General features: G+C 47.9%; 5 protein-coding genes and 1 non-coding gene across 14 annotated transcripts; 4 read left to right on the forward strand and 2 right to left on the reverse strand.

The window, feature by feature from the left end:
• The first annotated feature begins 11,989 nt into the window (after positions 1-11,989).
• Positions 11,990-52,311, forward strand: MYO1H (myosin IH). The gene is made up of 31 exons (XM_077834915.1): positions 11,990-12,118; positions 14,458-14,573; positions 15,856-16,054; positions 17,114-17,194; positions 17,717-17,896; positions 20,517-20,615; positions 22,927-23,040; positions 24,593-24,664; positions 25,767-25,886; positions 27,138-27,205; positions 28,195-28,300; positions 29,487-29,567; positions 31,396-31,487; positions 33,123-33,217; positions 35,625-35,671; positions 35,909-35,989; positions 36,475-36,580; positions 39,421-39,538; positions 40,038-40,151; positions 40,261-40,337; positions 41,819-41,887; positions 42,683-42,767; positions 43,475-43,634; positions 44,736-44,819; positions 45,392-45,485; positions 46,153-46,208; positions 47,068-47,203; positions 48,485-48,552; positions 48,894-48,991; positions 50,208-50,307; positions 51,996-52,311. Exons 1-31 carry the CDS (start codon positions 11,993-11,995, stop codon positions 52,017-52,019), a joined length of 3,066 nt encoding a protein of 1,021 aa, XP_077691041.1. The 5' UTR covers positions 11,990-11,992; the 3' UTR covers positions 52,020-52,311.
• A 3,412-nt stretch (positions 52,312-55,723) lies between these two features.
• KCTD10 (potassium channel tetramerization domain containing 10) lies at positions 55,724-70,985 on the reverse strand. 2 transcript variants are annotated; one of them, XM_077835105.1, is made up of 7 exons: positions 70,865-70,985; positions 68,177-68,390; positions 62,135-62,304; positions 60,849-60,935; positions 59,981-60,033; positions 59,011-59,206; positions 55,724-58,360 (listed from the first exon to the last, which is right to left on the reverse strand). In XM_077835105.1, the coding sequence occupies exons 1-7, from the start codon at positions 70,865-70,867 to the stop codon at positions 58,142-58,144; spliced, it is 942 nt and encodes a 313-aa protein (XP_077691231.1). In that variant the 5' UTR covers positions 70,868-70,985; the 3' UTR covers positions 55,724-58,141. The 2 variants fall into 2 exon arrangements, with proteins under 2 accessions (XP_077691231.1, XP_077691230.1); XM_077835104.1 differs by having other exon boundaries at positions 60,849-60,938.
• Positions 70,986-71,269: 284 nt separating this feature from the next.
• Positions 71,270-107,401, forward strand: UBE3B (ubiquitin protein ligase E3B). 4 transcript variants are annotated; one of them, XM_077834677.1, is made up of 29 exons: positions 71,270-71,307; positions 75,068-75,181; positions 75,266-75,361; positions 76,409-76,578; positions 76,690-76,810; positions 77,230-77,289; positions 77,652-77,756; positions 77,856-77,952; positions 78,550-78,635; positions 80,431-80,513; positions 81,595-81,700; positions 83,372-83,492; positions 86,159-86,336; positions 86,587-86,756; positions 87,573-87,740; positions 89,375-89,546; positions 90,270-90,388; positions 91,229-91,343; positions 91,749-91,848; positions 92,501-92,620; positions 94,903-95,079; positions 95,199-95,309; positions 97,073-97,210; positions 98,024-98,089; positions 100,541-100,599; positions 102,410-102,592; positions 103,051-103,162; positions 103,827-103,919; positions 104,505-107,401. In XM_077834677.1, the coding sequence occupies exons 3-29, from the start codon at positions 75,323-75,325 to the stop codon at positions 104,694-104,696; spliced, it is 3,261 nt and encodes a 1,086-aa protein (XP_077690803.1). In that variant the 5' UTR covers positions 71,270-71,307; positions 75,068-75,181; positions 75,266-75,322; the 3' UTR covers positions 104,697-107,401. The 4 variants fall into 4 exon arrangements, with proteins under 4 accessions (XP_077690803.1, XP_077690804.1, XP_077690806.1 ...); XM_077834678.1 differs by having other exon boundaries at positions 71,290-71,307; positions 75,073-75,181; XM_077834679.1 differs by lacking the exon at positions 71,270-71,307 and adding an exon at positions 75,920-76,070 and having other exon boundaries at positions 74,576-75,181.
• An 8,280-nt stretch (positions 107,402-115,681) lies between these two features.
• MMAB (metabolism of cobalamin associated B) lies at positions 115,682-121,284 on the reverse strand. Of its 2 annotated transcripts, XM_077835016.1 has the most exons (9): positions 121,075-121,278; positions 120,253-120,314; positions 119,390-119,483; positions 118,621-118,678; positions 117,933-118,005; positions 117,583-117,680; positions 117,130-117,194; positions 116,268-116,327; positions 115,682-115,913 (listed from the first exon to the last, which is right to left on the reverse strand). In XM_077835016.1, the coding sequence occupies exons 1-9, from the start codon at positions 121,176-121,178 to the stop codon at positions 115,826-115,828; spliced, it is 702 nt and encodes a 233-aa protein (XP_077691142.1). In that variant the 5' UTR covers positions 121,179-121,278; the 3' UTR covers positions 115,682-115,825. The 2 variants fall into 2 exon arrangements, with proteins under 2 accessions (XP_077691142.1, XP_077691143.1); XM_077835017.1 differs by lacking the exon at positions 116,268-116,327 and having other exon boundaries at positions 121,075-121,284.
• A 98-nt stretch (positions 121,285-121,382) lies between these two features.
• Positions 121,383-141,846, forward strand: MVK (mevalonate kinase). Of its 4 annotated transcripts, XM_077834871.1 has the most exons (11): positions 121,383-121,504; positions 121,785-121,876; positions 122,010-122,157; positions 123,029-123,176; positions 124,194-124,349; positions 128,319-128,422; positions 129,930-129,975; positions 131,464-131,554; positions 132,644-132,760; positions 138,292-138,445; positions 139,636-141,846. In XM_077834871.1, exons 2-11 carry the CDS (start codon positions 121,799-121,801, stop codon positions 139,785-139,787), a joined length of 1,194 nt encoding a protein of 397 aa, XP_077690997.1. In that variant the 5' UTR covers positions 121,383-121,504; positions 121,785-121,798; the 3' UTR covers positions 139,788-141,846. The 4 variants fall into 4 exon arrangements, with proteins under 4 accessions (XP_077690997.1, XP_077690998.1, XP_077690996.1 ...); XM_077834872.1 differs by lacking the exon at positions 122,010-122,157 and having other exon boundaries at positions 121,465-121,504; XM_077834870.1 differs by lacking the exon at positions 121,383-121,504 and having other exon boundaries at positions 121,679-121,876.
• Positions 141,847-226,437: 84,591 nt separating this feature from the next.
• Positions 226,438-226,509, forward strand: TRNAM-CAU (transfer RNA methionine (anticodon CAU)). Its single transcript has one exon. It is a non-coding gene; the product is annotated as a tRNA-Met (tRNA).
• Positions 226,510-284,608: the final 58,099 nt, after the last annotated feature.

Here is a 284,608-nt window from a genome sequence, read left to right on the forward strand (position 1 = left end):
TCAATAGTGTGCAAAAATACATTAAAATTAACAGTATTGCCATCTGAAGTCATTTTAGATATTTGACAGTGTTCCTGAGATGCTTTTTCATTATACGAGGATAGATGAGTTACTAACCTATGTCTGAGGAGCAGGATTACTGGCATTAACTCAAAATTTGAGCTCCTCATATTAACCTGACAGGCAATTGTTTTATTAAAGCTGACATGTTGAATGGGACTCTCTAAAGATATTCTTTACCTGTCTCATTGTGTTAAAGTGGGGAAAGGAAAAGGGGGCTGAAGAGAGACGGGACTGAGTGAGGGTGAGAGATGGCAGGTGGAACAGAATATCTGTACTGGTTTCATGTATTGAACCGCCCAGCTTAGCCGATGTAGACCGCATAACAAGAAAGAGTTGCTAAGAACAAATCTCTATTGTTCCCTGTCATCTTTAAATGAGTGTCAAAGTAGGCAGGGGGGCTTTGACCGTTAACCGCACAATTTAGCTTGCCTGTTGTGTCCGGTAGGCCCCACCTCCTTGGAGTTTCTCAGATTAGAAAAGAAGGCCTCAGTCCCTTATAAATGGGCCAACTCTTCTCCTTTGTGTGCAGACTGCCCAGTGTGAAATCTGCAGTGACGTTAAATGTTTTCTAATGAATAATTACTGAAAGGAAATGTAAGAATATATGTGTAATGGATTGTAGGGCATTAAAATGTTTTATTTTGCGCACAAAAATGTTGTCCTTCACAAGCACCACGATTGTTTCAAAAAGCCTTTTGTGTGGGTTTGATTCTCAGTGGATTATCTGTGAGCTCTTGCATTTCAAATAGAAATCAAAAGGGTCCTTTGGCAAACTAATGTTTTTCAAAATGGCAGCCATGAAGCCCATTTAGTATTTAAAGTTTGGGTTTTAAAGAAATGTTTGAACTCTGGAGATTTTCTCACTTTTTTCTTTCTTTTGATTTTTGAAAGTGAAGTAGTTCACCTCGACCTCTCCTATTCAGAAGGACAGACAGTCACCCTTTAACAAGTCTATAGTAGACTATTCCCTAGATACAGACAAGAGGCCTTAAGAATTGTTGGCATTTCTCTGGGCTGTTGATTAACCTGAAAACCTTCTTATTCTGTATTCTTTTGAAAAGAAATTAGGTTACAATGTGTACATGTTTTCCACAATATAATTGTATTTATGAATTCTGTTCTTTGTAAACTGTGTACTGTAGTTCAGATATTCTAGTTACATTTTAGCCCTGGAACAAGCAAGCTTCTTGCAGTATTGAACTGCTCAGCAGTTGTAGAAGAAAACCTGAAATGCCGCTTAAATGTGAAAAACATTATGGGGATATCTTGTATGGACCACAGTCTTTGAAGTTGAAAATGCACAATTGTTGCTTGTATTTGTAAAGTCTGCATTGTTCATGTTAAAATCAGAAGTTCATTAGGAAAGCTACATAAGTATCAATAATTTCCCTCTCCCAGGATTTTCAGTGTAGTTTTAATTTCTAGTGAAGAGTCTAATTTGTCTCAAACAGGCACAAGGGTTGAGGTTTTGATTTGCTGGGTGAGTTTTAGAAGTCTCTAACATTTCTGATAGTGCCAAGAGTATATAAGGGTTTCTAAATAATCCTTGGAAGAATTTTCTCATAGAAACTATCTTGAGAAGGAGGGTAGAAGGCCTTCAGTGCTTATTGTGGAGAGAGGGATCTCTAAGATTTTGGGGCTCTTTGTTGCAGTTTTTATATTGACCAATATTTAACAAGGGGCTTCCAAGTTCTGTCCCCTTCTTAGCCCCTGATAAATCTTGTGACCCAGGATGCAAGTGTTGGCAGAGGAAGGGTGAGAGTGTGAGTAATATTATAGCACATTTATTCACTGTGTGTCACTTGCAATATAGTGAAGACCTCATTTAAGAGCTTAGGGGTTAACCTTTAAGGAGGAATGTTTTTATAATTCTGCCATTTGGTGCAGTGTGGTCCCTTCCACTTCTTTAAAAAGAAAAGTAGTCTGCAGATATGTGTTTGAGCCACAAGGGTGTGTCCAGAGTATCCGGGGGGGTGTCCTCCAGAGGAGGAAATCACCCTACAGTTGCCATCAGCTCAGTGTTTGAGTTCTAACTTGTGGCTCAAGAGCACCTTTCAAGCACATGACAATGGAAGTGCTCATGGAAGAGGATAGATTTACAGCCCTGGGGACAGGGAGTGGGACAGGGCCCCATCTATCTCCAGAACAGGGACTACACAGGTAGCCGCACTGTGAGCATCCCTAGGTGAACCCTCCAGTGTGCCTCAGCCTGGCCCCTGATTGAGGCAACTGCTAGGGAGGTGAAGAGGAAAGTACATTTGCCAAAGCCTATTCAGTCCTTAGTGAGTCTGCAGGCCCTACCAGCCAGGGAGACTGACTAGTGTGCCCTCAAGACTTTTTTTTTTTTTTTGTTCCTGTCATCTTTTAATAAAAAAAGTGTTCCACTCTGTGGTTTCATGGTTCAGCTCTGTCACTGCATCCCTAGTCAGCCTCTTTCTTGAGACTTAAGCAAAGGAGGCAGGTATATAATCTGGGAAGCTTTCCTGGTGCATCTCTAACACAGGAGTGATCCATGCAACTGAGGGTCTGAGGCTGTTCTCATTAAAGTCAAAGGGAAAACATCCACTGAACTCAGTGGGAGCAGGAGCACTATCTATGGCAACACCACCTGTTGCAGTGAAGATATATACTTCTCATGTCCAAGATTAAGCAGATTTAGTGTGGGGAAGCAGCCCTGCTAATGAGGGGAGCTGTGAGATCTGTCCTGAGCATCACCAAGAGGCTTGACCTTATTTTCACTTCTGATTTAAACCAGAAGCCCCAAAAGGCTAACTGCACTAAATCACTGCCACTAGCCTTTCTATTTATTTACATCTCAAGGGTAGAATGGTGAAAGAGCTGAAAAGGGGTCTTATATGTATCGTGACCAGTTTCTCAGGATGGCAGCCAGTCATGGAGATGTGCAAAGCCATCAGTAATTGGCTCTGCCAAATTTGTGTCTCAAACCTGAAATAGGACATGCTAGCTCAGTGTAAAGCGTGGGAATCCCACTATTTCTAGAAGATCACAAGACCTTGCTTCTATCCGTCATGAAGTGTTCCAGTCAGTGAGTGAATTTTATTTTAAGCAGACAAAAGCTTTTGCTGAGACAAAAGGCTAGTTTTTAGCCACCAAAAATCTTAGAGTGGAGAAGGTAGAAAAATTCAGGGCATATGTGCTTAGGGCTGTGCTGCTTGTGAAGTAGAGTCCTGCATGGGACTACTTATTTCATCCTGTCCTGCCATACCCACTCCCACATTGTTTCTTACAGCTTTATCCCACTCCCACTCCAAAAACCTTAGATCCTGCAAATCCCAGAAGAGACAGATTCCTCCATGCTACTAGAACAAACATGGTCTGTGAATACATTTTACATAAGAGGAATTCAGACACCATTTTTATCACTAAAAGAATAAAACATCTTGCTTAAACCATTTTAAAAAAAGCGAACTTGAACTCCTGCTTATCATAGACATCAAATCTTTCTGTCCCTTGCTTAAATTTAAGTATTAAAACCTTTATTTAAAAACTTGCTTTACATTGCTGAAATTCTATTTATGACCAACTGAAGAGAGATTTAGTGTTTTTCCTACAAATTACCTCAGTTTGGTTTTTTTGGCCACCCAATCCTGTCTGCAGCAAAGTACATGTTCTCTGCTCCTGTTATTATGGTGGCAGCCCTATTGTGAAGGTGCTCTTTTTCCTCTTTCCCTCACTTGTTTTGGTACTACAGAGAATTTTCCCCCTACCTCCAGCACCTACCATTGACATTTGGCTTTTACTCAGAAGGTATTGTAATAGCTAGTTCCGAAGGGACATAATTAGCAACAGGAACACAGGTGGCCTTGTGACATGCTTTTCTAAATCTGGTCTGGTTGGCAAGCCAGAAACTTGTACAGCCTGTCAATGGGATCCACTGCAGTGGCTTTAGCCTACTTTATCTTGTAAATTTGGGAGGGGTGGGTATAGCAGATAAAACTTCACCAAGGAATGGCAGGAAGTGAGAGTCACAAACTCCCTAAAATCAAGTCTCATAGGATTGGCCTGTAATTTAAGGAAATCTGACTGTGCTATCCTGCTATCCATGTAGACTGATGTTGTAGTGAAATCAGCTAGGTGATCAGTGTTACAAATTAACTGAACAGTCAGTCAAGTAGTAGCCATGTTGGTCCCAAAATATAAGACACAAGGTGGGTGTGGTAATATCTCATATTGGACCAACTTCTCTTGATGAAAGAGCAGCTTTCAAGCTACACAAAGATCTTCTTCAGATCTGGGAAAGATACTCAGTGTCACAGCTAAATAGGAGATGGAACAAATTATTTAGCATAAGTAGTTATCACATTCTAAGAGACTCTTCAAGGTGAAGTGGCCTGTTGGCAACCTCAGCCTCAAACTGAAGTAGGTAAATCAAGATGATGTGAGTTGGGAGCATTGTGTAGTGGGAACTAGCACATTGTGTGGTGCTGCTATTCCTGCCTCAAGCCCATGCTCTCAGACCCTCACTTTTATGGACACTAAAATTATTTGTGAATCTGTTGAAAAATCTTTTATGATGGCTGTATATTATCAAAAACATTAATTCCTGCATATATTTAAAAATAAAGCTTAATACTGGTCTGAATGAAGACCTAAAGTGAGTAATCAAGTGATCTTCTAGTAACCCTTGTTCTCCTTCAACTGTACCATCCTTCTTGGTACTTTCACTTTGTCATATATAGCACCTAGGCCCCAATGCCGTAAGGCACCCTGTTAAAGTTAGTGGTGCTTTGTGTGAGTGCAGGGTTTTTTTGTAGCCCACTGTTTAGGGCAGAGAACTTATCTTCACGTCAGTTCCGAATGATGTCCAGCACGCTTTCCAGTGCTTTCAAAATAACAGATATAACAATGTTCCCCTAAACGGACATGACCATTCCTCGCTACACGGTATTGCCACAGAGAAGAAGCAGCCAAAAAAGCACAGCACTTAGCTTTAGAGCCATTTGGGAAATTAAAAACACACAAACTTTTAACAAAAAATGGTAATACTTTAGCAAAACTTCTTGTGGACATTTCTTTGTTTGTACCAAAATCAAACTCTTCTTGGAGGTGGATGAAGAATCTAAGCCTCTTCAGAGTTTGGTTCTTTTTGGAACTGTCTTTGCATCTCATCTTTTTGGGGGCTAAAACAAATTGCTTGGTGGATAAACTAGCCAGCTAAATGAATAGGAATAGATTCCCCGAGAGAGCTCACATTTCAGTAAATCAGAAGAATCCTTGATTCTCATAGGTAAGCTGTGAGGAGAGATTTCAGGATGACAGAACAGTGAGTCTCCCATATTCACTAGGTGAGGGTGGGACTTCATCTGAATAATTAGCATTGGATTTGGAAAAATCCCACCTTAACTAACATGGTGGCAAACTCATTTCTTAATGACCATTTGAGCCAAACACAGTGGTGAGACAATGCTGCATTAATCTGAGCACAGTCTAGCCCAGAAATGAGTGCAGGATCTTTGCCCAAAGGGGAACAGTGTGTCAGTTACTGATATAAAGTCCGAGTCGTCCTTGTGGTACCTTAGAGACTAACAAATTTATTTGGGCATAAGCTTATCCCAAATAAATTTGTTAGTCTCTAAGGTGCCACAAGGACGACTCGTACTTTTTGTTGATACAGACTAACACGGCTACCACTTTGAAACCAATTACCAATATGTTAACTTGTAAACAAAATAAGCTAAGGAAACTTGATCAGCTAGGCAGCTCCTGGGATTTCAGGATTAGTCATGCATTCATGTTCCTGGGTTTGGAAAGAAGACTGGCTCTTTGCATTCCATACTGAGCGGATGTTCTAGAATACTATCAGAATTATACATTCCTCTTGAAAATGCAGACAGGCTGTGTTTTTCATTTTAAACATTATCTCATTAAAATGATACACTCAACCTGGTTACAATACAGTAGCTGCCTGACAAAAGCAGCGTGAAAAATTAATGTCACCAGCAGTTCAGGGGCAAAAAATATGGGGAAATGGCTTATATTGTGATATGGTTTGGGTTCTGAACTTCCTTAGGTCAGCCAGGGTTAAGGCCTTCAGTATCCGTTTTCAGTTCTGTTTGCTTTGGCAGAGCAGTGTCAGTAGCAGACTTGTAAGACACTTCTTAGTTAGCTAAACGCATGCAATGTTTATCAAGCAGCAAAACACCTAAAATATGATTTGCATCTTAAACGCCCCATTTAAGAATCGCTTTACCCTGGGAGAAATGTTAGGATAAGGAATCATCTCTCATCTAAGCAGCAGCAATGGAAAGGCTTAAATAGAAAGTCTTATGCAGGTAACAAGAAGAGGTCAGTGAAAGGGAAGCTAGGGGTGGGAGTTGGCACATATACAACAAACTGTAAGGTGAAAGGGGTGTGGGGTTCTGGGAAGAGAACAGGCTGTACCTTGCTGAGAGAGGAGGATCCAAAAAAGAATGATTGCAATGTAATGCATATAGTCACATGTATTAGACTTTAAAGACTGGTGCTTAGATACTAGTGACACATGAAATACATGCCAAGCCCAAGACAGATCTCTGGCACCCCAGAACTGACAGCTCAAGTGAGTTGAAGATAATCCAAAATTAGTGACAGTTGAATTAGGATATTCAGGAATAGTTCAATGGAAAATATTGTGGTTCGTTACTTATTGGGAGATACCAGTGCAGCCTAGTCCAGCACAGCTATGACTGAATGTGTGTAGGGAAAAGAGTAGCGCAATGCCATTTTCTTCCAGTTAAGGTCAGTATTAAAGTGTGTATTGGGAAGGTGCTGAATGCTTCTGACTGGACAAATCTAGGACGAGGCTTCTTTAACTTCCACACCATAGCCTGCTCGTTGGTTTCCATTTACCTTTTTGCCTTAGCAGAGAAACTGCTCTGATCAGTTAGAATTTTCTCCAAGAGCCTGTGTCTTAAGAGGCCTTTCTCTAGCCCATGGCCAGTGGGATTGGGTCATTCCTCCCCATTCAGTGTTCTACAGATGGGCTTGCAAAGTCTCTCTCAGCTGGAAATACAACTTGAAGAGTTTGGGTTTAACTTTTGTGGCTAGATGCAAACCCTAAACTTTGGGTTCACTCATCCCCCACCCCCATCAAAATCCTCCTTTCACCAGATCCTACAGTCTGAATGAATGTTTGATTTGATGCATTCATTTCCTCTCATTGTCATCACCCTGGAACAAGTAACTTCTGATCCGTTCATGACCTGTGCTACAAACAGTGACTCTGTTAACTCTGATAAACTCTTGTACACTTTGGTCAGGTCTTACAAAAGTTGTTCTCCTTCCTGGCTGTATTCGTGAATTCCTGTTCGTGGGACTATGTTCCAATCAGAATTGAAATTGCAGCAAGTTTTTAAGGAAGTCCAGATGATTAAAATTAGAAAGCATTCCTTTGTTGATTGGTGAGGAAAGTAGCTGGGGGGAAAAACAGACCTACCAGGTAAATCTTTATCCTGTATGTTCTGTGGCATAAATATAAAATGTGTATTTAAGAATGTAAATTAATCACCTCTTTAGAGGCTGACTCCTACAGATAAACAGTGTAGGATGGTATTTCCAAAAAGACTCTAGTCTGTTTCATGGTGGAAAGATGTCACTTATTATACTGTTGTGATGAAGTGGAGATTTTTCCCTTGTGATGTTGTATGTGAGTCTTACTGTTGAGCCTATGTGAGTTTTTTTTACTGTTTTGCATGAATACTGTGTGACTCAGTTTCTCTGTGTGCTGCACCAATGTCTAGGCGGTGGGAATAAGGATGAGAGACTCTAGTTGAGACCTTTGGCAGCAGGTGAGACTGCTCCAGTTGCCTGCCCATAGGCTATGGCTGGTGCTCTTCGTAGTCTGAGACCCAGGAGGGGGATGCAACCAGGTGACACTTTGTCTGGGAACCAAGACAAAGATCAGGAGGTGGAGCACTGGGGGATGCTGTGGTCGGGTTGCTTGAAGCTGGGCAGTCTGCCTGGGGGGACTGAAGATGGGAGTCCTGGGTATCTGGACCAGGATTCCACCAAGATGGACTTGGCTGAAAGTCACAGATTTCTGTGCTAACAAGTTCTGTTCTACACTGTGTTCCTGTCAACTAATAAACATTCCATTTTACACTGGTTGAGAGTCACAACTGACTGCAGAATTGGGGTGCAGGGCCTTCTGGCTTCCCCAGGAGCCCTGCACGGGCAGACTCACTGTGGGAAGTGCACGGTGTGGAAAGGGATGCTGAATGCTCAGAGGTCAGATCCAGAAAGGTCGAAGCTGTGTAAGCTTCTTGCCCTGGTGACAGTATGCTCAGAGAGAGAGGAGGCATGCTGCCCTAGTCCTGACTAGCTTCATATGGAGTAGTTCCAGAGCATTAGCCCCATGACTCTGTGGCAACTGTATTCTCAGATAATGTTGAATAGCATTTGAAAGGAAGGTGAACATCAAGAGGACAGTTCTTGTGACTCTATCCTAGATAAATGTTTGGTTTTTTTTAGTATTTCTGGCATACTGAAGCTTGTAGTTCATACCTTGCCAGACAAGAAAATTCCTGCAGAACTAGCTTTTACTGAATTTGGATGTTTGTGACATCTATAACCAAGTGATACAAAACCAGATATGAATGCTCTCCTGTGTTTTTGTAGAAGTTCCAAACAGACTGAATCAAGTTGCTGCTTTGTTCCTGTCAGAATGGTCATTCAATACTATATTATGGAAGAGATCAGAATGAACTAATTCTTGCAAATTTATAACCCCTTTAGAGACACTAGAAATGTGTCCTAACTGTTCCTGTCCCTAGCATCTTAGAAAATGTCAGCACTAAAAGTATAAAACTTGTGAATCAGTTTACTTTCATTCCACACATCTGCTTCAGTAGTGATGCCATGCAGATCAAAAACTGAGGGGTTTCAAGCCCTAACACTACTTTTAGTTTTGTAAAGAGTCAAATTCAGGGTTTACAGTGTGTTAAAAGCATGCTGGAATTCATGGTGATTTTTCTCTCTTCCTGTACACCTTGGTCTTCTATGTACTGTAGAGAGTCCAGTATTTTCCTGTAGGTATCTATTCTGTTAAGAACTCGAAAATAATTCTGAAGGTGAGCTTCCAGATACAATGTTTGAGTAAGGGCAGGTTTCATGCACAAAGATCAAGTCCTTCACACATGACTAAAAATACAGCCGCCACTTCTACCTCTGGGTTGGAACACAAGTTGCTTAATGAGGGCCCAGCAATAGTACGAAGCAATTCAGAGGATGTAGTATTTCTTTCTTCCACTTAAAATTAAAATTCCTTTAAGAGAATGTCCCTGCATCTGGACCAAAAGTTTAACTCCAGTAATTACAATGAGATTTTTTTTAATAACTAAGTGGTCAAAACCTCTCTGTATATCTGAAACATGTGGCAAGATTACTTCTGAAATTGGGGGGCGCGCGGGATGGATTTTGTGACGCGGAGATGCTTCATTTTTATGAAACCAGGTAATGCACTTAGTGTGTTCGTAGACAGGGTTAATGTACTGCATGTCTTGTGAAAGAATGACTAGCCTCTGAGCTCAATTAAATCTCCTTATCCCAGGCCTATAACAAGTTGTGAACTTCAGTTCAGTGCTTTGATACGCCTTTGGTGAAATTCTTCTTGCATGATTGTACTTCTGACAGCAAGACTTGCTTTCTTCCATTCATGCTATCCAGACCTTCTCCAAAGCTCAAGTCCAGAGTCAAGGTTTGCCAAAAATCAGTAGAAACTAGAAATAAAAGCAGAAATAGCATTTTATTCTGACTTTTCCTGCAGTTTCTGGTAAAAACTAAAATAGCACCACAACAGCTACATAAATAGCCTCTCACAACATCCTTTCAACGCCAGTTCCCAATCTTTTGTGCATCATCATTTTGAGAGAGAGTAGAAAATATCAAGAACCACTGTCATAAAGGCCAACACAATAATACCAGACATGAGACTTACATTACAATTCCCATATCTGATAAACCTTTACATAAGTATAGTGATCTTCAGCCAAATTTATTTCTCTAGTCTAATTCACCAAGTCCCAGAACAGCTCAAAACATTTTGAGCTCACCTTAACTTCATTTTTTTTTTTAATTTTTTTGGCCCAATATAAGGAAAGTAAATCATGCACAGAGTGAGAAATGAGTTCTTGGAAATGTGTAATGTTTATACAGGACTTTTGAAATTTAAGTGCTATAGAAATTATAAAGAATATCCTACTTGTCCACTTGCTAGTGTTAAATATGTCCACTTAACACATTAAAAACGGAAGGGTAAGAAATCTAATGCAATCTCTAAATCAGAACAGAATAGCTGTATCCCAGTCATGGGAAAGACCGTTAATTATAAAAGTATTTTTCCAAGGTAATCTGTCAAAAATGAATAGCGCAGAGAAATGGAGAGGCCTTTTGCTCAGCAATAGCCCTGGCACAGTGTTCCGCTGTTTTGAGAGGAGACCGCTAGCCGAGACAGCATTGTTGTCTCCAGATCACTCCAAAAGTGCAGTGTCTCCAGCCAGACAACTCGGTTGTATCTAGTAATCATTGCATCCTTACGTCCAGAACGCTTTCCTTGGTGTATGGAGACATCTGCTGTCCAAACTTAAAAAGTTGTTCCTCATCTGCTTGTAGGAGGCTTAAAAAATGTCGTCGTTGTCCTCCATGCAGCAGACGCAAGTTTAATTTTTATTTCCTTGGGAAAACTAATAAGGTCAGAGGCAGCACCTGTGTTTTTCGGAAGACCCTCCTTTTTTAAAGTCGCCCCAGCTGCTGTAGCTTGAGCAGCTCACCTGATCTCCTTGTATCTGAACTAAACCAACTCAGCTGGAAGCAGTTGAGATGACTCAGACAGGGGGTTAGTGGCTTGTCTAAATTAATAGCTCATCTGAGTTGAGGAACCAGGTTTGTCTGGCTTTTGGGCAATTGTGTTAAGTTCTAGAGAACCCTATGTGAAAACCTGAGCTTTCTTTTTTCTTTCTGTCTAATCTTGGTTGTCTGGAAAAATTAATCTGTTATGGAAGCTCAGATCTTCATTCTAATGGTCAAATCTTGAGTAGGCTTGGGGTTCACAGTAATGGGAAGCTAATTGTCACAGTGCCAATAAACCCACATCAGGATTGAATTTCCCACTGGTTAGAGAAATGCAGTTTTTTTGAAAACTCCAGTTTGAGGATCTTCCTAGTATAGTATTTGGATGACTGACTGTTCCAACTGAGCTTTCGTTCTGCAGGGCAGCTTGCCTTACTGCAGCCTATTAAGGTACAAACAACCTAGGAGAATATTTCATACCTGGGGACTGTCTGGCAGATCAGATATAAATATGCATCCTTTACGTTTTAAAGGATTGTCACCATTCTTCTCTTGCTAATTACCAAAGCTGTGTTTGAGCTGAAATTTAAGGTTGCTTCCTTGTGCTTCACTGTAGGATCGTTAATGGTGAATTGGCAGCATTAATGCTATCTGTATTTAGCTTGGGTACTTACAGCTCCCATTACACTAGCCCACCTGGGCACCTCAGTCTTTAGTGAATTTCTCCTCACAATAATGCTGAGGCAGGGCAGTGCTGTTATCTCCATTGTGCAGATTGAGAACTGAGGCACACCTAGTGGGAGATTTGCCCAGTGTCACATTGGGAGATTTGAACTCAGGTCTCTTGCATCCCAGGCTAATGCCTTAGCCACTGGGCCATGACCACAAAATGGAATGTTAAAACACAGGATTCTGATGGCGCCAAACAAGCTATTAGGCTGGGAAGGAGGGAACCCTTTTTTAAGCCATTAATTGCTGAAATAACGAAAAGGTCCAGAGCTTTTAATAGAAATGGATTTTTTTTTTAGTTTACTCCAGTGTGAAAGCTCCCCCATCAGAAAACAAAGGATCAAACACACATAACTGAGCTACTTTCTTTGCATTGTAGAAAGAAGAGGTGAGTGATAACCACAACCAGCTGAACATGGAAGGGGCTCTGATCGCCCGGGACAGAGTTGGGGTACAGGACTTCGTTCTTTTGGATTCCCACACCAGTGAGGCTGCTTTCTTGGACAACCTTCGCAAACGATACAGAGAGAACCTCATCTACGTAAATCTGCATGCTTTTATGACTTCCTCTTTCATGGCAATACTGGTACTTGTGTCTAGAAGATACTGTGAACTAACATGTAATTGTGGGAGGATGACATGCCTCAGACTACAACCTGCTTACAAGTCAGATCAAAGAGTAAGGCCAAATGGTGCTTCTCTGTGGAACCATTGTATTGGGATGATCAGAGTTCCAGGTGGACTTGATTTCTCTTGTCGCTGCAGTGTTGGCTTGTCAGTACAGAGTGAATATCTCCCCAAGATTATGGCTTTCTAATGCTTTGCTGTTATGTCTGCTGTATGGGGAAAGTTTGAAGGATGTTTACAGAATCTCGCAGGCTGACTGCCCTGTTTGCCCTTTAGATACACTTTTTATATCTATCTTCTGTGGATGGTATGGTTTATGTCCAGGTGTCCGAGTGGTGTGCAATAAATAAAAAAAGAACACGAAAAGCCAAGCCAGCACAGAGAATGCACTGAACCGCAGGATGAAAATTTGCTAGTTCTTAATGGCCCTATTTTTTTTCAAAGGTTCTGAGCACCCACAGTGCAACGTTTGTTGCTGTGCAGATCTTAAATGGCAGAGAATCTTACCAAACCTCTCTTCTGTTAGGTGAATCTCAATATTTTGATGAGGCAAGTGGGAACAAAGGAAAGGGCTTGGTGGAATATGGCGTGTCAGTTGTTACTAGGTTCTAAAGTGTTGCGTAACGTTGGCTCACTGAAATAGTCTAAAGTTAAGGCAATTAGACTTACACCTTGAAACCTGAGATTTGTTCATCTGCAGGGCTCAGGAATCATAGAATCATAGAATATCAGGGTTGGAAGGGACCCCTGAAGGTCATCTAGTCCAACCCCCTGCTCGAAGCAGGACCAATTCCCAGTTAAATCATCCCAGCCAGGGCTTTGTCAAGCCTGACCTTAAAAACTTCCAAGGAAGGAGATTCCACCACCTCCCTAGGCAACGCATTCCAGTGTTTCACCACCCTCTTAGTGAAAAAGTTTTTCCTAATATCCAATCTAAACCTCCCCCACTGCAACTTGAGGCCATTACTCCTCGTTCTGTCATCTGCTACCATTGAGAACAGTCTAGAGCCATCCTCTTTGGAACCCCCTTTCAGGTAGTTGAAAGCAGCTATCAAATCCCCCCTCATTCTTCTCTTCTGCAGGCTAAACAATCCCAGCTCCCTCAGCCTCTCCTCATAAGTCATGTGTTCTAGACCCCTAATCATTTTTGTTGCCCTTCGCTGGACTCTCTCCAATTTATCCACATCCTTCTTGTAGTGTGGGGCCCAAAACTGGACACAGTACTCCAGATGAGGCCTCACCAATGTCGAATAGAGGGGGACGATCACGTCCCTCGATCTGCTCGCTATGCCCCTACTTATACATCCCAAAATGCCATTGGCCTTCTTGGCAACAAGGGCACACTGCTGACTCATATCCAGCTTCTCGTCCACTGTCACCCCTAGGTCCTTTTCCGCAGAACTGCTGCCTAGCCATTCGGTCCCTAGTCTGTAGCGGTGCATTGGATTCTTCCGTCCTAAGTGCAGGACCCTGCACTTATCCTTATTGAACCTCATCAGATTTCTTTTGGCCCAATCCTCCAATTTGTCTAGGTCCTTCTGTATCCTATCCCTACCCTCCAGCGTATCTGGAAGGAAGGAATTATTTCTTTCCATATACAGTCCTAAGAAAGAGTTGGACCAACTTCTGCTGGGGAAAGGTACAAGCTTTTGAGCTACACAGAGCTCTTCAAGTCTGGGTAAGGAAGCAGAGCAGAAAGAAGAGCTCTGTGTAGCCTGAAAGCTTGTACCTTCCACCAACAGAAGTTTGGTCCAACAAAAGAGATTACCTCACTCATCTTGTCTCCTTCCTATCCTGGGACCAACACGGCTACTACACTGCAGACGTGCACAGGTTTAAGGAACCACCAAATGGCTTATGGCTTTAGCTTTCCTATGATGCATCAGCATCACATCTGGAGAATAGCAGACTTTCAATGAATTAACAGAACAGTGTTCGTTATGGGCAAATACGTTCCTATGTTAACTGGGATATGAATCAAATCCCAGAAACATCAAGGGACAGAGGTATCAAGTCTCTATTAGGACAATTAAAGGACTAAACCAGTGTAATTACTTTGCCAGCCAACCTTTTAAATAAGGGTTTAAGTGTATGGGGAGTTAGAAATGGAGCACAGAAATACTGAAGTCTTTAAAAGTTTTGTTACAGAAAAGTTCCACATGTTCTATTTTTGTCAGTTTTTCACATGGTATGCTTGAGGTTGCCCCTCAGGAGAAGTCATTCTGTTTGTCTACGCTCTGTTCTTCCTTGTAGACATATATTGGTACCCTTCTAGTATCTGTGAATCCCTACAAAGAGTTGGATTTCTACTCCGTTAAACAGATGGAGATCTATCAAGGGGTCAACTTTTTTGAACTGCCACCACATATGTAAGTAGCACTAAATTCCCCTGCTTTCAGTTCACAAACACTTTGACTTTCACACAGTCAGGTCTAGCACTGTTGTGTTTTTTATATTACAAACACTTTCAGAAGTAATTGGTGGGAGTGGGGGAACTTTTCTTAATAGCAATCTTAGCAGGAACTTGCTACTCTTTGCTGGGTTATTTATCAAATAACTTCAATTAGACCATATAATAGAATCATAGGACTGGATGGGACCTTGAGAGGTCATCTAGTCCAGTCCCCTGCCTCATGGCAGGACTAAATATTATCTAGTCTAGTATATGTCTGCAAGGTTGGCATTTGGATGTCAGAACTTGGAAGGAGGGTATGTCAACTTAATATTAACACAGCTTTGAAAATACAAATGTTTTGTGAATGTTAATTACTCTTCACAACTTTCCTGTGAGGGCATGTAAGTATTTATCTCCATTTTACAGAGGGTGAAATTGAGAGGCCAATTTGTCAAAAGCCACAGGGAAGAATCTGTGTCAGTCAGGGCTAGAATTAAGGAATTTTTCTAGCAAGTCAGAGCTCAGTGGATACCTTCCTCACTTACCTGATGATGGGATGTCAGACCATCAGGGCTCCGCCATGATGTGCCCTGGCATAATTCCAGTACTGAGTATATCTCTCGTTAGTTTGTCTGAAACATTCCCTTTCACAGTCTCTGCCCTTCCTCCTGGCTCCGTGGGCTCCATCTATTCTCAGTGCTCATAACTCTGCCTCCAGCTGGTTCTGGGAGCAGGAGTGGGTTGAGGTAAAATTTCAAAGATGGATGTAGATTTTTGCATTTTCTTCCCAAATAACGGGGGGGGGGGCGCGGTAAGAGTGGTTGCACTAACTGTTACCTTTTAAAATATCTTCATGGGCAGAAGTTGGCACTGACCAGCTGGCTGCATTGAAAATGAAAATTTGAGGTTGGTTGGTCTCTGCCTTTGGGTCACAGGCCTGCAGCGTGCTAACCTAGGTCCACAGCAGTGTGCATAGCCCAAATGGGTTCTGTTGATAAAGCTCTTTTCCTCCGTCATGTGCCTACCTCTCAATTTGAATTAATGTTTCTACTTTGAATTTGTGAATCAGCAAATTTTCTGCTGGGAACATTGCTTGCCTGTCCAGTTCAAGGTCTGTAAATTTTAGCTGTCTCCAGTGTTAAGGATCCTATGGAACATTTACTCCTGTCAGAGCTTTCTGCCATTTTGTATGGATGTTTCATATCGAGTAATTCTTAAAGCTGATTTGATTTTGGGGGGGCGACTCTCTTATTCAGATATGCCATAGCTGACAATGCCTACCGGATAATGTGTGCTGAATACAATAACCACTTCATCCTCATCTCTGGGGAGAGTGGAGCTGGGAAAACAGAAGCCTCCAAGAAGATCTTGCAGTACTTTGCAGTGACCTGCCCAACTACGGAACAGCTGCAAATAGTCCGTGATCGCCTGCTGCTCTCCAATCCAGTTCTGGAGGTAAAACCAAAATAAAATAAAAAACCCTAAAGGTGAACCATGCAGAGACTGGCTGGAGTCTGCAAGATTTCTCTGTGTATATAGAACTGAAATGTTTTGAATGCATGGAAGGAAAAAGAGATCTAATCAGCAGAATGGCCTCCAGTTTGCAGGGATACTTGATCTCCGGTTGCATTATAAGAAAAGTAATTTCAGCCCCTTTGCAAGAATGCCCTGTCTGACTTGGAAAATGTGAAGGAATTGATGTAGGCCAATTTGCTGTTCAGGGATTTAAATTTTTTTCCATTTGTAACTTTCAGTTTACAATATTTCTTCATCTATAATCAAAACACCCTCAGTATAAATGCTGTGCAAAGAGGGGATTTTTCTCAGTAGTGCTCCATAAGGAAAGGAGAAAATATTTTTGAGACCACTTAATAAATGCTGAACCATATCAATGAATGAACAAGCATCTGTCACCTATCCCTCTAGTTGCCTAATGTGCAGGAAGGTAACTGGATACTGCTATTCTGGACAGGTTTTAGAGCTCTCCCCAAAATCAGATGCGCTGAGAGCTGGATATAGACTCCTGGTGGGCACACACATTCAGTGAATTTTAGATGACAAGTACTCATATTGTCAGAAATTTTAGGAACGCTTGTCTAAATATTCATGACCAAACAATGGCTCACATTTAGTTACTGCCGTTGATACTTAACCCTACATGAAGAACGAACTGAAGAGAATCAGAGAACTGAAAGTACTGAATGTATGTTGAGTGTAAACTAATGGTGTGTCTGGGCAGATGGATTCTACTCTTATGGAATGCAGTGTGTCAGCAGAGGGTGGGGAAGGAGGGAAGCAAGTATGTCAAGTCTCCGGTAAGCACAAACCTAATTTTTCAGAGTTTCATGGGATTTAGCTGCCTATTGACTTACCAAGCATGAAAAGAGGAAAAGTGCATAGGATATCTAAAGCTGTACATGCTGATGTTTCTCCTCAGTTCCTCATGACCCTAGTTCTAGATGCAGAGCTCTTAGCAGCAAGAGGAGTGACTTGGTTTTACTTGTTTCTCTGCAGGCTTTTGGAAATGCAAAAACTCTGCGTAATGACAACTCAAGTAGGTTTGGAAAATACATGGATATCCAATTTGATTTTAAGGTAAAAACAAATGTGTTGGACCATTCTCAAGACAAGCATAGCTATGTAGCTGCATGGCACCAACATGGAATACTTAGTCAGTAAACCTTCTACTGCCCTGCAAAATTATTTACCTTGCAGACTACCTTCTGACCTAATTTTTACTGCTCTTGTGTTTTTTGACTGAGGTGTCTGAAGTCTTGTATCTTGGAAGTTTTCAGCTTTATTGGCAACACAGCCAACTGCTCAGTGGAGAAGGTAATATTTCACTACAGAGCAGGAGTTAGTTGAAAAGACAGTCACTCCTCAGACAGTATGTGTCAACTTGTAAGTGATATTTTAATAGAGAAACTAATGAAGCGGAAGAAGAGCAGATGAGTAGCAATGACGCCAGAAGCCTGTCACAGTATGTGTGTTAATAAGAATACACAGTAACAACACTTCTGCTGACTTTCTGTCACTTGGACTGTTGGGTGTTGAAGGCTTAGCAGTCTAAGCTCACCTGGCTGTTTTTGTTTTGTTTTTTTTGTTTTCCCCCTCTAGGGAGCTCCAGTAGGAGGGCACATCCTCAGTTACCTGATTGAGAAATCCCGAGTTGTTCATCAAAACAATGGGGAACGGAATTTCCATATCTTCTACCAGTTGCTGGAGGGTGGGGAAGATGACCTGCTTCGCTGGCTAGGACTAGAACGCAATCCACAGAAGTACATGTATCTTATACAGGTTGGGATAATTAGGCCCCCAGCATGGAACCACCTGTGATGAATTTGGCAGCATAGATCTGCAGTACCTTGTTGGTTGTTGTGCTCACCTATGACTTGATGGATTTTCTTTATTGTTCAAGTACTCCAGTATGGTAGAAGTCATGACTATAGCTGGTTTCAGAGTAACAGCCGTGTTAGTCTGTATTCGCAAAAAGAAAAGGAGTACTTGTGGCACCTTAGAGACTAACCAATTTATTTGAGCATAAGCTTTCGTGAGCTACAGCTCACTTCATCGGATGCATACTGTGGAAACTGCAGAAGACATTATATACACAGAGACCATGAAACAATACCTCCTCCCACCCCACTCTCCTGCTGGTTATAGCTTATCTAAAGTGACCACTCTCCTTACAATGTGTATGATGATCAAGGTGGGCCATTTCCAGCATAAATCTAAGTTTAACCAGAACGTCTTGGGGGGGGGGGGGGGGGGGAGTAGGAAAAAACAAGGGAAAATAGGCTACCTTGCATAATGACTTAGCCACTCCCAGTCTCTATTTAAGCCTAAATTAATAGTATCCAATTTGCAAATGAATTCCAATTCAGCAGTTTCTCACTGGAGTCTGGATTTGAAGTTTTTTTTGTTTTAAGATAGTGACCTTCATGTCTAATTGTGTGACCAGAGAGATCGAAGTGTTCTCCGACTGGTTTATGAATGTTATAATTCTTGACATCTGATTTGTGTCCATTTATTCTTTTACATAGAGACTGTCCAGTTTGACCAATGTACTTGGCAGAGGGACATTGCTGGCACATGATGGCATATATCACATAGGTGGATGTGCAGGTGAACGAGCCTCTGATAGTGTGGCTGATGTTATTAGGCCCTGTGATGGTGTCCCCTGAATAGATATGTGGGCACAGTTGGCAACGGGCTTTGTTGCAAGGATAGGTTCCTGGGTTAGTGGTTCTGTTGTGTGGTGTGTGGTTGTTGGTGAGTATTTGCTTCAGGTTGGGGGGCTGTCTGTAGGCAAGGACTGGCCTGTCTCCCAAGATTTGTGAGAGTGTTGGGTCATCCTTCAGGATAGGTTGTAGATCCTTAATAATGTGTTGGAGGGGTTTTAGTTGGGGGCTGAAGGTGACGGCTAGTGGCGTTCTGTTATTTTCTTTGTTGGGCCTGTCCTGTAGTAGGTGACTTCTGGGAACTCTTCTGGCTCTATCAATCTGTTCCTTCACTTCTGCGGATTTGTGCTGGAAATGGCCCAACTTGATTATCATATACATTGTAAGGAGAGTGATCACTTTAGATAAGCTATTAGCAGCAGGAGAATAGGGTGGGAGGAGGTATTGTTTCATGGTCTGTGTATATAATGTCTTCTGCAGTTTCCACAGTATGCATCCGATGAAGTGAGCTGTAGCTCACAAAAGCTTATGCTCAAATAAATTGGTTAGTCTCTAAGGTGCCACAAGTACTCCTTTTTTCTTTTTATGACTATAGCTAATGACTTTCTAAGTGATTATAATACTGTAGAACAGCTGTCGGTAGTATGATTTTTCTACACTTGTTTCACCTTTTTGATATTGATTCGCCCTGGGTCCAGAGCTGCAGCAATATTAGAAGTAAAGGAAGTTGAGGCACTAACTTTTGCAGTATTACTGGATAAAGCACTTTAGAATGAGACAACACTATGGCTTGCCAAAATTCTGCTCTGAGGCTGTGAAATAAGTAGAAGCTGCATGAGAGACTAAAACTTGGCCCTGAATTAGTTTCTACTCTCTAGTTATGAATTCTACCTGTCCTTGCCTCTCCATTAATTTAGAAAGGGATTTCACAATGAAGCAAACTGAAATGAGAAATCTTATTCAATAAGGAATTTAACAATACAATCACTTTGTATTCTTCAGTCCTCTTAGTGAGGCTATTTGTGCGTGGGTAACCACTTACTCCACCTTAGAGCTTTTGCCTAGTCCACGGCTGTGAAGTTCTTAATCTGTCTGATAGACTGTGATAAACATTAAACTGTTGCCTGGCAAATGAGTGCTATATCCTAGAAGCATTGTGACTGAATGGCAGATGTTACTAAGCAGAACAGCTGGCTGGTGTTTAAAAACACCCCTTTGATTCAGTGGAAAGCATGGCCTAAACTATTAACTAGTAAAATGACTACCTGCAAGTTACACTCGGTGTAAAGGTCTCTCTTTAAGTCTGTCTTTATTAATTTGGTGTAAAATAAGTAAGCTTGACTTAAGCAGCTGTTACATATGAGATGAAGAAAAGCATTCCTACACTTGTTCATAAAATGCAGAATCATCTGCGCAAACTGCTGTTTTATGACTCCTATTTCCTTTAGTTTTTGATGGAGTATAATATGCAGATAATTTGCCCTTCAATTTTACCCAAACTCAACACACACCGTGCTCTTAAGTAACGGTTACAGAAAGGACTGACAAGTAGAGCCATGGGTTGTACGGGCAGGGGTGGAATAACCTGTGTGTATACCTGTAAACAAGGTGGTAAAGAACTGGGAATCAAAAATGCCAAGCCAAGGTGAGATTGGCTAGTGGTACACAGATCACCTGATCAATAGAACTGTAGTGATGGATGCAAAGTTTTCATGCCTCTTTCTTCTCCTCAATAGGGTCGATGTGCCAAAGTGTCTTCCATTAATGACAAGAGTGACTGGAAAACAGTCCACAAAGCCTTCTCTGTCATTGACTTCACTGAAACAGATATTGAGGTATGAAGGGATGTGCATTTATGAAAGGGGGTAACTGCTGATTCCATCCTGGTTCAGGGTGGATATCTGGGGAATTTCCAAATAAGGGCTCTACAACTCTCTTTAAGGAAGTGGTGGAACACCTAAGACTGGACGCAGTGCTGAAGTATGTGTTGTGGGGAACAATCTTGCACTAAGACATGGACAAGATCACCTAAGAGCAGGAATTGTCTGAATACCTTATGGGCTTCTGATATTCCATAATGGATAGGAAAATGGGATGTAATAACCAATGCCTGTACCCACCAGGGGAAAGTGCTTTACAAACAGTATTACTGGGCCAGTAGCAAACTTTCTGATCCCCTCCCCACCCTGTGGTTTCTGGTGTCCGCAGTGTGTTGCTAAAGGAAGTCTATAGTGCTACCTCTGGTGAAAAATGTCACGTGTATAAAGGTAGAGATTGGCACCAGAACTTCATGTCCCCTATAAAAACCAGGAGCTGTTACTCTTCATATCATTAAACATTTTCTTGATAGATTTTCTTTTTTTAAGACCAGAAGGATTAATTTGATGTCCTGCATAACATGGGACATAGAATTAGGAGTTTGGGGGATATGGTTGTGGCTTTATTGAACGACCAATTCTCTTTCAAATGCATGGTACAAATTAAAACATGCTCCCTTCTCTCCCTCTCTGCAGTTCCTAACTAACTGATTTTTGATACCACTTAAGTAAGTTGGGTCCAGAGTTCATAGGGGTATCCTCTATGCCTCTCTGAAATGGCTCTCTATCTCCATTTTGCAAGTGCAAGGATTGCTTTTGGCTTAACCGCATCATGTAGCGAAGTGCCCTTTTTTTTTGCTGCCTGTGTTGTGAACTTCTCAGGAGTAAGGGAAGAAGAGTCTATAAAAGTGATGGTCCCAGCACCAAGATGGCCTGAGATGCAGGCCCTATTATATGCATGCATGCCTGGTGACCTTGTCTTTGCCTCTCCCATGGACTTCGGTGATTCCCACCATCCATCTATTTCTTAGGTTGAGCAGCTGGCTTAATTTTGAAGTGTCAGATGTTTATATCCCAGGGAGTCAGACTGGAAGGAGGCGGCCAGGTTGGAGTGTCCTTCTGTACCATGTCTAGAGAAGTAGCTGATGATCTCTCACTGTCTCCCTCAGCAGTAGTTGATTTTCAGATCAACAGATTGCACTACCGCTGAGCCAAACTAGAGCATACTCTCATTAAGAATAATGACCATGTAACCAGTGGTGAGCTGGAGCCAGTTTGCACGAACCGGTTGTTAAATTTTGAAGCAGTTTTAACCCACTTCCCTGCAGGGGACACTGAGGCTTTGATGGGCTCTGGCCGGGAAATGATGTAATTCCTCCTCCGGCCGTCGGGGGCGCTGCGCTGCAGGAGCCATGTGGGCTGCCGCCTGGCCCTGGGCACGAGCCTTGTTGCTGCGGCTGCTCCCCTGGCCCTGGGGCTCCAGCTGCTGCCTGGTGGGTCCCCAGCTGCTCTGCTGGGCCTAGGCTGTGTCCTGCTGCTTGGGTTGCTCCCTATGAGCACCCACCCCCTGCCCACAGCCAGCCCCTGCCCTGTATTTAGCCAACCCCTGCTGCATGCATCCCCTGCCCTGCCCGCAGCCAGCCCTGGACCCCATGCCCGCAGCCAGCCCCTGCCGCATGCACCCCCTTGCCCTGTCTTCAGCCAGCCCCTGCTGCGTGCACCCTCCCACCCTGCCCCCAGCCAGCCCTGCGCCTGTCTGCAGCTGGCCCCACGTCCACTGGTGCCCTGCAGTTCTCAGGGCAGTAACCCTGCACACCTGCTTCAATGAGGGGGGCAGGGAGCAGCTGGGACCCACACATGTGCACACCCTAGGGTGACCAGACAGCAAGTGTGAAAAATCAGGACAGGGGGTGGAGGGTCATAGGACCCTATATAAGAAAGACCCCAAAATCAGGACTGTCCCTATAAAATTGGGACACCTGCCTAGCACGCCGCCCAGGGCACGGCAGGGCCCCACACCTGTGAAACGGAGCTCATTTCTAGTTCAGGCCCATCTTTTTGAAAAAACTTTAGGCAAGGTTAACATACACCCGTATTTTCCCAGACAGGTCAGGCCTTTTGGTTCTTAAATCGCCATCTGGGAGGAATTTTTAAAATTTAAAAATACGGACGTATGGTTACCCTGTTGGTACAAAAAATATATACTGGGGCACATCCCTTACATCAGAACTTTTTATAGGGAACCGATTGTTAAGATTTTGGCAGCTCATCACTGCATGTAACCATATGAACTTGGCTTTTAACAGTCTTTTTGTCACTTTGGCCTCAGCATCTCTTTGGGGTCATTGCCAGTGTCCTGCACCTGGGGAATATTCAGTATGAAGAAGATAATAACGGTCATGCCATCATCACCAACAGCAGCCAGATCAAATGGATCTCAAAGGTATCATCTCTGGGGAGACTGGAATCTTCCATACAGATTTGGAAGCGGGGGCCCAAGGCACTAGGACTGAGGGGTTGCTTCTCTTCCTTGCTATGTTTTTTGATTTGTGGATGGTAGCACGTACTGTCCTAGGAAGCTTCCAAATTCTCTAGACGGATGGTCTCCGCTCTGATGGTCTCTGCTCACATTGGCTAGGTGCGTCAGGTCCAGCTTGAACAGTCCCTGTGCTAATCAGGGTATCCTAGAAATGTAGGAGTGGAAGGGACCTTGAGAAGTCAAATAGTCCTGCCCCCTGCACTGAGGCAGGACCAAAGAATCTAGCCCATCCCTTCCAGAGGTTTGTCCAAACTGTTATCAAAAACTTCCAGTGATGGGGACTCCACAACCTATCTCAGGAGCCTATTCCAGAGCTTAACTACCCTTAAAGTTAGAAAGCTTTTCCTAATATCGAACATAAATTTCCCTTGCTGCAGATTAAGCCCATTAGTTCTTGTCCTGCCTTCAGTGGACTTGATCAATTATTCTCCACTGTCCTCTTTATAGCACCCCTATGAGCTTTGCACTGAGCTGCCAAATGCAGAATCCTAAAGTGTAAATGTTTTACACAACTCTTGCTGTCAGCATAAAGATGGAAAAGTAGAAATCTGTAATGTATAATATGCAACCAGGCCCCTTAGCATTTTAATTCAACTTTAGCCATTGCTGGTATTTATATTATATTACACTTCTTGTAACTGATCCATGCTTTTCATTGTGGGTGTGGTGTATTAAGTCATTACTAGAATATCCTCTGTCTCATTGTTTTTAATAGTGTTTTTGTCCCCAATTGGCATAAAGACACACTGTCACTTCCCAGACCTGCATAAGTGACTTTGCATGCTTGCAGGGTGGCTGCTGACAGATGTGCACAGTTGTTGCTGTGGTGGCACGCAGTGTTTTGGTTTGTGGCTCCTTTTATCCAATGCACAAAAGGGTCAAATTTCTTGTTCAGACTGGAGTGGCAGCAGCATCCATTTGGAATTTCCTGTTGTCAGTAGAAATCAACTGCTTAACATTGTTTTAAATACAACAAAAGAGATCAGAGTGACTTAATCTGCCAATACTGCCACCCTCTAACAACCAGAAATGGGTTGTGGGGGCTACACCCTAACAGAGAAGCAGCAGTTCAGTACTCCACAAGGGAGCAAACCCCTACGAAGTGCCTGGGCAGTCTGCCAATACACTATGGGAGAGCATTCTTGACCGACCTCTAATCATGACAATCATGTTAAACCAGTGCAAGTAACTACAGCATTTTCCTTAAAATCCCAGTGTGACCAGAGATACCATTGCTGTCTCAGTTGTCCGGTTCCTTTTCCTTTAAACCTTAATATGACGGATTTCACTCCTTATCTGTGGGTGCAGAGAAATACAGATGTTGTTTGTCCTGTTATGTTTTGGGTTTTCAAGAGTAATGAACAGTAAAAGGAAGCAGCCTGGACATTTCATTCCAAATTGACTGTGTGCATGAAATTACCCTTTGTACTCTAACTGTGGCTCTTTTCTTTGGCAGTTATTGGGCGTCCACTTATCCATTCTACAGGAAGCTCTTACTCACAGAAAGATAGAAGCCAGATCAGAGGAGGTATAAATTAAGCCAGTGTCAGATTCCTCATAGTCTATTAGAAGTCAGTCTAGTGGTAAAACCCTGGGATAAGGAGCCAGGGTACCCTATGTTTTGTTCTTGACATTCTCAGATTCTTTCAGCAAACTTGGTGATGTTTCCTTAATTTCTGACTCTTTTCCCATCTGTAAAATTGTGATAAGAATAGTTACCTTCCTTTGTAAATTTCTGAGATATTAAGTTGAGACATGATGTGAGGCTGCCTTCCTGCTGAGTGACATAACAAGTGATTGAAAAAAGCCAGAAGCGAGGAAGGTTTACACACAGCCACATGTCTGAACCACATTACCTTCCTTTGTGTAGTCTGCAAAGTGCTTCTTGAGAAATTCTGCTTCAATGCAGATGCAAGCATTTGTATAAAATGTCCGCTTATAACATTTAATGTTGATTGAAAGCCATCAGAATTGCTGATGGCTTTTCCCCTTGAAATTTGGCAGAGTCCCAAAATGCAGCCTCCTAATAATCCTGATAGTGTGTGCCCATTTTCCCCTTATATCTGGTATACAACATTTACCTTGTATATAGATGGATGTTTGCCCCCAAATTAGGGGGTAAAATGGGGCTCAATCCTTACTTTTATTCATCTACTTCACTGTCAGTGACTCCTCTCCTGTAGCCTGTATGTTAATGCTAGGAGATTTGTAGCTACTGTCTTGTACCTTCTGACCAAAAAGATGATATATGGAATATCTCACTCTATTTCAAAACCATGATCCAAAACCTCTTTGACTTCAGATCCATCTCATCATTGTGAGACTGGACCAGTCTGAACTCTGTTACAGGTTAGGATGTGTGCAGCTGAATGGAAGATGTGTAGAAGTAGGATCCAGCGTGCGGTCTCCTAGCTGGCTGGAGAGCAGTAGTCACACCAGCCTGAGGTGCTAGCTGTCGCTGGCGTCAGTTCTGATCTGAAGGCTTGCTCATGATTCAGTGTGAAATGAGGCTGTCGCATGGTAGCTTGCTCTCTAATCCAGAAGCATGAAATGAGTTTAAAAATTACTGACTTTGAGTTATCTTAGTTACTGTATTTGAGTATTTTTACCTGCTTTTTTTTTTCCCCCAGGTCCTAAGTCCCCTGAACATAGACTTGGCATTCTGTGCTCGGGATGCAGCAGCTAAGGCGATTTATGGGCGGACTTTTACTTGGCTAGTCAACAAAATTAATGGATCTTTAGCCAACAAGGTTGGTTCCTATTCTAGCTAATACTGTGTTCTACAGACAAGTACTGTCTCATTCAGTGAGTGGACAGTGCTTCCAGAATGAGACAGTAATGTGGTGGTTTCCACCAGACTTCTCAAGTCTGCTAGTTGAGTTCAGGGATCCAAACCATTGTGAGCTGGAGATTCATGTTCTGCTTGTTTGTGTGGTTTTATTTTAATTGAATACTAAAGATACATTGTCAGGTAGTTTGGCCAATGCATGACCTGCTTTAAAATTGCCCATACTGATAGTAAGTAAACACAGATCTATACATGATCACTTTATAGCTGATAAGAAAAAAATCACTGCCTCTGTAGGACCCACCCAAACTATGGTATGTGCTTCTCCTGTTGGACATGTGGCAGCAAACTAACATGCTATTTGCTGGTCTGTAATGCTGGTGCAAAATGAGGGGAGTTTAGCATATAACTGAGCTCTATAGAAGACCAGAAAAATTGTTTTCCAAATGGTGACGAAACTTGTATGGAAAGTAGCTTTGATATCTGTGCTTAGGAGAGAGAAGTGACCTTCCAGACTAGTTGAAGGAGGTCTTTTTGCTTTTGGTTTGGTAAGCCACCAGACAGCCATGCATAGAGCAGTTTTCATTATCCTGGATATGTAGTTTTGTAGAAAATGGGGGTTGGCTAGATTCCCCCATTAATGATTTAATCGTTGGATTCCTCTCTGCATCTACAGTAGCTGTGCACTAGAATGTGTTGTACTATCAGCTAAGAAACCCAGGTCTGAGAGTTAACATTAGGCTTTGAGTTGGGGAGACTACAAATGTTCACACAGAGTTAGGAACAGCCAGGAGTCCCCAGCATGGGATCCTGTGTCCTACCCACATATAGAAGACAGTGGTTGCCTGGAACGAATATGTGATGGCCATCCTCCCAGTGCCTACAGGAGGGTGAAGCCATTAGATAAAGGGGATTTATTCCACATTCTCTCCTACCCCTATGCCCAACCTCCACAAAGAATATTTAGACCTGTATTGGCTTGCTCACCAAAATATCTGGTCAGTTCAGCAGCAGAATTGCCTGCTAGAGGGACCAGGCTGTAATGACACTGTCCCTGTATTGAGTCTCCCTGAACTCCCTGGTCAGTGGCAGAGTGGGAACAAATGAGAGATTAAAATCTAGGTGAAGGGAACCACATGAATGATACAGAGCAATTGGACCGGTTACAGAAATCCTCTTTTCCTCATGGAGCATTTAATGGTATGTTTGGCAGGACCTCACCAGGAAAACAGTGATTGGGCTGCTTGACATCTATGGGTTTGAAGTGTTTGATACAAACAGGTAAGTGCCACTGAAGCTGGGTCAAACTGTGCACACACTAATGTGGGTCTGCTTCCAAAGCAATGCATGGCCATTAGGGCTCAGGCTTTGGCTTACCCCACAAAGGCAAGGAAGTTGAGTCCCAGCTCCCTTCATCAGCTCTGAGTTGTACCTAATCTCTGAAATGTGTTGCAGTATGTAGGCGTAACTGGCTAAGTGAAGTACAGTGAAAGCCTCGACTCACTACTTTGCTCTATCTGGCTGATTGTGTTAAAAGCACACGTTCTTCCATAGGATTCTGGACATGTAGTATTGCAGTGGGCCACCATCTTGTGTGGGGCAGCTTTCAAAGCCTCTAGAGAGAAGGATGTGACAACTACCTTCTTCTAGCCAAACAAAACTCCTTGCCCTAGAACACTTATTCTGCCTTCATAGGTTCAATTATACAGCTGTTGGGAAGGATGGATGACAATGTGGCAGTTTAGTTCAGAAACACTCAGCAGTTAGTCTGCTTTGAGCTTGCTGTGTCAGTAAAAGTGGGCTGGGAGTCTCTCAAAAACAGCCCTTCTGGGAAGAACGTTGGTACTTCCTTCTGGAATTGCAGCCCAGATGACAGTGTGCATCTGTGTTTGGGGAGGGTAGAGGGTGGAGTTCACTTACTTTATCAAAGCTCTCTAATTTGGTTTGAGTTCCAAGCAGAAGTTTTAGGGGAGGTGGGCGGGGAGGGAGGAGTGGAGTATTTTATCCAGACTGGTTCTCCAGTTCTTATTAAACATCTACCCTGGTAGGTAGCCACTCATGAAATGGTATATGGGCTGTTTCTATTAAAATATCATCCTAGTGGGAAAACAAAACTTCAGCTGCCTCAGCTATTTCATGGGCTCGTCTCCTGTCATGGGGAGAAGGGTTAAAATAGGAATTCTCTGTACACTTGTTTCCCTACAAATCAAGACAACAGATAGAAAGCTTTCCTTTAATACATATTGCTATTCTTGCTTATTTTTCAAAAGTTTTGAACAGTTCTGCATCAATTACTGCAACGAAAAGCTCCAGCAGCTGTTAATCGAAATGACTCTGAAGGCAGAGCAGGAGGAATATGAGATGGAAGGCATAGAGGTAACTCTCATTGCTTTTTCCCTATCTTGTTCTCTTGGGAACATCACTGCACTGCAAACTTACTCTTATTCACAAAGGCATTAATAGTGTTTTTCAAAACTTCCCGTTATAGTTGAAATACCATCATTGATGATTGAGATGGAACAGGCATAGTGGTTCCACCTGTCCAGTTCCCTTCAGTTAATACAGGATTATCATCTACAGTATATTTTCATGTTGTCACACTTTTAAAGAATGCTTCCCTTTGGTGACTGTCCTCTCTGTAGCTCTCAACCTCTTTTATCCTGGGGGCCCTATCTCATCTAGTCAGGCCCTCCTCCCATTTGGCAACATGGGATGTGTGGGATAGTCATGACTCTCGAATCCCTGTTTAACCCCCAGCTTCCAGTTGAGAACCCCTGTGCTATGTAATAGAACTCACAGGAAGCTCTTGCTATACTTGGCCTAGCTTTCCCCCTTCCCTTCTTTGATCCCATTACTCCTAGTTGTACCCTGTCTATCGCGTTCAGTCATTCTGGTTGAGTTAATTTGTATGCTTTGAAGGAGAATGTGGCAGAACTAGGACTCTTGGCCAGAAACAGACTCTGCAATGAAATGCCTTTGTAGAAATAAAGAAGATCCTTGTAATACAAGAATGGCCATGCAGGGTCAGACCATTGGTCCATCTTGTCCGATGTACTGTCTTCCAACTGTGTCGGGCACCAGATGCTTCAAAGGGAATGAACAGAACAATTATCAAGTGATCCGTTCCCTGTCATCCAGTCCCCGCTTCTGGCAGTCAGGTTTAGGGACACGTGGGTCATAGGTTGCATCCCTGACCATGTTGGCTAACAGCCATTGAAGGACCTATCCTCTCAACCTTTTTTGGAGCCCAGTTGTACTTTTGGCCTTCACGACATCCCCTGGCAACAAGTTCCACAGGTTAACTGTGCATTGGATAAAGACATACTAATAACAAAAGAAGCAGCTGCATATGTTACAACAGAAGAGACTGAAGGATTGCAGTATAGTAATGTAATGAGTAAGATAACTCTGCTAATGCTGCTTAAAGGGGGAATATATTGAGGAGTGGCTTGGTCAAGAACCTCTCCAATAAAACCTTAAATCCTAACATGGAATTACTTCAGGTTGGAGTAGGTAAAGTTCTCTGAATTCTTGAAAATCACTTTTCCCTTTCTAATACCAGTGGGAGCCAATTCCATATTTCAACAACAAGATCATCTGTGACTTGGTTGAAGAGAAACACAAAGGAATAATCTCCATACTGGTAAGAACAAAATTTGTGCCTTATTGTGCAGTGATTCCATACCATTACTCTCTCAATATGGTAAGAACTCTACAGTACCCAGGATGTAAATATATGGATGCTCAAGTTCTGTTGTCAGGCCTTTGCTATTAAAAGGGTTGGGTAGAATACTAAGTTATAGAGTCTGAAGACCCCACAGAACACCAAAGTAAAGTTGGAGGAACTTGTACCTTTTCTGAGCTGTGCTCTGAGATTTTCTCCTTGTTCCCCTCCTGTTTACTTATCTCTATCCTCAAAAGCCCCAAATTGCAGCGGTCACCGTCCTGCATTGGAAGATGCAGGGGCTGCTCAAATGAAGCTCTTTCTAGCCTGTCAACATCACTAAGGGCACTGGCTGCAAGAGGACTCCTAGAGTGCAGAGCAGCCTTCCCCTCCTCTCTGGAGAAAAATTGGGTGGGGACCCTACAAGAAAATCAAATTGCTTTGAACTTGGTATTACAATTACTGTATGGCAATCTGTTCTTAAATGCAAAAAACAAGAGAGGCAAGATTTATAGAGATTCTTTCTGTAAAGATGCATGTAATTCAACAGTGATGCATTGTGCTTTGACACCCCCATGGCTTGCTGACTTGTAGACAGAGGAGTGGAGAGTTTATCACATGGATACAGAAGCCGAGTGATTAATGCACTGTAACCCAGGGCAGGAGTATCATGATTATTGAAGCTTAATGCTAGTATTCCTATCCTAATTAAGTTCATGTGCAAGCAGAACTCTTCTATAAATATAATAGTGTGGGGGGTGGGAGGGAGGAGTTCTCAGGTAGAAAAGATGACAATCCAGTAGATTTGGAGGCTTTTGGACTCTTAGAAGCTGTTATCAATGTTGACCAAGAATCTCTAGCCTTTATCTATGTATTCCTAGGTCTCAGTGCCTAGTGATATCCACTTCTTCCACCCTGCCACCTTCATGTGAAGCTTACTAGAAGCACTATGAAACAGACAAGGAGAGAGGCATACACTTGCAGAGAATGTAAAATTTTCTGTATAACTCTAGTCTTGTTTAATCTGAGTTATGAATTTTACAAGAAAGTATATAGGTGTTCTGTATGAAACTGAATAGTTTTTTTTTAAACTGAAAACCTTAATTATAGTTTCTCATGGTAATGTTGTAGTTGATAAGTTACAAGTAATTAGCATGACATGTTATCTTGTAATCAGACTGTACTAAGTTAAACAGTCATGAGATGTGTTTGTGTTTTGAAAAAAGTTACTTGGCATTTATTTAACAGCTGCACTCTTCTTTGAACAAGAGTGTGTCCACTCCCTAGATTTACCTTGCTGAAACAAGGCATCTTGTTGCAAAAGTTTCTCTGTACTTTGATATTAAAGATGATTTTGTGTTAAAGCACAGGACTGGGAATCACTACTGAGTGCAGAACCCAGATGTCATGTTTCGGACATGCTGTGACTTTGGGCAAGTTGCTTGTGGCCTGATGCTATGAGGGGCTGAGAATATGCTGCTTTCATTGAAAGTAATAGGACTGGGTTCATAAACCTTCTGAAAACTAGGCCAGTTTCTCAATGCATCAGCACTTAGCATCCATCACTGTAGTTACCCATTAGAAAACCCTAAAATCAGTAGGTAAGCACAAATCCCAGATGTACAAATGACCACTCTCTAAATAGTGTTGGGGTTTCTGAGGGAATTTATACACTTAATACAGATTACAGAAAATGATTTTGGCAAATCTTGGGTCAGTAAATCATGTTTAAATCTGCCATCAACAGGGACTGAGGTCGGATTAAGATGCTGAAATGTTTCGTGTTTTTTTTGTTTTTTTTTAAAAGGATGAAGAATGTTTACGGCCTGGTGAAGCAACTGATTTAAGTTTCCTGGAAAAGTTGGAAGAGAAAGTAGGAGATCATGCCCACTTCCTGACGTATGCACTTCGGCTCTCTAACCTACAGTAGAGGAAGTTTTCCCTAGGGTTTCCAGTGTTCTGTTCTGAGGATGAATGGTCCTGTTTTATACCAAAGAAAAATTCCCAGTCTAGCAGGCTGCCTGCAATCTACCGCTATGACAAACAACATTGTTAGAATATAATCTGTGGTGTGTATATGTGGGTGGGAATTCCTGTCTTCCCTGTATCAGTAGCTTGCCAATACTTGAGCCCAGTTTATCCATCCTTCTGTGTATTTTATATCCAAATCTGGGACCAATCCTGTGAGGTGACAAATAGCTTCAACTTGTGTTGAAGTCAGTGAGAGTTGAAGGTTCTTGGCAGAACTGAGCCCTGGAGATGAGCCCAGCCTGCAAAGCTTGGATTTGGAGTCGGATACGAACATCTCCAAAGAGCCCATCTGGATTCTTCCTGAGAAGTATCCCTTTAGTAAATATTTCTATTGCAGCAGTGCCTAGTGCCAGGGCTCTGCTGTGGTAGGTGCTGTCAAAATGCAGGTGAAGACCGGGTCCCTACCTGGGTGTCCATAAGAGAAGGCTAACTAAAAACCAATGACCAGTTTCAGAGTAGCAGCTGTGTTAGTCTGTATCCGCAAAAAGAAAAAGGAGTACCTGTCGCACCTTAGAGACTAACCAATTTATTTGAGCATAAGCTTTCGTGAGCTTTAGCGATGAAGTGAGCTATAGCTCACAAAAGCTTATGCTCAAATAAATTGGTTAGTCTCTAAGGTGCAACAGGTACTCCTTTTTCTTTTTTAAAAAACCAATGAGTAGCCAGCAGTTCACAGAATCAAGCTTCTGAAATGTTACTTCTAGCTGTGTGACACTCAGGACAATTCCTTGTGGAGAGTCGGTAACTGATCTCCCCGCTACCTATCTGTTCCTTAATATCCTGCTCTGACAAAGATCTGCAAAGATAATTGCTAGAACTACTCCATGTTTTAAAAAAGGCAATGCATGTTGGAGGGCAACATCAGTGTGAACGCAATTCTGTCACAAATGGAATCTTGCCATTATTAAATATTTATTACAGTAGCTCCCAGAAATACTAATCGTTCACTGAAACTTCGAAACAGTGGTGTCCTCTTTGCATTAGGTATTTGCTATTAATGAAACACCATCGACTGTGTGTTTTGCCTGTTTAGCATGAAATTCTGGGGTGTCTTTTTTTTTCAAACTGAAATAAGGCAGAAGCCAGCTGCCATCCTTATCCCAGCCACATAGACAAAGCTAATAAAAATGTCTAAACATTTAAATGCCTCCGCAAGGTGTAAAGTGTATCCTGAATAAATGGCCTTTTCTAACTAGCATATTGCAGGCCACATAAGTTTATAGGAACTACCGTGACAGTACATGAACCATTTCTGTTGAAATAGGCTATTCGTTATTAGATGGGTTCTGACCAATTTGCAAAATCTTTCAGAAAGAACTTCTCTAAGAAATGTCTATATGGGCCCCAACCTTGCAATCAGATTCATGCTAATAAGAGCCTAACTTGATGTCAGTTTCTGTTTTTGCAGTGAACTGTTCTTAGTATGGTTGATTCCACCATTCCCATGAACTGAAGAAACTATTTGGCTTCTTGCTTTACTCTCTGGTTTCTTTCTTTCTGTAGCCGCAAGCTTGCAGATCAAAAGACACGAAAATCAATTGACTGGGTGGATTTCCGTCTCCTTCACTATGCAGGGGAGGTCACTTACTGCATAGTAGGTGAGCGTGGACTAGACAAGCCTGCATTCTTGAAGGACATTCTCATGGTTCTCACTGTGACATGTGCTTTAACTTAGGCGGGTGGTGGCAAATCCTCCCCCTCCCCCACCTGATTTGAAAACTATTCTGAAATATACTTGCCCTTAAAGGGCATTCTGCATTTCATTTTTCATCTTATTTTGACTATCTCAAATCCCCAAGTCTAAATTTTTGATAGAAAAATTCAGTTTGAAGATTTAATTCATGCAACTCGCTTCCTAAAAATATGGGAAAATGTATATAGATGAGGTTGAAACTGATATGCAGGGTCGTCCCTACGGAGGTGTGGGGCCTGGGACAAATCCGCCTGTATGGGCCCCCTTTAACACTTTTTTTTTTTATACGGGTGAAATCTGGTTACAGTGAACTTCAAGGGCAGCTGCAGGCCAAATATTGATAGCACCCAGCTGTATATTATAATGTAGTTATATTGTAGTATATATAATTAATTTAAAAAAAATTCACCGTGAGGCAGCCCTGCCCCAGAACTGAGCGGTGCTGGGGGCCAGGCTGTAAGCCACTCTGCACCCCACACAGGGAGCTCATGGGCCAGGGCCCGGAAAGCCAGACCAGCCCCCTTCCCTAGACAGAAATAACCAGCCGCAAAGGGGCCTCTCAGAGGCTCCTGGAGCTGGGGCCTTCCCATGACCCTGCTGCCAACGGGCTGGGCCAGGGACCCCAAGAGGGCAGCACTGACCCCTGCTAGATGGGGCTGGGAGGTCCTGGCCTGTGGAACACCCCACAGGGGACCTGCGCAGTGCTGTCTCCAGCATTCCAGGTCAAACCCGAGAACCACCGCCGGGATCCCTCCATGGATTGCCACCAGGCCCCTGGAATCTCCCAGCCCTGATCCGCCCCTGGGATCCCCAAACCCCCTGAGCAACACACATGCACACTGTGAGGGTGCATGCAGAGTATTGCATCTGCCGCCATGGTGTTGAAGCATGGGGCTCCCCAAAGCACAGGGCCCAGAACTGTCACCCCGATTCGCCCTACCCAAGGGACCGCTCTGCTGACCTGGAAGTGTATCCAGGGGGAAGCTAAACTGAACACTTGAGGTCAGGCTGTGTGAGTAATTTCACTTTCACACATGAGTAACTTCACTCACACATGATAAGCCAATAGGACTACTCAAGCAAACAAAGCTGTCTGCATAGGTATTTGTAAGATCAGGGCCTTGATTGCTAGTTGCTGATAGGAAACTGTTGGGTGAATACTCTGGGCCAGATTCTTAGCTGATGTAAATGACACAGCTCTTGAAATCAAAGGAGCTACACCAATCATAACAGCTCAGAATCTGTCCTATCTTCTGGCTCAACTGCGAGGCAGGAGTATAGCCAAACTAGAGTTCTAAACCTTTAGTCGCTAAGCTGCTTCAGAGAATTGCATCTTCTAAACACACATGATACAAGTAGCTTTCACTGGCCTCTGTATGCACTCTGGGTTTCTTTAACTTGACCACACTGCTTGTTTCTCCTGTAGAATCTTGCATCACCAACAGTTGCAGTGGCATTCCATATGTTGGTTCCTGTGTGCAGTGAGTGTTAGGATCAAATGTCTGTTTAAAGACCAATTCTTAAGGGTGGTGGTCTTTTTCTGCTCCTGGTTACAATGGGCAGTGAGCCTTTCACATAGAAGGGTCAGATCAAAGAATACTTACTTTTTATTTCAGATTTACACATGGCACACAGCTGCATAACCGTTGCAGGCAAAGATTATATCTGGTCAAATAGCCACTTAGCTTGGCTGGTCTGCATTGATAATGCCGATTAGAAGGAGATTTCCCTGCTCGTGGCTGATTTGGGTAGTGACCATTTGGATTTAGTGTGTCGTGGCAACTTTAGAAGATTTAACATTTTTTGTTCTGCACGAACTCACAACCCTTTGAACCAACGTGTGCCAAAATGTCCACTTTGGATCCGTACCCAAGCTTGGAGGTGTGGTTGGGAGGAGAGACTTGCACTCTACAACCTGCTAGCTAGGGCAGTGGTCTAGGTTCAAGGCCTTCGTCTGGTTGATTCAGAGCAGAGTTTTTCATTCCAGATCACTCTGGATCAGGCAGAGCAGGGACTTGAATTTTGGGTCTTGTGCATCACAGACAGGTACCCCAACCAGCAGGTTATACACATGCATCCATCTTTGGCTTTGAAATGAAATTTTGCTTAAAATGTTCTGACCAGCTCTCTTGGGATGTAATGTGTGAGGGGCTGACAAAAACTCTAGCAAAAGCATTCCAATATAGTTGGGTAACAGGGTTCTTGTTATGAAAGCCAGATGATGGCCTCTTAGCAAAAGCAGCAAATTCATCAAGAACCTACTAATAATTCTTTCGTTTTCTTCAAAACCAATGTTAAAACTTTCTTTTCAGGATTCCTAGAGAAGAATAACGATCTCCTGTACAGAAACTTAAAAGAGGTAAGACGCTATTGAATCACCAGAATTGGCTTTTCAGAATTTTTTTTTTTGTAGCTGATCTTTAGTTTGGTTAGGCATCTGAGTAACTTTTACACAGTTTCAAGCATTTCAGTGGCCATTACAGACCACGTGGTGGTCTGGAAAACTCTTGTCTATGCAGCCTCATTCGTTCACTTCAGCAGCACCCTGTGGGAGTAATGTGCCCATTTACTCTACCCTTGCATTCCTCTGTTTCAGGTACTGTGCAAGTCTAAAAATGGCATAATTAAAGAAAGTTTTCTTCCATCTGAGCTAGACAACAGGAGACGGCCTGAGACCGTGAGTTTCATCCCTTACATACAAACCTATAAGGAGGAGCAAACTAACTTCCAAAATAGCTTGGCTTCCGGTGGAATTCCTCAATAGAGTAACACTGAGGCTGGCAGTCTTGAAGGGGAGGGAAAAATATCCAAGACTGCTGCTTAGATCTCAGTAAGGAGCATGATGCATCTCTGTAATGGTACTGATTATTTATTCAGCACCCAAAACTGTTTTGGATGCTTTCCACAGTAAATAAAGATTGTTCAATTCCTAAGGGTTGCCTGACATTTCTATCTGCTTGGCAGATCCCAGGGGTGGTTGGTTTAAGTAAAACCCTCCAGAATTCTCATATTCAAATGCTTTCCCGCTTCACTGAAGGGTTTTGGAAACGCATGTGTTTTAATTCAACCTACAGCTCAAGGACTGGAGTAGGGCTTTTCTGCGGACTTCAGTAACTGCACAGTCTTAGCTGTGTCATTAACAGATTTTCATTGTCTGTTCAGGTTGCAACCCAGTTCAAAAACAGCCTGGCTAGCCTAATTGAAATCCTGATGTCCAAGGAGCCTTCTTATATCCGGTGTATTAAACCCAACGAGGGCAAAGAGCCTGGTAAGGGACATCTTTGTTATCGTGGTGTTAGTGGGGTGAAGAGGCAGACCCACAGCTATGGTGTAACTCCTTAAAAAAACCACAAAGTCCAACACTTGGGTGCTGGCAGATGCAGTAAGGGAGCCAGTTCAAGAAGCAGCCCGGGAACACTTCACAATAAAAGGCCAAACTTCAATGGAAGTGAGTCCCCCTGGTTCTGGCGACTGAACTTTAGCGCTGCTTATACACTACCCAGACTATGTGTACTTCCTATATCACATACAGCTGCTACTTAGTCTGTGCTTTTTCTTCTGCTAGGCATCTCTTAGAATTCATCAAGGCATACCATGCGGGCTGCCGGTCAGTCACCCCTACGCAGCTAGCACTTTGTAGGCTAATCTTCAAACATGGTTTAAGTACCCCAACATACTGCAAGAATCCTCTTTCCTGGTGATGGGATGCAGGAGAACATTTTAAGCCTCTTACTGGCAGCCCCATTACCCAAGTACTGCACGTCTCAGAATAGACCCATTCTCCTCACCGTTTTCAGGCCATACCTGCTTCCTGGTCTGCTTAATGCCTTGATATGGTACATTTATCAATCTGCCTAATTCCTAACCAGAAGCAAGCAGGAAGGGGGCACCACTGGTTAGAGCGGGAGACCTGGAGTCAGGCCCTAGCTTTGGGAGGAGGAGTGGTGCGATGGTCGGGCAATGGGAGTCATGATTTCTGCTTCTATTTTGTCCCATCCTCCATGACATAGCTTTGAGCTAAGTCACTTTGTGCCTGCCTCCTGATCTACAAAATGGACACGCTTCTCTCACTAGTATAGTGAGGCTTCATTAACATATAGGTGCTTTGGAAAAGCACCTATCAAAGTGCAAAGAGCTACAGTGTGAAGCTCTTACACAGCAAGAGAAAGCAAATATTCTTGAAGTTGGGGAAGACCATTTGTTATCCACTTAGTGTTTCAAAAAACCAGCAGTCCCTGCCGAAGCACCTTCACTTGGCTATGGCCCAGACTTCTGAAGTAATAGACTGTAGCACAGTCTGGTGCTTCCCAAACTCTTCGGGCAGCTGTACCAGTTTACCAGACTAAGACCTTGACTGTGTAAGCCAGGGCCCATCCACCACCTCCATGTTGAACTGTGTGTCGTTGTTCCAGTCTAATGACAAGTTGACACAGAGGCCCATTGGTGCCAGCTGCCAAAGGGTCGACTTCTCTGTAACAGCAGCTCCTGACAAACTCCTTATACCTAGCACACCGCTTTCATGGTTTTTATCCATAAAGAATATCATGTGAGGGCTTAAATGAAAGCCAGGGTCACGCTGGTTATTAATATCATTGAAATGTAGGTACAGACAATATTTCAGGAGTTGCGTATATGTACCAAAAACATGTTTTTAAAGTCCGTTCCAACCACAAAAGGAAAAACTGGTTTCTTCCAGGTAGGAGGTAAGATGGGTATCTGTTGACATGTAAATTAAGCATTGTAAGGCAACATAACGGAAACCCCATTTACATCCCGAGTCAGACAGAAAGGAGCACACTGGAGAATGAGCTACAATGAGTTGCTCTGTCTCTGGGGGCAGACAGTGAACTTCGGGGAATTTAAGGGGCAGGGGAAAAAGACCCCTTTATTCCACACCTGAGGAAGCAATCGGGCAGTGTGGTTGCCATTCATGAAAACAGGATCTCTACCTACCATGGTTGGGGGGCTTGTAAGGGATGCTTGAGTTAGACAGGATTCCTCAGACAGGTGGTTGGCCTCTTAAGTTGATGCTCTAGAAAGCATGTTACAATATTTTTTTACATCACCTTGCTGTTTCTGTTCTCCTTACTCGCTGTCTCTTAAATCTTAGTTTTGTGTTGACAAACTTACAACTGTTTTCACTATTCATATAACTCAGTGCTGTAGTATTCTACCAGGATCTGATCCTGAGTTTGATCCTACAGGCTGGTGTATGCACTATCCCCTTAGGGATTGCAAACCTGGTATTTCTGTGAGTGGCCAGTGGACAAGGAGCTGAATACTGCTGGGGAATGCTTCAAAGGGGCTCAAGGAGTAGGGTGCACCTATTAACCTGCAGAGTTAAAGGGGGGGCCTGAGGAGATAGTTTGGGTGGCTAATGGGCTGGTGGTGTCAGGGAGCTGACACCCAGGTGAGCCCAAGCAAATCTCCCTATTGCTGGAGGTGGGGTGGGGGATAACAAGGTAATCTCCAGTCCTGGGTACCCTGAGAAGCATGTCACTAGCCTACCACAGAGCATGGGCTACCAAGTACATGCAGCTGAATGAAAGGTGGGTAGCAATGGTACTGGGGCCCAACACAAAGGCTCGCTGCCGAGGAGGGAGCACAGAGGGCCAGGCTGGTGCCAGAATGCAAGGATTAAAGAGGATTGTTCAGTGGTTAGGGTGGAGCCAAGGGCAGGGTTCACTTCCTTTATCCTCCACAGACTTCCTGTGTGATCTTGGACAGCTCACTTAAGTGCATTTAAAAATTTTACTCCAAGTCACCTTTAAAAGTGTGACGTAAGCACCTATGAAAGCTTTATCCTTGTCCTCTCTCTGCTTCAGTTCGCAAACTGAGGGAGTCACAGCCTGTCACACAGGGGTTGTGAGCAGAAATACAGTCAAGATCACGAGCTGCTCAGAGTAAACCATAATGGGGGCTGTAAAATAGACTGACTTGTTCGGCAGTGACTCAGTGGAGCTTACTATGCTGTGATCATACTTCACCTGCCACCATGGTATGCCCAGCTGAGGTGCTGCCTATCCTGATGTATGGAATAGTGAGGGAGTGGCGCCATTTGAGATCTTACGAGTGATTCCTGTTCACTGTGTAATCCATTCACCACAGGAAAGTTTGATGACGTCCTGATAAGACACCAGGTGAAGTACTTGGGGTTGATGGAGCACTTGCGGGTGAGGCGAGCTGGCTTTGCATACCGGCGAAAGTATGAACTCTTCTTGCAAAGGTAAACAGAGTTCCCTCAAAAGGTTGCTACTCCCTAACCATGTAAAGGCTCAGGTCAGATTTCTTAAGATACAAAAAGATCTCTCTGCCTTGGAGTCCAATGTGTCACATCAAAGCTCAGGTCTCCAGTGTGCAGGGATGCCCAGGTGTCAGCAGATTACTGGTCATTGGGTTTGGCTGATCATTTTCTGTGTGTAAGGGCTTTCAGGTGCTGCTGTGCTCAGCACCTCAGAATTAGGCTGCTACTCTTGAGACCCTCGGTATGGATTTAGGTGACCAGGCCTGAAAACTTTTTGGCTCAATGTCTTGGATTTACAGAATTTAAGGCATTATCTGTGCAAGAAAGAAGCTGTCTCAGCCACTGCTGTTGTGCTGAACACATCTAATCTCCATCTGCTGTAATCATCTGCATCCACTTTAATCTACATGTTGGCCTCTTTGCTCTCTTTCAAACGAAGTCTAGTCTTGTTGATGATGTGCTCTGTCACTAATCTTGCTAGGTACAAGTCCCTGTGCCCGGCTACTTGGCCTCATTGGCATGGACCAGCAGCTGATGGTGTGGAGAGGCTCATAAAGCACATTGGGTACAAGCCTGAAGAATACAAACTAGGAAGGTAAAGGCTCTTTTTCTCTTGCCATAGTGTGTTACACCAGATAATCAGGTCAGGCTACTGCTCCTGTTGCAATAGTGGATCTTGATTAATAGGCTGTGTTCTCTCTTAGAACGAAAATATTCATTCGTTTCCCAAGGACTCTGTTTGCTACAGAAGATGCATTTGAATACAGCAAACACCTGCTAGGTACAGTTCCAATTGCCTTTTTATCATGCAGAGCCTAATAACCCTTTCAGCTGAATAATGAAAAGAAAAATGCCTGTCCTTTATGAGCATTCTTCAGTCATTTGAGAAAATAACAGATGCCAGAAACACATCACTAGAGGCAATTACCAGGCTTTCAGGAGATGCAAGTTACAGGAACTGGGTAAGGATTTCAGGTCTGACTGATTCTAGGGGGGCTTGAGGTCTTTGGTATTTGTGTGTGCAGGTACCAAGTTTGCACGTACAATACCAAGTTTGCACGTACAATACCAAGTTTGCACGTACAATACCAAGTTTGCACGTACAATACCAAGTTTGCACGTACAATACCAAGTTTGCACACACACATAGCTAGTTGGGCACCTCTTTAACTTCTGTGGATGTAGCTACCACAACTGTGTGAATAGCAGCCGGGTTAACTGTCTGTATAAATGTAGATGCTAAAATGCATGTGCCCGGAAACCTGTTGCTTAAACATGGCTTACTGCTTCCAACTTCTGGACAGTGCCACAAAATGAAGATTTGTCATGATTAGTGCAGCGTTCTAACACACTTATAGAAAGGACCCAGTCTAATGTCATTTACATGGAATGTTCATCAGGGAAGATCTTAAATGCATAATGGGAATTGCTTTGCCAGCCCTGAAATGCAACAGTGCACAAGCACCCAGTAACACTACCGAATAGTGCCACCGAAAGAACCAGTCATTTAAAGGAAGCTTACCATGCACTGCAATGGCGTAGAAATGCAGTGGCTTATAACAAAGCATTTGGAGATGGACCGAACAAAGAGCAGACTAAGCCTGCATAGTTAGAATAGCCAGTTATTGGTGCATCTGTTACCTGAAGCTATAGTCCAAGATGTGAGGGGAGATTCATAGTTAGCAATCTCTTCAACCCCCACAGGGCCCTGCAGAAGAGGAATAGAAATAAGCAGACTATGCAGGGTCAAAACAAAATTCACATAACGTGTTCTATTGCATCAGCCCTGTGGAATTCACTCAGAGCACCTGTGGATGCTTTACCCCCTCTCCTGGAGGAGTTGCACCCCATGGGGATGCTGGGGAGACATCCTTCTGTGTCCAGCACTATCTGCCTGAGGGCAAGAAACAACTTCCCTTCTAGGCAGGTAATTTCTTAATTGGCAGTTATAGGGTTTCTTGCACCTGCCTGTGAGACATCTGGTACTAGCTGCTGTTGGAGACAGGTTAATGGAGTAGGTAGAACCTGCTTCTTCTGATGTGCCTATTCTTGTGTTCCTCTTTTTGCCAATGGCATGCCCCATCAGGACCTGCATGCTTTAATTATTCTCAAACTCTCCACCCATTCCTCCTTAGAGCTGACCCTATCACAAGTTATTTTAAGGCTGATTGATTGAATTGGATGCCTTTTCCTTGTGAAATTGGTAAGGGCATCTCTCAAACTGCTGTGACTCCATAGTACCGAGAAATGTTTTATTTTCAGTTACGAGAATACAGGCCAGATACAAAGGCTGCTTAGGGAAGAGAGTATACAAGAAACAGAAGGAAGCAGGTAAGCTTGATCATTCCTTAGTGCTGAGTTTTCCAACATGAGTTTGTAAGTCTGGAGGTCGAGGATACCACTTCCCTGCAAGCAACTGCACCTGCACTATACTCACCCATATAGGGGTGTGTGTGTGTGAGACTTGACTTTAGCTGCCAAATAACCGTGGGTGACAGCAGCATTAGAGAGAGCCAGCCAGCCAGTTAGTTTCTTCATTACTCCACTAGCTTGTGTGACCCTGTTTCCGTGTGTGTCCCAGTACCGTAGATGCGATCAATGCTGTGTAAGCATAGTACCCTCTGCTCTATGGCTGGAATGTAACTGGAAGCTATAGCACTAGGAAATGTCTGAATGCTCCAGGAGATAAGCTTTTGCTTGGTTTGCTGGTCAAACCAGGCAGCTCTGTTCTAACTAGCTCGCTGGCTTGTCCTGTTTCTATCCAAGTATGTTAAAAGGACAGCTGTACTCTCCAAAGGACGCTAACAATCAGAGCAGGTCTAAACATTTGTTTGGCTGCATACATCAAGCACCATACTGGCCTCATTGTCATTGAGGACATTGGGCCTGGCATTGCTCTGAAGTTTAGGACCCCAATATCCCCACATCCCCTTCAACAGAGCCACTGTAACACACAGTGCTGGATCCAGGGAGATGTATGGTACTCTAGGAGAGGCCTGAAGCACTTGTGCCCTTTACTAAGGAAACTCTTCCTGACTTCCATATCAGCAGGGGATTAGCAGGATTCGACCGCAAAGGGACTAAATATTTCTAAGTGTAACCTATCAGCTTGGCTGACTCTTGCAGCTATTAAGCTCGAGGCCTGCTGGAGAGGGGTGCTGGCACGCAAAGAGGCCAAGAGGAGAATGTGGGCTATTGAGACCATCAAAAGGTACATTCCACTGTGGGAAGGTAAAAGGTTGGGGTGGGGGGGAGAATGGGTGCTGGGGTACAGGTGGGGTGATCCCAGAGTGGTACCTAGCAAGTATAAGTCTACTCTTGTTCAGCCTGTAGGTGCCTATGGCAGAATACCTCATTATTCATGCTCATTACCCCTTTGCAAATGTTGCTCTTACCTCAACCATCTTCAAATGGTTATTTCTGGCTTGACTAGAAATCTCAAGCCCCTTCTCATGAACTTTGTGGTCCACTTTCACAGGCCAGGTAGGTTCTTGTGTTTTGAATGAGCGTCCAGACTTCATGGGTGATCCTCAAACCAAATCTTTAGAAGTTGCCCACTCTCCATGTCTTTAAACCTGACTCTTGCCTGACTCTTTAAAATCGTGCTTTGGAATCTAAGAACAGAAAGTAATAGAATAGATTTTTTTTTCTTAAACTTGCAAGCACAATTTATTGGTGCATTAAAAATTAATGGCTTCCATAAAATGGAATTTGGGTGAGTGGAATAGTCTTTTAGTGTTTAGCATATTGTAAATCTGAAGTTCTCTGCTAAGGAGATTGGCTGGCTGCAGTGCTTTCTCTGACTTAGTGTACTAAGCAGTTGTTGGCATGAATTTTCTGACCTGACTTACCTTCCACTCCCATTACTTTCTGAATGCCATTTGTAAGCAAGAGTTCTCATTAGGATCTTTCCTGTAGGTTTATAAAAGGCTTCATCAATCGAAAAAATCCCCTTTGCCCAGAAAACGATGAGTTTATAAGCTTTGTGCAGTACACCTATCTCAGGAAGCTCAGAGACCACGTTCCCAAAAATGTCTTGGACAAGAACTGGCTCAAGCCTCCTGCTATCTTGGAAGAGGTGAGGACAGGGTTTGCGATTATAGTGATACCATTTCAAGGCACTGCTCATTTGTGTAACTTTCCCTTATAACACAGTGAAATGACTCCCTCCAGCTCTGCGCTCAACCTGCAGCGAACCGTGCTCAAGCGTCCCAAGAGAAGCTGCTCACTTTGCTTCCAATGTTACTACCATCCCCACTAATTTTACTGTTGAAAATTGTTAACCTCAGAAATGCACACTCATTACATTGAGGTCAGTTACTTAGGGTTGTCAACAATGTGTTACAAAAATAAGGGACTTTTTTCTTAGGACCCCCATCCATCCCCTCCTGATAGTATAAATATTAAGCACTACTCACCTACGTTCACCGGGGTATTTCTTTTTTGCAGCACTCGGCAACTCCGATCTTGTAGAGGGATGGAAAAAATAAGGGACACCCCCTCCCAACCCCACCCCCTTGTAATAAGGGACTGTTGGCGACCCTCTGTTGCAGTAGAAGGAACAAACCCCACAGCATTTTAAACTTGCACGAATAATTTGTGTCCCCTCTTGGATCTCTGTCACACATTATATCCCGCAGCTGGGGCTTGGCAGGCTGAGAGGTATGGCCTCGCTTGGTGTAAGAACTGGATGAACAGTTCAGATCATCCCCAAGAGAATACTAAATTTAAAACAGTTGTTTACATTTTTATTGGCCTTCTAATCCTTGGTGCAGGGTTGTCAGAATATTAGATTCTTGAACCATCTGTCTGAGATTCTGAACTGTCACTTTTATAGAAACAGCTTCTGTTCTTATATGAAACTCCCATTTCCTCGATAAACATCTTGGATCACTTCAGTTTCAGAAATATTACTCTGCGTTCACCTAATGTACTGCATCTTCAAAGCACTACACAAACATGAATCATCTCTCCCTAGAGTAAACCCATCTTACAGGGGGAAGAGGGAGGGAACCTGAGGGATGGGTTGACTTGTACCAAAGTCAGACATGGAATTGGTGTCACAGCTGAGACTAAACTTCATAAATTCAGTCCATGCTGCCTCTTCAGCTCCACACCAGTTACATTTGGACACCCAGTGCATGTTTATGTTGGAATTACATTCTAGTCTTTTCTGCAGACCTCTGAGACGCTGAAGAAAATCTGCATGAGGAACCTAGTGCGAAAATATTGTCAAGGGATTACAGCTGAGAAGAACGCCCAGGTAATGAATGGAGTATGTGTGTTCATGAAGGGACATGATAGGGGACGTTCCCTCAGATAAGAGTCCTTTTCTTTAGTGAGCGGTACAAAGCAAAAGCTGTAACCAGTAATTAACTTTACATTTTATGCTAGCCCAACCAATGAGTCCTTCACCCCTTTACAATAGGAAAATATTCATGCTTTTCTTTGAGAGTGATGGCCCTGACCTTCTGTTGTGGGGTATTTTAAATACACAGTACAGTTCTTCCCGGTAGCCTGAGCTGAGACCTGTGTAATGTGAAGGGAACTATTTCCCATCGCTTTTCAGATGGACAGTGTGTGGGTTTTTTTGAAGGAAAAAAAAAAAATTGGTCAGGCTGGCTGGCTGCTAAATCCTTGCAATAGCAGGACAGGAATAAACTCAACACAGTGGGAGAAATGCAGCTTTACAGCTAATGCACAAACTGCAGGAACCCTGCTCCAAGTGACGCCCTTCACTCAGTCTCTCATCTGGCTCGTGGGACACTCTACTGGGAATATAAGAAAGTGGTGGTGGTGTGGGGTGTTTTGTTGTGTTTTTTTTTTTTTAAATAGTTGCAGCAAAAAGTAGCAGCGAGTGCCATTTTCAGAGGGAAGAAGGACGGCTACCTGCAGAGCGTAAGCCAGCTCTTTGCAGACACCAGGCTACGTGAGTATACAACAACAAACTGGGCTCCTGACTCGGTATAGTCCCATTTAATATGCTGGGCAACAGGTCCTGAGGTCTGTGGAAGCTTTGCCTGAGTGAGGACTATCCAGTTAAGTTCTGTAGGAAGTGGTGGTGGTGGTCTGCTGACTCAGCTCTGGAATTCCAGTGTCCTGTGGCTTATAATGGACTGATGCCTAAAGACCATCTGTTAGAGGAAACCTTTCAAATACACACAGATTTAGTGTTTCACTCGTGTTGGGAGCTGAAGGTTTTGGTTAATAATGGGATGCTTTTGGAGAAGGAGCCTCGCCTAGCTCTCTCTAGAGAAAGGAGAGATGGACTGAAGGAGTATTAATGGGAGCTAGTCCTATCCAAGCTGAGCATGTACTCCTAGGAGATCAATGGGGCAAGAGACGGATCGATTTAGTATAAAATGTCCTTACTCAGTAAATGAATCTTAACATTGTGGGACAAATGTTTCACAGGAACAGTTTCAGGAGTCCCTCTAAGGGAGGCCATAAAATCATGGAAAGTTCAGAGTTAAAATGTGAATGAAGCTTAATGAGATTAAAAAGGCAAATGCAGAGGCTGGATCAATTCTGATGGACATGGTGGCACCGCATACACTTTCATACTGTGTGGTACGTGTTTCTGGTTTGCTCCTTAGGTGAGGGAGACATAAACCCCAAAGTACTGCAACTAATTCATGGGGAGAAGGTCAAGGTAAGAAGATGTTCAATGGCGGATTTCTCCTCATCAGCAACATCTCACTGTCATCCTCCCTCTTAACCAGGTCACTGCCAAGACTTTTAAATGTGCCAAGGTTAACCTTGTGATGTTCAAAACAGTGTCTCGGCCAGTTCTAAAGGATGGTACATGCAATCAAATAACCAATGTAGCCAAATATTTCCACACTGGCCTGACCTATCTCTGGGTTATGTGAGTTTAACTTAGAGACCATCTTTGTGCTGCTTTTGAGTAAGTACGTACCTAGGAAGCAGATGAAACACGAGAAATTTATAGTGTAAAGGCTCCTTTTAAGCCTTCATGGGGGGGGGGGGGGGGAATTTGTTGATCTGATCATGTGTGTGGGGAGTTCTTATGAGGCTTATTGACCTAACACATTAACAGCATCTTAGGTCTCTGATTCTGTTTTGAGAATCCTGTAGAGCAAGTGTGTGGTTGCTAGGGAATTCAGTGCCGCTTTCCTTTTCTAGGACAGCGGAACGATGGAAACCCAGCAACTTAATGCCCCATTCTTGTGCCTCTGCCACCATATAATTGACAGTTAAACTGCAGATGCATATAGTGCCCATTATGTTATCCCATAAAGCTGGAGGGCTCTACAGAATAAACTGTTTCCAAAATCTCATGATCTGCCCCTAGTCACAGCTAAACCTCCCACCCCCAATTTCAGCGTTTAAAGAAACCAGCTCAGTGTATTCTAAGCAGAAGGCAATAACACCCTAAATCTTGTCTCATGCTATCGTCCCCAGAATTTCAGGCCAATGATGCCTGCTTCCTGAGTTATCTCTAGTCAAACCTAACCTCAGTGAATGCTAACATTCACGTGTTGTTGCAGTATGTGACGCCAGTGGTAAAATACGACAGGAACGGGTTTAAAGCAAGAGAACGGCAACTTGTTCTGACCCAGTCAGCAGCTTATGTGGTGGAAATGGCCAAGATCAAACAGAAAATAGACTATGCAACTCTGAAAGGTAACAGTGTAAGTCAGTGCTAGTTCTTCTTCCCTTGCAGAGGTCATCAAGGCCTTGGCAAAGGGGCAGAATGTGAAGAGGAGGGCTTTCCCCCCTTGCTAATTCCTCCTTCCCTCCAGGTTTCCAACCCCCCTCACCTGCTATTTAGCTTAGTGATTAAATCCTTTTACACTTCTTGGTGGTTTGTAAAAAGTTGTTTGCAAGCACAGAGGGTTATCACTTCACTTGCCTTCTGCTGACTTGCTGAAGGATGACCACAATTTATCAGCTAAAGCAGCGTGACCTCCTGTGACCATGTGGCTGATTAAAAAAGTGTCTAGTTTTGCATAAACAACCCTACTCTACAGGTATTTTTCCTTTTAAAGTCTTACTATAGTCTAAAGGGTTAATTCAGTTCTGGGCTGAATTACTTGGTGGGGGCGGGGGTGTGAATTAGTAACTATATATCGCTACTCTTGTTTGAGAGAACACCCTTGATTCTCCATTACTGTAACTAACAAGCATCTCTTGGAGAGGAATTTTATTAAATGACCTTAGAAACCAGACCTCATCTGGGGAACAAATGTCAGGTCACTCTACTGATTGGACAGATCCTTTCTAGTTATAAAACAACTAATCTCTGTAGTAGAGTAGCAATCTGTACTCTGTATATATGCTGCATGTAAGTTTTTATTCAAGGTTGGGGAACTATATCTCTGTTAATTACAGCAAACTGTACACGAGGCAAAAGGGATTAGAGTACTAGATTCTTTAGTGATGTTTGGAAATTCTTATTTCCTCTGAAGTGCAGTTTATGCATGTGTCCATGAAACTGGCATAGTTTGGAAAGGGATAGCTGCACATTCAAAAGGTGTGCTCAATTTTTTTTTTATTTTAAAAATACCCCATTCTGGCAAGATAGAGGAATTTGTTGGTGGGGATGGGGTTACACACCAAAACATCCTTGATTATAGCTAGGTAACACAGAATATTTTCAAAAGTAGCTGTTTCAATACGTTAGGAATTAAAATGAAGCAATTTAAGAATAATGCCAAGGAATTGGCACTGATGCTGCTTATTTCTCAGCTGCTGTTGGAGCAAAGGTTTCTGGGAGCTGGTAAGCAGGAGAGCAGGTTTTCCTCATACTTGAAAAAGGTACTGTCCTTTTTCTCCACACAAGCCACAGCTTGAGGGCCCTGATATTGTAAACAAAACCAACCTTCACCCAAGATGAGGATTGTGTTATGGTTATCTCTGAAAGTGGCTGTTTCTCTTCCTCTAATTTTTGGGTTCTTTTTTAAGGTATTTCTACCAGCAATCTGAGTGATGGGCTCTTCGTCATCCACGTTCCTGAGGACAACAAACAGAAGGTAAATCGCCTGGCTCACTAGGAGCTTTCTGGTGGATGTGGAACATCTTCACATGAAACAACCAAGTTACTATAAATACCAAATGCACTAAGGGTAGCATTTTACAAACCTCCTTATACAGGATCACTGGCCTGATGGGGGGCAGGGGGAAATATATTTTCTAATGGTAGGTAACAACTGAAGGTATGTTGGACATTTCTCTGATGCCAGTGCTAGACATCATGAAAGTATTTCCCTACAGTTACAAATGTTGTCTAGCTTAACTGCTGGTCTGAGACGAAAAGCTCTTTGCCCTTGTGCCTAAGAATGTTGAATTATTTTGTCCCCATTTCTGCTTTTAGGGAGACGTGATCCTTCAGTGTGAGTACATCTTTGAGACCGTCACAAAGCTCTGCATGCTGGCCAATAAGCAGAATGCTGTCCAAGTTGTTCAGGGAAGGTAAGCACCTATGTTGCCATTCATGCTACATCTTATAAAGGGATTCTGTGGCACTGAGCTCTCCCATTTAGTCAGCTAAAACTCTTTTGACCCAGCAGTCCACACCTACCTAATAATGCAATGTGCTTACACTGTCAAAGGGCAAGATTTGGCCCTTAAGATCATTAGAGTAATCTGGAGCTTGAAGTTAGTTTTTCAGGTAGTTGTTTCACAGAACATTTTCCCCAGCAGTAGCTTTTGTAGTGACTTCTCTGCAGGCTTAGTTAATGTTGGTGAAGCAGGTTGAACAGCTGGAGCACTATACAAGTGGACTATGTAATGTATTAGTGGTAGTGTGAATGATAGAGCTGTGTAGTAAAGATGGGTTCCAGCATGTCTGTGTAGCTGGATAATCAGCGGAGTCAGTTTTACTTATAAAACAGCTTTCAATTTCATGACTCTTTAAATACAGTATTTTTCAAACAACTGCTTCCTGCCATGGGAACAAGTCTGAGGAGTTTGACTGTCGTGTAATCATCTGGGTGATACCCTGTTCATTTTAACTGAACATACTGCAGAGACAAGATCATGGAACCTTAAACTGCCAGCAGCTTAATGGATGGGTTTTCTTTAAACTGAGCTGTGCTGACCCAATGGATAGACAGTATGCCAGCCAGATCACTCCAGAAAAATGCTGCTCTCAACTAGACAGGAGCAGGTTCAGGAGACACTAAATGCTGAGAAGAGGCAGTTTCTTCCAGATAACATCTGACTAACTACCAGCTCAGTCTGTGTTTAGGCCTCCTGGGCTTTCAGGAGACAGGGAGGCAATGTGTATTGATCCTAGACCGAAACCAATGGAATGCAAAAGCTGCAATGGATATGTGTTCCTGCTCTGTCTTCCTTCTGCTGGCCACTACATTTCAGTTGTAATACAGCATTTACGCTTGTTCAGTCTGGCCAGACCAGGCATGCTGCCTAATTTAGCATGCTTATGTTTCTTTCCTTTTATTAGTTGGTGCGTTCTAGTAATCAAACGGCTGTTCAAGGACTCCTTGTTTTTGTTCTGGCTTGGTTGCACATCTGCAACTGTTCAGAGAATTTATCTAAATCTGTGAGGGGTTTTGAACTTTAACTTAATGAGATCTGCCTGGGGAACAGAACCAAAGAGGAGCTTGGAGTAAAGCCTATTGTAAGGAAAGCATGTAACAAGCAATATACACTTGTGTACTTGCAGCCTCCAGTTTCACATCAGTTCTGGGAAAGAAGGGATGATAGCTTTCACAACTGGGCAGGAGCCTCAGATCTATAAAGCCAAAAATGGACACCTAACAGTGGTAAGAACTAGAATTCTAAGTTACATCTACCCACTCATCACGTGGGTGACAAAAGTGAGCAGAGACTGCTCTGGTCATTTGGAAGACGGGACCAATCAGTTCCTCTTGTCTGTGCATTATAGCGTTGGGGTCAGATAAATGACTGCTTCATATTACTCAATAGATCTGCACTCTGTGTATCCCGAGTCCTGCCTACTCACCTTAGTTACACATTCTTACTGCTGCTTCCTCCTGTTAGCCCTGCAGAGCCAACCTGGCAATGGAGGGGAAGCTAGATTCTCTTCTGGCTTCTGCAGCAACTGAATTGTTCATCAGACTCCACTGCAGAATCTTCCTCTAGAGTGGGAATATGTGAGCCTGCAAACACCTGAACTTTCAGGTGCCGGGTAGAGGTTTTTGTGACTTTGGTGGTTAGGAAGAAATAACCAAACTTTACATCTTTTCCCTGAGAAAGCAAGAACCTCACTGTTCCATTGGCAGTTACTTTCCAGAGCACAACCATATCTTTAAGGCAATATCAAGTCTCTAGAGGCTGGTGGATAAATCCTGCCTCACACTGTGTCTGGTAATAGGGACTCACTTCCTCACTCTTACTAGCATTTGGGTAGAGAAGAGCAGGAGGACTGACTAATAAGCCAGTGTGAAGAGAACTCTTCCTCTACCAGCCCAAGTGTCTCATGGGCACCAAGTCTCCTCATCTCAAAGATATACTGGCATTAGAAAAGGTTCAGAGAAGGGCAACTAAAATGATTAGGGGTTTGGAACAGGTCCCGTATGAGGAGAGATTAAAGAGGCTAGGACTTTTCAGCTTGGAAAAGAGGAGACTAAGGGGGGATATGATAGAGGTTTATAAAATCATGAGAGGTGTGGAGAAAGTGAATAAGGAAAAGCTATTTACTTGTTCCCATAATATAAGAACTAGGGGCCACCAAATGAAATTAATGGGTAGCAGGCTTAAAACAAATAAAAGGAAGCTCTTCACACAGTGCACAGTCAACCTGTGGAACTCCTTGCCTGAGAAGGTTGTGAAGGCTAGGACTAACAGGGTTTAAAAGAGAACTAGATAAATTCCTGGAGGTTAAGTCCATTAATGGCTATAAGCCAGGATGGGTAAAGAATGGTGTCCCTAGCCTCTGTCAGAGGGTGGAGATGGATGGCAGCAGAGAGATCACTTGATTGTTACCTGTTAGGTTCACTCCCTCTGGGGCACCTGGCATGGGCCACTGTTGCTAGACAGGATACTGGGCTGGATGGATTTTTGGTCTGACCCAGTATGGCCATTCTCATGTTCTTATGTAGCAAATTTAACCCTACATAGTGAAAGGTAGGAGTCTCTCAGAAGCTGTTTCAAAGGCAATGATGCCTGCATATTAAGCAACATTTTAACTTAATTTAAAGCTGAAATATGGCAGTAGGTATGTCCATGTCTTTTCTCCATGAGCACTAACTGTCTCTGGGTGCCCAAGGGTTGTTCAGCCATAACTAAAGCACCGGGGTGCATCACTTCCCTTTCCTTGCTGATCCCCAGAGGTGCACGTAGCATAATGTGCTTCCTGGCACTGAAGTGCCACATCCATTTGGATCATCTGAAGTGGCTGCACAGGAGTAGTTTTTCCACACAGATCTCACCAAGGCTGGAATGTCTGCACTGGAATAAAATGGCTAATAATGCCTTTCTTTTATCACAGGTGTCAACCAGAACAAAGTCCTGAGGGTGAACAGGAATTCCTGCTTTGCTTATCACCATCTTTGCTCATAACAGAAAGGAACCCACTGGATGAGATCAGCACTGACATCTTCCAGCTGAAAGCTTTCTGCTGCCATAAGACTGAGATTTGAGTTCACCTGCATCTTTTCAGCTTTTGGGTTTTTTAACTAAAGTTAATCAACTGTAGCTGTAACATTCAAATTGATGTAGATTTGAGTTACTAGTACTAAATTTCATAAATCTGTTTAATGCAAACAAAGTTCTCTAACATTGAAAATAACTTTACTTACACAGTAAGCAAAGATCTTAACCATCCAAGAAAGACTGAGCAAAAACAAAAGGGGTTCCCCGGCTCCTGAACAGGGCTCAATGAGCAATTCATTGTACAAACCAGGAGTAATGCACAAACTGCAGACTGGCAAATGTGGCAGTAGGGTCTGGAACCCACCTCTGCCCAAGTGAAGGCTGTGAGCCTTCAAAGCCAGCATAGTTAGACTTCACCCTGATGCACCAGGGACTAAGTGGGCAGAATGAGTGTGTGCTCTGAACACAGCAAGAATAAGGCTGGCAACACATTCTCATTACTTGACTCAACGTAGTACTAGATGAGGTTGCTTAGCTGGAAACCTCATTCACTCTTTTTCTTTCTGGCCAGTTAGTGTCTATAGTTGACTCAAGACTTTTCTCCATGTTGTGTATAGTAATGGCTATACACAGTGCACTGTATGAGTACAAGGCACTGGAAATAGGAATGAAATGAAAATAAGATGGGCAGGGGGAATATTCTTTGACTTTTAAATTCTATTGAGCTGAAACAATAGAACATAAGAACAGCCACATGGGTCAGAACAAAGGACCATCTAGCCCATTATACTGTCTTCCCACAGTGGCCAATGCCAGGTGCTGCAGAGGGAATGAACAGAACAAGTACTCATTAAGTAATCCATCCCCTGTTGCCTATTCCCAGCTTCTGGCAAGCAGAGGCTAGGGACACCATCCTGGCTAATAGCCATTGATGGACCTATCTTCCATGAATGTATCTAGTTCTTTTTTTGAACCGTTATCGTCTTGGCCTTCACAACATCCTCTGGCAAGGAGTTCCACAGGTTGACTGTGTGGGGAAAAACTACTGCCTTTTTGTGTTAAACCTGCTGCCTCTTAACAAGAACTGGGGTCACCAAATAAAGTTGAGAGAGTAAACACTTCATTTACTTTTTCTGCAAGTCATGATTTTATAGACCTCTATCATATCTCCCCTTACTCATCTTTTTCCAAGCTGAAACATCCCCAGTCTTATTAATCTCTTCACACAAGCCATTCCATACCCCCAATCAGTTGTTGCCCTTTTCTGAACCTTTTCCATTTCCAATTCCACTCTGTTTCCAAACAAAGCACAATCACTTGATTTGCAGAATCTTCCACTGTCTCCTCTTGCTGAGACAAAACTACCTTCTCTAGGTGTTTGGAAAGTAAATCTGGTAGAGCAGTGGTTTTCAGCCTGTTGTCCAGACCCCTGGGGGGTCAGCAGACTGATTTCCAAAGAGGCCTGTACCTCACTCTGAAAAATGTTTAGGGGTCCACAAATGGAAACAAGCTGAAGACTGTTTGAGAGGGAACAAATACAGCTGCTGGCAGCAGTGGTGCTGGCCCTGCACAGTCAGGGCTACTCTTCTAGCTCAGGTATGTGGGTGGTGGCAGCTATGGGGAGGGAGTATTTCTCCTCCTTTCCCTCTTCCCCAGACTCTGCAGATGTATTAAAGATGGTTCTTGCTACCTCAGTGTTCCCTGTGCTGCAAAGTACTCCTCCTCTTGTTCCATCAAAGCAGAGTGCCAGACTGCATATCCTTGCCTTGCTGCCTCTCCACCCTCCTGCTGTACTCTGAAGGGGGAAGAGTCTGGCTTAACCAGCTATTCAACTACAATCAGCATTGGAAGGTAAAACAATCAACCTATGGGGAGACTAGAACATGATTTAGCTTCCCCTAAAAAGGCACTTGTTATGGGAGCGAGCCAGCCAGATAAGATGAGGGACAGTTTTAAAGAGCAACAATGATCAATAGGGATATAAATATGAAATGTTTCTAATTTATTTTGCATATAATCAAACCAAAGTATAGTACATACTGCATACACAACCATACATAAGAATTCCAGCTTAAGCTTTTTGTGCATAGCTATACAAAGTCAGTGATTGTACAAAGCAGACAAGTTTACTAGGGCCATGCGTTCAGTGTAACCCAGGGAATGGAGAACACAGTGAACCAGCCTTAAGATTAAAAACAAGGTGCAGCTCTGACCTTCACTGCTTTACCTTTAAAGGACAAGACATTTCCATGAATAACTTTATCAGTTGCACTCTGTACTGTCAGTATTCCTGCTTGCATTGCATGCTGGAAACACTGACATGTGGGCATGAGCCTGAAACAGTTATGTACTTTGACTTGCTCTCTTGCAGCTGCTGGTTGATAAGATATTGCTTGTTACCAAATAGGGGTGACTTTAGTTACATAAAAACTGCATCTCTCCATCTCATGAAAGTTGTAGAGGCAAAGGCTTTCTATATGAGCCCTTGACCTTGAGGAGGCTGCTCAAAGAACAGCTCACTATTGAAAGCCTGTACGTTAGTGAAACTATCTCAAGCCAGCTGTTTTGTCAGGGAGATCTATTTTAAAGTACAGTGAAGCTTGCACTAAGGCTGACTTGTCAGTGTCCATAAAGTATGTAGAAGATGAAAGCTGTGTGCTAACAGCCAGGGGGTTCTATTCAAGGTTTCCAGTACAGTCTAAAGGCCACCTTTCTACTAGTCTTCAGGCCCTGGCAGGTGGTTTTAATATTCTGCAGCATAATTAAGGCTTTGTTGAAACTTCTACCCTGTTTAATAAGCTTTGTACTATAGAAGATGCTTTGTTGCATGTTGCTCCATGAGGGAGCCCCTCTGAGGTCATGGCCTTCATACAGGCAATGAGTTGTGGTCCCATCCATAACTAGTCAGATCAGATCTCACACTGCACATTATCTTCTGTCAGACACAAGACAATGGTATGCTTGTATTGCATAACTAAGGCAATTAGAGGGCTAAACCAAGAATGTACTGAACTGCTGTCACTGTAACTCAATCCTTCCTTCTAACAGGGCTTTTAAAAAACCTCTTAAGCTGTGTTAACTAACAGCTCTTTAGGAGGGGAAAGTGCCACCTACTAGACAGATTAAAAAAGGCTGGGGAAAGAAGGTGTTTCTGGAAAGCTTTTTTTTTTTAGTTAAATTGTACCACCAAGGGCTAGCAATCTAAGCCACTGTATTTATACTAAGCTAAAGGTGTAACATACACAGTCTTGTGTATTTCCTTCTTCTCTGGGCTTATCACAATAGAAATGGAAATGTTGTTAGCACTACACATTCCTGAATGAGAAGGAAGCTACCTGTACCATGGAAACATAGCTGGCCTGGTGCAATAGCAAAGACAAAGGGAGAGATTGGACCACTTGACAGAAAATGTAGATTTCATGTCACTCACTCCTCTACACAACTGACTAGTCAGCCCTATAACAGTGGTAAGTTGCGTTTTAGTAAACAAGGCATTGCTTAAATTCTTAAATATGTAAAATCTCAAAGTACAGAGTATTGGAAATATAGAAGTATGCAGTTCACTAGAGTGGAGGCTTTCCTTCCCCCCCACCCCCCCTAAAACAACCTATGCAATAGATAACCAGTCCCCCCCACCCCACTGAAAACTGAAGTCTGCAGGGAACAAAACAACTTTTCACTGTGACAAGTTTAAGAAATCAAAAATCACATGTACCTGTGACTGACACCATTTTCTGTGTCAGTACAGACTTGAGATTAAAATGAATAGCCTAGCTTAAACACTGGACTCTAGAAGGGCTTCTCTAATATTAGGCAAGTAGGGAGTTTACAGTATCTATGTACAAAACACTGATATGATTGCACTTTAAGCCCACATCTGTCAGTTACACACAGATAGTTCAAGCTGCTAAACTGACTGTTTGGTTTGAAACTAGCTTTACCACAGTGACCTCTTTACATAAAGATTAACTTTCTAGTAGTAAAGTTTTGAAGATCTAGAAGACAGGCACTATAAACAGAGCTGTACCCTGAAAATCATCTTTGGCTGATATTGCCTCTGAAAAGCAGTCTCCACACTCACTTTCCTAGGCTTGAAGTATTTAAGCTACACAAGAGTGATGTACCATTGAATAAAGTTGTCAAAATATGGAGATTGTACAGTAATCCTACAAGCAGGTGTTCATATGGCTTATACCATTCCTACAAAACATTACTTTAGAGCAACATATAGTGATGCTAACCAAGATAGTAATGCCTTTAATGCTTAAAACTAATTCCTCTGACAAATGCTAAGTGACATCTGGGGCTAGAGTAGACCTTCTATACTAATTTTACAGTATAACCATTACTTTTCAGATTTCCTGCTAGCCCCATTACTACACAAGACAGGTGGTCCAGCTAGTCCACCACCCAAACTCCAAAAGAGGCCAATACCAGCTGCATCAGCAGAAGCTGCAAGAAACTCTACAACAGATGAGGGACAATCTGCCCCATGTGAAGGTCTCATTCAAATCCCTGAAGCATGAGGCTTTATATTCCATCCAAAGCTTGTTAGAATTAACTAACTCTGGCTATTCCTTTTAGTATCCACTCCCTCTGAATGATATGAACCTCCACCATCACTTCTACTTAACACTCTACTACGCAACAAGAGACTAGGAGGTAGATAAAACACATTATTTGCAATAGAAGAGCAATCTTAGAGTGAAAAGGTCTATATAGTATTCTGTAGATTATTATAGCCATTTTCTTCCAGGTGGCCTAGAATATGCTGTGAAAGAGACAGTGAAGAATAGCTGGAGATACTGACACGTAAAGGGATGTCCACCCATTTCTCACCAGTGTAGCAGCACTAGAGGTAAAGCTCCTGGTATCACTTATAGAACTCAAGCTATGAGCAAATGTCTAATTAGCTCCATATTTAGACTGGGATTACATGGTGTTAGTAGTAGCCCATGCTGGAGTTATCTAGGGCAGCTGTAAAGAAAAACCATTCCTGTTTCAGGAGAAAGTAGGGAAAAAAACAATCTAGCAGGAACCTTCAAATTACATTCTGGGTTTAAGCGGAAATGCTAAACAGACTGACTACAGTAGATATCCCAAACGCCTTAGGCAAAATGTTATGAAAGTATAGCTTTTTCCTAACCCTCAAAGTGTAAATATCTCCCACCCTTGAACCCTGCCATAAAGCAGCTGAGGGTTCTCCACTATTCCCTAGCATACTAGTTTCACTGAACCATTACCACTAAGCTCTGGGGGGGATGCCATAACCAGCTCACTTTAACATACTTTCTGAATTTTGAACTTGAGCCTGAGTAGCTGCCAGCACTAAATAACAAAACCAGAGTCGCTGCCAACCAGCAAGACCTAGCACCAGAGCAGGTCTGACTCCGGAACAGTAGTAGTTAGGCTCTCAGGTGCCACAAGTACTCCTTTTCTTTTTGTGAGTACCACTACAGTCTATTTCAAACCATACAAAGCAACTCCATTCTGGAGGGAAGCCAGCATCCATAGAACCTTGTCTTCTGAAAGCTAGGCTGAAGCATTTCTATTTTCCTCCTTAAAGGTCCAGAGGGGAGGCAAGGGGAGAAAGTGCTGAAGCACATGGGGTTAGTTTCTTTAGCATCACTGTGGCACAGAATAGCATTTCTCATGTACAGTAGGTTCAGGTGGGATGGAGTAAACGTGGGGCTGTAGGGAAGATAGACAGCTCTTTGAAAATTCTAGTGAAAGTGCAGAATAAATACTAAAAGGCAGAAGGACGAAAACACTCCTCCTCCTCTAACCACAAAACTGCAGGAAGAGTGCTGAAAATTCAAAGACATTACCCCAAATGCATTGATCTGACCCTTGATACCTTCTTTATTCCTCTAACAGCGCTGCTTCCTGTTAAATACCCCCAAATAATCTAGCCTGGTACAAAATGTAATTTTATAGACTTCACTGAACATAAATAAGTTGCCTGGTTATCAGCTGTAAAGAATGGAGAAGGCCAGGCCACAGCTTTCCCAAGAGGGCTGTGCAGTCTGCAGCTCTCACTCCTCACTGATGAAGATGCGCCCTGTCATCTGGACGCTTAATATGAATCCTTCGCACACGTTCAATGCGCTCCCGCTCCTCGTCCTCATCCAGGTGATGAGAGCGGCCTGCTGCCCCTCCCGTAGCCTCCAGAAGCGCGTTGTCAGGTCCTCGTCCATCCTGAGCCTCGTAAAGCAAAATGTTCAGTGTCTCTTCATAAATTCGGGCTTCTGGGAACTCCACCTGGGTACCCAAAACAGCTAGGTTAGGAGAAGCAAAATCAATCTTACTCATTCCAGGCCCCCCGCCAGTTTTTATGTACCCTTTGGTATTTAAGAAATCCTCTCCATTATTCTTGGGTGGTGGTACTCTGCAGGAAGTGTGAAAACTTGCAAAAAAGTTACAAGGTATTAAGAAGAACCCTTGAAGATCTATGTTTCTGTGCTCCACCTGCTGGCTTTCAGCCTCTGATGTCCAACATCCAGTGCTCTCAGACCTGAGCCATTACCCCAAAAAGGCAGATGCAAAGACAGATTATTTCTGGGCAAGGTAAGATTGTACGTGAACAGAATACTACTGGTTTTCTTTATACAGTTAAATAAGTGAACCTGGGTGAGTGCATGAGTGGGTTTAAAGACCAGAACTTGCATTTATTTGTATTGTGATAGCATCTGGAAGTTAATACCTTATTGCGCTAGGCAATGCACAAACACAAGATTGTCCCTGCCCCACAGAACTTACAATTTGTTTGACTGTTCTCGGCCCGCTCCTCTGTAGAAGGTAGAGTGGATGCTCTCAGGAGGGGAGGGCAATTAAAGGAAGGCTTCAAAACAGAAGTCAGGACATTACTCTTACAGCAGCTACTATGCAGCATGAATGAGTTTTATCCCTACCTTTGTCTGTTTCTTCTCAGTAGCGTAGACAATGGAGGTACAGCAGACCTCAGCAATCTTACGCCCCTGTCCATAGAAAGACCAGCAGCAAATCTCATCTCCTATCACATCCTTAATAAAGAGGACTCTCCCGTTAAACCGCAGTGACAGCTTATCAAACAGCTCGATGTTCTTCAGCATGTTGTCATCAGAATTACTGCAAGAGAACAGGGCATCAGTCAAACAGAGTTAATGCCATGCAGAGGAAATGTCAACAACTAAGGAGATTCAGGCAGCTGGAGGTCTAGATGTCCTGCCTCCCTTTATTTACTGTACCAGCCATCAAGGTTGTGTTTAGACTTGAGCGCTAGGGCTGCTTCATCCCACTAAGAATCACTCACTGCATTAGGAGAGCGAGCCTGCAGCTGAAGGGTGACTGGCCTTCAGTGGAGAAGGTGCTGAGTGTAATACAGAATCAGTGCTGGGAGTAACCACATCAGGATTCATCCCTCAACTAACCTATTCCATCTACTAAAGTTTAGCATCAGCTGGATTGGGCCAGTGCTGTCATGAGTTAGACACAGTCACATATGAGGACAAGAGCCCAGCCACCACGCCTACCCAACTGAGAGCCGCATAGGCACAGCCCTCTGACTCCTGGCCAACTGCCGATTCTGCAGGTAAAAACTCTGCAGTCCCCGCAGACGACAGGGCATCATCTTGTCATGGAGTCTCTGCAGGTCACATCCAGGCATTAAAGAGGAAGCTCTTTATTGCTGCAAGTGTGCACTTAGCTTTCCACTGGAGAAGTTTCCATTTCTAACCCCCATTAGCAGTGACTCCACAAACAAAGCAGGAACAGGGCTTACTGCGTATGTCAACCACACACACTCAGTAAAGGGAAAAGCCCATTCTCCTTGAATCTGGTTTCAGACCATTAATTTCCAGTTGAAACTGTACATTTAATAACTGATAGTGGAAGTTGTTTTACCTGGTGTAGGAATATTTGTTATTACTTCTGTTATACAGCAACTTTACTGCTGGCTGGAAAAAAACATGCAGGAAGCACAATTAGAGCACAATTTACTGGCTAGAGCACAGCTGCAACCTTAGTTCCAGGCACGCAGAGAAGGGGAAATATGAAGCGAGAGTACTGTGCGTACACCCACTGTTTGTGGAAGTGATGCTGAGGCTACTGCCTAGTGCTAGCATGTCAGCGTCCCCAGGACAGGTACAGCACAAGCTTTCCCCACAGCGTGCCTTAACCCTGACTTCCCTGAGCTGTGGTGACCAGCTCATAGTTGACTCTCCATGGCCATTCCAGTCCTTTATGCCTCTGCTGAGATCCCCAATTAATGCCTGCTGTGGTGGCATTTTTGGGGGGGAGGGATAGCAGGCATGAGAGTGCATACCTGTCTACTAGGAACTGGAGCCACTAACATTTCAGGTCAGTCAAATATCAGTCACTATTGGGCTGGAAAGACAGGTGAAAGGTTCTATAGCCCCCTATTGATGCCCTAAGTCAACCTGTCCTCCCTACTGACTATTTGAATATGTAAGGCAGAGAAGGCCCCCACTGTAAGATGCATTGTTTTTTAAATGTAGACCCATTAAAAGACCTGGGTGAAAAGCTGTTTAACTTCTAATTCAGATAGAATAATGAGGTTGCAGAGAGATCAAGTATAATTTTCAGACTCACAAGTTAACAGATGGGTTCCTGAGCATGCACACTTCAAAAAACTAGTGTACCACATTCCAAAGAGTCAGCTGTCACTCTGGCTGGTGAGCTGCTGCCTTGCTGTAACGAGGGGTATGTGCAAACTTCCCCCAGGGATCAAGCACAGCCTGCTCCCTCTTACCTTATTGGATGTTGCTATAAGTTTTTGCTCTTCCTTAGAAGAAGTGATGACTGGTACTTTGCAGAATGGCTCGTATGCATCTTTGTTCTGCTGAAACAAGACAGTCCGTCAAATGCAGCAGATGAATGGAAATCCACATTCGGGCCTTTGAACAAAATGCAGAAGGCCATCAAGGCTTCTCTCCTATTTAAGCCTGGGGTTAGTTACAGCGATGCAGACGGGAATGGTGGCTCACCATTGTCTGAACCAAGAGGACTTGATAGAGCAGTGAGCTGACCCCATGAGACAGCTATGTTCCTTTGTGTAGGCATGCTGGGGTACAGGGACATTACATGCTTCCCCATCTTACCGCCCAGTGAGGGGAAGAGGTACAAGAACAGCTGCTGGGGTGCTTTGGGGAGCCTAGGCTCCAGCCCCAGGACTGCCTTAATGCACCATAGGCCTGTACCTAAGCCGTGCCTTCTGGGGTCATGTGACTCTAGATGCCCAACTTTTTCATTTTAAAAGGTTCCTAACTCATTTATGGAAAAATGTGATCTGAGCATAACTGATATAATGATGCCTGCTCGAGTCTGCAGAGAGCCTGAAACAAACAACAGCTCAGAGGAGTTAACTGTCCCATGCATCTCAAGAGGTTGTTCACTCCAAGACCCACTGCTCTGACAGGCCTACTCCACCCCTGCTGAAGGCTTTGGACAGGAAGAGATGAGTGCAGAAGATGCTAAGCAACCATGCATTGGCTGCTGGGGTCCCCCCCAGCTGCTGCTCCTGAGGGAGAAAAGCACCATATGCCTTTGACTACACCTCTCTACCATCAGCACTCCACAAGGGTGTTAGGGTCAAAAAGCAGGCCTGGAGAATCTTCTACTGGCGATGTGCAAACAGGAAAGAGCCCAACTTGACACTGGGATCCCAAGGGTGTTTGTGGTGCCTGCAGCTTTAACTATCTTTATTGGTAAGCTGAGCAGACCTGATCTCCGACACGTACATACAGCTGGAATCCCATGGCGCCATGTTTTAAGTTCATTACACACTGAGAAAAGAACTACTTGTCCAGAAAAATACTTGACCTTTCCTAACCCCTTACAGCCTTAACTATCCACATGCAAGCAAAGGGACAGGGACTGATTTCTCACTGTTTCCTGAGGACAGGGCAGGAAGTGGGATTAATCAGAGGAAATACTGAGGGCATAAGGAAAGGCTGACTGATAGAACAAGCTCAAGCCACTTGTACTGGCTGGTGACCAGGCTTCTCACTAGCTCCATGCTAAAGACTGCACACCTACCTGTAGAGCTGCCTGGCACTCATCCACAAGACCCTGAACCAGGTAATACTTTGCCTCGGCCAGCAGCTCTTCAATCTCTCTCCGGCTCTCGGGAAGAGGCACAGCCCCATCACGCAGGTAATTTAATATTGTCCCGAAGTGTTTGCCACAGCGGTCGATCAAAATCCAGCCTGGGAGGGATAAAGCAGGATACAGCTGAACAGTGGGAAGGGAAAGACTTAGGCAAAGAGTCCACACCCTCACTCTTCCCAACTCCAGCTGGCCAGAACATGGTGTAACACACTGCAGCTCTGCACAGAGGAGCCTATCCGCAGAACATTGCCTCATGCTGGTGCACAGCACATCCTACTGAAAGGCTCCAAAATCCTCCAGCTTGCTGCTTGAGTTGGCAGCTGGAACAACAGCAGGCTGTACTTCTACAGGGAATTCTCTGTGTGTATCTTCCCCCCCACCCCACAATCCTTCAAGGGCGCATGGTGGGAGGCAAAGGGAGGAAGCTCATTATATCTTTCAACTCCCAAGCCACTGACCATCAGTTAGCTGAAGTGATAGCAAAACAAACAATTCCCACCATCAAATTAAACTCAGTTTTTCTGGTCTCTCCCCCCGCCCAATGGCTTTTCCTGGAATCCTGTCTGTTTTTGGACCTGCTAGCATACGTTAACCCTTGACTGCCCCCCAAACACACACACACACAGAACCACTGGGACAGATTTTCTATAACTGCAGCTAAGAGACAGCTAAATAGAGCAGAACAGAGGATTCCCAGGTACCTAACTGGAGTCTAACGGTATGTCTACACTGCACTAAGCCACCAGCGGCTGGCCCAGGTCAGCGGACTTGGGCTGGTGGGGCTCAGATTGTGAGGCTATAACATTGCAGTGGAGATGTTTGGATTTCAGGTGGGGCCCAGGCTCTGAGATCCTGCAGGGAGGGTCCCTTAGCTCAAACATCTACCTACACAAGCAGTTTTACAGTCCCAGCCTAAGTCAGCTGATCCAGGCCAGCCCTGGGCATTTTACTGCAATGTAGACGAACCCTGAGGGACCTACAACCAGTCAAGGGCAGAGCCAGGGACAGAACCCAGGAGTCCTACTTGCTACAGCTGGCTCTCACATGCCTTAGAGCCCTTACTGTGCACAAACAAGAGAATGGTTAACCTAAGCAAAATTCCCATCAAGCTGGTATTTAGTGTTTGTTCTGTGACAGACCACTCCCCCCAGCATGCAGGAAAGATTATTGTTGTTTTAAAGAACACTTATTTTCTCCCATCCCCTGCAGGGCCCTGATGAAATGCTTTCCACTCTGCATCCCGCACACTGGTATGGAAGGGGGGCTTGGGAGTGCCTGCTGATTCAGATGTTTTATTTTTTTAAAAAACAATGGCACATTTGTGTGGAAAATAACCCTGCTGTCCCCAACCAGCAATTACGCAAGAAAGGTGAAAAGGAAGCAAAGAGGTGAGTAAGACATGGATACTATGAAGGTCAGCAGAATCCTTGCAAGTCCCATTTCATCTTCCGTACTCCCAACTGGCATTGAACAGGAATAGCAAATTGATTAGGATATGAATGTTTTTAAAGTGCTTTGAAGATGTAATGTGAGTACGTGAGCAGTACAGGTGACGTGTGAGATAGTCCTAGATGCTGTAGCATTTCCTTTACGAAACCACCTGCTAAAAGGCACATTACTCACCAGTCCTGGGTAGAGATACCGGAGAGAAAGGGAAACAAAGCTTCAGCAGAGCTTATAATAGAATACATGGCACCCTTAATCTGAACAAGAAGTTCATATTTCATCTCCACGCAACAGTAGTCCATCTCCCGAAGCAGACCAAAGGGCTCAGAAAGGTATTATGCAACGTCCAGCTCAAGTTTCCATAAACAGGCGGCCATTTTTATGGGCTTCGACTCAAGAATGTACTCAGGAAATGCTTGTGGGGAAGGACTCATATTTTAGACAAATAAGGGAAAAGTAAGGTAAAGCATGCACCACATGACTTGAATTAATGTAATTATTACTAAAACTCTGATTACTTGGTTAATTCTCCAGCCCCTAAGTTGAATATAGGTCTTCCCTACTGATGGCCTACTTAGCAAGTGAGGTTCACTAGCATTCTACTCTGCACTTTTCTGTGTTTTCCCCTTGCACTTGTGCTTTATATAGAGGTGCTGTTTGGTTAGGACTGCAGCTTCAGAGGGGGTGGAGGAATGTACTAGGAAGCTAGGGTGATTACACAGACCTGATTTACAGATGCTTGTTGCAAATTGACACAGGAATCAAACTACAGATTGTCCCAAATTACTGGGCATAATACAACATATATCGGGGCCACTGCAGAAGTTCCCAAGACCATGCCCTTTCCCTGTAAGGGGGAGAGGGCACAGAACACACCATCCTCCCAAAACCCACGAGCTATCACAGACCAAATGGAGCCAGTGACTTCATTTACTGGAGTTGCGTAGGGGGGATGGTATAGGGAGAATAGATGCATTCTGGGCACAGGACTGGGAGTCAATAACTCCTCAGTTCTCAACGCAGCTGTGACTCCCTCTCTGGACTTGGAAAAGTTAACTTCTGCTTTGGTTTCCCTATCCATAAACCTGTAGAAATGCTAACTTCCTAATGTCCCAGACAGCTGCAGCAAGGATGCAAAGATGTTTTAAAGTGCAAAATGGTCCTGGGTTGCTAAACACCACATTTAGCAATTCCATCCACCACCACATTTAGCAATTCCATCAGCCTTCACAGGTGCTCTTGTTCTTACTAGTCAGCCAAAATGTACTGCAAAAAGGAGATACTTAACAGGAAAGTGAGCCCCTCAGCCTGGCTGCTGCAGAGTTAAGAAAGCAGGTTTCATCTGTAGTTTGCAGTCTTATAAAGCTGTATTTTAATAATCATTGTTTTACAAAATGTTTTGGGATCCACTACTCAGGCAGGAATAAATATCCCCAGGAGCCATAAATAGACACAATGGGAAACATGGGAGTTTAACTTTTGTTACACGAAGAGTTGAAGTGATGGCTCCCAAACACTGATACTAAAGCAGGCTAGAAGGAGCTGCTAAGTCTTAAATAATAAAATATCTTGGCATTAGATTACTTGGGGGTCTTCATGAGGCTCTTGTTTAAAGCAGACTAATTAAATCTGGTCTCTCTTTAAAATCTAAAAATGCATATTTTAGAACAGCTGGGGAGACTAGGAATTCATGTTGCACAGAGTTCTCTGTGCAAAGACACAAGTCTCCCACAAAGGCCCCCTACTTCTATCCTGCTACTCCAGTAAGATGTAGATTTTGAAATATGCAGGTTTCTTTATTTTGCAGATTAAATCCGTAAACTGGAAAGAATCTACATGCATAGATAACTGTAGCCATTTCTATTGTAAATTGCAGGGGGGGGGTGGAGAAAGAAGAAGTCATACTATGGTGAAAAACACTTCCTATTTTGTGCTAGATTTTGGGTGTGACTGAAGAACACAGTATTTGAAGGCTTTCAGATAAGGGTAGTTTCCTTTAAACACTATGATACTATTGTCCAGGTTTCCATTAACACTTTCAAGTAATACCAGGCAGTGGAAGATAAAACATTAGCTACTGCAGCAAGAGTATCTCATTTCTATGTGCAAGAAGTGTTAAAATCCCCCTGAAACACCAGCACAAACTGGCAAATGAGGCATTCCTACATCACGAACTGTGAAAGTCAGAGCAAAGCAAACATGGTGTTCTAAAAGAGTCAGATCCAGATGGCCTTATACCCTTAGCAGTAGTACCTTCAACTTTCCCCTCCCTGCAGAAGAGAGAATCTGTCCACATGTAGAAAAGTGGATTTCATATTTGAAGGACACATTGTAATAGCACTTGTACTGTATCCATCCAGAGCACTCTGGGTGAAGCTCTGAGACCGTGCATTAGGCAGCATTTGTTGAGGAGTGAGTGGACAGTGCCAGGGCATAGTTTTAATCACAGTTCTAACTCACTTGCTGTGTGGCCCTGGATAAATAATTCACCTACGCCACAGATGAGGAAACACAGAGAAGTTACGGGGCTCTCCCTACTCATAGGGATAGTGGGAGGATTAATGTTTGTCTAACACTATATGAATTCTTTTGATTCGGTGCTGCTGCCGAAATTCTGAAAACGCTGCAAAAGAACTAGGGTGATGAATTACGTTCAGTAGGTTGCATTCTAGTGCTGTCATTAAACTGGAAGCAAATGATGATTGAGTAGCTGGCACACTTCCCTCTGGATCAGCACTGAACCAATGTTCCACTGGCATTATGGGCTGTGCCGCTGGATGTACAGCGTGGTAGATGAAATGTAATAGAACAGCCCTATGGTTAGTAATGATCCCATGAGACACTTTTCAAAAGTAATCATGACCAACTTGGATAATTATATTCTTGCTTACCTACCTATAATTTCCCCTGCATTTTCCATGCAAGAGGGACCCTCTCTGCTTCTTACCCTAAACTGTTAGGTAGCGTAGTTGTGCACTGTTAAACAGCTGCAATGTCCGACTGCAGAGATCCCTGAATTTTTGTGGTGAGGAAACTGATCTCTTAGAATTTAGAATTCTGTATAGTACTTGGATACTTGAAAAAGCCACTACAAAAACTGAAACAAACTCAAATATTTCCCTAGTTGTTTAGGGATGGACTCTAGCTAAAATGGTAATACTTTAATATTAAATGGCGTTGTATTTCTCACAGGTTGGCTGCGAATCCACTTCCTGTTCTCACAAGAAAACTGTCAGGAGGGCCTTATTTAAACCATAGCTTATTTCTCCCCAGCGCTAAACACATACTAGACGTACTACGGCACTGAAAACTAAGTTCAGTTGCTCCAGTTGAGGAGCAAGACATAATCCATCCTCAAGACAAGTTCAAACAGTCAATACAATAACAAGCTAACCAACAGAAAAGAGTTTTCAATCTCTAAGATCAGTCTACTAATGAACTATTGTCAAAGACAATGAGTGTATAAATCTGCAAACATGGGAGCTGTCGGATAATGGGCAAAATGCCAAAACACAAATAGAAAGCTGTGCCTGGAATTAAAGTCAGTGGGACTCCCACACTCTGGGAATGTTGATATTAAACTGGGCTAAACGTTTTGAACAGCCCTCAGATGATGAAACTTCTTGATCCTTGATCTAAAAGGATCAAGTTTTCTCCCATGACTTTTAAAAAGATAATCAGTCCATGTCCTTGTGGTAGGGAAGGAAGATAGTTTTGAGCATTGCCTTTTAAAAAGAGCCTAATTCAGAACATTCTGAATGATCCCTTTGCAGATGGACTTGACTAAAGAGATCCATTTGCTAGCAGATTTTACAGATGATTTGTAGTTTTTTGCTCGTCTCATATATGCCCTAGTAAATTACTAACATCACAATTATTCAGATGCAAGAAATTCATAATTAGGTGTCAGTAACCTCAGTACAGGTGGCTTCTTTACATTTCATAACTGGTTTGTTTTCTAGAATTCAACAATATGTAACCTCACATGAAAAATGAAGTTACAGCCCCTTTCATCCAAGGATCCCCAAAGCGCTTAATACACTAAGACTCACAACCCTCACAAGGGAAGTTTTAGCACCGTATTACAGACAGAGAAATCAAAGTCGTCAATTAACCTTTCAGCCTCAAGGTCAAAAAGCAAAAAGTCTGACTCCTAAGCCCTTGTGCTAACCACTTCACCCAGTCCCTCTAACAGAGTACTTTTAATCTCAGTGTTTCAGAAGGAAGCAAAAGTTTATTCAACTGGGTCTGATCAGGGCCTTTGACTTTACCATAATCTAAATAAGAGGAGGGTTGTGGCTTCAGATAAATAACATTAAAATCTTTCCTGTTTCACGGCTTTTCTCAGCTGTATAGTTTGCTAGCCATAGTAACAAAACAACAACAAATGCCTTAGAGAACCTGGGGCTAGGATAAGCTTCTTCACTACAATTGTCCGTTTTCTAATGTGTTAATCAATCTTAACTGAAAGGTTATTTTTTCCCTGCCATGAGTCTCTAAATGACGTGAACAGTGTCTCTTTACCTTCGCTGTCGGTGAGAACCTCCATGCGGCCACTGAACATGGCCTTAAGCATGGTGTCCTGCTTGGTCAGGGTCTGCATTGTGGTGTAGTAGAGAGCGCCACCAATGTTCAGCTTGACATACTTGGAGCTCGGGCTGGTCCCTTTGAAGGAGGTGGTGCGAGTCGCAGCTGCCGGCACTGCTGAGCTCACCACGCTTTCTCCTGACATCTCTTCCTGAAAACCAGAGAGGTTGCCAATTAGGACTGCTCTTGCACTGTGTACCACACAATTTACTGCTCCCTTGTAACATTTTATGTAGGTAATATTAATACACCTATGTTCTATATCCCCAGCTGGGAAACTCACAGTACCTCACGATATCCTGTCAGGTAGCTAAAGCTTATCTCCATTTTGCAGCTGGAGGAACCAAGGTTAAATGTTTTGCCCAAGCTCACAACATGAGAGGGGCAGAGCTGGAAATAAAGCCAGGAGTTCTGGCTCCCACTCCCCTGCCCTACACCCTCCCATTGCATGAAAACTGCTTCTCCTATGCCTATCTCTGTAATAAAGTACGGAAAACTCTAGGGAATGGTTTCAGGACTTTTTACTAGAGACCTGCCGTGTACTAGTTTAAAGCCATGCTGACCAATTTCCTGCAGCTATGGCAAACAGAGCAAAGTTAAGCTAAACTGAAATCCAGAGCACTGCCTATTAGCATTCACTCTTTGACTGTCCAATGCTTAACTTTTTTTTTTTTTTTTTTTTTTAAACGCAGCAGGTTACTTCCCCTTTCTGAACTAACTTCAAGTTTACAATGGCTTTGAACCCAATGGAGGCATTTAAAGCCAACATTTTTTCCACACTAAACAGCTACTCTCTATTCACAGCACTGCAGACAAAATCTTGTGCATGGAAGATTCTGGACTTTCATGCTATTTCACTATAAACTGTTTCAGCTGATCTGAATTCACTATAAATGGGTTCCACTGTTTAACTTTCCATATTGGGTGTTATTTCAGTCTCAGCTCCTCTTTGCTACCTTTAAATATTTTACTTAAAGTCACAAAGAAACCCTGCATACAATCTCCTGAGGATTAGACAAGCCAACCAAAGAATGTAAATAAACTAAACCAGTGCAGAGTTTTGTGAACTCTGGGCAGCATTTTACAACCATAAGTTATCTACCTGGCTAAACTGAGTAAAAGAATGAAAAAGTGCATTCATCTCTCCAACTCAAAACTCACAAGATTTAAATTCTTCTGGGAAGTGGCTTAGTTCAGCCAGCATCTGGCATTTGAGTACATTCACACCCGTACAGGGAGTCAGACTGGACGATCTATGAAACTCTTACAAATCTCACTGGCTGTGATTCAGAGTGCAGATTTCAGTGAGAAAAAAGATATTTAGTGAGTGAATTTAGTGCTCCTGAAACTGAGGGTGCGTGCACATTTGTGAATGTAGACTTCTCATCTCCATACATTCACAGTGCTTTCAATGCATTTAGGATGGTGTATAATCTCCTACTATTGTTGCCTTGAGATTTTCCACACACTGTTCCACTGAATTACTTCCCTTCTAACCTGTAGCATCCATACTGTATCATGAACCCTCCTGAGCAGAGGCAATATTGACAGATAATTTTAAAATGTGGACATGTGAGAACTAAGATAAAAAGCTTCCCCACCAATTCATTTCCCACTGGTCATCTAATAAGAATATCCGACTGTGAGCTCTAGAGCAGAAAGGCTCACACACTAATCAACAGTTGCTCCAGGCAACTGAACACATTTGCATTTTTGTATATCAAAAGACTGAAAGGGAGATGATAAGTTAGCCGCATAATTAATATATATGTTGCTCTCTGACTCACTCATGACCAGGCCTCTGCCAAATCACCACTTTATGGTTAGCCTCAGGCTCCTACAATGCACCAGAATGGGATGACTAAAGCACAGCCACCTCAGACAGATCGAGGTCCTACAGTCTTTGGGTCAAACAGTCTTCCGCACACATGGCTAGAAGCCACCTCTTAAATCATCCATGTTCTGCTGCTGTTCAGAGACCTTTAATGCAGCTGGCAATGCAGGTACATGAGCTGGCTGCGTTTGGTAGGCAGAGCCTGGACAGAGGCTATCAGGCAGCTCAGAAAGGTAGGACACTAGGGGACCACTATTCATAGCAAGGTGTCTCCTTGCTACTGTTAGTAGAGCACAGAGCGAGGCAGGGCCAGCAGGACCCCCCAGCTAGAGCGATAGTAACAGTAGACCCAGGCCCTAGACTGCACTGCACAGCCCCCCCACCCCGCCCTGCTGGGGGGCGGGAGCAGCACCCCACCCTGCTGGGGCACTGAGACAGCAACTGGCCCTAGACCACCCAGCAGCACCAGCCCTCGCCCAGTCCTTGCCCCCACTCAGCCGGGGCCCCAGCCCAGACCCCCGCACACAGCCAGGCCCCCCACGGTCCTGGGACCCCCAGCCAAGGCCCCAGCCCAGCCGCCTGGGCCCCCCTCAGCCAAGCTCCCCCCCCCGGTCCTGGGAAACCCAACCCACCCCCCAAGGGCCTCCCCGCAGCCAAGCCCCCCGGCCCCAGCTCAGCCAAGCCCCCCACGGTCCTGGGACCCCCAGCCCAGCCCAGCGCAAGGCGCAGCCCGCCGGGGAGCCCCTCCCGCCCCAGGGGCTGGGCTGACCGGCCCCGGCGCCGGCGCTCACCATGAAAAGCCCAAGCGAGTCCCCGAGGCAGCTCCGCGGAGAAACCGGAAGCACCCGGGGCGGGACAGGCGAACTTCCGCCCCTCGCTCACGGCCTATTTTCGGTCCCAGGGTCCCCTCACTTCCGCCCCGCAGAGCGCTCCGCCCAAACCCGTCCGATGTCCCCCCCGGCCCTCGCAAAGCGCGGGGCCCGCGGGCCCGCCCGCGCCCCTCGGCCCGCCCGCTGGGGCACGGGAGGCGGCGAGCCCGGGGGGCCAGGGCTGGCGGGGCCCCCGCGCCCCCGGGAGCGGTTCGCGGGGTCCCTGGCTGAGCCGGGCCTGCGTTCCCGGGCGGGTCGCTAAGCGCGGCGCACAGGCGGCGGCCCCGGCCTGGCGCTCCGAGGGGGCGGGGCTGCCCCCCCGGGCGTTCGCGGAGGCGGCCCCGGCCGCGCTGAGGGGCGGGCATGTGAGGCGGCTGCTCAGCGGGGTCTGGGCCAGGGTGTCGGGCAGTGCGGGGCAGCGGCTGGGGGGGCGGGTGTGCTGGGGGATCCTGGAGGGTGGGGGGGGGGAGGCGGTGTGCTGAGGGGGTCCGGGCGGGGGAGGCGGTGTGCTGGGGGATCCTGGAGGGTGGGGGGGGGGAAGCGGTGTAGTGGGGGATCCTGGAGGGTGGGGGGGGGGAAGGCGGTGTGCTGGGGGATCCTGGAGGGTGGGGGGGGGGAAGGCGGTGTGCTGGGGGATCCTGGAGGGTGTGAGGGGGGGAAGGCGGTGTGCTGGGGGATCCTGGAGGGTGTGAGGGGGGGAAGGCGGTGTGCTGGGGGATCCTGGAGGGTGTGAGGGGGGGAAGGCGGTGTGCTGGGGGATCCTGGAGGGTGTGAGGGGGGGAAGGCGGTGTGCTGGGGGATCCTGGAGGGTGTGTCGGGGGGGGAAGGCGGTGTGCTGGGGGATCCTGGAGGGTGTGAGGGGGGGAAGGCGGTGTGCTGGGGGATCCTGGAGGGTGGGGGGGGGGAAGGCGGTGTGCTGGGGGATCCTGGAGGGTGGGGGGGGGGGAAGGCGGTGTGCTGGGGGATCCTGGAGGGTGTGAGGGGGGGAAGGCGGTGTGCTGGGGGATCCTGGAGGGTGTGAGGGGGGGAAGGCGGTGTGCTGGGGGATCCTGGAGGGTGTGAGGGGGGGAAGGCGGTGTGCTGGGGGATCCTGGAGGGTGGGGGGGGGGGAAGGCGGTGTGCTGGGGGATCCTGGAGGGTGTGAGGGGGGGAAGGCGGTGTGCTGGGGGATCCTGGAGGGTGTGAGGGGGGGAAGGCGGTGTGCTGGGGGATCCTGGAGGGTGTGAGGGGGGGAAGGCGGTGTGCTGGGGGATCCTGGAGGGTGTGTCGGGGGGGGAAGGCGGTGTGCTGGGGGATCCTGGAGGGTGGGTGGGGGGAAGCGGTGTAGTGGGGGATCCTGGAGGGTGTGAGGGGGGGAAGGCGGTGTGCTGGGGGATCCTGGAGGGTGTGGGGGGGGGAAGGCGGTGTGCTGGGGGATCCTGGAGGGTGTGAGGGGGGGAAGGCGGTGTGCTGGGGGGATCCTGGAGGGTGTGAGGGGGGGAAGGCGGTGTGCTGGGGGATCCTGGAGGGTGTGTCGGGGGGGGAAGGCGGTGTGCTGGGGGATCCTGGAGGGTGGGTGGGGGGAAGCGGTGTAGTGGGGGATCCTGGAGGGTGTGAGGGGGGGAAGGCGGTGTGCTGGGGGATCCTGGAGGGTGTGAGGGGGGGAAGGCGGTGTAGTGGGGGATCCTGGAGGGTGTGAGGGGGGGAAGGCGGTGTGCTGGGGGATCCTGGAGGGTGTGAGGGGGGAAGGCGGTGTGCTGGGGGATCCTGGAGGGTGTGAGGGGGGGAAGGCGGTGTGCTGGGGGATCCTGGAGGGTGTGAGGGGGGGAAGGCGGTGTAGTGGGGGATCCTGGAGGGTGTGAGGGGGGGAAGGCGGTGTGCTGGGGGATCCTGGAGGGTGTGAGGGGGGGAAGGCGGTGTGCTGGGGGATCCTGGAGGGTGTGAGGGGGGGAAGGCGGTGTGCTGGGGGATCCTGGAGGGTGTGGGGGGGAAGGCGGTGTGCTGGGGGATCCTGGGGTGGGGGAGGGAAAAGAGGTGTAGTGGGGGATCCTGGAGGGTGTGTCGGGGGGGGAAGGCGGTGTGCTGGGGGATCCTGGAGGGTGTGTCGGGGGGGGAAGGCGGTGTGCTGGGGAATCCTGGAGGGTGTGTCGGGGGGGGAAGGCGGTGTGCTGGGGGATCCTGGAGGGTGTGTCGGGGGGGGAAGGCGGTGTGCTGGGGGATCCTGGAGGGTGTGTCGGGGGGGGAAGGCGGTGTGCTGGGGGATCTTGGAGGGTGTGTCGGGGGGGGGGAAGGCGGTGTGCTGGGGGTCCTGGAGGGTGTGTCGGGGGGGGGAAGGCGGTGTGCTGGGGGATCCTGGTGTGGGGGAGGGAAAAGCGGTGTACTGGGGGATCCTGGAGGGTGTGTGTGTGTGGGGGAAGGTGGTGTACTGGGGGATCCTGGAGGGTGTGGGGGGGGGGGGAAGGTGGTGTGCTGGGGGATCCTGGAGGGGGTGTGTGTGGGGGGGAAGGTGGTGTGCTGGGGGATCCTGGAGGGTGTGTCGGGGGGGGAAGGCGGTGTGCTGGGGGATCCTGGAGGGTGTGTCGCGGGGGGGAAGGCAGTGTGCTGGGGGATCCTGGAGGGTGTGTCGCGGGGGGGAAGGCAGTGTGCTGGGGGATCCTGGAGGGTGTGTCGGGGGGGGAAGGCGGTGTGCTGGGGGATCCTGGAGGGTGGGTGGGGGGAAGCGGTGTAGTGGGGGATCCTGGAGGGTGTGAGGGGGGGAAGGCGGTGTGCTGGGGGATCCTGGAGGGTGTGAGGGGGGGAAGGCGGTGTGCTGGGGGATCCTGGAGGGTGTGAGGGGGGGAAGGCGGTGTGCTGGGGGATCCTGGAGGGTGTGAGGGGGGGAAGGCGGTGTGCTGGGGGATCCTGGAGGGTGTGAGGGGGGGAAGGCGGTGTGCTGGGGGATCCTGGAGGGTGTGAGGGGGGGAAGGCGGTGTGCTGGGGGATCCTGGAGGGTGTGAGGGGGGGAAGGCGGTGTGCTGGGGGATCCTGGAGGGTGTGAGGGGGGGAAGGCGGTGTGCTGGGGGATCCTGGAGGGTGTGAGGGGGGGAAGGCGGTGTGCTGGGGGATCCTGGAGGGTGTGAGGGGGGGAAGGCGGTGTGCTGGGGGATCCTGGAGGGTGTGAGGGGGGGAAGGCGGTGTGCTGGGGGATCCTGGAGGGTGTGAGGGGGGGAAGGCGGTGTGCTGGGGGATCCTGGAGGGTGTGAGGGGGGGAAGGCGGTGTGCTGGGGGATCCTGGAGGGTGTGAGGGGGGGAAGGCGGTGTGCTGGGGGATCCTGGAGGGTGTGAGCGGGGGAAGGCGGTGTGCTGGGGGATCCTGGAGGGTGTGAGGGGGGGGAAAGCGGTGTGCTGGGGGATCCTGGTGTGGGGGAGGGAAAAGCGGTGTGCTGGGGGATCCTGGTGTGGGGGAGGGAAAAGCGGTGTGCTGGGGGATCCTGGAGGGGATTTGTGTGTGTGGGAAAAGCAGTGTGCTGGGGGATCCTGGGAGCGGGGAGGCGGTGGGTGACCTGGTGCTGGGATGGGAGGGCTGTGTGCTGCCGGTTCCTGGGAGTGAAGGGAGTGTGCTGGGGGATGGGGATGGGGATGGGAGTTGACCTGGTCTGGGGAGTCCTGGTGGGTGACCTGGTGCTGCGGGGTCCTGGGGACAGGGTGATCTGGTGCTGGGAGAAGGAGGCGATCTGGGGATAGAGTTGCAACATTTTCGTGGAAGTGGTGTTTGGGGGCAGGGAAGTACCTTGTGTGTTGGAGCGTATGTGAGTAGAGCATCTGGGGGCACTTGGTGCTAAGGGGTGAGCAGAACATGAGGGATCAAAAGCTGGTATGTTTGGGAGGAGGGGCGCTTGATTCTGTGTGACACATTCTTTTAGCTGGGAACTCTGTTAAAAGGCTTGTGAAACTCTGAGGTTGCCTGGTAGCCAGATATGGTGACAGGTGGATTAGATGCATACAGGGAGATTTAGTGAAAGAAATTAGTTAATATTCATAATAATCTTAATCCTGGTGTTTTGTGCTTGTTATCCTATTTGTCAGGCTTTGCTATGAAATTATTGACATGGAAATTCTGATAGAAGAGTTTTACATGAGATGGAAACTTTTTCTTTACTTCCCCAGAGCAGCTTTGAGACCTATCACTTGCAGCAGGTGGACCAAAACCATGATGCACCTTTCTGTGTTTTGAGGTTTGTCCAATATTTCTTCCTGAGTGGCTGCTGGGTGATTGGGTAGGTGAGTACAGCCAAAGACATCTAGAAAACAAATGAAATTAATAGTCCCCCACAGTATCTAGAATTGATTGGTTTGTCTCTACAGAGACGAAGGGAGACTATATTTGAAGTCAGAGCAGATGTGGATCATGTTTGTATATGGATGAGTATCAGTATTTCTTCTGCAGAAGCAAATCCTCAGGTGAGTTTTGTGTAAAGTTTTTATAAAAATTCTTTGCCTTTAATATTCACACAGTAGAAATGTACGCATCAAATGCATCTGAGCTTTGAAGGCTCCATAAATATTGAAACTGTCTCTAAAAATTTACCAAGCAATTCGCCTGTTACAGATGCAATAGAGTGGGTCAGTCTAGATGGTTTAGGGGCAGAGCAACATTCTATCACGTTGAGGTAGCTGAGTTCAGGACCTGTTTCAGCCTCTTTCTTCCTTGGCTGGGAGCATGGTGGAAGCAGCACATTTAGGGTCATGAGTGACCTTATCCCTACCAAAAGTGGCTTTCCGGAAGGACTAGCCTCCAGCCTTCCCTCACTAGAGGGACAGGTCAACCAACTACAGGGCCATGAATTGGGGAGGTAATGGGGAAGTTTCCTACAAAGAAAGGTGCTATATAGTCCCCATTTACCAAAGGGGACACTGGGAGGTTCCCAACATGCTTGACAGCTGTTTCATTGTCTAAACTGGGGTAATTCCACTTGGACAAACTGGGTCCTTCCATCACCTCCTTTATTTTTATTTTAGACAGTTCTGTTGTTATCCACCCTTGTTTCCCTGCCCTTCAGAATTCTCTATAGACTCTAATTAAAGCTGATGTGGGAACATGACAAGCCGGTGGGGGTGAGGCAGAGATTTGGAAGTAGGAGAGGCAAATGTGCTGGCTGATGGAGTTCTGGTACCAGTCCTGTTCTTGTTTTCCCCTTAACTCTGCTGCTGACATGTTGCGCTTTTGGTACCCCGTGTGCGTTGTACTTTGGGGCCCCATTTTTCTCTATCTCATGCTCTGTGTTCTGTGGACACGTCATTTCCTCTGTCTAAAGGCGGATATAGCCTGTCCAAACCAACCAAAGCAGGTCTCTTGGAGCGATGTAGGGAATTGCCCCTTCATGCACACCTGCCCTGGGGCTATATGTTGTGTCCATATCACTCCCAGCTCCCTAAACACACTTGCTGCATGTATTCTAACATCCAGGTAACACCTTCTTTCCCTCCCCGATCTCATCTTTGTGGAAGGTTGCAAAAATGTTCGGTACAGCACAGTCGTCCAAAGCCCAGTTCCTCGATAAAGCGCGTCAGGCCCGTGAGGAGCGGAGAGAGCTGAAAGAGAGAGAGCGAGCCGCCATTCAGATCCAAGCCCTGATCAGGAGGTTTCTTTGTCGATGCAGGCTGCAGAGGGAGATCAGGTTTGTGAAATTCCACCCCGCGGGCTTTGTTGCTTGTTGCAAACTGAGCTCTTTCTGTAGATGACTGTGGCTTTTTAAAACGCTCAACATTTGATTCCTCCTCCTTCCCAGGAGAGAAGTGGAGGATTTCTTTGAAATAAATGAATCTGCTCCCAGTAAAAGAAGTGCACTTTCCATCTTCAAAATTTCCAGGAAACTGCTGTTTATTTTCAGAATTAAAGAGGACAAAGAGGTAAAGCTGCTGCTCTGACACATTTCCCCCCCCTCATTTTCCAGAATACTCTGGATTCTTTTCCGTTCTGCTTCCTGAGAATCCTGAAATTCCTGTCCCAAGTGGGAGTGATGTCATAGAGATTAGAGTGGTTGGGAGTCTCACTGGGTAACTTGCAAGCAAGGCAAATGTAATCAAACTCAATCTGTAATCTAAAAGGGAGCAATTATATATATCAATGGGTTTTTCCTTCCTCTTAGCCCACCGGTATTGGCCACCACTGCCAAAGACAAGCTGCTGGTCTGAGCAGAGCTTCAGTTGCTTCTGGAGTGGAAGGCCTTTGTTTCCCGTAATATGCGTTTTTTAACAGTTTTTCCCAAGTAACTGACTGTACTTGTGGGGCATGGGAAGTACACTAACATGTCTCACTCTCTTTACAGAGGCTTGAAAAGTTGTGTCGCTGTATCCTGAATAGTATGGATGTTGAGAATGAGCCCAAGGTCAGCAGGTCAACTTTGTTAGGGGATTTAGGATTTAGGTTTATTTTTTTTAAAAGTTCACTGATCTGAAATATCAAGAGTGAGAGACACTCACGTGTCACCTATATTCCATGGTGGATTGTTTTTATATGTTGATAAACCCCATAGAAGAACCCAGGATAGCTACATGGATCCACAAGAGTCAAAAGAGCATTTCCCGCATGGTACAATTTACAACTGACCTAGTCATTACCGGGGGTGGGGTAATTCTGGTCCAGTGCTGGGATCTGCGTGGCCTGTGGAAGTAGTTTTATTACACTGCTTCTGGATAAGCAACAGAACAGAAAAAGTTACCACAAATTTCTCCTGTTCTTTGCCTGTAGGTGTGGTATGTGTCACTAGCACTTTCTAAGGATCTTACACTCTTGTGGATCAAACAGATCAAGGACATCTTGTGGTTTTGCTGTGAGTTTCTCAAACAGCTTAAGGTAAAAATCTTTCATTGGTTTTAGTTCTGTGTTTCTTGTGGTTTCATACTTTAGTATTGTAGACTTGATTTATTAATGTTGATGTTCTTGTTATTCCAGCCTGACATCCTACAAGACTCGAAACTGGTCACTTTGCACCTCACAATGCTTGTTACGTTCACAGACACTTCCACGTGGAAAATACTTCGTGGAAAAGGTCTGTGTGGCTCTTTCCAAAACCCTGTTGTAGCCACCAATCCAGACCTTTCTTCTTTCTCTTTGTTTTAAAGTCTTCTGGCTTGGGCTGCAGAAAGGGAATATTTTTCTTCTCTCGTATGCACTGCCAAGCTGTATGATTCGTTCTGTGCAGACTGAGCAACAGAGATCCATACTGTGGATCAGAGAGGAGACTTCCCCCTAAGATCATAATAGTTCAATCACTAGTGCTGCTCTCTCATAATGCTCCATTGTCATGTGGATCAAAAGCTTCCTTGATGTAAGGGTATGATGACTTCCAGCTCTCTTGAATTCCATCAAAAATATCTTCTTTAATTGTACTCATGAAAAGATTGACCCTGAAGAAATCTTATGGAAGTCAACTGAAAAAACTCTAAACATGCTATTTAAATTCAATTTCAGTGTCTAAAATATCCCCAAAAGCTACTAAACTCAGTGTTTTGTGTAGGGTTGCGATGTGTCTGGGAATGAAGGTGTTAATAGAAGTTTGTCATAATTCACAATGTAGGACTACAGTTCATATAGATTATATGACACAAAAATAATTCTCAGAAATGTCATTATTTTGTCCTCGCAGGAGAAACCCTGCGACCTGCCATGAACCACATCTGTGCAAATATCATGGGACATCTCAATCAGAAGGGATTTTATTCTGTGCTGCAGGTTTGTTTGTGATTATAATAGTTGTTATGCTTTTCAAACCCTGCAGTGCTTTCTGCCTTAACTAAATTCTAAGATTCTCCAGACGTGTTGTTTCATGCTTGGGTTGGGCATGTATTGGCAGTGACTCTCTCTGAGAATACTTTGCTTATGGTCGGTGTGACGTTTCCCTCTGGTGTTATCCAGACCGGTGATCTGCTTGGTCACTCCAATCCTTGACTCTGGGAGCCAGCCTTACTCTGCTCTGCTGTGAGAACCCCCCTCCTGGGCTGTCCACGCACAGCCTCTGGCATGTAAGCTGCTCCCAGCTACTTGCAACCAAATGACACTAGCCAATATCTCCGGTCCCAGACATAACCTAGGAACCTCCGTCTTGCAGTGTCCAGTTATGCCTGCTGGACGCTGCAAGTTTGTATGAGTTTGTCAATTTAACAAAGAAATAGATATGTACCAGGCCTGTTATCCCAAGGGGAGCTTCTGTCATGCTTCAAACCAAACGCACTGCTTCAGGTAAAATAAACAAACAGATGTATTAACTATAAAGATAGATTTTAAGTGATTATAAGCCAAAACATAACAAGTCAGATTTGGTCAAATGAAATAAAAGCAAAACGCATTCTAAGCTGATCTTAACACTTTCAATGTCCTTACAAACTTAGATGCTTCTCACCACAGACTGGCTGGTTGCTCTTTAGCCAGGCCCTCTCCTTTGATCAGCGCTTCAGTTGCTTGGTGGTGATGGTGTCTGTAGATGTAGGTGGAAGAGAGAGAGAGCATGGCAAATGTCTCTCCCTTTTATCATGTCCTTTCTTCCCTCTTGGCTTTTCCGCCCCCTGCAGAGTCAGGTGAGCATTACCTCATCGCAGTTCCAAACTGACCAAAGGAAGGGGGGTGAGTCCCTCGAGAGACTAACAGATTCTTTTGTTGCTGCCTAGGCCAGCATCCTTTGTTCCTGTGAGGCTGGGCTGGGTTTGTCCCATACTTGTCCTGATTAGGTGTGAACTGCCTCTCTGCTCTTGGAGAGTTTTTGCCTGGGCTTACTTTAAGCCATGAGGACACATTTTCAGCCTCATAACTGCATACATGAAATGATAACCTGTAACATTACTGTAACAACAATGCTCAGTGCATCATGAGCCTTCTGAAGACGGCTGGCATGACAAACTTTGCATTGGATGCCACACAATCATTTTACAAGGATGAACATGGGGGTGCTGGGTGTTCCGCCAAGGTCCAGAGCGTCAAAAGTCGGTAAACCAAAAAACTCCCCCTCCCTTCCTTTCCATGAGCAATATTTAATCTAAATTCCATTTCATCATCTCATTAGGAGATGGAAGGCAGCAGTGCAGTGCAGTGCAGCTGGTTAAAATACAGAACTAGGAGTCAGGAGTCTTGAATTCTGTTCCCAGCCCTGCCATTGAATTTGTGTGTGATTTTAGGCAGTTTTCTTTGCTGTTCTGTGCCTCACTTTTTTCCATCTGTAAAATGGGGGGGGGGGGGGGCTGTCTTTCAGAGGGTTGTTGCAAGGCTTGCTTATGGATTATAAAGGGCCTTGAGACCCTCTGAAGAAAGGCCCTATTAAATTGGCAAGTGTGATCATAGCAAACCTCTTTGAATGCAGTTTCTCTGTGCTGCCAGTACCTGGAACAGAAACGCTCTGATCCAGGCCAGTGACTTGTAACAACCACATTAAAGCAGCACTCTCTCTAATTTCTTTTTATATCTCTTGAAAGTGACAGTGCCCTTCAAGAACACAGTTGGATTCTTTCTCTAACCAAAGTTGCAATTTTCTTTTCAGATTTTGCTAACAAATGGCTTGGCAAGATCCAGACCATCCCTGTCCAAAGGCACTTTAACTGCAATCTTTTCTCTTGCATTGCGGTAAGGCAGCAAAAGCAGCTTGGGGTGATATGTAGTCAAAGCTGCTTTTAGTGTCTGTCTGAAGACCTCTTGCCCTGCCAGTTTCTCATTGTGTTTCTCTCTTTGTATCTGTCTGTGAGTTTGTCGTATTAGTGCATGATGCTAATTTAGGTGGAGGGCTTGATTTTTTTCCTACTCTGTACCCCTAAAATTAAGTGTTTATAAATCCGTTGTAAACATCAGTTGTGGGGTTAGACTTGGAATGCTGTATTTCTGTGTTGGGTAAATAATCTGAAGGAACGGGCCTTCTTTCTGCAAGTGTGATTTGCATCTCACAATGAACTGCCAGTGCACCTCTAACTACATACTTATGGATGCCTGTCAGGTAGAGGTGCAGATGATCAGATCTGTGCTCACACTTCAATTTGCATGTGTAAATTGTGTCCCCCAAAGAGGGACTAGCTAGAAACACCCCCCTGCATTTCAAAATAAAGTCCAGGCACAATCCAAACTCAGATCTGCAAAGCCCAGATCTCTTCACGGGAAGTTGACTTGGTGTCAGACCACAGTGCCCAAGGAGCATTCCTAAAGACTTCCATGAGCTAACTTTCTGAACTGGTTTCCTTCCATAAGTATCATTTCTGGGATCATGGGACAGGCTCACATCTGATTTTCTGATGATCATTCCAGCAAGAGTAGAGTGATTTCTGACCCTGCCCCAGACTCAAACTGGTCTTGAATCGGTCACTTAAGCTTTGCCTGAGTAAATGGGAACTACTTATTTATCTACTTCATGGGAGTGTGGTGAGGTTTAATCTAGTTAGCGTTTATGGAGCTCTTTAGAGACATGGGAGGTGCTGTGTATTATGGAATAAGACTCCACATTGCCTCCTGCCCCGGCTTTCTTTGATTCCCTGGGGTCATGATGGATGTTGCTAAATCGCCATGATAGCAGAAGCCATAGGGGGCTGATTCTTTTCAAACTGACCTCTTTAATGAGAACAGAAGCATCAGCCAGTTCTGAAACTCTCTGATAGAAAGGCTGCATGTCTTAGGAAACACAAAGCTTGAGGTTTGAAGTATTTTTTTTTTCTCTCTTCAGCCCTGTGGTTGCTGCTCAGTTTTCTGACAATCTCTTGCGATCATTCCTGATCCATATCATGTCAGTGCCTGCTATCGTGACTCACCTTGCTACGCTAACACCTGAGGTACGTGGGCTACTCCATCACAGAATCCTGAGCCCTTTGGCACATCAAATATGCTGTAATTAGTCATCAGCAACTCTACAGTTACAAATAATGGCAAGTAAAGAGTTAGATCAGCCTCTTAAAAGTTGACAGTAAAATGTAATCCTTTTCTAATGGAAACACGTTCCTTCCCATCCTTCATAGCCTGGGTTTCTAATGCTGTGGAAGCTGGTATAGCTGTTTTAGTATTCTGTCTGCAACAGGATCCTCAGTGAGCTCAGTAGAATTGTGCACAGCTTGAACTGCAGTGGCATGGAGAGCCCTAGAACAGACAGGAAGGATGCTCTTGTAGTTAATGCTTTGGATTAGGACCCTGGAGATCTAGCCTCTTTTTCTGGCTCAGACACTGGCTCCCTGCATGACTTAATTGTTCCATACCTCAGTTTCCCCATTTGTAAAATGTCGTCTTGTGTGTATACCATGTACTCTTTGGGACAGAGACTCTTACAGAGTGCCTAGCACACCCAAGCCCCGATTTTCTATTGGAGCCTCTTGTCAATCTTCCCACCATGCCAATGGCTCATTGGGCTGATGCTCTCAAGGCACATCAGTTTCATAGCCTGTGGTACATAAGGGTGTGACATGGCCAGCATCACATCCAACCACCTTGACAACCCTAACTGGATGGATCAGGTACCCATTCTGCAGCTACGTGAACTGGAGGCAGCCTTTTGGTGTGAGATCAAGCAAGACTTGAACCCGTGATCTTCCCGTTTGTAGTTATGCACCTTAACCACTCAGCCACATCTCATGGTACCACTAGGTGCTCCCATAATACAAATATTAAATAACAACAAGCCAGAATGTTGTTTTTGCTGGTTTTTCAGAACTGGTTTAAGTCTTTGTTTTCGCAGCCGTTGGAGTGGTTTGCTTTGTGTTGGTATTTAGAGTGCTGTGCACATTTCCTACCAGATAAGATACTGTGGCAACAACTGATAAATGCAGAGCGTCCTCCAGCTCAGCTGGGCATGCAGATGAATAGGACATTGTTATGGAGATTTATCCGCTCAACTCTGGACATCGCTATGGTTTAGAGAAACTGCAAGTGGCACAGTTTTAGATGTAAATTATTACTTAATGTGTTCAGCTGTGTGTGTGACCTGAGGCTCCTTGGCTTCTCTTTGTTTTTAATCTGGACATTTTATTTTTTGTGTCCTTGTCCTTCCATCCCCATGGTGATTTCTGACTGGGGAGCGAGTGAACAAAGAGCTGCAAAATCATCTATCACATAGAGAGGGATCTTCACTGAGCAGTGATATACTGCCCACTAATACCGTGTGGTTTGTCTGCTCCCTTTCACAGCATGCCGGTGAATTCCAGGGGATGCAGGCATTTAACTGCCATAGACTCAGGACAGGTGAAGGTTATCCTTACGACTGGTTCGAATATGCCCAGTTCACCTGCAGATCTCCCCTGTGGCAGGCCCCACATGCCTGTGATCTTGTGAGATCTCTTCTTTAAAGTGATTCTTTGGCATGAAGCCTGTGCAGCCCCTGAACGCAGTGATTGCTCACTGGAATGTACAGACACCCCGAATTGCTGATGATGTGTCAGGTCTAGCTGCTTTTGTGTGACGCTCTGTTCGTTTAACTTGCAACTTCACAATCATTTAAAAACAATTCTGTTTTTCAGCGTCTGGCAGTGATAGAATCCCATGACCTTTTCCGCAAATTCATCTTATTTTTAAGTCGTGAGGCTCAGTGCCGAGATGTCTGCGTGTGTTTAGAAGGAAGCCATACTCTTTGTTTATTGGGTAAGTATGTTATGCTATACAAAGCACCCAAGAGTTTTTTATAGCGGAGAAGGCAAAACGCCGCATTTATTGAGAATACAGCAGTTAGCATATGCTTTTTAGTTATACACACATACCAGGCACATAGTTCCGCCAGTCGATGTTTATAGTTACCAGTCCAGAGTTTTTGGATTAATTTAGTGGCCAGCCAGATTGGTCGCAGAAGGGAGCCAGGCTTTGTCGGTCGCGTTCCGATGCTTTTGGAGTAGTGGCAAGACGAATCCAAAGTCCCATGGCAAAGCACCCTGTTTTTATAGTGTTTTTTTGTTTGTTGAAGTTTATGGATTTTGCTATGTTAGTTTGTGACCGGTTACTTTTTAATTGGTGTTATTTTTTTATGTTAAGATTGATGGTACATTTTAAAGCACCTTTGAGAGAGCCATTTTATCCTTTTGATTTAATTAATTGTTTTGTTTTTAGGGGTGCCAGCCTCCACCTTAGGGTCATCAGTCTACTTTCCCTTAGTTATGGATGCGCATTGATGGTTTTTTGGCTTTCATAAGTTTGTTAAATTTTTTTATTTTTTTCCCCCTGATTATTTGGTTTCGACAATGGCCTTTACGCCTTTTTTTTTTTTTTTTTTGATGCATGCATTTTTTATTTACACAAACTGTTTTTTACAAAGACCTTTGAGAATACAAACAGCAGTATTTTATATTGAGCAAAACGACTTTGTAAATTAAACCTTGCTAAATTTTATAACCAAAACAGTTCACATTGAGGCCCAGGCCTTCAACATTTTTTTAATTTACTTAATATAGACACAATACAGGATTCTGTCTTTTACTAACGAAACCTTAAAACAAAGAACTAAAAGGGCCCAATTTGTAATGGGTATGGGAAACAGAATCCCATAGTCCCAGAGGGTCATTCCTTTTTGCTATTTAAAAAGGGTGACTGGCAGGAGAAATCAAATTATACATTAATTTTTATAGTACAATTACAAAATTCTGCTCCTACAAGCATGTGTCCGGAATCTGAGCATATTCCACATCAGAAGAGAAATTTAAGAGTCTTTCTTTGCTTTGAGTGAAATCTGAATTCCTCTCTTGGGGTCAAGGACTCTGGATTTTAAAGTCCAACATTTCCTGATTTGACTCATTTGGGTGGTTTCTAAAACTGCTTGTGCCATGTGTGTTTGGAAAGACACTTAACTTCAGGTTTAATGTAAGGTGTAGAAATGTAGGGCTGGGAGGGACGTCAAGAGGTCAACCAGTCCAGCCCCCTGTGCTGAGGCAGGACTAAGTGAACCTAGAGGGTCATGCTAAGAGACCCAGGAAACAGAGAAAGGTGGTTCAGAAAGAGACCCCTTCCTACAGATGTGTCGTTTTGATCTAACAGGAAATCATAATTTCAGTTTGCTTTCCATTTAGACACTGATACAGCAGACATGAAATTACCCTGCCTATATGGAAATGCTACTGAAACTTGCTGAGCTCACATCAGCTCTGTGGAAATAGTTAGAGGAGCTGTTGTAATTCATGAATATGAATGGCCTCTAAATTCTCTATCCTGGCTACTGTTAGGAGCTCTCTCTCTCATATAATGCTGCGTATGAAGTGTTGGTGGGAAACAAATGAGATGGCTATGGGAGGATCTCCTGTGCTATCACAGAGTATCACCTTGGTGTGTGACGTGTGTGCTGGAAACTGGGCTGAAACCAGTGACTGCTATGAAAAGAGTCAATGAACGACCATCAGAGAGCAAGAGACAAATTTTGGTCACTGGACAACTGAATTGGATCTGAATCTGTTTAAGGAATGGTTCTTGAGACTTAATCCAAACCCAGTGTGAGCGAGGGCAGTGTCTGTGAAAACACTGTATTCACTGAGCATCATTGACTTTGTAGATTTTTATGGATTCCAAGGCCAGAGGGGTCCATTGTGGTTGTCTAGATGGATCTCTTATGTAAGCCATAGAGCTTCCCCAAAAGAATTCCTAGAGCAGATCTTTTAGAAAACCATCCAGTCTTGATCTACAAATGGTCAGTTATGGAGAATCCATCACAACCTTTGGAAAGGTTTCAGAGTAGCAGCCATGTTAGTCTGTATCCACAAAAAGAAAAGGAGGACTTGTGCCACACGTACTTATGCTCAGATAAATTTGTTAGTCTCTAAGGTGCTACCAGTAGTTAAGCTCAAATTTGTTAACCTTTGGAAAGTTGTTCCAATGGTTAATTACTCTCACTGTTACTTGCACCTGCTTATGCCAGACCTGAATTTGGCCTGGTTTCTGTAACCCGTTCAGTCCCCCAATTCGTTTTAAGACACTGGAGAATCACAGAGGTCCTAAGTTAACATGAAAGTCAATGGGGAATTTTGCCACTGAATTTAGTGGGAGCAGGGTGCAGCCCATAGTGATGATTTTTACAATTACCCTTTCCTGCTGTCATTACTGAAGGCACTGAGTCAGCGTTGCATTAACACGCAGACAAGGAGGGGATTATGAACAGACTGGCTGGAGCACTGGGGAGCAGATGGGTAGGGTACAGCCCTGCACTGGTGAGAAGTGGAGAGGTGGTGGAGAGAGACTGATCTCTACCCCCTTCTATCTCCAGTAAAGGTGTCATACTAATTCTCTTGCAAATGGCGCTCCTCTTCAAAGGGCTGCTGCTGGTTCTTTTTCAGGTAACCTCATTTATCTGGGCTCCTTGAATGACAAAGTGCTCGAGGACGAGACTGCTCACTTTGTGAGCGTGCTTATTCACATGCTCTCTTACTGCCAGAAGTATGTGTCGCAAAAGAAATCCAACCTCACGCACTGGCACCCTGTCCTTGGCTGGTTCTCCCAGACTGTGGATTATGGGTAAGTAAGCAGGATCTCTGAGACAAGTAACTCTGAGATTTAATTTATAACTTGACCAGGTTACACATGCAGTACCTTCTGTCACTGTTAGGACGGACAGAGTGGTCACCGTAACTCCGTGCATGTCCTGAGTTGTATTTTAATTGTACAACCTTAACACCACATGCATATGCAGCTTGTTAGAGGCGATAAAGCCATTGTTACAACCTGTCTGTCTCTTTCTCTCCCTTGCCGCTGACTTTTCTTCTAGGTTAAATGAGTCCATGCCTCTGCTCACAAAGCAGTTGCAGCATCTCTGGGGAGTCCACCTAATTCGCATCCTCTTCAGTGATGTTCTCAACAAGAAGCTGGTGGAGACTCAGGATCCGACTTATCCGCTGGGGCAAACTGCTTCCCCACAGAACAGCCTTCCCATGAAAAGTCAGTTCAGTACGGGTCAGGGCATGGGCTCTGTCTTCTCTCTCTTGCTGGCAGAAGCTTGACTTTGTTCACTTTAGTCAAAGGCTTTGAGTAGTTTTTTGCAGCACCTGCTATTACCTAGCTAGAGGCAAGTTCTTCCTGGGGTCGGATCCCTGTTCTGATTACTCTGTGATGTTGGCAAGTCACTTATCTTCTTGGGGACACTTGCCTATTTCCAAGCAGGGTTTGAATTGTTTCTCATGTGGTTTGAAGATGAAAAGCACAATGTAATCCTGACCACACAGCCTGTTACTTGGGGTCTCAGTACCTTACAGTGGTTGGATAGTATCCCAGCTTCACAGGTGGAAACTGTGGTACAGCAAGGTTAAGTGACTTTCCCGTGGTTTCACAAGGAATCATTGGCAGAGTCTGGATTACAGCTCTGGAATTTCTGGGCCACAGTCTCTCAATCTAACCCCCTATAACTGTGCTGACTCAGTCTACTGTAGTTATGTGCTAGATATTATAGCACAACTAGTGATTCCTATTACATTTGGATAACATTTGAAACTAGAGAACGATTTGTGAATGATCTCCATGTCACCAGAGAACGTCTTGGTGTTTATGGAATGGAGAATGTTCCTGTAAAGCATTCTGCCATGGGGAATTCACTGAAATCTGCAGTTCTGTGGCATGACCCACTTAACTGGTTACTGTCCTTACTAAAACCCCCGTAGTTATGGGGCTGCACAGTGACCCAGAATAAGACTTTACCTGGTGATGAATGTCTCAGTCTCCAAGACCTGTGTGCATGTGTCTCCCTTTATCTCCCACCAGATCTTTTCAAGCGAGCCTTCCAGAAGTCCGCCTCTGTTCGCAACATCCTCAAGCCCGTTGGAGGCAAGCGGGTGGATTCAGCAGAGGTGCAGAAGGTGTGCAGCATCTGTGTGCTGTACCAAACCACGCTGACGACTCTAACGCAGATCCGGCTGCAGATACTCACAGGTCAGTAGCGTGCGGGTATGTGGGTTTTTTTTTTTTTCTTCAAAGCGTCTTAGAAGACTTTTTCCCCCCCGATTTTAAAAAGATCTAAACTTGTGCCTCTCACTGATTCCTATGACTCTGCTGGTAGTTTTACTACACAGGACTGTTTGTTGACCAGCTGGATGGAAAGCTTATTCTATCCTGGATCATACGTCTGATCAATAGCATTCATTGCTTCTTTATCAAATGTTAGCTCTCTAGAATACAAATGAAAGCAAGTTCTGCTCCAGTGAAACCTGGTCACTTCTTATCGACTGTGAATCTGGCTCAATGTCTTTGAATAGTGCCCAGTAATACCAGTCTTTATGTGGTGATCCTGCTGAATGCTTCAGTTATATTCAGTGTTCCCTCTAATTTTTTCCATCCATGTGTGGAATGAATTTTGTTATGTGCATCATATCTAGGTAATGTGCGGATGTGCGCCACCAGTAGAAACCAAAAACCTACATATAATGTATATTTTTAAAAAGTTACCATAGGGATAATTACTCCAGCCAGGACAGGTTAAGTGTTTTAGAACTCACTACTCAAAGAATTAAATTTAAGTGTAAGAGAGAAATAAAAATTATGAAATGCATAAACCAGTCAAAAAACTAAAATAATACACTTTGAAAGAAGTATCAAGAAGTAACAACAATACAAGTATGTGTTGGGAGGTGAGTGTGAAAGACAGTGTGTGTGTGTGACAGAGACACACACTGTGTGTGTGTGTGTGTGTGTGTGACAGAGACAGACACATGTTGTCCCTTTCAGTACCCTGACCCCACTTTAAGTACGCTGCCCTTTTAAGTAGATCAGAAGTTCAGACGCAGCAGCAGCTGCTAGTAAGCTGTCTCTGTCCTAAGCCCTGTCATGTCCCCTGCTCTGTGGAGATGGGGTACGGGGTGGAGGGAGGGGGACACCTTGACATCAGCATCCCTCTTCTCCCACTCCCGCTCTGCACAGCAAGCAGGAGGCTCCTGGGAGCAGCACTAAGGCAGAGGGCAGGAGCAGCACACAGCAATGGGAGGAGGGACACCTGAACTGCGTGGCACTTGATAGCCTACTGGGCGGCCACCCAGCCATGCAGCTTACAGGGATCTTAGGTTATATTAAGAACAAATTATTTCTCTTACTAGAAAGGAGGGAGGAGGTGGTAAGCAATCACTAGTCTAGTGGCTAGAATAGGAAACTGGGAGTCCAGACTCCTGGGTTCTGTTCCTGGCTCTGCCGCTGACTCTATGCGACCTTGAACAACTTGCATGACCTTGCCCTTTGTGCCTTGCTTCCCGATTTGTACAACAGGGATCATAACGACTGCCTTGCAAGAGGCTTAGTTAACTGATGCTTGTTCAGTGCTGTGAAATCTTTAACTGAAAGGTGCCGTGGGTGTGCAAAGTATTATTAGCAAATTAAGAGGCTTCCTTCTGGTCTCATTGTGATTGTAGAATACATGTTCACGTGAATTGCACCCATGAACACTGTGACTTTCCTCTTCAGCAGTAGATAGTTTTACAAAATAAACTGCTATCTGCAACGGGTCATATTCATCTTCCCCTGCGTGCAGGGAAAAGAGCCGTATTAAGGCTTTCTTTCTTTTGTTTTCCCTCCTGTAGGCCTCACGTATCTTGATGACCTGTTGCCCAAATTGTGGGCATTTATCTGTGAGCTGGGACCCCAGGGTGGATTAAAACTCTTCTTGGAATGCTTGAACAATGACACAGAGGAATCCAAGAGACTGCTGGCTATGCTGATGCTGTTTTGTGACTGTTCTCGACACCTTATCACGTAGGTTACTAGCAGATGGCTCTTTCCATGGAATTTGAATATACAGATCAAATGTTCTTTGAGTGCCAGGGTGGAGAGCCAAAATGCTGCTGTAATTACATATAGATAACTAAAATGCAAGAGCAAAAATGCATGCTTTGAAAGAGTGTGTTGTGTTAGGGAGGACGTGGCAGGAGAGGTAACTAGGTACTACAGCACTAGGTGCTTTAGGAATACTTTTTCTCAATGCTTGTGTGCAAGAGCTGCATCTAAACACAGGGAAAATTCTTCAAAGGCACACATCATGCTATAAGAAGGGGCATTATCTGGCTGGCAGGACACTCCACTGGGAGCCTTTACACTTAGGTCTATTCCCGGCTCCACCACCCACTCGCTGTGTGACCTTGTGCCACCTCCTTGCCTATGTAGAAAGTCTTCCCATCTGTAAAATGAAGATAATTCTACTTACCCACCTTATTAAAGTGCTTTGTGATCTACAGGTAAAAAGCTCTCTGAAGGTGATACTGTATTGGGTGTAGTTTATTTCTCAGACTTTTTGTGCTATCTTATGTTAAACTCGGATATTGATCAAAATCTGTAAATACATACTGTTGGTTTAGGGGTTTAGCTCCTGTTTTAGTCATCACCAGAAAAGAGAGCGCCCCCTAAACGTGCCAGGCAAAATGCACTCTCTGAAAGCCCTCTCCAAAGGGAAATAAATCAACATTTGTTTTCCTCCTCCAGAATTCTCGACGAAATTGAAGTCTATGAAGAACAGATCTCGTTCAAAGTGGAAGAGCTTGTTACCATCTCCTCTTTCCTGAATTCCTTTGTGTTTAAGATGATCTGGGATGGAATTGTGGGTAAGTGCTTCAGCAGCTTGATTGAGGGGACCATGATAATTATTTTAAAAAGTAGTAATGAATGGTTTAATCCAGAGGCTTTAGCCAGTTTGCTAGTATGACTTGAATGCTGTTAACAGAACGTGTTATAAAATCTTAGGATGTTTGAAATGAAACTATCCCCCATTCAGGTGTTCAGATACCTGTGCCATATTGGGGTACTGTATAAAAACCAGCCAGTCAGTGTTTTATTAAAGTGAGAATTTATGGGACATCATTTTCAGAACCTGCATCTCTTCAAAAGCAAAAACTTTAATGTACTTCCTTCTGTAATTACGTGCACAAATCCAGTGAATGCATGGTTTGTGTGTGCAGTTACATGTGATTGTACAGCCTAGACAATCTGGTGCTAGAAACAGAGAGAGATGTTCTCTTGCTGATTGTGTAAAACAGGAATTACATCACACATCAAAGGCCGGGCAGGACTAAGACCACTAAGTGCACATTGCTTCTGATATTCCGTGGGTTCTAGTCAAGCACTGCTGTACCTGCTACTTCAGCTCTGTGAGGTTTCAGAGAGGAATATACTCCAACTTTGGGGTAAATCTGCTGAATCAGAAGAAGAGTGTTGGATACCTGTGTATGGATCGTGTAGATCTAAGTGTGTTTACCTTTTGCTGGTGCTGGTTGCAGTAGCCTTCGATTCCCCTAAAGCCAGTGGAAGTGGAGGACACATAGCTCTCTTTGTTTGTACTGGGGAAAGGAGTGGCTCTCTGCTTCATGTCATGCTTCTCTGCTCCATGTCGGTCACTGGTATGTAGGAGACACTGAACGCTACTTCCGTGTTTGTCTCTTTGGTAGAGAATGCCAAAGGAGAGACGCTGGAGTTGTTCCATTCTGTTCATGGCTGGCTAATGATCTTGTATGAAAGAGACTGTCGCCGGCGCTTTGCTCCTGAGGACCACTGGTTGCGGAAGTGAGTCCTGGATCCCTGTACCGGGTCGTGTACAATTGTATGGCTTTCTCATCACAGCAGATCTTGTCATGACCATTTTGGACTCTGTCGCTTTGTTAGACATGGAACTTCCTTATTGTTCCTCCCTGCCAGCCCCAGGCCAGGGTTGTTCCCTACGCTGCATTTGCCTTGTTTAATTTAAAGTCCCTGGTGAAGAAGCTTCTCTCTCTTCGTAGAGCGATTATTCTCAGTATCACTTGTACAGGGTACAAATTTCAAAAGGACCCAAATCGCATTTTCAGAAGCGATTTAAGCTCCTAAATCTCTTAGGTGCTTTTAAGAATGTTATCCCCACTGATTTTGCCAAGCCCTGTTTTCTCTGTGTGTTTCTCAGGGAGCTCTGAATACATGTCTTGCTTTTTTAAGGGACCTCAAACCCAGTGTGCTCTTCCAAGAGCTGGACAAAGACAGGAAGCGAGCTCAGCTGCTCTTGCAGTACGTCCCGCATGTCATCCCCCACAAGAACGTGAGTGAGACCTGGCCAGTAGGGCTCTGAGTGCTGTATGCCAGGAGAATGGCTGCCCTGCTACTGCCCATCCTATGGGTGAATGAAAGGGACTTGAGTCTCCAGGGTTTTCCAGTGCTGAATTCACACCCCAAAAGCCCATTTAAAAATACAGGGGATACAGCTTATTAGCAATTCCTCATTTCCCAGCAAAAAGTTGCTAATAACCAAAAGTTGGCCATAGGCAAAAGGCCCATGCCCGAGACAGCAGTGTAAGGCAGCCCATGGCCAGGGACTGGCTGCCCAACAGGAGGTAATGTAGGAGTCCCAGTGCTGCAGAGTGGGAGGGGAGGGCAGGGCTGCAGCCTGGATGTCGGGGCTCTCTATGGGGAATGAAGGTGCCGGGGGGGCCCACAGGGCTGTACTGTATTTCTCCCTGCACTCTCTGTGCTGCTCCCTGCCCTGGCTCTGGGATCCCAGGCTTGGCACATCCCAGTGCTTCCTTCCCTGGCTGTATGCACACAATCCTGCCCGTGGACGGGGTTCTTCACAGGAGTGGGGGCTCTGGGATGTGCCAGGGTGAGCAGCATGTATAACTTTCACGAGGTGCAGTGCAGAGATTTATGACCCTGGCGCTGTTGGTCTCTCTTGGATTTTTTTTTTTTTTTTTTAGAGGGTTCTTCTTTTCCGAAACATGGTGACAAAGGAGAAGGAGAAGCTTGGGCTGGTTGAAACCAGCTCTGCATCCCCTCACGTCACACACATAACTATCCGCCGCTCACGCATGCTGGAGGTGAGTGGCTCAGCCCTCAGAAGCAAATCTACCAGCCAGGAACCTGGTTTTGTTGGTGACTGTACTGTGAGTGTGTGGTTCAGTGCTTGCCCGGATCTTGATCTAGGTACCTCTGTGGGGCCCTTGCCATAGTATCTGTGCATGTTTAACAACAGAAATAGCAACAGTGTCTTTCTTTTTGCTCTTTGCCAGCCTGCAGGAGCATTTTGAGTGTGTGTTTGTTTTGTGTCGGCCTGTGTTTGAAGGGAAAGCTAAGGCCAAGGAATGAGTTGGTATCCAGTTCTGAATGCAGTCAGGTTCCTGATCATTCTTGTGGCTGTGAGTTCCACTGCCTAGGCCCCTCTCCTGGGAAGTTCTGTTTCGTGCACTCATGAGCCTCCTACTGTAACGGTTGGGGAAGGGCATGAGCGTGGAGATCATTCTAGATGTGAAGAGCTGCAGTAACTGAGTGTGGAGATTCCTGAATGCGTGGCTCACCTTGCCCAGGTCTGGGCCTGATAGAGCACCACTTTCTGGCCAGTTGCCGATGGGAGTGGACATATTTTGCCACCTTGGGTGTTCGGGCATCCAGTAGTAGTGGGGAGTCCCAATGCCATGGGCTGACATAGCAATCCAAAGACAGATGCTGGGGTAAGGAGGCAAGTTCTTCAAATTGCTTCCTTTGTCCTCTCAGCAGCACCTCAAACTTGCCTGGGTTCGCTTAGCCAGTGGCTCTTCATCTGATGAGGCTAGGCTCTGGGCTGGCTGGGAAATGGTGCTGTATGTGTTTGATAGGATGGAATCTGGCGCTGAGCAACCTGTTCCTTACCGGGCTGAAGGTTAACTAATAAGTACCTCAGAATATCCAACCATGGGTGAAATGGTGAGCTCAGGCCCAGTCTATGCTGAGTCCCCGGACACATGCTTTGTACAACTTGCAGAAGCCGATAGGATTGAAAGGTGGAATCAGCATTGTTTATGCTCATTTCCATTTAAAACAGATTAGGGCTCATTCTCTTTGCTGTCATGTATGCGTCTTATTTAGAAAGCTCCTTCAGGCACCTAAAACTCTTCCTTCCCTAGTGGAGAGTCTGGCGGTGCTGCCTGTTTTTCCATTAAACTGTAACAAACTGTGAAAGTTTCCCTTTTATGCCTTGATCAGACCCTGGGACTTGACAGCCATCTGTGTTCTATACACACATTGCTCCTTTGCTGAGTGATCCAGTGTATGTTGACATGTTTGCAGCTAGTTGTCCAACTCTGATTGCTATTAGAGAGAAAACATGCCTGCCTAGTCATGCAGCTGCATATACCCCCTTCGGAGCATGGGGGTCAGCAGAAACGTGCTAGATTCTGGCGGGGGGGAGGGGCATCTCTTGCTTTCACCGGCAGTAACAGGCTGAGCACTCTGCTCAGGATCTCCTTATCCAACAGATTTTTTTTTTTTTTTTTTTTTTAACCAATTTCTATTGTGATTTTCTCACATATTTATTACTGACCTAGTTGTGTCCCCACATTTCTCTCACCTGTGTCAGGGTCCATGTTTTCATGTACTGGAACAGAGGCCTGGAGGGATGGGCCCAGGGCATGCGTACCAGACCAGTCGGTCCCACTCAGTTGCTTTGGTTCTTTACTTCATGCTCCGTTGAATTCACGTTTGTGCTAGAATCTCACTAAGTATAGGGTTTGCTATTTTCTCGAAGGCACAAGTCTCTTATTTGTCTATTAGTGAGCGCATGAACAATAAAATAACATGTAATTGATGCTGTGCTACACTAAAAAACCCCTCTGCATTTGTCTAGCAAGAGTTTTAGCATAGCTGCTGAATAATCATTTCAATTCTCTTGTCTCCGGCCTTTATTCCTTTGTCCCTTTACCCTCTTGCTGCCTCTATAGGTAACTAGTGTGTGGTGTGTAAAGCTCTAATTGTATATATACACCATAATATACTAGTTGTGATGGTTTCCCTTTCCACACAACAGCACAATGAGTTTTCCCATCTCTGAAATGCTGCTTCAAAGAGAAGGCAGATTTCTTCCCAGGAATCCTGGATGTGGTGCCTTCCAGTATTTGTATGAAACAATATGTTCAGGAAACTTGGCGTGTTGCTTGGCATGTTCTGACCCCCAAATCCGTGGCATTAACACAAGAGTTTGCCACTGTCTTTGTGGATGTGAACTCCCACTTAAAATGCCGGTATACCATTTATATCCCAGTGCACACACCTGTCAGTGTTGCATGTTCGTGAAGACATTTGTGTGTCCTTCTGCATGGCTAATGTGTGGCAATTCTCACCTGGGCAGGATGGATACGAACAACTAAGGCCGCTGTCCCAGAACCTCATGAAGGGAGTTATCCGAGTGAAGTTTGTGAATGACCTGGGTGTCGATGAGGCTGGTATTGATCAAGATGGTGTTTTCAAAGAGTTCTTGGAGGAGATCATAAAGAAGGTGTTTGACCCTGCACTCAACCTCTTTAAGGTACTGATGCTGAGCTGTAGAAATAGGCTCTGTCTGCCCCCCAGTCTGAAATGACCAGTGAAAACTGGCTCTGGTTGTTCACAATACTGATGTCTTGTCTCATCATTGTGTTTGTGTAGACGACCAGTGGCGACGAGAGGCTGTATCCATCCCCGACATCCTACATCCACGAGAACTATCTCCAGCTCTTTGAGTTTGTGGGCAAAATGCTCGGGAAGGCTGTGTATGAGGTAAGCCAGAGGAGGCCGGCACGTGGATGTCTCCCGCTTTGGTGTAGCATTGCTCACACACAGCCCTGGGGATGTGCAGGCAAACTGCAGATGTTGCATTCTGTGGGTGTGCTCTGGCAGGGTGAGGGGGGCAGAATGTCCTAGAGGAATGACGTATAAGAGTAATGCTGTCTGGCAATAGTCCTGTTGGGCTGGGACTCTCAAAGGGAATTAAGTGCCCAAATCCTGTGGACATTCAGCTCCCTTGGCCTCCTCTGAAAATGCCAGCTTTGATGGCCTTGCTTCGTGCAGTTTAGAGCCAGAGGAGACCAGGAGATCTGACCTCCCATATATCTCAGGCCATTGGATTCCACCCAGGTACCTGTAGATTGAGCCCAGTGACATGAGTTAAACCAAGGCATTTTAGTCTTCAAGGGACTCTGAACCATTGTGTGCCACAGGCAGAGATCAGGGGAGACAGGTGCCACCAGTGCCCGAGGCCCCTGCAATGGCAAGGGAGTGAGTAGGTGAAATATGCCTAAATATCCAACTGAAAAATTAACTCTGTAGCTATAAAACATAAAAGAAATTGCCAGAGTCAGAGTACGTGGGCTCCCTCTGCTACCACTGTTGCTGCTGCTGGGGGATCCACTGCTGAGTAGTAGTAACATGGCATTGCTTTCCATAGGCAGCCCAGACCATGGGGTTTGCCAGCTGGCAAAGGATGGAGCCACGAGGGAAACAAATTTTTGCTTTCTAGCTGCCAAAAGCGAGTGTGTTTCATAGTTAAAGTGAAAGCCAAGAGGTGGGATTAAAGGGACAACTTGAGCTAAATACGAGGAGAATGAATCATCTCTCAAAAGAAGTGGTGGAAGCACCTAAATGGCATGGGACTAGATGGGAGGTAATCGCTGGGTGCTGAGGGAAGGGTTAGATGACTGGTGTAAGCCACTTCTAATGTCTGCAGTTCTCGAAGAACGCTTAGCCACGTCCCTGTCTCGCCCCATGGCATTCTTCATTTCTGGACATGGTGAGGTGGCAACGGCTCAAGCCGCTGCATTAACGCCAACGCATTCATTGTAGTCATCTGTTATCTCCATACCCACAGTGCCATCTCTTTGAACAGGATGGATTCACGTTCTCAAGGAGCTCGTGGGTGTGGGGAGGAATAGGGTCCCAGGGTTCGTCCCATGGGGCTGGTAGTCTGTATCTGCTCTGCTCACAGAGAAGTCCCCATAACCCGCTTGAGAAGCGGCTTTGGTGTGAGTAGAGCCTCTCTGAATCTGTATCCATGCTTGGAGTAGTATATTCAGGCCAGTGTCCAGAGCAAGGCAGTGGGACTCAGGATTCCTGGGTTCTCTTCCCTTCTACATCAGTGACCCACTGGGTCACCATCAGCATGTTACTTCTCCGCTCACTTCCTGATCTTTAAAGTAGGTCTTTAAAGTATTTGCTGCTTATCACAAGGGGCTGTTGTTGAGGGTTCATTAATATTTGTAAAGTGCTTTGAGAACTTCCCATGCCAGGAGCTTATAGAAAGGCAGAACATGACCTTCCCCCCCATGAGATGATGCTTCCAAATCCCAGAGATATCCCTTAGAGAAGGGGCTGCAAAGTGGTGGGCCTCTTAAGAGGATGTGATCTGTTTGGGTGGCCAAGCTGTCCTTTGTGCCTCTGTACAAGCCAGAAGCTTGCAGTTTGTCCTGTAGGACTGGCGGCTAGAGACATTGCACGTAGCTAGTGCAAGTGGGGTGTTCACACGTTCTCTCTTGTGTTGATTGCAGGGGATAGTGGTGGATGTTCCCTTTGCTTCCTTCTTCTTGAGTCAGCTGCTTGGGCACCGTCACAGTAGCTTCTACAGCTCTGTGGACGAACTTCCCTCTCTGGACTCAGAGTTCTACAAAAACCTCACCTCGATTAAGGTTTGAGCAATTTGTTCCCTGCGTCCCCACTTCACTGTACCGTGCTGCTCAGAGGTCTAAATGATGATGCCAGCAGGGGTGGATGTAAACTTTTTGCCTGTCAGGTTAATTCCAAAAGCCCTTTTAAATGAGGTAGTGTGTCCTAATGACTAGAGCCTTGGACTGGGACTTGGGAGGGCTGCATTCTGTTCCCGGTTCTGCCACAGCCTGTTGGGTGACCTTGGGCAAGTCGCAGCCTTGCTCTGTGCCTCAGTTTCCCCATCTGTAAACTGGGGATAATGAGTGACTTCCTTTGTAAAGCCTATTGAGATCTGTGAATGAGCAGCACTGTATAGGAGCTGGGTACTAATAATGTCCACAGACTCTAAAACACTTTGTTCCTCCTGCGTTGAGGAGAGGTATTCTCTGTCTGACTGCTGCTAGAAATATTAGGGTTCCTGTGTCTAGTAAATTCCCCCTTCCTGTGAGCCAGTGCTCATGTTAGCTATGAAAATATGTGCACTTGTAGGGGTGAACGTGGAGCCTAAAAGTAGGTGGCAGTGGAGGGTGTGGGATTTCTTGCCCCATGTAAAGCAGGGAAGGGAAGGTGCTCTAGTGATATAAACACAGGATTGGGAGCCAGGAATTCCTGCCTTCTAGTCCCAGCTCATACGCTGACGCCCTCTGTTACCTTGAGACAGTCACATATCCTCGCTGTCTCAGTGTAGAGCACCTGCGAGGATCCCTTACAGGGTGAGTAGTCTGTAAGTGCTAAGCTGCTGTTCTCAGTGGTTGTGCACTGATCCCCGTTCATCCCCTCTGTCATTCCATTAGCGCTACGACGGAGATATCAGCGACTTGGGCTTAACGCTCTCCTATGACGAAGATGCGATGGGTCAGGTAGGCCGTGCACGTCTTTGTGCTAGTTTTCCCCTTCATATTTAGCCTCCTTTCTGCTCCTCTCTCTTTCTTTCTATTACTTTCCTCAGACCTGCTCAGAGTTACAAGCAGGCTTCTGTGCCCAGGCAGCCTGTTTCCTTGGTGACTGGGATAGGAGATTTCAAGCCTTTTGTTGTAAATTTCTAGCAGTTCTCCTGAGTGAGTGACTCCAGCTCACCTGGTGTGTTCTGCCTGCCTGTCTGATGTTTCCAGGAAGAGGTTTCGATTGGAACCAGTTCTGGTGATCCATACACATCACTGTCCATTACTCTCGTGCCCCAAATAGAGAATTATGAATTCAAGCATTCCTCAGTGTGGGTCAGACGGGCTCCTGAGGAATTATGTTCTTATTTTCCTGATAGTGTCTTGTGCAAGACAGAGGAAAGAAACCCATGTGCAAGCTGACCTGCTTGCAGAGTACACTCTACATGGAATATTCTCAGTGTTTTCCCAAGAGGTGTTTGTGATTGTCTAGAATCAACCACTTTTTCCAAGTTTTGTTTGCATAGCTGCTTGATAACATGAGGTGCACTTTGTTCTGTTATACTTCTCCTTTGCATTCTTACAGGCGGTTTCAGATCTGTAATGCAGATACTCCAAAGGGGTCACTTTCAGTTGCTTCTAAATTTGTTAGCCTTGTACTTCTGTGGCTGAAATATGGCAGGCTTGTTCCTGGTCTGAAAGTGAATTATTTTGGAAAGTGTGATCCAGAAGGATTCCCCCAGTTTGAAGAAACAATCGAGTAGAAAAAGAGAGACTTTTTCCTTTGTATACTTTTTTATTTAGCAAGTTTTGGGTGGAAAGTTGAAATTTGGCAGGGAGATGGTGGTCACTAGGTTGCACCCATGCCTTTTTGGTGGTTTGTTGAAAACTGGTTATAATATCAGTTGTTAAAAGTTTTTGGGTTTTTTTAAATCACTTTGAACCTGTGCACTGGATTTTGTAGTGCGGCTTCTTACTGGACTGCCGGTGGTGCAATGATGCTGCCCGCCGTGTTTAGTTTAGTAACATTCATTGACAATACTTTGCCTTTCCCTAAGATTAGTGAAGGGGAATGGAGAGGAAACAGGACTGCAAAGCAGTCTTGCTCCTTTAGTGTGAGAGAAGGTAGATGGGTGCATGCGGAAGGAGGTGGGCGCTGTTCCTTCTACCTGCTATGGAAAGGTGTGCATGGTAGGAGGCCTTTTGTGCCTGTTGCATAGTACAGAGTGCTCTGCTGCTGCCTAGCAAATATTTGAACACGATTGAATTTTTTAATTTGTTTTTTCTTATTTTAAAAAATAGGAAATGCCATACAAAATCCCTACATTAAATGAACCTAAGGTTACAAAGTAAAGTATTTGGAAGTCAGAAACAACAAAGTTAAGGTTGCGTGCATAACCTTAACTCTGCTCCCTTGTCTGAGTGCATTACAGTAAAGTCTTATTACATGATCTTTTACCATTTTTTTTTTTTCCACCAGACCCAGGCCTCATTCATTTTACACGTTGGACAGAGAATGAGGCAGGGTGTTTCATGAATCCATCTGGGGTCCTGAGAATCTTTGCCTCATTCTCTGCCATTGTGTGACGTGTTGTGAATGAGACTGGGTGTCTGCTGGAAGAGGGGTGATGTTCTTGAAGTTAAAGCCCTGTACTGGGAGCCAGGAGGATCTGGTTCTTTCCTTTTGCCACACTCCCTGTGCGACATTGAGCAAGTCCCTTATTCACTCTCTGCCTCCATTCCCCATCTTTAATATGGAGATAATACTTCCCTACCTCCTCGGGGTGTGACCAGGATAAATTCTTTAAAGTATGTGAAGCTCCCAGATGCTGTGGGGATGAGCCTAAAGAGAGAGGAATGTCCCTCTTTTGTCCTCTGCCTGGTGTGGGGTAGACCAGCCATCGGACCAGGCAGTGACTATGGAGGGTAAAAAATGCTGACCAGCAGCCTTCTTCAAATCCTTTCCATCCTGTGACTTGCAGGCCCAATCCAAAGCCCACAGAACTCAATGGGAGTCTTTTTATTAACTTCCCTGGGCTTTGGAGCAGGGCCTGAATGAGAGGAGGGACCTGCAGAAAAATGTGTGATCCTGGAATTAAGGTGGCTCATTTCCTGGCTTTTGATGGCTTCGCTTTTCACCTTAAGGTTCTCTTGACTGTGTTTTGTGTGGGTTGCTCATGGTGGGTGGTAATGGAGGAAAGGTGACAAGCTAGCTCCACTGGCAAATTCCCTACAGTTCAGTTTCTGTGTTTGTACTGAACTGAAACGCTGAGTGGGAGTAGAAACGGGATGATTGATTAACATTTAAATCCTAATGTTTTATTGTAAAAGTAGGTAATTATTTTATGGTAAGTCCCAGCTTCTGAAAGGCTTCTCTGTCCAGTGAAGTTTTCAGGCAGTAATTAGCAATATCATCATTTCTTCCCTCAGCTTGTTTGCCATGAACTTATTCCTGGAGGGAAGACCATTCCTGTTACCAATGAAAATAAGTAAGTATGGCAATTAGATTTGTAAGGTCACCACTGTAAAATACTTCATTCTGGTTCCTTGGGCTTGCATCTGGAATAGATTGAGATGGATTGGAGTAGAAAGCGCCCATAAATATCTTAATAGAATTTACTGGTTACACTTCATTGGCAGAAATTGTATTCAATTCGATTTGCAAAATAAGAATTGACAATTTACTTTTTGAAACAGCACTTCTGAGGTCAAAGGCACACGGTCCGTGATATTCGTAGGGATTTAATGATGGTTATAGATACAGACAGATGGATTCAAAGCAATTCAGGCACACGGTCTTGAGCACAGAGGGCACAGATGCTCAAAGACACCTTGGAGCAGACAGATTCTCTCAGAATGATAGCATGTGGCAGTTGTATAAAACGCTGTTCTTCAGAAGATGCAGCGATGAATTCAAATGCAGTAGACAGTGGTGCTTAGACACAGGAAATCAGAAGAGACACTGAGCCCTGGAGCTATTTTCACAGATAACTATCTAAAGCTGGCTATCAGATATGTCAGCTGTGAAAGCCTAAAAACCAAGCTCCCCACCTCTTTTGTTCCCCAATCCCCATCCCCCTTCACCAGTTAAATCTCTATTATGCAGATGTGTGTCTAAACTCTTAATCTGCAGCGTGCTCTCTTTAACAGCAAGTCAGGGCTGTGTCCAACCTGAAGACTCATCTGCCTCGGCTGCACTTTACAATTGCGTGTCCCCAATCTTTGTCTTCCTCTGAGATCAGATCAGTGAGTTCCCATTTGAAAGGAATATCTTTTTGCTTGTCAGAAGGCTGGTCAGGAAGCAAGTCAAAAGTCCCGTGTGTCACTCTGCTCACTACACGCGTAATTTTGAACAAACACACACAGGCGGCTAGGGAAAGAAAACTGGGGGGGAAAAATGCAATAATGGAGGCAATCCAGAATTGTTCTTGTCGTAGTCTTTGAGTTCGCTTGGGTTAGAAACATAGCCAAGTTAAGAGGGTTGGTGTCTAATGTGGGCGAGGGAGGGAATGTAAGTAAAATGGCTGGCTGGCTGGCTGGATATCTGCAGAGATTGTGTTTCTGGTGGGTTCTGACAGTGCTTCAAACAGACCCCCCCTTCCCCCCCTTCACTAACTAATGCACCTCGGAAAACTCCTGTTTCAAGGTATTGCTAAATCTGGATCCCTTGGGCTCCAAATGAGGGCTCTCCAAAGCAGGCTATATTTGTCCTATGAGTCTCTTGTGGAATCTACAGTGCTTGTAGGAAAATTGTTTTTATGAAAAATAAATAAACCCAGTAGTTCTAAGGAGCTGTTTAACAGCAACTAGATGATGTATGATGAGTGCTTTGACCATGTGCATATTATAAGTGCTCAGGATTATTGGAAGCCCTGTGTCAGTGCTGAGAAGGGCTGTCAGACCCGACAGGATGGGGGAAAGCAGCTGCTGTAAGACTGTACAAATACCCTGCTTCTGCAGGGTATGCACGGACACCCAGATGAAACGATTTTGGGTGTCAGTCATTTGGCTGAAAGAATTGTGGAGAGTTCTGCACAGAAGCTGCTGAGTTGGAAGAAGTCGCCATTTTTTTGTGCCTGCTCACCCCTAGGAGTGAAATGTGCTCTGGGAACCTGGTGTACCACCCATTGAAGTCAGTGGTCATGAGTCTTTCCATCGACTTCAGTGAGCCCTGGATCAGGCCCCGCATTCCTTTTAGGCAGTGCATTGTAAACTAGAAAAGTGCCAGGCCAGTGCTACTGTGGTGAGTGTTCTCAACTGCTTGGTGCCTCTGATTTCCCCTCTCCTTACCTTGGACAGAATCAGCTACATCCACCTCATGGCTCATTTTCGGATGCACACGCAGATAAAAAGTCAGACGGCTGCGCTCATTAGTGGCTTCAGGTCGATAATTAAGCCTGAATGGATTCGGATGTTTTCTGCACCTGAGTTACAGCGGCTCATATCTGGTGACAATGCTGAAATTGACCTCGAGGACTTAAAGTAAGTGAGCAATTCAGTCACCTGGTTCTACTATCCAACAGGCCAGTTATGCAGTTAGATAGCAATGTTATTCTGAGGTTTGGTGCATGGAAATTAACTCCATTCCAGCCTTTTATTAACTTCTTCAAATTAAAAGGTAAGGGACAAACTGGATGTCATTTCAGACGAGACTGGAGGAAGTACTAGCAAATAGAGCAAGGGAAGAGTCTTTCCCGGGAGCCAGTACAGGACCGTAAGATTAGAGGGACTTTCATTCTACCCTCTCCGATGCTTTTGAAGAAGTTTGCAATAAAGGGTGGATGTAGGTTTCAGGGAACATGAGCAATTCAAGCCCCTTTTGTGATTAAGCTGTGGATTTAAGCTCTGTCTACAGTGCGATGCAGCCATTCAATAAGCAGGAAGCTGTGAGCTGTCTGCTGTAGTGATGTGTAAGCATGTTGCACTCTGTCCTTCCTCAGGAAACATACTGTATACTATGGTGGCTTCCATGGGAGTCACAGGGTCATTATCTGGCTCTGGGACATCCTAGCCAATGACTTCAGCCCCGAGGAGAGAGCGATGTTTCTAAAGGTAAATGTCTCCTAGCTCCGCTCCTGATAGAATGCACCCGACCTGTCGCCTTGCGGGGCGGGTGCTGGTCATCTTTCCATTATCATCTGGACAAGCAAAACTGCTCTTTGCACTCATAAACCCCTTCCCCTGAAGCCTTGTCTACACTACCTCGGTAAGTCAACTTAAGTTATGCCACTCCAGTTATGTGAATAGAGACGCTCTCTTGTCGATTTCCTGTACTCCTCATTAGACCCCCTATATCGACACCCACTGCATCGATTGCAGGCCATCTACCGGTAAGTGTAGACATGGCCTGAGTGGCAGAAAGAACAATGAAAGACCTGAGCCCTGGAGTTCTGACACCCTCCTGTTCCCCACACTCCAGTGGAAGGAGGGTTCCTTTAAATGATTTTGTACTGAGGAGAGTATCCTGCTTGGTTATCGCCACTTGTCTCAGGGGAGGAACGACTGATGAGGAGCCGCTGTAACCTGCGGTGGGGAATGAATGCTGCAGACATCAACTCCCAGAGTAGCTTAAATGCAATTTATCATTAGAAAAGCCAGCTGAACGGTGCAGGGCAATGAGCGAACAGTTCCTTTAGAAGACACGTCTGGTTTTAGTTTCCAAGCCATGCTACTCTAATGATCAACGATTGCCAGTCTTTAATCAGGTCTCTTTTAGTTTGTTACCAGCTGCTCCCGGCCTCCACTTCTGGGCTTTGCCTACCTCAAGCCTCCTTTCTCCATTCGCTGCGTGGAAGTCTCAGATGATCAGGTACGCGGCCAGAATGGATCTGAATAGCACTTCTCCAAGCTTTATGCATTGGAGATCCCCTCCTGAGGCCTTTTACAGAGCTCCTCCCGTCCCTGCCCTGCTTCCACCCCTTCCCTGCATCAACTAGAAAGTTCCAGTGCGTAGAAAGTGTCCTTCAGACAGCGTTCAGGAGACGAGATGGAAACATACTCACTTTAGTGTGGTGCACTCAGCTCCCCCCATGCCCCTGTTGCCTGCCTGCAGATTAGTACCTCCCCTTGTGGTCTGCAGCCACGCTGGGTCACTTGACTTTGGTGCTCTCCTCCTGAGTCTTTGCTACTGTTGGGTTTTGTGTCCTCTGCAGGGTTAATCCCGGTTGAATTTTCACCAAGGAGAAGTTACCCCTTAGTGCTAGACGGGGCCCTGAGAGACAGGATTACTGGGTTCTGATTCCCCCTGCTTCTGCCACAGGCTTACTGTGTATTACCCTGTGTACCCTGCCTCAGTGTCTCCACTTCTACACCAGGGTAATGCCTCCCTCCTTCATGCTGTGACTCGCTGCACAGTGCTCTGCCAGAGGTAACCTGCCTCTCCCTCTGTTCTCAGGACACGGGTGACACGCTGGGCAGCGTGCTAAGGGGCTTCTTCACCATACGCAAGAAAGAGCCAGGCGGCCGGCTCCCCACCTCTTCTACTTGTTTTAACCTGCTCAAGCTTCCCAACTACAGCAAGAAGAGCATCTTGCGAGAGAAGCTGCGCTATGCCATCAGCATGAACACAGGCTTTGAGCTCTCGTAGCTGCTTTGGCACCTGGGATCGGCTCCAAGAGCCGCTAGCTGACGCCGGACACACGGCCCTTCGTGCAAAGCGGGTGGGTCGGCTCCAAGACAAATATATGCAAATGGTATTAGAGGCTCACAAGGAGAGCTCCCGGGCTAGGCAGCTGTGGGATCTGCCTAGGCTCTCCTGCAGCACTAGGGAAGTGCTGGGTCTCATCCAATACACTTGTCGTCATGTAAACTATTATTTAAAATCAAACCCAGGGAGAGCATTAAAGTAGCATTGAAAACCCCAGTCTGGATCCGGCAGACAGCGTGCTTGGGCTGTGAAGTGGAGTCCAAGCTAGCTGCTGTCGTGCGGGAGGTTTTTTTTCCCCTTTCCTAGGAGATGGCCGAACTCTTTCATTGGGTGGAGGCCATCCTAAGTAAGGCGCTGATGGAAATGTTACTGAAGTACTAGTAGGTTAGCTGGCAGTCTGCTGCATTGACTCTGACAGTTTCCTTAGCTCCTTCTCTCCGGTAAAGCTTTGCAGTGATGACGTCCTGAGGTCCTGTGCACGAGGCAAGGCCGGCGTGCTCATCTCCCGTGAAAACAAACTGCTTGCCCGAGTTTAGAAGCAACAGCCAACACTGGCAGAAAAATGAACCCTCCGCTCTCAAAGACCGTTTCAAAGTGCTGTAGAATAGGAGCTCAAAGAACAGACACAGAGGCTGGAATGCAGAGTCCAGTTGCACCTCTGCTGGCTCCTTGCCAATTCTGCGTGTTGGAGGAGAGGGAGGGACCGCTTTCTGCTTTTAAGCAAATTAGAACAAGGTTTAACTTTATTTTACTTTCATCTTACAAGTGACCAGGAAGCACAGTGGCACTTGTATAGTGTTCAACTCTGTCAGTGTCATTAAATGCATCTTCCATGTTCATCTTTAATGCTTGGAATGCATCAAGCTGCCAACAGCCCGTTTTAAAAGGCTTCCGCTGGGAAGTTTGCCTCTTGCTCAGAGATGTAAATTTCATATTTAAATTTACCGTCTCTCTCCCTTATGGAGGTCTCTTCTTTAGCCCGTTTGCAACCCAGACTTGGCCTCTCCAAAGCCCACTGAAGTTTGCTTGCCAAACTATTTATTTTTAATATTTTTGGCCTTATTTTATTAGCTTGTGCTCACCTGCTGCATTCAGCTTTTTAGCTGGTGGTTTTGAAGAGTCTTTTTCCGGAGGGAGGGAGGGAGTGTGTGTGTGTGTGTGTGTGTGTGAGAGAGAGAGAGAGAGAGAGATATTCCCACATGCTGGCCATTTCCACTTTTCTAATGACGAAATACAGACACTGTCCTGTCACACCTCGTTTAGGCCTGCTGCTTTGCACCTGTGCCATTTTACAGCCAGTGTGGATCCGGCCTCAGCCCAGCAGTTCTCCATGTTCCATCGAGAAAGGACGCTGCTTTCTCTCAGGTGTTCCCTGTGCTGCGTGGATTTCTGGAAAGCACAGTCTGCTCTAATGTTCAGGAACATAATTATTTTTATTTAACTTCTTCACTCTGCCTATTGCGACCCTCGTGCCGAGGCTGCCGGCTTCCCCCCTCACCTTCCTTTCCTCCTCTTAGCGTTTGAGGGGTGTGTGTGTTTGTGATTTTAACAAATCCTACTCTCTGCAATACCTAGGCGGATCCAACGAAAGCATCGCTGTGCGCATCACCCAGCAGCAGATGCTACAATGCAAGGCTACCTCATCTTCAGGATCTTTTCAATAGGTATGAATGGCAGGGAATTCAAACCCAGGCGTGTTTTGCCTAGCACAAATCTCGGCACCAGAATGGTCCCCAGGGTAATGGGCAGGTCCTCTTAGTCCTTGGTGGGAGACAGAAAGTAGAAAGACCAGAAAATGCTCCCAGCCGGAACCCCTCAAACAAGAGCATCCGAATGCCCGACATGTTTTCTGATCTCTCATTTTAATCGAGGTGAATTTCAAGGAAATAAGCCTTCTCTACTTGAGAACTATTGCTGGAAAATGCATCTCAAATCCTCCTGTGTTAGGGACTTTTTTCTGTGTGAACTCTATTCTGTAGGAATGGACTGATCTATTAAAGAAGGAAAAAATGTCTGCTAAGTTGAGTGAATACGGAGAACTTAGAGCAGTAAACACCGTTTTTGATTTTGTGTGTAAGTGATCGCTTAACACTTGTTAACCATCGTATAGACTGAAAGGCCATGATACTGACCTGTAACAGTTTATTGTAGCTTAAGATATGACGCAATGTCTTTTTTCTTAGATAAACACAGTGTCCAGATAGATCACAAGCCTGAAATTGTTTATTAAACAACAAATCTCTGCTCCCCTTTAAGTTTCCTTTAAAGTTTGGAAATATTGCACTATACAAGACACTAAATCTATAATTTTGTAGGTAGTGTATCAATTGTGATTGTGTAATAAACTACACACACCCTGATGGCTATATGGACGATAGCATTTCTCATAAGTAACTGATTTCTGAATGACTTGGAGAGGCTCTATTACATTTGTATTGAGTAGAAGGCTATGAACATGTGACGAGTCCTGCCCTGGATGTCTGTACTTTGCATGTATGTTCTGTGCGGGGAGGGAAAAGGGTTTTGCTATAGGAGATTGAGTTTATTTTTTCTATAGATGAGACTTGATGGTCCTGAGATCCTGGCACGTCCCATGTGTCAAAAATGCAGAAAGATATTAAATAAACCTGACATGTTGAATAATACCACTGGGGACTTTTCTTTCTTTGGGGGCAGACCTCTCTTATGTCAGAGCAATGCTCCAGCAAATATTCTTCTCTGCTTGAGGCAAAGACAGATGTTTTATAGACATGGGCACACTTGCAGTGAGATCTGATGCTGGTGGAGGTTGTGGGGGCAAGAGAGAGAAAGCACAGAGTCAAGGCATTGACTCCATTTTTCAGACTGGGTCAGAGGCAGAAGAATGCCCACGGTCACACAGGGAGTCTGTGGTTGCTGGGGCAGGTGACCCATTCAGATCATGTTCTGGTAGACATGAATGGAACCAGAGTGTTTTCAGAGGGCTTCAAGGTATGTAATTGTTCCCCCAACAGACTAGTTATCATGGGGAGTTGCCTGCAGCCTTCATGGGGCTTCAGGGTGCAGCGAACAACAGGGAATACTTGAAAGGTACCAATTGCTTTTACACTGCCTAATTCCTCTTGCCTGGCTCTGAACAGCCTCATTCTGAGAGAGAGAACAGCTGTGCCTCCTTTTGTACCATACGTTTAACTATACTAGGTTTCAGAGTAGCAGCCGTGTTAGTCTGTATCCGCAAAAAGAAAAGGAGGACTTGTGGCACCTCAGAGACTAACACATTTATTTGAGCTTTCGTGAGCTACAGCTCATGAAAGCTTCTGCTCAAATAAATGTGTTAGTCTCTAAGGTGTCACAAGTCCTCCTTTTCTTTTAACTGTACAAGTAGTTTGATGTATAATTTTTGGCCCACTAGGTGGCAGTGTATGAAAGCTACATAGCTTTTCATTTATGGACCTTACCAAGAGTCAGCAAGAGCTGTTCCAAGGCTCCTTTTCCCTTGCTCTTCACTGCCATGGTATGATACAGCACAAACCCCTTGGCTATTGCTAACTGCACTGCAGTCAGTCCTAAGCACTAAGCTAACCTGGCACACGGGAACACTTGTTCCATTTCGGGGGTGAGGCAGGGCAGAAATTGGAAAGAGGGCTGAGTCTGTGTGCAGATGGTATTGTTTTGACGTTATGGCATATGGCACAGTAAGAAGTTGCAAAAAGGACACCCACAGCAGATGCTCCAATAGTGTCAAAGGCAGAGAGCTGGCAAGAAACAGCCATGCCTTGAGCAAAACTATCGCTTGCCTGTCATTGCTGCGCAGGCCAGAGATCTGCAGGCCTGCGAGCACCAGCACCAACCCATGCTGCGTTTCATGCCTCATCGGCCACAATAACATGTGTTGATTGTGTGCCTTATTTGACTAACTTACCTTTGACTCTGCTCTGGCCCTCGTCACTCCAATAGCTGGGCACTTCACAAACTATTGATCCCCATGTAACAGGGAAACTGAGGCGCAGAGTTGAAGTGACTTGCCTAAGGTTACACAGTGAGTCTCTGGCAGTGCCAGGAACTGAACTGATCCCAGTGCCCCTGACTCCAACTCCGCAGCTGCTGTGTACAACCATCCTTCCTCTCTTTAAAAAATCCCCAACCGCTTTATAAACTCATGACCCTCCGCTGAAACAGCAGCTGGCTAAGTGGCCCAGCAGCACTTCAGCACAGGTTAGTACAGGCAGTGAGGAATACTGTAAGTAATTGAAACATCCAGAGGGACAGTGGTCAATGGAATGGATATCCACCGTGGCTACTGGCCAAGACAGTGGGGTTAATGCCTGGACTGTTACAAATCAGACCATTGGATTTTTAATGACCACAAGCGGTAAAGAACAGCCTCCACTGCGCCTGGCCGTTCAGACAAATTCGGACGGGAAACCAGGCTGGCTAACCATGGGCACAGCTTCTCGAGGGCTGTGGTGGAGTTTCCATCACTGGATATTTGTAAATGAAGATTGGATGTTTTTCCTAGATGGTCCGCTCTAGTTCAACCCCAGCTGCTGGACTTCAAGCAGGAATCCACGCAGGGAGGCCATAGGACTTCCCTGAATAACGCAGGAAGTTGGACTCGATCACAGTGGTCCCTTCTGGCCTTAAAAATCTATGGACAGACCTTTTTGTAAAATGTTCCCTGTCACTCAGAAGGGTGGAAGCCACATATCCCTGTTCTAGCACCCAAACACATCCAAGATGAAATGGGCACCTCCTCCATTGCTGTACAAGTGTGTGTGTGTTGGGGGGGGAGGGGTGCGGTGACTAAAAGACCCTGGGATGTGGCCTCCATGGATCTACTCCTGTGAGTCCCACCCTTTTTTGGGGGGGGGCGGGGAGCAGGGGGGCTTGGACTTTGGGCAGTGTCCAGGGGGCCCCCATGTGCTGACTACCTTTTCCTCTCTCTTGTTTTTCTTCTCCATTCTTCCCCTCCCCCCCCCCCCAATTTTTGCTTCCTGTTCCCTTTCTGTTGCTCCCCCCACTCCCTGGTAGGCTACATGCTGCTTGGCATTGGGGCATCAACTGTTGGCTCAGGGATGTGCTCTCAGAGCTGAGCTTTGCTGGGGAAGCGGATGCACGAGGCGTGGCCCAGCAACCTACTCCCTGCGCTGGTAGCCCTGGGTGCGAGAGTTGCTGCCATGGCTGATTTCCAGCTAGCATGGGTCAAAAAGCACAATTTCCATGCTGTGAAATTCCAACACTTTGTAACGTTATCTCGTCCCACACTGGGACACAAAATCCGAACTTTGAAATTTCCCACAAAACTAAATTTCAGCAGAAGTTGAGTTTTGGAAATATCGAAAGGACTTTGTTGGAGTGCTGCGTTTTAATGTTTTGACTTCTATCTGTATATTATCTGCCTTATAAAATCAAAACACCACAGTGCTTGGACTGAGTCTAAGGGAAATGTTTCAATGGTATTTTGTCGACAAAAGGGACAAGCTGTACATTTGCCATGAAATATTTCCATTTTATGGAATCAGCATATTGTTCAGTTGGAAAATTTTCAGCCAGCTGTAGTTCCAGTTGCCCCATTAGGGCATTCCTGCCATGGGGGCAGGGAGGGAAGGCAAGCTGCAAAGAGCTATCCAGATTAACATCTGTGCAGTGGGGAGTGAAGGTGGATCCAGGGTGATGCAGCTTTCCCCTCCCCATACACTGCTAGTCTCTTCTGTCCTGAGCCTCCCATGGACTAGTCTGATGCTCCCGCTTAGCCCATAGATCAGAAATCCCCATGCCATTTTCCTTAGCCTAATTTTTCAGGATTCTGGTGGGTCTCATGGGACAGACTTACTCTGCTGTGTTTGTATTTTCCTTGCTGCGTATAGTGCTCAGCCTGTTGTACTGAATGACAGCCAAACGTGCACTCAGAATATGAAGTTGGTTAGGAGGTATTTAAAGTTAAGGTGGCTCTGTAGTATCCAGCCTACAGCTTGGTTATTCTGCCCTATGTGGCCCCATCCTGTGTCTCTCAGCTTCCTCATTGCTCTTCGTGGCCAGCTCCTTGCTGCATTGAAGCCTAGCCATGTAATCCCCTGCAACTTAATTTTAGGTTTGCTCACTTTGTCCAGGAATGTAATTATGACTTTTGAATTATATTAGCAGCTTGCATGGAGTAATTAATTAGTCAGATTTATAAGGCGCTTGATTCATAATGATATATGGCCCTGCTTGGGTAAGTGGCACCTCAAATTGGCTGTAAAAATCTTATTTCTAAGGTCAAGTTTTTACTGCAGGGGATTTATAAAGCTATGAGCCTTTGCTCTTATGAGCTATTTGTACTTAGGTTAGCTCAGCTACCATTGAATGTCTGTGCACATTCAGCTATTGCCTACAGCAGCTGCCAGATGCCCGTTACAGACGGACACAAGGTGTGTTGGCTTTGAGCTAATTTTGCATGAATGATTTGGTCTGGGTCATCACCTCAAATCAATGAGGTCCAGGAAGAGAGGTCGGAACACTTTGGTTTCCTTCCTGGTTGACTGGGCTAGTGCAGGAGAAGCCAAGCAGCAAAGGATGTCAGCTCTTCCTTCTGTTCATCACTACAATTATTCCCTCCAGCAGAGAACCTTTACAACAGCTGCCTAAGCTAAAATCCCCAACTGCTCCTGCTCTGTTCTAGGCATTTCATGGCTTCCTGCTCCCAAGGTAGAGGAACAAAATCTCCAAACAGGGTGGTGTGTCCTTTGTCTGAACAATAAAACACTGCATAGGTGGGTGGCCTGAGCCCTTGCTCACTGGCCCCAGTGCTAATCCTGCAACTCTAGCTGCTGCTCCGGGAGCTATGCTAAGCCAGGCCATGCGAGGTGCTATGCACGTAGGTGGATCTCTTCCCACCAGGTCGCTGCCAACCTGCGGGTGCTGTTGGTAGTGCGTGTTCCTTTGCTGGGAGCAGGTTGGGGTGAAGGTGCATTTGTTTTACTTTCATTTGGCTGAGTGGGGTGTTGCCCCCTATGGCAAGACTACCCAGGCTTTGGAGCACCGTTGGTGCGAGGCACCCCAAGACTCATGTGCCGGGAGCAGGGACGTACACGGGATCCCAGCAGCAAAGAATGATTCCAGGTAAGTAACTCACTCCGCTTGTCCAGAACACACCCTGTTAAGGTGAGACTTGAGAGGCTTGTTTTGGATGCAAGTGGGGCTCAGATCTCTGGTAGCACACTTCTCTTTCTGCTCTGCACCTCTCAGAGGGAAGTGACTTGGATAAACTTACGTATGACTTGGCAAAATGAATGTTTTGTGTTGTTTCTGCAAGAGCAGCAGTCGGCTTTGCTGCTTACACCTTGTGGAGGTAATAGGAGCAGTTGAGTTATAGTTAAACTTATTTAATTTTACAGCTCCTACAGTGTTAACAGATGTACAAGCGTCTGATCCAATCATGCAGCAAGAGATTTTGGGGGCAAGCCTTCCAGTTTTGTCAGTATGGCAGCGCAAAGAAGCCATAAATTTTACAAACAAGAATAAACGATCCTTAGCAACATATGTCTATGCTGACAGTTCCAAGGTAATCATAAATAAAGAAACCCTGCTAGGCAACAGTGTATTTGGGCTCTGCAGACAGTCAGTGTGGGCCAAGCATCTGCTATCCTCCCCCTTAATCCTATCACATTAATGAGGTGTAGGAATGAGCCTGCCTCCCATCTGTGTATGGGCTGGGTGGGGACAGAGGGCTTTGAAAACAATCTTGACCTAAATCAGGGTGCAGTGGCTTTAAAACCCTTCCATTTCCTTTTTAATGAGCTAAATCCATTCCCCACAGAACTGGCCCTTGGTAAGCCTCCATTCTTTTAGTGTAAGCTCCTCCCTGACTTCTTAGCAGATGCCAATTCACCCAAGCTGGAGGTTGTCCCTGCCTGAGATAAGTGCAAAGACCCTCCTAGCAGCTCATACTTCTGGGAGAACAGGAGGACTTGTGGCACCTTAGAGACTAACAAATTTATTTGAGCATGAGCTTTCGTGAGCTACAGCTCACTTCATCGGATGCCATATCCGCAAAAAGAACAGGAGGACTTGTGGCACCTTAGAGACTAACCAATTTATTTGAGCATAAGCTTGAGCTGTAGCTCACAAAAGCTTATGCTCAAATAAATTGGTTAGTCTCTAAGGTGCCACAAGTACTCCTTTTCTTTTTGCGAATACAGACTAACATGGCTGCTACTCTGACTTCTGGGAGAGTTAATGCTCTCAGCTCACCCCTACTGATAACATGCATGGCAGAGTGGGTCCAGCCCTGTAGAGGGGGTAGGGCAGGGGGAGCACTTTGCCTGGCTAAATCCATTCAGAGGGCTTGATCAAAAGCCCATCAATCCTTCCATTGCTTTCAGTAGGTACTGGATCAGGTCCTTGGGCTGTTGGATCTTTTAGATAAATAGTAGTGGCTTCCAGCAAAATATTTTTTTGTAATAATCTACTTCAGCCATGGGGCACTGACCAGAGCCCTTAATCAGCCAAATGCCTTTGGGGTGAGGGTGGGGATAATACACCTTGCCAGGTGTGCTACAAGGGACTAACTGTGGCCTTCACCCAGCTGCTGTCCCCTAAACAAAGATTTGGAAGCTAGTGTGGCTCTCAGCTGCTCCTTCCCCAAGGAGTCGGACTTGTGCATTCAGCACTAAATTCAGGTCTAGGCTAATCAGGGGCACTTATATTTAAATAACAGAGCTTGGCCCAGACAGCAAGCTCCCTCTGCTCCACCTATATAAAAACAACTTAGGCAGAATATGTTAAGAGGGGAAAACAAGTAGAAGTTATTTGACTTGGCGCTAATACACGTAATCTGCACCTCTTGTTAAACTGTAAAAGCTATATTCATTTCTCTCTGCAATCAAAATGCGAGCTTTGGTCCAGAGATGCCGGAGAAAGACTCTTCCCCTAGCTGGGGTGGGGGGGAATGCCATAAATCCATCCTGGAGCTGATTTATGTAGCATTCATGAAGAATTTATTATTCAAAGAATTTTATTCAATTAAACTTGAAAAGCCTCTGGATTCTTAAAGGTTCAACAGTGATAACTGAGACAGAGCTCTCATAAAACTCAATGGCCTGCCCAAAGCCGGCATTGAGAAAATGCCTGATGTGACATTGCAGCTGAACGCACGGGCTAGGGCAGGAGCGTTTGTCATCAGGATGTGTTGCAGGCTAAGGTTTAGAAAATTACACTGTGAAAAATGTGCATTAACAATAGCTATGAAATAGCAGTTAAAGAAAAAGTTGAATGACCCAGCACTACATTAGTTGATGGGTATTCTTCATCTTAACCCTGCTCTGATTAAAAAGTTAGCACAAACGCAAGACAGGATTTTTTATAGATCGTTTAAGATTGTTTCCAATTAAATACTGAACTGTAAAAGTGGCCTGACATAAGGACAAATCCCCTCCCACAGAGCTGGAGCAATTATAACTCTTCAATTCCTTGAGCTATTTGTATAGCACAATCATCCTACAGAGATTAGATGTTTTCTTTACAGATCTAGATTTTTGAATTCTTTTGTTTGTTAACTTGGTATCAACCTTGGACGTTTGCGCCTTTCAAGAAATGCTCTTCCAAATCATATCCATGCAGTAGAAGGATTGTAATTGCATGTATAAACCTTAATGGACACCTGGACACCTTAATGGACAGTTTCATAAAACATGTTTACCAAGGGGTTTACCCATTAATTAGCTGTACTGTGCTGTTCTCCTAGTCTTCAAGGCGTCAGCCCAGCTGGAAAAGCTTTCTGACAGCTATTCTGAGAACCTTGCATTTCAGTTAGCCGACTTCTTTAGTTCACCTGAAGATGCTTCAGGCTTTTCTATCAGGGGCTTAGGTGATTCCTTTTCTCATTTCATTTTTAAACATTTCACCAAACTCAGGTAAAGGGGAAATTATGCTACAGTTTTTGAGTGTTTCCAGGTAAAGGAATGGTCAGTTAAAAATGCCACAGCAGACTAGGATATGTCTTTCAGATGAGAGGTAAAATAAATGTATATTTAAATACCCTGAGCAGGCTCCTTGTCCAAGGAACGACTGCCTTCATGTGTAAGCACTGTGCATTCTTTAGTTCACCCTGCCAAAGCTTTTAGGCCTCTGTCCTGAAAATACTTAGTATGTGCTTAACTTTACTAGTGTGAACAGCCCCACTGGAATCAGTGGGGCTGCTCATGGTAGTAAGTTAAATATGTGCACATATGTTTGTGGGAATGGGGCCTTAGTTGGGAATAAGCTGTCTGTTTTTGGATGTCATCCGCCAATCTTCAGTAAGTTAAGACTCAGACTGACTACAAAGCTAGTCTTGCCTACATTTGAACTGCAGGACTTGGCCCTTAGTCCTGTTTAATCCCTTTTCCTTGCCCAAAGCCATTCATGGCTGTGGAGGTACTGGAGTTGTCAGAAGCAAGGGATTCGTCACAGATGCATTAGGGCAGGCAAAGAGTGCCAGATAGTTCTTAGCACTTTCCTGTAAATCTACAAAGTGCTTCCTCCAGCTCCAGCCAGAACTGATGGATTGAAGGCAACTTAAAAGGGAAAAGTAGGCAGGGGTTGGTAGTAAAGTGAGACAGTTTAAAGCCCTTTGGTGTAAGTAAATCACATTTATTTTTCAGAGCTTCTGGACTGGGCTCCTGAATCTGTGCACGCTTCCTGTTTCTGTTAAGTACTCTAAACCTTTACAAGCAGATAAATGCTTTTTCTCTCTTCCTTTTATCAGAGAGCTTTCAATCACACCTGCCACTGCTCTGAGCATTACACTGTGTTTGTAAAGATGGTATAGTTTTTCTGAAGCTTTTGAAGCCTATGAGCTCACACCCCAGCCTGAGTCAAACACAATGTGAAGCAGTTTCGAAAACAATTCAGAATCTGACGCCTTGATCTGGAAGCTAGCTCAAAGATGGTGAGTTTTACAGAATGGCTGCATGTTTTCTACAGTGTTATAAACAAGTTCTTGAATGATTTTATTGGGGGGAATTGGTGGCAATTCACATTTTGAATTCTCCTCTCCGTCTTGCCTGCAGAATGAAAACTTGGCTGGATTTAGCTTTTCATGATCTAGAAAGTATAGTCTCATCTCCAATTTATGTTTCACTTTTTGTATATATTTTCTCTTTCTTCCCTTCCTTCATTGCAGCATAACGTGCCAAAATGAAGAGAAAATCACTAAGTCTGGAAAGCAAGGAGAGAAAGTAGTTAAGAAATGTACGTTTATCATCAGATATGCTTGTATCTAGTGCTACATACATCTATTAAAAAAAAAAGAGCGTACTGAATTACAGCACTGGGAGCTGCAGGTAAAACAAAGCAACAGGAGACCGAGAAAACAGAAATGATCCCCAAAATGGCATTCAAATGATGGTTCCCACAGGAGCCCAGTTAAAACGTAGACAAGTTAAAATCTTAACCTGAAGTGAGAGCTTCTCTGGGGTACCCCTGCTGTTCTCCCCTTGAATATTAAAGGAAACCACAACGTACAGTCTCTGAAGCCTTTATGGCAATTAAGAATGACAGAATCTGTTTTACCTGTTCAAGTATTTGGCCACATTTGCATCTGCCTCTCCTGCTTGTACTAAAGGAACAACGCTAAAAAGGAGAGTGAATAACAATTTCATGTTATGTTTAATCTATTATTCTGAATACACAGCTTCATAATAGATGGGTCTTTGAGGTTTGGAGATGCTCAAAACCTTGAGTGGTCACAGTACAGCCTCAGTATTAATTTCCAGTTTAATCCCTTCTGTACTGGAATTATAGTCTAAAAATTAACTCTGACCATAAAATGCAGGGATTGCTATATGCTTTAACCAATCAATGAAAAACAGTGCTTCAGCACGGATTTTGCTTCTGTATAGAATGTAGAAGAGAGAGAGAACCTGTTATGTGAACAAGCATCACTATCGATGGTAGCAGTGTGTAAGAATAATTATTTTCTGTGACTATACACCGCTAAACTCATTATTCCCCTACAGTACTGGACTCACTCTTTTGGCTTTCTACAGCTCTTATGTTGATATGCATGTTTTACACTAATTGCTTTTTAACAAGAGGCCATAAGATTTTTTCTTTTTTTTTTTGCAGCCGAGATCATGTTGTTCAGTTATAAAAGTCTGTATATGCTATCTTACAGAATAAATTGCCTGTTGCTCCCACAGGATCCAGTACAGCTGACTCCAAAGGCTGAAGCCAGCTTTTTTGCTGTGATAGCATCAAAAAAGCTACAGGAGAGCTCTTTAATTAAACAAATCTTTATCTCAAGTTTTGCTGCAATTCTAACAGCATTTGCCTTAAGATCAATCGCATCAGATACAGTTTTAAATGGCTCGGAAGCTGCAGCAACTACCAGGGCTCAGAAGGCCTTTTCCCTCAGCCTTATTCTTATACTTACCACCTCTCTGCTCTTCGGCAGACCGCTCTGGAGAAATGAAGAGCAGAACTACTTTTACCTCCAGACTGAAACAACATTAAAAACGCATAAGTGCCTTGTATCAGAAGCCACATACAGCCACCCAGCTGCACAGAACTTAAACATACGACATTGTACACAAAATAAAGCCCTACTGGACACTCACAGAAGCTATAATATACATCTGAATGGGACATTTCTGCTGGACATTTAAATTCAGTTGCAGATGGAGACAGAGGAGGGTTAGCTCAATCTCTTCCAGCCCTACAGCCTTCCTGTATTTGTACAAACACTAGAAGAGAACAGCATGTGGTGGACCGACCTCAAGAACTACCCAATGTTTAATATCAATTAACAGTGGGTTTCTGATTAAGTCTTCAATCAAATACCTAGCAAAGAGTTTCAGTTCAGTAAAAAGTATGAGCCAATACCTACAGGCAAAATGAAAGCAGTGAGAGGTGGAAGTTGGTCTGAGTATTTATCAATCCACTGCTCCAGCTCCAGCACTGGCTTTTCACTAAATGATGTTCGTTCTACAGGGGGAAAGAGGAAACAAATAAATCCATCCACAAAATGGATCTTGCATTTTACATCTGTCATACTAAGTACTCATTAGAGATGTGTAAAAAATTTACACTTGTCTCCCACAGATTCCCTCTTCTACAGCAAACGCTCACAGAAGTGCACAAGTAGTATCACTAAATAAACAACTTGACCTACAACGAGGGCATTTTTTTAAAGATACAGAGCTATTATCTCTGTAGGGAAAATGATTTGAGGATTACTTAAGTGAGCCTCCCTGGCCGAGGAGAGAGGAGTTGCAATGTTGGAACCAACGTCCTGCAGCATACACTGGACCTAAGGACGGTAATAGGTAGAGAAAAATGAAAGTATGCATTACAATCAAAGCATAGACAATGAAATTACACTTGCAGACATGACATTTGACACTCCAATAAGACATTCTAGAGGCAGTGTGGTATGGATCCTCAGAGCCTTTAATCAGGTGACATTGACCACTTCTGCAGTGTGATGCTAATTAGTAAATGCCAAATGTACCCTCCGCATGAGCTGTTTTCCACTGTGATACACAGTTCTTTTGATCTCGGGCAGCTTGGCTTAGTATTTATGTTCTCTTGGTTTCAATTTGAGAATGCATAACAACAAGGCTTAATCTGTGCCCAAGATGGTGCATAATAATGAAGATGAACCATCTCAATCTCACACACACATGTTCAACTGGTTTCCTTTTCAGTACAGATAGAAAGAAGCATCTTGTTTCTTCAGGTAACCAAGAGATTTTCAAGTCTGCCTAAAGGATTTATGCAAAATTCCCACTGAATGCAATGGGACCTACAAGCCTAAATCTCCTAGGTGGCTTTAAAATTTTAAACCAAGAGTTTAAGAACTCAGCATTCTAATAATACAGATTTAATAGTCATGTTAGACATAGAGCATGTAGTTACTACTCACTTTGTGAAGTTTTTCGACAAATGTGTGGCCACTTTCCTGGCTTAATTCACTAGCAACCCTAGATTAAGATGAAGCAGAGAGTTAGCTCTAGAACAGAGGAGATTTGTTTGGCACATATAGCATATATTTATGGCTCATTGTACACTCAATATTACATGCACAGGTTCACAAGGAGCATTGCTTTGCAACATGGAACAAAGTAGGACTCACAACACCTAAAAAGAAAACACCAATTCAGAAGCATATCTGCATGACTATCTGCTGCTTTCTGAATTTTGTCCATATAAATCAGGAGGTACAAATGAAGTATGTTTCTTCCTATACTCAGGAACTGCAGAGTGTGGACACAGCTGATCCACTAGCAAGTTTTTATTGATCAAGAAGCAAATTCTCTTAAACAAAGAGAGAGATGAGACTGAATGAATATTATGGTTGGGCACACTTTTTTTTGCCAATGTAACTCTCCAGTGAATTTGACTCAGGATGTATTTACAACTTCTCCCACAGGCTGACAATATATCCACCTTCTCCCTTTAAAAAGAAAACAACCCCAAGAACACCAAGAATAAAGAGTGTACATACTCCCATCAGAACAGACTTCTCAAGCTTTGCTGCATCTTGTTCTATGTCTGCAGTGTTCATGACGGTCAGGTATCAGCTTATCAAGGTAAGTAAAGACGACAAACTTTTTGGCACTGTGTCTTCAGATAAGAGCTTTAGCAATACCCCAGTAAACAAAAATCAAAGATAGAATTCACAGTTTTGTTACCCAATAGCAGAACTCAATTCATCTGTTGTTCCCAAAGCTTCAAAGACCTGATCATCTTTAGATCGCCTCTCCCCAGTGTATGTGCTGGAAAACCCTTTAAAAACAATCAATAGCAACAAGAGGAAAAGGGATTGGAACAGACAAAGCTGCAAATTTTACAGTATGAAAACTCACTGCAGTCTGTGCTAGGTTGACACCCAGGTAGCAGCAGCCTTCGATTTATAAGACCCTAAATCTCCAGGGCCTCTACCACTGAACAGGTGTCAGCTGATTGCTTCTGTGACACAACCAGTGATGGACCCCCACCGAATATGAGTTTCTTCCTGTCTGGTGACGGTGTCACAGACCAACAAAGCAACGTGCCAAAGACTTTTTCCAGCTAACCCATGGGCCTGTGTCTTACTTTAATTAAGACACCATGACCTCCCCTGGCTCCCCTTGCAAATGTAGGAACAGCCCAGCACGCACAGGACAGTCAAAGTTTCACTGAAGGTGTAGAGTCAAGATTTTTTTTTAAACACAAATTGTGCTGGGCACTTAGAGGGCACATGGAAGAGGAAAACAACCATTTAATTTCTGTAGGAACTACAGACAGTCCAAGAAGCTCTCCCTGTGGTGATTTAGAATCGTCAGATGACTTTCTAGCAAATAGCATGTCAGAGCACCTGGGGGCTTATCTGCTGTATTAGACAAGCATTCATTACAACCTGACATGAATTAAATTGGCTAGTACATTAAAATTAATTCAGAACTATGTTTTGGGAATATAAAATGCTATGTAATGGCCTTTGTTGTTTGTTAAATTTTTACCCCGCCATGATGATATTGTGGCTTCTAGGTTTTAAGTGCAGCCCAGACCCTACCTTTGTCTCCTGTTTTTGTGTAAATCTTTGGAACGCGGGTTGTCTTGGGTTTGATTTCCAGGCTAGACACAAAATGGAACCGTTATGAGTTTAGCCGAAATGACTTTTTAACATGCAGTTGTTGGCAAGCTGACGACTCTATTTATAGAGAGGGACCCGCACGGCTGTATCTGCTGGTAAGGCCAGGCTCTCCAAGCACTGCCCCGGTTACTGCCCCATCTCCCCCTTTCCTCGTAGCAGAGAGCACGGGAAGACAACTGGGGCCCAAGGGCGAGTTCTGCTTTGGACCGCTAGCGGGGACACCCCGGTTCACGCTGCCATGGGCCGGTTCAGGGCAGGGGGATCCTAAGAAGTGTCGTGTTTTTCTTTCATATGAACTATTGTGTCAGACACAGGAGCGACCTCAGAGCTGGGGCGGCGTCGGGGGGAGCGGGGGGAAGCAGCCTAGGCACGGTGGGGGTGGGAGAAGCTCGGCGCAGCCCCAGGGGGCGGCCCAGGCCCTGCGGGGGGTGGGGGAAAAGCTCGGCCCAGGCCCCGGGGCGGGGGGGAGAAACTCGGCGCTGCCCCAGGGGCGGCCCAGGGCTGAGGGGCGGGGGGAATGGGGGGGGGAAGAAGCTCGGCGCAGCCCCGGGGGGGTGGGGGAGAAGCTCGGCGCTGCCCCAGGGGCGGCCCAGGGCTGAGGGGCGGGGGGAATGGGGGGGGGGAAGAAGCTCGGCGCAGCCCCGGGGGGGTGGGGGAGAAGCTCGGCGCAGCCCCACCCGGAGCGGGGAGGGTGCGAGCCGGGGCCTGTCTCCGGCTCCCCCAGCGCCCCGCCCCGCTCACCTGGCCGGCTCGCCCTGCTGACTGTGGCCCCGAGCCCGCGGCCAGGCCCGGAGCGGGCTGCACAGCGCCAGCCGGCGGCAGCCTCGGCCCAGCGCCGCCGCCATGGGGCTGCCGCGACCCCTCCTCGGCCTCCGTGCCCCGAGCTCTGACCCGGCCTAGCCGACCCCCGCTCCCTCTGACCCCTCTCGGCCGCCGTGGCCGCGCCAGGCGCTGTCACCCGACTCGCGCAGCACCCGACCCGGCCCGCTCCCCATTGGTCCGACAGGAATCTCGCCTCTCCGGGGCGGCCCAGTGGTTGGTTCGGCCGTGTCACGTGGGACAGGCGCCGGGTCCCCATTGGGCGCTGAGGGGCCTATCGGGGAGCTCCTGGGGCAGCAATCGAGCCTGTGAGGCGGTGAGCCGAGCTGCTGACAGACGAGCCCCGGCGCAGGTGCGGTGCGGGGCCGGGGTGCGGGGCCACCGCGGCCGGGGCCTCAGTCCCTGGTGGGCGTCGGGCTGGAGGCCCAGGCGTCTCCCCGGCCTGAGGCCCCGCCCCCGCGGTGCCGCTGTGGGGGGCGCCGCTGGGGGCGTGTGAGGGCGGGGCGGGGCGCCGGAGGCCTGTGGCGTGCGGGGCTGGGCCCTGGTGCCGAGGGCGATCGGGGGACTTGGGCCGTTGAGGTGTCGGCCCAGCACGAGCCCTTCAGAGGCCTCTCGCCTTTTTCCCTTCGCAGGCGAAGCAGCGGACATGCTGGCCAAGCCGCTGACGCTCTCTGCCCCGGGGAAAGCTATTCTCCACGGGGAGCATGCTGTGGTGCATGGCAAGGTAAAGCGCTGGGCTGCCGCTGACAGCCGGACGATGAAAGGCCCTTAGTTGAGGGGCAGCCGTGAACCTTTTGCTGGCTGTTCTGCACAGTGTCTCTGCCCCCTCACTCACGTCTCGCTTTTTTTGTGTGCAGGCAGCTTTGGCTGTGGCCTTGAACCTGAGAACGTTCCTTCAAATTAGACCCAGTAATAATGGAAAGGTCTTGATATGCTTGCCTAATATGGGAACCAGTTTAAACTGGGAAGCCGTCCGGCTCCGGACACTGCTAACGGCATTTTCAGGCAAGTGCTGTTAGAACAAAGGCAGTGCATGTCCATATATTTTAAAATCATGAAACCCCTGACTTCATCCTCTTTTCTGATGTGTGTCGGATTGTACCCCAACCGACTATTGCACTTTGCATGTGCTTGGCAACCGTCTTGTGTGTTAATGAGTGTTGTTGGTCAGCAGGTGGCTAGAAGCTACAGTGGGTTTAACTGATTAGGCTTCCCTCTCCCACCAAATTAGGTAGCTGGATTTACTAAGTGTATTCACACTCCCAGAGCCAGTGTTTTAACTGGTCCTCATAGTCCGCAGGCAGCAGATGCGCTGGGTGAGACACAAGCGATCTGCATCAGCAGGAGCTTGTTCCATCTTAACTACTATGATTCTAGCATGCACCATTTAAAAGGGGACAGAATAAAGTCTCTCTAGGTTAGCATGTAGGTGCTTTATCAGCAAACCCCAAGGGTCCCTGTAGTTCAGTGTCTTGTCTTGCAAAGTGTCCTGTACCAGTCACTTGTTGTAGAAATCTGTAATCACCTGCCTCCACACCCACCTATACTGTAAGACTTGTATGTCTTGTACCACACCTAGCACACATTAATGTGGTTGGCTCTGTATGAGTCAGAGATAGAGCCCTTTCCTGGTGTTTCATTTATGATGTTGCTGTGGGTGACATGAAAGAAGCAGTAGTTCAGTGTAGCTGGTGGTTTCTTCTCTCCCCCCTGCCCCCAGTAATCAGTTTGTGCGCTGAAGCATAGCGGCAGCTGTCTTTAATCTATTTAGTGTTACTGGACATGCCATTCTTGTAAATATCTCATTCTAATTTGAAACAATGTTTTTTAAGCTTTCTTTGTAAATGAATAATTCCACCACTGATTGCTTTCCTAGATGGCTTGGATGAATCTAAATGCCCCAGCCCAGAACAAATGGATGCACTGAAAGAGTTCGCAGGAATCACTACTGGACTTTCAGCCACTGAGAGCCTTGGTACCCTTGCATTTCTCTATCTGTACCTGTCTATTTCAGCTAAATATGGGTAAGAACATAGTCCTCCTCAGAAATGAATGCAGTATCCTAGGTGTGCATGGTTCCTGTTAAATTTCTATTCTAATTTCTTGTGAAATTACAGATCTCTAAAGCTAAAATAAGAAACTAAAGGAGGGAAACTTTCCTTTGTGTTCTTAGGCTCTTATCTTGTTAGTAACTCTGAGGTGAAATAGCTAAATTGTGCTGAGTGGGTTGGAAATCAGCAAGGATATGCCCAAAACATGATTAGTCATAACTGAGAAATAGTGCTAATCTTCTAACGGTGGTTAACACAACAGTTGACAATGCTACAAACTATTAAGAGGGCTCTAGAAATGTGATCGGCTGTACGTACTAACGATCTCAGCTGTAGCAAGAGAAACACAATCCTGAGCTCAGTTTTGGCAGTGAAATAATCAAATATTGAAGCATTGTACAGGTCTCTAGCTACATAGGGCTTCATATCACAGCTGCTCTGAACATCTTGGTGATAGTAGGAGTTGAGCTGTGATCAGCCTATTCTAAAACCACATGTCCTTCCCGCTTTAGATAATGGAAATTCTCCTTCGCTTTTAGCAGTAGGGAGCCTATTACACATACATATGCAGTTCCAGTTCTATCAAAGAGAGGACAACAGTACAGATACTAGCCAGCTTATTACAATAGTAAAATGTAAACCTACTGTTACTGATGTGGGATCTTAAAATGTTTTAAAAATATATTTCCAAAAATCTGAAGGGTATATTTATGGTGTTCTATTAATAAATCACCCCTAGCACTGGGATAAAAACCAATGGAAATGAGAAATCCAATTTAGCTAGGCTTTCTTCTAGCACAATGGATTTGCAAAGCTGCTCAGCTGTGCTAGCTGAAAGTTCAGGAGGCCCATGTCTGTCATATACTTGTGTGTATGCTGACGCCACCAGTTGGCTGGTGGTGTGATCACAGCAATTTTAGTTTGCATCTGTTGCCTTTGATCTCCAGAATGTTATTGGCATTTTATGCAATGCATTTTAATGTGTTTCAGACAGATACCAAGCGTGGAGATAGTGGTGTGGTCTGAGCTGCCCACGGGAGCTGGGCTAGGCTCAAGTGCTGCCTATTCTGTTTGTTTGGCAGCTGCCCTGTTGACTGCATGTGGAGCCATTGGCTGCCCATTAGAGGAGGAGAAGTCCATTGTCAGGTAAAGCATCTGAAAAGCCTGTGTATCTTGGGTGTGTAGAATTGGGGTAGCATAATGTTCCCTAAATCTCCAGTGAGAAGCAAATGAATGTTGCTTGTTTCTTAACTTCATATTCCTGTCTCTCTGAGCTGATGGCTTGAAGTTAGTGACCTAGTGTCAGGATACAAAATGTGATTCCAAGACATTACCTGTTAAAAATGTTCTGCTTTAGTGCCTGTAGCAATGACTTACAAGATTATGCAGGTACACAGAGCTGAGCAATGAGACCTCTGTCCCCTAATATATTTTTCAGCAAACTTCTATCTGATCATACAACATACTGTACTAGCAAAAATGCATCTTCCAAATTATACTGGAAGTGGTGTAAACATCTGCATCTCTTAATTGTAATTGGTAGTTTGGATGCAGTGTAATTTTCAGTTACAGTTTGAATGCAAAAGGGTAAGTGAAGCTTCAAGAGGTCATCTTTCATAGGGTCTTCACTTAACATTGCAGAAAAAAATATAACAAGATAGGTGAACTCGTGTAAACTTAACATACATTCCTATATCTATGGAAGCCCCTTTATGGCCCTGTTCACCATCTTCTACCCTCTCATCAAAACGCACTTGTGCTGTGAGGTCTGTAAACTTGGATCTTCCCCTGAACCTGATTGAGCAGGTAAAGAATAAGACCATGTAACAGTTAACCTCAACAACTGCATAAGATTGGCCATACTGGTCTGGCATGATCTCCCTTCCGTAGTCCTTGCCTTCCCAACCCTTCAGCCCTCCTGCAGGGTCCCACCATCTGTCCTTGTGTTTAATTAGGACAGCAATTGCCAGTTCACAAGCCTCCACTGAAGACACTACATGGGCACAGGGGTGTGCCTGTGCCCATCCCCTGAGTTGCAGACAGAGGGACAAGGTGGTTATTTCTCCATAGAGTTCAGTGTACATAGGGTGCTGGAGGAGCAATAATTAACCTTTCTGATTTCTTCGGGAAGTTGTATCCGTTTGTCCTTTACAAGCTGTATGAGTAACGAGGCATTTGCCAGCAAGGCCTGGCGTTGTATTGCCCAGTAAATTATGCATCAGTGCCAGTAGTCCTACACCTTGGTGACACCTTTTCTTCCGTCTTCATCAGAGGGGGAGAATCCAGTTTAGCATTAGACAGAAGAGCCATCAATGGTTAAGAAAATAATCCTGCTTGAAGAATAGTCACAGCCCCAAGCAGTTAAGGGACACCAGCCAAAAGTGTTTTGAGACCAGATGTTTGGCAGCATCCTTGTCAACTACAGTGACAAATGAAAAGTATCCTTGAAGTGCAATATCCTAGAGAAGGAGAGGAAAGCATCACTCCCAAAGAATGCCCTGTGATGGGGCAGTGAGTAGTGATGAGTCAGGACTGGTTTAGTTTGTGCTTTAGCCACAGGTTGCACATGTTGGCTTAACCTTCCACAGAAATATAATTTTTACTCTTCTTTCTCCCTTTCCCCTTGTAAAGGTCTGTGATTCTAATCCCCACTGCCAAACAGTGCAGTCTGTTCACTTGCAACTTTTAATATTTGCCCTTGCATTATGCAGCTGTGAAGTAAGGAGCTGTGTGTGAAATGCAAGCTGTTCAGGCTCAGACACCTCCCAGTGAGATGAAGATCTCTGCATGAAGGGCAGACACGTGTTCTTTTGGAGAGCTGCATCCATTAACGTTATGGTGCAACACTTGATGCCGCTCTAGTTGGAATTGATTTTAATATTTCCATTATCGACCTTGATTTTTAGGCCTTAATATCTAACATTTCAAACTGCATTGGTCTCTCATATTTGGAGCACAATGGGAGCCAATACAGGGTGTTTTTATTAATGACACACAATATGCCCGTAACATGGCTCTTTATAAAGTGGTGACTGAGCAGAAGAAGGCTTAAATTGCATGTGCCTTGAGAATTGTGTCTTTAAATAAGAGGTATTAAGAGAATTTGGTGCTGGGCCAGAGAGTACTGGGATCAAGGGGTCTCAGTTTAGCCACAAAGCAGTAGGCACTACTGCAATAAATAGTAGAGAATGGCCATTCATGAAACCACCTCCCCCTTACTCCATTACTGTGACTCTACATTAATGCTATGGGAGAGAAGGTAGATCGGTCCCCACACCCGTCTGAATTCTTGGCCTCTTTTCTAGTAACTGTCAGCAATGCTGACAACTCTGACCATTGCTAGTGTGATGTAGGCCGCAGGATCCACCAACTCATTTTGTATACACCAAACACTGATCGGACACTACTGATCTGGATCAGTACCAGCAACCTACAGTTGAAGGTTCTATGTCTCCTTATGAGCCCTCCAGCCCTCATCACCCCACTCCACTCTATAAATACTTAGAACTCATATACGCACATCAAGTCCATTCACAGTGCCGTATGTTCTGCATGCTCGGCAAATTCCACAAACCCACCTTGTGCACTCAGAACAACTGCTCCAACAGACTAGTGCACATTGACACTGATATTAATATCCGATGTCTCAGCATCAATTATAGTCTGTACAGTTCAAAGTTAGCTTTTGGTGCAGTGAGAATATGAATTTGACAGGTTTTTAGAGTACAAGGCCCAAAATAGGAATTACTTGATAGGGCAGAAGAACATCGGTTTTGTGTAGGCATCATACAGTCTTTAGTGTAACAATGAGAATAGTTGGTGAACCATACTGAAGCAAGGGACCAATACTGGGATCCCACCTGCTTCCTGGCAGTGTGTTCCTGTATCTCCCCACTCCTTGAGATCTCGTCAGTTGAGATCTCATCGGCAAACATCTCTTTATCCCTCTTATGCCTAAAGTCTCTCGATTTTTCTCACTGCTGTTTAATCCTGTGAAGCATTTTGGGATATGGATCATACAAACACTGTTTAAAAGTAGTTGTAATTAGCTGTAATACTGACCTGCTTTTAATACTCCCTTGCTGAAGGGCTGGCCTTTTTCGCTGCACATTCTAGTTAACGTTAATCTTCACCAGTGCATGACTGCCATTTTCCTCTCTTCTCCAACCTGTGTTTCACATCATGTACAAATAGTAATAATATATGGATTACAATACTGCTTTTAGGCCAGAGCCCCACTGTTCCTGGCACTATACAAACAGATAACTATGAGATGGTCTCTGCCAAGCAGAGTTTATAACTTAAATTTAAGATGAGACAACAGGTGGATGCAGCAGGCAGACGGGGAAGCATGAGGAATAGTGCTTAGTACGTCTCATTTCCCTAGCTGCTAGGGTGCTGTGATTGTTCCTCACGTAGAATGATTTTCTTAACCATTGATGGCTCTTCTCTCTCAGCTGGATTCTCCCCCTCCGAGGAAGGGGGAAGAAGAAAAGTGGCACTGAGGTGTATGCCTACTGGCAAAGAAGCATATTAAACATCTAATTACAGTATCAGTGAGGAAAGGAAGTATTATCCCCATTCTTACTGATAGAGACCCAGAAGCCAAGAGTCCAATGTTACGTTCAAGACCACAGAAGGAGTCTGTCAGATCCAGGTGTTCCAGGGATCCAGCCCTTTGCTTGCACTGCTACACTGCCTTTTTCGGGTGGACATTTAATCAGACTCAGCAGTGACGCACACAGCTCTGCTTGGAACCTTCCAGAACATTTCCTCACGTGATGCTTTCAAGGTGCCAACGCTCTGTAGCGGTTGCTGCGTTCATACTGATTCCATCCTGTGATTGTTAGAAGCAGATGCGCTTAAGTGTGTGGCTTAGATACGAAGGTGATAGTATCTTGGATGGCAGTGCTGCTTTTACTGGGCCGAGCACTACTTCATCCTGTTAATTTGTGTGGGGGTTCATTTCCCCTCCCCCGCGAGGTGTCCCCCTTGACATGCTGCGCTTCAGTCTGCTCATGTGATTCCTGCTGCTCTTTATGGCTAGTGGACTCCTTGGTTCCTGTGGCATGTTGCCCACTTGTAGTAGTTTTAAACTGTTTTCTTGCCTTTCAGGTGGCCTGAGGAGGAGTTGGATTTAATTAACAGATGGGCCTTTCGGGGAGAGCAGGTCATCCATGGCAAGCCTTCTGGTGTGGATAACTCTGTAGCAACTTGGGGTATGTATTTTTCAGTCTCAATCCATTCCTCTTTGGCTCTGAATACAGGTGCTGTCACTGTCAGAGTAGAAGAGGCCACTACTTGGGCATTGGGAATGATGGCTTTTCCAGTCCCCTTCGCACACTGCTGCATAGCTGGTGCAGGGAGATCGGATGGGATTTGCCCTGGGTACAATTCCTAAGTAGCACTTCACCAAAGAATCCAAAGGGCCTCACAGACTGCAGTGAATCTAAGTGGGCTTTCAGTATGCCTCTCAAATCGCTCACAGCCCTTTATGCAGGGAGTTTTGACTATATAAAAATGTGTCCAAAATCCATCCTGCAGACTGACTGTTCAACCCCAGTCTCTGTCCTCTCGGCAGACACTGGATTAGAAAGGGAAGAGCACAAGTAAAGCCTCGTCCCTACACCATCTTAGTACCAAATCCTCTTCTGTAGTTTTCCTCTGTGTTGTTGCCAGCCTGCTCTAGTAGAAACTCGCTGCTTATTGATGGCATAGAATGAAGGTAACGTTACCCCAGAATAAACCTCTCGTACATGTTAGTAACATTACATGTTAGTAATACTTTTCGCCGCCTCAGGAGGGAGAGAGAATGGTCTGTTGAACTGGATGGGGTGGGGGGAAGGAACCAGAAACTCCCAAGTTCTGATTCTAGCTTTGACCTTGAAGTCATGCTTTCTTTCTGTGCCTCTGTTTCCTTATTTGTTTCCCTATTCCCTATTTGTAAAATAGGAGTAATGCCTCACAGGGGTGTTGGGAGGCTTAATTCACTAATCTCTGACTCACTATATGAATCTCCCTCGTTCACATTAATGCCTTGGAAGAGGAGCCCTCATGGAAATAACTGGAATTTACAAATTATGGAGCAAATAAATATAAATTAAAAAAAAAAAATCTTGCTGCAGTATAATGCTTTGGAAAACGTTCATACTTGGTCGCCTGTACCTTAGTCTTTATTATGTGCAAGTGTGCTGTGATGCTTTTTGCGAGAGTGTTTATTAATAATCAGACTTCATCACAGCTACTCTGTCAAAACATTGGGAAGTGGATAACGAAGTAGCAAGCTTGCTGACTGGTGGGGTTCTGTTGGGTTACTAACAGTTATTCTTCACAAATATTCACACTCTGCGCTGAATCTGGTGTTTAATGTGTTTAAATCTACTCCAGAAGTCTTCATTTGATTCTTACTTCGTTATTTTAGACCAATGAAGACTTGATTCTAACCTAACTCTCTCCATTTGAAATATCTCTTTATTTTCTATGGCCCTCAGTACAGGAAAGCAAAGGGTGAAGGCACCAAGTTACTCATATTTGGGCCAGATCTCCCACTGAAGTTAATGGAGCTCTGCCTGTTCACACCATCTGAGGATCTAGCCCATTGTTTTGCCTGTGCTTCTTGCAATTAACTTCTCATGCTGTAGGTTAGTTTCTGCAGATGAAAGTCCCTATATACTTATTATTTTCAGATGTGTTGCATACTATGACTATATATGTATTTTACTTTAGGTGGAGTACTCAGATTTCAGTCAGGAAAAATCACATCACTGAAGAGGTAATATTAAAATTATATACACACACAGAACATATCTGTGTAGAGTTTATGGTCTAAAGGTATGAGAGTAACAAAATAATGCTGAACAGTGTGAGTAGGAATCTTGCAGCCAGAACCCTGTATTGGACCTATCTGGTAGCTTTAATATCTTGAAAACCAGTTTTGTTGTCTTGGGTTGGAGAAGAATGAGACCAATGAAATGTCTGGTTATTGTCTGAAGTTAGATTATAAGGCAAAAGTTCAATATTAATTTCATGGCCTTATAGGCAGCAGGATCAAGTCAGCTCCTAGCAGCAAATGACCTTTTAAAAGAACAAAACAAAATCACAATTTCTTGCATATTGAATTTTAGAACTGTACAAAAACCAAGCTGTAAAGCGAGAACAAATCCTGGTTCAGAATGCTCTCTATACCTCCAACCAATGAACTATAATCCAATGCCATTAAAATCTTTCACGGTGCATGAAATTGCTCTGTTAGCAGTTAATGTCTCCGGCTGGCTGGTCTCACGAATGGTGTTTCAAAGGAAAGATATTTTAGCTGAAAAACATGGATCTCAGTAAGCATGTTTGTCACATTTGTAGAACCAGAACAGTTGTATCAATGTATGTGTAACTGAGAGCACAGAGTCCCAACCCAGCAAAGCACTTGAGCACCTGCTTACTGACATTAACAGGACTTCTCGTGCTTAAGTATGTTGTTAGATTATGGTCTTAAATAGCCAGCCTGTTCTAGAGGGGTGATAGTCCAACAGCCAGACTGTCTACTTTGACCGAGATCTTCTTGATGCAGTAGAGAAGGGAAGCTCTCATGTTTTGGCTCCTTGTTTCTCTGCTCGTCTTCATTCCAGACTAGGTTAGAGCAGTCTGTAGGTGAGATGGACCTAAACAAGAGGAGTCTAGAGTGCTGTGGTAAAAACCTGGCACCACCTTCAGATACGTTTTTTTAAAATGGAGGGTTTTATTGATTATACATTTTTAAATATTTAAATCCAGTAAAGTACAGTAGTCTTTGTATTTTTTGGGCGCAAAGGGACAAATGGTGAGGAGCAAATTAACTTTGTTTCTGCTAAAATGATCAGCAGTGAAACAGTTAACCATGTTGATAATAAAACGGACACCATTAGACTTCAGAGCAGACAAATCAAAATGGCAGTTCACAGCTCTCAAAGCTCTCAAAACACAGGAAGATGTCACTGCATCAGTTTATATTAGCCTCACATTTTCAAGTTTATTTTCATGATCCCAAGAGGTAGGCACTTTTTAAAAAGGTGGAGATTCTAGAGCCTAATTATGTAGCAGAGTTTGTGGCTCTGGAATAGTGGAATACATTGGGTCCTGCCTGTACGTGTAGATATTACATGCATTAAGGTTGTTTGACCATGGCATGAACGGGGGAGTAAATTTGTTGATGGATGTGGAATAAACCTTGGACATTGCCCAGTTATCAAGAGGAAAATGAATTTCAGAATGTTTGTTCTGTTTTCAGAGTGCCAACTCTAATGATCTTATTGACCAACACAAAAGTCTCTCGGAGCACCAAGATCCTTGTGGCAGGTGTCAAAGACAAGATCCTTAAGGTGCAGCATCTTTTTGGTTGATGACCGTGACCTGGAAGCGCATCTATTAATTGAGCCAACCCAGTGGTAGCACGGCAGTACATTGATTGTTAGGGGGTGGGGAGAGTTGACCTGCACTTATGAGTAATCCCAGGATCCCTTCCATGGGGGGTAGCAGGGTGTGTATTTGTATGGATTTCTTGGAAGCTGTTGTTAAGTGGTATTGCTATGTTGCTCCTGGCATTACTGCGGCATGAGCAGGGGGAAGAGAAAGGGCTTCCCCCTCCCACCCCCAAAAAGGAGTAGGTCAAAATATACTCACTAAGGTGATGCGTTGGATATGACACTGACTGTGGAGTTTTTATGTCACTCCAGGCAAGTCAGCTTAACAGGACTCCTCCAGAAGTTGTCCCTATTATCTGGCTTTCTATGCTCAGTGGCGTGGAGTCTCGGCTACTATGCAATTCTGATATAAAGGATTTATTTCTCATCATTCCCCATGATGAGCAGCTATTAATCCAAACTCTGTGCCAGGACTTCCCTTTTTTTAACTAAAATGAGGACCTGGCCATGACCCTTCCTGTTGTTGCAGTGACAAGCAGCTTGGTGAACCCCAAGCATTTAAAAAATCGTGTCTGGCTCCAAAGAATCAAGAGTCTCATTAAAACTCATGAGATTTTTAAAAGGCTATTTTTTCTTTTATAATTTGCCTTCTGAATTTTAGAACCTTTCAAGTTTTGTTTCCAGGCTTGTCTCTGCAACCAGAGGGCTAGAAGCTTTTTTGGTGAAAATATCTGTTTTTCATTTAAAAAAAAAAAAATAAAAAAAAATCCCTAACTCTAGGAGCTTGGGGCTTTAAGAAAAATGCCAAACATCATTAGTCTCTCAACAAAATCACAAGAGTTTGCAACCCTGAAATACCCATCTTAACTGTGTTTCTCTCTTCTTTTGCTCTGATGCCCCAAATGTGACCAGCTTCTGCTTTAGATCCCTTATTGCACATGAATTGTCCAGTCTCAGAGGGCTTGGCCCACCTCCAGCACAATAGCAATGAAGCCACGGAACACCACAGAGCTGTCTTCATGTCTCTCATTTTTCTTCTTGTCACAGTTTCCTGCTATAATGAACCCAGTGCTTGCCTCAATAGATGCAATTTCTCACGAGTGTGAAAGTGTTCTAGAAGCAATGGCTGTGAGTCCATCACAGGATTATTACCCTGTGCTAGAGGTAAGGGACTCTTTCGCCTGTATTTTTAGACACTGTTATAGTCGCACATCAAAACATCGTTTAAAGATCGTTAAGGTTGGGAGAGATTTCGATAGCAGGAAATGTTCAGTTCAGAGTGAACCACAACGTACGTCCGTTGTCATTAATACGCTCCCTATGTCTGAAGCAGTTAAGGTACTGTTGCTACCTCCTGTGTATAAAACTTGTTTGCTTTTATTATTCTGTCAGAGCCGTACATTTCATTTCCCTTCGTTGAAGGGACACAGAGTTAGTTCAGGATCAAAATGTCCCCTTCCTTAGAATAGTTTGTGATTTGATGGCCAGTAGCTCTTTATAAAACTACCATTCTCATTACTGCCAAAGCCAATATGGAAGCACAAAACTCAGCAGCCGCCGTTTCTGATAGACTAGTTAGAAACCAGCCCCCGCTTTGTGCTTGTCCTGTCTCCAGGCTCAGGAGAGCAGATAGCAATTGTTGTGCCCAGAACTGTTTTGACGTTGATGCATGCAGTGAATAAGATCTGTGTTCATTTTGGCTCCATTCAAAGCACAGGGAGGCTGTTGTGGAAACGACTTTCAAATTTAAAGACTTATTTTTTTTCCCCTCCGCACAAATGTACGGGGTAGTGTCCTCAGTGTTCTGATCATAATGAAGTAATTATTAGTTAGTGTTGGGAAAACTTAATTCATCGACTGCATCTGCTGGGACATGTTTTATTATGGGCAGGTGGATGAACCCACATCTGGTATGGGATCAGGGGAGTCCCATGTGCTAAATGCTGAATGCTTAGGGTGCTCAGAAACAGAGGTGTTGATGGGACAGAATTCAAGCAACAAGGGACATAAATTGCAGTGACCTGCTTTATTGCAAGAACAGCTGGCTGCTGCTTCTTCCATTCCTGGAGGTGTTGATAGATAGCGAGGTGTCCTGTTTTTCTCTTCCCACCCACACAAAACCTTTCCTCCTCGATTGCAATAAGGAGTCACCTTTACTGGTGGGAATGCAGATGCTCTACCCAACGTCGGTTCACAATCAGTTTTCACCAGGAGAGGTTTGAAAGCGTAGCTTTTGTTTCCATCGCCCCTCGCTTGTGTTTCTTGCTGTATCCGGTTGTGAAGGCTGGAGCCTCCGGTGGAACAATGAGCGATCTGCCTCCCTTTGCAGTAGGGCCTTGCTGCCGTGGATGGAACAGTGGTGAACAGGTGGAGATGCGTGCATGTACCCGTCATCTCTGGGGAAGAGAAAGATATGGGGATATCGCAAGGCCAGACAGAGATGGTGTCAGGAAGTGAGCCTGGCAGATGGCTGAGGAACAACAAAGGCGGTGACAGTTGTGACAGGCTCAAAGTCTGGGTCAGAAAGAGCACTGAGGGCCATGGAGAACGAGTGGAAGCCTTGTGCTAACACACAGGACTGGTTTTCAGGACTCCTGGGTTCTCTGCCGCACAAATCCTGTTTGAATTTGAGCAGGTCGCTTAAGTTTTCCATCTCAGTGTCAGTTCTCCAGTCCATAAAATGGGGCTAAGGTTCCCTTTCCCGCAGAGGTGCTTCGAGACTTCCATTATTAGTGGCTGTAAACGCTGTGAGGTCCAAGGAGAGAGATGGCTATCTCGATGCAAAGTTGTGCCACGCTGTTGTCATGCAACACAGTGCTTATTCAGAGCATAACGGTTGGCATTTTCTCCCTCACATTTTCATGCTGAGGCTCTCCTGTGCTACGCTACCAGTCTCCATTCAGAGCCACTTATAGTGCTGTATAGTCTCATAGAGTACATTCCTTAGGAAAGAGAGAGCTGCTGAGAGAGCTGTGTGCTGTCAAACCTGCAAATGGCTTTAGTGGGTGTCCTATGTGAGATGAGTTTGATAGGTCTCACTCCAGTTCCCAAGGGCCTGTATCAAAATTAGGATTTTGCTTTTACCACTGCACCAAGATGGTAGAATGATTTCATATGAAAGCTGTGTTCTGTGTAACGTAGTGGAGTGCTACGTAATGGTTAGACCAGGAGACTGAGTCTGAACTCTGGGGTCTGTTCCCGGGTTTGCTACTGACTTGCAGTGTGACCTGAGACAATTCACTTCACCTAGGTCTTTCATCCGTCCAGCAGTCAAATGAAAGGAGGGTTGTGAGGTTTAGCTTGAAGAGTGCTTTGATATCCCCAGATAAAAGAGAGGTCCTGTTTAAATTACAAGGAGGAGGAATGCTGCAGTAAGTTGGTTTCTGTTTGTCTTGTGTCTGAAGAGCCCACAGAGGCATGGTTGATGTATGCTGCATACATACATATCTATATTTTTGACTGTTGCTGTAGCTGAAATGTGCAGTTCTGGACATCTTTGTACTTAAGCCATTGAACTAGTCTACTGTGTCATAAGCTGTCATCTGACTCCTAGCAGATTTTGGATTGGAATATGACAGGTGTCTTGGATCATCATAGGCAGCATTGTGCCCTGCACTCAGGCATATAGAGGCCCCTGGATGGACGTCCGTCCAATCCAGTGTAGGGAGCATGCAGCGCATACATGCTAAACAGTGCTGGCTAATCCATCTTCCCTCATTTATCTAAAGTACGTTGCAAATTGGTGTGTGTGAGGGGCGGGGGAGTATTTTTGCATCCTCCAATACCCACGTGGTGTTTACAGGAGACCCATGCGGGGCTGGATAGGGAGCCACGGTGACTGACACCTTCCGTGCTGTCCTGTAGCTCCTAGCTCTGTGTAGTCAAAGCGTCATCCGAAGGTGAGCCACTAACTGCAGCCTGTGCTTCTCAGAAGTCAGGTGGAGGCGTGGCAGAAACTCGCCATGGCACGCTGTGAAGAGACTGGCCCTGGGTATGGAAGAGAGCAAATCTCTCAAAGAACGTAGCGTACTTGGCCTGCTGGCTTTTCAGCTGGTCCCTAGTTAACATGGCCTGTGGCTGCCAGCTGCTCCTCTCTGCTACATTACGTCACTGAATCATGGCCCCGTTCTGTGTAAAACATTAAGGCTTCAGGATTTTGTGGCTAGCAAACTCTTACTTCCAACGCACCCCGTGCTGATGTATTTGAAAGGAAGGACAATCTTGTGGTTAAGGGAATTCTGGGTTCAGTTCCTGACTCTGCCACAGACCCACCGTGTGACCATGGGCAGGTCACTTAACCTCTCTGTTCCTTAGTTCCCCATCTGTAACATGGGAATGATGGTCATTCCTCTCTCCCACGCTCATTTGTCTGCCTGTTTAGACTCTAGGCCTTCCGGGTAAGGTCCGTCTCTTCCAGAATGTGTTTGTACAGCATCTAGTACAGTGGGGCCCGATCTTGGTGGGGGCTTCTGCGTACGGTCGTAATACAAATCATTCTTTCTGTGGTGGTCTCAGGTGGCAGGTGGATCCAGTTCAGAGCCAGAATGGCTAGTGTGACTGGCTAGAACTAGCAAGGGGAGGTGATGGGTGGGTTGAGCTTAACTGGGTCTGGGACTGTTGTTCTGGCTCAGGCTGCTCAGTCGCTGCCCACTGACCTGACCTGCTAATTATAACTTGTGCCCATTCATGTACACTTAACATCCTGTGTGTGGGCTTCTCGTGCTGCTTTAAGAAATTTCCTCTCTCATCCACTCTTGTCTCATTAGCCTGTTTTTCAGTGCTCCGCTGGTAATGGTCTGTGCCTTGTCTACGGCAGCATTTCAGCCAGCTGCTCCTTTCCAGTTAACTCCTTTAATTCTTAGCTTCCATTTTCTTAAACAAAAAAAACCCCCTCACTTTATTCTTGTAATTTTTAAATGTCGGTGTGCGCGTGTTTAGTTAGTTCTGTGCTAGCTGCCAGGTCAGCCCTGTGCTGTAACGTTCCGTGTCTGCAAGGCAGGCGCGCTATGAGCAGTGCAGGCTTCCCCCATCAACGTGCTCCAGCCAGTGTGTCCAGCTCATCTCTGGGGGAAATTGAGTCGTTCGGTCACCATGGCCCTTTCAGTCCTTCGCCTCTCTGAAGCTGCCATTCATGCTTCGTTTTGTGGTATTGGATACCTGTGCTCTGGGAGTGGACTTAGTTTCTCCAACTCATATTAAAGGACGCTGAACAGTTGTTGGGTTGTGATAACTTTGGACCCAGATTGCTAGGGGCTGTATTTGAACTGCTCACTAGAGGTGAAAGGGCCTGTATCCTGTTATCAATCTCCTGGGCCATTCATGTGTCCCTGCCACAAGCAACTAACTGTAGTAACAGCAGGATTTGGACATGAATAGTCCTGTAGCTATTGCAATATCCTGGCCCGCTGGAGACCTGTGTGAGAGAGTAGCCTCAGGGTTCTGGCTGCTGGCATTAGCTGGGCTTTTGAACGCTGCAGAAATCCTCTCTGCTTTGGAAAAAGGCTTGCTTTGTACTTCCATAGCCACAGATGGTCCCAGAATGGAGGACTTCAGGAAACATTTAAGAGCGTGACTTGGATTGGCCAACAAATATCTAGAGTACCTGCCTCATGCTGGGGGAAGCCCCTTGGTCTGGGTCCTGGATCTCTGCCCTGCAGTGTGGGGAGAAGTGCTGTATGATACAAACAAGTGAGATTTTGATGTTGTTTATCACTGCCTTGGCAGTGCCACTTTCTGTCACTGCAGTTGGACGGATTGCAGAATTGGCCAGGAATGGGAGAGATCCCAGCACGATTCCTTTCCCACAGCTAGGGAAGGATTTGTACAGCATCCTGTTCGGTGCATGCGTAGCAGGAGTGAGAGGAAGCAGGCCAAGACTACTGAGGGCTGAAGTTCACCGTGCCTGCAGTGATGGCAGCTCTCTGCGCCCTCTGCTTCCTTTGGCCTCTTTTTTTTTTTTTTTAAGACGTTATAAAATGAACTGATCTGTCCCCGCACAGTAGTCAGTGAGGGAAGGAAGAGGGAGCAGGGCTAGACTAGAAGTCTGAGGCTGCTGGTGGGCTCGGTCTCATTGTTCAGCATTTGCTTGTTCCTGAGCAGCCTTATGCTGTGTCGCAGTAAGATGGGTCAGTCTGTCAGTGACTTCCTAACAGGTCACTGTACACAGTACAGCTCTGCTTGCAGGCGCCTTGGAATAGCGACCTCTCTCGCTGGAAAAGAGACGTGTTCTGGATGATTGAGATCCAGAGCTGTCCTTAGGGGACAGCAAATTGGGGTGACATGCTTTGGGGGGGCCCTGTGGGCTGGCGCGATTGGCCGGCACCACGTGGGCAGTGTGTGAACTGCTGGCTGGGGGAGGCTAACCCCCAGCCCCGCCCCTTCCGCCCGAGGGAGAGCGCACAGTGACACTGCTGCAGCATCTCCTCCCCCCCCCCTCCCCCCCGGAAGGCGGGCTGCGTGGCCCCAGCCCCCTGGAGACCAGCAGTGCTGCCAAAGTGGGGTCCGGGGGGGGGCGGAGTGTGCGTAGGGCCACGCCTGGCTGCCTGGGGGGAGACAGTCTCCCTTACCCACCCACCCACCCCCGGTGTGGCCGATCCTGGAAGTGTCGGATTCGTCACTTCTGCCCTGGGCGCTGCACCCCCGCTAGGGCTGGACCTGCGATCCATGTGGTTTTGTTGTCTTTGCTTTGTTTTAAGGAGCTCTTCGATATAAACCAGCATCACTTAAATGTGATTGGAGTTGGCCATCCCTCACTGGACAGCGTGTGCCGAGTGACCGCCACGCATGGGCTGCACAGTAAGCTGACTGGTGCTGGAGGAGGTGGCTGCGCAATCACTTTGTTAAGACCAGGTCAGGAATCCTTACTTTACTACTAATCATTTAAATCTCTTCCTTTTATGTTGCCACAGAGACCTAAAGGGGCACTGTCGTAACAAAACAAAACAGCCTCGTCAGCACCTACACTTTTTAAACCGATTAAAAAAAAATTAAAACCTAATTTTTGTTCTTTGCTGTTCATAGAACTGTTTTACATTTCTCCAGCCAAGCTTGTGGAACTGGTTGAGTCATTTTCACTTTACTGAGACTGGTGGGAGCTCTGAGTAGATGGCTGGCAGAGCGGGGCCTTTACTATCACTGAACAGTGTCCGTGCTGCTGAAGTGCCCTTGGGTGTCATACCCTAAAAACGTGTCACTGCATCTTAACTGTATGGGAAATAGGTTTGTTGGGCTCTTTCACCTGTGTGTGTTAGGTGAGGGATAGACTAGCGGTGCAATATACTGGAGACTGTCCATGAACCGTGTGTATACTTCTGCTCTCTACTGGCTGGAATGAAAACTGCCCAACTGTTACACAGACCCTGTACTTCTAAGATTTTCCTTTAGCTCACTTGGTGGGATTCTTCTTTTGGAGCAGAAAGATCTGAGTGTGATGTATAGTAATAACTGTGTAAAATCTATCATGGTCATGAACATGGTAGAATAGTGGTTTTCAACCTGTGGTCCGCGGACCCTGGGGGGTCCACAGACTCTAAGACTTCCAAAGGGGTCCACATCTCCATTCAAAATGTTTTGGGGTCCACAAATGAAAGACGGTTGAAAACCACTGTGGTAGAATATCTAGGTAGGGACACTTGCACTGGTTTACTTACTAATTTTAAATGGGAATGTCCTATTTAAAGGGCAAAAAGGATGTATGTATAGACTGAAAATGACACCTCTCCGCACCTTTAGAATACCTCTCCATCATAGTGGGACCCTGAGACACTTGGCATACTAGCGACTACTGGATTCTAAAGTGCCCATTAATGTCCCCTACCAATGAAAACTTAAGTCAAACCTAATGGTAAACTGGCTGCTCGTTAATGTAAGAAGGAACAGATAAAATGTACCCCTATATGCCCCCACCCCAAACTTAGGACGTTTGATTCTTTTTCGTGGCGATACCATTTAGTCCATATTAAACATGCAGCAAGGCATTTCCATCTCCCAGTGGTGACCAAGCTGAACTTAACTGGCTGGTGTAACCTTCTTCCTGGCAGACACAGACCCATTGATGGTGGAAGCAGCCAGACAAGATCTCAGTGCCTGTGGATTTGAATGCTGGGAGACCAGTATTGGGGCGCCTGGAATATGTCTTCATTCGCTGTCTTCTTTGAAAGCAGAAGTTCTGCACGTCTTTAATGAGGTTTAAGATGACATGGACTTTGACTGTACCCTGCCTTCCTGCCCCTGCAAGTTCAGAGCTTCTTAACTCTTCACCGGAGTGGCCACCCATGGTGCCGAACACACTACAGAGTTTAGCTTACGTTGCCAGTCTGAAATATCTTGTCCCCTTTTCCATGTCTGTGGAAGTGTTGTGAACTGAGACACTGAACCGAGTTCAGACCTGGTGTAACTAACTGGGCAGCTCCACTGAAGACAGTGGAATTATTGCTCTCACCTACCCTAGCTGTGAGTCCGGCCCTGTGTCTCAACCTTGAAGCTGGATCTTGAATTTACTTGTAGTATAAACACTACAATGTTAACAGCGGGCACAAGAGGGAGGGGCGTTAACTCTGGTGTCCTGGCCAGCTTCCGGCTTGAGTAATTATGTGTTTTACCTCCCTTCCATGCATAGTGGGGTATCCGCTTCGCTTCGCCTGCCTCTTGAGGCCACGGTGAGGCTGGAGTAGTTAGTGTGCACAGAGTATCTATGAGAGTTTCTGGTGAAAGGCACCACAAAATGCAAAGCATGAGACTGCTCTGGTATTTCTACTAATGCTGTTAGAGGTACTGCTGAGATTTAAAAAAATTAAATGTCTCTTACCTGTGTCACTAACTGAATCTCAGATAATTAAAGATGAAGAAAGTGAAATTCTAATACTTTGCCCCATTTTTTAGTTTCCATTAGCACATCCCTTCTCTGTCTAGGCTGTTACATTACCCTCCATAGCCAATTGTCTGAGCAGGCTTGCTGTTTGTAGTCTCACGGTCTGGTTCTCACATTAATAACACCACAAAATCTGCAGGAAGATGTTTAAAGCCAAAAGCACTTTTCCTTTATTTTAATCTCAAGTCAGTATTTCTATTCATAGAAGATTTGTTCGAATCCCTGGGTTTTTGTTTTTCAAACAGTCTAAACGTTGGTCCCAAATGCGGGATGTTAAGGACATGTTCCTTTGGCTGGGAATGTAGAAGGTTATGTCAATGGATCTGTTACTAAAAAAAGAAAAGGAGTACTTGTGGCACCTTAGAGACTAACCAATTTATTTGAGCATGAGCTTTCGTGAGCTACAGCTCACTTCATCTGTTACTAGTCATCCTTCCTTAATGCCACTTCTTGGAGTGGGGTGCCAGAGGAGCTTGACCCATAAAGTAAATCAATTTCCACAATATTTTTGCAGTTTCTTAATTGATGCTAACTCTAGTCAAGTGATCTACTTCTCCAGTGCAGAGTCAGTATCTCTTCCATTACTTGTTTGGTAGCCTCCAGTTTTGGAATGGGCTGTTGTCCTTCACCCCTCAACTTCCATACCAGACACTTCTGACTGTAGATAGTGTCTTAATCAACAAATTGACACTTGACTGTGTTAAATGTAGATTGCAGCATGCATACTAGAATTAGCACCCTCCTCCCATTGCTTCTATATTGAGCCCTGGCTAGATAAGAGCCCTGTGGATGCCATTCACAATTGTAGTTCAGCACTGGCAATTGGCACTGTTGAAAAAGCTCCTTTCCCTTAATGCCCTGGTTAAGCATTCCCAGCAGCCCGTCCCTGTGGGGAGAACAAAAAGTCTAGGTTGCTTTCAACTGTTTTAGCACAATGGGTTAAAGAGCTGCCAATGGCTGGGGGAAGAAGGGGGGGACTTTACAAATTGTTATGCAGTGCAAATGGTGCTGCCTTTAGCATCTCCTACTGTGGGTTTTCTTGCTTTTTCAAGGGTTCCAGATGCTGTTTCACAAGACAGTCTGTTTCTTCAATGCAGCGTGAGCTGGATGGACCCACTAACTTGTTTTAGGGCCTGTCTACACGGGGAAATGTACTAGCAAAATATTCCAGGTACGCCTCCACATGGGGAGCCATAATGGTATAACTACAGTGGCATAATTATACAGATGGGGACTTTTACTAGTCTCCATGTAGACAAGCCCTTAGACTTCTGGGATATCTTTTATATGTAGGTTTCAGAGTAACAGCCGTGTTAGTCTGTATTCGCAAAAAGAAATGGAGTACTTGTGGCACCTTAGAGACTAACCAATTTATTTGAGCATGAGCTTTCGTGAGCTATAGCTCACTTCATCAGTATGCATCTGATGAAGTGAGCTATAGCTCACGAAAGCTCATGCTCAAATAAATTGGTTAGTCTCTAAGGTGCCACAAGTACTCCATTTCTTTTATAGGTAACAGCTTTGCTGAATGTCCTAATATGTAATCAAACAATGTGTATCCACCCCAAGAAAATCTCTGTTCTCCTGGGACCAGGGTATGTGACCTGTCCTATTAGGCTTGGCAGAAAATTTTTTTTCACTTTTTTATAATTTTGGCACCTGACACTGATGTATGTATGTTTGTTTTTTAAAGCATTTTTTAGACTTCTCTTTTTTAATTATTTTATTTTCACAGTTGCAGAAAATTATGCAGGGGGTCAGGTAATTATTTGGTTATGATAGATGCTGAGATTCAAAAAGTTAAAGCTGCGTATAACTGTTAAAACACAAATCGTCAACATCATGTGTCCAAATATACAAAGTAAATATCCTTAAATTAAACTCTCAAGTAGCACTTTTCTTACTCTGCCATCTGTAAATTTTGATTATCAATGGAAATGTTTTTGTCAATTTGTGTGTATAGAATGAAACTGACATTTTATCAATAAAATCTAATCTTTCCAAGTATATCTATCTTGCCTCTTATGTGCTCATGGAGGTATGGATCCATCTTGCATCTAGGCAGAAATGATTTGATCATACAATTTCTTTTTAAGTGTTGTAAAAAAATAACCTTGAATTCAGTTCCTTTCCACCCCCCCACCCTCCCCATAACTGTCTCTGCATTTAAACTTGTCTCGCTGGCATAGCATGGGCCTTTTGCAGCTAATCCAGGGCTTGAGAGGCAGAGGGCAGTTGTAAGCTTCCTCCTAATTCTCACTCTTCTGTGAGTCTTCCCCCAGCTCCTATGTGTGTGTTCCGATTTTTCCTTTCTTTTATGTGATTCTAGTGCTGGAGCCTGTGGTCATCTCTCCAGCCACTGAGCAGTCACCATGCCAACGGCCTGTGCTGTGCCTGGAGAAGCTTGCCTCTTGGCATGAGCCCATCTTGGCTTTCCATGCCCAATCCCCGAGTGCCAGTTGAGGGGTCTGTCTTTGATGCAGTTATCTTAGCATGACTCCATATTAGCCACCAAAGAGCCATCTGATGGTAACCTTCAATTACTGGTAACCTGAGCTAGATATTCAAAGCAGCAGCCTAGATATGGAAGCCTCTAATTCCTGTTCTTCTCAACCATTCAGTTTCCCTCTCCTTTCCCTCACTAAATACATGAGAGCAGTGAGTGTGACACCTCCATTTCATCCTCTGGCTCTTTGTTACCCTAGCATAACAACTCCGCCGTGGCACTCAGTCCCAGACAAAACAGAGCCCTCCTGCTCGGGAGGAATCCATCTGACCTCTGGCATCTCAGTGAGCAGATTTTCAGCCTGTCTTTAACTGGGCCTGCGTTGCTTCTGATTGTCAGTTGGTGAGATTAAGATGTTCAAGTGACAAAGGACCTGATTGGCTACAGCTGTGAAGTGTAAGTGACTTGAACTGTGCTTGTATGTCAGCAGAGTGCAGGTTTGTGCTATGGTATTAACATTTGCAAGGGCAGATATCTCCCCCAGGAGCCACATCCTCCTCCCCGAGAGCAGCTGCCGCCTCTTTGTGTGAGGTAGCAATGGAAACCATCACCCAAGGTGGCCAAATGGGGAACAGTCTTCTAAATTGATTTTTTTTTTTGATCCAGTATCCAGCTCTTTGGTGCCTTCTCTTTTAGGGAAAGGAAAATGGTCCCTGGAATGATGGAAGAATTTCTAGAATTATTTGTATTACCACAGCGCCTAGGAGCTGATCGCTTACTACGGAATGATCAATGCTGACGATGGCTACTGTGCTCTCAACCTTCAGGATGGGAGCAGACAGCCTCTCAGTGTGTTAAAAAGCGTTGTGCCCTTTACAGCCATCAATTGCTTGAACGCTTTTCTGTTGCTGACCACAAGGGGGCAGCGGAGATCCACTCTTCTGCAATGCCATGAGCCTGTGCTTCCATCTGGCCTGTGTTCGAAGGTCGGGGCCTTGGACAGTGGCTGGGAGGCACCTTTGGCATAGAAGAGACTGGGGTCTTGCTCTACAGTACAGCTTCTCCATCAAGCTCTGATAGGTCCCCTTAGAAACTGTTAACAAAGAGATCAAATTTGCTTATGCCTCTCAGCCTGTTTGATTTGACGGGCAAATCGTGCCTGGAAGCAGGGCAGTGAGTTATCTGTGCCAACAGCGGGGCCATAATTGCATAAGTCAGCAGCTGGAGCCAGTCCCAATTTATTAGAAGTAAGCATGGATTTAACAACCGGCCGCACGTGCTGTGTTCTATCTATCTATCTTCTCCCCCCTCCTCCCCACGGTTTAATCACCAGAACCCACAACAAATAGCATGATTGACGTTGGAGGCGGTTTTCTGCTTGCTTTTCACAAATGTTCTGTCCAAATAGGGTGGATAAATCTTTTCAATTGCAGTTACATTTACACTGGGTCTCACCCAATTAATTAATTATACACCCCACCAATTACATTGAGGAGTAAACTGAGTCAGAGAGAGGATAAAGTGAGTGGTGCTGACTTGGATTAGCAAGAGGCAGGCATAAAACCCAGAAGTTTTGCTCCACTGCCCTAGCCACAAGCCAGCACTGCCTCCATGGATCTCTTACAGCTGTCTTACACACCTGCTTAAAAGTTCCTGCTGACATTGGCTCACTGTTGTAAAGCGGATAGGTAAGAGGCTCAGAACAAGGCAGCATTTAAACAGCTGCCCCCTGCAGTTTAACACTTAGAGCTTTTGAAGCGCAAATTACATTTTGCAAGTGTGTTTTTTCCCTCCCATTGCCCCATCCTCTCTGCCTTACCTTGCAGCAGATCTCCCCAGCAAAAGAGTAACCACTTCATATATTTACTTATTTTTTTGCCATGTCTTTCCCTTTTTATAGGCTCATTTTACAGATGTGTAATGGAGCAATGATTTCCGCTGAAGGATTAGCGTGGTAATTTGGCTAATTTTTCTTGAGCTTCATTTTTCACATTAGGAGCTTTGCAAAAAGACTAACGATCCCAGCTTGGCCTCTTAATAGCCAGAGCAGAGAGGAAAGGTTGGAGTCTACACTCCATCCTGTTGCAGAGGAAAAGAACATGTAACAATCTTTCAAATCGCTTCTTGCTTGGGTAGCTTTTGGCTTGGCTGTTTGTTCGGCATCTGTCTGGGGCCGCATGGTGGTCTGGTGACTAGGAGGCTGGGTTGTGAGATTTGGGTTCTAATCCTACCTCTAAGAAAAGGAGTACTTGTGGCACCTTAGAGACTAACCAATTTATTTGAGCATGAGCTTTGAGCATGAGCTCAAATAAATTGGTTAGTCTCTAAGGTGCCACAAGTACTCCTTTTCTTTTTGTGAATACAGACTAACACGGCTGTTGCTCTGAAACCAATCCTACCTCTGCTATTGGACTTGCTATGTGACTCTCCACCTCCCTGTTTCTCCTCTTGCTGCTGTTCTTATCTGTCTAGGATCTGCAGGGCAAATAAGATCTTCAGAGCGAGCATTGTCTGTAAAGTGCCTACCACCCTGGGGCCTGGATCTTGGTTGGGAGTTGCAGGCGCTAACGTAATGTAAATAAGTTCTTACTAGCAAAATGCTTTAGCAAAAAGGGCTGAGACTCCTAAAGAAACATTGCATCCAAACTCTGCAGGGATTTCATTAATATAAACTATACCAAGGGTTTTTTCCTCTAAGTGGATCAAATGTGTTGAGATGTAGCTGTATTTCCTGACGGGTGCTGTGCATATTATCTACTTTTACTGTTTTAGCCAAAAGGATGCTTTTCAATCTAATATCAGCATAAAATAAGACACTTTGTCAAACCTTTCTTTAAACCCCCCCCCCCCCTTGCTTCAGGAAACTTCTTTGATATTTAATGCTCTGTCTTGCTGATGGGATGGATCCAGAGCTCATGGAGTGATGCCATGCAGCTGTGGGAGGGGAGTGAGTGGGCAAAGACAGCTGAAATGCATCATAAATCCTCAGGAAGGGGGAACTTTTTAAAAAGTGACTGCAGAGACTTTGAATCTCAGACTCTCCCTTTTGTAAATCATTGTTCACTATCGTTCTGCCTGCAGGGAAAATGTTATTAAATGTCTGGTAGATCGAGCTGGCTGGCCAGAAACCTTAAGGGATGACCTTGTAGCTAAAGGCATGCATGGAATAAAATACCTGCCTTCTGTTCTCACTCCTAACAAATCTGCTGTCTACCTCTCTTGACTTTCACTTGGGTAGGAAATCTTTTACAGCTTCAAAAGCAAGTACTGCTGCTGTGAGAGGGGCTTTGATTCAACCCCGGCGGGTATTCCTTAGTGCTTCACGGGGTGCCTTCTGGCACTAGATTTTGACAAACCCAACTACAGTGAGGAAGCTGCATCAGCCCCCGCTTACAGAGATGGGGACACTGAGGCATGGAACTAAAGGCCCTGATCCAAAGCCCATTGCACTTGATGGAAGGATTCCCACTGGCTGCAATGGGCTAAGTGATTTGGGCAGGGAGTCAGACAGAGCTGGGACAAGAGCCCGGGTCTCCTGCCACCAAAGCATGTGCCCTGTATCTGGACTGGCGCCTTGTGCATGCTGCCAGCCAGAGTCCTGGCAGTGAAGTTGCAGGCAGGGGTTAAAGATGGGCTCCTTTCTTTTCAAGAGAATATTCTCCTACTTGCCTGTGGCTAGCCAGCTGCCGCCAGTCTCCATGTCCCATTCACGAGAAGGGTCAGAGCTCTGCCTTGCAGCTACGGGTGAGGTGACAAAGTTCCAGGGGGATCTCAAGCTTCAGGCCATGCAGTGGCATGGGCTGGGCAGGAATGCTTCCCCGGTTGTGCAGGGTGCCGGACTGTGTTCCATGCTAACTCTGCTCTCCTCTGTGGGATCAGCGAGAGGTTACTCTCCTGGGGGGGGTGTTTCCCAAGCTGCTGTTCCTGGCGGGGAGCGCTTTCAAGGCGGGGGGCGGCTGATACCTGACCAGGAGTTGAAGATTTCATGTTAGTCTGAGAAGAAAGTGCCAGCTGGACCTCGCGAGTGTCTCTTGCTGGCGTTCCCAGTTTGCCTTCCCCAGTGTAAGGTGGTGTCCTCTTTCCAGGCAGGTCCTGCGCCTCTAACCCTGCTAGGAATTTAATTAGTGCTTGGCTCCCCTGTGTAAACGGCAGTGGTGTGGTTCGTGCGGGCGCTTTCCTTCCCCTGCAAGGCACAGATGGTAATTTTTTTGTCGGTGTCAGCAGCAGCTTCTTTCTGCTCTGATGAATAGATTCTAAAGAGGCAGTGACATTATTTGAGATAACAGCGAGAACAGCAAAAGGGTCAGTGATAGAGAGAAAATGTCAAAGCACATAGATAAAAGGCAGGGGGTGGGGAGGGGGGAGAAACCCTACAGTCATTGTCTGCCTGGTGCATGCACCAGGACGAGGGAGCCCTTGAGAAAGCAAACTTCCCCTGAACCAGTCTGAAATTCGAATGGAGTGGATAAAGGTAGGGCTGGGTGCCCCTCTAGCCTCAGCAGCCAATTCCTCCTTTTCAATTCGATTCAATTAGTGCTCTCACTTTGGAGCTGGTCTCCGCTGATAGCCAGTGCAGCTGACAGGGGATTAGTGCTGTTTGTATTGCACATGCTCTGCTTTGCAGCTGAGAGGCTGCGGGGAGGTGGCAGAAGATTATTTGTGTTTCTTCCCCTCCTTTCTCCTGCACCTCGCTCCTTTTGGCTCCACAGGGCTTCTGCCTCCCATCGCTCTTTTCCCTGGGTGAGTTGGAACTGGCCCCAGGATGGCCCGTGCCTGGGCCAGCCACAAGCTCTGCAGGCATTGGAGCTCTCTGCCCCAGGGCCAGCGCCGTTCCAAGCTGGCAGTAATGCCCGCGGCCCCTAGGCTCCTGCAGGTCCCAGTGCCCTCAGGAGCAGACTCTCCTGGGCCCTGATCCAAAGCCTACCGCAATCAACAGAAGTCCTGCCCCTGCTTTCGGGGGGGCACTGGCTCATAGGCACCGCTTCTGGTATCCCTGGTGCTCTGCCTGTTGCAAGCAATGTTACAGCTAACAGCCCATCTGCCCTTCAAGCCTGCCTGTTTTTCCACCCCCCCTCCCCCCCACACTGACTGTGCATACAGCCCCTAGCACCATGGGCCTCAAACACCACTGTGGCTTCTCCTTGAATCTGACACAAATAGTAACTGCTGGGCCTGCCCAGGCCTGTCTTTCAGCTTGGGGGGTGGAAGGTAGCACAGCATTCCCTAACCCTCTTCCCTGTTTGTCGTTCCTCTGCACCCCTGCCATGCCCGGACAGGGCTGCTCATGGCTACAAGCCACGCTGGTTTGAATGGCGGCGTAAGTGGGCCCTAAACTGGCTCATCTCATCCCATGTCAGCCGAGGGCTGTGTGGCGAAAGTCTGACATCCCCGCTCTCAAAAACTATTCTGTGAAACCCACATTTTAATGTAATTCAGTATCACGGGATCAGCGTGCTGCAGAGCAGAACAGCCTCCCCCAATCTCCCTAGCGTTTCAGCTGGTTGCAGGCTTCACTTCCTGTCCTAAACAGGGCTGTGCCCTTAGCCGCCTGCCACCTTCTGTCCCCCCAGGCAGCAATTCCCAGGGCTGGTTAGTGCAGTCAGCGACAGCCCCTTGTGGAATCATTATCAGTGGAGATTTCTGAGAATAGGTTGGACAAACCCCTGTCAGGATGCAGCTGGTTTACTTGGCCCTGTCTCAGCCTGGGGAGGATGGACTGGAAGACCTGGAGAGGGCCCTTTCAGCCCAACGTTTCCATGATTCTCTGTAGGCTCCACCTCCATAGTAAAGACTATATTTCTCTAGCTCTAATTTCTGTTCAGTCATGTAGTGCGGGGGCAGGACTGTGCCATCGGCTCTGTTCTCCAGGGGGATACAGGACAAAACACTAGCAGGTACATCACACCGGGCTACGCAGACACGTAGGTAGGCTTGGCAGAATTTCGATCGATAATATTGATGTTTATTTTTAAGCAGGTTTTTAATGTTTGTTTAAATTTTTGCTGTGGTGGGAAATAAATGCGGGGAAGGAGCAGACAGTAATTGTCTAATGACAGTAGATGCTGAGATTCAAGAAGTTAAAGCCTTATAACCCATTAAAACATAAATTGTCGACATTGTGTGTCAAAACAGACAAAGTAAATAGCCTTAACTCAAACTCTGGCTTGTTCTCAAGCTGCATTTTTCACACTTTGTCGTCTGGAAATATTTTTTGGCTGTCTGTGGTGAAATTGACATCTACTGACATAAAATCTGATCCATCCATGCCTCCATGTCAGATTAAAAAGCTCCTGCCCTGGGAGTCATAGGAACAATCCTCCACTGGGCGGCAGAGCAGAGCCTGGGTGACCTGATCACCTGCTTTCTTCTCTAGCACTTGGCTCTGTGAGTTTGCCTGAAGAAAATGTGAGATCAGGTCAATTTCCTAAAGCCAAAGCCCGGGGCTGCAAGGGGATTGGGGGTTCATTTCCACAGCCTGCTCTCTTTGCTCTCCTTCTGAGGTTAATCCTAGCCAGCGTGAGGCTCAATGTGACAGTGTCTCTTTGGCTGCGTTCCCAGGTGGAGCTGGGTAGCAGCATGGAGAGGGACTGTGGGTGCTCACTCAAAGCCCCCTTTCTCTGATCAGCTGGGCTGCGTGGGGCTGTATAGCATCGAGGGAAGGGGAGATGCCCATTAAATCCTGGCAGAGGGAGATGCGGGGCAGTGGTTACGGATGGGTGTAACCCAGATTTTACTGGCAAACACCCCTCCCTGCTGATGTTTCTCTGCTTTCATCCTTTCCATCCACAAGGGCCAGGGCCTTCTCTGCATAACTTACAGAGTTACAGGCTGCAGAGTACCTGGTGACCTGCCATGGTTTGTCGTGTCTCTAGGAGGGATTCACCTGGCCAGAGTTTAGATTCATTTTCCTTCTGTGTGTTTAAAAAGAAAAACACATTGGGTGACGGAGAGCCTTGGTTTGATCTGCACGGTGCTGACAGGCGCCAGCTTGGCAGGCCTGGTGTCTGCATCTCCCTGCCCCCGTGGTGAGGAAGGGTCTTGTCGCTGGGGCACAGACCTGGGACTTGGGAGGTTCGGGTTCAGTTTCTGACTCCTATCACAGCCCCACTGTGTGACCATGGGCCTCTGTTCCCCACCTGTGCCACAGGGAGAACATTCCCTGCCTTGCTTGTCAGCATAAAGTCCCTGCCCTGGACAGGTAACGATCTAGCTAGTCTTTCCGTTCTGTGGCTAAGCAATGCCTGGCGTGATGGGGCCTCCAGGTGCTCGTGTGATACAAATAGCAGGTAATAAAAGGGTACAAACTAATTAGTGCTGGTATCTTTTAGGACTGTGGACACCTGTCTACTAGAAACAGTAAGGAGAGACCCCAGCATATTTCCCCATGGGCCACTGGATGGCTATCAGCTGAGGGCCGCTAGATGGGAGGTGCTAGGACAGCTTGACCCCTGCGCAATGAAAAGCAGGCTGCTTCCTCCCCTTCACCCTGCTCAGGGCTAGAGCATGCTCGGGCCTGTCCTATCCAGCACAGCACCTCCCCAATGGTTCCCTTGTCCTCTCTTCCATGAGGCCGTCTCTCCCTGGAGCACGGGGGAAGTGCTCCATCCTAGCCAACGACCCAGCGTGGTGTCCTGCGGAGGGACAAAGGACAAGTCTACCAGGGCGAGAGTGGCACAAAAGAATAACATGGCATCGCCCTGTGGCAATGTCAGCCCCTAGGAGAGGAGCGTTCCGGGCGCAATCACTAATAATTAAACCAAAATAGGCCACTGATTTCACCAGTCTGCACAGGCTGAACTAAAGCCCCAATTCCCCTTTCTCCCCACTGCAGTTTCGCTGGGCCGTGTCTGCTCTGAGCCAGGCCTATCTGAACTCTAGCTGCAGCCTCTGCCCCTGGGAAGTGCTCTGCCTTGTGCTCCACCTGCCCCGTGCTCTGTGTTGGTAGGAATTTGTTCCTGTTGAGTGGTGGTATTTCCTAGTGACAGCACCTCCCTGCCCCTCCAGGCAAGGGGCTGCGTCAGGCACCAGCTCCCTCTGTGGTCGTGGCCATTGTGCACTAGCAGAATCAATTTACCTCTTCAGCCACCATGGGTCCAAAACAGGCCCCCTGATCCAAACATCCTGGCTTGGCCCTTAACCCCTGAGCTGAACCCAGCTCTGCCAGGCTCTGGGCTTTGTCCGCTGGAGACTGAGGGGGGGTTGGTTGAAGTCGATCTCTTTCCTCCAGCGCTGTGCTGTCCTTCCCCCTGATGTAGCACAGGCTGCACTAGAATCCCCCCCCTCACCCCCCGCAACAAACTCTCCCTTCCGCTGTCTTGAGTGGGACAGGTGAGAGCGGTGCTCTGTGTCTGGGCGAGCGCTGGCTCTTCCCGGCACGGACTGAGCCTGCACCCACTCAGCCCGAGCCACAGCGCGGCTGAAAAGCCACCTGCTGCCCCTTCTTCACGTGGGGCGCTCTGGTTTGCCTGGAAAGCTGTCGGTGAAAGCAGGCCCAGCTGAGCTCAGTCGGGCCAGGCCCTGGAGCGGCAAAGGTCTGTGCAATAACACTCCAGCTAGGAAGCCGGTGCATGGGAGAGATGGTGTTTCCTTCGGGCTGGAGTATTTGTCCTGGTGGACTGGGTCCCTTGCAGGGCACTTGAAATTTCCCAAACGTTCGTAATACCCAGCGGATAAGCCAAAGGGAAGAAGATCCGTGTGCCTTGCTGGGCTGAGGCACGCCTGCCTTTCCACTCAGTTCCTTTCCCTAGCCCAGCCCGTCCCCTCCTGGAGAGGGAGCAGCCTGGCGCGGCCTCCCCAGCTCCCAAGAAACTAAACATTTGTGCAAAGTAGATTTTTTTTTTCTCCCTTTCCCCTCCTGGCGCACTGAAGGTTTTGAAAGTTAAGTATTACTGTCGGCTTTGTTGTTGCCTAACTACGACAGACAAATTGAGAACTAGTTGTCAAAATGTCAGTGCACAACAAATCAACATTCAAAATGAGTCTCAGCACTATGTGGTGTATAATTAAAAAAAAATCCTTTTTAGAAATTTCAGCAAGCGTTGGCTCTGCTTTATATTTGTCTGTGTGATTAATAAAGGCAGCTAATTTTCAGACTTTAAAAACAGCTAGAAAATAGCTCCTAATTACATATTAGGCTGCAAACGGCCCCCGCTGAGCAAGGCTGGTATTGGTGGGCCAGAGAATTTGGCAGGGGCTTAATTACATTCTGAGCATCATCTAATTTTAGTTAAATGTAATGTAATCAGCAGCAGATGTCTGAAATAAAATATGAATTATGAATATGATGAAATTTCATTCTTGAATAAAAAAGTAATTTGCTATTTAGTTCATTAAAGTCGCAGAGGTTTATTAGGAGCAGGTATACAGTGCAGCTAGGTTATATTAAAATGCTATTTCAGAGAGGCTAAGAAATTGCATCAGAGCTGCTAAAATATTCTACAAGGAGCACCCAACGACTGAGAATTAAGATTTGAGAAAACATCCTCAAAGCCTCCCAACATATGAAGGTTGTAGCATCGATCCCCCAAAATGATGGGAATTGAGTTCACCTCTCTGGCCAGGCAGTGAGGCATTGGGAGCTTCGGTGCATTAGCCAATTAAAGCTGAACAAAGCACCACAAAGTCCTGCGGGGAAGGAGTCTGTTGTGGCTAGGAGACTGGGCGAGATGGGTGCCTTAGAGATGGAAGAGGCTGGTGAATTCTGTGCTGGGCTCACTCATAGTCTGCCTTTGGGTTGGGAATTGTGGGAAACTGTCTCCCTGTTGGTCTAACGCAGCTGCAGCCCGGTGGTGAAAACACCCAGGGCACAGTGTGCACAAACATTCCCACTATTGCTACCGCCTGCACAGGGATTAGCCAATAATGAGAGCGGTTTGAACACTTACGGCGCAGACGGGAGCTGGGTTGGGGCAGAAATGGCGGCTCTCTGCTTAATCGTCGCCCGACGCTCCAGGCTCGCTTTTAAAATGATTAGCAGTAATATAATTCACAACCCGTATTTTGTCATCATTAAGCTTCGGAGTCAACACATCATTGTAGTGAATGAGGGTTGATTGCATCTGTGCTGAAGATTGTTTCTGTAGCTTTACCTCTGGCAAGTTTGCGTCCTGTTTAGAAGGATTTCTTCACAGCCAGAAGGGCTAGAAAGTTATTTATTTATTTTTAATGGGAGATTAAGTTCTCCAGAAATTGCTCGGGTCATCGGGGAAGGCTGGTCACGGTCCATGCTAGCTCAGCCTGGCAGGTAAACGTTACAGAGAAGAGACAAGGCTCATAAGGGGTCTATGTATGCACAGTTTGTGGGCGCAGTGGCTGAGTCACCATATGCCAGCCCAAGAAAACACTCCACCCTGTGCTCACAATCTGTTCCCCCACTAATCTGGGGCTCTTGTTTCACTGTGACCAGTCTGTCTTCCCCCCATGCCCTGGCTTGCCATGACAAATGGGCCTGGCGGTACCAGCTCCAAAAGCGTTTGGGGAAGCACTGGGAATGGTTGATGGGAACTGGTCGCTCTCCCAAGCCAGGAGCCCACTCCTGCAAAGGGCCGAGCACTCTCGCTTAGTGGCCCACTGGATCAAGCCCAAAACAACTGGGTGATAAGCAGCCCCTGGGTCAGTCTGCACATGCAAAGGTGCATTGAGCTTTGGGGAAGCCAAAGCCTGACCTGACTTGTTTTAATTTTCTAAATGAGCCACATGCAGAGCCTAAGCAATGGATGGGGCATAACATCTGTGCTTTGGGTCGTTTTTGTACATTTAACATGGGCATAACGTACATTCATGCAAAGGGAAAATAGCATTTCTTCCCCCACCCTGGGCTCCACTTCTGAACAGACAGGCATAAAAACTAAACCAGTTCTTTCTTCCAGAATAGAGGGCTTCCCAGAACTGGGGGAGGGGATAGGTTAGCAAGTCATTTGCTCAGTGCTGATGAAATAAATGATTTCCCACAATTATTCAGGAAAGATAAATTAGCAAAGTGCTTTGTATTGACCTGCTGCTGCTGCAGTGAGTAAATACCCCCATCCTGCATTCCCCTGGGCCTGGACACACCTGAATGGAGATCGGGGACGGGCCAGGCATGGGTTTTAGAAGGAAGATCTCGCAGACTTGATTCTGGGCCATCAGAAAGCTGGTGGGGGTGCCATAGGGTGGGGGACAGAATCCCCAACTCCTCCATAGCCGAGAGCTCAGGGTTCTTTGCAGAAGGTAAAGCTGTCTTCGTATGAAGAGGGTTATTGCTTCTGGCTCACAGTGAGGCTGACCATTTGCCCTAAACCTGCCTGAAGGCCCATCAAATTTAGATACCCCTTGGTTCTCTAAACGTAATATAACCTCCTGGCATCTACTTAGAACAAAAGAAAAACCCTCTGAATGTCACAGAGGCTGCTGCAAATCACCCCTTCGGCCCGCTTTGTTCAAGTAGCCCCGTGCTTGTATTGATCACCTGTGTGCCTACGGTATTTGCTTAGTGTCAGTTTCTAGTTGTCTGGCATTATTAAGATTTAAAATAGTTCTAGTCTAGCTGCGGAGTGGGAGGTTCAGACTTTCCCTCTACAGCTGAGCGCAGGGCAGGGCAGAGCCTCGCAGAGCCAAGGCACCTGCCAAAGCCGTGGCACAGAATGGGCAGCCTGACTCCGGCCTCCAGGTGTTACAGTCACTGGATTTAAGGTCCCTGTCCCTGGAGACAGAGCTTGGCCAAAGCAAAGTCCCACCTGCACTGACATCTTTGCGCTTTCTCCATTCTGGCTGCCTTCTAGAGTCCAAAGGTCCATTTGTACAGCAGCACTTTCCCCTGGGGCTGGATCCTGTACCCAGACTACGTCAGTAGCCAGAGCCTGTTGCCCCTGATTCTGCGCTCACTAACACCGGTCATACACCACGCCAACAGGGTTTCATCTGTTTTACTCTGGTGTAACCAAGACCAGAATCGGGCCGCTCAGGTGCGGAAGGTGAGTGAGCAGGGACTGGCTGCACCACTGAGGATGTGCAGAAGCCAGTCCCCATGAACATGTGGCCATTGTGCCTATGTCAACCCTGGGAAAACTTGTCGTGTTCAAAAGCACGGTAACCCTCGTGGTGTTCTTAGCTCTGAGCACGGCTCTGAGCAAGGGGTGCCTAGAGTTAATAGCCAACTTGTGTGTGACACAACCCTGTCTCCCTGCAGTGAGGGCAAAATCATCTTGAACCTCACATTATTTGATATGTTGTCTAATAGGTTCCCCGGTGTGAGCCAGGGGCCAGTGTGGCTGCAGCGGGCCAGTCCCTTGAGACTCTTCCATCTGGAGGTGGCATGTCAGGTCCTCCTGCCATGATGTCGCCCAAACGTCTATCTAGGCAACATCTTTTGGTTTCAGCTTCTGAAGTTTCAATTGCTTTAATGTATTCCGAAGTGGCCTAGATTGACAGATAAACATCTCCTGGAGAGGAGAGAGATGGTTTGCTCATTGTTTCATCATATTATAGATGCTGTCATTTTAATCCATCGGAGAAGCCATGAGCAGGCTACCGCAGATACACCAGTTTAGAGAGATTGTGCCCAATTCCTAAATGTGGTCTCTGAAGAATAGACTATGTACTGTTCATCCACGCCTCAAACCAGCATTAACTAAAGAAGCCTCAACACTCCCATGTGTGGTAGGTAAATAATATTATCCCTGCTTTACAATAGGGGAAACTGAGGCACAAGGCCATTAAGTGAATTGCCTACAGCTCACACAGCAAGTCAGTGTCAGAGCTGGGATTAGAACCCCTAGCCTAATGCTCAGATTGCTCCTGTCTCCCTTTTCCTCCCTGTCTCCAGAGACAAAATTGGAAATAAGAAAATGAAACCTAATATGTATGTAATTTATGTGACATAAATCAGTGGGTGTTAGGAGCCATTTCTGTCTCTGAAAATCTCCTCCTTTGAGCATCAAGTAATGTTCCCAATGCACACGCACAGATAAGCCCTGCAGAATGCTGTTTGCCCACCTGACTGGGTCGGGTCTGTTGACAGACAAGTACAATAACATCTTAATTTTTCATGGTCGTGGTGGTATGGGTGGGTAAGCACATGTGCATGGGCTGGTGACTTTTCGTGACGGTTTTGCAAGGCTGACGTTGTGCATACAATATAGATTGTATATATGCATGTGGATTTTCGAGGAATATACGTGCACACCCCTGCATATAGTGTGTGTGCGTAGACTGATGGAGAGAGATGTATGAGACATGCACACCATAGGGAATAGATACTTCAGTATCTCCTGGCGTGTTCTATTCAGCGTGGGCAGCTGCGGATAAGAGCTCCATTCTGGGCACCTATGAGGCAGGGGCATCCTGTGTCCCCCAGCTGCTTTGGTGTTTTATTTGCTTTTGCCTAGATTCCCGGGCAGCCAGGCAGACATGCTTCCTCACCTAGGTTAGTAGTCCTCCCTGTTCTATTCATCAAGGGCATGACAGCTAAAATTCATTTGAAGATGAAGAAAGTGCCGGCTAATCCTTTCTGTGAGACATTGATAGACTAGCGGCTCAGGAAGAATTGCACAGCAGTAATGAAATTAGGCTAAAACTGCTGGCGGATAGCAGATAATTGCCCTTGTCTGTCACTAGGAATAACATCTCCCAAATCCAACACAATGATTGTTAAAGTTGCAGGAATGTATTTATTTATTTTTTTCGAACGGCCTTCCCTGAAAAAAACATTAGACGTAGTTGTTTGTTCTCCTCCTGGCTTCCTGTCGCAGTTTTCAGCTGACTGAATCCCATCCATTATAACAGCTCATTAGCTTTTCTGGACCCAGTGCACGAAAAGGATCAGTTTAGATATTAAACAAACAAGCACAAAAAGCAAATTGGAAATGTTTGTATCCTGTGCTGGGAGAGCAAGGTTTCAAAGGACGTTTTTCCTGGGACTGTTTTCTCCAGTTTAAGACATTTTGGAAGGTTCATCTGACTCGGTATAAGACTGTGCAATTGGCTAGGTGCATTGTGGGGCTGTTTCTATCTGTGTCTAAAACACTGGGTGTTTTCCACTACCAGACGACTCCATACTTGATGAATCAGTCGTCTGAGCTAATGAGACAGCCAGGCTGTATGGAGCAGTGGTTTGAGCTTGTATGGCAAGAGGCAGGGTATCAGACTAGATGGACCTATGATCTGATAAGGTATGGGAGGAGGGGTGATAGTGAGCCATATGGACCAGTAGTCTGATCTCGTATGACACAGGTGTGAGCTGGTATGGCTGGATATGAGGCTGTATAAACCAGTGGTGTGATCGGGTATGTAAATGCCATGAGCCAATTTTCATAATGAGTAATGGGCTAATTAATAAGGCAGCATCTTGCCAGCAGCGATAGCCTTACGTAAAGGCCACCCACCCAGCTCCCAGAGCTCAGGGGGAGTTTGCAGAGGCTGGGAGTCAGATATCGTCCCACTTGCAGCTTTCCTCTTCGATCACAGTAAATGGGGAGCCCCCCAGACCGGCCTAGAGCTGCAGGGTTATTCCCTCCCTGTACCCTGCCTGGGGTTTGAGCTAGTGACCTAGAGGTGAGATGCCCCAGATCCCCATTCCCAGCCTTCTGCCTTGTAATAGCGCTCCCCAGGCGCTCCCAAGCCCTTATGCAGACCTCTCCTACGGAGCCGTCCGGCAGGCTGAGTGCCGCCCTGCAGTAAATAAACCCGCAGGTTCCTGCACTAACCCTGAGCAATTCTGCCCGGCCTCAGCACTGCCTCGGGGTGACCAGCAGCCATTTGTTTTGTAATTTATTGAGGGAGGTAGACAGCAAGGGTAAGTAAGTGCACTGGCCAGCAACTGTAATGTTTTATATGCGAGGGCTGGCACGGGTAATTTACTGCGGCCGCAATAACATATTTCACTTTCCGTCTCCCAGATGAAGATTACTTGTGTTTGAAAGTGCCTGAATACACAGTCAATTCCGCCGAAACGTTTACAGTCAGCCGAGCAAAGATAATGCCCCCTAGACCCCCCGCGTCTGGCTCTCGTGCAGCGGCGAGGTGATGAGATCCAAGGGCTGCTGTTCCTGCCTCCCCTGGAGCCTGGGCCTGGAGAGTTGGACAGAAGAGCTGTCTCCCTGGGAGCGATGTTTCATCAGCGCCTGCAATTCCAGGGCTCAGGGAGGGAGCTGCTCCCTCGAGTCGCCTCCTGCCCCTGCACGGCTTCCTCGCGGGCCCTCCGGTGCTCAGAGAGTGATGGCCCTTCGCGTTCCCCCAGCGCTGCTCTCCCCAGGGTCTCTGAGCCCTGTTCCTAAGACCCCACAACTCCTCTGCCATCCCACAACGCTGGCAGGGCATGTCGGGTCTGTGGGTGCTGGGCAGGGCGTGAGAGCAGTGAGAACTCAGTGCTGGTTCAGGCACTCAGTGTCATAATACCCCACTCTCTTACACATGGGAGCACTCCCTGAGAACCCAGGAGTCCTGGGAATTTCTCTAATTGCCCCCCCCCCCCCCGCCGAACCAGCCTTCTATCCTCACTCCTTCTTACCTCCAATTATCTACTCTCCTGCTCCTTGCTCCTTTCCCCTCGCTCCTCCTCTGTCCCCACGTGTCTTCCTTGTGCAGCAGGAAGGACAGGCTTGTGGATAAGGCACAGGGACATGGATGGCTCCCTTTCCCAGTGCTCCTGTCGCTGATCTCTGTCGGTGGCCACTGCTCTCTCTTGTCTCGCACTGACACTGGAAGCTCTTTAGGGTAAGGGACTCTTTGTTCTGTTTGTACAGGGCCTAGCACAATGGGGTCTGTGACGGTGGCCCAGGCTATGCTAATACAAATAACAAATAGAAATAGTAATTCCCACCTCTGTGACTGGTCTGGATGACTATGGGCGAATCACTTCCCCTCTGTAGCATGGGGCTTTCAGAGCATTCGGCGAGCCTGCATGGAACAGGCCATAACAATAGCGCTATTCATTCCCTCGACCCCTCAGTGCGACCGGCCCAGTGGGAAGGAGCGCAGAGAGCTGCTGAAACCTTCCCCAAGAGCACCTAGTGAGCCAGGCTGGGCCGAGCCGCTGGAGCTGCGCCCTGCACCTTTCGTGACATTTAATCCGACAGCACGAGAAGCTCCATGGCATTTCGGAGAGAGACACGGAAAAGGTCAAGGAGTGGGAAAGGTCGGGAGAGGTCAGAGTAAAAGCCACGCTCTTTTCTTCTCTATGCATCTTCTCCTAAATCTATCTGACAGCTCCAGACATAAACTTTGTTAGTGGCTCTGCTAGGCCTGGCTGCCCGCTATGCTGCACAGTAATAGCCGGCTGATATTTCGGCTTTGAAAGGTTTTCTTCGCTGTAATAACAGACTGTTTATTTTCTCTGATAGGTGCATTTAGATGTTGCCATGTATATTATTCTAAGGAAGGGGAAGGCAGATAAAAACCTCAAGTCTTTGCACAAGGTATTTTCTCCATTGCTCCATATATTCAAGATCCAGAGCAGAAAATAACATGGTGCCTGGGTTTGAACTCTGGGGCTTTGCTCCGTCATTTCACCTACTTATTATTATCCAAGATGAGTTAGGATAAATCTGCCTGCAGTGGAGAGGCCCCAGCAGAAGGCCTGGGAGTTCAGATAAACTGTGGCAGAATTCAGTGGGTGTTTCTCATGCTTTTGGTGATGGTCCTTCAGATCAAAGTCTTCTCTTCCACCTGTCCTGCCAATGTGCTCCAAGCCTGACCTGCGAGGGCAGGAGGGGAGAGTAATCTCCACCACCCAATCAGCTCTACAGCTCTGGAGACCAGTTGCGTTGATGGGTCTGAAAATAAGGACACACCTGTCCACCAAAAACCAGGCGGAGACCCATCAGCGAGGCAGCCACTGAGAAGCTGGTGAGAACTGTCAGTCAGCCCCTGTCTAGGCTGGATTTAAATAGATGACTTAAAGGGCCTTTTCCCAGCCAACCAGCCAGTGGTTTAACGTGGATTCTCTTGCCAAGGCGATTCCGTTACATGGGGGGAGACAGCCTGGAAGACGCAATTAACATGGAAGGAGCAGATCAATTCTTTCCTGTTTGTTTCAGGGAAGGGAACTTTCTCATTTCAGTGCTGACCTTGCAAGTGTCACTATTGTTGCGAGATAAACACAGGGCTTGTTGAAGCTGCAGCCGTGGAAGGATGATTCATACAGCGCGGGGCGGAACAGGGCATCAGAGGAGGGGCTGGCATCAGGCATTGTCCTCACCCTGCCTACACTGGCTCGTACAAGGCCGTTTGCCACTGGGCACGCAGGGATTTTGCTTGCTTAGATTCTCGAAGCTGAAAGTGAAATTTGAAAACCCCCTTTTGTTCTGCGGGGAGCGGGGCAGTTCTGCGGCTGCTCCTCCATGTAGTGGCTCACCACAGCCATGGAGGAATCCCTCAGCAGCAGCTGGCCAATTTCCTATGCCTTTGCACTGTGTGTGAGCAGCTGTGCATTAGGGTGTGGGCTGCTGGGTGTGCATTTACGTGGGGGTGCGCTGTTGGCTGGCTTTTCAGAGGGGCTGAGCACAACTCCTGTGCACTTCTGAAAATCACACCATCTGGGGATCTGCGTGCTTCGGTATTGCCTGAGGGCACGCGCCTTTGTTTTTCATGTCTGTGTGTTTGATGTGCATGTCCATGGGGTTGCTGGGCAGGGTGCATTGGGCTGTGTGCGCTGTGTGGGGGTGTCCTGGGTCTGTGGGTGCTGGACGGGGTGTGTCGGACCTCTGGGTGTTGGGCAGGGTGTGGGTTGGTCTGGGGGTGTTGGGTGGAGTGTGCCAGGTCTGTTGGTGTTGGGTTGGGTGTGCCGGATCTGTGGGTGCTAGGCAGATGTGTCAGGTCTGTAGGTGTTGGGTGGGGTGTGTTGGGGGGTGTAGGTTGGTCTGTGGGTGTTGGGCAGGGTGTGTTGGGGGGTGTAGGTTGGTCTGTGGGTGCTAAGTGGGGTGTGTCGGGTCTGTGGGTGCTGGGTGGGATTGGCCGGGTCTGTGGGTGCTAAGTGGGGTGTGTCGGGTCTGTGGGTGCTGGGTGGGATTGGCTGGGTCTGTGGGTGCTAAGTGGGGTGTATCAGGTCTATGGGTGTTGGGTGGAGAGTGTCGGGTCTGTCGGGTCTGTGTCCCCCCTGGCGGCAGTATGAGCACATGCCAAGGGAACACCCTGCACATCAGGCTGATCCCATGGCTGCTCCGTGGACATACTGCTTCCCGGCAGCTGCCCAGCCCCGTGCCCCTCGGGGGTGGCACAGGCTTCGCCCAGGCCAGTTGGCCATGAGTTTCTAGAATCGGAGCTGGCTCCCATCCAGCACAGGGGGAGAAGGGAAGTGGGTCTGTGTCCCCAGACAGTGGCTGCTAGGGTGTGACTCAGGGCTCTCTCGCAGGCTAGGGGAATTGTTCAGCCCTTCAGAGTGAGGTGCTGGGGGCAGCTGGTGGTGGGACAGTGGGGTTGGGAACACCTGGGAGGTGATTCCGGTTGACCAACTAGTTTTTGGGAGGGAGAAAACTGGTCCATTAGGCTTCTGCCTCCCTCTCTCCACAACAGGGAGTGGGGACGGAGTGGAGGGGAAGTTGCTCTCGGGAAGGAGGGGGGCAGAGGTGACTGATGCTGGAGAGGAGGGATGTGGGGACAGGGCAGGGGACAGCTAGGGGAGGAGGGGACAGTTAGGGGCAGACAGGTGATCTGAGGAAGTTCTGAGTCCTTTGCTTGCAGCATCCAGCAGAATTAGCAGCAGCTTTGCGCACTCTGGCCAGGTTTGGAGCTAATTAGCTTGGCTAGGTGCCGGAGTCAGGTCCACGACCTTTCTCTCTGGCTTCTATTACTGCAATTAAGGGAAAGAAAGGGCTTCGCTTCTCATTTCCTGGCCGCTCATTAATCCGTTAGGTGCCAGGTTTCTGGGGTCTCAGGCTTAGCTGCCTCTGGTGCCGCTGGGTTCCTTCTGGGCTGGGACCCTGGGTTCCTTACAACCCCTGCTGCCACCCCGCAGCCCACGCTCAGTCCCCCTGCTCCTGCTGCCATCTGATCCCACGAAGGATGCAGGCCCAACGCCTGAGCTTCCTGCAGCAGGAACCCCATCCCTGGCGAACGGCCCCCAACCCGCCTCTTGAAGTAACCAGGCCATGTGCAAATCACACCCCGGCATCTGCGCACCTCTAAAATCTGTCACTTGCAAAACCAGGCGCATTGAGAGCGTAGAAAGTGCCACGGCCCAGAAAGCACCTGCATGTGCCCCTGCGTCTGACAGCTCCCAGGTCCCCGGAGCTAGAGACGCTCCCAGGAGAAGAATACCCCGACTGAAAGGTCAGCCCCTGTCCAACAGGTACCAGTCTCGCAGATGGAGGCAGTGCTGGCTAGTGGGGAGAGCAGGAGACTGCAAGCCAGGATTCGTAATCTCAGGGTGAAATCCTGGCCACATTGAAGTCAATGGGCATTTTGCCCTGATGATCATTATTTGCCCTGCATAACACAGGCCCTTAACCGTCAGCCAGTGATCCCTGCCCCCAGCCCAACACCTGGCGGTCCTGCTTGAGCACAGGGAGGCCTGGCTTCTATTGCAGACTCTGTCTCCCCCTTGGGAAGCCTCTTCCCCTCTGAGCGTCCATTGCCTGCCGGTGAGCGGGGGCCAGCCCCAGCCCTGGCTGGGCAGCTAGACTGGCAGAGCGTGGGCAGGAACCAGTCAGCACGTGAGATGCTAGGCTGGAAAGCCATTGCTCTGTCTGTGTCACCGCGGGGGGAGTTCTGGTGTCTTCTGCTTCTCAGCCAGTGGATTTGCCGGTCTGTTTGCTGCTGGCCCCGCTGCGGTCTGTTGGCGGGTGTCAGCCAAGGAGGACCCCCCCTCCGCCCGTAGGTAGTATTGGGTGCTTTTTGGGGAAAGTGGTTACGGTGTTCCACAGTGCTCGACAGGAGCCCACGTGTTGCAAGGTTAATGATGTGTTTGTTTGTCTAACACACTCTTTCTGGGATCATTAGCTGGATCGCCCATATAGGCCAGTTATTAATCGCGGAGCTCCTTGCTGTTCTGGTGGGGCTGGGCTTGGGAGCAGGAGGGAAGTAGATGTTAATAAGGACTCAGAATATGGCAGCTGCTAATGGCTAGTGTGATGCCGGGGAGTGGAGGGGAGGGAGGGAGGGGGGGGCCGGGTGTTGTAGCCTAGAGACAGGAGCGTCAGGTAATTATCGAGTCAAAGGCGGTGTGAGAGTTTCTGTCTCCGTGGACTGGCCCCTGCCCTCCTGTTCTCCCAGGGCAGGTCCTTGCCAGCAATCTGTGAGCAATAGCAGCCCAAGGGGCCGGAGGACGCTGTGCCATTGTGCTGGGACTAGGCACACGGGGGAACTCTGCCCGGGAGGGGCGTCTTGTGTGCGACCAGAGGGCACGCTGGGCTCCGATTACGCCGCGCCTGGGCCCTGGCCTGACACGCGTCTCCCAAGACAAGTGACAGCCAGCGCGGGCACGCTGCCACGCGTGTCCTCCCAAAATCAACAGCTTGGCTTTTCCTGAGCCACTCTGTTTTCCCCGCCCCAGACCAAGTGTGGCGGATTAGAAAGCATCAGGGAGCTCTGGTGCCGCATTGCTCAGGCTCCCCTCAGGCCGTCAGTCAGTGCCTTGTGCTTCCAGGCTGGCCGGGGGGGGGAACAGCTGCAAGCCCCCAGGCCTTCCTCCACCCGGCCCGGGAGGCTGGTCCTGCATGGGCAGAGGGGGGAAGGAGGGAATTCTGTGCCTTGGCCCCTTCTGCAGTGCGGGCAGCCAGTCTGGGGCACTGCCCAGCTCTGCCATTTCCTGATCAGGCTCCCAACGGACACAGCTGGCCCTTGGTTTCCCCTCTGAGTGCTGCCGTATGGAGTCTCCGGGGAGGAGAGGGGTGTGGCTGGCAGGTGAGTATTGTTATCCCTGTTGGACCAGGGAAGAGACTGATGCACAGAGAGGTTAAGTGACTTGTCAAAGATCCTGCAGTGAGACCATGGGAGAGCTGGAAACCCACTAGATTTCCCCTCCCTGACCTGGGCTTGGAACCCAAGAGTCCGAACTTCCTGTTCCTCTGCTCTACCCACTGGATAACACACCCTCCCATATCACAAGCACATTGGATATTTAAAGCCCTTCCTCACCCTAGTCTGACAAAGTTCAGTGGGTGTAACCCCGTAGTATGTGCCGCTCGGCGTAAGGCGTGTGGAATCAGACCCTACACGGCAAAGTGCCGGTCCTTCCTGAATCGCACCGTTCAGGATATTCACTAGTGGGGGCAATTTCAGGAATCATCTCCTCTTACCACAGTGTGCAGAGAGTCAGAGAAATCAGAGCTAGGAAAGATCTAATTAGGCCAGTCAGTCCCCAGACACTGCCGACTTGCTCCCTGCAGTACGTCCTCTTGTGCGCCGTCCAGTCGTCTTTTAAAATTAAAATCCTCTTAACTAATTCATGATCAACTTTAAAACCACCCAGCCGCAGACCAGCAAACCAGACCTGATTTCCAGCACCTAGGAAATACCATCATCTCTCCTCTCCAGCCCCTGCTATTCAGGGCACAGGGAGGTTGGGTATGGAAGGCAGCTAACATCTATTTAAAAGAAACAAACAAAAAAGAGTTAAACCAGAAATAATATTGAAATGTTTACAATCCAGCAAGTGTAGGTGGGATCCTGAACAGTGAACGTCCCAGGAGGCTGGTAGGGAAACATCCCTGGGACACTGGAGTTTCCTGGAATGTGCCTTTGATGAGCTATTCCGGTAACCAGGTTATTATAGAAAAAAAATACATTTACATGGACAAGGGAAGTTTCAAATATGCAGCCCCATAAAATATTGAAGTTACGTCTCGCTTCAGAAAGGGTTTATTGCACCAGAAGGGCTTTGGCGAGAGGAAACACCCGTCAAACTCAGAGCACAGCATGGTTACTTTTTGTCTCCTTGTAAAGGCAAAACAATGTGGCAGAGCTGAAGAGATTTGTCATCTGAGAGAGCCCCCTTCCTTCCCCATGCATGAAGAGGGGAGCTGACCTCACTCCGCAGAAATTGTGGGCCCTGAGAGAGCCGCCTTCCTTCCCTATGCACACAGACGGGAGCCGGGCCCCCAGCAGTGCAGGTCACATGCTCTCTTGGATTTATTTTTACACGGATGGCGCGTGATCAGCGGCTTGCTAGATAAATGCACTAATGTGCTAGTGCGTCAGTGACTCTGCACCTGATCCCCGGCCGCTGCTTCACCCGCCGGGGTCGTGCAGGGAGCGAACTGGGCTACTGACAGGAGCAAAGACACCGGTGGACGGGCTGCACTGTGCCGGCAGGACTCTCTTTTGGATCCGTTTCTAGCACCTGATCCCTGAAATGGGCACCATGGGACCCCACTACTGCTCCCTCTCATATCCCATTTCCTCACAATCTCACAGCGGATCAGGATTTTGTACCCCTACGATCCATGGATTTTTAAGGTCAGAAGGGACCAATATGATCATCTAGGCTGTTTGTCTGCATAGCGCGAGGTGTAGAACGACACCCAGCAATTCCTGCATTAACTTGTGGCTGAGCTAGAGCCTGATTTTTAAACAGCCTGTCTTTGTTTAAAGTCCTCCACGTGCTGGAGGAGCCATCCCGTCCCTTGGCAAGCTGGTTCTGCCAGACCCAGCTCCTGTCTCCAGCGGGACCATCTGGAGCGAATGTTCTCCAGAGGTTAGAACAGGCAACAGAGTGTCAGGCCTCTCCTGAGTTCTGGTCCCGGCTATCTCAATGAAATGCCATGGGAAAGTCCGTACCTTACTTTCCTCTTCTGTAAAATGGGTCTAATAATATGCGCCTGCCTCACTCACAAGGGTGCAGAGAGGGTTGTTGCAAAGAGCTTGGAACAGTTGGAGGTGCAAAGTAAGAATTAATGATAAATGACCTTCTGGCCTCAGGGAAAGGACTTCTTTTCTGTGCACTGGGTGTGCCAGGCAGTCCATATCTGCATAGACATCTGTGCCTGCGTTCTGGCCAGAACTTGCCAGCAGGAAGCTTATAGCACATGTGTGACTAGCCCCAAAGCCAGGTATGTCCTGTCCTTGCCTGCTCCAAGGGAACTGGGGTGTTGCCCAGGTGGTGATGAGGCTGGACAGTGCTAGCTGGCAGCTCGCCACTCACCAGGATCTAAGGTCCCGAGTCAGGTCCCACACAAGCCAGTGAGAACTGGATTGGGCCTGCTGCGACACAGGATTTGGGAGTCCTGGGTACAGAGCATGCTGTGGATGGACGTGGCTGATGAATTTCCCAGCCTCAGGCCGGGCAGGGCTTTCCTACGCAGGTGTGGTGCTGTGAAATCACTTAGTGTGGGCTAGAGCCTTGGGCCGAGCCTGGAGTGACCCTTGGCCATTGTGACAACAGTGGGGGCCAGAGCAGGCCCTTCAGAGCCACCTCTGGCTGCTGCAGACCAGGAGGCCCTGGAGTCATTGACTCTGTAACCATGGCAGCTGGAGCTTGCATGCAGCAAATTAGCAGTGGGCTAATGATATTGGGCCCAAGCCTGCTTCCATTGAAGTCAATGGGAGTTTTGCCTTTGGAATTGGAGTCAGGACCAGCCTGTCCTTTGCATTGCTATAGCCCTTTCCTCCAGAGACTCCAAAGCACCTCACAAACTGTGACAAATGAAATTTCACCGCCCCCATCTGGGATAGGAAGGGGGGACCTTACAACTGGGCAGAATCCAAACCTTCTCCTCCCCCCAGGTCCAAATTTAGGGTAAGTTTGTTTGGATCCAGTTCCAGTTGTGGACTGTGCTCCTCAGGGCCACCTTCACTCGGAGCATTTGAGTCAGATGAATACGATGGGTGCTTCTCTAAGGCTTGTTTAGGGCTGGAAATCCCAAGAGCAGGGTTCAGGCTTTCTCTCCAAGAGATCTCCAATCCTTCTTGGTCCTGGCCAAATTGGAGACCCTGGGAGTAGACCCTCATCTGCCCCATTTCAGCTCTTCTGCTTCTAGACGAAGCCAAGTTGTGCAGAGCCACAAGGAGCAACTTAGCTTCCCTGACCCTCAAAGCACATCTGAGCTCTGGGCCGTGGTGAGGGTCCAGTCTGATTTTAGGTGGGTTACAGGATCTCACTTTGCAGGATTTGGCCCCACACTCCTACCACAAAAGGGAGCCTCTCTTTGGGAATGAAATCAGTGTAGGGTAAGAGAAGCCTAGAGAGGAGTCATTTATGTGCCCACTTTTCCACCCAGCTGACCTGTGGGTGGGTCTGAGACACAGTGGGGGCTGGAGCTGAGCCAGCAGTCCTGGGTTTGGAGTTGATTTTGCAAAACCCAAGCAACCCCCATTTTTGCCAGGGGTCCCCCATTTTTTGTCAAGCAACCCCCATTTTTGCCACTTAGATTGTGCCAGGATTGCATGGGGCTGAGGCATGTGGGACAGTTGGCATGGCCTCTGCGATGGGCCACTGGGCTGGGTTTGGAGGCTTTCCCATGCCCTATGAATACAGGAAGCAGGCATTGCAGGGGACTGGGGCAAGTCAGAAAGAGCAACCATAAAACAGAGAGATACACGTACTTCTGCATCACTGACTAATACACAATACGCCCATGCCCCTCCCTTGCTGCAGGCTCCGTAAGACGCAACCCATCCATATCTTTGTTCTTCTTGCAGCCAGCCTGAGAATTTTGATGGTGGCTGATTATATAATGGAAATCTCCTGTTACCACTCCGGCGATGATGTGAACACGAGAGGAGAACATTATATAGTAGTTTGACAACTGCTCCGAGGAGGTGTGAAGTATAATGTCCCTAATGTTGCAATTAGACAAGAACAACTATAATGCTCTTTCTCCTTCTCTCTCTCTCTCTCTCCCCCTCTCCTTTTTTTAATTAGCAGTAATAACATTCAGCCATGAAAGGAGAATGAGCCCTGGTTTAAATAGACAGAGGCTGGTGGTGTCTTAGAGATTAGACCTTGTCCTTCAGATTGGGCAGAAAAACCTTGCTAATTGAGCACCGGCTGGGAGGGCTCCGGTTGCATGGTGTGTTCAGGTTACAAACAGCAAGACCAGCAGGTTAGATTAAACACACACTGTGGGCGTCATAGAAATTATAGACAGGAAAGGCCTATGAGGGGCCTATCTAGTTTGTATCCCAGTGCACCATCGTTCCTTACAGGACTTTCGCTCATGCTTTGCCGATATCCGTTTTAAATGACTCCCCAACCACTTCCCTTGGAAGTCTATTCCACAGCCCAACAAATCTGACTACTAAGGAATTCCCCCCTCCCCCTTGATAGTTAATCTAAAATTTCCTTTTCTCACTTTCTCCCCATGTCTCCTAGTCAGGTCCCCTTTGTCCATCCTGAATACTTCTCCTCCCTCCTTGGTGTGTTACGCCCTTCGGAAATTTGTCTATGGTTATCATGTATTTACCCACTTTGATATTGCTTAGCCTAGCTATCCATTATGGATCATGTACAATCAAGAAGTCCGTTGTGTTAGACTGTGGGTGCATTTGGCACACTATGGATCTGATTTTCAGGGGTACCAAGGGTGTCCCATGGACTTCGTTTGAGTCCTGAGCACTAAAATCCAGGTTATTTGGGGTTTCGCACTCACTCATCCTAAATCAGTCCCACCAGGCCCTTAATTGTTTTTGTTGCTCTTCTCTGGCTGTTCTCCACTTTGCTTCTTGCTTCAGCAAATGGAAGCCTCATTTGATAAGAGCTCACACTTTTTGTGCAAGGGATTCAAAAGGAAGTGCCCCACCAGCAGCAAGCCGGTGTGAGAAAGGTGCAGCCATCCCTCGTTAAGACCTCTTGGAAGTCTTGACTTAGCAGAGAAAAGCTCTTTCCATGCACAGGGTTCAAATAGCATTTGTGCTTCTTTTTATCTGAGATAAACAGGGACTTTTCATCCACACAATGTCTATTTTTATGGGAAAAGATAAAGATCCTTACTGGCTCCTGTTTGGGAGACAGGCTAACTAAGAGAGACATACAAATAATATCAGGTTTCAGAGTAGCAGCCGTGTTAGTCCGTATTCGCAAAAAGAAAAGGAGGACTTGTGGCACCTTAGAGACTGACATATTTATTGGAGCATAAGCTTTCGTGAGCTACAGCTCACTTCATCGGATGCATTCAGTTGAAATGAGCTTTTATCATGAAAGCTTATGCTCAGATAAATTTGTTAGTCTCTAAAGTGCCACAAGTCCTCCTTTTTCCTTTTGCAAATAATATCAGGGCAGTTCTCAATTCTTTGTTGTTTTCCTCTTCCGATTACACTGGAAGAGCTTCTTCTTTTCATTTTCTTTCTTCTATTGGCAGGTTAGTTTAAAGGGACACCGTCAAGATCAAAATCTTACTCATAAAAAATAATCACCTTCCCTGTGTGATCCCTTAGATGTTTAAAATGGACCTTCTGAACATCAAATTCGCTTCTCACCATGTGCACTAACTTTTTGGCTCTGAATGTTGATTTGCACTTCACGTTTATAGTCAGTTTCGCTTCCCGGTTCTCCTGCACATAAAACACATGGCAGATTTTCACAAGGGCTCAGCTCCCATGTAACCACCTAGATATGGATCAAAATTTCCAATATCAGGTCTTCTGAAAATCTGGCCACTCATTTTTGTATCTAAATAGGAGCTGAGCTTGTTTGAAAATCTACCCATCCTGTGTTGGGGTTTCCAAGGTTGCAGGGGGATCTTTAATTTTAAAAATGCTTTTTCACTAGACGAAAATTAAAATTGCAAATAGTCGATCTGATTCTGCGTTAAGTACCATCCCCATTCCCTCTCCTTCATTAGTTAAAGAAACTCAAGGTTTGGGTCTAAATTAACCATCAGGGTTGCCAACTCTTGTTATTTTATTGTGAGTCTTGTGATATTTGATGTTTTGTTTTAAGTACCAGCTCCTGGAATCAAGTGATTTAGTGAGAGTCTCAGCTTTCATTTTAAACCAAAAGTAAGTTTCTAGCCCTCACGGTTGCAGATAAAAGCTGAAAAATGTGACTCACGTGTGTCCTAAAAGCTCAAAATCCATAAGGCAAATAAGAATTCAACATTTTTTTAAACTCACGATTTTAAGGCTAATCTCATGATGCTGGGGGGCCTGACTCATGATTTCAGAACTTCTGGGGCTGGCAATCTGGGGGCTGACACTGCACTTCTGTGGGGCAAATTCAGTCAGAGTGCAACTCTAGTGCCGGCCATGGAACTGCACCAGAAATGAATCTGGCCCTGCGTTTTTTAGGCCTTGTGGAGAACGTAATGCTGTTACTCTGTGTCCCAGCTGCTCCTCGCAAGGCTACAGCACTGCTCAGGGACACGTAGGATATTCTCTCTCAGCTGCAAAGCCGATTGGGCTGAGACTCAAAATCCCTGAAGGGTCGAGGGAGGAAGCTAACTGTGAGGGAGACATTTCTCATTCAAGTGCCAAATGCCTTTAAAAAATAAGACTCGAGATCAGGATTCAGAGTCAAAGAAGTGTTAAGGAAGAAGTCACCAGGGCATAGACCCCCGAACCTCTAAAGCAAAAAGTGTGGCAGTAACAAGCCATATGGCCAGGTTAAATAGCACCACGCAGGTCCTAGGCTGCCATTGCAACCCAGCCCTTGTTGTTTGTGTCGTTTGTAAACTCTTCCAGGTAGAGATCTCAGATCAGATTCTGTCTCCATTTACACTAGTGTGAACCTTCACGGTTCCATTGACGTCCACGGAGTTATAGCAGCGCAAATGAGATGAGAATCCAGGCCCGGGTCTAAGGGCTGAGCAGACGTGGGATGCAGTGAAGAAGCCAGCGAAGAAGCCAGTCCTGTTCTCTGGGAGCTGCAGGAGGGTCGTTAGTCTCAGAGGAAACTCAAAATGTGAAGGTAAAAGAGCAATCCTTTTTTAGTTTGTTTGTTTGTTTTTTTTTTACAACCAACAATTAGTTCTGTACCTCGCCTGAATGCAGTTTTGTTTATCAGCTTCTCTTCTCATTGTGTGCACATCTGCCAGCAAAATGTGCAATTTATTCAGCTCCTGAGACAGGAACAGGTGTTACTTGCCCTCAGAATAATACAGAGACGCTGACGTTAGATTTAGCTTCCAAAAACAATACCTAATGATGATGTTAATGAAGAGATGGCAGCAGACGTGGCTTTGGTGCCAGGATAATGGTCTCTTGCTACAATATCATATGCACCCAAACGAGTGCGAAGTGGGAGAACATTCTCTTTCCATGGCGGCCTGTTCTCCTGATGAGACTGCTGTTGATTAGAACAACTGCTCCTCAGTACAGGGACATGGGGTCGTCGACAGCACCAGACAGCCTGCTCAACCCCCCATGATAATTATACATAGCGATTAACAATGGAACAGCTTCTCTAACAGAAGATCTCAAAGCACTTTACAAACACTCATTATTCCTCACAACAGCTGTCTGATATGGTCAATGTGACTGGGGCCATTTTACCGAAGGGGAAGAACCAAGGCCCAGAGACTTACTCACGGGTCATCAGAAGGGGGCTGAACCCAGAAAATTCAGTACCAGAGCATGGAGCTCTACCACTTGAACTAACGGAGTAACTCCATCCAGTGGTAGCAGTAGTTGGCACTTATCCTGCAGTAGCCATGCTACTGGAGAGGAAGCAATGCACACGTCGCACGTAGGTGTAAGAAGTGGCAGAGTCTGGAACAGAACCCCAGAGTCCTAGCTTACTTTACCACCCACTTACTTTACACTTATTGATGCCATGTAGCCAACCTATAATTAGCACTGCCCTGATACGGAGTCATACGTGCTTTCTGTAAGCACCGTGATGGCCAAGCTGCCTACTGAGGAAAACAGAGAACAGGCTGTTTCTGCTCTTTAGCTAATCAGAAATCAACTTACTTGAAAGAGGACAGGCTATTTCAGAGCAGTAATTTCTCAGCCAGAGCAACAGAAAGAGCCCTTCACTCCTAGAACAGGAAGGAGATTGTATTACAGCGCCGCTGTGGAGATGAGGCACGGCCTTGTAGGTCACCCTGCCCTTGTTCCCTCCAGTGTATTCAAATTTAATATCAAGTCGATGCTGCAGTAGCACATTGCACCAGATCAAGACGCAGATTTCTTAGAAGTTTGCTGGACTTTTATGATTAAAAGGATCCTTTCAAGCTTGGCCTTGGCTTCAAATCTGACCTCCTTTTTTGTCTCTCTCTCTTTAACTATTTGCAAAGTCTGGGTAAGTTTTCAGCAGTCTCCTTTGCTATTCCTGTTCTTGTCAAGGTTAGCCCTCTGCCAAGGCACGTTAGTGCTCCCTTTCTCTCCCCCCGCCCCCCACCTTTTACTCCCTGTAATAGCCGGTATAATTGTGTATCGGTGACTGCTCCCACTTGCGCTGTGTTGCACGGTAATGGCCTCCCTGCAAGATGAATGCCAAGGCGAAGCCGTGGAGTTTATCAGCCAGAAACCTAGAGGCAGAGCTGAGGCATTCATCTGAAACGCTAGAGACACTGATCTTGTGACAGTGCCCTCCTGCAATGCTCCATTAGAATTGCCCCAAATTGGTTATGAATAGCTCAGGGACTCATTTGTCTGATGAACCTCCACGTGCAACCAACAGGGGGCATGTTAGGGAGACAGCATTGAAATGAATGGCCAGAGTCTCTCTCGCCTACTGCGGCACGGAGCTGAGGTTGCCCAGGTTAGGGACGAGCAATGGAAAATCTGCATCGCACCAGAAATGATCCCCAGCGTGTTGCCAGCAAGCCAGGGCTCTCTGCTGTGTTTTCAACGAGTTCCCATGTATGTGCTGGGACTCCCCAGAGCCAATAGCCATCTTTTTCTACCTGGCTGCCACTCGCCATTCATCCCTAAGCCAGCAGGACACTCCATCTTTCCCAGGGGCCAGCCCACAGCCGGTGAGCTTGCATGACAATTACATTGCTCACATTTGGGTGGGGGAGGGAGTGAGGAAGGTGAGCAACTTTCTGTGTCTGTGTCCCAGCGTCTCACCAATTAAAGGTCTGTGTCTGTTTCACCATATGCATCTATCTATCTGTCTATCCATCCATCCCCAGACATCCCCTCTATCTATCTACCTATGCCTTAGGTTTTGTACTGCCACCCGTCACCAGGAGCATCTTCCCAGTATAACAGGTTGGCAACGGCCAAGTCCCTAATGGAATTGAAGGCATCTCTGGCTCCTCTCCCCCTTCAGGTTGATGTCCTTGCACCTCTCCACAGTAACAGTAGCAAAAGCAAGCTTCCACCACTGCTGTACTGCTGATGTGCCCCACTCTGGCTTGGAAGGACCACAGGTAAGGGCGAGCAGGAAGCTCGATCCTTGGCCTCTCTGCTGAGCCTGCTGGTGACTTTCCGACATGGACACTTGTCCACTCGGGCCTAGCACATGACACCCCCAATCCATTTGCTACAGGCTGTCAGATGGCAAGGACTGTAGTCATCTGGGGCAGAGCCCCGCTGCTAGATTTGGAGGTGAGAGGGTTCCCATCCCATTCCTGGGTTGGCTCTCGGAGAGGCCCAGTTGCTCCTGCCATTCATCTCCAACAAAAGCGCTCCCTTCTGGGTCACAGAGACTCTGTTCTCAGCCAGGCCCGCTCCGCTTTCCTAGCGTCGTTATTGGAAGAGTCATCTGCGCGTGGAGCTTCGTCTCTGCTTCTTGGCCCGGAGTGTCAGGAAGTTTCTCCACCCAGTCCCTGGTGAGGGAGTTGCATTAATGGATGCTAATGTGCCTTCCGTCCCATTTATCTTCATTTGGTACCAGCCGGCAGGGGTCTGGGCCCAGAGCCAGGGGCTGGGCACTGATTCTTAATCACTCCCTGCCAGGCCCTGGTGAAGAAGCAGAGTGGAGCCGGAAGGATTCCTGGTTCCCGACAGTGTGCACTGGGAAATGGAGTCTTGATGACCCTGGAGAGAGTGGAGCGTGTATGCTAAGCAATCCTGCCCCCTCACATGTACGCCCTCCAGGCGTGTCACTCTGCTGCTCCAGCTAGGGCAAACACCGTCCTCCATTAACAGACAGCATTTCCGATATGCCAAGCGCCGGCCCAGCAGAGGCTGGATTCACCGCCTTGTGCTGCCACTGGGACTCTTTAAAATAAATAACATCTTCGCACGGGGAGCCAGGTAACCAGGGCCCCGTGTGTGCCAAGATGCTGCCTAAATTGGCTTGCAGAGCAGGACCCCGCCATCAAACCAAGACAGTCATGTTCCTGCCACCTTCCAGCTATGTGGCCTAGTGGATGGAGCACTGGACTGGGACTCTGGGGACTTGGGTCCTATGCCAGCTTTGCCACTGGCCCGCTGGGTGACCTTGGGCAAGTCGCTTTACTCCTCTGTGCCTCAGTTTCCCCATCTATAAAATGGGGAGAATGATAGTGACCTCCTCTGTCATGTGCTTTGAGATCAGTAGATGCGAAGTGCTGGGTCTTATTCGTATTTTGGATCTGTGTGGGACAGAGCGCATGTAACTGGCTGGGAAGGTCAGGGGATGCAGAGACTTGGGGAGGGGTGGGCGGTGGTTGCCTTTCTGGGCTCTCTGTCAGAGAAGAGCTCCTCTCCAGAGGGGCTTAGTCAGGGGGCTGGCTTTTCCCTGCTGCACTGCTCTTAAACTGAGCAGGGATGGGGCTTTGTAGGAGCCCAGGGTGTGCTCCTGCAAACACCTCCACTTCCTAAAGGCTTTAGCCCTACATAGGCTGGGCTCACACTGCCCAGAAGGGCATGTGGGGGATATGGCCATGCTCTCCGGACGTTCACCAGCTAAGGGCTGCTGACCAGCACTGGGTCATAGCCCTTACTCCAGGTGCAGCATACGCAGCTGCTCTGCACGCTCTCCCTACCACCCTTGGCAGCTGTGACAAGATCTCTGACCACCCCTGCTGGGCTGATCCCTCTCTGCCCTCACCCCTGGCACGGCGCAAGCTCTTGGGAGCCATGTCAGAGCCCTGAGCGTGTGACCTCATCTGCCCCTGGTTTCTGGGCAGTTTTAGCACGGGCAGATCAGTCCAACCTGGGGTACGTGGTTTGGGCCCACAGGGCTCGTCCCCAGCAGAGATCCTCTTGGGACTGCTCCGACAATGGGCACAGGCATTAGTGTGTGTCGCCCATTGGTTTTTCAGTCAACGTAGTTGGTTGTTGTTAACGTTGTTCCCTGGTTTTACGTCTGAGCTTTGCAAGATCTTTCTGCAGTGCCTGTCAAGTGTTCTCTCTGCAACTTGAGCTTCTCTGTTTTCTGCCTCAGAGGAAAAGAGAGAGCGCATCCATTCTGGAGAGCTTCTTACCGGTATTTACCGGGCGGTTTAATAAGTGAATGGGTCAGATGAGCATCCATCTGTCTTGGACCTTTCCCATTTCATTTTGTCTCACAGAAGAAGACATTACAGAAGGCAACAGAAGTCTCCCACATCAAAGCGTTTCTAAGACATGCCCTTTCTGGGCTTTTCTGAAGTAAGGACATTAATGCAGATTCCGTGATTTCTGGCCATGTTTTGGAAAAGTCTGCAGGGCCCTTGCATTTGCATGGCTCCTTCCATCTCTGCCTCCTGCCAGCGAAGGAAGTCCTGATCCCCTACTGATCTGTATCATTCACTGGGGCATAGGCTGGTGTCAACCTGGGCTGTGTGGTGCTGAATTTTCGGATGGACCGGAGGAAGTGCAGCATTGTGCACTTGATGGTTTGGTTGCTTTGAATTGCTTGAGACTTTTTTTTTTTTTGAATAATAAAAGATTCATGAGTCCAATTTCTGGGGTGGCAGTAAAGTGGCCTCGGGGTCGAAGACAGTTGACACAGTCCTACCGTCCCTGCTGCAGCTGGAGGGTCAAGACAGAGCTGATCAACAGCAGGGTTTTATTGTGTCCACTCCCAACAACGAGCAGTTCTTCTCCAGCTACGAAGGCAGAGCAGCACCCCAGCCAACGCTCTGGACGGGTGCATTTATTTGTAATGAAGGTAAATTAAGATGCAAATTAACCCTGGTCCTTGGTCTCCTGGCTAGTTGCCAATGAAGTGCATGATGGTGCAAAGTCTGGGCAACTGTGTGTAGAGCAATCATTGTCCTGCCTCTGTCCACCCTGTAGCTACAGCTTGTAGACCCAGTTCGCGCTGCCTGTTGAAATACAAGGGCCACATTCTGCAGTCGAAATTCTGAGGGACTCCATTGATTTCAGCGGAGTTATTCTAGGTGTACACCCGTGCTAGCGAAAGCAGAATCTGGCGTGGGGGCAGCTCCTTTGCATGCACCGGGGTTGCGTTTGTCTGGGCTGCAACGGGTGCTTTGGTTTGATTTCTATGAATTAACCTGCCTGGTCTCTTCCCTCCGGATACAGCCCCACGGCTTCCCAACTGAATGTCTCCTCGTGGTCTGCTGGAACGCCAGCACTGCGCCTTCAGACTGGAGCTGCTGGTGGGTAATTTCTGATTAAGGATTACTGTACCATCGGCTTCGGTTTGATTGCAGATGTTTTTAATTATATCGTATAAGATCGTATTATGTAATTGCATTTATCTGATTGAAGCCTTAATTGTAGGATTTCATAATGGTATGACTGGGTAAATATACCATTGCGTCTGTTGTCCCCCAATGAAAATTAGGTGCTTCGTGTCTTTATTGCATTATCCTGGAGAGAAGTTTAAATCTGGGAAAAAAGAGAGAGAGAGAAAGCAAAGCAAAGCAAATCTATTTAGATCCCTCTGAACGTGGGGCACCCCTCCCGCGCACGGCATTACCTTGCCGCAGCCTGCTGGCCCTGCGCTGTGCTCCTGCGGCCCCGCTGGCTGCCGGTCACGAGGAGCACCGCAGACACCCAGCCAGTCTCTCCCTGGCGGGGCGATGCCCTGCCCTCCCACGACGCCCACAACGCTGCCAGCTCTGGCAAAGGTCAGCCCCGCTTTCCCCACTGCCCGCCTCCTGGGGAAGAGCAGCCAGTCAGAGCTGCAGCAGGGAGCAAGGGACATGCCTTCTCCCCCAGCCACCAACACCCTTCCGGGGGGGGGGGGGCAAGGGGGGCGCAGGGGGGAGCAGAAAGAGCCCTTCAGCTCAGGGCGATTCTGCCCCCTCTAAAAGAAAAGGAGGACTTGTGGCACCTTAGAGACTAACACATTTATTTGAGCATGAGCTTTCGTGAGCTAGAGCTCACTGCATCGGACGCATACCGTGAGCAGTGCGGACAGGACATCACCTCTGCTTCCCCCCCAGCAACACCCAGCCTGGGGGGTGGGGGCAGGAGCTGCAGGAGCAGCAGGGGTGCTCAGGGACAGAACTGTAGAGGGATTTGGGAGCAGCACTAACTGCTGGGCAAGGAGAGGGGGAGATTTGGGGCTGAGAGTTTCTGCCAGGGGCCCAGACTCACTGCAAGGCACATGGGAGCCTGTCCCTGTGCCGGGGGGAGGTTAGCAGTCCTAGTGGCCAGTGGGGTGCAGGGCATGATGTTGGGTGGGTGGGGCAGAGCACCCATGGGGCAGGGAATGGGGCAGACCAGCCCCAAAGCCCCTCCCTGTATAGGCTGCAGCACTGAAGGGGTGGGGGCTCACAAGCCTCTCCTCCCCCGGGTGAGCCCCTGCTGGCCATTCCAGCCTGACGCATTGATGCCGGTGCCTTGGGACCCTTGTCATGAGGCCGTGTGAGGGGTCAGTGCATGGGACAGGCCTGGTGTCCCGGGCAGGCTGGGCCGGGGGTGGGGAAGGAACCTGGAGCAACAGTACTGGGCCTGAGCATGCTCCAAGGGCCAGGGGATCCTGCAGGACGTCTCTCCTTAAAACCAGAAAAAATAGAGAAAGGATAGTCCAGAAAATGGAAGGAGAGAAAGGGGCAGGAGATGGGGGCTCTTCGGCTTCCAGGAGGGTCTGGGCGTGCTCCATCCAGCTCCAGTGTCCACCACGGATGGGCGCAGTGCGGACGCTGGATGTGTCTGCTGAAATGATCACCAGTGAACTAGTTAACAGTGGTGCTACTCCAATGGTCATCATTAGGCTTCAGAGTTGGAAGGCGGCCGTTGGCACTTCCCAGAGCATTTTGCCAGCTGGGTGCAGACTCGGGCAGGCAGCCCTGCGTCAGCTCAGGTTCAGAGGTTTTCCCTCCCAGCCCCCAGGGCTAATAATGTAATGTGTAAAAAGCGACCCGCTGAGATTCTGTGGCCCTGGGTGGGTTTTCTCCAGGGAATACACAGGGCATGGATTGGGAGGCAAATCCACCGGCCTGATTCCCCACTCACACCAGGAGGGAGTCCAGTGGCGTTACCTGTGTAGAAAAGAGGAGAACAAGGCCCTCGATGTTTTACTTCTGCTTGGGTCTGATCAGCTGGTGGAGAGAGAATCCAGATGGTGAGCGCAAGGCTGAGTCCGACAGCAGCCCAGCCATGTGTCAGCTGTCGCTAATACTAGCTCCCCTCCATACAGCCCTCACCCCATCTCCCAGTCTGCCGGCTGGTGACTCTCCATTGACGGGAAGGCTTCAGTTTCCCAGGCTGGCAGGGAGCACTCTGAAAGGCAGCATATCCCCTCACCAGCGTTACCCTTTGGGTGTCGTCTATGCTGGGGCATTAGCAGGCCTGGGATCAGCCCCCTCAGCTCACCCCTGGCAAATGCTCCATCCCGGCCTTGGTCTCGCCACCCAGCCCTTGCTGGGCTGTATTCCAGCCCCAGGTGGGGGCTGGGCTGCTTCTCACAGTCTCTTCCTCCAATGCTGGGTCCAGCCCTGTGTTAAATGTCCCATCATCAAGGCCTCCCCTGTGGGAAACAGCCCCTCTGTTGATCAAATCCATCTCACCCTCAGGAAGTTTTCTGGACACGCCAACACTTAGGATTCCTGCTGAGAACGGCTGGCCAAGGGGGGAGGGAAGAGAGAGGCAAAGCAAATGCTCTTAAACCTCAGAAGAGTTTGGTGCTGGGCTTAGCGTTCGGGGCTCTGGTTCCAGGCAGTTCATCCTTCCCCCTGGCTGGAGGGGAGGAGAGGAACAAAAAGGAGGTCTAAACATCCCCAGGAACAGCAATCAGATCTGCATTCTCTGCCCCCCTCAGCTGACGGCCTGAACTGCCCTTCACCTTCGTGCAAAAATGCAAAAGACCATGTTTTCTGCAGTGATTTTTTTTGCAAGATTGATGTTGCAATTATCATTTTGGTACCAGTGGATGGTACAGTACATTACAGGTACAATTAAGGAACAGGAGGACGGGAAGCTCGTATGCCACCGGCTCAGAAGGTGGAAACTGCAATTAGACATAATGGAAGAGCTGAGCCAAAAATCCTCCTGATACATTCCCCCTATTATTGAGCCATCCTTGAGAGCCACAGCTTGCTCAGAGCTCAATTAGCTTTTAATAAATGAGTGAGGAAAAGCAACCTGAAATCGACGAGGGACTCAGGAGCTTTCTGAAAAAAACAAGCTAAAAGAAAACTAAAGCCTGGGGTCACGGAGCGATCTCTGCATCAGGTGATGTCTCAAGCATTGAACTTTGGAATCACTCCAGCTCCTGGGAGACGCGGATGCCCTTTGATGCACATCGCCCTTACCGTTAGCAAAAGGAACGGACCCAAACTTACAGCATTCTCCAGTAAGTAATCATTCTGTTCTGCACTGTGGGTGAAAATCCACCCTCCGGTATCATGGACCATTAATGGAGCATTTCTTTTTCAAGGGGAGGTTGTCAATAATCATAGCCAGATGCCCATCTCTGCACATCTTGGATTGTGATTTTTAGAAGGCCTCCTAAAAAAAAAAAAAAAAGTTCTTCCTTAAAGCCCACTCCTTCTGCTTAGTTCCCCAGTGCTGCTCATCTCTGGGATCCTGCCTGCTCTTGGCTCTGGTTGTCTGCGTAACTGTGTAACTATTAATTGCTACATGCATTGATGTGGTGCCCATCTGTATTTCTCCAGCTCCATTGTAAGCTCCTTGGGGCAGAGCCTTAGTTATGGGATGCACACCCCATCTGTAGCCAGCCCCAGCGCTGCGGTAATGCTGGTGGATCGGGCTGTTTTTCTGGCCAGTGCTGTTTGTTGTTTTGGCACCTGCCCTGGGCTCAGTTCCTGTGGGATCTGGCAGCCCACGCTGCACCATTCCAGGCAGCACTTCCTGAGCTCCAGGAGCTTGTGGGAGGAACAGATTTCTTCCCCTCCCCTCATCCCAGGAGACAGTCCCACCGCTGCAGGTTTATGTTCTGCATTGCCAGCAAGGACTGCGATTGCCTTGTTGTTTCCCTGTAAACAGAACTCTCCGTCCATGCCTGGGCTGAGCGGGCTCAGTTCAGAACCTAGCCAATCGCTGGGCCTGAAGGATGGAGACCGAGCTGCCCTGGGAACTTTGTACAGCAGGGCTGCTTTGTACTCAGACTGCCCCTTTCAGCCAAGGGTCTCAGAGCACTTCTCACATGTCTGTCACTCCAGCCTGCAGCTCCACATTGGGCCCAGCACCCTCTATCTCCATGCTGGGACACTGATGCAGCACTTGTAGATGCAATTCTTCAGTGACATCCTATAGCACATAGGTGCTCCTTGGAGGCCTCCCATCTAAGATGTGACCCAGCCCAAACTGGCTGCAAGGTAGGAGGGGTTCACAGGACCAGCAGGCAGTGGGCCTACTTGCCAGCGAGAAATCCTGCTTCCACAAATCCAGATGATTTTCACCCCTGGTAGTTGCAATGCCAATAAACAGGGTGCCCTGTCCTTTGCCTCTAGAATAGCAGTGTTACCAAATGCGTGGTGGGTTGCTTGGTCTGGTTTTCTGCTCTGCTGAGGATACAGCGTCAGGAGGACAGCCACTTTACGGGAGAAGGAGTGGAGCTGAAATGAATACAAAGGGAAGCTTTCTTCAGGACTCACTTTGTACGCTAAGGTCTGCGGGAGGCTTAGAATTCATTTGCACCCAGTGAAACTGTTATTTGGCTCTAAGCAGAATGGGCCAAGAAACCTTCTCCAGTCTACCAGTCTCATCCTTAGGCACATGTTGATGCCATCTCAGTGGGATCTGTGTCCTGGGCGTGGTTATAGTAATCTCAGCTGTTCCTGCTCAGGATTGTGGAAAGGGGCAAATGGGACATGTTAGAGCCGGCCTTTGTGTGGAAGGCCCAAATGGGGCCCCAGAGGGAATGGACTGTGGCCGGTCAACTTCAACTGAGTTGCACCCGCTTACTCCAGGGATGAAAGTGGCTCGGGTGCTTGATTGCATCAGCACACTGTGTTCAGAAGGGTATTGTCCTGGGAGCCAGGGATACATAGGAAGTTTCATGGTCATTATCAGGGCACTACAAAAATACTCCCCTGCAGGGAACCTGCTGGAAATTGGTCTGTTCATTGTGAAACCGATGCTGGCAAAAGAAACACCATGGCTCTGAAAGGCTAGCTCGGGCACTAGGTGCTGGCTGGAGAGGGTCCCACTTATTACCCTTTCTGGAGCGTATGCACAGATTCGATTTGCAAGACAGCTCTAGCACTGTGCAGGGAGTTCTAAAACTTGCCTAGGTTAGTGTTTCATCAGGCGCGCCTTTCAAACAATAAAAGTTCAAATCTATCCACCTACTCCCCGACCCACTCACCCTTCAGCCTGAGCTGTGCCGCTCTCAGAGCCAGCACGCTGGAATTTGTGAGCTTTTCCCATTTTTATTCTCAAACCTCTTTGAAATAATCATAGGGTTTTTGAGGGTGGAAAGAGGCGCTTATGTAAAATTAATATCTCCATTAATATCTGCACACAGCAAGATAATTGGAAAGCCTCTGTCATTATTGTAGGCCAAATTATTCCCAAGGAAAGTGCTAACAAAGTATTTTATACCCTGCTAGTGCATTAATGACAGGACGCCCATGTCCCAGCATGGTGGGAGGGGTTGCTGCACCGCCAGAGATGTAAAACCAAGGGCCTGACCATGTGCTGATTGCCCCAAGGCAGTTTTCATGGGAGCCAGGACGTTAGCCCTGCTGCCTCGGCCAGATTCCCGCTAGCGTAATTACAGTCTGCCGGCCTCAACTCCCCCTGCAGTTTCAACTGGATACAAAATTCTTCTTCACTTCCTATCCTAAACTGTTGGGTAGCATTCTTGCGTGCTGTTACAGCGGTCACTCTGCACAAGAGATGGCTGCATTTTAGCCGTGGCTGGAGAGATCCCTGAGCATAGTTCTGATAATCAGTTAGCAAGAGGTAAAACAGTGCTTTGAGATCTGACCACACAGAAAACCCTGGTGTCAAGAGGTTGGGTCATGGGTGTTCAGGCCTAGTGGGCAGAGCGAGGGTCAGAACCTGAGTCAGCGTCCAAATGCCAGAAGCAAGTGTTGAGGCAGAGTCCGAGCCAGGAGTCGGAGCCGAAGACTGGAACCAGAGTCTGGGCAGGCAGGAGCGAGGCTGGGACAGGGCTAGAGCGAGGCCAGGGGCAGGGTCTAGCCTGGAGCAAGACCAGGTGTGGGACAGGCTTAGCTCAAAAGCAAGGGGAGCAGCGGGAGATGTGGGTGTGGGCGTTGAGCATCCAGCAAGCCTCTGCTGCAGCTGGGTTTGAGAACAAGCTTCCTCAGCCAGTCAGGCAGGCGGTCCGTCAGGCCACGCAGCTGGTGCAGCCCAGTTGTGCTCACTAAGCTGGCTGGAGACAGAGCGGGCGCAGCTGCAGGACTTTATCCCTGACACCTGGTTGCTGGCTGGGATTAAGAGCAAAGAGATCTCTGGCTACCTGCCCCTCTCTCGCTGTCTGCCTAACCTGGCTGTTTTCTGTAGCACCTCTAGCCAGGGTATCTCAGTGTATTCAGTGGCATCAGGGATTCACTGGTGCTGTAGTTACTCATGCCTTCGTCACCTCTTGGCTGGCTCACTGCCCGGCAATGTACCAGGGCATGATGCTTCAGTGGCTAGGAAACTCCAGAATGCTGCAGCCCGGCTCCTCTGCGATGCTGGCTAGGGCGAACATGTCACACCTGCCGAGAACAGTGGGTCCAGTTCAAGGTCTTGGCCCATATCTTCAAGGCACTCCATGGCCTGGGCCCAGGATCCATGAAAGGTTGCCTGAACCGCAGGGATATGGACTGTGATTGATAACGTGGCTCCTCTGGCACAATTGAACTCTACAATAGGGTCACCAGACAGCAAGTGTGAAAAATTGGGACAGGGTAGGGCGTAATAGGTGCCTATATAAGACAAAGCCCCGAATATTGGGACTGTCCCTATCAAATCAGGACAGCTGATCACCCTACTCTATAATAAGGGTAAAGCTCATCTGATCAGGAGACTCAGCTTTCTCAGGGGGCTAATCCTACACTCTGGAATGAGCTCCCCCAGAAACTAAGAGCTATCACAAACCTCCCCATCTTCCGCTCAGAGTGCAAGGGTGTCTGCTTCAGCTGGCCTTCTCAGAGACTCAGAGTCTTTAAGGTCAGAAGGGATCATTATGATCGTCTAGTCTGACCTCCTGCACAATGCAGAATCTCACCCACCCACTCCTGTAACAAACCCCTAACCTATGTCTGAGCTACTGAAGTTCCTTCCTGTTTGCTCCCACTAGAGGATCTGAGCCAGATCTGAAGTGTGTTACAGGAGACAGTTCTCCCAGGTTGTGATACGGGTGACACGGAAGAGTTGCGATCGGTGCTCACTCTAAGAGGTTAATATAGTCATTTTGGAGTCCACCTTCTGTGCCACATTCATTGCACTGGAATAGGGACTTGCTGGAGGTGGCTGAATTCTAATGCCTCTCTCCAGCCTGATCTGCTACATACTGCAGCCGCCATGCAGGCTGAAGAGCCATGTGAGGAGTAGGTCTGATGTTGTCCTCCTGCAGTGCTATTTCATTGTATAATGTCACATCAGGCACACTCTAGACATCCCTACAGTAATACCGGCGTCATCGTCCCTGCCAGATCCCAGGGAGGGGCCTGATTTTGATGGGCAGTCTCTGCTGCTTTTGAGCTAGGGACTTGTAGGATGTTGGACAATCTCAAAAATGCCGTTGCAGGGAGCTGTGATGCAATTTGCATCCTGTGATGCATTTGCCCTGACGTCAGGATGCTATGTCCCATAAAGCAGAGATCCTGAATCCATGTGCTAGAGGATAGATGCCTGGGAGCCATCAGATGGAAAGCGTCCATTGGACTTGTCTTCTAGACATTTTGGCACAGGCCCAGAGGAGAGGACGATGCACTTTCTCCACAGCAATTAAAGGGAGGTTTCAGTTTTTGTTTGAGCTTTTTTTTTGGTCTTAATCCGTAACATGTGGTTCGTATGGTGTCTCCACACTAATAGGGTTAGGATTATTGGAATATGCACAAATCCAATGCCTGGCTGTCACGCTCCTCGGTGTGGTAAGGTGATTTCATTAGGATTTAGGTTTAGAGGGCAGAGTCTTTCTCTCTCACGCTCTCTCTTTTTGTAAATATTATTTTTATTCAATTACCTTAGCAATTCATGGAACTTCAAAGATGTTTCATCAGCACAAGCTAAATGCTGTAGGATTGCATTATTTAAAAAGGAAAAAGAAAAAAAAATCTAAGCTACTTCTTAATGGCATTACTGAAAGGGGCCTTTTAATTAAAAACAAAAAGTTAGGAACAAGTTCTATCCATAATTCAGTGCTTCTGTAGGTAATATCTGCTTGTGGTTCAATTTTAATATAGCTATGTATTATTAACGCTGTGATCTATATTATTCTAATCCAGTGAGGAGGGCTGAGCTGTCTCTACAGGTGGAGTGGTAAATATTTACATTCCATAATGCCTTTCAACTTGTCAGAGGGATCTGAGAGTGCTTTAAGTGTGACTCCAGGATTTATCATTAAAATTTTAAGTGTGAGTGTGATTAAAATTCAGAGGTGGTTGGGAGCGCGTGTGTCAAGAGGAGAGAGGGGACAAAGAGGTGCAACAAGGAGGAATTATGGCAGAATGGAAGGTGAAGGGAGAGGCAGAAAATATGGCAGGAAAAGCAACATGTAGCAGGAGAGAACTGCTGCCTTTCTCCGTTGTTCCCTGGGAGCAGCATGGCACTTGTTTTTAGACTCAAATGTACCTTTGTCCCGCAGACGGTAACTGGTGCCACTACGCTCCGGTCCAGATTGCGAAATTTCCAACCCAAGATTCCAGAAAGCTTTGTGCCTGCTGCAGAAAGGAGCTCTCTGGTGTTTGAAGAGCCCTGTGCTATTGTTTCTGGTAGTGTCCAGCGTTTTGGGTCATGCCTGGAAGACAAGCACCCTCATCACAAAAAATCACCATCCCTCCTGGTCCCAAGGGCCGGACCGGTTAGCAGCAAAAGCGGTGTCCAGATTTCAGGAAGATTTGCACGCTGGATACTCGTTGGGCACGAGACTTTTCTGACACCCTGGCCCTAACTGGCTCCCTTATTATCAGACTCATCAGAGAGGCCAGGATTGACCAAACCCAGCAAAGGGTGAGATGCATTGTGGGAAGCCTCTGTTAATACTGATGTTCTCCAGAGATGTCCATCCAGCCCATTCGGCTGCGCTAGGCAGCCTGGCTCACTGGCATCACCCGCTTGTGTTCGAAGATTGGGAGCTCCAGAGGCAGGAAAGGGGAGAGAAGGAGATGCACACAGTGAGCTAAGGCAGGGAAGGGGCTCAATGGGCATTGGGGATGCAGCATGAGCTGCACTGGACCAGCCGGATGGGAAGGAAGGCTCAGGTGAGAAGAAGAGGAATGGAGGTTTCCAATGAGGTCAGTGTGAAGCCGAGCGGTGGAGTAGTGCATCGGCGCCAACTTTGTGGGTGCTCCAGGGCTCAAGCACCCACTGAAAAAAATAGAGGTGCTCAGCACCCGCATGGCTGGATTAATCTTTTGTGGGCCCCAGCACCTGGACTGTGGCCCCGCCCCCACTCCACCTTCGCTCCGCCCCAAGGCCCCGCCCCTGCTTGGCCTCTTTCCCCCCGAGGCTCCGCCCCAAAGCCCAACCCCTTCTTGGCCTCTTTCCACCCCCCGCCCCTGTGGTCCTGTGTGCCGCTCACATGGGGAGAGGGGGTGGAGAGGAGCATCCACCGGCAAAACCAAAAGTCAGCACCTGTGGCGTAGCGTGTGGAAGAGGAAACAGAGGGACTTCCGTGGAGCCGGGGGGCTGGGGCTCTGGGGCCACTCAGCCACGTGGGAAGGGGTGATCCCTTCCGATGAGATGCCCAGACCCTGGCTGAGTGCATCCCGCAGAGTCGTTGCCGACTGGCCTTGCCAGCTTGCAGATCGGAAATACTGTTCTCCAGAGCCTGTGCGGCCTCCCCAGACGCCGAGGGGAGAAATCCTGACGTCTCTTCGCTCTTCCCAGCCCAGCTAGCCGACCCCCAGCTCAGCACCTCTGCACTGGGAGGCTCTTAGGGGAAACTGACCAGAAAGCTGGGTCATTATTTCCCCAAAGGGTCTAGTCAGATTTACCGTCAAACACAGGAGCCATGTGAGCCTCAGAGAGTACGTCTACACAGCCCGGCAGCAAGCTCCCACCCCAGAGACTAGGGCTGGAGCTTGGGTGCTGTAGCCCACCCCCCTCCCTAGGCTTCAGAGCCTGATCGCCCGAGTGAATCACAACATCAAAGCACTGTCTAGACACTGCTAGCATCAGCCCCGCTAGCCACCTCTATCGACCTGGGCTGGGAGGCTCGCTGATGTGGGCTGCATAGACTTATCACTAATGTCTCAGTGACTGCAGCCTCCCATTTGGGCCCCCACCCGCCCTAGATCACCCCCCGACCCCAAAGCCTCTTTGCTGAGACCGTCCCCTCTGGGCTGTGTGAGCAGAGGCCGGGGGTGGGGTGGGCTCTGCAAAAGGCAGACCCCTCTCTCCATCCCAGCCCTGGCCTGGGTCTGGGCTGGGGACTTGAATGTTCTCACTAGTGCAATAGTGGCTCATGCTGGCTGGCTGCCGGTGTGACCCGCACTGTGTTACCTCGCCCCGGTCTGAGCTACATTCAATGACCCGACACCGGCTCGCGCTCTGCTGCCCTGTCTACACGAGCGCCGCCTGCCATGGCTAGCTGCACCTGTGCTGGTGGAAAGAAGGGCAGGCGTTTCCCAGAAATGCAGCCCTGGTGGGGGTTCCTCCGGCTTGGCGGCTACTTGCACTGTGAGCTGGGAGGCTAGAGACAGGCTGAGCAGTCTGGCACCTTTCACCGGCACTAAATTCACACACACATTTTTAAAGGTTAATAGCTGGCCTGGAAGCATTTCCGCTTATTCCACTCTCCTTCTCTGGGGAGACAGGCAGCTGGGGGCTTTATTAGCTCCCCAGACTCAGGGGCTGATGCTGTTCCCTCTCTCTTTCCATAACACTGGTGTGGGTGAGATCAGACTGTGGCAGGGCCGACTCTAGATTTTTTGCCGCCCCAAGCAAATAAAATTTTGGCTGCCCCCCACCCCAGCCCTGGGCTCCCCCACTTCCTCCCTGCTGCCCCAGCCCTGGGCTCTCCCACCCCACCACCCGCACCCCCTGCTGCCCCAGCTCTGGGTCCCTCCCCGACTCTGCCCACTCCCTCCTTGCCTCCAGCCAGTCCGGTGCTGGCAGGGTTGGGGTAAGCAGCGGGGCTCCCGGGGTGCACCTCAGCCCGGGGTCCCTCCAGCCCGGGCTCCTGCCTCCAGGACCGGCCGGGAATCAGGAGGCCAGAGCTGGGGGGACCGCCCCAGCAGGGGGCTGAGGAGCCCGGGCAGGGCAGCCCCAGGGGGAGTGGCCGGCAGGGAGCGAAGCCCCGGAGAGCAGGACGCGAGCCCCGCACAGCAGTGCCCTGGGCACTGGTCCCCTCTATGGACCCGCTGCTGCTCCTGCTCCTAGCTGCCCTGCCACAGCCCCTGGGTGGCTCGGGCCACTTTGCCCAGCCCCGGCTGTGGCGCTGGGGGGTGGCCACCCTGCGGTACTTGCAGGCAGCTCCGTGCGCCCCACGGGGCGGCCCCCAGCCCGAGTGTCCCACGCTCCACGTGTCGGAGCCCGCCGGATGGCTCGGCCACGGCCGGCGGCGTGAACCCCAGCGGCCCCAGGGCACCCCCCTCGCTGCTGCTGCTGGACCCCAGTCCCGAGGCCAGCTTTGGCCACCCACTGGGGCTCTTCCACCTGGACTTTGGCATCAGCTTGGGGGCCGGGACAGCGTCTGCCTGGGTGAGCACCCGCACGGCCGGCCCCAAGCAAAAAAAAAAAAAAAAGGCCCGAATGCCGCCCCGGCAAATGTGCCTCCCCAAAGCACCTGCTTGCTTTGCTGGTGCCTAGAGCCGGCCCTGGGCTGTGGGGGGAAAACACTTCAGCGGTAGGGCAGCTGCCCCTGCGAGCTGCACGCAGAGCTCTCCGTGCAGGGTGAGACAGGGCCCTTCGCTCCAGCCGCAGCTCCCACCTCACAGAATTCCCAGCCCCCCGGGCTCCCTTTGCAGCATGGGTGAATGGATCCATGGCAGCTTCCCTGCAGCTCTGCTCTGGGGCGCGCAGGGCTTCAGCCCCCCCGGGAGCCGGAGCAATGGGGAAGGATGCGCTGTGTCAGCACAGGGCGGGGCTGTGTATGGAGTGGGATGTGCTCTCGGCGCGTGCTGGCTGCAGGGGAGCGGGCTGGCAGCGCTGCAGTAATAACTAATAAGCTGTTTCTCTTCTTAGCGCCTTTCGGCCAGAGTCCCGGCTGTGTAAGGCAGCAGAACTCCTCTGCAGTCATTGGCCGAGGCCCATTGGCACCAGCTGAGGCTCTGGCCATCCACCTCCGTCCACCAGCATCCCAACAAAATCGATGCGGCTTCGGGGGGTTGGCAAGGGAGTGGGGATGGTCTGTACCAAGGCCTGCTTTCATCACAGAACAGGCTGGCTCAGTGTCTGAGGTCTCCTCTGCAAGACACCCCTCACCCCCCCCCACACACACACAAAGTGCCTGGAGTGAGTGTTTCTCTCTCAGAAGGCCGAAGACGTGCAGAGCCTGCCTTGATGGGACTCTGTGTTCCCAGGACCCTGGGGGAAGGGGGTGTCAAAACCCTTGCAGCTATTAATCCAGACCTGTCAGGTCTGCAATTTGCTCAAGGTCAGCCTTTTGCACTTTACTGCTTTGCAGCATGATCTGATGGATAGAACAGGGACTGATGGGTTCTATTCTGAACTTTCTGAGTCACTGCCCCCTCCATGCCTCAGCTTCCCCATCTGTAAAATGGGGCTAATGATACCTCCCTTTGTAAAGCACTTGGAGGTCCTCCAGGGAATGGTGCAACATGAGGGCAATGTACTAATGGTTAGTTAGGCTTCAGTATACTAGAGCCATGTCCGTGTGGCATCCCTGCCTGGTGCTGGAAGAGCTTGGACCCACCATCATATCCAGCTGATGATAACCACAGTTCTGTGAGAGCATCTGAGCCAAGCCACTGCAAGGACAGTGTCTGGTAGAACAGCTAAGCTGGATCTTCCTGCAGGTCCCTCCCCATGGCGCCAAGCCCCAGATCCTATGATCTGGGCTGGGCGATGGGCTTTGCCTAAATACATGGACTGGTGGATCTGGGCGGGGCCAAGTGATGGAGGGGCTACAAGGCTAGGCTAAGCCACATCAGTCCCAGGCAAAATAATGGAATGGCTGATATGAGACTCGATTAATAAAGTCTTATCGGAGGGTAATAGAATTAATGCCAATCAACATGTGTTTATAGAAGATAGATCTTGTCAAACTAACTTGATATCATTTTCGATTACAAATGTGGTTGATCAAGGTCATAGTGTTGCTGTAATATACCCAGAGTTCTGTAAGGTGCTTGACTTCATACCTCCTGACATTTTGATTAAGAAACTAGAACAATTCAAAATTAACATGGCACACATTAATTGGATTAAAAACTGGCTAACTGATCAGTCACAATATGTAACTGCACATGTGGAATCATCGAATGGCAGTGTTTCTAGCGGCGTCCTGCAGGGATTGGATCTTGGCCATATGCCATTTCATACTTTTATCAGTGACCTGGAAGAAAACGTAAACTCAACACCGGTAACGTTTGCAGAGGACACAGATTGGGGGGAGTGAAAAATACTGAAGAGGACAGCTCAGTGATGCGGAGCGATCTAGATTGCTTGGTAAACTGAGCACAAGCAAACAAAATGCATTTTAATAGAGTCGATTGTAAAGACATTCATCTAGGAACAAAGGACTTGGCCCTACTGACAGGAGGGGGGAGGGTGGACTCTATCCTGGGAAGCAGTGACTCTGAAAAGGACTTGGAGATCATGCTGAACAAGAGCTCCCAGCACGTTTGTGGCCCAAAGGGCTCGTGTGAACTTTGGGTGTATAAGCAAGGGAATCTTGTGTGGGAGTAGCAAGGTCATATTACCTCTGAATTTGGCACTGGTGCGATGGCTGCTGGAACGCTGTGTCCAGTTCCTGCGTCCACAATTCAGGAAGATGGTTGATAAATTGGAGCGGGTTCAGAGAAGAGCCACAAGAACGATGAAAGGATTAGAAAACATGATTTATAGTGATAGTCTCAAGATGCTGACTGTTCACCTTCCCAAAGAGAAGTCTAAGGGGTAGCCATCCCAGTCTATAGTACCTACGTGTAGAACAGAAATTTGATAATAGAGGGTTCTTCAGTCCAGCACAGAAAGAACAAGATTCAGGGGCTGGATGTTGAAGCTGGATGAATTCAAACTAGAAAGAAGGTGTACATTTTAACGCAGAGGGAGGGGTTGGGGCTAATTAACCATTGGACCAACTTACCTGGGGGTGTGGTGGAGTCTCCAACATGGGCCATTTTTAAATCAAGTTGGGCTGTTTTTCTAAAAGACCTGCACTAGTTCAACCAGAAATTACTCCTGGGAAATCCCATGGCCTGGTTTAAATGGGAGGGGAGACTAGACGGTCAGGATGGTCCCTTCTAGCCAGGGCATCTCTGAAGCTGCCCCTTCCCAAGACTGCTGCGAGGCAGGATGTGCCAGTGGAAGGATCAGTGTTTGCAGCAGGCCTGCAGGATTGATCTGGACAGGAAGCTCTGCCTTCCCCAGGCCCACTGCGCTCATCCTGCTCTGCATCTTTATAGGGAGGTTTTTTACAAGGGACCTTTAAAGGCTGGTTTATGGGTCCTTTTACTACCTGTGTGTACAAGCCAGGGAGGGCAGGAGAAGTCTCCAGGGCCGGGTGTGCCAACAGCCCCAATAAACAGCCTTAAACCTCCCCTTGATCCTGTGCAGTTTGTAATTCAAACGAGCCCACTCAGAGCCACATGGTTTAGCTCTTCCCAAGGATGGTTTAGCTCTTCCCAGGGAGAGCTGCTGCCGCTGTGGCCCTGCGAGGCTGGCCAGAGCTGGATTGGGGTAGGTGCTTTGCTGGAGTCCCGCACCTGGCAGCACCTAGAGGGGGGAGTGGCAGGACAGGACCTGCCTCTCTTGTAATGAGGAGGCAGTGAGGGGCACAGGTAGAGAAGAAGGTAGAGAGGCAGGGAGAGAAAGTGACTTAGCCAAGGGCAGAGGGAGTTAGTATCATAGCAGGGATTAGAATGAGAAATTTCTGATTCTAAGGTTGCCAGTTTTGGCTGGATGTATTCCTGGCAGGTTTCATCACATGCCATAATCTTTAATTCCTGGAGACTCCAGGACAACCCTGGAGGTTTGGCAACCCTACTTGACTTCTAGTTTTTGGGTCAGGCCACTGGCCTATGCTTTGGCGAGCAGCCCGGGAGCTGTGGAATGAGGGTGGGTGGCAGGCTGGTTCTAATCCCTTCTGACTGGGTTGTTAGTACATGAACCATAGCAACTTTGGGTTCAGCCCCTTCCTTTCACACAGACTGCAGGGACAGACCTGGAAACCCCACTCCCCCTTTTATAATTTTCTTTGTTCATCTTTGTATCTTTGGTCTCATGGGAGTGCTGTGGAGAACACTGTTGTATTTAAAAGTAGTTTTCCTGTTCGTTTAAATCTGCAATGCATTGTGGGATTGGTCTTGGCTATATAATGGGGCTTTTGCACTCCACCCCTGGTTTGTGGGGCTGGTATGGGATGGTGAGGGAGGCTGATCCTGATCTGGGGGTTGCTTTGGTGAGGGAATGCACTTGAACAGAGCCTTGTGCCTGGCCCAGCCTGTTCTTGGGGTGCTTTTTGTCTTGTTTATACCCAGAGGAGCCGCTTGTAAAATCTGCCTCTCGCTGCCTTCCTAGGGGCTGGTTTCTGCAAGGAGGGTCCATGGCTCTGGGGCACTCTAGGGAGCTGGGCACTGCAGCTGGTGGGGGGAGATATGCTGGGCCTGAGGGGTGTCAGTGATGCAGAGGGGCGGTAGTGGGGCCTGGGCATTGGCAGAGTTGTGGAGGGGGAAGTTTACACAGCATCTAGTGACGTGCTTGGCCCTGGCAAGCCTCCCCGGACACACCCACTCCCCAGCTAGTGGCTCCAAACCCTCTCGGGGTCATGGCAGGCTGGGGCAGCCCTGTGATGTGCTGCTGGAGAGGAGGATCAGATACCTTGATGCAGACACCCTACAGCCTGCCCCTGCTGTGGATCTCCATAGCATGTGGCTCCAAACCCTCTCGGGGTCATGGCAGGCTGGGGCAGCCCTGTGATGTGCTGCTGGAGAGGAGGATCAGATACCTTGATGCAGACACCCTACAGCCTGCCCCTGCTGTGGATCTCCATAGCATGAGTCTCCCTGGCCTTTCCTACTTGGAGCACAGGGGAGTAGTGAGCAATGTATCCTCCGTGGCACTCATTTAAACCTGGGGGTTTGCCTTGCACTGCAGCATGGGTTATGGATCACCAGCTAGGATTGCCCAGGTATATCCCTGCTAATCAATTCCCTGCCCTTGCAGGGGCCTTGGGCATTGGTGACGCTTTGGTGTCTCCCATTCGCTGCCTGCGGCACACAGCAGCATAGTCTCCATAGTCTCCTGAAACGTTTTAAAGTATTTGGGCTCAAGAAAGGGGTAACTGGGGTGGGGAGAAGGAATTTTCTGGCCTGCGTTACACAGAAGGTCAGGCTAGGTGATCAGATGGTCCCTTCTGGCTTAGGAATTGATTAAAAGAACGGGACAGTTCCCGCCTCAGAGCTTTGGTTTCAGGCTCTCTTCCAACTCTGGCAAATGTCTTTGTGTCAGTTACACTTGCTTCACGGCTCTGCAAGCACAACAGCTAGAGATGGGCTTTCTCTGCTAAACTAAAGCGGAGAGCCTGGAGCCCTATTGAGGGGTACGTCTGTACCCCATGCCCCTTTGGGGGCACGTCCCATATACTGGGAAGTGCTGCGCTGCTCCAGGCACTCAATGCAGCCAGCCTCCTTTTTGGGGTTCTTTATTGCCTGCCTCCCTCAGCCCCCCTTCCCCTGATCACTCAGGGAAATGCCTAGAAATTCACACTAGCTCAATACATTGGCATCAACAAAGCAACGCCATTCCCACTGTGCCAGCCTGATGGTGGGCAAAGCCTCCCAGAGGCCATGCCAGCAGCCTGCCAGTGCATCAGCAATAGTCGGTGTGCATCGGGAGGGACGTGGCCCAGCCTGTGCCCCTCAGCCTGCCGCGGGAGCTGCCCTCCACTGTATCGGCTCCCAGGGTAGCCTGGTCTCCACGCTGCCAAGTTGCTCTTGCTTTCAAGGTTGCAAATATTTAGTGGTGGGACAGTTTAACCCCTTGTGTGATGGTTGGCAAGGTGCCACGTGCTTCCCGGGAAACCCTCGCTGGCCTGGCTGTGCGGTCAGGCAGGCCCGTGGCTGCAATGTGCAATGCTGGGGCCCAGAGCTGTGCAGACAGGAGCAGGGCTGGGTGCTGGGGATGGGCTGACAGAGCTCCCAGCAGATGCTGGACACTGTCCGGCCTTAGGTCTGGCTGCACCTCGGCGTATCGGTTTTGCGGGCTTCCTCTCAGCTGTCCCCAGCCCTCATGGGGATGTGGCTGTGCAGACGAGGCCCCCTCGGGGACTGCCCCTTCGCTCTCTAGGTCCAGCGCATGTGGAAGGGGAAGGCCATCGGGTGTGCTGTAGGGGACACGGGGGAGCCAAAGGCAGCCCCTGAGCTCGCTCCCCGAAACCCGCAGCTAGGACACTCAACTTGCTGTTCAACGAAGCACCCAGGCGGGGCTGTAATTCGTTAATTAGCAGCTAGCACCTTTTTGAATGATTTCACGCAGTTCCAGTCCCTGTTTTGATGTTTTATTCTTCATTAGCCTTTATTAACAAGCTGTGACCTGAGCCCACCGCAGTCTGTTAGCTCTCACCCTCCTGGCGCTTGCTCCACAGAACCTGCTTGGCCCTGTGCAGTGGCCCCTGCCCCCGGGACGGAGCCGCTGGGCCTGGGGACGAAGCTGCAGAGAGACACGGGGCCTGTTTTCATTAGCTGCCCTCCGGATCGGAGGGAGATGACGGAGACAGCCGCGGCGGGGACTGTGCAGCTCCTGCTGCTGGCGGTCAGGCCGTCGCCAGGCCTGTCCTACATGCAGGGGTCTTGGAGCACCGGTGTGTACTTAGCAAAATGCGCCTTTCACAGGATACCGCTCGCACGCACGGCTGCTGCACTTGGGCCTCCTTCCAGCGTGGAACACGCTAAGGCTCCAAAGGCTGCGGCTGGCTCCACGTGCGCCCTGGAAATGCAGCACCCGGAGAACCCTGGCTCTGAAGGGGATGATTGGAACTTCCTGACCCCAGGCCAGGAAACAGGCATGAGAAGGGGCTGCAGGGCAGCCTGGCTGGGTTCTGCAGCATTTGCTGTCTTTCCATACTAACGACAGTGTGCTGGGTGGGTCAGGGCAGCCACCAAATGTGCTCAGCTGGTGCAAGGGGATGTTGTCCTCCGGGCCCTGTCATTTCTCCCCCAGCCTCAATCCCTGATTTACTGACCCCTCCCTGCCTCCCACGCTCTTCCCCTGCAAGCCCACCACTGCCATCATAACAGCTAACCGGGGCTGGACGAGCTCCCTGTAGGGCTCCTCCTCAATTGCCCAGTGGGGTCAGCACTGAGGTACTGGGTGATAGGAGCTGCCAACTGGGGCTGCTTTTGCAGGGTTTCCTTGAAGTGAACTGGTGCCTGCGTGGCTCCCAATCTCCCTCAGACAAACATTAAAACCAGTTGAGATTGACCCCCCCCCTTAACCCAGCCATCCTTGCTGCTCGGCGACGCCCGCTAACAAAAACAAATTAACTTGTATAAGCATTAATTTCCCAGCATACATACATCCCGGCTTCATAATGATGGAGCTCCCCGGGGCCAGGGGCTTTGGCACATTGTAATGAGGCGCACACATGCCGTAGTAAAAGTACTTCTAATAGGATTTATTTACTGTAATTGTGATTCGAGGCACAGTGCCATGAGCGGGAGAGCTGCCGGCCGCTGGCGGGCCCGGCAAGGAAGGGGCACGTTAAGTAGAGGGTGACGAGCTTAGAGAACTACGGCAACCAAAATGGAGAGCGTCTCCAAAGCCAGGATTCTGCTGGAGTGGGAAATTGAGAGGGCTCCCGTCAGGGTCAATGGAGGAAGGGAGTGAGTGGGGGGCTTCTCCTGGGGGAGCTGCTGGGCCTGGCTTGCTGGGAGTCTCACCTCAGAAAGGCAATGGGGCTCTGGCCAGGAGCCAGGTTCTGCCCCCGTTACTGCCTCTCGGGCCGACTCTAGGTTTTTTGCCGCCCCAAGCTGAGGTGGGGCTGGGGCTCGCTGGCAGCGGAGAGAGTGATGTCCCCTTCTCCCAGCGCCTGCAGGGGCTTTCCCCGCTCCCCCGCCCGGCCGCGCAGAGAAGCCCCGAGATAAGGGGTGGCCCAAGGCAGCGCAGCAGCCGGTGCGCAGACGAGGTGGTGCAGCCCCGGCTCCCCGGCAGGACTCGCCCTCAGGAGCTCAGCATCCCGGGGCCGGGGCTTCCCCTTCCTGCTGCAGCCAGGGGCGCGGCGCCCTCGCCCTGTCTACGTGGCGCAGCTCCGAGAGCGCAACTGCCCCCCCAAAAGGGACGGCCGGAACGCCGCCCCTGGAAATGTGCCACCCCAAGCACGTGCTTGCTTTGCTGGCGCCTAGAGCCGGTCCGGGCTGCCGCTGGGTAGCACCTGACCCTGCGAGCTGGGAGGAGGGGTCTGGCCCGTGGGACTCTGCCTGGCTGTCTGCTGTCGTTCGGGTCAGTGCCCTGAGGCCGTGTGCCCCTTACGGACCCCCGAGGACTTCATCGCGATTGCACACGGCTCAGCGCTGGGGTGCCCGCGGCTGGCTCCGCGGCGCCGGGACAGGCTCTCTGCGCTGACTGTGCCAGGGAAGTAGAGGCACAAGCCTGGCCCAGCGAGCTGCCTCCTGGGCTGGTGGCCCCGGACACATGAGTGAGCTGCTGCTGGGGCTGTGTTCCCGCTGCCACGTTAGGGCAGGGAGGGAAGGTGGGTTGCAAAGAGCTGCCCGGTGCTAGCAGCTCCTGTGCGGTGGAGAGGGCGAGGGGGATCCAGAGCCATGCAGCTCCTCCCCCTGCTCTTTAGTCTCCCAACCAGCCTAAGCTTTCCTCCCCCCGGCTGGGAGAGGCTCGTGCTGCATCCAAGCCTCTCCGCTCTGGATCCCCTACCTGGACCGACTCTCGTGCTGCTGCCAGTCTGTTCTGGGCTGGGCTGGAGCCCAGTCTAGGGCCTTTTGGCCCTTCCACGTCTGGGACAAATCACAGGCGGTCCCAGCCCTCCAGACGCTCCATGCTGGGGCCCAGGGCGGAGCCAGGTCGGCACAGAGCCGTGGTGCTGGCTGGAAGGGCAGCTCATTGCCTTAGTGCTCACAGGTGCCAGGTCTGGAAGCAGAGTGTTTGCTGCCTTATTCCCCCCGCCCCCAGTTATGGAGCCTGGCCCCGCCACTGGCTGGGGAAGGGGAGCTCACGGTCTTCCTCCTGCTTGACCTGCCAGGGGAACAGAGGCCAGGTGCTCCCAACATTTAACAGAGGCCAGGCTGCAAGTGGTGTCAGCCACTCGGCACCATGGAGACGGCCCAGGTGCACGAAAGGAAGAACCCGACCCAACCCCCGGTTTGTTTTTTCTTTAAAACCCCAGCTGGGTGTCTCCACCGCCAGTGAAATGGGAAAGGAGAGCTGGGGAGAAAATGAAATGCCTTCTTTATTTAACTGGTTCTCACTCCATTTGCTCTACCCGGGCTTGGAGAAGCAGAGCTAACAAGGTGCTGATTGACTCTCTCTGGAACACTAAATATTACAGTGCGGCAGCCACTCCGATGAGCCCCATTAAGCCTCTTCAATGTGATGAAGGGGAATTTGCATAAAGACGGCATTGTTCCACCCCTCTAGGCACCAAATGAGTCTCTCTTCCAAGGAGAGGAGCCTCTCATTTCCTAGCGGAGGTGTCAAATTAATTCTGTCGGAGGTCTGCTCACCTGTGATTTCATTAAGGGAAAGGTGAAAGGGGAGAAATACAATTCAAATGAGATAATTAAAATCTCCGATTAGCAATTACACACAGAGCGGTGTCCTGAAAGCGGCTGCGTGCGGAGCGAACACGGGGCCTGGCCTTTATTAAAGCTCACACATGTAGACTGGGGCAGGGAGGGAGTGGGACAGGTCCTGGGCCTGTTTGCAAGTTAGTTGGCCTGAAACTTGTGTTGATTGTAACACGGTACAAACCCCGGTATCTCTCTGGGAGCGTATCCAAGAGCTCCCATAACAAGCCAGCCCTCAATGCCCTGATCGGCCTATTCTGTGCACTTTATAGCTCTCGGCTGGAGTCGGGTCTGTAAAGCCTTGTATGGGCAAGGGATCTAGAGTTCCTTTGGCTTTACAATGGGCCTAGGACTCCACCAGCTCCCTGGGGCAGACACCAGTTGCCGGCAGAGGGAAGTCCTTCAAACAAAAAGCGGAGCCAGATTTAGGTTCCTGGAGGGGGCAGAGGAGGTTCATGGTGATGGACATTCCCAGCGGGATGGGGCAGCACTGGGTGGAGCAGTGGTGGTTACTCTCTGTCTTGTCTAGGAGATGTGCCATGACCCACGCCTAGAATATTTGGTGAAACAAGCTGGTGGGAGACCTCTCTTGGCTGACAGTGCCCAAGGGTGGTTTGCCCACTGCTTTTTGCTTGTGAGACATCAGCCAGAGTTGGGAGTTGGGCCTCGGCAGGAGATCCCAGACCTGCTTGGATGCAGGAATGTTACCAAGGGCTGCTCTTGCCTAGCTCACTGGTTAAGTGTCCAGTTCAGTGCTCCATTAGTGCATCAGTGTCACACGAGCTTGTGTGAGGGGCTGCCCTTCATCCCGTGCAGTTCCAATGACCCTGTAGAAGCCGTTTGCAGCAGGATCCCAGGCTCTGTCAGTTCCAGGGACGTGCCATCCTGCATGATTTTCCATGTAATTTATTCAAGATGATGGTTTATGCAGGGTGTAATTCGCTGATTAAAAGGGTCCTTAACATCAGTTATAAAAGCAAATTATCCCATTGCTTGTGGCATCTGGAGTGAAGGATTTTGCACATTCCACATCCACTTCAGACGGAACGTTAATGGTCCGTTCAGAGCCCCGTTCTGCGGAGCGGAGTCAGGCACGCCTCCTCTTCAAGGTCACATTTGCACATTGTCTGGGGCTCTCTGGGCTCGAGACTCCGGCTTTGGATCCAGATCCAAATGGCTCCTGTGTCTGAGGCTCTTTGGCCCCAAGGTATCAGAGGAGAGAGCCAGCTGCAGAGTTGAGATCCAGACCCACTCCATGCGGATGACTTTCCGGAGCCCGGGGCCATTGCATACCCACCTCTGCTGGTATTGTTCCAGCATGAGTCCATTGCCCTGGGAATACACAGGGGCAGCATGTCTGATCCTTCTCCCCAAACACCCCAGCGGTTACGTAGCACCAGTGCAACGCTGTCTGGGGCCGTGCTGTGTCTCCTGCCGTAAGGAGGCGAGGCCGGGTCACTAACTGAGGGAGATGTCTAAGGGACACGAGGTGCTGCACCACTTGGGGAGTCCTTACTGAACCAATACCCAGGCATGACCTTAGGGCCACAACAGCATGGCCTCTTGTGGATAAGCCATAAAACCATGGTCCTGACCACTTGTGGTCATTAAAGACCCCCTGGGAGGTTTTGCAAGCGCGCAGGGCTATTGACCTGGATGCCCTAAGGAAATTGGATAATTGCATTCTCCTGAACTAACGACCCCCCCGCCCCCGGCAGTTTCAAATGCACAATGGGATTCTTCTTCACTCACTTCCTACGCCGCAGTGGAGCCTTGCAGTGCGCTCTGAAATGGCTGCGGTGATCCAGCCCAGCGGGGGGTGAGGCCCACGGTGTTTTGTTACCAGTTTAAATGTGCCAAGGATGAGCGGCTGTGGGAGAAATTCCAGAAAGGCAGGAAGTTCCTACCAGGGGTAATATGATCAGATGGTCTCCCAAAAGGCATTTGCTTCTGCGAGGCTGGCCAGGCTGTGGGCAGACGCCAAGTCGGTGGCACATTATTGGCATTTGCCCAGGCAGACAGAGGTGCTCACAAGTGCGATTATGTTGATGCTGAAAGTCGGGCCTATCAATGCAGTACACAGGGAAGTGGGGCTGGGAGAAACCTTGCCCAGCAATGCCAACATCATGGAATCGGCAGCACTGAAAGGCACAGCTGCTGTGGCCATCCAGGCCGGGTCCTGGGCAGGAGTCGCTCCATATTGGCCTTCAGCCTCAGGCAGGGCAATGGGTTTCCACACCATGATTCCTGAGCTGGTGGGGTTTCTCCTGTGGTTAAGGAATTTCTGTAACCCCAGACACACCAGTGGAAGGTCTCCTAAAATCCGCAGTCCACCCTGGTCCCGTCAGCTGGCTCAAAAGGTGGTGTCGCATCCCGCTGCTGCGGAGGGTGGAGACGTAACCCGTGCATCTCCGGCCTGGTTTGCATGGTGTGGCTGTGATTCACAAGCCCTGCATTTGCATGGAGTGCGGCAGAGCTCAGCCACAGGGTCCCCGGAGAAGAATGTTAGAAATTTGGGATGCAAATCTCTGAACAGGAAGGCCACTCAATATTCTCTGTATGCAGACGGGTGAGGGAGGGGCTGCTCCGCCTTTGCCGGCTGGGACGCAGGTGGCGGGTCTGTTCCAAGGCTCTCAGCTCGAGCTGGGCTTTGGAGCTGGGAATCCTTGGTTCTATTGCTGGGTCTCTGGGTCTCCCTCTCCTTCTCTTAGATAATGGAGATAATGGTTCCCTGCCTAGTTCTGGGAGGCTCCATTAATGTGTGCAAAGCATGGGGAGACTGGTGACTGGTGTGCCAAGAGAGCACAATGATTCTTATTACTCCCGGCTCCTCTTAGCCCCGGGACATTGGGGAAGTTGCAGGCCCTGGCAGCCTGCACGTTCTGTTCCTGGAATACTTATGTCCACGGGGTGAGAGTGAGTCAATTAAACCCACTGGCCCAGCCCCTCAGGCGGCATGTGTTGCCCCATTGAGAGCACTGAAAGAGGTCGGGGGAAGTTGTTGACTCAGTAGCACGACTCCCATCTACACCAGCTGAGGATCTGAGCCTTGAGCATCGGGACGCTTAGCTGGACTTCCCCTTCCATGGCTGAGCTGTTCCCTTGGAAGCCTGTGTTTGCTGGATTGGGCCCGTCTCACTGCTTGGGAAATGTTGGCAAATGGGTCGTGCTTTGCTCACTAAGCTGTTTGTTCTTTATAATTGTTCAAACAGTTTTCAGCAGGCGAGTTGGGCCCAGTAGCAGTGAGAGACTCTTGCTGGATCCTCAGACTGCATGGCTGGTCACCCAAGTCACGTTGCATGGCTTCTCCTTCCTAAATAGATGTTGCCTCCTTTATAAACAGGAAAACCACCTCCAGCAATCACTGGGGCATTAAATCTTCAAGGGAGAGGGAAGGTCGGGGCTGGGGTGCATGGGAGTGAGAGAGAGACCTGATACATTCAGGGATTTAAAATCTTTGCCTGTCCTTTTTTTGCACTGGAGAGAGCATTAGAGTTGGCTACATGTGTGGACCCCTTATTTAAAAATTTCTGGGTCCGTCCCTGATGGAGGGGCGGGGAGAGAAAGAGGAAAAGCCCATTACATTGCCTGGCTAGCAGATTTACTTGCACTGGCCCCTTGGCCCCTGCCCACAGGGTAGTTGTGGGTGTATGCAATACGCCAGGTGAGTGTTGCCCATGGGGCATGCCCATTTGCACATGAATACATTAAATGGTGCATGAAGACAAGATGCTTGCCACATACGTGCAAAAATGCTGCTTGCACAAGTGTTTGCAGAGCAGCACACCATAAAAAGTGTCCGAGTCCTGTCAGCTCGCCCTGCGCATCAGGGTAGCAGACGTCTTCCGGACACGTTTCCACGGCCCCCACCTCGGCTTTTGCAATTGTCCCATCGTGCACCGTAACCTGTTGCTCCAAAGTGCTGAATGGCAAGTGGGGCCAATGAACGCAGCTCCAAGCTAGGATGACTGCAAACCTGTCCCTGTGCCAGCAGCCTGGGCTGGACACTTTTCCATCTGCTTCCATTATTGGAACTGCCCCAACCCACTAAAAAGTCCCATGAGGAGGGAGCAGAGCTGGGAGAGTTTTCTCACTCTCACTTCATCGTTGTTGCTAGGGAAACCTTTTCCCTGGATCTTGTATTTAACATGTCTGTGTTCACAGGGCCGCACGTCTATCTCTCAGAAACTTCTTAAAAGCATGAGATGGGGAGCAGACAGAGGCTGGGAGGGAAGGGGGGAGGATGAAGCGTTGGGGAACTTTGTCAATTTGGAGTGTATGTTCCTTCGGTCCTTGTTATACAGGGCTGTTTGTTCTGTTGCTGCACGTTCTCTGTGAACAGAGGGTGGTTGGGTGTATGGCCAGAGGTGGGGGCTAGGTCTCTGTCCCCCTTTATCTCTCCCTTTCTGTTCCCTTTCACTCACTTTCTCATTGTCTCTGTAGTTTAAATCATTTGCCTGAGAGAAGCCTCTCTGTCTCTCTCTGCTTCGGTATTGCCTTCACCGTGTGTCATTATTTACATCAGCACAAGGTGGATGTCAAATGCTTCCCACTCAGAATTCTGCGCTCGCATAGCTGGGGCTGCTTCACACCCTCAGAGCAAAATGGGTCTGGTCCAAGTCCTGCCACTGGAAACAACTTCACATCTTTGTTGTGATTTAATTTTTTCCCCAACTGTAAGTATTCGATAGTCCTTTCCTTTCTTTCCTCACACTGCCAGCCCTAATCCACCTATCGTGAATCCCTCAGTGGGATTACACATCCCATTCAAGGTGCTTGTCCTCACCTCCAATGCCCTGCACAGAACCAATCAGGGGAGAGAATCATACCATGTGATGGACATCCAAACTAATCAAATGGCTCGGATTTAGAATATAGACTAGTTGCAGCAAACTGCTGAAGAACTAGCTACAGACTAAGAATTATCCGCAGAGATTGTTCAGGGAAGAATGTCGTGTAACCAGTGAAGTTGAGAAAATCGCTAATAGGCAATTGACAAACAGGAAAAAAAAGCAAAATGTCTCTTTCACTTTGAATTCTCCACCCAGCTCTAAGCCAACCCACCTAGTATAGTCCATAGATTCATAGATTTTAAGGTCCGAAGAGACTGATCTATTCTGATCTGCATACCACATACCATAGAATTTCACTCAGTAATTCCTGCATCAAGCGTCTGGCTGAGTTACAGTGTATCGTCTAGCAAGACACGCAATCTTGATTTAAAGCCTTTGATATCTGGAGAATCCACCATCTCCTTTTCTAGGGGTGGAAATACAGATCCTCAGACCTATATTTGTTTTTCAAAAGGCCCAAATTCTGCATGATGTGAAGTTTGGAACATCAGTATAGGAACCAAAAGAATTGTTAAACTGGTATTAGTCCATTACTAGATGGACATGGTACAATTATCAATAATAATGCAGAAAAGGCAGAAGTGTTCAATAAATATTTCTGTTCTGTTTAGGGGAAAAAAACAGATGACATAGTCTCATCAGATGGGATGATAACACTATTCCATTCCACTAGTATCCCTGGAGGATGTTGAACAGAAGTTACTGAAGTTAGATGTTTCTAAATCAGCAGGTCCAGATAACTTGCACCTAAGAGTTTTACAAGAGCTGGCTGAGAAGCTCACTGGACTGTTCATGTTGATTTTCAATAAATTTTGGAGTACTGGGGAAGTCCCAGAATACTGAAAAAAAGCTAATGTTGTGCCAATTTTTACAAAGGGTAAACAGGATGACCCGGGTAATTATAGGCCTGTCAGCCTGGCATCGATCTCACACAAGACAAAGGAGCAGCTGATACAGGACTTGATTATTAAAGAACTAAAGGAAGGCAATGTAATTAATGCACATCAACATGAGTTTATGGAAAATAGATCCTATCAAACTAACTTGATATCTTTTTTTTATGAGATTACAAGTTTGGTTAACAAAGGTAACAATGTTGACATAATATACTTAGACTTCTTTAAGGCATTTGACTTGGTCCCACACGACATTTTGATTAAAAAACTAGAACGATATAAAATGAATGTGGCACACATTACATGGATTAAAAACTGGCTAACTGATAAATCTCATATGTAATAGTAAAAAGGGAATCATCATCTAGCAGGCATGTTTCCAGTGGGGTCCCACAGGGTTTGGTTCTTGGTCCTACACTATTTAGCATTTTTATCAATGACCTGGAAGAAAACATGAAATCATCGCTGATCAAGTTTGCAGATGACACAAAAATTGGAGTGGTAAATAATGAAGAGGACAGGTCACTGATGAGTGATATTGATTGCTTTATAAACTGGGTGCAAGGAAACAATATGTGTTTGAGTACGGCTAAATGTAAATATATACATTTAGGAATAAATAATATTGGCCACACTTACAGGATGGGGGACTCTATCCTGGGAAGCAGTGACTCTGAAAAAGAGGTGTATAGTCGATAATCAGCTGAACATGAGCTCCCACTGCGATGTTATGGCCAAAAGAACTAATGCCATCCTGGGATTCAAAACCAGGGGAAGCTCAAATAGGAATAGAGAGGTTATTTTATCACTGTATTTGGCACTTGGGTGACCGCTGCTGGAATACTGTGTCCGGTTCTTGTGCCCACAATTCAAGCAGGATGTTGCTAAATTGGAGAGGGTTCAGAGAGGAGCCATGAGAATGATTAAAGGATTAGAAAACCTGCCTTATAATGATGGACTGAAGGAGCTCAATCTATTTAGCTTAAAAAAGAGAAGGTTAAGGGGTGACTTGATCACAGTCTACACAGGGAACATAAATTTAATAATGGATTCTTCAATCTAGAGAAAGGCATAACAAGATCCAGCGGCTGGAAGTTAAAGCTAGACAAATTCAGACTGGAACTAAGGCATAAATCTTTAATGGTGAGAATAATTAACCACTAGAACAAATTACCAAGGGTTGCGGTGGATTCTCCATCACCAACAATTTTTAAATTGAGATTGGATTTTTTTTCTAAAAGCTCTGCTCTGGGAATTATTTTGGGGCAGGTCTCTGGCCTGAGTTATGCAGGAGGTCAGACTGGATGATCGTAATAGTCCCTTCTGACCTTGGAATCTATGTTCTTTTTACCTGAACTGAAATTAATTTAGGCCCCAATTCTGCAGCCACATTTGCACTGGTACAGATTTGATTCCAAGACAAGGGCCATATATTGTAAGTTCTTTGAAGCACGGCCCCTCTCTCTGTCTGTGTTATGCTCAGAACACTGTCAGCACTCAATAATAACTGCTGCAAAAAATTAGTTCCCGTAATTAGAAAGCTGAATCTTCTGCATTGATTTGTGGCTGGCTTTTGATTCTGCAGGAATTTATTCCCTTGGCGAGAGCTCTTGCTATAGAAATCAAGGAATTATTGATGGGCTTGAACTCTCTGGTAACCCTCTTTGCTGAAGTGTTTCATTGGATCCATTTGTGTGATTCTTGTCAGCTGTGAGAGAAGAATGGGAGGGGAAGTTTGGACATTTCGACTGAATTCTGCTTTCCGTTACACTTGTGTCCATCCCAGTGACGTCTGTGGATTTACACCAGTATAACTGGGAGTCGGATTTTGGCCCTTTCGTCTGTAAAGAATTTAGATACTAATGGAAATCTGGTGACTTACGAAGGGGACGGATGCTCATGATGGTCTGGGACTCAGGAGACCTGGGTTTAATTCTCAGTTCTGCCACAGCCTCCCTGTGTGAGCCTGGGCCAGTCACTTCATCCCTCTGGGGCTCAGCTCCCCAGCTGGAACATTGGGATATTGCTTCTCTGGGTGTCTTTAGGTGAGCTCTGGGGTGGGGACAGTCTGTTCCTCTGCACCTGTGCAGGGCTGGGCTGGAGAAATGCTGCATGTGTTACACAGCAGAGGCTCTTGCTCAGCCCGTGTTTGCTTGGCAGATCATTTCTGGCACACTGCTCACCCCACCTTTTAGCCTGGCTCCTCCTCACCTCATTCCTACAACTGAGCCATACAGGTGCATGCTCCTGAACGATCCAGCACTCTCCACGGTGACCTGTGCTTCACCTGAAGTTTGCTATTTCCCTGACAAACTCCTTTTTGTTTTCGCGGAGCTAGACACATTCATTAACATCTCTGAGCCAGTTACACGGCCTGCTCTGGATCCCTTGATGCAAAATCCTCCTGGGTTGGGAATTGCATTGAATACCTGATGGGATTTACAGATGGAGGCTGATAGGAAACAACTGCTCTAGTCATACCTTGTGTATGGCTCACTGGCTATCTGATGACCATTGCTTGCCATACAATAGGTCTGAGTCATGGGATCATGCAGTGGAAATCAGAGAATCATAGGACTGGAGGGGCTCTCAAGAGGTCATCTAGTCCAGTCCCCTGCACTCATGACAGGACTAAGTATTATCTAGATTATCCCTGACAGGTGTTTGTCTAACCTGCTCTTAAAAATCTCCAGTGATGGAGATTCCACAATCTACCTGGGCATACCAAATGCCAGCCCCAATTTCCTTGCCAGGTTTCGCGTCTGGGAATTTTGTAAATGTTTCCTACAGATGTTGATAGCACAAGTGACTTACTCAATCTATTGAATGTTTCAGGCATCCAGCTGGGGAAACGCCATCATGAGAAGTAGGTGACCAACCGCAAGTGGTAGATGACGTATCATAAATAGTCAGCGCCCCAAAAAGGAGCTAATCAGAGGCCTCTTAGCTGAAATCTGTTTGCATAAGCAATTGTGTGATGTTTTTGAATAATAGGCCAATTGCAGAGGCTATTCCTGGAGAGCTGGTGAACAGAACAGGTGTTCATCGTGACTAGCTTGCCCTGCTCTAGTCCCAGGTTATTACAAGTACTCAGATTTGATACTGAGGTTCCTCAACATATTGATACACACACTGCAGGAGTATTCGCGTGGTAGCCATTAAACTTGCCCCAGCATTCATGGGGGCTGTATGTAAAACCTGGGATGGATTCTTTGGGGCCTGCTTTCTTCTCTGAAGAGACCGGCCCCAGAACATTACACTTCATAACCCATGTAAGAAAAAGGAGCCAACTTGCTGGTACATATTGTTCGCCATTCTCTCCCTAACCTCACTAATCTGCGGGCAATGCAAGGGCCTCTGGGACTGCAGAGATAATGAAGTTATCATTGCTGTCCTGTTTCAGTCCCAAACAAAGCCAGGGGCCCTGAAGCCTTTGCATTGTTCTGCAGGCAACAGGCTGCAATTTACTGGCTCCAGATGTGGTCGTTAGTGCTAATTTATGCTGGATTTGCACACTTTACAGATGTGCCAGGATCCTTTGTTCCCTTATCCAGATCATGCAGCAAATAAATCCATGACAACTCTGTGGCTGCTTTATTGTTCCGTAGCTTTTCTCCAGCGTTTCATCCTAGTAGCTCAACAGCTCAAGTTCTGGGTTTTTCTTCACCCTCTGTCCCTCCCGGTCTCTCCCATTCTCACTCTTCATTCCTCTAGCAACGGCCCAAGAGGTTACTTATCAGAGTCCACAGTGGCCAGGGATGGTGTGCGCTTATCAGGTGGCAGGGTCCTTGTAGAACGGGCCATCTCAATATACTGGGGGAAGGCTCCCACAAAACAGAGCCGGTCTTGCACTGGACCCCACTACAGATTTATACTGGGAAGAGGGTGGGCCAGTGTGGACACCAAAAACAGTAGGAAAAAATGGACAGCTTGTGATTTCACCCCGGCCAGGGATTGGAACCAAAGGGAATCTTCCCCCTGACTCCAGTGGGCTTTGAATCAGGCCCTGTGGGGCTGGGAGGGGCCATGCTGCCCCCATGAGCCCCAGGTGGAATGTAAAGTTCCCCGTGTACTTTCCGGTGCTTTGCAGTTTGACCTTTCCTTACGGACTGTCTCTATAAGGAAGCTCACTCTTAGGAATACATAAGCCAGGGCCCAAGTCCCATTTCCCTGCATTGGGTAATTCAGCTTCCACGAACGCCCTGAGCATTTTTGCTTGTGTTTGCTATTGGCTGATACTCTCCCAACCCCCTCCCTAGGTCACTGATAGGCTGGTCTCCCAACGACTCAACCTGCCCAAAGCTCCGATGGTGGGAGGCCAGCCTCAGCTCTGCTGCTCGCTGCCACGCTGGCTCCCGCTCCGCTTGGCAGAGGGTGATGCCTGTCCACCTGGGTTGCAAATGACTCTTCAGCAAATCTCGATCACCTGACACATGCTCAACCCCTCGCAGTTAAATGATGAACAAACAACCCTGCTGGAGCCAGGACAACCCAGTTCCCCAGTGTCCCTGTAGGTTCTTGGCCATGGCACCCCTGCTGGGCCATAGTCCCACGCTGGCCACATTCCCTGGGTAGACAGTTGAATCGCTAGAGACGCCTTGTAGCAGCAGTGCCAGCAGCATCCCCCTGTCTCTCTTGCTCAGATATTCTTGATTATTATTTATTTGTTAGTCGTGTTACCCCATTGCCTAGGATGCATTACCCTCGGTGCTGTAGAAACACAGAAAGGAAAGACAGCCCCTGCCCCAGAGAGCTGATGATCTAAGGATAAGACGAGATAACAGATGGGGACAGACAGCTGATGCGGAAGTTCAAAGAAACAAAGGGACAATGTTGCCTAGAGTTATAGGCCGTGGGCTCGGCACACCAGGGACCTCACTGTTGCTGAGTTTTTTATGGGGTTGGTGCCTGCAGAGCTGGTAAGGGGAGCACCCAGAGCTTCTGGTGCTAGCTCCTCTCTTCTGACTCTGCCTGTTTCTCCCGTTCTCCTGAAATTTTCCTTTTCCTGCTTTGTTTCTTGGCTACTCACTGAGCTTCGTCTCACGATCAAATGTTTCTTTCTTTCTCTTCACTCCCAGTCACTAATTAACGAACTAAGGAAAAAATAAGGACTTTCCCCGACCTGGCTTGGGAAGGGCGTGTGAGGGGAGACACTTCCGAAGAGGCTCTTCTATTCTCTGTCTCTGAAACTAAACAAATCCAGCCCCTTAAAGTGGACACCAGGGGCCAGGCTCATCCCTGATGTAACTGCAGAAGCCCCTGTGGTTATCCTGGAGCAATGAGCTGGTCTGTCTGGTGGGGCCCCACTATCTCCTCCTCCCCTTTCCCAGGGTCGTCCGTGCTTTTAACCTTCCCTTCAGATACTCCCAGAGGCAGCCGTGAGGGTTGGGGTGACATGTTCTCTTCTTTGCGGCACCCTTGGCTCATCCCTCCGGATCCGTTTGGGGGCTCTGGCCATGGTGCTGAATGAATCATTCATAACCCCGGGAGTCACTTGGGGCCTCGCTCTGAAGTCAATGGGAACCTCATGGCCAGGAGATGCTCTACCCCCCATGGAATTGAGCCCGGGATGGCAAAGGGCTGCCCCATGGTGCCAGCTGGTGAGATCACTGCTCCGGGTCAGGTGTTTCAGTCCAAGGCCTTACTCCGTGCCGGGGTACCCCTTTTCATCCAGCACAAGTGGATTCGGTCTCTAGTGATTGGGGCTGTTTTCTCTAGTGTCATCTGTCTTTACCATATTTAGTAGTTCATCTCCCAGACTGCCTTCTGCTTTCTCGTCTCTCATTCCCCAGCAGCTGTCCTTCCTTCCTGTTAATCGCTCTTGTTCCTCCTGATATCTGCCTAGGTGAACAGAGCCCCATTTCCCTGAGAGGTGTATCCTGATAACAGAACTCTCAGGCCCATGCAGACCTAGCAGGCTCCCATCTAGCCTATGGCAGTAGCTATCCTGACAGTGATGCAACCAACTAACAATGTACAGATGTAACAAACTGATAGACAATTTACACACTCGCATTGCCTCATGCACCCCTGAGATGCAGCCACTTTTGCGGAGACGTGTAAACTGTTTAACAAGCCACAGCAACACTGCACAACAGCTGAATATGGGAACTCTGTGCTCTAATGTATGATTTCTGTTCGGGGTCTGACCACTCTCAGCTGGACTAGCAGCTCTGTGAGACCTGTAATTGCCAATAACATGAGCAGCAATCAAGATGGCATTTTGTTGTCTGTGAGGGATTAAAGTCACCCCCCAAGAACATAAGCATTCCTTTAGTTTAGGAAATGAATCACTGCATGAAAATGACATGCAGTTTATTCATATTTGCCAGGATCATGTGGAAGTAACCCTATGCTACCATGCAAACATGCCTGGAAAATGACACTGTGTCCTTCAAAACCTTGAACCCTGGTACACTAAGGGGGTCTTTGTCTGTTTCCTTGCCAAGTTGCTATCTCTTTCTCTCCTTCTCTCTGTTTTCCCCCTGCATTCCTCATTAAAGAAGACTACAGATTTCCCAGCCTGTCTCCTGGTTTTATATTGAAAAGGCTAAATGATATGCTGACACCTTAATTATACCCTATTGTCACAATGTAGCATGGAAATGGTATGAGTGATATGAGAAGAATGGGTTGTAGCATGCATGTCAACTCCTTTGATTCACAATGGCAGATTGGAAATGACACAAATGGTGCCTTCCTCTAGTCGCACCCCATGTGCATGGCATCTGCATTCCAAATGGCCTGACAAAAAGGAGACAAGGCTGCCCTCTCAGCCCGAGGCCCGGCTGGCAGCCATCCTGCAAGAGGTTTGGATATCAGAGGTGCACAGATCCAGGGCTGGGCTGGAGTCGCAGAGTTGGCATGTCCTCACTGGAGTCCTTTCTGCATCAGAAACACAGAGCTCTCTTTCTCTTCAGCGAGAGTGAATCATAGCTCCCTTCATATTCATGAAGGGTGATTTATTAAAGATTATTTGTGGCAGAGTCTCATGCATTGACAGGCCTTTGTGTTGCACAGAACACCAGAAACAAGTGGTGGCTGTTACATTTTCCTGAAGAGGTCTCAGTCTGAACACCCTGCCGTAACCTCCTGTGACTGGCTGTTGCTAGCTGCACATTTGCTGATCTTAGTCATCAGTGACATACACATGGAATTGTCATTCTGGACTCCATCCTTTTGTAAACATCTCTCTGGTTCATTGAGCACCAGTTAACTGAGCCTCTCCTGGCATCATGGCAGGACAACAACTGGTTGAGTTGCAGGAGAGATTATTATTGATTGACTCGTTAGTGTCATATGCAAATCTCAAAAGTGCTTTACAACCTAAACACATATATAGTAAAATGCAGCACCTCTTCAGCGAGCCATGGCAGCCATTAGAACAGCACACAGCAACACTGGGCAACTGCTATGGGACCGGCGGTGACACAGCACAAAGGTCTAATCAAGGCACCGGTGAGTTTGGGGAGGCAGACTGTAATGAGAAACGAGTCCCCGATGCACAGCTCTGACTTCTCTGAAGTGCTGGATAAAATCTGAAGGCAACATCTCGCTTCCTCAACGTTCAGCGTCGGGATAGTTCCAGGGTGTCGGTTCAGGGCTGTTAGGATATAGATATTCAGGCCTGCCTGTAAAGGCCTAGTTTGTAAGAATTTAGGTGTGTTCTTATCACTTAGCTAGTTCTAGAGGTGTAAAAGAAAGAATCAAAATCACTGTCTGCCGGTGTAAGGGCCTTCTCTCACTGCGACAGTCTGAGGCCCTGTGCATAGGCTAAGGCCTTTGGCTAAGCAGCAGAGGCAGCCATAAGCTGGGAAGTGACCGGTCACCTCCTCACATTCCAAACCAGTCACATTGAAATCAGGTGCTATTGGGCTGTTAGGATACACTCCTGTCCTGATAACGCCGATCGCCTCCAGAGAAAGGGAAGTGCCTAGAAGATGTAAAAGGAAACTTATTTTGATAGCATCCTGTCTGGCAAGAACTCACTTACCAAGAGCTGGGATGTGAAATCCTCATTTCTGTGTTGTTCTATCATTGTAGTCCCCATTTCCCTATTGTTTGTCTGTATAATCTCTGTCTGGTTCTGTGATTGTTTCTGTCTGCTGTATAATTAATTTTGTGGGGTGTAAACTAATTAAGGTGGTGGGATATAATTGGTTAAATAATCACGTTACAATATGTTAGGATTGGTTCATTAAATTTCAGGAAAATAATAGGTTAAGGTATAGCTAAGCAGAACTCAAGTTTTACTATATAGTCTGCAGTCAATCAGGAAGTAAGGTGGGGAATGGGGGTGGGGAAATTGAAATAATGTTTTGCTAAGGTGGAATGGGAACAGGGAATGGGGGTGGGGAAATTGGAATAATGTTTTGCTAAGGGGGGGAATGGGAACAGGGACACAGGTAAGGCTCTGTGGTGTCAGAGCTGGGAAGGGGGACACTAAGGAAGGAAACTGGAATCATGCTTGCTGGAAGTTCACCCCAATAAATATCGAATTGTTTGCACCTTTAGACTTCGGATATTGTTGCTCTCTGTTCATGCGAGAAGGACCAGGGAAGTAAGCAGGTGAAGGAATAAGCCCCCTAACAAGGGCCACCTCTAAAAATTACTCCATTGGAATTAAGCCAGGATATAGGCTCTCACACCCATTCTCTTAAACCCCAAGGGATTTTTAATGGCCACAAATGGTCAGAACCTCAGTTTCATATTGTATCAAAAAGACAGCAAATCCTAGCATCATGCTGGCTGGGGTCCTGCCTATTTAATCTCCACTCTCCCTTTTTATCCAGCATGTCCCCATCTTTCATCACACTTCTCCGGATGCAAGGCAGGAAAATGCTCCTCTCTGGCTAATGACTTCATTTTAATTTTTGGTAATGAGAACTATTTAGTTTATTTGAGTAGAGTGGAACCCTCTTTGTTGGCACAGACCCCAGCAGAAGCAGAAATGTGCCAATTAAGCAATCATTCCTGATTAGCCGGGGCTTGTGGGAATACATTGTGCTGGGAGAGATTCACTTTTTATTTCATGTAATGTTTTTGAAATAAGCATTGTATGAAGCATTAAAACATTTAAAAAGAAAACTGTAGGAAAGTAAAGTTGACTCCCTGAGCAGCCATAATAGAGGCTGGAAGGAGGCTGAAATAAACATAATGATCAGACAACAAGTTTTTATGCCAGAAAATCCCAATTCACACCTGTTAACTCTTGCAAACAGGCTGGTAGACAGCACCAGGAGTGCCATGCAGTGCTAAAAATAATCCAAGCACTCTCCTCTTTTCTCTTGCAAATCAAAAGATATTTAAGGCAGCATTTTTGTCACGACTGTCATGAGGGTCCATGCCTTTCAGGCTTTTAAATAATTATCCTTGGCTTTTTGCATCTGGGTGTATTTGTGTGTGGGCGGATACGATGGTAACAGATTGAACCAGTCTTGCGGAGTACTGCTGCGCTGGCAGTTACGCCCTGGACTGGGGGAGAAGCTATGCGAGAGAGCGGGGGGCTCAGCAGTGCCACTGAGGGGACACGCAGGCTCAAGTGAGATTTCAGCAGGCATTCTCGGTCCTCTGGGACAACGGCCATGCAGTCACCTTGGGCAGATGCTGCAGCCAATCTGCTCTGCCACCACACTGTATGTTCTGAATTGTACATCAATCCAGCCCTGGAAACGCCATCTCGTTTGCTGGTCCAGGTGAATTTCGCTCTTCAGCTAGAACGGTCGCATGCTCAGCCAACTAGAGAACAGGAGCAAGACCATGTGACTGAACTGGCCCATCACACAGCCTGCATTTCAAATATTTGCAACTAATCCACAGAATAAAAAATATTAAAGCTGTTCAACAACTAAATGTATAGTGTGTGAAATCCCTCCCTGGGCCCGGAACCAGCAGCAGGCCTAGGTACTACGTAAGTCCTACTCAAGCCTTCAGGGTGTTACCTGGGTCTTGGGCATCCCCCCCTCTAAGGTATACTAAAAATAATAGTGATTGTTAGCTGATAACATCTCCCATTAATATAGGACATTTCATCCTGGAGGACTCCCACGGGCTTTACAACTATAGGAAACAATTTACTCACCAGTGAGAAGCAGTCACCTCTGGGCTGAAAGGTGGCAGCTGTTTAACAGCGCGAAACAACACTATGCAAGGTGTTTTAGAAAAGAAAATGCCCCCAAAAGGCCATATCCAGTTGGAACAGGAAAGGATAAATGGACTCACTGTGCCCTTTATCCAATGTTGAGAGCCACCGGTCTCTTTCCCCGGCACTTGTCCCAGTGAAACAGTTGTGCACGCCACAGACTTGCTGTGCCAGTAGCTTGGCATTTGTGCAGCTCTCGACAGCCCTTTGCAATGCCGTTTACAAATGGGCACAGTGTTCCCTGTCCCTGCCCAGGGCCAGACTCACAGGCAAGGCTCGGTGGGCATGGTACGGCTCTGAGCTGGCAACCCACCTGCCTCTGGGCCTGGAGGGAGGAAAGTAACCTGCAAAGGGGGTAAATCAGTGTTAGTTAAAGAAGACTTCCTCTGCAACTGCCTGATGTGTGAGTCACACCCAGCGGTCCTGCAGGCCGACAAACGCCCCCTTACTGATGGGTAAGGGAATTTCTCTCATGCCCCCTTTTCACTCATCTGGCTCGCTGCCTCTTGCAGACTCTCTCAAAGCTAATTCCTCTGCAAAGCTGGGAACAGGGTATCCATCTGCTGCTTCAAACCAGTAAGGCAATGGGGCAGGAGCAGAGTTCCTGCCCTTCTGAGCACTTATGGCCTCACATACACTGTCCGTGTGAGGTCACACCACATGGACGATACCATTTTATACCAAAATGCACTGGGGGAGGTCAAGCCATCGAGGGGCTGGCAGGGGTGGAGTACCTACACTTACCGATTAGTACTGCCCCCCTGCTTCAGCCTCCTGGGGCCTGATTCTCATCTCACCCTGGGTTTGATGTCAAGTGGAGGACTCCTGGCTCTTCCTGGGCCAGGGGAGCTTGGACTCAGGCCCCAGGGATGTAGGCTGTCCTCACCTGTTGGCATCTGTTCCAGCTCCCATATGCAGGCTCGCAACCTCACTCAGAGTAGCAGCCGTGTTAGTCTGTATTCGCAATAAATACAAAAAATGCAAAATACAAAGTAAAAATATTTTCCCTTGTTTATTCCCCTCCCCCACCCCCCCACCCCCATTCCTCAGACATTCTTGTTAACTCCTGGAAATGTGCTGGAAATGGCCCACCTTGATTATCACTTCAAAAGGTTTTCTCTCCCCCCACCCCACTCTCCTGCTGGTAATAGTTCATCTGAAGTGATCACTCTCCTTACAATATGTATGATAAACACCCATTTTTTCATGATCTGTGTGTATATAAATCTCCTCACTGTATTTTCCACTTTATGCATCCGATGAAGTGAGCTGTAGCTCACAAAAGCTTATGCTCAAATAAATTGGTTAGTCTCTAAGGTGCCACAAGTCCTCCTTTTCTTTTTGCGAACCTCACTCAGGACTTCTTCCGGGGGGTAATGACTGAGTAAAGACACCCAAGATCTGGCCTAGCTGTAGGGACGTAGCGGTCGTTACATAATTTTACAGAACGATCTCGCATGGAGAAAATCTCAGCTTCCAGGGGCATTACAGTGGTCACGCTCATTCCCCCTTTACTACCCTGACCATCCTGTTACAACTGGAACAAAGCTACTGCCACCCACTGGTGTGACCCATCTGTTCCTCCAGAAGACAGCACTGCCAGTCACTCTGCTCTAGCCCTGGAGAAGTGGCAAAGCAGTGACAAAACGGCAGACTCTTGGAGGAGCTGAGAGCCGACTGATTCTCTCTTAGAGCAAAGATCTATGGGGCGTTTTACCGGCTCTGGCTCCTTGACCAAGCCCAGCACAGGCTGCTTCTGGCTATTTATTTAGTTGGAGATGGGTTTGTTCAGATTGAGAAATGTCCAGCCCTTCCACACCCTCTGCGGCTCCCTCATTTTCCAGGGTCATGCTCACTGCTGAGTTTGTTTGCAGTGAATAAGGTAAATAAATAGCTCCGTCTCCAGCTGGAGGCTGTTGCACAGTAAATGCTCAGAAGCAAGGGTCTCCCTGAAACGTCAAACCCACGCTGATTTTAAAGAGACACGTCCCTTTTTTCCTGCTGCTCTTCTTTGAAAATTTATGCTCCAGTTCTCTGACTTACACACAGCCCCTGTTGACGTCCTGCCAGGGGAGAGGAAAATCAGTAAGTGCTAAAGGAAACCTGCGTTTGAAATTTCCCAGGGAAAGCAGCAACTGGATTCTTTCCTGGAGAACCGGCGAGCTGAACGGCGCTAGCTCCAAGATGAAGACTAAACTGCAGACTAAGGTAGGAATGGAAGGAAAAGTTCCTTCCCCTCCTCACCTTGGGGCTGACAAACACAATTCCTGGCCATTAGGAGTTTCCACGGAGCTGGCAAACCCCTCGGTGTGAATTATAAAAAGGGTCATTTGTGTTCCACTGTCAATTCGTTCATGTCATCAAATATCAGGGTTGGCACCTGGCAACATTCGTATGGATGGGACAATTCAGCGTTCAGCCCAAGCAGCAGCCCCAGGCCCTCACTCCCGGTGTCCAGGGAGCAGGTGCGTCTCACACCTTTGACGCTCCTGCTTGTCCTCTCTGCTCCCTTCAGCGGCAACACTGGCATTTCCCACCTCTCCCCCGGGCGGCTGGCTGCGTGCACAGTAACCAGATGGGCAGGGAGGCCGTGTCCCTTGGCTGTTAACACGTCACCCTGGGAGAGAGAGAGAAGGAGCTGCACAGAGCTCAGCGCTGACCTTGATTTTTGCAGCTGAATTTCTTATTTGCATGATGAAAAAAATCTCAGCTTTTCAGAGGCAAACCAACTTTTCAGAGGGGGGAGGGATAGCTCAGTGGTTTGAGCTTTGGCCTGCTAAACCCAGGGTTGTGAGTTCAATCCCTGAGGGGGCCATTTAGGGATATGGGGCAAAAATTGGGGATTGGTCCTGCTTTGAGCAAGGGGTTGGACTAGATGACCTCCTGAGGTCCCTTCCAACCCTGATATTCTATGATTCTACGAACTCCAGGGCTGGTGGGTGGTGGTCCGGGCTGGGTCTGAGGTCCAGGCTGCCACCAGCCCTGCTTTGCATCAGAACACCACTAGGGAAGGGGTGACCTGGCTCCAGGTCCTCAGACACCTGGTGCCACCATGTCAGCTATTTCTGCTCAGTTCAAGGTGGTGAATGATAGGAGGGGCCCTGTTCTAAATGGCTTCTCCATGGGGCTGTGGCTTGTGGCTCAGCTCCTCCCAGAGGGCACCGGAGCTCAGCAGGGCTGTGGTGAGGAATTGTCTGCCACAAAAACTGGGGCCTTTTAACCCACATGACCAGGCTGTTGCCAGTTCATGCAGGGCATGAATGGAGTAACAGGCTTGGCCCACCGCCCTCCTCCAGCATGTCTGGACCATGTGGGTCTGCTCGGCTGTTTGTGTGCTTCACGCTCAGTTCTGTACGTCACCCTGCTGAGACCTGCCATAGACGTGACACCTGTGGAAGGCCGGTGGATGCAGACAACCTCCTGTACCCGCCCCAGTGATTGCATTTTAGGGTTGCAGTCTCTTTCCCTCTTCAAGAGCTTCAGCAGGGGCATTGTTAACAAGGAAGCGCTGGGGAGGTTCTGCGTTTCTGGGGGTTATCGTGGGGGGGGGGGAGGAGTGCACACGTTTTCCACCTCTGAGGCTCCCGTCCAGCAACAAGGCCAGTGTGAATGGACCTAGACTGGGAATCTGAACTGCTGGGGTTCCACAGCATTCCCCAATGTTGGAAAATGCACATCTGGGAAAAATGAGCAGAAGTATAAACCCACCACTGAGCACAGACTTTCTGCTGGATCCTAAGCTCTGTCACCTTGGAGCCCAGAACACTGCGCTAAATATTAACAAAGAACAAGAACATTTTCTTTCCTTACGGAGGGCAAGTCTAATGGCAAAGGAGGTTAATTCTACACAAATGGAAATCCACTAAAAGACTTAATAACGCTGACATGGTACGTGGGCCTAAGTGAGTCAGCCAATTTACAGGAAAAGGGAAAATTTCAATGAAAGTAGCAAAACAGGAAAGGGTCCAGAAATCTGGAATGGCATATAGCTAAAGAAATGATTTCCTTTGATCAAAACAATAGTTCACTAATAGTCTTTCTGTGTGGATTGCAGACACAGGAGGTGGGCCCAGATGGTGTAAACATGTAATTCCACTGCAGTCACTGGGGCCAGATCCCCAGCTGGTGTAAATTGGCCATAGCTCCAATGGAGCTAGACTAGTTTACACTTTCTGAGGACCTAGCCCCGTTGGCTACCAAACAAATATTTGTCTGTCTGACTGACAGCTCGTCTCCTATAAGCATTTATATAGGCCCTGATTCAGGACAGCTCCCCTGTTCGCCACAGCACACAGCATGTGCTTCAATACCATGACGTCAATGGGATTTAAGCAAGTGCTTAAATGCCTTCCTGAATTGGGGCCTTAACACTGATCCCTGCAGTAGCTGAGTTCTGGTTGGGAGATACGTGAGTGAGTTGAAAGCCATGCTAACTGGAAAGATCTCTCGTGTCCCTGGAGTGGGCTTCTTTCTCTTTTAGGCTGGTCTTTCCAACTGGCAGCAAGTCGAGGTGCTGCTCAAAACTTTGGAGAGAGTCAGATGAGATCAAACCCAGATGGCTCCACACCTTCCCTTCCCTTCCCTTCCCTTCCCTGAAGTCCTAGCAAGTGGCTCTTTTGCTAAGTGTGATTAGCAGAAGAAACCAAAATAGTCAAATACGAAAAAAAAATAGAAAGGGGGTTGGGGTGGGGAGAGAAAGCCAAGAAGTGGTTTCCATTAACAAAATGTTACCTTTTAAAATGACATGATGTGAAAATGACACATCAAACTCAGCCAGATTGATTGCCCAAATGAGAGGCACTTTTTCATATGCATTCAGCAAATGCATTTGTTTTTAAAAATGAAGTCTCGTGGGAGCGCGGGCTTGGAGAGGGGGACTTGTTCAAACAATTGTAAAATGGTTTTATACAATAAACAGAAAAGGAGGCATTTCATATCTGGCTCTCCTCATTTTGACAGGATAGGATTTCAGCGACAACTCGCTACATACAACAGCTGCATGCTATACCCTGCCGGCTGCCTGAAGACATCTGGGGAGCTAGAGAACGTAACACAGAAACAACATCATAATGATGGGTTGTTACCAGCCATTCTGAGTGCACTGCCTCATCTTCTGTTGGCAGCCCAGAGATGGTTCAGTAGCTAACAGTCCATCCTGTCTCTGGGTTTCACCAGCGACCTGCATCCCCATGGGTATGAAGACCTCGAGCCTGCCGTGTTTTTTTGCTTCTCATAGGAGAAGTTTCTGTGATTTGATCATTTATTTATTTATTTCCCAGTAATGCCAGAGCGAAGAGTGGGTGCCACTCCCAATTCTGTGTTCGCTCTCTGCTTGTGTGGCGGTTTCTTGCATTCTCGGCACTGCCAGGGCATGTCATGGTGGGCGCTTTTGCTAGTCAGGGTCTCGTGTGGCTAGTCAAATGGAGGATTGTAACTTCAGGTGGGGAATAAGCCAGAGCAGCGACAGATGAACCCTTAAGGAACCAAGATCCAATTTACATGCAAATGGCCTTATTAATCAAGGACAAGAGGAGGAATATGCAGAAAACAAAGATACAAGGGCAAAATGTTTTCTACACAGGACGTTTTTCAAAGTTGCCAATAAAGCATCAGCAGCTCTTGCAATATCCACTTTATTTGCTATTTTAATCCTGCTAAGATCAATTTCTCTCTCTATGATGGGCATGGTTAGTGAGGTTCGAAGCAAGGTTATACCATATACCAGGAGGGGGATGTTCCCAAGACAAAAATCAACCAACACTCAGACCACAATGGTATGGGCCAGACACTCAGCTGATGTAAATTGGTGTAGCTCCCTTGATTTCAAAGCCACTCTGATTTACACCATCTGAGAATCTAAAACCTTTCATCAGACTGTTCTTCTCAATCCAGAAGCCTCGTTATAATATTACAGCTGAACGCTGGTAGCTGCTCAGATAGGAATATAAAACCAATGGTTGAAATGAAAACTATAAACCATCTTGTCACGCTGGTGCCAGGCTCACCCTGCAGTATTGTTCTGTTACAGCGTGTTAAAATACAGTCCCTTTCATAATGCTCGTGCCCTTTACTACAACTTTACTATCGATCAGCCAAGTTCAGATTTGTCCTGGATAGGTTTTCTCTGCCTTACGGAGAAGAATCTTCGTCCGGTGTCATTTTGTCCCTAGCCTCCTTTTTGCGTGATGGTGCTTGTCAGCCTGGGTAGGGAGTGAAACACTATCACAACTCAGCGTCTTGCAGAAGGGGAGAGAGACAGCAGTTCCTAGGTGTGTGACCACCTGGCAGGATTTTCATGCTGCTTCCTACTGATGGGGAACCAGTTGTCACCTGTTGCAGTGACAGGCAGCTGTGATGTTGCTCTCCGGCCAGCGGTCCCCCTCCCCCAGCCCCCTGTTGCGTGTGAAACTTCCTGTCCTTCACCTCTCCCTGTCTTAATGTATCAAAGAGCAGCAGGGGGCAGATTCCATAACCCTGCTGGGGCCTTTGTAGATGTGGAGTGCCCTGCCTCCTCGAGGAGCCCAGCCGAGCAAATTAGTAGGGAATAATCTATTCCACCGATTTGGCCTCTCTTTCCGTTTGTGAATTGTCCACGAGCAGCTTCAGCTGGATTTGGGATCTGAACTTATAGGCTGAATGATTTTGAGAGGTAACTTGTGTCCTGTTTGTTCCCCAGCGGTTTGTTGTGTCAAATTTCTGAAATTGGAGCTCCATTGATTAGCTTTGATTCGATACTTACGTCACAATGGCCTCATTTCTGTTCTCTAACTGGATGGAGGGCAAAGGTTTTCCGGGGGGAATACTCAGGTTTATGAGTTCAGATGTTGCTTTCCCCGAATAGTCTCTAATATCTGCATCAGAGTCATCGCTTCCACGATCCGGCTCACATGGAGATTCACAGGATCAAGCACAACACCCGAAGCATAGTGAAAGCAAAGTCAGGAGCCATGAGACTGGCTATTTCACAGAGCACTTGTTTCCAGCATCTGCCCAGCCCCGCGGATGCACTCTGAAGAGCTCTGTGCTCCAGCCGGTGGTGCTGGTGCTGGGCTGGAGTGAAGAAGGATAAGAGACTAGCAGGGCCTGTCGCTTTTCTGTTACATCGAGGCCTCTTCAGGCCAGAATGGAGTGATCTCTAATGCCTTCCTACTGCAAACCACATGTCCAGGAAGAACCCATTTCCCCAGGTCCCCTTTACCTTCCTAAATCTCCTGTGTAAGTAACTGCAGTGCTGGGGACAGGTGGCAGATTGGTAGCCCTGGAGATGAAATTCCTGGGTGGATCCCCAGAGTAACAACAGCCCGGGCAGCACCAGTACAAGCTCCCGGGCACTGCCCAGCCAGCATGCCTCGACCATCTCTGGGGTGAGAGGGGAGCTCAGTTATTGTCCATTCACCTCTTGGACTCTTTCCTGAGACTGCCATCAAGGAGGTCAATTTTGGGGCGATTGGTGACCTGGACATCTTCCCATTGGGAACCAGAATTCACTCTCCCATCTCATTTCACAGAGCTGGCAGAACAGTCCGCAGATGGCAGTCCCTTTCAGTCAGTGGAGTTACTTCATTGACACGGCGTAATAGGGATCAGAATCTGGGCAGGCAAGTACAGAAGCACCAAACAACTAATTTATCTCCAGTGGAAAGACAGAGATCGAATCAAGCCTGCAGCAGCAACTGACCCTCAGAACATTTATTTAAATAAAATCCACTAACTAGACTCTTCAGCTGCTGGGAATCTCCTTGCTCTCAATCTGTTTCCTCTTGTTCTGTTAAGAGAACTCGGAAAACATTTTAAAAGTCAGTCATTTTCAGAGCAGGACTAAGGGACCTTCCAAGCCAGGGCAGGCAGAAAATAATCAAGACAGCTTTGCAACATGTGACCCTCCCCTTTGAATCGTTTGTGCATTAGGTCTCCTGCTAATCAAAACCATTTCATCTCCCTCTATTGCCTGGCTGGTAGAGCAAGGTTCCTCCTGTCCTTATTGCCTAAATAAAAGAAACACTTAAGCAAATTGGGGAAAGTTTTAACTGCAACCTGCTGTAAAGATTTTTGGGAGCAGTATCTAAGTTAAACAGGCACATATAGAAATTTTAGATGATGTCATTAACGCTTAATGCATCATCATAACCAGCAGCTTTGCAGAATAATAGAAATGATTATTTCTCTCCCTTCTTTCTCCTCCCTTCCCCCGTTTTTTTCGTAATGAGTCTGTTTCCCTCTATGGAAAGTTGAGGGACTGACAATTCCTGACTGATTACTTTACCCAGCTCCCCAAAACACGGATCCTGTTGGCCCCATGCACTTGTTTTTATCCCCTCCTTTGCGGGATCCCACGTGTGCTGCCATTTTAAACAGATATTGAATTCCCTGTCCTCTGGAGGTAGCAGGGTGAAGGATCATCAGTTCTGGGTGTGCCCACCTGCTGGATGTCCACAGAGTACAGTGAAGCAGCCAGTGTCATACTGGTTTGTAGGAGGGAATGGATGGCTTCAGGGCTTTGGTAGCAGGGGCACCTTTATCGCTGGTTCCCATGCGGCCTTGAGTGGGGACGCCCAGAGGGTATTGCCAACTAATGGCTGTTGAGTCACTGACATGACATGAGTTGCTAGTCTCTGTGCAGGTCCACCCCTGCAATTAGCACTGATGGTAAGAGAGGCCAAACAGGAATGGGCCTGGAGTCGAAGGCCAAGATTTTCAAGAGTGACAAGTGATTTTGGGTGCCTAGCTTGTGAGGCCTGATTTTCAGGAGGTGAGTGCTCAGCATTCCCTGAAAATCAAGGGAGGCCCCTTTAAGGTGTTCCAGGTTGGGCATCCAGAGACTGTTTAGTATCTTCTGAAAATCTTGGTCTAAGCTCCTTCCTCATCCCTACTGCTGGCTCCTCTGTGCCAGTGAGGGACACTGCTGCAGGCCTGCCCACCCAAAGCCCATTCTGTGAGTCAGAGCAGGGCTCTGCTCTGTGGGGAACCTTCCACCTGCCCTAAGAATTCACCCCAAATACACATTTTAGGAACCTTTCCCAGAGGTTGGGATAGCAGGACGCCATCAGCGAAGGAAACGCCAAACGGGGAAGGGGGTCGTTGTTTTAAAAGTGAAATTTTCAAATAATTAATCAATTAGCGTGTGAGGGAATGTATACCGCCAAGGAAGTGTGACTGCCACAGATCTAAAATGCTCAAAGGGAGCGTTTCTAAATGGCAGATCTGAGGAGAGACGCTTCAGACAGCTTCAAAGCGGATCAAGCTACGGTGCTGACTTTCTCTCATCAAGAAAAGCAACTGGGGAAGAGGGACTTTGCCGTGTCCCCTGGTCACACGAGCTACCCACAGAGCGATATCAGGGGCCCAGCACAGGCAGGGCACAGCCTCCTTTGCTCACTAGTTTCCTAAATGCTTTTCTCAGCAATCCCCACCGTGCTGCTTGTACTGTCCATATCCATCAGCCTAGATTTACAGGTCTGAAAGTCCAGGTGCCTGGAAGCTAGGCTGGAAACGTCCCTGGAACTAAGATTTTCAGCACTTCTTGGTTTGAACTGGGGCTAAAAATAGGCTTTTCTCATGCTTCCAGCCACAATCCAGGACATGTGGAGGTGTGAGAATGTTAAAAAGAGACTAACAAAAAAAATTCACTAAGCTCTTTGAGTGCCTTTCCCTGAGAGGGTCTGCCAAAGCTTTGGGCCACTCCTCAGTATCATCCTGACTGGTTTGCCCGCTCCATAGTTCTTATGGACTAAATGGCCTACTTGACCTTTTCCACTTCTGTTATCCATGGAATCCTGCATCCCAGTAACACGGCATGGGATTGTCAAATGGGACATGTGTTCTTAAATCACTTAGGTCCTTTGAAAATCCCACCTGTGGCTTAGGTCACTTAGGTCCTACGAAAATCTCCTTTCAGCCTTTTCCTGTGGGTAGCGAAACATCTCTTCTTAATAAACTGTGGTCCAGTAAATACAGTCAGGTCCTCGCTGTCCTTCTGCAGTTGTGTGCATCTCATTTGCCTGGTCCCATTTCCTGCTTCCTCTGTGTCTTTCTGTAGACTACAGTTTGATGCCTCTGCTCAAAAGCAAGAGCCGACAAGGCCGACGCAAAAGAATTTGCCTTGCTGTAATCACTTGGAATTCTTTCAAGGTTCCTTTATCATCTTCTCCTGGCAGGAGGTAAAAGAAACCATCCAGAAATAGCTTAGCCACTGAGAAAGACGATGTCTTCATTCTTCATATTCCTTGTCCCTTCCACCCAAGCAAGATCCAAGATCAAATGCAACTGGCTGCTTTTCTTCTCTTTCATCTGAGATACACCCTCAGCTATTGAATTCAGATTTGTGAAGGGGATCTTGAAAGCGGCCGTGTTGAGAGGATGTGCTCAGGGAGCATGGTACAGAGAGGCCAGCCAGGTGCTCCTGGTTACCCAGTCCTGCAGTGCAGGAACAAGGGGACATTCGAGGACATTAAAGAGGCAGTCCACATTAAATCAATACCAGGAAGTTCTTTGTCATGCAAGTTACAGTTAACCTGTGCAACTTGCTTTTGCAAGTTGGTTAGTGGAATTTAAAAAAGAATTGCAGTTATATAAATCAGAGTCGCACCTGCAGTTATACTAGCGAGGATCAAATGTACAAGGGCAATTCCATCTTCAGGCTCGAGGACATGAGCTGACCACTAGCACTGGTCAGGAAGGAAGAGTACAGCAAATTAGGGCAGCAGTGTTCTAGTTTTGCTTTCCTACAAAGCACTGGTCACTGCCAGACAGGATACCCATCCAGAGGAACGGGTGGACTGTGCTGGAAATGGGACTAACAGCTGGCTGGGAGCTGAGGAAGCAGCGGTTGCTGTTGCTGTCTGTGGAGTTGTTTCCCATCACAACTGAATGGTTGTGCTGTCCCATGGTGGGGTGTTAATGAGGACACCAACCTGCCCTTCCAAGCTGGCCTGAGTCGCCCAGCTCACTGCGCATTATCCACAGAGCAGCCTTGAAGCAGCAGCTTTATGCCGCAGATGGACCACTTGCTAAGCAGTGCACAGGGATCAGGAGACCTGGGCTTGATTTCCCGCGCCAGCACACATCCCCTATGTCAGTGGTTATCAAAGCCGGTCCACCGCTTGTTCAGGGAAAGCCCCTGGTGGGCTGGACCAGTTTGTTTACCTGCTGTGTCTGCAGGTTCAGCCGATCGCGGCTCCCACTAGCCACGGTTCGCTGCTCCAGGCCAATGGGGGCTGCGGGAAGGGCGGCCAGTACGTCACTTGGCCTGCGCTGCTTCCCGCAGCCTCCATTGGCCTGGAGCGGTGAACCGCGGCCAGTGGGAGCCACAATCGGCCGAACCTGCAGACGTGGCAGGTAAACAAACCGATCTGGCCTGCCAGGGGCCTTCCCTGAACGAGTGGTGGACCGGTTTTGAGAACCACTGCCCTATGTGACCTTGGGCCAGTCACTTAACTGCTCAAGGCCTCAGTTCCCCATCTCCAACCTGGGGCAAGTAGCACTCCTGTCCATCTGCCTTTTGTCTGATTTGTCTCTCTACATTGTCATCCCTTTGCAGCAGGGATGGTCTCTCACTCCCTGTGTGTAAAGTGCGGTCCTGATCTCAACGGGGGCCTCTTGGCATTACTGTAATGCAAACAATAGAGACAGCAATAATAATAGCGGGCTGATGTCCTGTTTGAGCCAGAGACCAAGGGGGGATAGACTCCCTATCCCTATCCTATCCCTATCCCGTCCCAGAGCACCTGAACCATCCAGCTTCCCAGGCCTGCTTTGCTTGTCAGATCCAATCAAACCCAGCCATCTTGTTGTGCCACATCTCCAAAGGGCACGTCCACTAATGCAAAGCCACTCACAAACCATGGCAGGCTTTGGCGTCGGTTGATAAAAAGCCGTTTTCGTCCCTTAAACAAAACAGACCGTCACGTCAGCCTCTCTGCCCGTAAGGCCAGGGAATTCCACAGATCGCGGGGAACGAATGAATACCTTGCAGAGCATTTTCATAAAGAGCTGGGTAACAAAACTGCCAGCCCCCATGAGCTAACACAGGTGTTCTGGGTTTTCCACCTGCCAAAACATTCTGAGGTGATTTGATCCTGGTCTGTCTCGGGTTTTGTAATAACATTGTTGTACTTGACAAAATGCAGATGAATGGGGAGGATACTGAACTGAGTAAACCAGACACCAGAGTGGGACCTGGTCTGCAGTTAGAACCCCAGGCCTGCAGTTAGAATCCAGAGCACCTTGGACCATGCGAATGTGACATAACATGGTGCATTTCACTCCAGCTCCCAGTCGACAAGTGTCTGCATAAAATATAAACCAAAAAGCTCCAGCTCCTAATTGGCAGCCTCATTAGAGAGGCCACTGATTGAACGGGGATGGAGGCTGAATTTCTTTCTCTCTACACACACACTAAAGCAGCGAGCCCCCAGTACTGGCCTTGTCCCAGAGAGGAAGATGACCTGCCTGCTTCTGTCATTTTGTCCTGAGCACCTCGGCTATCCCCAGGAACAAGGCAGAGTGCTGACTTTTGTTGCCGAATGTGTCTGAAGATCAATAATGTCTGACTTGCTAAATAATTTAGCCGGAGTGTTATCACAGGAAGAAAAGCTTTTGCCAACTTTCGTTAATGTGTCAAAGGCTGCAGTGAGCAGGGATTGCCCTGGAGACAAGAGGGCTGCTTGATGGTGCCTCAGAAATTGCTGCCCACTTAGAATCACAGAATATCAGGGTTGGAAGGGACCTACCTAGTCCAACCCCCTGCTCAAAGCAGGACCAATCCCCAATTTTTGCCCCTGATCCCTAGATGGCCCCCTCAAGGATTGAACTCACAACCCTGGGTTTAGCAGGCCAATGCTCAAACCCCTGAGCTATCAGTCCCCCTCAAACCCCTGAGCTATCAGTCCCCCAGACCCCTACCAGAGGTGCAGCAACAAGGTAGCAAATGAAACGGGAAGGATTTAGTCTATCTTAGTCAGGCAGCTGCAAAATACAGAGGTGAGGGAAATTGCTGGCAAACATACAGTAGTTTACCAGGCTGAGATTTAAATTAGTCTAGTGATGAACAACCCAAAAAGGACTTTAGAGCCACCTGCTTTTTTGAGTTGTCCGGACAAGTCTCTACTTAAGCAGAAACTTCCTGTGTCAATGACCAACTCCAGGGATGCAGGTGCCCTTTGCTTAATGATATATTTAGATGCAAGTGATATTGTCCCCATTTTCCTTTCACTCCCAAATGCCTCATGTTTATCCCCACATTGCGGATAATGTATCCCTTATGGGGCGGCGGGATCAGTTTTGGATCATATAGGAATCAACTCCAGCAGTTGGTGAAAACTCAGTCACACCCAAATGTAGCCATTATTCCTTACACCTTCTGGCCAAAACATAAAACCGAGCTCCTAGTTGTTCATGCTCATTAAATTTGGCATGGTGCTTTGTGCAAAGGGAAACGGGTGATCCTGGGGTCGTGGTTAAATACCAATTTGGGTAGTTGCATTGTGCCTCCTTAAATTCCCCTTACAGTTTAAGCCTTCTTAGCACAGTTGGCAGTGCATCAGTCTCATAATCTGAAGGTCCTGATTCAAGCCTCAGAGAGGGCAGTTATCTGGGGGGAAGGGATAGCTCAGTGGTTTGCGCATTGGCCGGCTAAACCCAAGGTTGTGAGCTCAGTCCTTGAGGGGGCCATTTAGGGATCTGGGGCAAAAATTGGGGATTGGTCCTGCTTTGAGCAGGGGGTTGGGCTAGATGACCTCCTGAGGTCCCTTCCAACCCTGAGATTCTATGAGTCTATGAACTTTTCCTCACCTCTTACCTCAGGGCAAGTGCTGTTGGGCACTGTTAGCTTCTGGAGTCTACTCCAGAAGAAGCTGCATTTCAGTAGTGGGTAAGGAGAGCTCTGTCCCGTATGACCCTGAGCTGCCTGACAGGGTGCTGTGACACTTGATTCCTAAGCCACTCTGAGCTCCTCAGATGAAAATGGCTTTAAGGTACCTGCTACTATTTATTCATTCATTCACATTTTGGTGTGCGGGCACATCTGCATTTTCTGTTTCCGGCTGTAGAAATAGTAAAATCATAGAATCGTAGAACGTTAGGGTTGGAAGAGACCTCAGGAGGTCATCTAGTCCAACCCCCTGCTCAAAGCAGGACCAACCCCAACTAAATCATGCCAGCCAGGGCTTTGTCAAGCCAGGCCTTAAAAATCTCTAAGTTTGGAGATTCCACCACCTCCCTAGGTAAACCATTCCAGGGCTTCACCACCCTCCTAGTGAAACTAGTGAAATAGTTTTTCCTAATACCCAAGCTAGATCTCCCCCACTGCAACTTGAGACCATTACTCCTTGTTCTGTGTGTCATCTGCCTCCCCATAAGTCATGTGCCCCAGCCCCCTAAACATTTTCATTGCCCTCTGCTGGACTTTCTCCAATTTGTAAAATATCCCATAGAAGACAGTTTTTCGAGCCACATAGAATGGGGAGTTTCATGACAGTGTCTGTTCTCCTGATCTTTGCAGATCAAAGAGGCTTGGACTAGGTATCTAAACTTTGGGATTGTTGTTAAAATCTAACCTTGTGGGAATCCCACTCTGCCATACAAGACCTACTGACTGCTTAAACCAAGATGACAGGACTGGAGTATTGATATGAGTCCCCTGTAGTTCCTACAATTGGTGCAAATACTATGTAAAAAAAGTTTTGTCTGAATCCATGGGGTGGGTCTGGCACTGCAGGGACTTTGGCACTGAGGCTGCATCTGAAGTAGGGTGTTGTCGTTCAAATGCAGATGCCTGGGAGCAGCCAGTGGTTCTGTGGGGCTCTTGTCATTCTACCCAGTACTGAGTAACTGGGCTGCCATAGCACGGGGAGTTCTGTTTGCTACACTTGTTTAGGAGAAAGCCAGGGGCACGGCTTGGTTTCATCCGGAGAACGGTTTGAAAAATTCCCCTCCCAAAGCTGTTTGTGAAGATGCATTTTTTGGCTATGAATTACTCCCGGTGAGTCACAAGCCTGTTTGTTGTTGGAACAAGAGAGAGGGCATGAGGGGGAGAGTTTATCCATTTATAATGCTTCAAGGTACTACATTGAATTCTGCCCAAAGCATGGACTGGAGATTTTGACAAAATGCTCTTGGTTAATCCCTGCAATCAACTCCCTTGACACAATCTGGGCTCTCAGCTCGGGGAACAGCCCAGCACACGCCTGACTATCTATGTCCCCTTTGCCCTGGGGTTTGAGCCTGGCGGCCCTGAGATTCGCCCTGATTGGGCACATGGCACATTTACATGGCACACAGTGTTATTTACCACTGTGCCATCCAATATGCCCTTCTCCCCAGCCGCCACCCCACAGCACTACGCCGCCTCATATCCCCCTCCTGCTGCCTTCACTCCTGGGCTGGGTGCTTGTCCAGTCTGATCTTCAGGCCTCCTTCAGGCCTGCTTCCCAGGCGCGCAGACTCCCCCCAGCTCCGTGTGCCCAACAGCCACTCTTGCCTCATTCTGCTCTCCCTTGGGACGCACTTAGGAACACAGGAACAGCCATGTGGGTCTCCAGCTCTGCGCCCTGTCTCCGGCAGCAGCCAGTCAGGGCACACGGTGCAGCGTGCACCATAACCATTGTGTACTAACCCGCCCCTGGGGCAAGATTCTCCCCCCGCCCTCCGCGCAGCTAGTGGCCGGCTCCCTTCTCAGCCTTTCCACCACAGCCCGCCAACAGGTGAAGCACGGTTGGCCCCTTTGGAGACCCATATGGACTGCGCTGTCAGCCTGAGCTGGAACAGAAGGTCCCTGGGCCACGGTCTGCATCCTCCTCCGTGCTCTGTCTAGGCCTGAGTGCCAGCAGGAGCCCAGGCCATGGCAGCGACGGGACCAGCTCCCAAGGCCCTTACCGAGATCTCACTCCCACCGCAGTATTTGCCTGAGGAAATCGGAGTAGAAACTGAGTGAGGAGCTCAAGCCTTGTCCCCCTGGAGGCTTCCCCATTAGGGCCGCACTGTAGGGGCCCTTTGGCCTGCAGCTGCCGTCACATCCTAGGCCTTGCGAAGCAGTAGCTCCAGCTGCGGGAGCCCCGACGGGGGCCCAGATTCTCAGTGCTTCTGTCTATAGCCTGTGTGAGGAGCCCAAGCTCACTAGCCAAGGTGCTTTCCAAGTCCAGCGAGGCTCTGAGGTGCTGCCTAGAGTAGCTGGGAGGCTGGCGGCCCCTCCCTCCCTGGCCTTGGAAGAGCTCTGGGCTTTGATGTGAAAGTGATGTTGTTCCTCTGACAGGGCGGCTAATTAAGCCGGGAGTATCTGTAGCAATTACCAGCTCCTGGGATAGCACTTCACACCGGCTCTAATTTGTGCTATTCTCAGCAGGCCCACATCCTGCTGTTCAGGCCCGTGATGGACAGGCTGCAGCCCCTGATTTTCCACAACAAATTTACTCTGACGCGTTGCCTCTCCCTCCGCACTGAGGTTTGGCAGCACACGCAGGTGGCTTCGCTCTCCTGAAACCCAGCTCCACGCCTCCCCTGCTCCTCCCAAGCCAGGGACAGAAGCGCTTCCCAGAGGCTTGGACCCCAGCTAACCATAGCTCAGGCAATCGCACGCAGAATAGGCCTTGCGTTAGCTCAGAATGGCTGCCATTGCTGTTACAGACCCAGGAGGGCTTTTGATTTTGGAAAAGGGGTGAGGGAGCTGGTTTGGGTATCACAAACCCCTCCTGAACTCTCCTCCAGCGTTAGAACCAGACTAGAATCGCAAGTGCCAGAACCCGCAGTGAGGAGCTGGGCCTGGAACGGGAGGAGCTGGGGCCACCTCCCCAGCAGACTGTTCTCTTCAGAGCTCCCAGCTCACTTGGGGAGGTGTAAGAAGTACCCAAGGCAGAGACCAAGCTCCCAGCGCTGGGATGCGTGTCCAGACCAGGCCCCAGCCCCAGCCCTAAAGCCTTTGAGATGCAGCCAGGCCTAATTCTTAGGTCAGTTTCCTTTTCATTTGACAAATGAGCTTCCGTGAGTGTGACCCAGGTGCCCCAGGGTGGCAGCAGACAGGGGTACAACCTTCCGAGTCTATTCACAGGGACTTGCCTGGATGTGCCCAGATGGGCACATTGCCCCTGTGGTCACCCTCTTCACGACACTCCACCAAAGGGGACCGTGTGCGGGCTCTGCTGAGAGCGAAGAACTGGTTGCTTGTCATGGTTATTGCGGCATGTCTGTAGGGAAATATTCGAGGCGTTAGGGAACGCGTAGAACACCGTGCTCCAAAGCTGCTGGAGGTGAAACTGGCCAGCGGGGGCAGACTCTGTCCAGAGGCAGATCAGTTGGCATCTTTCTACCCTACCCAGCCAAGTGCTGCCGGTCTAGCCCGGGTGCAGGCCTGGGCCTTTACAAAGCACAAAAGAGCCAAAGAAAAGGACCCTGCCTAGGGGCACCCTCAGGGGCCAGCTGCAGCTAACGAAACGCCCTGGTGAGGAAAAGAGCCAAAAGGTCTGGAATGATATAAAAGGTGAAAGGAGGGCATGAGATGGGCTCGTTACGGAGGCAGCGCTCTGCCAGCGGGAGAGTCTCGTGAAAAGTGGATCCCAGGTCTCTTGATTGGACCAGAGCTGCCCGGACTGACCTGGGTGAGAAATACCTTATTAGACAGGAAAGGAACCTGTTACTAAGTAGAGGCTCTAGATTGTGTCTTGCTGTGGTTTTCTTCTCCCGGTTATCAGGTTTCCAATCCTCATACTTGCCTCCAATTGAACCTTGACCTTAAGTGTTGTCAGATAAATTTCTATTTGGTTTTACTATCGACACGCCTAAGCTAAGGGGAGTGTTGAACTGAGCAGAGGCTAGTGAACTGGGGAATGACTCTTCCACAAAGGCAGTGAATCTGTGTGCATTGTGGATGTCCAGAGGTCGAGGGGCTGGACACTTGAGTGTAACAAAGTGAGGTGTACAGACAGGTTGGAGGGACCTGTGTCCCGGGGTCAGAGCAGAGCGCTGAGGGCTAAGTATCTCCATGGATTTAGCCAGAGGGTCTCTCCGCTCTGTCCCAAGGACTCTGTTAGGGAGGTAAGGGCTAGGGTATGCAAAGTAGTAGCCTACCGGAGGAAGAGTGGGGCTCACAGAGCCTGGAGTGACATGGGGCACGTGTATTGCCAGCAGCTGGTAGTTTTCCCCGGTGAGCACAGACAAGACTCCCTCATGCTATAAGCAAGGGCTGGCGATTCACCCTGTGCCCCTTGGGCAGCCCTGCAGGTGTCCCAGTGAGGAAGGATTGTCTTTGAGTAAAGCACTGGACTGGAACCCGGGAAATTGGGGTTCAGTTTCTGGCTCTGTGACCGACTCCCTGTGGGTAGGTCAACACGGCCCTTTGGAGCAAGCGGCCCAGCCCGGGCCAAGAGACTTGTTAAAAGGAGCTGTGTAGACACTGCTTGGAAGTTGTGCCTTGGGCTGGAGATCAGGGTCTGTAGCCAGAACTTCCAAGCGCTGTCTACACAGCTGTGTTTAGAGCACTAGTGCGAGCCCCCTCGCACGAACCTGTCAACGCAGGCTGGGTGGCTTGCTCCAAAGTGCCATGCAGACATACCCTGCGTGAACCTGGGCGAGCCACGTAGTCTCTCCGTGCCTCAGTTCTGTAGCAAGGGGGTCCCTAATCGTTCCTTTCTCTTTGTCTTGTCTGTGAACTCTCGGGCATGGCCAGCCTCCGATTGTGTCTGTGCAGCAGCTAGCCCAGTGGGCATCTCAGCTGGGGCCTCCAAGTTCTGCTACCCTGTAAGGAACATCAACAGCACCAAGTCAGTGCGACCCCTGCCCTGCTGCGCCTCCTAGCCAAAACTCCCACTACAATGCTGCTGCAGCCAACTCACATCAATGGGAATCGTGCCTGTGCAAAGGCTGCAGGGTGCTGGTTTAATCGGCTTGATTCTCATTGCTCTAAACCAGAACGAGAGGGCATGACCTTTGTCTCGCTCACACGGGCAAATCTGGAGCCAGTTTTCCGCAATCGATGGAATCAAACCGGTTTAAGTGAGACCGGAATTCAGGCCGTTTACTTCAAATCGCTATGTCTCCTCAAAGGCCCCATTTCATCTTTAGAATTGCAGCATCCATTCTGCTACATTTTCCAATCCAGTGCCTGTTTCTGCCTCCCCCTCCAGTTCAGAAAAGGGCTGGGACAGAGCGAAGCCCAAACATCTCAGCTGGATGTGTGTCGTAACTCATTAGGGTTAATTGGAATCAGAGAGGAGGGAGGGAGAGGTGATGGTGGTGGATACAAAATGTAGTCAGATGTAATCGGACTTTCTGTGCCAGCTGCCATGCCCAAGTAGCAGGCAGGTGACTCCACAGAGGAAGCGCACATCCTCACTGAGACACTCCTCGTGATAAACGGGAGATCAGACACCTCCGAACTGCACAGAGCTGACAGTTACATAATCCACAAAATAAGCAGAAAGAAAAGGAGTATTTGTGGCACCTTAGAGACTAACAAATTTATCTAAGGTGTCACAAGTCCTCCTTTTCTTTTTGCGGATACAGACTAACACAGCTGCTACTCTGAAACCTGTCAAAATAAGCATAGAAGATGCTGGAGAGAGAGATTTGAAAGACAAATGCCTGTCCCATGTGTGATTATCTATAGATGTATCTAGCCGTCCATTCCATGCTTATTGGCCATTTCCTTAATATCCACCCATGATGCACCTTTAAAGGTGACCTGTGCAAGAGGAGCAAGAGGGAAGAGGAACAAAGGCTGTAGCTGACTGCTGTTAGCCCAGATAATAACAATCTCCCTAGACAATTTTGAGATAAATTAGCTCCTTGAGACAGAGTTTTCTTGGTTTCCCTGCCAGAGCAAAAGAGTCTGTCAGTTATTCAGAGCAAACAATTCCTTCACCAGCAGCTCCTGTTGCTGTTTGTGAATTATCTGTCATTGTTATGAACATGGTTATCATCTGAAAAGATACAATGGATGGTTTAATGGAATGTGTCTCAGCCAATGGGTGCTTTTGCCATTGTTGGTTAGAATAGTTGTAATCCAGTAGTCACACTGAATGATTAGTCACCTCAGTGTTATGGTATTCAAGATGGCCACTGAATGCTTGTGGTGTGACTTTCTTGGAATAGGGTCACGCTACCATTGGCCACGCTTCTGTAAACAAACACGTGCTCCCACAAAAATTCACAGCTGCAACTGCGGACAAGACTGCCTTAGAGTTTGTGTTTTGTTTTGAAGGACTTTGTACTGACCACTGGGAGAGGGACCCTGAACTGGGCTTGGGGCCTGGAGAGCCAGTGCGCACCAGGGGGCTCAATACATGGGATCCTTTCTGGGGATTGGCTGAAGTTTTCTGTGAACTCTGATGGCTTGAAAAGAGGGGATGGCCACAGAGGCAGGGTGCCGTAGGGCAGTGGCTGTCAGCCTTCCAGATTACTGTACCCCTTTCAGGAGTCTGGTTTGTCTTGCATAACCCCAACTTTCACATCACTTAAAAATGACTTGCTCACAAAATCAGACATAAAAATCAAAAAGTGTCACAGCAAACTATCACTGAAAAATGGCTGACTTTCTCATTTTTACCATATAATTATAAACAAAATCAATGGGAATATACATATTGTACTTACATTTCAGTGTATAGCATATTGTCTGTATGAAGTTTTAGTTTCTACTGACTTGGCTAGTGCTTTTTATGTAGTCTGTTGTAAAACTAGGCAAATATCTAAATGAGTTGATGTACCCCCTGGAAGACCTCTGCGTACCCCCAGGGGTACATGTACCCCGATGGAGAACCACTGCCATAGGACAACCTCTCTTCACAAGGGGGCGTTTGAGAGGCAATAAGTGGCCACACGACTACAGACTGAAATGTCTCTCCTTAGTCCCAGTTATATGATCTAAGTTCATGTCTTTGGTACTGCCCAATTGTCAAATATTTAGCGCGTTTCAATCTGTAGTGCTGGTTTTGTTCTTTTTAGGTGAAATATTGGGAGCTGGTCCTGCATCCCCTACAGATAGCATCAAGATTCCCCTTACCTTTGTCTCTGCTGAGACACTGTCTCCCTAAGAACGCGTCAGGGTGTAATGACCTGCAGCCTCTCGAGGTGTCAGGCAACCACCACCCTGCTTCACTTGGTTCCATTGGATGGTCCTTGGGGGAACGCCCCTTGGCTGAAGTCCTGGGCAGGCATCACTTAAGTCCCAGAGTAGGGCTTAAGAGGGACTTCATTGGAGTCTCAGCCTTGCTGAACCAAGACGGTCCCATTGTCCTGCTATCAGCCTGCCCCACGCCCCCGCCCCCTACCCCCATGGCCTAGGCTGTCACGCAGGAGCTGACTTCTGGTGAGCTAGTTCTATCCACCGGCAACTGGGAGGAGGCGGCCGGAGCTTGCGTCAAGGTGACCTTTCCAATTGCTTCTGCAGTTTTGGCTGTTGTGGAAGGTGCATGTGAACCTGGAGAGGACACAATAGCTGTGTCACACAGAGCAGCAGCGAGAGGCCAGGCCGAGCAGCACTTCCCTTTGCAGCCCTCTCCAGAGGATTTGCCAAAGCCTGAAATGAAAAAGAAATGGGAGATTGGGTTGTTTGTCAAACTGATTTGGTGGCACAACCTGATGTATGTTTAGGCTCCGTGGTCCTGAGACAAATCGCCCTGTGAACTGAAGCGCACGCACCGGTATCTTTCATCTCTCTCCCAAGGGGCTCTGGGGTCAGCCTCAGCGGGTCACCAGCATGGGAGCTGCAAGCAGCTAGGTTTTCTAGTTTCACTTTTTGCGCAGAGCCGGGGTGAGGGACAGAGCACATGATGTCCTGGCTCTAAATCCGTATGTTTTACCCAGAGCAGGGATAACAATGGGATGGGCAGGAGATTAGCTTCATCTCCTCACCCTGCTGTCACACGCTGTGCTCATGTGGTCAGGAAGCACCGCGAAGGTAGTCCAAAGGAATGATGCATTCTTAAACCTCTGGATGCAGTTATATACACCCACCTTGTCTCTTTAACATCCTTAAACAGTCCTGCTCCTCCCCTCCTATTGGCCAGAATGGCAACAATGCAGGTCAGGAAGTGTAAGGGGCTGTGACTTACACGCTAAGAGGGTAATGGGACACGGTTTGTTGGAAGAAAAACAGCCAGCAGAGCGTGTAAGAAATGGCAGGACGAAGCTGTGGAGTGGAGTGAGAAAGGCCTGGTACCAGTCCTGGGCTGCCTACCAAAGGATTGAGGTCTAAGTCTACAAGGTGGTGAGAACCACCTTGAGAGAGGCTGGGTGCCTTCCTCGCCCATGGACTTCAACGGGATCACGCACAGCAGAGCTGCTTGGAATTTCTGAATGAAAAGCCTCAAGTGGCCTTTTTATTTTTAAAATAATGGAAAAAGGTGACTTTAAAAAAAAAGTTTTAAAAACAAGTTTCGGACCCTTTCCATTGCAATTTTAATGGAAAGCCCAGCTGGAAAGTGTCATGCAACAAGTTCAAATCGGGACTGTGAAAAATCTCCCCCAAATGGGTCAGTTTCCAACCCTGCAAACTGGGAACAACATCGACATTTCATGCAAAAACATTAAAGCATTTTCCCACCAGCTCTGCCCAGCCCTGGCCCCTCCTGACTGGCGACTCAGAAGACATGGCCTTGCCATGGTTTCCCCAGCTACCCTTGCAAAGTTGCTTTCCCCAGTGCTGTTTGCACTCAGCACGGTGCTCAGGAAAGTACCTCCCTGCTCATTTCCATTCCGGGACCTGTCATATGAGCAGCCTCTAATGGGTTGTCATGTCCTTGTCATATCCCAGTGGACTAATGTGTTCCTACCAGACTCCATGTGGCCTGACATGTGCTATCTAATTAACCCCTTGGTGCTGGTGGCGGGTCCAGAGCTCCTGCTGTTAGTGCTAATGCATTTTGCATTAGAGTGTCAGGTCGGGAATTCCTGCTCCCGGACACCGAGGGGTTCACTTGGGCCACTGGATGACCTGTGATGTGCCCTGGCTCCCTCCAAGACGTCAGAACGATGCAACCCTGGACCAGCCAGGCAGGCAGCCTGCATTCAGCAGGCGGCTGGGGCTGGGGCTGTGGGCACTCATGAGACACCGGCGCCTTTCTCGGTGCTAAATCGCTTGTGAACAGAGCCGTTGGAATCCACCTTCACCAGCCGAGGAAGAAAAGGTCCATAAATACTAGCTTCCCTGGAAAAAAATTATTACCACGTGCTGTCCAGGGAGGCCTCTGCCAGCACCTCCTAAGGAGAGCGCTAGAATGTCCTGGGAGCACGTGATTTTCAAGGAAGAAAGAAAAATAATGGAGCCTGCCGGCTTGTCCCGTTAGTTCACGGATCACAAGGACTGTGGTCATATCGTCCATATTTGGATGAGAGTCATGGGAGAGCATTGTGTGTGTGTTCATAAAGTTTAAGGGCAGATCTGACCTCCTGCATATTGCAGCCCTGTAAATCCCACCCAGTTACCCCTATACTGAACCCAGTTACTTGTGTTTGACTGAAGCTTCTTCCAGAAAGAGGCCCAGTTTGGATTTGGAGCTCTGTGTGTGTGCGCATGTGTGGGAAGGATTGGGAGAGTTGTAAAAAGTGAAACACGTCTTCACCTGGCCTTGTATTCTTCACCAAATGGCAGGGGAACTTCAGCAGTCAGCAACCGGAGAGCATGGCCCATGAATGCTTGGGAAGTGACCATCGGTCTGTACGTGAACATCGGGAGCACACACAGCCCCACCCCCACCTCCACCATTACCACTCCCTTAATGTGGCCCTGCCTTAATGAGGACACTCTGAATGTATGCTGGTTTCAGCTGTGACATGTGCCCAGTGCAGAAGGTTGCTCTCCAATGCCATTTTGCTGGTAAGTCTTTATCAGGACCGCAGCCTAAAGTGTTCATATCGCATCACAGCGTTTCATCCACCATTCCTGGTGTGGAACTCTTCGGCTGGGGCAAGCGCAGTCCATTGCCCTGACAAATCGATGGCATGTGCCAAACAGGTTTTGAAAAGCCAAGCTCCGGCGAGACACACACCAGCTCCCGGCCGATTCACACAGCCTGCGCCGGACTCTAGTTTGGACTTTTGCCTTCTCAGGGTTTGCCCGTGTCTCGTTGACTGCTCAGAATGAATGTCACCATGGCAGAGATGGGCTCCTTGATATCTGGAGCTGGTCAGCAGCTGGGGCAGGCCTGTCCCTTTTCCTTACAGAGGAGGTGGATTGTGCCCTGCGTGGTCTAGGCCCTGGTGTAACACGCACAGCGCAACCTGTCCTTCTGGGATTTCCTGTGGGCTTTTTCCGACCCCAGAGGCTTGGCTACCATTTGGCTAAGCATCGCCTGAGCTTTTGACTCCTCAGCCAGGCTGATATTTCTCAGGTTTGTCCTGCTTCTGGATCTGTGCTCCAGGCGGGGTCCAGGCTGCAAACCCTCTCCCAGGGCTGATGAGGTTAACGTGTTGACAGGGTTGGGTTTGTCCCTTGGGGTCCCGTGGGTTCAGGTGCTGGAGGGTGCTCACAAACCCAGCCCGTGATAAAAGGTCCCTGTTTTACTGGCTTAAGCATTAGCACTGGCTTGCTTGTTTAAACATTTCACCCTTTGGCACAGATGTGGGGGCTTCAATTAACTCACACCATGAAGTTCCCCTCAGTGCAGAAGGGAGCCAAATAAACACCTGGCTAGATAGCCGCCATCTTTGACTACAGACCCAGCTTGGGTAGTTGTAGCTAGCCTCATTCTCAGGCACTCTCGACTCAGTCACAGATCTATTGAATGATGATGATAAACCTTAAATAAGCAACGCCGTCTCTTCCCAAACCACGCCAGGCCACGCTTTCAATGCACGAGTGAATCTGTGCCAGGGTTTTGAGCTCTGGCATTTTAAAGCCCAAAAGACAGGACCACTTCTTGCAGTGTCAGGACCCTATGAACCTGGCTGGGTTCCTCACCAAACCCTAGAGACTAAATCACAAAGTGCACAGACAGGAATTAAAAAAAAAACCCTACAGAAAACAAGTCAAAATAAAATAGACTTGTTACAATGAAACCAACCTTAACAAACAAACACTGCAATGATTCAATTAATGAAGCAGTTAAGCATATAATATTGTTAAGCAAAGCAAAACAGCCTTTTGATGTGTTAATCATACTTGTGCCATGCTAAAATAATTCAGATAAAAGGAACAAAATAAATCTTATTCCCCCAGATTCTGAAGAAAGCCAACTGCACAAAGATGTCATTATTATTATTATTTATTTCTATTATCCATTCTTATGTCAACTTTAACTAGTGTCTCACATTTGCTATCACCAACACATATCCCACCAGGCTTCGAAGATTTCCAGACCTGGGATTAGTATCGACATTCTGCTGTGTCTTGCTGGCGTAAAGCTGGAGCAGCTTCCACTGAAGCCTGTTTGGGAAAAGGTCTCCACGCCTGGCTCTGGCTGAGTTGCATTTGGTGCAGCATCTAGAAGAGGATGATGTGAGAATTAAATGGTGCCTCTGCATATGGAGGAATTTCACCTGCTGAGGCTAAGCGATGAAGAGCACCTGGGAATGCCGTGCATTCTGTCAGCGCTGACACTAGGGGAGGCAAGTGACCCCGAGAGACTTTGTCTGGTGGCTTTTATCTTGACACTCTCTCTTTAAGTTAAACACACAAAACTCCTTTGCTCTTTTGTACTGTTCCCAACCCGGTCCCATAACCGGCAGCTATTAATAAGGCATTTGATTTGTTCCATGAAAGCCGAAAGCAACTTAACTGTGGGAGCCCAAAGCAGAGAGTGGGTCCATCACTCTCAGGGTCTCGGCTTTGCATGTCAAACACATCTCTGACTTTATTTCAATTTCATTTAACCAAAGCAATTTCTAAGTAGCCCAAGGTCTCCAGTTGACAGTACTGAGTAAGGCCTTTTCTCTTTCATTTTATACAGAATGTTCTCCCAGTGGGAAAGAACTAATATTGCAGATCTCAGGCGGAAACCGCCCCTGGCTTTGGCCAAAAATAAATAAATTAAAACATGAGGCTTTGTGCCATAGCGACAAAGAAAAGAAACCAGCGAGCTCCCCAAAGAACGGCTTTTATGAGTGATGCTCAGCAGCTCCCACGAAGCCATAGCCTGCCCTCCCACGTCCCTGCCTTCGTTTTAAGGGCATCAGGAGCTGTTAGTATCTCAGCACCCAGCACTGTAATCTCGGCAGGATTTGCATTTTGAGCACTCTTCCATTAAGCCACCGAATCATTAGGGTGCATAATGTGTGCATTTTAAAAGGATGATATGCTTCACTTTAAATGAGTTAATCAGCGGCTGTATATTTGTTTTGCGTCAGCTACTTTGAGGGACCTCGTTCTTTGGCAGACCACATTAGCCTACATCATGTTCAAAACTCTCACACTCTTCACTTATTGTCAAATCTGTCTCACTGGGGCCAGCAGCTCAGGCCAGGGGCGGGTTTGGGGGTTATTTGAAATGGAGCGACTCTCAGCAGTAGGGGAAGAGGCGCTCCATTGACTGAAACTCCATTAGCCACGGGTCCGATCCTGCAGCAACACCTGTTACCCCACTCTGTACCAGCCACTGTGCTTCAGGGCAAGAGGGTGTTTCTGGTTCCATAAGACTGCCAGCTAGTGCCTGCTGGGGGGGCTTTTCCTGTGAAATGGACACTTGTCCACCGGGCAGTGGATTTAAGACCACCAAATAGCCATCAGCCGGCAGTGGCTTTGGGCTCTGTTCATCAGCACTGTACCTGAACTGCAATTGGGCAGGAAGCACCCAGCCTCTCTGACCATCCCACTTGATTGGCGTGACCACACTGATTGGTACTTATTTTATTTCCCCCCAAGAGTAAGTGTGAATCCCCACTCTGGCTCAGATCAATGGTCTAGCCAGCTCAGGCCCATGTCTCCGCCAGCGGCTGGAATGCGGTGCAATGTCTCCATAGAGATAAGGGCTGGGAAGGAGGCTGCTGTGAGCTGTTTTCTGATGACATCCTTCAGTTCTGAGCATGTGTTGGAGAAAAGCAGTCTAGATAAAGGGTTTCTTTCCCAACCTGCCCAGCCACCAGTCCTCTGTCTAATCCACCACTCTTCTTCTGGTCTCTCCTGAGTCCCATGTAGCGGCCAATACGGGGAGTAGGTATGAGGTTGGGAATTCTATTTTGTAGACGGGAACATCCACTGCTCCGTGTCCAATTAGCGATCATTGCAGAGAGACAAGGTTCGCAGTCTCGCCAGCACTTACTAGTTCGTTGCCTAACTGCCAACAATACGGGCCTAAATAACCAGAAGGGAAAAGGTGCGTTTCCCCAGCGGTGTACCTCATCCCTTCTCCACCCTCACACCGTGACCCCACAGCTAACCCACTAGCTGGCAGGTTTGCTGTCGGGACCACAACGCTGCCTTACACCCCTGCGGCAGATTGTCTTTACATTAATGCAGGGCCCAACGATCTCCGGTGCGACAGACTGTTCCCATTGTGTATTCTCCAGAGGGCAGGCTTGCAGTCGGGTCAGCGCCGGGTGGGGTGTTTGTTTGGCTGAACCCATGTGTGTAGTGGCAACGCTTGCTTGTCCACAGAGTGCGGGAGCGGCCTTCCACAGATAGTGTCATAAATCACAGTGACACCTTCTCTTTGCAGGACTGGGGGCTGATGACAGGGGCTATTTATCTGAGTGTCACTGGCAGTAAACTAGTCAGGAAAGAATGGACACACATGAAAGAGAGGGAGGGAGAAGGGGGGGGGGCGCATCTGGAGAGAGACACCCAGCATTTACGCAGGCAACTGTGCTGGGATCCTGCCCCAGTTCTTCAAAGAAGCATTGAACTCTCCGGGCCTCAACTGCTTTGGATTTTGAAGGCATTTGTGTCGCCTTTTTGTTGACTCGTCACCTTGCAGGCCAGGAGCAGCTGCCAGGATACAGGGAGCCTTGAAGGTGCCTTATCCAGCCCCAAGAATCTCTGCAGCTCCAAGGGACTGTGACAAACAGAGCGAGCAAAGACGCTCAGCCAAGTAAAAAAAAGCTTTGAAAGCCAGGCCGTCTTTAATGTCCATGTGCTGCATTGTCTGTTGTCCTGTCTGCATCCTCAGCAGGCAGCGCTCGGGTTCGGAGGCCTGGGCTTTTCCAGTCATAACCTCTCCAATTGTGTCCTGACTTTCTCAGGCATTCCTACGGTTTGATGTGTTGTTAGCAGTGAGGAGAGGGGACAGGGCATCAAGAGAACTGCTGGGTTCTATTCCTGGCTCTGCTGGAGATGAAGTAACGCTTTCCATTGCTCCTCCAGATGCTCCTTGTAAGGGCAAAAGAAAAACGCCCTTCCTCTCCTCCCCTGTTGGCTCCCACGGGTGCTGGCACTGTATCCAGAGACAGGGAGAACTCACTTCTGCGCAGGATTGCATGAGACACAGTCCACAGGCAGGCACCTCGCTGAGTTACATTGACTGCTGGTTGTTCCCGCATCGTAACGATGGCCATGGGCATTGGCCACGTTGGATACATCACTGGCTGGATGACCCCAGGAAAGTCAAGGGCCTCTCCTACGCTGCAGCGTGCCTGTGTGTCTAACCAGGCTGATAAACCTGACGTCTATCAGGGCATGCCGTGAGGATTGCTGAATGCATGCTTTGTAAAGTGTCACGAGCTCTTTGGATGGAAGGCGCTGGACCTACCCAACAGCTGCATGACAAGAACTCATCACAGGGAGGTGATCAGTCCTGGCTTTGGAGCCTGGCTCCATGCTGCTGACTTAGTGGATAGGAATCACGTGCCCTGACCTGAGCGCGTCTGCTTCCTTTGTCATTGTAGAGTAGCCAGCGGTGCTGGTCCTGCCTCGCCTGACTGACTTACCTGCTGCCGTAATAGCACTTAAATGAGGTGCTGGGGACGTGGAAACAGCACTGCTTGGATTAGCCACTGCCCTTTAAAGGGATAGTGTCTTCGTAATACTCATTGGTCAAATTCACTTGCTCCTGCTTACACCAGGGCTAAATTTGGCCCCATCTACTTCTAATACATCAACCAGCCCTGAAATGTAAGGGCAACATGGTGGAAATATAAAGAGCCTGGGGCAGAAGAAAAATGCTTGTACCAGGCTGACTTCCAATTGATTCTTCATTAGGGAAATGGTGGGCTGGCAGAGAGCCCTCCCTCTGCTCTTTGTCCTGCCCTTCATCAGTCTGGGAATGGCGAAGCTAGTAGCCAGGTTGCCTCAGTTCACCAATTTGCTAAAGGTAACACCAGCTGGCTGCATGACAATGGTTAGCCTAACCCACAATGGCACTGCATTTGTTCTGGCCAGTGCAGAGCACGTGAGTCCTATGAGGAAGTAGCTCAACGAACCCCAGGTGGAGAGGGGGTGGGTTATGAGATGTATATGGACCACAATTTCTAACCAAAAGCCTGTAAAATTCCATCTGCACTTTTGCATGGGCAAAACTCTACCTCTGGGCGTGCAAATCAAATGGTTGGATGTGGTCTACCTACTCAGATACCTGCAATGATGCAGAGGCCAGTTCTGAAGCCAGGTTAAGATTCCTCTGACATTGTGTCCTAGAGTGGATAAGAGCTGCAGCCAGGCATACAAACCAGCTAGAAAGGGTTTCTGTCAGAGGAAAATTTCCCATTAAACTTGAATTTATTCTGAAACAAATGGAAAACCCCAGCAACCAGAACCTCCCTTTCCCCCATGTCTGTGCTCCACCTTTAGAGAGAAGAGCTACAAACAAAGGGGAATCTGTTATCCTCTCTGATTCATGCGGTGGATTGCAACTCCTTCCCTCCTGCTGGGAGATCCACAGAGCAAAAGCTCAGCATCTGGATCTGCCACCGGGATTGGAGGAAAGACTTTTATCCCCATTCACTTGCCGCTCCGTTTTTAGAATAGTGAGACACAAACCACATCCAGCCGCAATGACATATCGCCACTGAAGTAAACAGAAAGTTTATTCAAATAATTTCCACTACAGATTGTCTCCTGAAATGAAATTGAAAGTGTTTTTGAATCATTTCATTGGTTTTATCAGAAGCTAAAAGTACAGGTTAATGGAACTCAAATGGATCCCATATGAATTTTAAATCCTTTCCGAAAGGGCTAGATCATTACTTCTCTGCCTTTGTGAAGCCTGACTTCACTTTTGGAGCAGCAGAAATTGAATAATTGATGTAATTTGAATAACACTAGGATTTGTAATGATATTGAAATATAAAGATAAAAAGGACCGTAATCAAAAGCTGATAGCAAACAGTTGTTAATATGCACTTTTGGGCAGACTTATTGAAAAAAATATGCCATTTGAAGTATGTGCTGAAAATGCATTTAATGAGTGGGGAAAGACATACATTGAATGACTACAGGAAACCATATTAATAAATAAGATGCAAAATTTTCACCAGACTCAGCAGAGCTAACAGTTAGAGAGTGGATAATTATTTAAATGTAAAACCATTACAATTCCAAATCGTATCTAAAGCAATTGATTGCTTTGCTTTACCATTTGATGTTAAAGTGAACCGAGAGAGAGGGAGAGAGAGACAAACTTGCATTTAGGTCACTCACTCCTGATTATAAAATATATTCCTAAAAATATTGCTCTGCACTAATAATCTATTTTCTTTTTCCCCTTCGGAGCGTTTACATAGAGCGTGCGTGGCTACACGCCGCGCGCTAGGGATTTATGTGCATGATTCTTCACTTGACCACAGAGGACTATACACCTAAGTGTGCTTAGAGCATCTCTTTCCATGCAGCCCAGGGACACCATGGCTTTGGAAGGGAACTGGAATCCAGGATGGCTGGGTTCTGTTCCTGCCTTGCTGGACAGAAGTTCACTCCTGTGCAGCGAAGCCCCCATTTGAGTCTTGTTTAAATCCTATAGGAAGTCACTGGAGCTGTGCTCATTTACACCAGTTCAGGATCTGGCCCAAAGTGTTTGGTCTGGATGTTTTCCCCCTTTGGTCTGTTAGCTTGGGTGTATGATTTCTGGGGGATAGGGTGGATGCTGAGTCCTTTTGGAAGAGGTCCTTCCGTGCAGCTTTCACACCAGTGCTTCACAAAGCAGGGAGGACATGCTCTGCATCGTGAATGAAGTGGTCGGGCTGCTGCTCTGTCCCGGAGGCAGGTTGCACATGCCGGGTTGCATGCAACAGTGTTATCTGCCCCAGGCTGGAGGGGAGCGGAGCCTGCCAAGAAACCTCCCGCTGCTCCCACACTGTAGAGCTCGTCCTTTATCTTGCTGTTTATAGGACTCACTGTCTGGCCTCAGTACCCTAAACATAGTCAAACCCCTTTTTGCTGCCAACCTCTTCTTTTCTTTCAGCAAAACATAGTACCCGCCCCTCAGCATGGGAGCTGGGATTGAGGCTCCAAGTCAGCTTCCACTTCAATGCCCACGGTCATGGTCAGACCTACCCGAACCCTGACAGAAACCACAAGCAGTTACCCATACACTGCGCTCCTGGAGTGTAGAACCTGTGGCCTGGTCTTCATTACTCAGGGAGCTCGACATAAGCTGCCTTGCCTCCACCTTGCCATGGAAATGTCTTCCCTTAAATTTGGCTCCCGCTGACGTAAGTACTTCTCTCCACCAACTTAATAACCCCCCCGCTCCGAGCGGCGCAGAGTCACGGCCAACGTCGTTAGGTTTTCGCAGCGTCAGTGTAGACCCTGTGTTGCTGACATCGACTGTTACCGGCGAGCAGAAGCCGTCCCGCTGTGCCCCACGCTGACAGTCCGACTGATACAAGTGCTCCTGGTGAGGATGCGCACTGCTGAGACAAGGAGCCGAGCATGCACGGACACTGGCGAGTTAATGGCGGCGGCGGCGGCTGTATGCCGACGTGAGTTAGGTCGACATAATTGTGTAGTGTAGACGTGGCCTAAGTCTCTTTGCGCTCCTGGTTTCTGGAAGTACCCCATGGAGAGGCAGAGCTCCCGGGATTTCCAGCTAAGTTCTCAACGCTCAGGAGGTCTGCAGAGTTCAGACAAACTTCGGATACTCAGTTAATGTCTGCGGGATCTTGCCCATTGCAACCCTGGCCTCTGTTCCCTGTGGCGTTGCCCCCTCTTTCTCTGCTTTGCGTTTCCCCAGCTATTATGGACACTGCAGGGTACATTTGCAGAAGGGCTGAAGCCCGGCCTCCCTTGTGTGCCCACGGTTGAATAGCAGGTGTAAGGACACGGGTTTGCAGTCACAATCCTCCAAGGTTCTCCATGGTTACTGGAGACATGCACTTGAGCTGACTCGCTTGCTGCCCGCCCTGTCTACCTTCCCCTCTCACTTGGGAACCCTGGGCCATCTGCAGGAGAACCAGGTGCTCTGGACATTCTGCTGCTGTCCCTGCTGCTCAGCTGGTGGCGTCCAACTCTGGCTCGTGCCAAATTGCTTGAAAACTGTCACAGGCAAACTGCCTCTGTCAGAAGTCAGACGGCTTGGCTGCCAGAGGAGTGCTCTTTGAGTCGCATTAGGGAGCAGTAATGATGACATAAAGTGGCTGGCTGGGCTAATGACACGAGTGTATCCCTCGGGGACCCCTCTCCAATGGCGTTTTCTGGCTGGCATTAACGGACACCCAGACAGGAGCGCTGCACTCAGAGCAGACAGCTGCAAAAAGTGCCGAGGTGAGGCAGGATTCTTCTGTGCTAGCCTAGCAACCTCGCAGAACTGCTGGTCTTCCCAGGCAACGATGGGGCTATAGAGCCAAAGAGACTGCCGCTTTGCAGGGGCTCAGTCCTGCGTGGTTTGGGCACTCAGCACATCACAGGATTGGACCGCACACAGGCAGACCACGCACTGGAAGGCTCTGCCATCAGCCACGTCTGCAGAATCCACTGGTTCAAAGCTTTCCTCCCCGGGGGGCAGGCACAGGGGACACGTTTGCTCAAAACAGCACAACACCCACTGGAGAGCCAGTGATGGGCCTGGCAGGCAGGGGAGATTGGCGTGGTGAGGTTTGTTGGCGCTACGGATACGTAGCTGTGGAATCAGACACTGGTGCTGCACAGAACCTGTGCTAGTCCCGGAGGGCGTGTGGCAGGGCGCCCTGGGAAGTGAGTCTGACCCACCCATCAGAGACCCCTCCTGGCTAATCCTGCACTTTGCCAGAGTGCTGCGTATCTGCCAGCCCTTTGCAAGCATCGATGAGATGAGCTCCCTGTCCCAGAGCGCGGAGGAGATAAATGAGCACAGGCCAATGCCTCTGAGGAGGGAGGGTGTGGAAAAGGGTGAAGGGGCGCCCGGAGAGGGGGTTTGGACAAAGGAAAGAGCCCTCTGGGAATTAGGACAGCAAGGGACAATGTAAGAGAAGGCACAACCTGGAGACCCAGCTCTGCTGGTCTCCTCTCCCCAGGAGTTGTATGTGTTTGTTGAGAGAGAAAGAATAGACCCCAGGGTTTGTTGTAAAGCACAGAGCTCCAGGCAGCCTAGGGCCTTATCTGGCATATGGACTGGAGCCCCCAGGCATGGCCGCCATAGATGTTCCACCTTGATTCTCAATGGCCTTTCTTTTCCTGGGTTTACATCATGCCTTTCAATGAGACCTCCGGGCTCCAGGATGGCTCAGTTGGTTGGTGATGGGTAGAGGGCGACTTCTGTCTCTACAGTAACTCACCAGTTCAGATCCAGCCAGGTCATTAGCAGTCCAGAGCTCATCCCATCTGATAATTGCTCACTGGCCTGTGTGAAGCAAGTTGGCCGTTCTCAATCTGGTGCGCAGAGCAAAAACCTCTGCTGACTTTGGAGCTAGCTGGTGATTTGGTCAGCAGCCTCAGCAGAGAGGCCACGGACTGAATGGGCCATGGTCTGATGGTCCAGTAGGCCTGATGGTCCCAGCAGGTTAGGGTTGATGCCTGCTGGGCTAAATCCTTCCCCTGAGTAACTCAATGGGGCGGCATGGGGCTTGGGATAACTGGGAGCAGCTTGCTCAGCCCCTGCCTGGGCTGTACCTGCTCTGCAGTTAACCCCAGGACTTTGGGGTGGGGTTCCCAGAGATATTTAGACCCTAACTCCCATCCCACTCTTAGTGGCCTGAGTTTGGCACTAAATTCACACCAAAAAGAAAAGGACTTATTCAAATGGTCCTGTATATTTCGTTCTTAATAGTCATGAATAATCCATGAGTTCCTCTAGGTCTCCAGGAAATTTGGGAAGGTTTCAAAGCGCAGGTTTACAGAGCACTTACCAGGCAGTGTGCTCTCAGCCTCAGTGTGAAGCAGCAACAGGCTGTGTTTTATCATCATTTCCGGTACTTCACCATTATTAATGCCCTGAAACATTCCTCAGTGCCAGCAGAAAGTCATCAAGAGACACCAAAGTGCTGAAGTGATGCTTTAACCTGCCACAATTGAATGTCAACCAAGTTCTTCTCACGCTCTTTAGCAGAGAGATGCACCTGCCATAAAGAACAGAGCCACCTGCAGCTGCCCTCAATATCTGCCTGGAAATGAGCTGTAGAAAATTCCAGCCCGACTCTGATTTTGGGATAAGGAAGAGAAACAAGGAGGAGGAAAGTGTCATCATGGCATGAGCACCCAAAACTTCAGGGTCAGATTCATGCGCCCTGTCCACAGTCAGAACTTCATGGCAAGAACAGGGTCCGGAGACAGGTCCTTCTCCATAAGCACAGGCCCATAGCACTTGTTAGAGGAGAATCCCCATTAGCTGTTGGCAGAGTAGGGCCTATGCCACACAGTCAAGCAGTTCCAGTTCCATCCTGAAGATGGCAGTGGTTCACATACACCCTAACTAGTCCATGCAGGAGGCTGGGGAAGGCAAGTAATGGGTGAGGGAAACCAGGGACAGATTCCCCTGTCCCACCATCCAAAAGTTCATTCAGGAGGAGACTAGGTGAAACATCCCTCTGTGTCATTGTCCAGGCAAGGAGATGCCATGGGTTCGAGTGCCAGTGACACTGAGCTGTCCATCTGCTTCTCCCCCTGCTGACCCAGGGCCTGCAAGAGAGAGACACTCACAGTTACTAAAATTCATTTCAGGGACTAATGGGGTGCAAAGGCACAAGGAGGGAGAAGCACCTCCAGTGGCCCCATCTGTCATGAGCATCTACCCTTCTACAATATGGGCCACCTGGCCCTGCTAATTCCCTGCACACCCCAGTACTCGCTAGCCACTAAATACCCACGTTCTCCTTAATACGGCGGAGGAATCCATCCCACGAGGGGTTACAAACATCCCGGGGTGCGAGGCGGGCGGATCGGCTGTTTCTGGGACGCCTTGCAGCCCGAGTGTGGAGTGTCGTTACAGTGCGGGGCAGTGAGCACTGCGGGTCACGCTGTCGTGTGGAAACGAATGGGAATGCCAGCCAACGCCACTGTCCTCCCAGGGGGCAGACAGGAGACTGGTCAGGCTGCAGCGTTAGCTGGCTACGGAGGTGGGGCAGGCCCAGATCCATTCGCTGCTTGCAAGCCCAAACCCAGTGTATTCATTAACTACCCTCTCCTAGGGAAAGAAGAAGGGGTGATGCTGAGGGGTCAAGGCTGTGCTGCTGGAGCTGGAGAAGTGCCTGGTGCTGGTTGGGAGATGTGGATAGCTCCATTAGACAAACCAGTCCTTGGCGGGTGTGTGGCCTCACGGTTAGAGCAAGGGGTGGGAGTCAGGACTCCTGGGTTCTGTCTCCAGCTCTGACTCGCTGTCTGGCCTGGGCTGAGTCACTGGACTCCTCTGGGCCTCACCCTACACATTCAAACAATAGGGCTAAACCATCCCCAGCTGCCAGGGGTCTAGAGCAAAGTGATCAACACTCTGGACATGCCAGCATCCCCTGGCCAAGGGGCAGCGCTGAGCAGCGGGTCAGGGCTCAGGGTATTGGTGGGGCTCAGTGGAAGGAAGTTCTGCACTCACCCTCCCTGGGCTGTACCGGGGCTATGCTGAGGGTTTCAGTCTCCAGGTCTGGCAGGGCAGGACCTCTCACCAGTTCCCCATTCGCTCCAAATGAGAAGTGAAGGGAAGCTGCAAAATAACAGGCCCTGAGACAATGAATGCGGAGACCGTGGTTTTGCTCCCTGGGCTCCTTCTGTGACTCGTACAGCTCAGATGTTCGGCTGCATGTGCTTTATTTCCAGAGGGATGACATTTTATTCTAGCGACGGAGAGACAAATGCAGCCTTGGCACAGCTGGGCGGAATTCCCATGCCCTTGGTGGCCTTAAGCTCTCTCATTTCTCGGGCTGTATTTGGACTGGTGTAGTTGGAAAGGGACCCCAGCACCAGGGCTGCTGAGAGGAGAAGGAGTCCTTGTCATGCTGTTGCAAAGGCCAGGCAACAACAGAAGAGACACCCTTTAATTTTGTTTCAATAAGGGGTGCAGGAAAAAGCTGCTTTGCAAATAATGGGGTAACTCTTCCTGCCACTTCCAATTTGACACTGTAACTTTCTTCCTGCACTTCACAGGAAAGCACCAGAGGCAAAGAAACAAGATCAAAGGCCTGCTGTTCATTTATTATTGTAGGGTTTCCCCAGACAGGGGTTTTCCCTGTGCCTCCAAGCAATGTCATGCAGATAATGGAGAATTAAAATACAAAGTTAACATCAAAACTCTGCTGGTGTTTTCCCGTGAATTGCACTGCTCAGTAATGGCTGTTTACATCATCGTGATGATCAGCGAATGACCCCAGGCAGTGCACCTTGGAAAGAGGAGAAATAACACACTGAACAGCAAAATGAAAAGGAGGACTTGTGGCACCTTAGAGACTAACCAATTTATTTGAGCATGAGCTTTCGTGAGCTACAGGTCACTGCATCAGATGCATACCGTGGAAACTGCAGTAGTTTGTGTGTGTAAGGGGGTGGGGGGGTGAGAAAACCTGGATCTATGCTGGAAATGGCCCACCTTGATTATCATGCACATTGTAGGGAGAGTGGTCACTTTGGATAAGCTATTACCAGCAGCAGACTGAGTTTGTGTGTGTGGTTTTTGGATGGGGGGGAGGGGGTGAGAGAACCTGGATTTGTGCAGGAAATGGCCCACCTTGATTATCATACACATTGTGAAGAGAGTGGTCACTTTGTATGGGCTATTACCAGCAGGGGGCGGGGGGGGGGGGGGGACGGAGGGTGAGAAAATCTGGATTTGTGGTGGAAATGGCCCAACTTAATGATCACTTTAGATAAGCTATTACCAGCAGGAGAGTGAGTTTGTATGGGGGTGGGGGGGTGAGAAAACCTGGATTTGTGCTGGAAATGGCCCACCTTGATTATCATGCACATTGTAGGGAGAGTGGTCACTTTTTATAAGCTAATACCAGCAGGAGAGTGAGTTTGTGTGCGTGGTTTTTTGGAGGGGGGTGAGGGAGTGAGAGAACCTGGATTTGTGCTGGAAATGACCCACCTTGATTATCATACACATTGTGAAGAGAGTGGTCACTTTGGATGGGCTATTACCAGCAGGAGAGTAAGTTTGTGTGTGGGGGCGGGGCGGAGGGTGAGAAAACCTGGATTTGTGCGGGAAATGGCCCAACTTGATGATCACTTTAGATAAGCTATTACCAGCAGGACAGTGGGGTGGGAGGGGGTATTGTTTCATGGTCTCTGTATGTATATAATGTCTACTGCAGTTTCCACAGTATGCATCCGATGAAGTGAGCTGTAGCTCACGAAAGCTCATGCTCAAATAAATTGGTTAGTCTCTAAGGTGCCACAAGTACTCCTTTTCTTTTTGCAAAGACAGACTAACACGGCTGTTACTCTGAAACACTGAACAGCAAAACTAATGTTGAATTTGGAGAGTCAGACCCCACTGGAGGGCTGGCAGCGGGTTGGGATTGAAGGGAAAGACAGAGAGAGGAGATATCTGGGCTACTTCAGCAGATTGCTGTTTTGGGAAACCGATGCTACCCCGTTAACCTCACGCAGTTCTGCAGCTATCAGAGCCTCTGCTAGTTTCCAAGAGGGCGTCATGCGTCTTAAGTCAAAAACAGCTTTAAACTAAAACCAACAGCCCTCCAACACTGCACCAGTTCTGTCAATCAGCCCCTGTCAAAATCAGTCTGCTCATTCACTCGTCGGAGATGGGTTTTTTTGTCTTGTTTTGTTTTTTTGAAAGTGAAATTTGATAAAAATCAGAAGTGTACCTAGCTAATACAATAGAGGAAGGAAAGCTCTGGCGTCCCATCAATCAAAATGCCACCTAATATCATTCAAGCTGGAGACGGGCCAAACAGAGTGAGCAGGGCACTTTGGGGACAATACAGCACCCATCTTGGGATAAGGCACTCGCCTAGCTATGGCTAGTGCAGCTGTGTTCCTTTGCATGCAATGGCACCGACTGAGTGATGCAAAGCAGTGCCTCGGTCACCGGGGATAGCTGGCTAAAAACTTCAGCTCATTGCGCAGCAGCAGTCAAAAGACTAAGAGACTGGTAGGAACCATTAGGAAAGGGATTGAAATTAAGACAGAAAATATCATAATGCCACTTCATAAATCACAGCGAGAATACTGTGTCCACTTCTGGTCACCCCCTCACAAAAAGGATAGCATGGAACTGGAAAAGGTTCAGAGAAGGGTAACAACTATGATCAGTTGTATGGAGCCGCTTCCACATGAGGAGAGCCTAAAAATATTAGGGCTGTTCAGGTTAGACAAGAGATGACGAAGGAGGGTAGGACAGAGGTCTAGCAAATCATGAGTGGGGGGGAGAAAGTGACGAGAGAAGTGTTATTTGTGCTTTCCCACAATACAAAAACCAGGTGAAATTAATAGACAGCAGCTTTAATACAACCAAGAGGAAGTACTTTTTCACACAATGCAGAATTAACCTGTGGAACTCATTGCTGAGGGATGTTGTGACGGCCCAAAGTATAACTGGGTTGAAAAAAGAACTAGATACATTCATAGAGGATAGGTCCATCCATGGCTATTAGCCAGGATGGTCAGTGATGCAACCCCATGCTAGAAGCCAGGTGAGGAAGACAGGGGTGAGTCTCTTCAGCTGCCCTGTTTTGTTTGTTCCCTCTCAAGCTCTGGTATGGGCCACTGTTGGAAGACAAGATACTGGGCAAGACTGACCATTGGACTGACCCCTTGTGGCCGTTCTTATGGTCCAATTCACAATGTCTGTTAGAATCCACCACGTGCACGTCCATCACTGGCAGGAAGGCCCCTGGTTGAGCAGTTTGTGAACTGCCCACAGATGGATGCTTGTTTGTGGGAACTCCCCTGCCGAATACCTGCAATGAGTCTGAGCTACAACTTCAACCAGCCCCCAAATGCACCCTGTACCCTCATAGACAGACAGGTGGATCCAGAGAACTGAACCAAAGGGCCGGAGGGTGGGGGGTCTTCTCCCCTCTGTTTTTCTGTCTGGATTTTGCTTCCCCTTTTATGGCATGTTCCACATTAGCACCAGCGACGATGAACTCTAATAATATAATCTCCTCTGCACTCCTCTGGCACTTCCCCTCCGAGGGCCTCACAGCATGTGCCAGGTGCCATGGAGAGAACCCTGATCTCCAGCCTGGGAGAGCTTGTGACTCCCCCAAGGACACTCAGCAGGTCGGTAGCAGAGCTAGGAACATAAGCCACAAATCTTAGGAGTCCAAGTCCTGTGCTTTAAGAACTCCCGTGCCTTCTCCAGCTGTCACCTTTATGAGATATGTCTGGGTATCAGATCTCTGATTCCCCACATGCTTTGGGGTGCCAAACAGGTGGCATTGTTCTGTGCAGAACATATGCACATTTAAGGGTCAAGGATGTCACTTTCTTCACTGCCTGCTTCATCTTCCCCCCTCAGTGGGCTCTTGCTCTGCTCAGCCTGTCTCACCACTGCTTCTGGCCCTGACATGGTTCACACATGGGTGGCTTCTCCGGTATAACCCTGCTTCCTAGATCTGTGCCTGGCAATAGCCTTGCCCCCCGCCACTCCCCCGCCAGCCCTGGAGAAACCCTCGCAATTCAGAAATGCCTGGGGATTGCGGGGCAGGGATTCATCCTGATTTTTAATGACCCAAGAACCCTGAGCAGCAACTCAGCCAAAAATAAACGGCTCCCAACCCCAGTCGGGACGAATCCTACTAGTCCAATGCTGCCGAGTGAAGCACGGGAAAGACAGAGCCAAGCCTTGCGTTACAGGCCCTGCTCTCCCTTGCCTTCCTCCCAGCCCAGCTGGCACGCGCTGCTGCCTGCCCTCAGGTCTGAGGCAGCAAACCTTGCAGTTTATTATCCCAGGGTCTCCCCAGACACTGTTTGCCATGCAGCCTTCAGGCACTGTTTGCAAATATAGGTTATTAAATTGATTCCCCCCCTTTCCATGCTCAATGAACATTAAAATTAAAGTTCTGCTTAGTTCCTTTGTAGGGCAAGCGGGGGTGGGGGGAGGGTTGTGCGCGCTCAGAAGTGGCACAATAAAAAGACAAGTTGCAAACTTCCATTCCCCAGTGCTGGAGAAGGCTGGCGCCAGCCCTGGGACACCTCTTGGGTCTGGGATCTCAGGGAAGCACATCCCAGGGGAATGAACTGATCTCAGCTCCCCAAGGAAAAATATCTTCTGGGGCAGATGTGGCTAACCATGAGATAACCTCCCCAGAGACACACTGGACATGTCAAATAAACTGCAGAGCACTGGAGATTATTTATAAACTGTAGGCCCTAAGTCAAAGCCAAAAGTTGGTAGAAACACTCTGGTTGATTTCCATGGATTTTGGATCAAACGTCCATTGAAGTCAATGGAAAGTCTCCTGTTGACTTCAGAGAGCACTGGACAGAACTAGAGAAAGCAACCTACGCTGGCTTCTGGGATAGATCAAATAAGATCTAGTAGCTCCTTTCAATTTCTAGTTTCTATGATTTTTTGGACAAACGAACAGGATTCTATTCTATCCATCCCCGTTGTCTCTGAGCTCCAACCATGTTTTGCTCAAGAACATTTTGAATAATTTACTCAGTAAATTACATTACATTTTAAAAGTCAACTCTTCACTAGATGTCTGTGTAGCTGACTTGCCCAGCTAGAGATCTGGGCTAATCGGTCATGGAGTATATTTTCAAGTAATGTATTCAAAGTATTTTGTGATATGGTTTGAATATATTTTCTGTAGTTATTTGTCTAGTTCTGGCTTTGAAGCTCTGTTCCTGAGCATTTGTGTCTCTTGCTATTATCTGTTGCCATCTTACCCCTATATCAGTGAAAACATGAGGTGTATTTAGTTACCCTTGGCTTGTGTCTTGTTTATCATTGTGTCTTTGCATAGTTTTCAACTCCTATAACTTTGATGAATTAAAAAAAAAGACTGCTTGCTTGATGCATTACTGTGTTGGTCCAGAACGCCAAGGAATCAAGTGTCTTCTGTTTTTCTTATGTTGATGAAGCAGCCAGCCCTCCTTTTATATTTTTTAAATTTATTGGTGGCATTTTGAGACAATCATGGGGAAATTGTTGGTTGCACAGGAATTCATGTAGGTGGGAGGACCCAGAAATTTCATTTGGGGGTGTGGCTGTCTGGCAATCCAGGTAATTTTCCACTCTTGATTGACATTAACTTACGCCTTTGATTTAACAGGAGTAATGGGACTGTCTTTGCAACCCGGTTAACCCTTACAATGCTGACATTTCCCAGATTTAGCGATCTGCAATCCCCAAAGGGTTAACCCACAGTCATATGATTACTGCTGGGCTATGCAGTCTCAGAATGCTTTGTTGGTGTTTGTGACTACTATTCCATTTGTAAGTAGGTGTCACTGGCTAGAATCTAAAGAGTTAGCTCCCCCTTTATATTCCATTTTTAAAATACATTGAAAATTTGGGAATTATTTTTATAAATGGCACCTGGCCAGAATTCCCAGCAAATGGGGCAAGAATGTAAAAAGAAATCGAGCTGATGCTCAACGAATAGCGTGAGCAAGTGCAATAAATACCTGGGAACACTAGAGGGTGCTTCAGGCAGGGACTCCAGAGAGGAGGAAAGCAAGATGGTGGAGATGTGACCAATAGACAATCCAATTAGATTTTATTGACTGCTTCCTTGCATGTCATGCCCGGAGCTGGGCCATACGGAAGTATTCATGCAGACTCCTAGGACAGGTATTCTCTTTATGAAGCAGTTGCAGTATGATCTTTGCCTTGGTTACATGTCAGAGGCCACTACCCTCTACTGAATCCGTTTGCTTGTCTCTCTGTTTGGTCCAGCTGCATTTTGTTCCGATGAGGCCCTAGGAAAGTTCATGCTCAGAGTGTTCCCCATCACTCCCAGCTCCTCTGTTAATGGCATGCAGTGCATAATGTAAGTGCATCTCTCTCCGCAGCAATGACAATGGGGCCGCTTTTGCTGTGAGTTACGACTATATTTAATACCCCTGTAATAAATAATAACACAAAAGACTTTCTGCAGTTCTAAAAGCCATGTTTGCCAAGCAGCCTCCAGGCAGTGTTTGTGAAGAGAGGTTATTAAATTGATTTTTCCCCCCCTTTACATGCTCAATGAACATTAAAATTAAAGTTCTGCTTAGTCTCCCAGTGGGGTGAGGAGGGGCACTAGGGGTGCGTGTGTATGTGTGCTGAGAATGGCACAAGGAAATAGAAATGGATCCTTTGGTGCACAGTGGCTCAGCCCTGAAAGCCTGCACCCAGCATCTCAGACTGAATCTGTACCGTGGCTGCAGAGAGGATTATTCCTGCGACTCCAAGCTGCTGCTTCTTGGACTGTGGAGGACATGGGGGTTGGGAACAGGGCTATTGTACCAGCACCTAGATGCTGTGGTAATGGAAGCATCAGAAGTGCTTAAATGTAGGGTTTAGATCAATCTCTGACTACGTAGTAAGGGCCAGGAAGGGTCTTTAATGGGGCAGATCATCCCACATCTGCCTCTTGTGGGGTTCTTATACCTTCCTCTGAAGCATCTGGCACTGGCCACTGCCAGACTAGATGGGCCCTGGGTCGGATCCAGTCTGGCCACTCCTATGTTCCTATTAAATGAGATTAGGTGAATTCCAGGGTTTGAAAACCGAAACGCAGCTGCTGCTGGGTGGTGAATACTTTTCTTTCCTAATCTTCCAAGATGAACTCCTCTTCTGGAAGTCCAGCTCACGGGGTGGGATCCTCTAATCCACAAAACGATGGCTGGAGAAACCAGTTTGGTAAAAAAAATTAATCACGCTGATAGAAACCATGTCCCCTTCTTTTAGATATTCTGACATGTTCAGCTAATGTCTCGCAGTCCTTTTGCAATTCCAGATGCCAATCGAATGGAAGTGAAGGAGTCAGAGCATCGCTAGTAAGGCTCTCTCTCTGCATTGTACTCACAGCTAGTATCCGTGGGAAGTGCCAGAAATCTGGTAATAAAGACTAATATTGTGAGCACTCCTATCAGACACTGCAGTCCTATGAGGTTCTAATAAATCTTCAGACTTTTGATTAGAGCTGGTTGGAAAATGAGTGGTTTTTTTTTTCCCAGGTAGCGTTTTGCCTTTTGGTGAAAAATTGGAAACTGAAAATTTCAATGTGGAAATGTCACCATGGCAAGGGAGAGCAAATCCCTTTCCTTGCACACATCTCCCACATCTTACTATTAGTGAGAGGCGTAAAGTTTGGGGTTCTCACCCAAAGTTTGTCCAGGCTCATGAGATTTCCAAGGCCTCCTCCAGCTGGACACAGGAAAACCAAGAAATAAATGGTCAATATTTTTTAAAAAGCCCTGAAGTTAGTGTAACTGACCTTTTCTGAACCTCAAATGGTGGTTGGATTCCGCCTCCCAGGGGCACAGAAGGCAGCCACGTTGTGCTCAGATGCAGCCAACTGTAGAGGAGGCGTACCCACTGTGCTCCCTCAGGGAAACTTGACTTTTGTTTTTTCTTCCCTAATCCAAAATGGAAGCAGTTAGAGTCATAGAATCATAGAACTGGAAGGGACCTCGAGAGGTCATCGAGTCCAGTCACATGCACTCGTGATAGGACTAATTATCGAGACCATCCCTGGCAGGTGTTTGTCCAACCTGCTCTTAAAAATCTCCAATGATGGAGATTCCACAACCTCCCTAGGCAATTTATTCCAGTGCTTAACCACCCTGACAGTCAGGAAGTTTTTCCTAACGTCCAACCTCAACCTCCCTTGCTGCAATTTAAGACCATTGCTTAAATTAGGGCTGAAAGCTTATGGTAACACTGGGATGACACCAGCCAGTCCTGCTTTGACGCCACTCAGTAAGCTGTTCATAGAATCATAGAATCATAGAATATCAGGGTTGGAAGGGACCTCAGGGGGTCATCTAGTCCAACCCCCTGCTCGAAGCAGGACCAATTCCCAGTTAAATCATCCCAGCCAGGGCTTTGTCAAGCCTGACCTTAAAAACTTCCAAGGAAGGAGATTCCACCACCTCCCTAGGCAACGCATTCCAGTGTTTCACCACCCTCCTAGTGAAAAAGTTTTTCCTAATATCCAATCTAAACCTCCCCCACTGCAACTTGAGGCCATTACTCCTCGTTCTGTCATCTGCTACCATTGAGAACAGTCTAGAGCCATCCTCTTTGGAACCCCCTTTCAGGTAGTTGAAAGCAGCTATCAAATCCCCCCTCATTCTTCTCTTCTGCAGACTAAACAATCCCAGCTCCCTCAGCCTCTCCTCATAAGTCATGTGTTCTAGACCCCTAATCATTTTTGTTGCCCTTCGCTGGACTATCTCCAATTTATCCACATTGTGTACACTGTTGTGTAAACACTCTTCAGTAGTAGTCTGGAAGTTTTCCCCCAGCCTCTGTTCAGCACCCCAGATCACATGACACAAGGTGTTGCTTCTCAGCCAGCAGGACACCTTTCCTTCTCCTTTTGGCATAGGTCTCTACCATGCTAGTTATGGTAGACAGGTGATATCTCCTGCTCTGCTATAGGAAATCTCTCACACACACAGACACACACACACACACACATACATTCTGGAGCTGATTCAGCCCATCTCTGCCATACTGTAACTCCTGCTAGATGACGTCACCTGGCACGCTGATTGACTCTGTGAAAGCGGCTGGGGTGTGAGGGGGGAGAGGAGCTGCTGACTTATCAAAGGTTGCCACACAATTAATCATTGAATCAGAGAAACGTGGGGCTGGAGGGGCCGCCTTGAGGTCATCACATCCAGCCCCCTGTGCTGAAGCAGGACCAAGGAAACCTAGGCCCAGCCCTGATGGGTTTGTCCAGCCTGTTCTTAAATCCTCCAATGACTGGGATCCCATCTGAAGCCTGTTCCAGAGCTTAACTATCCTGAGTGCGAGAAAGTTTTTCCTACTATTTAACCTAAATCTCTCTTGCTGCCGATTAAGCTGGTTACTTCTTGTCTTATCTTCAGTGAACATGGAGAACAATTGGTCACTGTCCTCTTTATAACAGCTCTGAACATATTTGAAGACATATCAGGTCCCCCCTCAGTTGTCTTTTCTCAAGACTAACCGGGCCCAGTTTGTTTAACCTTCCCTCACAGGTCAGGGTTTCTAAACCTTTGATCATTTTTGTTGTTCTCCTCTGGACTCTCTCCACTTTGTCCAGATCTTTACTAGAGTTAGAATTAGATGCAGGACTCCAGCTGAGGCCTCACCAGTGCCGAGCAGAGTGGCACAACTACCTCCCTTGTCATTAAGACGGGCAGGGAAAGTCAGCTGGAAATGAAGGCCCCAGCTTCTTCCTGGGTCATGCTGCACTGTGCAATGCCAAGCCAGGTCCTTCCCAAATGCCACCAGAGGAGATGAAGTGCCAGACCCCAGTGATAGCTCGGCATTGGGATAGGGTACTGGGGAGGGATTTTCTAAGGTGTGAAAGAGGAAATTGGGGCATCCCTCCAGACCACTTGGGTCCAAACCTGGACAGCTGCAGGACAGGGCAGCTGAAAGCATCCAGGTGGCTCTTAGCAGCGAGTGCTGCTGTAGACAGTAACAGAGCCATGTTCCCATGGCGGGTGGAGGTCAGGAATCTATCTGGGAAGCAGGAGGGGGAAAAAGAAAATAGAGGGGTTAAAAATCTTCAAAGCACTTGACTAGTAGCCTAAATCAGCCCATCTCGGAAGTCTGCTGTCATCCTGCACATTTACATATTGCTGTGACGTTCCCTAAGGCCAGCCCTCTTCCAAACATCAAAAACCATCAGTTAGCAGTCAGAATGAATCAGGCGTACGAGAAAACATCTTTAGCTAAGAGCCAGCTCTGTCTCTGATAGCATTAAAGTGACTATTGACTGAAGACGCAAGTGAAAGTCAGTAGCAATTTAATTAGGATGACTGATTCCTGACTGTCTGACATCTCTATGGCTAGAGGAGGCATACTGATTTGTAGATGCCATCTGAACAGAAGCTTCAGCACAGATTCTGGGCTGGAGAGTTTGGATTCTCCAGGATCTGGGATACCACTGCTGTTTTACACCTTTGGTTTGTGTTGTCACTCCATTCAAATCAGCCCAAAAGAACCTGGTGGTTTCCCCTTTCCAAACAGTCTTTCAAACAGTCACTATTCATTTTGATGAGCTTTTACCATCTGCCATGCATCCCCAGGCTGATCCTGAGGGGGAATGAGTAGAAAATGCAGATTAATCAGAACCAAAACCATTTGCAACCCAGGTTTGACTCATATTAGGGCGACCCAATCACAGGCTCTAGGGTGTTACAGCTGATCACTTTGGGGGTCAGGAAGGAACGTACTGCCCCCAATCCCAGGGTATTGTACGGCTGTCTAGGATCATGCTGGGAGGGGATAGGGATAGTCAGCTTTCTCTGAAGCCTCAGGTATTGGATATAGCTACAGGGAGGACACCGGGCCAGATGAACCAGTGTCAGAATGAGAGGCCACTGCTATGAATCCATTCTGGCTTCTTTAGAGCGGAAATCCTGCAGCTTTCGCACGTTTTCAGAGTTCACGTCTCACGTCTCTGTTTCTTGTTGAAACTGGAAGCCAGTGGCCAATGGGCTACTTACTCTTTAAAGTCCCTGTGTTTTCAGCTCAGCCAATGAGAGTTGTTATGTTTCTCTCTTGTGTTTTCATTGGCTCCCATCCTATGGCTCGCTCTCCTGCCAGAGACGCTGGACAGGCCGAGTTTTCGAAGTGAGCCTGGACGCCCCTGCTCATGTAGTTGAATTTGTTCCCCTTCCAAAACCCAAGGTTCCATCTCTAGTTTTCCCTCTCCACTCTCAAACACGTGGGAGACATTCTGCTTGGAATTACACCTCGTGCAGTTCTCCCAGGGCTGTGGGACTGCACAGAGTGCAAACCAGCCTGACCCCCGACACAACAGCACCAGCCCTAGACTACTCATGGTGGAAAAACACATCTTTGGCTGCTCCGCCACCTCCACCCCCACAATGCACCAGGCCTGGAAGGATAAGGAACGGCTCAGCCCCAGCCCCGTCACTTTCCCTCCTGCTCCTTGCACCAGGGCTAAAATCATCACCTAATTTAGAAAAATGACGGCGTGACAGTTTTCCACTGACACAGTCACTGCTGAAAATGTACTTCAAGTCTCATTGTTGGCAATGTCAAAAGTGATAAAAACCAATAAAAAGAACCAGCGCGGCATGAACGTCTCAGTGACAGCAGCGCCGAGGAGACAGGAGAGAAGCGACACAGGGGCTCCTCGCTGCAGCCCAAGCCTTTTCAGATAAAAGGTAATTGAAATGTTAGTTCCATTAATATTTCAGCCTGCCCCACATCTGACAGCCATGCTCCTTAAACAGCGTTAGGCATGTCTCTTTAACTTCTCAGGGTGTTCTCGCAGACTGCTGCCAGAGGGAGCGCTCTCCTTTTGTTGGTGAGGCCGGCGTGGATGTCGGGGCGGAGGACACGTGGGGTGCCTGTGAAGCCACAGTAAGGCAGCAACAGCTTTGCCTGCTGACCTGCCTGCTAGAAATCCCCTGCTTTTTACAGCTCTGTCCATTGCGGCCACATGTCAAAGAGGGAGACGGTCCGAGATTTGCAAAGGGTGGCAGGGAGGTGTGCTAGGTGCTCAGGTGGCCAGGTGCCTGTGCAGCTGGGGGAATCCACATGGGGTTTGGAGTTAGAAATGGGATGAAATTTAATAGCGCAAAGCATAAGATCATGCACATAGGGACTAACAACAAGATATCAGCTGGGGACATATCAGAAGCAACAGAGGAGGAGAAAGACCTGGGCGTATTGGTCGATCACAGGATGACTATGAGTTGCCACTGTGATGCGGCTCTGAAAAAGGCTAATGCAGTCCAAGGATGCATCAGGCGAGGTATTTCCAGTAGAGACCGGGAAGTGTTAGTACCATTACACAAGACCTTATCTGGATTACTGTGAGCAATTCTGGCCTTCCATGTTTAAGACAGATTAATTCAAAATGGAACAGGTGCAGAGAAGGGCTCCTAGGATGATCAGAGAATGGAGAACCTGCCTCTTGAGAGGAGACTTAAGGAGCTTGGCTTGATTAGCCTAACCAAAGGCTGAGGGGAGATCTGATTGCTCTCTGTACATCAGAGGGATAAACACCAGGGAGGCAGAGCAGTTATTTAAGTTAAGGGCTAATCCTAGCACTAGAACAATTGCTTATAAACTGGCCAGTAATAAGTTTAGACTTGAAATTAGAAATGAAGGTTTCTAACCATCAGAGGAGTGAAGGTCTGGAACAGCCTTCCAAGGGGAGCAGTGGGAGCAAAAAACGTTACTGGTTTTAAGACTGAGCTTGATAAATGTATGGACGGGATGGTCTGGTGAGTCCTACAAGGACATACGACGCAACCGCAGCTGCTAGCAGCAAATATCTCCAATGGCTGGAGAGGAGACACTAGAGGGGGAGGGCTCTGAGCTGCTACGGAGAATTCTCTTCCAGGTGTCCAGCTGGTGGGTCTTGCCCACGTGCTCAGGGTCTAACTGATCGCCATGTTGGGGTCGGGAAGGAATTTTCCCACAGGCCAGATGGGTAGAGATCGTGGGGGGTTTTCACCTTCCTCTGCAGTGTGGGCCACGGATCACTTGCTGGTTTAGAGAAAATGGTGGATTCTCTGTAACTTGAAGTCTTTAAACCATGATTTGAGGATGTCGGGAACTCAGCCAGAGGTTAGGGGTCTATTACAGGAGTGGGCGGGTGAGGTTCTGTAGCGATGTGCAGATCAGCCTAGATGATCATGACGGTCCCTTCTGGCCTTAAAGCCTATGAGTCGATGTGTCTGTTATGTCTGGGTTCTTAATGACACCTAAGGAAACCCAAATCCCCCTGCTAGCTCCATGGAAAATGCCTCCTCTCCCCCTCTCCCGAGGCCCCTGGCTGCAGCACTCCATACCTGTGCAAAGCACTGTGGTTGTGATTCCTTCTGGCAGTTCCCCGGAGAATGGACTGCAGGCTCCCAGCAAGGTGGCCCCATGGGACCTTGCCTTTGCTCATAGCTCTGGTTCTACAGCGTCATGTTGGCCGCGCAGGCCAGGTGCCATGCAGATGGCTAGGCTCAGCCCTGACTGCAATCCCACAGCCCTGAAGTGAGGTGTGGGGCAGAGAGTCAGTCACATACCCTAGGGAGACCCAGCGGGTACATTGCAAACCGGCTTATCTACACTCAAAGACTGCGTCAGGCCTACAGCTCTCCTGGCCGCTGCCCTCCCCCCCGAGGGAGGCCAGGAAGGAAATGTTCTTCTGCCAACAGCTTTCAGTCCTGCTGCGGGTCAAGCCGCCCCAGGCATTGGCCGAGTGGGTGGGGCAGGTCTGAGCCGAAGTCACTCCTGGCAGGTCTTGCACCCATACGACTCTGGTCGCTGGCTCCTATCGCCCTGTGGCCCTTGGCAGGTACGGTGTTCCCATGGAGGGGAGGGGGGAAGCCCCTCTCCGGGAGATTTATTATTTGGTTGGATTCACGTGCAGACCAAGATCACTGTGTGAAAACAAGGCAAAGGTCAATAAAGATTGTGGCCTGACGCGTCTCCTCCAGGGAGACTGGGTGAGAGCAGCTCCAGGGGCTTCAGCCTTGACATTAACATGGCTGAGCACGGAGGTGAGCACGAAGGGATAAAGGCCCTAGAACTGCGAGGTTCCCATTGATCTGCCAAGCGCTGATCTGAGCACTGTGGATGGGAAGGAGCGGGACTCCCCAGCACCCAGTCACACACACTGATGCACACGGTGTGCCTAATAACACACACACACCAACCACACTGACCTTGACACATCACACACAACATGTATAACACACAGCACACACCCCATGCTGACGCAGAGCACTCAACCACATCCAGATAGGCATGCGCACACAAAACACAACACGTGTATTGACACACAACACACCCTCACTCACCTCTCCCCATAAGACACACTTGGACACAGCTGCCCCACTACTCAGACACAACACACACACATATCCCTGTAGCCCTTGCCCGCTGTCTCTTTCTCTCTGTTCTGAGCATGGCTAGCCACATTCCCTTCTGCATCAAAGCAGGAGGCAAATTAAATCTTTTGCAAAAAGCATCGTCTGTGTGACTGTTTCATTCTTACTTTGGAAAACAGCACAGTTCTGAAACTCTCCCACTGTGCCATTTGGTTGAGTTTTCCCCTGTAATTCCCTTTCAAAGTTGCAACGCTGGCCCCTTGAGTTGCGTGTCTGCCTTTCTCGCCTTCCCTGCAATCAATCTAAGTGCTTCCATGATGCTGCCTACCGTGAACATCAAAGCATGTGTCTGATCCTCACATCCACCAGAATAAACAGCTGACAGGGAACATAACTAGGTCTTCGCTCAGGTAGTGTATGGGAAAAGGGTTTTGTTAGTTTCACGTGATCTCCCTTCATTTTGAAGCCCTGGTACAGGAGGCAGGTGTCTTTGACAGAGAGGAAGTAAAGAATGTATCTGCCATGCTTCGCTAGAGAGATGGCACATGGCTAGGCTGGCACTGTTCACGCTGAAGGGACAAGCCATGTTTTCACTAGTGATTGTCAGCCATTTGGGACAGCATAGCAATGGAGCCTCGCTTTCACCCAGCGTTTGACTCAAACAGAACGGAATGACTTTATTTGAAGTTCAATAACATCCGCTTGGCATTGCCTGTTGCCTCCGTTAGTTTTCAGCTTTTGTGCACTTCTGAATGACCCAGTGATTGGAATCACTCTTTTTTCCAAGTACTGGAAACCTTGCAAGGTCCCGAGAAGGACCTAGTGTGTGTCTCAGCCTGTTGGGATTTGCTGTTGACTATAAGAGGCAGCCCTAAAGTGGAATTACGCATCAATAGCATACTGCACTTTGGGGGAAATTGGAGTCACGGCTGAGTCCAGATTGATCCAAAAGCTATGGCTCAGACCCATCTCCAGGCAAAAGCAGACTCAGCAGAGAGGCCCAATAAGGAGCTGTGAGTGCCTGGGCTGTGTCATGCCCATTGCACAAGCTGCTTTCAGAATCCAGCCTTAATCTTCCATGAGCCAGGAGAATCTGATGGGTGTGTGACGCTAAGGCCAGCTGCCCGTGTTGGCTGAGGGGTCGTCTCTGCTGGTGAAACCCCACTGGAGGTAGTGGGCCAATGCCGCATGAATCTGGCCAGGGACTGTTACTCTATGTCTCAACTTGACATGAGAACTCCTCCTTGGTTTGAATCCCCTCATCCTCCCTCCCCCATGCTCCATCTCTCTCTTGGCTACACACTTCGCTCCAGGCCATGCTGAGTGACACCAGGAACAGGTGTTTCGGTCAGCTCCCAATACCTCTGTGCAGCCCCTTCCCAGCAGAGCAGCCCACGGGAGCAGAAACACGGCAGAGCCACCAGCAGACCCCTGCAGGCTCCCGCAAGGTGCTGAAGCAGGGGGCCGTGTTTGGGGCAGGAAGAGAGAAAGTGTCGGGTCTCAGGCTACCTCGGAGATGGCAGCAGAAAGAACTGACACTAGCTGTGTGGGGAGAGCTGGCTCATTAGCCAGAATCTCATCTTTCCCCCTCTCCTTGTGGGGAGTGGGTGGTAGCAAAGCAAACTATTCGCAGGGCAGGACATTCCAGAATATCTCCCGGCATCCCTGTCCCAGAGACCAAGACAGTTGTCACCTCCTTCTTCCCTCTCCTTGGCCTCCCTGGGCAGCTGCATGCCACACGCGGGCCTTACCAAAACACAGCCTCGCGCCCCCCAACAAATTGCTTCCCATAAATCTTCGGACTGCTTCCCTGCCCCTGGCTCCCGCAAAAGTGTTTTTTCTCCCCAGTTGACTGGCTGCGGTTGAAAACTGCAACGTCCTAGAAATCCAAGCACTCGGAGCTGTTCTCCATCACCTTTAATTCCAAGTTCCTGCCTCCCTGATGCACGTGTTTGTCATAATCTATTGAAGCTGAGGCATCAGAAATATTGAAAGAACAGACGTAAAATCAATAAAGGGAATTTGAGTTGCAGGGCTCAGGGGCCCACTGTTCCAGGACCTTTTATTGAATTTGAGATCTTCTTCATTGTTCCTGGGCTTCTTTTTTCATTTTTTTATGGCACAGAATTTGATTTGACTTTTTTTTTAATTGCACTGAAGTCAGCTGGCGTGAAAGCTCCCAGGATGCTGCATGACCCTGACCCCTTCCAATCCCCACCCTCTTCCTGCCAGTACTCCTGTCCCCGTCTGCGTTTCTTCTCGCCTTGGCATTTGCAGCTCTCTCCTCAGTGGCTGCCCCAGCTCCCTGCGCTCTAGCTGCCTCCAAGGGGATCACTTCCCCTCGTCCGATAACTGTGCCGGCTTCCCTTGCATCTTGGCATCTGGCTCAGTGCTGCTCCTCTTGACTTTCTGACCTCTCTGGACCTGCTCCAGCCAAGCCCAAGGGCCTTGACAGCCCGACACCAGGGGGCCTAGTCTACCTTCGAGCAAAGCCAAAGTGGTTGGGGGCTTTTCCAAACCTTCAAAGCCCTAAGCGGTGTGGGCCCTGGCTGTGTGAGAAACACCTTTCTCCTAATGAGACATTGTGATCAGCTTCAGTATGCAAGCTGACAAGGCCCTTGATGTCTACAGCAGGGGCCGGGCTGCCAGCCTCCATCACTGAGAGGACTTTGGTCTGTCTCTAGCCCCTTTGGCTGCTGGAGTCACGATTTGTTTACCCCGAGGGTAAGGCGCAAGGCCTGTCTGATGCCCAGGCCTTCCCTGGCGGGGTTCTGCGAGCTGGGTGTGGTCAGGAGTGGGCCGGGAGATGCTTGTTTGTATGGATACTGATGCAGGAGGTAGCTGGCGACTGTATGTTTTATAGGGCCCCCAGGGCCTAGGTCTGCACTCAGCTGGGCCTGACCTAAATGCTGAGCCCAGTGAGGGCGTGTGGGAGTTGCTGGAGGCAGAACTTGGCCTCTCACGTCTTTTTATGATTTGATAGAAATAAATGCTGGCTCTGGCTTGCCTGGCTGGGAGAGGCTGGGCCAGTCACTTCCCCCGTTGTGCCTCAGTAAGGGAAATGATTATACTGGCCTGTCTTCTGAAGGTGGGGGTGGGGGGGAATTGTGAGTCTTAGTGAATAACTGAAATGCATTGAGTGCCTCAGATAATGGCACTGCGGTGTAGGAGAGCAGGTTAGTCTGTGGGTTTCGCGGGCTGGGAACCCATCACTGCTCCTTTAGGAGCTGTGGGTGAGTGACTGCACAATCTCTCAGCTATAGAGACACGCCAGATTCATGGCAGCCTTCCCGGGGCCCCTCTCCCTTGGGATCGGGGCTCTTCCCCCACGCTTCATTCTGACCCTTAATACTCTCCCCACACTGCCCCTCGTTAACTCGTGGCCTTCTCTATGCACAGGGCTGCTACACAGCTCGAGCAGCAGGACCCAAACTCGCCGGGAACCAGCCCTGGAGGAAGCAGGGGAATGGCAGAGGGAGTCTCTCCATCTCTCTCTCTCTCCTACATTCTCCGTGAGATTCACCAAACGGAGGGGGCAGTTATGGGTGGGGGCCAGCACCTTGTGCAATGTATTCTAGTATTCACACATCTCTCCCTCCCGCCAGGCTCTCCAGAGACCTCACTGAATCGAGCAGGCTTTGGAGAAGAGACAGACGGTCGAGTGTGGGGTGTCTCTTGCAGCCCTTTTCAGAGGAAATTAACTGACTAGCAAACAACATCAAAACCATGGAGTTTTTCCAGCCAGCCAAGGATAGAGACCCCTTAGCTGAGAACAGGTCCTGGCTGGGATGATCTAGCTATCTATCCATCCATCCCCATACACGCCATCATCTATCTATCTATCTATCTATCTATCTATCTATCTATCTATCTATCTATCTATCTAATCAGCCCGGTAACGTAAGAGCAGCCTGGAGTCTGGGCTCAGGGTCTATCTTGGGGATTGCAGAATTTAGCCAGGGTGAGACCTAGGTTGTATCCCCCCACCCCCACCCCCCGCCTGCCAGTAACTAAATTGCACTCACGCGCCTTGTCTGTGGTTCATTCCATAGCGTGGCACGTGCTGCAGCAGGCGTCCTCCCAGGTGGGGGGCGGGGGGTCAGGCAGATTATTTGTGTTAGGAAATAAGCAGATTAAAAGCAGTGAGCGCTGCGTTGCTGCTGAATTGCTAACATGCCCAGAGCAGTGAGATCGGCTGCAGTTGTCTTGGTCCTGAGCCGTGGTAATTGTATTCTATGAAATATTTATTCGTTTTCATTTCAATTTTCATTTTCAGCATGTATTTCCTCTAAAATTATGTGGAAAAAAATCCCCTTGGTGCATTTCTCATCATTGCTGCCTCATAGAATATCAGGGTTGGAAGGGACCTCAGGAGGTCATCGAGTCCAACCCCCTGCTCAAGGCAGGACCAATCCCCAATTTTTTCCCCAGATCCCTAAATGGCCCCCTCAAGGATTGAACTCACAACCCTGGGTTTAGCAGGCCAATGCTCAGCACGCTGCAAAGTGGCGCTGGTGAATGGAGACCACACAAGAGTTGGGGATTTTGTTTTTTTAACTTTCAGAACAGTTTCTTCTCCTGCTGTGAACCTGGTAGAATTCCAGAGGTCCAGGGACTTAACAGAGCCCACTCTGCCATCCCCCATTCCAGGAAATAAAGGATAGTGACCCAAGACTGATATGAAAAAACCCCCATCCAAATCCATCGCCCAGATCATCAACCCCCCGAAACCTTTGCCCCAGAACCAACCTGGGGCCGCTGAGCCTTCCCCGGATGCCAACTGCCAATTTCCACTGAATTGTCATTTTGATTTTTAAAGTTTGAAAAAGTTCTACCCTTTAAAAAAATGTACACGTCCCTGTGGCTGCAGGCCAGGCTGGAAGCGGGAACGCCATGGAAACAGCGAATCTCTGCATCGTGGTACCAGCTGAAAGGGGGCAGCCTGTTGCTGTGAGATTTCTGGGCCAAGCAGGTTCCTGTATGTATCACAAGCATCTGAATTCTTGGGCCCTGAACCAACTGTTTTGACACTGATCCATGGTGGATATTGGCAGTTGGAAGCTCAACAATGTAACTGTTGGGTGTGGGGTAGGTGAGCCAGAACACAGACATATCGTTTTTCTTCGAGTGGCTTTGGAGCTCAGAGCAGGGGGGAACCAACAGCCACACTGCCAGTTGTACAACCAAGCAACACGTTCCCTGGGAGAAGCCAAAAGTTTCTTGCACTTGTAGGACACGGCGTGTACCGGTTGTAGCCATAATGCTCATGACAGTAGAGGGAATAGCGCTGAACCTTACTAATTCTAATACACAAAAGGGTTTTTAAGCATGTGCCCTGTGTGTGTCCATATATGTGTGTGTATGTCCGTGTGTGTGTGTCCATCCTGTGTGTGTCTGTCTGTGTGGCCTGCTTATCAAGTCAATAGATATTGGTGCGAGTGTAGATTCAGTCTGTGACTCAGCTACACTGGAAGGGCAGCTGGCCGTCCACCACTCTGGGCACTTTTGCAACATGCCCAGCTAAGGCAGTGGACCTGTCAGTCACCCTGATCAACTCCAATAACCCAGCGTCTGCATCAAGAGAATGAGAATGAATCGCAGTCCTGGCCAGAGTCCCACGCTGCCCTGACCAGCCCGACCCCAAACCCATCTCCTCGGGGGAAAGGTGGCTCTACCGTACCCCCCGAAGGCTGCAAACGCCAGCTGTTGCACACCCTGCGAGCCACCTGCTTTCTCCCAGACCCATGGCATTTCGGCTCAGGCTCTTCCGCTGACCACTGGCAGAGCATCATGTGGGGAGAGACAGGCTGTGAGCTAGCCGGACCCCAGGCCCTACGATAGAAATACTGTGTGTGTGCAGATAGATAGCTGTGTACATGGTATTGGGCTTGCGTACACACAGCCTGCCCATCTCGCTATCTACAGTGTCTCTGTAGCTAGATGGGGTGTGCCGGCTGCATGGCAGCTTGTCCAGGGAGAGACAACTCTGTGAGCAGGGGCTGGCCGTTCCTTCGGAAGCACGTGCTGAGCAAGGGCACCATACCCGTGTCCACCACAGCCCCTTCTCCTCTAGCAGTGAACTGATTGTTGGGTTCATCCACAGGTTACAGGTGTTACAGCTCGTTTGGGACATACGGTCCCAGGGCGGTGCTCTTGACTGGGCTTGTTTGCTGGTCCCCATGGCTCTTTAAAACGATTCCAGTCCATCCTCCTCAGACTGAGACCTGACGTAGACTCCCCACTGCGAAACCGTCCCTCTGTTGGGACAGCCCACTGCGCCCGCCCTTGGTGGAGACATCCCGTCTCCCTGGGGTGCTCTAAGCATGGAGCTGGGCTGCAAGTGCCTGGGCAGATGTCAAGCCCCTGTTTTCTGCAACCTAGGGGCAGGCAGAGCTGGGAAGGCTGCAGGGAGGAGTGGGGGACAGAGCAGGTTTTTTGCTCAGGAAAACACAATGTGGGATTATCTATAAAGCCCGGGTTCTGATTCTGCACCTTCCCCAAAGCAGGTGTGCTGGGGGCTCGGCTGGGCCCAGGATAGACCCAGGATCATAAGCCTTACTCTGAGCTGGGGGTGCCTGGAACTCAGGGTTTGGTTTGGGCCCCCCTCTCCGGTACTGTGTTGTCATCATGAAGAACAACAGGAGGGACGTTCTCCTCAGCTCCCGCTCCTCATGCTTCTCCTTCCCCAGCTAGGGTCAGAGCCCTCTGCTTGTGATTTCACCCCTCCCCACAGGCTGCATGTCATGGGCAGCAGGGGCTGAGAGGCAGCAATCACAGATGCATGTGAGCAGACAGGATAATAGCGAGCGAGGGAATTAACAAAAGCCCCAGAAAACCTCTGCCTTCTCTCTGGAGTGATGGCTTCTCCGACATTCCTGGCAGGCTCCCCTGGCTGCTTGGGGTCCCAGACAGGTTTGCCCCCAGCCCAGTCCTGGATAGCATATCAAGGCAAGTGTATTTCACACTGCTCCTTATTAATCCACCAGCAGGTGTGATTTTTGCAAGGCCTTTTTTCATCTGAGAGGTGTTTGTCACGGGGACCTTTTTATGCCTGGTTAGTAGAACTGCTGCTGGTTTTTCCTCTGCTCCCTACAAGTGATTGCTGCAGCCCAGCTGGCTGGGGAGGGACCAGGCAGGGGAACCCCTGCCTAGGGATGGGGGATGGAATCAGCACTCTCATTACAAACTCTGCTAAGGGTTGGCAAGGCAGGAACTCCCGCAGCAAGCAGACGCTGAGCACAGAGCACACAAGGTCGCAGGGGCGTGGGCCAGAGGAGAGCTTTGGGGTGGGACTCTGAGAGGAGAACCCAGACTTGGGGATTCTAGGACTGGGACTCAAGGCCATTCACTTCAAAAATGGCGGGTGGCTTTCGGGGTCTCCACACGTATGGGTGCCCCACTGGCGCAGCCATGGGCCTGCTTTTCACAGGAGCTGAGGTGGCGTCTGAGGCAGTGACCCGGCTGTGACTCTGGCTCTAACCTGCCCTGTGGGTCTGTTCCCATCCGTCTGCACAACGGGGGGAGCAGCAGCTCCCGTCACAGGCTGAGTTCATCGGAGTCTGTAAAGCGCTTGGAGGGCCTTCGGGGGGCGGGGGGGGGGGGCGGGGGGGTTAGTATTTATTATAGCTCCAGTTTTGCCCTGAATCAGCGGTTTCCATGTTCACCTGCAGAACATCCTGCCAGCACCTGGTACATCTCGCTGCCATGGCTCACCCCAGAAGCAGGCTAAGAGAGGCCCATCCAGGTGGCTGCTGTCACTTGTGCGGGAAGGAATCCTGGCTCAGCGCTGTATGGTTCTGAGCTGAGAGCTGGGGTGGGGGATGCCGGCATGTTGCAGGATCAGACCTTAACTGCAAGTGCCCTTTTCCAGTAGACACCTTGAGGTAGGTTCAGAGACAACTTCTCTCCTTCCTGGTTCACCTTTCAGCTGAGAACAGCTCAGCCTGGGGCTACAGGCCGTGCTTGTACTCTGCATATGACCACCAGAGATGTCTTCAGGACTGTAAATTCAAGATGATGACCATATAATCTCACTGAAAATATATGTGCAACTGTTACCCTGGGTTATTATTTTCAGCCTGATCGTATATGCCATCTGATAAACAGTTGATTACTTCTCCTCCCAACCCTGCGTCCGATTTGCATACAATAAATATCACCATAGGAAGCATACATGAAACACGGCTCATGCTTTATTTATGAGAAATAAACACCAGATCAGGTTTGCATAATCAACACATATTTAATTTGTGAGCTCTTCCACTCGGGTCTTTGGCTGTAATCAGACTGGTGTCTGTGAGAGAGAGACAATCAGTTTTAAATATCTTCATTAAGTGGCTGTCAGATTTCAGATCTGAGTTTAAATTTCAGATATTAAAATATGCCAGACACAACAAGGCTGTAACCCCTGAATTTCTACAGTAGCGAGTGGAAGAATTTTCTTGGGGCTCCTGCCCCACTTTAACATCAGATTAGGGGGACTAAGTCTTTCACACACTGCTTTGGACGTGTTCTTTTTAGTGGCTTTAAAATGGCTTTTTACTTTACTCAAATTTGTCGATCTTTGCTTTTTTCCCCCTATGCTAATATATGCAAAAAAATCACTGGGTCTCCTATTAAAATGCCATGCAAATCTAATGAAATTAATGTTGGCAACAAATATTACCTAATGGGAGATCCTCCAGGAGAAAAAAAAGAGTGCAAATATATATCTACACATATTTAAAGGACTGTGTCAAGTAGTTTAGCTTCCCAGTTTAGGTTTTATTAAAAAGGAGGGGGAGGGGAGAGCACTTACGAAACCCAATAGAACGGTTTTCATGAATTATTTTTTTAATTTCAGCAAAAACCGTTGCTCAATCTAATTGGAACCTCCTCCCACAGTGCTATAAACTTAGCCTCAAGAGCATGGTGCAAGGACAGGCGAACCAGAAAGTGACACTGAGTAGGATGGCCCCATCTAGTGTCCATGCAAGGTGCAATTGAGCATTGTCGTCCCATTTTGCAGATTAGACTATTAACATGGCCATAGGTCCTGCCCTTCTGTGTGAATTTTAGCACTCGTAAAAGGTACCAGATGTGTCAGTCCCTGGTTAATGCTGGCCTCTGTTAATCCAGAGCATCTATCTATCTATCAAGCTATCTATCCCCAAGAAACCTTTCCAACAAAAGCTTTGTTGAAACTGATGTGCCTCTGTGAAAAATTTTGGTTTTGAGAAATTGTCATTTTCTGATGAAAAAACGTGTTGTCGAAAAGTCCCCGACCGGCTCTACTTGTGGCCAGATGCTGATGGTGCCACATTTTCTCAGCATATCAAGGCCAAACTGAGCTCCTCCTTCACTGACTCTTTCTCTAGTTTATTTTTAAAGTTATCTGGGGAGATGACATGATCTCTGGCTGGAAGCACAGCTGATAAAATCTCCTAGCCCAGATTTTGACTTCCATAGCTAACCAATCTCAGAACAAAGGATTTAATCAAAAATCTCACCCATATTTGCCCTCTGCTAATCTGAAAAGGCATCATCTTTGTGTTCTGACCGGTGTGCACACATCTCAACAATGTACCTTACTTTTAACCTTAATGGCAGCTAAGTGGAAAGGCTGAGCCGGCTCTGTGCTGATTTAGGCAGTGGAGCTGTGAACGTTTTGCACGTGTGCCTTTTAACATCGTCTTAGCCAGCACATTAAACCGGAGCCTGCTGAACTTCTCCATAATGGCCTACATGGCACACTTAATTAACACACTCAATATGGAGAGGCAATGCTGGAGCCCAGCTTCCTGGCTTCGCCGCTCACATTAGCCCTTTTCCTGTATTAACCAGCTTTGCTAACACAAGCCACCAGATGCTTTGTTAGGCATGACCCTGGGAGCCAAAGCAGCACTCTCCTTCCAGCAGGCGTCTGGTACCAGCAAAGCTACGCTTCTTTAGACTCTCTTTATTAGCTGAGTTTGGACCAAGGAAGAAAAACGAAACCAATGAACGACGATTACCACCAGGGCGGCAGGCGCAAGTGGGGGCGTGCTGGAACTCAGAACCCATTGGGCTGTTCGCTGGGGAATCAGACCTCTGAGTCCGGGGCTGCAGAGTGCCAGTAAGGGCCTTGTACTGGGAGCTGCATGCTCAACCGAGGGCAGGCTGTGGCTCGAAGTCAGCTCACAAGCCCAGCGGGTGCTCTGGGTGAGCTACCAGGCTGCTGCCCGCCCAGCGGGAGCGGGGTGGTTGGCAGACCAGTACTTTTGCTCGGCCTGGATCGATCTGGCACATTCGGCAGCTCAGCGGATGAGTCTGAGCTGGGAGTTCCCCAAAGCTCCAGCAGCAGAACAGGAATATTCCCCCGATGGACGAGAGCATCCATCGCCCCCGAGGGGCTAACACACGAACCCTCGCAGCCTATGGTGGAGCTGGTGGATTTCCTGTCTGGTAGCACTGATTGACTGGAGGGGCCTGAAGAGTAACTCCTGTGGCCCAGGTGCTTACAGAGCTCTGGGTTATTAGTGCACCGGGGCTAGTCCGTCGGGATCCCCAATCCCGTTTCCAGAGCAATTATTGATTAATAATCCCCCCCCATGGCGGCTGATGGGTTAGTGCAGTTTGCCTGAACGGCTACTCTGCATTCATAGCAATTCCCGCTGCCCAAATAGAGACGTGCCCGGCCCGCGGGTCCTCTCGTGGGATGCGTCCCTGGACAAGCCAGACCAATGGCAGAGGGCTCTGCCCCTCGCAGATCCAGTGGTAGGTTTCAGCCGTGCCAAACTGATCATTCCCTGCAGCAACCTGTCAGGGTGGGGGAAGGGCTGAGTTTTCTGAACCTTTGCTCTCTCTCAGCTCTCAAAGGTGTTTCATTTGAAGAGTCTTTTTTACATAAGAACATAAGAGCGGCCAGACGGGGTCAGGCCAAAGGTCCATCCAGCCCAGTATCTGATCTGCCAACAGTGGCCAGGGCCAGGTGCCCCAGAGGGAATGAACAGAACAGGGAACCATCCAGGGATCCATCCCGTCGCCCATTCCCAGTCTCTGGCAAAAAGAGGCTAGGGACACCATCCCTGCCCATTCTAGCTAATAGAGATCGATGGACCTATCCTCCATGAACTTATCTAGTTCTTTTTTGAACCCTGTTATAGTCTTGGCCTTCACAACATCCTCTGGCAAGAAGTTCCACAGATTAACTGTGTGTTGTGTGAAGAAATACTTTTATTTGACTTCAATGTAAATATATGGCACAAATAAAGCTACATAAGGTAGGTCCATTAGCATTACAGAAAGAGACAGTTCCTGCCCCAAATACTTTACAGTGTAAATAGGCAAAGGCTGGAGTCTGGGTGGGGTTATTTAATGGTTGGGGAAGCGTGGCCTGGAGAGATCAGGGGATGTGCCCAAGGACAGACAGGGACTCTGTGACAGAGGAGAACAGGTACTGTGGGTCTCTCCCTGCAGCATGCAGGCCTCCTGCCTTCCCTTCAGTATTCAGTCCCCAAATAGCCATGGGCTGGGGGAAACCTGCCCGCTGTGGGAGCTGATGCTTGAAATCTGGCTAACCCTGTGGGCCAGAAAACAGAGAGCAGCCAGGAGGAACCCAGCCAATGGACCCAGACCAGGGGATGTGGGGGAGAGTCACACAGGCCCTTGGCCCAGCAAGAGAAGGACACACACCCAGCTGTCATCTGGCCTGGGGCTGAGCCATGCACACAGGTGGGTTTTGAACACCCCACTGTTCAGAGCTGTTTGCATCTGGGTTCTGGTTCAGCCCATTGAAATGACACATGCATCTACAAGATTCAGATCCATACCCTGGTTTGGATTTGGAGCTCTGGGTGTTCAGATCTGGGGCTTTGGTTTGAGCCCATCACAGCCCAGAAATCTACCCCCTGCTTCCCCCAGGTCCATTCCTACCCGTCTCGGTGCATTGTGGAGCAAAGGACATGCTTTGCATTTCCCTGGCCCTGCAGCCCCCCAGAACTCCCCAGGCAGTGTTGCTTCTGCAGGAAATTAAACGAATGCCAGACAGTTATTTTGTGACAGTCCCATTATAGCTGTTCCAGGGTCTGCTATTATCAAGTTGGACACACTGCAAAAATCAGTGTCTCTGCCTTGTGTTTCTGGGCACCGAAGAGCTTTATGTAACAGTCGCTCTAAATTAGCATCCCGTTGTCCAAGGCTCTGTGCAGAAGTGCGAGGCCATTCGCGGTGGCAGCATATTTGTTGGGGAGCCGCAGTCCTGGCACAATCCCAGGTGCACAAGCCATGGGAGTTCAAACAGCAGGTGAGCGAGCCCAAGCTGCACAGACGGGAGCGCAAACTGCAGGGCCCTTGTTCAAAGTCATCAAGGAAAGGTCTGCGGGCGATTGACACTGATTCGGCTCATTGTGTGAGGAGTAGGGCCACAGTGGCTTCCGCTGCTTCTCCCTAGAGTACCCGCAGTGGCCTTTTCTGTGTGTCTGGCTCTGCCAGGCGGAGACACCTTTCTGGGGGGAATCCTGGGATCTGAGGCTAATTCCACGGACAGGGGCCTGCAATTCCCTGCTGCCAACGCCTCTCCTCCCCCACTGCGCTTTCCCTCCCCTCTCTCACACCCCACCCACTAGGAATTCCCAGTGCCTCTCCCCTGGGACCGGACCTGCAGGGATTGCAGGCGGGGGAATGTGAACACCTGGACATTTGCTGGGCCCGTCCGGCTTTGATAACCGTAGCTTCCGAGAGGAACCTACTCTCTAGCCATTAGCTTCCTCATCCCAACATCCTTGTTTGTTATCTTCAGGGGGCTTGTGTGTGGGGAGGCGGGTGACCGGGGAAGCTGGCAGGCACGATCCATTTCCCAGCTGCGCTAATAAAGATGGTCTAGAAAACACAAGTGTGAGAAGAGAGTTGAGAAGCCCCGGGCCTAGCACCTTTCACCCTTCAGGCCATCAGAGAGGATGGCCGCGTTCTCCTCTCGACAGCTGCCCGTAACACCAGCACAAAGGGCTCAGTCAGGGCAATGAAAAGGGAAGATATTTTTTAAATGAGTCGAGGCATGTACCTTTACCCCAGGGAATAACCACGCTGCAGAATGTGCCGCAGCAGGGATGGCCTTGAAGCCAGTATTTTAGGAAGCTTCCGAATGGGATCTGGCTGTTCTCTGAATCAGGAGAGCGTCTATAAAGGAAGTCATACGGAGTAGGTACAAGAACGAATCCACCCTGAGCTCCAGTGAGGGGGGAAGACGCTCACGTGGAAGGGGACTGTACAGCTTGGTGCGTCGGAGGGTTTTTAAACCTTCCGCTCAAGCAGTCGGCACTAGCCAGTTCTGGAGGAAGGCTAGAGATCATCAGTCGGTTCTGGGGTGGCAATTCCTATTAAGGGTGAGAGACGGATATTCCACATCAATAATTCAGACCTCTCTATCTCGTAGCAGAGGGGTTATATTTAAATGGGGGAATCCTCAGTCGTCTTAAATAAGACCAGCGTGATCTGCTGCTCTTGATGTTAATCGACTTAAGGACCTGGACTGCTGTAAACCCGCCAGGAAAGGCCCATGTTATCCTCCCTGTGAAATAGTAATAATAATGAATAGCCTGTTGCCTTTCCCTGTAACCTCCCCGCCGACTGCTCCGAGTGCTTTCCATGCAGCCTGTTGTTAAAGTTCACATCACCCCGGGAGGGAGACCAGTCCCATCATCTTTGTTCTACAGGTGGGGATACTGAGGCACAGAGCGGCAAGGGGCTTGTTGACGTTCCCATGGAGAGCCAGGGGTAGATCTAGATCTCCCAGTGCCCTGCTGTAACATGTGCCCTCCTTGCTATCGCGTGCTTCTCCTGAGAGGCCTATGCAGCTTTTACAGACGCTCCCCGCGCCGGGCCAACTGTGAGCAATGGACCCAGTGGGCTAGAGCTGGATGAATAACTGATTTTTTGACTCAGTGGCCAAACCAAAACATTGTGGGGGAAATCACTTTGGGTCGACCTGAAACACAAAAAATGGGAATTTTTCAGCAAAGCAAAAAAGTAAAATAAATAAATAAATAAATAATTATTTCCAATTGAATTAAATGTTGAGTTTTGTGGGGTTTAATCCTTTAAAAAATGAAATAAAGAGTAATTTCTACCCAAAAAGGCATTTAGCATTGAAAAATTGAAATGGTTAATTTTGACTTTTTCAGCATTTCTTTTCCTTTTTTTTCACCTGAAACAGTTCAGTGAATTTGACGTGAATTTGTGAAATGGTTCAGTCAACCCGAAACTGTATTTCTCAGTGAAAAATCTTCTTAAAAGTTCCGCCCGGCTCTCCAGGGGCTCCCCGCAGCTCTGCTGTAGGTACGCGTCGCCCCATCTGGCAAGGGGAGCCGGATTGGACTCGTTTAGCGAAGGGCAGGTCTTTACAACCACTTGCTGGGTGATCATGAAACAAGCGACAAAGATTCTGATCTGGGGCTGGATTTCCAAGATCCTTATAGTTGGAGTGTTTAGATTCAAGGTTCTGGTTCGGCCCATTAGAAAAGATTTGCAAGATTCAAATCCAGATCCAGCTTACTAAGGTTCTGGGGTGACCAGACCCAGGGTTTGAGTTGATCCAGTCTCCGTAACCCAGACTGCAAGCAGCTTGCTTACACGTGCTCCCCAACCTTTGACCCACCCTCTCGCTTATATTCACGTGGATCAGCAGACCAGACACTCTGGGATTTCCATACTAAGTCTGAGTTTGAACAACAGAGCAGCTCTGCGGGGCCCTGAGCAATTTCACAGCCCTAAATATTTTATCTTTCATCCCTGATTTTTAATGCAATATTTTTTAGTAAAAACATCAGTTGTTCTACTGCCTTCCCCTCGATGGCTTTAAATATATAATCAGCTCACAACAAGGAGGAGGAGTGGGTGGGCATAAAATATGGATTGGCAGAGTTTATATAATACAATTTTTGACAACACTCAGCAAACAAAGCGGGAGAAGTTGGTGATTTATTGAAGGGTGACTTTTGTCATCAAGAGACTTAGCTATGGCAGCTGGGTTATCGAGAGACGAGTGGCAGAGAAGGGGATTGTGGATGGGTAGGAGTGCAGGCTGGCTTGTTCCTCCTTCGCGCTTTGGCCGGTAACAAGGAGACAGGTGATTAAACTGGACAGAGGCTAACTCAGAGGCAATCAGTGAAAACACTCTATTGAAGCAGCATGAGCCAGATTTGGTCACGCCCCCAGCAAAGTCAGCGGAGTTTTGTCTAAGGAAGGAGCTCCGGTTTTGGTCCCACATGGCTGGCCTGTGGAAATCAAGGTCATCAGGTCAAGTAGTGCTGCTGGATGCAGAAGGGGCTCAGCAAACGCGATAATTATTAACATGTCAACTCAAAGAAGGGCTCCCCTCTCTCATGCTTCAGGGTGTGAACTGATCACCACAGGAGTCAGGCAGGAATCAGCAGTGCCCCTTGTTCAGCAGGCCCCATGGCATGACTAGCTTGGAGAATGGGGGCGTTCTAAGTGGCAGGTTGGCATCCTCTCATCTGCGAGAGATGGTGGGAATTGCAGCCTAGGATGTAGATGGTTTGCAGCGTCTCATGCGACCGAATAGCCCAATCTGGGATTTGCATGATCTTTGGCAGTTATTGCAAATGTCTGTATCTTGGTTGGGAACTGCTTGTTTCCTCTGGGCTCTTTTCTCTTCAAGCTTTGTGGGGGCCAGCTTCTGTCATGGACTTTGATACCCTGATGGAGATGATGGCACCACTTGTTACGATCACTTGCCAAGATTTCCCATTGGTCAGGATCAATTCCAAATTCCTTCGTATCTCGCTTGCATGTGTCTTTATAGCGAAGCTGGGGATGTCCTGTTGTTCTTGTTCCCTCCGATAGCTCCCCATATAGCATGTCCTTGGGCCTGCATCCGTCTTCCAACCTACTCAGATGGTCCAGCCAGCGCCGTCATCTTCGCTTGAGCAGGGCTGTTACACTTGGTAAACTTGCCCTTTGTAGAACCTCTGCATTGGTGACTTTATCCTGCCATTTGGTGTTGAGTATGCGGCGTAACCAACGTAGGTGGAAACTGTTCAAGCTTTTCTCCTGATGAGCATAAGTTGTCCATGTTTCCCCACCATACTTGAGAGTACTGAGGACGCAAGTTTGGCACACTAGCATTTTGGTCTTGATGGTCAGCTTTGAGTTGTTCCAGGCTCTTTTAGTTAGTCTGCTAAAGGTGGTGGCCACCTTTCCAATGCGAACGTTTAGTGAGAGGTGGGTGGTCATCATAGAATCTAAGTAGCTGAACTTTTGGACGACTTCTAGCTGGTTTGCATTTAAGGTGACTGAAGGATCTTATGGACCCCCTGTCCTGATACAACTGTTTTCTTGATGCTGATGGTGAGAGCAAATGCCTGACAGGCATTGAAAGGCGGTCCATGAGTTCTTGTAGTAGATCTTCATTGTGGGCTATGAGGGCCGCAGCAGCAGCGAATAGAAGTTCCCTGATTGGCACCTTTTTGACTTTAGTCTGTGACTTAAGTAGTGACAGGTTGAAGCATTTCCCATCCGCTCTTGTGTGGAGAGACACTCCATCTTTCATGTCCTTAAACGCACAGTTCAGGAGTACTGAGAAGAAAATTCCTAAGAGTGGCAAGGCCTTTGTGAATGACCCTTCACCCTGGTTTGTGCACCCTGCACACAAACCCGAATCCGGGTATCTTTCCTGAGTGGCGCAGCGGTAGGCAGAGGTCACATTAGCCCTTGCCTCTCACTGCTGGAGATGGGTGTTATGGCCCATTGATCTGATTGATTGACAAGGACCCCAGCGGCAGATTGGCGACCAGACGGTGGGCACGGTGGAGGGGACGTCAGAGACATCAAAGCTGCATCTCTGGGGTGGGAACAGAGCTCGGCACTCCCTCAGGAAAAATCTCTACCCTGGCCCTCTGCCCTGCTGGCCGCTGGGGCAGGATGCTTCTCTATGGGGAGGGAGGCTTCCTGGGAAGGGCCCAGGCCCCCAGCCTGTGGCTGTGAGAGCAGAGGGCACCCAGCGACTGATGGTTATGCCGTTACTGTATGTAACATGCCCAAATATTAATGGGGAGCACCTCAGACCGGGCGTTAGCACCCACATTTCTGCAGACTCCAGGCAAGAGCTCTCATTGCTAAGGGCTGGGGAAGCACCTGGTTTGCAGGAGTCACGGCTGGATTTCGACCCCCCCCCCCCCAATCTAAATGTTGCCCTCTAATTAATGGATTGCAATTGCATGTGAGGCCACTCGCCCCGGCTTGGGGTGCCCCCCAGAGAGCCAGAGCAGTTGCCTCCATCTTTGGAGAAGGCTTGCAGCAGCATCGACTCACCCGCAGAGTTTTGCGGAGCAGCCTCTGGGCGCGAACCTTCATGGAGCACCTGTACCGCTTGCAACGTGGCGGCTGAAATTTGCAGCATCAGGTTGCGCTTTAGGGACCAGATCCCCAGTAGGTGTAAATCAGCATTGGTCTGCTGAGGTCAATGGGGCCAGATCCCCAGTGTTGTAAATCGGCATTGCTCCACTGACTTCAGAGGACATATGCCACTTTACAACTGTTGAGCTCTGACCCCTGTTACCCACGAAAGGTAAAAGTAAACTCCATTCGAGACATTTATGAGCATTGCCAGCAGAAGAGCAATAAGCCTCTGAACACTAACCCCTTGCTATGCGGGAAGCAAACCTTGCCACCTGACTCAGAGGGGCTAGGCATGAACTCCTGCCCCCCATGACTGCTCGAAGAGCACCCCTTCCTCTTATCTTCCCAAACACTGGCTTCTCCTGTAAAGAACCCAGGACAGCAATAAAAGATCAAGGAATCCCATATGCAAATGGGGCAACTGGCATCCAAACATACAGGCCTGCCTCACTGAAGTATGAATTTCACTGCTCACTGCAGGGCTGGGCCCTGGTCTGAACCTGTCTGCCCAAAGCCTATCAGCTTTCACTGCCCCTTTCACCCTCGGCTTGGCAGTTGAAATGCCTCCTCGTGTTCTGTACCTGGACAGAGAGTCTGCTTTGTCACCTCAACGAGCTGAATTTAGTGTCTTTCCAAATGCTGAGCTTCCAGAGGTGTTCCTGTGATTTCAGAATGATAGAAAACCAGCATGAACGCTTTCAGATTGCACACGTGTGTATTGCGGGTGCATGGACGTATGCATACGTGTGTATATTGCGTGTTTGTGTGCATTGTTGTGAATATTAGTTCAATGCAGGTAAAGCCAGCCTCGGCCTCAGGGCCCACTTGTGATGGGTTTCACCCGAAGGGGCTCAATAGAGCTGAAGTGGGAGAGTGGGGCATTTCCTGTCACAAGGGTCCAAACCCCTCCCCACTGAGCAATACCAGCCCACTGGAGATATATAGCGGTAGTTGTTTACTGTGAAACTTCTGAACTGCCCCTTCACCAGGTCCCGGGGGCTCACAAATAGAGAAAACGATGGTAGGTGACTACGGCGCTTTAGTTAAAGAAGGCAGGCTCGCGACAATCAACACGAGAACAAAGATTCTTTGTCACTACCAGCTGGGGCTGGATTCGGCCCCGTGCCCTGGAGGTGAAAGGCTTCGGATCCTGTTCCCACTCCCAGTCCTCAGGAGCCATCCCGTCTAGTTCGAGCTCAGCTCCTTTGGCAGAAAACCCCAGCCAGGGCAGGTTCATAGGCTGGAGCTGTCCCATCCCCAGAACTCCTCCTTCCGGCAGAGCCTGCCAGGAGCTCTTCATCACACTGCTCATTGAGAAAGAACCCGGAAAAGGGAAAGGCCTCTTACACCTCCCATCAGACGCTGAAACCCTGCCCCTCTTTGGTTCCAGCTCTCAGCACCAGCAGACCACTCTGCACGGATCCAGGGAGCAAAGTCCCACAGAGCACTGTGAAGGGCTCTCTCTAGGGATGCTCCTCAGTGCTCCCTTGCCAGCCTGTTGTCATGTCTGAGCCCCTAGGCTCCCCTTCGCTACCCTCTGTGCTGGGCTCCATTGCTCCTCTCCCTTCCCAGAGCGTGAGCTCAAACCCGCCACGGCATCAGGGCCGCTCCAACCCCCGGCCTTGCAACTTGGAGACCAGTTCAAGAACTGTGGCTGCTACCGCTGGGCTCTCCTCTGGTCAATAGTTGAACCGTCAGCAGCCTGGATGGCTGCAGTATTGTATGGAGCTTGTAGGAGAGCAGCAGGCTTGTGATGCTGTGGCAGTGTGTTTCCAGTCCTTTGGGGGGGCTGTAATTAGTCACTTTTAATTGGTTCTGGGGGAAATCTTGGCACGCGAGCTCTCAGTCTCTGGGAGAAAGTGTTTAACTAAACAAGAGTCGGCCAGAGCAGCTGGGCTCTTTCTTCCTTCCTTTCTTTCTTTCTTTCTTTCACTTTTCATTTGTTAAAATGCTTTGGCTATGTGACCATCCCTTCCCTAATGCTTAGTGTTTGCCTCACGGTAGCTGCCCATTGCCTTTGTCTCCTTTGCTGAAATGCTCTAGCATATTATTGTATTAGATCAGTGAAAACCTCCTCCTTACGCAGGGTCTGGTTCTGCCAGGTGCTGAGCTCTTGAGGTGGCTGGGTGTTGACTGAGCTTGGCACCACTCAGGATTCCCCACCTTACACTGGTGTTGGTGACTAGGCATGGGGTGGGGCAGAGGAGAAGCAGGCCTGTCATAAATATAAAGGGAAGGGTAAACCCCTTTAAAATCCCTCCTGGCCAGAGGAAAAATCCTCTCACCTGTAAAGGGTTAAGAAGCTAAAGGTAACCTTGCTGGCACCTGACCAAAATGACCAATGAGGAAACAAGATACTTTCAAAAGCTGGGTGGAGGGATAAAAACAAAGGGTTTGGGTCTGTCTGTATGCTGCTTTTGCCGGGGATAGAACAGGAATGGAGTTTTAGAACTTTTAGTAAGTAATCTAGCTAGGTATGTGTTAGATTCTGATTTCTTTAAATGGCTGAGAAAAGAACTGTGCTGAATAGAATGACTATCCCTGTCTGTGTGTCTTTTTTGTTACTTAAGGTTTTGCTTGGAGGGATTCTCTGTTTTGAATCTAATTACCCTGTAAGGTATCTACCATCCTGATTTTACAGAGGTGATTCCTTTACTTCTATTAAAAGTCTTCTTGTAAAAAAAACTGAATGCTTTTTCATTGTTCTAAGATCCAAGGGTTTGGGTCTGTGGTCACCTATGCAAATTGGTGAGGATTTTTACTAAACCTTCCCAGGAAGTGGGGTGCAAGGGTTGGGAGGATTTTGGGGGGGAAAGACGTGTCCAAATTATGTTTCCCAGTAAACCCAGTTAAAGTTTGGTGGTGGCCGTGGAAATTCCAAGGGCAAAGGGTAAAATTAATTTGTACCTTGGGGAAGTTTTAACCTAAGCTGGTAAAGATAAGCTTAGGAGGTTTTCATGCAGGTCCCCACATCTGTACCCTAGAGTTCAGAGTGTGGAAGGAACCTTGACAAGGCCTGAAAGAGCTAAAGGGAGGGCTCCCTCAGAGAGCAGAGTGGGGATGTCTCTGCTGCAGCGGGATCCACTTGAGCACAACATGGCAGCCACCCCTGGCAATAGGTGGGAGGAAAGCACAGGCCACTGCCCACAAGTTATATCCAGCACATACTCTGTGCCACCTCACAATGAGAGAGAAGAGGCAATTTCTCCTGCCGGTCTCTCACTCTGCATCTATCAGTAATTAAATGCAGTCGACAATTACTATAATGTTTGCCTAGCGACCAGACTGTTACGAAACCTTGCTATAAACAGCTGCCTTACAAATTGCATCTCGTTTGCTACAGGATACCACCGTGATTCTTCAAGGGAAAAAAGAGGTTTCCTTGGAGAGGGGACACCCAGTTATGCGTGTTTATTAACTTACGTATTAATGCCCTGAAGCCATGCTGCAATGATAGTTTATTATAAGCTTATCTCCAATAGAAGGTGTCATAAATATAAAGGTTTCAGAGTAACAGCCGTGTTAGTCTGTATTCGCAAAAAGAAAAGGAGTACTTGTGGCACCTTAGAGACTAACCAATTTATTTGAGCATGAGCTTTCGTGAGCTACAGCTCACTTCATCTAAGGTGCCACAAGTACTCCTTTTCTTTTTATAAATATAAAGGGAAGGGTAAACCCCTTTGAAATCCCTCCTGGCCAGGGGAAAGCTCCTCTCACCTGTAAAGGGTTAAGAAGCTAAAGGTAACCTCGCTGGCACCTGACCAAAATGACCAATGAGGGGACAAGATACTTTCAAAAGCTGGGAGGAGGGAGAGAAACAAAGGGTCTGTGTCGGTCTGTATGCTGTGCTTGGCCAGGGATAGACCAGGAATGGAGTCTTAGAACTTTTAGTAAGTAATCTAGCTAGGTATGTGTTAGATTATGATTTCTTTAAATGGCTGAGAAAAGAATTGTGCTGAATAGAATAACTATTTCTGTCTGTGTATCTTTTTTGTAACTTAAGGTTTTGCCTAGAGGGGTTCTCTATGTTTTTGAATCTAATTACCCTGTAAGATATCTACCATCCTGATTTTACAGGGGGGATTTCTTCATTTCTATTTACTTCTATTTTCTATTAAAAGTCTTCTTGTAAA

This window comes from Eretmochelys imbricata, chromosome 15, assembly GCF_965152235.1.
Source record: "Eretmochelys imbricata isolate rEreImb1 chromosome 15, rEreImb1.hap1, whole genome shotgun sequence".
In the NCBI taxonomy this organism is placed as follows: Eukaryota; Metazoa; Chordata; order Testudines; family Cheloniidae; genus Eretmochelys; species Eretmochelys imbricata.

Excerpts from the sequence above, each read along its gene's own strand:
- MYO1H (XM_077834915.1), top strand. The coding sequence starts at position 11,993 with ATGGAAGGGGCTCTGATCGCCCGGGACAGAGTTGGGGTACAGGACTTC. Across the intron at positions 12,119-14,457 it reads ACAGAGAGAACCTCATCTAC|ACATATATTGGTACCCTTCT; the intron begins GTAAATCTGCAT and ends TCTTCCTTGTAG. Across the intron at positions 23,041-24,592 it reads AGATCAAATGGATCTCAAAG|TTATTGGGCGTCCACTTATC; the intron begins GTATCATCTCTG and ends TTTCTTTGGCAG.
- KCTD10 (XM_077835104.1), bottom strand. Across the intron at positions 59,207-59,980 it reads AACAAATATTCCTACACCAG|TAATTCTGATGACAACATGC; the intron begins GTAAAACAACTT and ends GTTCTCTTGCAG. Across the intron at positions 58,361-59,010 it reads CTGAGAAGAAACAGACAAAG|GTGGAGTTCCCAGAAGCCCG; the intron begins GTAGGGATAAAA and ends TTGGGTACCCAG.
- UBE3B (XM_077834677.1), top strand. The coding sequence starts at position 75,323 with ATGAGTATCAGTATTTCTTCTGCAGAAGCAAATCCTCAG. Across the intron at positions 76,811-77,229 it reads GAATTAAAGAGGACAAAGAG|AGGCTTGAAAAGTTGTGTCG; the intron begins GTAAAGCTGCTG and ends CTCTCTTTACAG. Across the intron at positions 91,849-92,500 it reads ATGTCATCCCCCACAAGAAC|AGGGTTCTTCTTTTCCGAAA; the intron begins GTGAGTGAGACC and ends TTTTTTTTTTAG.
- MMAB (XM_077835016.1), bottom strand. The coding sequence starts at position 121,178 with ATGGCGGCGGCGCTGGGCCGAGGCTGCCGCCGGCTGGCGCTGTGCAGC. Across the intron at positions 118,679-119,389 it reads GAATTGAGTTCTGCTATTGG|GGTTGCTAGTGAATTAAGCC; the intron begins GTAACAAAACTG and ends ATCTTAATCTAG. Across the intron at positions 115,914-116,267 it reads GTGGCCAAATACTTGAACAG|ACTTAGTGATTTTCTCTTCA; the intron begins GTAAAACAGATT and ends CTTGCTTTCCAG.
- MVK (XM_077834871.1), top strand. The coding sequence starts at position 121,799 with ATGCTGGCCAAGCCGCTGACGCTCTCTGCCCCGGGGAAAGCTATTCTC. Across the intron at positions 124,350-128,318 it reads GAGGAGAAGTCCATTGTCAG|GTGGCCTGAGGAGGAGTTGG; the intron begins GTAAAGCATCTG and ends CTTGCCTTTCAG. Across the intron at positions 131,555-132,643 it reads TCAAAGACAAGATCCTTAAG|TTTCCTGCTATAATGAACCC; the intron begins GTGCAGCATCTT and ends TTCTTGTCACAG.